Source organism: Toxotes jaculatrix, chromosome 21 (genome assembly GCF_017976425.1).
Source record: "Toxotes jaculatrix isolate fToxJac2 chromosome 21, fToxJac2.pri, whole genome shotgun sequence".
Classification (NCBI taxonomy): Eukaryota; Metazoa; Chordata; class Actinopteri; family Toxotidae; genus Toxotes; species Toxotes jaculatrix.
The window spans coordinates 4,237,204-4,525,561 of record NC_054414.1 but is presented as its reverse complement, the minus strand read 5'-3'; the positions used below and the strand labels follow the sequence as shown (position 1 = coordinate 4,525,561).

General features: G+C 40.2%; 10 protein-coding genes across 18 annotated transcripts; 5 read left to right on the top strand and 5 right to left on the bottom strand.

Annotated features, from left to right (window-relative positions):
* Window positions 1-92,369: 92,369 nt before the first annotated feature.
* wfikkn2b (WAP, follistatin/kazal, immunoglobulin, kunitz and netrin domain containing 2b) lies at window positions 92,370-94,974 on the bottom strand. Its single transcript, XM_041067424.1, has 2 exons — window positions 94,783-94,974; window positions 92,370-94,556 (listed from the first exon to the last, which is right to left on the bottom strand). Exons 1-2 carry the CDS (start codon window positions 94,966-94,968, stop codon window positions 93,021-93,023), a joined length of 1,722 nt encoding a protein of 573 aa, XP_040923358.1. The 5' UTR covers window positions 94,969-94,974; the 3' UTR covers window positions 92,370-93,020.
* A 6,464-nt stretch (window positions 94,975-101,438) lies between these two features.
* On the bottom strand, window positions 101,439-144,380 carry abcc3 (ATP-binding cassette, sub-family C (CFTR/MRP), member 3). 3 transcript variants are annotated; one of them, XM_041029320.1, is made up of 31 exons: window positions 144,028-144,376; window positions 131,746-131,922; window positions 130,623-130,748; window positions 127,801-127,938; window positions 124,690-124,815; window positions 124,322-124,383; window positions 123,039-123,170; window positions 119,965-120,219; window positions 118,398-118,575; window positions 118,025-118,186; window positions 117,232-117,324; window positions 116,883-117,086; window positions 115,862-116,008; window positions 115,659-115,746; window positions 115,277-115,343; window positions 115,036-115,162; window positions 113,438-113,614; window positions 113,019-113,186; window positions 112,481-112,661; window positions 112,259-112,367; window positions 111,970-112,126; window positions 111,644-111,851; window positions 110,764-111,074; window positions 106,341-106,540; window positions 105,357-105,483; window positions 104,544-104,645; window positions 103,835-103,981; window positions 103,591-103,749; window positions 102,559-102,725; window positions 102,256-102,450; window positions 101,439-101,909 (listed from the first exon to the last, which is right to left on the bottom strand). In XM_041029320.1, the coding sequence occupies exons 1-31, from the start codon at window positions 144,061-144,063 to the stop codon at window positions 101,798-101,800; spliced, it is 4,638 nt and encodes a 1,545-aa protein (XP_040885254.1). In that variant the 5' UTR covers window positions 144,064-144,376; the 3' UTR covers window positions 101,439-101,797. The 3 variants fall into 3 exon arrangements, 2 of the variants coding, with proteins under 2 accessions (XP_040885254.1, XP_040885253.1); XM_041029319.1 differs by lacking the exon at window positions 110,764-111,074 and adding an exon at window positions 108,792-109,105; XR_005892731.1 differs by lacking the exons at window positions 101,439-101,909; window positions 102,256-102,450; window positions 102,559-102,725; ... (2 more) ...; window positions 104,544-104,645; window positions 110,764-111,074 and having other exon boundaries at window positions 144,028-144,380.
* Window positions 144,381-150,453: 6,073 nt separating this feature from the next.
* Window positions 150,454-169,513, top strand: si:ch211-176g6.2 (ras-associating and dilute domain-containing protein). Its single transcript, XM_041067300.1, has 18 exons — window positions 150,454-150,644; window positions 151,675-151,877; window positions 152,680-152,854; window positions 154,437-154,669; window positions 155,665-156,116; window positions 158,102-158,398; window positions 158,539-158,955; window positions 159,789-159,826; window positions 159,912-160,141; window positions 160,454-160,566; window positions 164,535-164,802; window positions 165,573-165,745; window positions 166,464-166,608; window positions 166,742-166,926; window positions 167,133-167,454; window positions 167,537-167,766; window positions 168,181-168,320; window positions 168,441-169,513. Exons 1-18 carry the CDS (start codon window positions 150,517-150,519, stop codon window positions 168,532-168,534), a joined length of 3,843 nt encoding a protein of 1,280 aa, XP_040923234.1. The 5' UTR covers window positions 150,454-150,516; the 3' UTR covers window positions 168,535-169,513.
* Window positions 169,514-169,899: 386 nt separating this feature from the next.
* Window positions 169,900-173,953, bottom strand: LOC121201542 (sulfotransferase 2B1-like). Its single transcript, XM_041067422.1, has 6 exons — window positions 173,471-173,953; window positions 172,518-172,729; window positions 171,452-171,578; window positions 171,200-171,294; window positions 170,901-171,081; window positions 169,900-170,451 (listed from the first exon to the last, which is right to left on the bottom strand). The coding sequence occupies exons 1-6, from the start codon at window positions 173,607-173,609 to the stop codon at window positions 170,342-170,344; spliced, it is 864 nt and encodes a 287-aa protein (XP_040923356.1). The 5' UTR covers window positions 173,610-173,953; the 3' UTR covers window positions 169,900-170,341.
* Window positions 173,954-176,022: 2,069 nt separating this feature from the next.
* LOC121200930 (sulfotransferase 2B1-like) lies at window positions 176,023-179,109 on the top strand. The gene is made up of 6 exons (XM_041066429.1): window positions 176,023-176,231; window positions 176,875-177,086; window positions 177,796-177,922; window positions 178,080-178,174; window positions 178,293-178,473; window positions 178,642-179,109. Exons 1-6 carry the CDS (start codon window positions 176,093-176,095, stop codon window positions 178,749-178,751), a joined length of 864 nt encoding a protein of 287 aa, XP_040922363.1. The 5' UTR covers window positions 176,023-176,092; the 3' UTR covers window positions 178,752-179,109.
* Window positions 179,110-180,427: 1,318 nt separating this feature from the next.
* wu:fj29h11 (protein NO VEIN) lies at window positions 180,428-210,968 on the top strand. 4 transcript variants are annotated; one of them, XM_041066792.1, is made up of 47 exons: window positions 180,428-181,513; window positions 184,326-185,135; window positions 186,178-186,376; window positions 186,478-186,842; window positions 187,028-187,153; window positions 187,247-187,444; window positions 187,937-188,077; window positions 188,533-188,790; window positions 189,264-189,444; window positions 189,569-189,735; window positions 189,909-190,046; window positions 190,220-190,398; window positions 190,757-190,929; window positions 191,166-191,390; window positions 191,499-191,608; window positions 192,297-192,512; window positions 192,839-192,977; window positions 193,101-193,323; window positions 193,460-193,607; window positions 193,716-193,893; window positions 194,054-194,231; window positions 194,489-194,615; window positions 194,749-194,868; window positions 195,432-195,582; window positions 195,673-195,785; window positions 195,937-196,087; window positions 196,260-196,508; window positions 196,807-197,019; window positions 198,822-199,003; window positions 199,130-199,313; window positions 200,130-200,272; window positions 201,184-201,365; window positions 202,579-202,838; window positions 202,967-203,201; window positions 203,288-203,471; window positions 203,664-203,790; window positions 203,962-204,048; window positions 204,185-204,370; window positions 204,511-204,794; window positions 205,335-205,498; window positions 206,162-206,246; window positions 207,118-207,232; window positions 208,963-209,094; window positions 209,207-209,473; window positions 209,627-209,759; window positions 209,902-210,064; window positions 210,148-210,968. In XM_041066792.1, exons 2-47 carry the CDS (start codon window positions 184,341-184,343, stop codon window positions 210,559-210,561), a joined length of 8,988 nt encoding a protein of 2,995 aa, XP_040922726.1. In that variant the 5' UTR covers window positions 180,428-181,513; window positions 184,326-184,340; the 3' UTR covers window positions 210,562-210,968. The 4 variants fall into 4 exon arrangements, with proteins under 4 accessions (XP_040922726.1, XP_040922724.1, XP_040922728.1 ...); XM_041066790.1 differs by having other exon boundaries at window positions 186,475-186,842; XM_041066794.1 differs by having other exon boundaries at window positions 180,429-181,513; window positions 184,326-184,955; window positions 186,475-186,842.
* An 8,506-nt stretch (window positions 210,969-219,474) lies between these two features.
* bsk146 (brain specific kinase 146) lies at window positions 219,475-221,409 on the top strand. Its single transcript, XM_041029131.1, has 6 exons — window positions 219,475-219,646; window positions 219,740-219,942; window positions 220,335-220,526; window positions 220,612-220,972; window positions 221,045-221,132; window positions 221,181-221,409. The coding sequence occupies exons 1-6, from the start codon at window positions 219,475-219,477 to the stop codon at window positions 221,356-221,358; spliced, it is 1,194 nt and encodes a 397-aa protein (XP_040885065.1). The 3' UTR covers window positions 221,359-221,409.
* A 4,589-nt stretch (window positions 221,410-225,998) lies between these two features.
* si:dkey-94l16.4 (transcription factor 20) lies at window positions 225,999-235,736 on the bottom strand. 2 transcript variants are annotated; one of them, XM_041029470.1, is made up of 6 exons: window positions 235,570-235,736; window positions 231,767-234,447; window positions 230,527-230,620; window positions 229,854-229,906; window positions 229,658-229,729; window positions 225,999-228,755 (listed from the first exon to the last, which is right to left on the bottom strand). In XM_041029470.1, the coding sequence occupies exons 2-5, from the start codon at window positions 234,440-234,442 to the stop codon at window positions 229,682-229,684; spliced, it is 2,871 nt and encodes a 956-aa protein (XP_040885404.1). In that variant the 5' UTR covers window positions 234,443-234,447; window positions 235,570-235,736; the 3' UTR covers window positions 225,999-228,755; window positions 229,658-229,681. The 2 variants fall into 2 exon arrangements, with proteins under 2 accessions (XP_040885404.1, XP_040885405.1); XM_041029471.1 differs by having other exon boundaries at window positions 229,854-229,903.
* A 2,597-nt stretch (window positions 235,737-238,333) lies between these two features.
* On the bottom strand, window positions 238,334-273,733 carry LOC121201076 (myosin phosphatase Rho interacting protein). 3 transcript variants are annotated; one of them, XM_041066689.1, is made up of 24 exons: window positions 272,777-273,733; window positions 267,358-267,435; window positions 266,973-267,038; window positions 261,053-261,204; window positions 260,877-260,961; window positions 260,599-260,770; window positions 259,929-260,373; window positions 256,630-256,756; window positions 255,471-255,575; window positions 253,498-253,554; window positions 252,924-252,992; window positions 252,739-252,828; window positions 252,358-252,467; window positions 251,145-251,709; window positions 250,797-250,934; window positions 246,530-249,127; window positions 243,113-243,260; window positions 242,839-242,956; window positions 241,601-241,760; window positions 241,355-241,468; window positions 241,033-241,119; window positions 240,747-240,909; window positions 240,244-240,329; window positions 238,334-239,333 (listed from the first exon to the last, which is right to left on the bottom strand). In XM_041066689.1, the coding sequence occupies exons 1-24, from the start codon at window positions 272,897-272,899 to the stop codon at window positions 239,262-239,264; spliced, it is 5,928 nt and encodes a 1,975-aa protein (XP_040922623.1). In that variant the 5' UTR covers window positions 272,900-273,733; the 3' UTR covers window positions 238,334-239,261. The 3 variants fall into 3 exon arrangements, with proteins under 3 accessions (XP_040922623.1, XP_040922624.1, XP_040922625.1); XM_041066690.1 differs by having other exon boundaries at window positions 249,068-249,127; XM_041066691.1 differs by lacking the exon at window positions 246,530-249,127.
* Window positions 273,734-274,723: 990 nt separating this feature from the next.
* Window positions 274,724-280,744, top strand: dhrs7cb (dehydrogenase/reductase (SDR family) member 7Cb). The gene is made up of 7 exons (XM_041066692.1): window positions 274,724-274,868; window positions 276,127-276,283; window positions 276,386-276,498; window positions 277,557-277,767; window positions 277,874-277,966; window positions 278,838-278,999; window positions 279,230-280,744. Exons 2-7 carry the CDS (start codon window positions 276,130-276,132, stop codon window positions 279,433-279,435), a joined length of 939 nt encoding a protein of 312 aa, XP_040922626.1. The 5' UTR covers window positions 274,724-274,868; window positions 276,127-276,129; the 3' UTR covers window positions 279,436-280,744.
* Window positions 280,745-288,358: the final 7,614 nt, after the last annotated feature.

The window sequence follows — 288,358 nt, the reverse complement described above, 5'->3', positions numbered from 1 at the left end:
TACTAAAGTATGACTTTTTTTGGCCGAAAAAAACGCCATACTATACTATGACGTTTTTTATGACTTTTTGAGGTCATACTAAAGTATGACTTTTTTTGGCCGAAAAAAACGCCATACTATACTATGACGTTTTTTATGACTTTTTGAGGTCATACTAAAGTATGACTTTTTTTGGCCGAAAAAAACGCCATACTATACTATGACGTTTTTTATGACTTTCTGAGGTCATACTAAAGTATGACTTTTTTTTGCCGAAAAAAACGCCATACTATACTATGACGTTTTTTATGACTTTTTGAGGTCATACTAAAGTATGACTTTTTTTGGCCGAAAAAAACGCCATACTATACTATGACGTTTTTTATGACTTTTTGAGGCCCAAAAAAAATTTGACTTTTTTGGCCGAAAAAAAACGCCATACTATACTATGACGTTTTTTATGACTTTTTGAGGTCATACTAAAGTATGACTTTTTTTGGCCGAAAAAAACGCCATACTATACTATGACGTTTTTTATGACTTTTTGAGGCCAAAAAAAAATGTGACTTTTTTGGCCCGAAAAAAACGCCATACTATACTATGACGTTTTTTATGACTTTTTGAGGTCATACTAAAGTATGACTTTTTTTGGCCGAAAAAAAAACGCCATACTATACTATGACGTTTTTTATGACTTTTTGAGGTCATACTAAAGTATGACTTTTTTTGGCCGAAAAAAAAACGCCATACTATACTATGACGTTTTTTATGACTTTTTGAGGTCATACTAAAGTATGACTTTTTTTGGCCGAAAAAAAACGCCATACTATACTATGACGTTTTTTATGACTTTTTGAGGCCCAAAAAAAATTTGACTTTTTTGGCCGAAAAAAACGCCATACTATACTATGACGTTTTTTATGACTTTTTGAGGCCCAAAAAAAATTTGACTTTTTTGGCCCGAAAAAAACGCCATACTATACTATGACGTTTTTTATGACTTTTTGAGGTCATACTAAAGTATGACTTTTTTTGGCCGAAAAAAACGCCATACTATACTATGACGTTTTTTATGACTTTTTGAGGCCCAAAAAAAATTTGACTTTTTTGGCCGGAAAAAAACGCCATACTATACTATGACGTTTTTTATGACTTTTTGAGGTCATACTAAAGTATGACTTTTTTTGGCCGAAAAAAACGCCATACTATACTATGACGTTTTTTATGACTTTTTGAGGTCATACTAAAGTATGACTTTTTTTGGCCGAAAAAAACGCCATACTATACTATGACGTTTTTTATGACTTTTTGAGGCCAAAAAAAAATTTGACTTTTTTGGCCCGAAAAAAACGCCATACTATACTATGACGTTTTTTATGACTTTTTGAGGTCATACTAAAGTATGACTTTTTTTGGCCGAAAAAAACGCCATACTATACTATGACGTTTTTTATGACTTTTTGAGGCCCAAAAAAAATTTGACTTTTTTGGCCCGAAAAAAACGCCATACTATACTATGACGTTTTTTATGACTTTTTGAGGTCATACTAAAGTATGACTTTTTTTGGCCGAAAAAAACGCCATACTATACTATGACGTTTTTTATGACTTTTTGAGGTCATACTAAAGCATGACTTTTTTTGGCCGAAAAAAACGCCATACTATACTATGACGTTTTTTATGACTTTTTGAGGCCCAAAAAAAATTTGACTTTTTTGGCCCGAAAAAAACGCCATACTATACTATGACGTTTTTTATGACTTTTTGAGGCCCAAAAAAAATTTGACTTTTTTGGCCCGAAAAAAACGCCATACTATACTATGACGTTTTTTATGACTTTTTGAGGTCATACTAAAGTATGACTTTTTTTGGCCGAAAAAAACGCCATACTATACTATGACGTTTTTTATGACTTTTTGAGGTCATACTAAAGTATGACTTTTTTTGGCTGAAAAAAACGCCATACTATCCTATGACGTTTTTTATGACTTTTTGAGGCCAAAAAAAAAATTGACTTTTTTGGCCCGAAAAAAACGCCATACTATACTATGACGTTTTTTATGACTTTTTGAGGTCATACTAAAGTATGACTTTTTTTGGCCGAAAAAAACGCCATACTATACTATGACGTTTTTTATGACTTTTTGAGGTCATACTAAAGTATGACTTTTTTTGGCCGAAAAAAACGCCTTACTATACTATGACGTTTTTTATGACTTTTTGAGGCCCAAAAAAAATGTGACTTTTTTGGCCCGAAAAAAACGCCATACTATACTATGACGTTTTTTATGACTTTTTGAGGCCCAAAAAAAATTTGACTTTTTTGGCCCGAAAAAAACGCCATACTATACTATGACGTTTTTTATGACTTTTTGAGGTCATACTAAAGTATGACTTTTTTTGGCCGAAAAAAACGCCATACTATACTATGACGTTTTTTATGACTTTTTGAGGTCATACTAAAGTATGACTTTTTTTGGCCGAAAAAAACGCCATACTATACTATGACGTTTTTTATGACATTTTGAGGCCAAAAAAAATTTGGGCTTTTTTTGCCCGAAAAAACGCCATACTATACTATGATGTTTTTTATGACATTTTGAGGCCAAAAAAAATTTTGACTTTTTTTTGCCCGAAAAAAACGCTATACTATACTATGAAGTTTTTTATGACATTTTGAGGTCAAAAAAAATGTTGACTTTTTTTGCCCGAAAAAAACGCCATACTATACTATGACGTTTTTTGGGACATTTTGAGGCCATACTAAAGTATGACATTTTTTGGCCGATTTTTTGACGCCATACTATACTATGACGTTTTTTGGCACATTTTGAGGCCATACTAAAGTATGACATTTTTTGGCTGATTTTGACGCCATACTATACTATGACGTTTTTTGGCACATTTTGAGGCCATACTAAAGTATGACTTTTTTTGGCCAATTTTGACGCCATACTATACTATGACGTTTTTTGGCACATTTTTAGGCCATACTAAAGTATGACTTTTTTTGGCCGATTTTGACGCCATACTATACTATGACGTTTTCATGACATTTTGAGGCCAAAAAAAATTTTGACTTCTTTTGCCCAAAAAAAACGCCATATTATACTATGACATTTTTTATGACATTTTGAGGCAAAAAAAAATATTGACTTTTTTTGGCCGAAAAAAACGCCATACTATACTATGACGTTTTTTATGACATTTTGAGGTCATACTAAAGTATGACTTTTTTTGCCCGATTTTGACGCCATACTATACTATGACGTTTTTTATGACATTTTGAGGCCAAAAAAAATTTTGTCTTTTTTTGCCCGAAAAAAACGGCATACTATACTATGATGTTTTTTTATGACTTTTTGAGGCCAAAAAAAAACGCCATACTATACTATGACGTTTTTTATGACTTTTTGAGGTCATACTAAAGTATGACTTTTTTTGGCCGAAAAAAACGCCATACTATACTATGACGTTTTTTATGACTTTTTGAGGCCAAAAAAAAATTTGACTTTTTTGGCCCGAAAAAAACGCCATACTATACTATGACGTTTTTTATGACTTTTTGAGGTCATACTAAAGTATGACTTTTTTTGGCCGAAAAAAACGCCATACTATACTATGACGTTTTTTATGACTTTTTGAGGTCATACTAAAGTATGACTTTTTTTGGCCGAAAAAAACGCCATACTATACTATGACGTTTTTTATGACTTTTTGAGGCCCAAAAAAAATTTGACTTTTTTGGCCGGAAAAAAACGCCATACTATACTATGACGTTTTTTATGACTTTTTGAGGTCATACTAAAGTATGACTTTTTTTGGCCGAAAAAAACGCCATACTATACTATGACGTTTTTTATGACTTTTTGAGGTCATACTAAAGTATGACTTTTTTTGGCCGAAAAAAACGCCATACTATACTATGACGTTTTTTATGACTTTTTGAGGTCATACTAAAGTATGACTTTTTTTGGCCGAAAAAAACGCCATACTATACTATGACGTTTTTTATGACTTTCTGAGGTCATACTAAAGTATGACTTTTTTTTGCCGAAAAAAACGCCATACTATACTATGACGTTTTTTATGACTTTTTGAGGTCATACTAAAGTATGACTTTTTTTGGCCGAAAAAAACGCCATACTATACTATGACGTTTTTTATGACTTTTTGAGGCCCAAAAAAAATTTGACTTTTTTGGCCGAAAAAAACGCCATACTATACTATGACGTTTTTTATGACTTTTTGAGGTCATACTAAAGTATGACTTTTTTTGGCCGAAAAAAACGCCATACTATACTATGACGTTTTTTATGACTTTTTGAGGCCAAAAAAAAATGTGACTTTTTTGGCCCGAAAAAAACGCCATACTATACTATGACGTTTTTTATGACTTTTTGAGGTCATACTAAAGTATGACTTTTTTTGGCCGAAAAAAAACGCCATACTATACTATGACGTTTTTTATGACTTTTTGAGGTCATACTAAAGTATGACTTTTTTTGGCCGAAAAAAAAACGCCATACTATACTATGACGTTTTTTATGACTTTTTGAGGTCATACTAAAGTATGACTTTTTTTGGCCGAAAAAAAACGCCATACTATACTATGACGTTTTTTATGACTTTTTGAGGCCCAAAAAAAATTTGACTTTTTTGGCCGAAAAAAACGCCATACTATACTATGACGTTTTTTATGACTTTTTGAGGCCCAAAAAAAATTTGACTTTTTTGGCCCGAAAAAAACGCCATACTATACTATGACGTTTTTTATGACTTTTTGAGGTCATACTAAAGTATGACTTTTTTTGGCCGAAAAAAACGCCATACTATACTATGACGTTTTTTATGACTTTTTGAGGCCCAAAAAAAATTTGACTTTTTTGGCCGGAAAAAAACGCCATACTATACTATGACGTTTTTTATGACTTTTTGAGGTCATACTAAAGTATGACTTTTTTTGGCCGAAAAAAACGCCATACTATACTATGACGTTTTTTATGACTTTTTGAGGTCATACTAAAGTATGACTTTTTTTGGCCGAAAAAAACGCCATACTATACTATGACGTTTTTTATGACTTTTTGAGGCCAAAAAAAAATTTGACTTTTTTGGCCCGAAAAAAACGCCATACTATACTATGACGTTTTTTATGACTTTTTGAGGTCATACTAAAGTATGACTTTTTTTGGCCGAAAAAAACGCCATACTATACTATGACGTTTTTTATGACTTTTTGAGGCCCAAAAAAAATTTGACTTTTTTGGCCCGAAAAAAACGCCATACTATACTATGACGTTTTTTATGACTTTTTGAGGTCATACTAAAGTATGACTTTTTTTGGCCGAAAAAAACGCCATACTATACTATGACGTTTTTTATGACTTTTTGAGGTCATACTAAAGCATGACTTTTTTTGGCCGAAAAAAACGCCATACTATACTATGACGTTTTTTATGACTTTTTGAGGCCCAAAAAAAATTTGACTTTTTTGGCCCGAAAAAAACGCCATACTATACTATGACGTTTTTTATGACTTTTTGAGGCCCAAAAAAAATTTGACTTTTTTGGCCCGAAAAAAACGCCATACTATACTATGACGTTTTTTATGACTTTTTGAGGTCATACTAAAGTATGACTTTTTTTGGCCGAAAAAAACGCCATACTATACTATGACGTTTTTTATGACTTTTTGAGGTCATACTAAAGTATGACTTTTTTTGGCTGAAAAAAACGCCATACTATCCTATGACGTTTTTTATGACTTTTTGAGGCCAAAAAAAAAATTGACTTTTTTGGCCCGAAAAAAACGCCATACTATACTATGACGTTTTTTATGACTTTTTGAGGTCATACTAAAGTATGACTTTTTTTGGCCGAAAAAAACGCCATACTATACTATGACGTTTTTTATGACTTTTTGAGGTCATACTAAAGTATGACTTTTTTTGGCCGAAAAAAACGCCTTACTATACTATGACGTTTTTTATGACTTTTTGAGGCCCAAAAAAAATGTGACTTTTTTGGCCCGAAAAAAACGCCATACTATACTATGACGTTTTTTATGACTTTTTGAGGCCCAAAAAAAATTTGACTTTTTTGGCCCGAAAAAAACGCCATACTATACTATGACGTTTTTTATGACTTTTTGAGGTCATACTAAAGTATGACTTTTTTTGGCCGAAAAAAACGCCATACTATACTATGACGTTTTTTATGACTTTTTGAGGACATACTAAAGTATGACTTTTTTTGGCCGAAAAAAACGCCATACTATACTATGACGTTTTTTATGACTTTTTGAGGCCCAAAAAAAATTTGACTTTTTTGGCCGAAAAAAACGCCATACTATACTATGACGTTTTTTATGACTTTTTGAGGCCCAAAAAAAATTTGACTTTTTTGGCCCGAAAAAAACGCCATACTATACTATGACGTTTTTTATGACTTTTTGAGGTCATACTAAAGTATGACTTTTTTTGGCCGAAAAAAACGCCATACTATACTATGACGTTTTTTATGACTTTCTGAGGTCATACTAAAGTATGACTTTTTTTGGCCGAAAAAAACGCCATACTATACTATGACGTTTTTTATGACTTTTTGAGGTCATACTAAAGTATGACTTTTTTTGGCCGAAAAAAACGCCATACTATACTATGACGTTTTTTATGACTTTTTGAGGCCCAAAAAAAATTTGACTTTTTTGGCCGAAAAAAACGCCATACTATACTATGACGTTTTTTATGACTTTTTGAGGTCATACTAAAGTATGACTTTTTTTGGCCGAAAAAAACGCCATACTATACTATGACGTTTTTTATGACTTTTTGAGGCCAAAAAAAAATGTGACTTTTTTGGCCCGAAAAAAACGCCATACTATACTATGACGTTTTTTATGACTTTTTGAGGTCATACTAAAGTATGACTTTTTTGGCCCGAAAAAAACGCCATACTATACTATGACGTTTTTTATGACTTTTTGAGGACATACTAAAGTATGACTTTTTTGGCCGAAAAAAACGCCATACTATACTATGACGTTTTTTATGACTTTTTGAGGACATACTAAAGTATGACTTTTTTTGGCCGAAAAAAACGCCATACTATACTATGACGTTTTTTATGACTTTTTGAGGCCCAAAAAAAATTTGACTTTTTTGGCCGAAAAAAACGCCATACTATACTATGACGTTTTTTATGACTTTTTGAGGCCAAAAAAAATGTGACTTTTTTGGCCAGAAAAAAACGCCATACTATACTATGACGTTTTTTATGACTTTTTGAGGCCAAAAAAAAATTTGACTTTTTTGGCCCGAAAAAAACGCCATACTATACTATGACGTTTTTTATGACTTTTTGAGGTCATACTAAAGTATGACTTTTTTTGGCCGAAAAAAACGCCATACTATACTATGACGTTTTTTATGACTTTTTGAGGCCCAAAAAAAATTTGACTTTTTTGGCCCGAAAAAAAACGCCATACTATACTATGACGTTTTTTATGACTTTTTGAGGTCATACTAAAGTATGACTTTTTTTGGCCGAAAAAAACGCCATACTATACTATGACGTTTTTTATGACTTTTTGAGGCCCAAAATAAATTTGACTTTTTTGGCCGAAAAAAACGCCATACTATACTATGACGTTTTTTATGACTTTTTGAGGTCAAAAAAAAATCTGACTTTTTTGGCCCAAAAAAAACGCCATACTATACTATGACGTTTTTTATGACTTTTTGAGGTCATACTAAAGTATGACTTTTTTTGGCCGAAAAAAACGCCATACTATACTATGACGTTTTTTATGACTTTTTGAGGCCCAAAAAAAATTTGACTTTTTTGGCCCGAAAAAAACGCCATACTATACTATGACGTTTTTTATGACTTTTTGAGGTCATACTAAAGTATGACTTTTTTTGGCCGAAAAAAACGCCATACTATACTATGACGTTTTTTATGACTTTTTGAGGCCCAAAATAAATTTGACTTTTTTGGCCGAAAAAAACGCCATACTATACTATGACGTTTTTTATGACTTTTTGAGGTCAAAAAAAAATCTGACTTTTTTGGCCCAAAAAAAACGCCATACTATACTATGACGTTTTTTATGACTTTTTGAGGTCATACTAAAGTATGACTTTTTTTGGCCGAAAAAAACGCCATACTATACTATGACGTTTTTTATGACTTTTTGAGGCCCAAAAAAAATTTGACTTTTTTGGCCCGAAAAAAACGCCATACTATACTATGACGTTTTTTATGACTTTTTGAGGTCATACTAAAGTATGACTTTTTTTGGCCGAAAAAAACGCCATACTATACTATGACGTTTTTTATGACTTTTTGAGGACATACTAAAGTATGACTTTTTTTGGCCGAAAAAAACGCCATACTATACTATGACGTTTTTTATGACTTTTTGAGGCCCAAAAAAAATTTGACTTTTTTGGCCGAAAAAAACGCCATACTATACTATGACGTTTTTTATGACTTTTTGAGGCCCAAAAAAAATTTGACTTTTTTGGCCCGAAAAAAACGCCATACTATACTATGACGTTTTTTATGACTTTTTGAGGTCATACTAAAGTATGACTTTTTTTGGCCGAAAAAAACGCCATACTATACTATGACGTTTTTTATGACTTTCTGAGGTCATACTAAAGTATGACTTTTTTTGGCCGAAAAAAACGCCATACTATACTATGACGTTTTTTATGACTTTTTGAGGTCATACTAAAGTATGACTTTTTTTGGCCGAAAAAAACGCCATACTATACTATGACGTTTTTTATGACTTTTTGAGGCCCAAAAAAAATTTGACTTTTTTGGCCGAAAAAAACGCCATACTATACTATGACGTTTTTTATGACTTTTTGAGGTCATACTAAAGTATGACTTTTTTTGGCCGAAAAAAACGCCATACTATACTATGACGTTTTTTATGACTTTTTGAGGCCAAAAAAAAATGTGACTTTTTTGGCCCGAAAAAAACGCCATACTATACTATGACGTTTTTTATGACTTTTTGAGGTCATACTAAAGTATGACTTTTTTGGCCCGAAAAAAACGCCATACTATACTATGACGTTTTTTATGACTTTTTGAGGACATACTAAAGTATGACTTTTTTGGCCGAAAAAAACGCCATACTATACTATGACGTTTTTTATGACTTTTTGAGGACATACTAAAGTATGACTTTTTTTGGCCGAAAAAAACGCCATACTATACTATGACGTTTTTTATGACTTTTTGAGGCCCAAAAAAAATTTGACTTTTTTGGCCGAAAAAAACGCCATACTATACTATGACGTTTTTTATGACTTTTTGAGGCCAAAAAAAATGTGACTTTTTTGGCCAGAAAAAAACGCCATACTATACTATGACGTTTTTTATGACTTTTTGAGGCCAAAAAAAAATTTGACTTTTTTGGCCCGAAAAAAACGCCATACTATACTATGACGTTTTTTATGACTTTTTGAGGTCATACTAAAGTATGACTTTTTTTGGCCGAAAAAAACGCCATACTATACTATGACGTTTTTTATGACTTTTTGAGGCCCAAAAAAAATTTGACTTTTTTGGCCCGAAAAAAAACGCCATACTATACTATGACGTTTTTTATGACTTTTTGAGGTCATACTAAAGTATGACTTTTTTTGGCCGAAAAAAACGCCATACTATACTATGACGTTTTTTATGACTTTTTGAGGCCCAAAATAAATTTGACTTTTTTGGCCGAAAAAAACGCCATACTATACTATGACGTTTTTTATGACTTTTTGAGGTCAAAAAAAAATCTGACTTTTTTGGCCCAAAAAAAACGCCATACTATACTATGACGTTTTTTATGACTTTTTGAGGTCATACTAAAGTATGACTTTTTTTGGCCGAAAAAAACGCCATACTATACTATGACGTTTTTTATGACTTTTTGAGGCCCAAAAAAAATTTGACTTTTTTGGCCGAAAAAAACGCCATACTATACTATGACGTTTTTTATGACTTTTTGAGGTCATACTAAAGTATGACTTTTTTTGGCCGAAAAAAACGCCATACTATACTATGACGTTTTTTATGACTTTTTGAGGTCAAAAAAAAATCTGACTTTTTTGGCCCAAAAAAAACGCCATACTATACTATGACGTTTTTTATGACTTTTTGAGGTCATACTAAAGTATGACTTTTTTTGGCCGAAAAAAACGCCATACTATACTATGACGTTTTTTATGACTTTTTGAGGTCATACTAAAGTATGACTTTTTTTGGCCGAAAAAAACGCCATACTATACTATGACGTTTTTTATGAATTTTTGAGGCCAAAAAAAAATGTGACATTTTTGGCCCGAAAAAAAACGCCATACTATACTATGACGTTTTTTATGACTTTTTGAGGTCCAAAAAAAATGTGACTTTTTTGGCCCGAAAAAAACGCCATACTATACTATGACGTTTTTTATGACTTTTTGAGGTCATACTAAAGTATGACTTTTTTTGGCCGAAAAAAACGCCATACTATACTATGACGTTTTTTATGAATTTTTGAGGCCAAAAAAAAATGTGACATTTTTGGCCCGAAAAAAAACGCCATACTATACTATGACGTTTTTTATGACTTTTTGAGGTCCAAAAAAAATGTGACTTTTTTGGCCCGAAAAAAACGCCATACTATACTATGACGTTTTTTATGACTTTTTGAGGCCAAAAAAAAATTTGACTTTTTTCGCCGAAAAAAACGCCATACTATACTATGACGTTTTTTATGACTTTTTGAGGTCATACTAAAGTATGACTTTTTTTGGCCGAAAAAAACGCCATACTATACTATGACGTTTTTTATGACTTTTTGAGGCCCAAAAAAAATTGGACTTTTTTTGGCCGAAAAAAACGCCATACTATACTATGACGTTTTTTATGACTTTTTGAGGTCATACTAAAGTATGACTTTTTTTGGCCGAAAAAAACGCCATACTATACTATGACGTTTTTTATGACTTTTTGAGGCCCAAAAAAAATTTGACTTTTTTGGCCGAAAAAAACGCCATACTATACTATGACGTTTTTTATGACTTTTTGAGGTCATACTAAAGTATGACTTTTTTTGGCCGAAAAAAACGCCATACTATACTATGACGTTTTTTATGACTTTTTGAGGCCCAAAAAAAATGTGACTTTTTTGGCCCGAAAAAAACGCCATACTATACTATGACGTTTTTTATGACTTTTTGAGGCCCAAAAAAAATTTGACTTTTTTGGCCGAAAAAAACGCCATACTATACTATGACGTTTTTTATGACTTTTTGAGGACATACTAAAGTATGACTTTTTTGGCCGAAAAAAACGCCATACTATACTATGACGTTTTTTATGACTTTTTGAGGACATACTAAAGTATGACTTTTTTTGGCCGAAAAAAACGCCATACTATACTATGACGTTTTTTATGACTTTTTGAGGCCCAAAAAAAATTGACTTTTTTGGCCGAAAAAAACGCCATACTATACTATGACGTTTTTTATGACTTTTTGAGGCCAAAAAAAAATTTGACTTTTTTGGCCGGAAAAAAACGCCATACTATACTATGACGTTTTTTATGACTTTTTGAGGTCATACTAAAGTATGACTTTTTTTGGCCCGAAAAAAACGCCATACTATACTATGACGTTTTTTATGACATTTTGAGGTCATACTAAAGTATGACTTTTTTGGCCCGAAAAAAACGCCATACTATACTATGACGTTTTTTATGACTTTTTGAGGCCCAAAAAAAATGTGACTTTTTTGGCCCGAAAAAAACGCCATACTATACTATGACGTTTTTTATGACTTTTTGAGGTCATACTAAAGTATGACTTTTTTGGCCCGAAAAAAACGCCATACTATACTATGACGTTTTTTATGACTTTTTGAGGCCCAAAAAAAATTTGACTTTTTTGGCCGAAAAAAACGCCATACTATACTATGACGTTTTTTATGACTTTTTGAGGCCAAAAAAAATGTGACTTTTTTGGCCAGAAAAAAACGCCATACTATACTATGACGTTTTTTATGACTTTTTGAGGCCAAAAAAAAATTTGACTTTTTTGGCCCGAAAAAAACGCCATACTATACTATGACGTTTTTTATGACTTTTTGAGGCCAAAAAAAAATTTGACTTTTTTGGCCCGAAAAAAACGCCATACTATACTATGACGTTTTTTATGACTTTTTGAGGTCATACTAAAGTATGACTTTTTTTGGCCGAAAAAAACGCCATACTATACTATGACGTTTTTTATGACTTTTTGAGGCCCAAAAAAAATTTGACTTTTTTGGCCCGAAAAAAAAACGCCATACTATACTATGACGTTTTTTATGACTTTTTGAGGTCATACTAAAGTATGACTTTTTTTGGCCGAAAAAAACGCCATACTATACTATGACGTTTTTTATGACTTTTTGAGGCCCAAAAAAAATTTGACTTTTTTGGCCGAAAAAAACGCCATACTATACTATGACGTTTTTTATGACTTTTTGAGGTCAAAAAAAAAATCTGACTTTTTTGGCCCAAAAAAAACGCCATACTATACTATGACGTTTTTTATGACTTTTTGAGGTCATACTAAAGTATGACTTTTTTTGGCCGAAAAAAACGCCATACTATACTATGACGTTTTTTATGACTTTTTGAGGCCCAAAAAAAATTTGACTTTTTTGGCCGAAAAAAACGCCATACTATACTATGACGTTTTTTATGACTTTTTGAGGTCATACTAAAGTATGACTTTTTTTGGCCGAAAAAAACGCCATACTATACTATGACGTTTTTTATGACTTTTTGAGGTCAAAAAAAAATCTGACTTTTTTGGCCCAAAAAAAACGCCATACTATACTATGACGTTTTTTATGACTTTTTGAGGTCATACTAAAGTATGACTTTTTTTGGCCGAAAAAAACGCCATACTATACTATGACGTTTTTTATGACTTTTTGAGGTCATACTAAAGTATGACTTTTTTTGGCCGAAAAAAACGCCATACTATACTATGACGTTTTTTATGAATTTTTGAGGCCAAAAAAAAATGTGACATTTTTGGCCCGAAAAAAAACGCCATACTATACTATGACGTTTTTTATGACTTTTTGAGGTCATACTAAAGTATGACTTTTTTGGCCCGAAAAAAACGCCATACTATACTATGACGTTTTTTATGACTTTTTGAGGTCATACTAAAGTATGACTTTTTTTGGCCAAAAAAAACGCCATACTATACTATGACGTTTTTTATGACTTTTTGAGGCCCAAAAAAAATGTGACTTTTTTGGCCCGAAAAAAACGCCATACTATACTATGACGTTTTTTATGACTTTTTGAGGCCAAAAAAAAATGTGACTTTTTTGGCCGAAAAAAACGCCATACTATACTATGACGTTTTTTATGACTTTTTGAGGCCCAAAAAAAAATTGACTTTTTTGGCCGAAAAAAACGCCATACTATACTATGACGTTTTTTATGACTTTTTGAGGCCCCAAAAAAATTTGACTTTTTTGGCCCGAAAAAAACGCCATACTATACTATGACGTTTTTTATGACTTTTTGAGGTCATACTAAAGTATGACTTTTTTTGGCCGAAAAAAACGCCATACTATACTATGACGTTTTTTATGACTTTCTGAGGTCATACTAAAGTATGACTTTTTTTGGCCGAAAAAAACGCCATACTATACTATGACGTTTTTTATGACTTTTTGAGGTCATACTAAAGTATGACTTTTTTTGGCCGAAAAAAACGCCATACTATACTATGACGTTTTTTATGACTTTTTGAGGCCAAAAAAAAATTTGACTTTTTTGGCCCGAAAAAAACGCCATACTATACTATGACGTTTTTTATGACTTTTTGAGGTCATACTAAAGTATGACTTTTTTTGGCCGAAAAAAACGCCATACTATACTATGACGTTTTTTATGACTTTTTGAGGACATACTAAAGTATGACTTTTTTTGGCCGAAAAAAACGCCATACTATACTATGACGTTTTTTATGACTTTTTGAGGTCATACTAAAGTATGACTTTTTTGGCCCGAAAAAAACGCCATACTATACTATGACGTTTTTTATGACTTTTTGAGGCCAAAAAAAAATGTGACTTTTTTGGCCAGAAAAAAACGCCATACTTTTTTATGACTTTTTGAGGCCCAAAAAAAATTTGACTTTTTTGGCCCGAAAAAAAAAACGCCATACTATACTATGACGTTTTTTATGACTTTTTGAGGTCATACTAAAGTATGACTTTTTTTGGCCGAAAAAAACGCCATACTATACTATGACGTTTTTTATGACTTTTTGAGGCCCAAAAAAAATTTGACTTTTTTGGCCGAAAAAAACGCCATACTATACTATGACGTTTTTTATGACTTTTTGAGGTCAAAAAAAAATCTGACTTTTTTGGCCCAAAAAAAAACGCCATACTATACTATGACGTTTTTTATGACTTTTTGAGGTCATACTAAAGTATGACTTTTTTTGGCCGAAAAAAACGCCATACTATACTATGACGTTTTTTATGACTTTTTGAGGCCCAAAAAAAATTTGACTTTTTTGGCCGAAAAAAACGCCATACTATACTATGACGTTTTTTATGACTTTTTGAGGTCATACTAAAGTATGACTTTTTTTGGCCGAAAAAAACGCCATACTATACTATGACGTTTTTTATGACTTTTTGAGGTCAAAAAAAAATCTGACTTTTTTGGCCCAAAAAAAACGCCATACTATACTATGACGTTTTTTATGACTTTTTGAGGTCATACTAAAGTATGACTTTTTTTGGCCGAAAAAAACGCCATACTATACTATGACGTTTTTTATGACTTTTTGAGGTCATACTAAAGTATGACTTTTTTTGGCCGAAAAAAACGCCATACTATACTATGACGTTTTTTATGACTTTTTGAGGTCATACTAAAGTATGACTTTTTTTGGCCGAAAAAAACGCCATACTATACTATGACGTTTTTTATGACTTTTTGAGGCCAAAAAAAAATTTGACTTTTTTGGCCGAAAAAAACGCCATACTATACTATGACGTTTTTTATGACTTTTTGAGGTCATACTAAAGTATGACTTTTTTTGGCCGAAAAAAACGCCATACTATACTATGACGTTTTTTATGACTTTTTGAGGTCAAAAAAAAATCTGACTTTTTTGGCCCAAAAAAAACGCCATACTATACTATGACGTTTTTTATGACTTTTTGAGGTCATACTAAAGTATGACTTTTTTTGGCCGAAAAAAACGCCATACTATACTATGACGTTTTTTATGACTTTTTGAGGACATACTAAAGTATGACTTTTTTTGGCCGAAAAAAACGCCATACTATACTATGACGTTTTTTATGACTTTTTGAGGTCATACTAAAGTATGACTTTTTTGGCCCGAAAAAAACGCCATACTATACTATGACGTTTTTTATGACTTTTTGAGGCCAAAAAAAAATGTGACTTTTTTGGCCCGAAAAAAACGCCATACTATACTATGACGTTTTTTATGACTTTTTGAGGTCATACTAAAGTATGACTTTTTTTGGCCGAAAAAAACGCCATACTATACTATGACGTTTTTTATGACTTTTTGAGGCCCAAAAAAAATGTGACTTTTTTGGCCCGAAAAAAACGCCATACTATACTATGACGTTTTTTATGACTTTTTGAGGCCAAAAAAAAATGTGACTTTTTTGGCCCGAAAAAAACGCCATACTATACTATGACGTTTTTTATGACTTTTTGAGGCCCAAAAAAAATTTGACTTTTTTGGCCGAAAAAAACGCCATACTATACTATGACGTTTTTTATGACTTTTTGAGGCCCCAAAAAAATTTGACTTTTTTGGCCCGAAAAAAACGCCATACTATACTATGACGTTTTTTATGACTTTTTGAGGTCATACTAAAGTATGACTTTTTTTGGCCGAAAAAAACGCCATACTATACTATGACGTTTTTTATGACTTTCTGAGGTCATACTAAAGTATGACTTTTTTTGGCCGAAAAAAACGCCATACTATACTATGACGTTTTTTATGACTTTTTGAGGTCATACTAAAGTATGACTTTTTTTGGCCGAAAAAAACGCCATACTATACTATGACGTTTTTTATGACTTTTTGAGGCCCAAAAAAAATTTGACTTTTTTGGCCGAAAAAAACGCCATACTATACTATGACGTTTTTTATGACTTTTTGAGGTCATACTAAAGTATGACTTTTTTTGGCCGAAAAAAACGCCATACTATACTATGACGTTTTTTATGACTTTTTGAGGCCCAAAAAAAATTGGACTTTTTTTGGCCGAAAAAAACGCCATACTATACTATGACGTTTTTTATGACTTTTTGAGGTCATACTAAAGTATGACTTTTTTTGGCCGAAAAAAACGCCATACTATACTATGACGTTTTTTATGACTTTTTGAGGCCCAAAAAAAATTTGACTTTTTTGGCCGAAAAAAACGCCATACTATACTATGACGTTTTTTATGACTTTTTGAGGTCATACTAAAGTATGACTTTTTTTGGCCGAAAAAAACGCCATACTATACTATGACGTTTTTTATGACTTTTTGAGGCCCGAAAAAAATTTGACTTTTTTCGCCGAAAAAAACGCCATACTATACTATGACGTTTTTTATGACTTTTTGAGGCCAAAAAAAAATGTGACTTTTTTGGCCAGAAAAAAACGCCATACTATACTATGACGTTTTTTATGACTTTTTGAGGCCAAAAAAAAATTTGACTTTTTTGGCCCGAAAAAAACGCCATACTATACTATGACGTTTTTTATGACTTTTTGAGGCCAAAAAAAAATTTGACTTTTTTGGCCCGAAAAAAACGCCATACTATACTATGACGTTTTTTATGACTTTTTGAGGCCAAAAAAAAATTTGACTTTTTTTGGCCGAAAAAAACGCCATACTATACTATGACGTTTTTTATGACTTTTTGAGGCCCAAAAAAAATGTGACTTTTTTGGCCCGAAAAAAACGCCATACTATACTATGACGTTTTTTATGACTTTTTGAGGCCAAAAAAAAATGTGACTTTTTTGGCCCGAAAAAAACGCCATACTATACTATGACGTTTTTTATGACTTTTTGAGGCCCAAAAAAAATTTGATTTTTTTCGCCGAAAAAAACGCCATACTATACTATGACGTTTTTTATGACTTTTTGAGGTCATACTAAAGTATGACTTTTTTTGGCCGAAAAAAACGCCATACTATACTATGACGTTTTTTATGACTTTTTGAGGCCCAAAAAAAATTTGACTTTTTTGGCCCGAAAAAAAACGCCATACTATACTATGACGTTTTTTATGACTTTTTGAGGTCATACTAAAGTATGACTTTTTTTGGCCGAAAAAAACGCCATACTATACTATGACGTTTTTTATGACTTTTTGAGGCCCAAAAAAAATTTGACTTTTTTGGCCGAAAAAAATGCCATACTATACTATGACGTTTTTTATGACTTTTTGAGGTCAAAAAAAAATCTGACTTTTTTGGCCCAAAAAAAACGCCATACTATACTATGACGTTTTTTATGACTTTTTGAGGTCATACTAAAGTATGACTTTTTTTGGCCGAAAAAAACGCCATACTATACTATGACGTTTTTTATGACTTTTTGAGGTCATACTAAAGTATGACTTTTTTTGGCCGAAAAAAAACGCCATACTATACTATGACGTTTTTTATGACTTTTTGAGGCCCAAAAAAAATTTGACTTTTTTGGCCGAAAAAAACGCCATACTATACTATGACGTTTTTTATGACTTTTTGAGGTCATACTAAAGTATGACTTTTTTTGGCCGAAAAAAACGCCATACTATACTATGACGTTTTTTATGACTTTTTGAGGTCATACTAAAGTATGACTTTTTTTGGCCGAAAAAAACGCCATACTATACTATGACGTTTTTTATGACTTTTTGAGGCCCAAAAAAAATTTGACTTTTTTGGCCGAAAAAAAACGCCATACTATACTATGACGTTTTTTATGACTTTTTGAGGTCATACTAAAGTATGACTTTTTTTGGCCGAAAAAAACGCCATACTATACTATGACGTTTTTTTATGACTTTTTGAGGTCATACTAAAGTATGACTTTTTTTGGCCGAAAAAAACGCCATACTATACTATGACGTTTTTTATGAATTTTTGAGGTCATACTAAAGTATGACTTTTTTGGCCCGAAAAAAACGCCATACTATACTATGACGTTTTTTATGACTTTTTGAGGTCATACTAAAGTATGACTTTTTTTGGCCGAAAAAAAACGCCATACTATACTATGACGTTTTTTATGACTTTTTGAGGCCCAAAAAAAATTTGACTTTTTTTGCCCGAAAAAAACGCCATACTATACTATGACGTTTTTTATGACTTTTTGAGGCCAAAAAAAAATGTGACTTTTTTGGCCCGAAAAAAACGCCATACTATACTATGACGTTTTTTATGACTTTTTGAGGTCAAAAAAAAATCTGACTTTTTTGGCCCAAAAAAAACGCCATACTATACTATGACGTTTTTTATGACTTTTTGAGGTCATACTAAAGTATGACTTTTTTTGGCCGAAAAAAACGCCATACTATACTATGACGTTTTTTATGACTTTTTGAGGTCATACTAAAGTATGACTTTTTTTGGCCGAAAAAAAACGCCATACTATACTATGACGTTTTTTATGAATTTTTGAGGCCAAAAAAAAATGTGACATTTTTGGCCCGAAAAAAAACGCCATACTATACTATGAAGTTTTTTATGACTTTTTGAGGTCATACTAAAGTATGACTTTTTTGGCCCGAAAAAAACGCCATACTATACTATAACGTTTTTTATGACTTTTTGAGGTCATACTAAAGTATGACTTTTTTTGGCCGAAAAAAACGCCATACTATACTATGACGTTTTTTATGACTTTTTGAGGCCCAAAAAAAATTTGACTTTTTTGGCCGAAAAAAACGCCATACTATACTATGACGTTTTTTATGACTTTTTGAGGTCATACTAAAGTATGACTTTTTTTGGCCGAAAAAAACGCCATACTATACTATGACGTTTTTTATGACTTTTTGAGGTCAAAAAAAAATCTGACTTTTTTGGCCCAAAAAAAAACGCCATACTATACTATGACGTTTTTTATGACTTTTTGGGGCCCAAAAAAAATTTGACTTTTTTGGCCGAAAAAAACGCCATACTATACTATGACGTTTTTTATGACTTTTTGAGGCCAAAAAAAAATGTGACTTTTTTGGCCAGAAAAAAACGCCATACTATACTATGACGTTTTTTATGACTTTTTGAGGCCAAAAAAAAATTGACTTTTTTGGCCCGAAAAAAACGCCATACTATACTATGACGTTTTTTATGACTTTTTGAGGTCATACTAAAGTATGACTTTTTTTGGCCGAAAAAAACGCCATACTATACTATGACGTTTTTTATGACTTTTTGAGGTCATACTAAAGTATGACTTTTTTGGCCCGAAAAAAACGCCATACTATACTATGACGTTTTTTATGACTTTTTGAGGTCATACTAAAGTATGACTTTTTTTGGCCGAAAAAAACGCCATACTATACTATGACGTTTTTTATGACTTTTTGAGGCCCAAAAAAAATTTGACTTTTTTGGCCGAAAAAAACGCCATACTATACTATGACGTTTTTTATGACTTTTTGAGGTCATACTAAAGTATGACTTTTTTTGGCCGAAAAAAACGCCATACTATACTATGACGTTTTTTATGACTTTTTGAGGTCAAAAAAAAATCTGACTTTTTTGGCCCAAAAAAAACGCCATACTATACTATGACGTTTTTTATGACTTTTTGAGGTCATACTAAAGTATGACTTTTTTTGGCCGAAAAAAACGCCATACTATACTATGACGTTTTTTATGACTTTTTGAGGTCATACTAAAGTATGACTTTTTTTGGCCGAAAAAAACGCCATACTATACTATGACGTTTTTTATGACTTTTTGAGGACATACTAAAGTATGACTTTTTTTGGCCGAAAAAAACGCCATACTATACTATGACGTTTTTTATGACTTTTTGAGGCCAAAAAAAAATGTGACTTTTTTGGCCCGAAAAAAACGCCATACTATACTATGACGTTTTTTATGACTTTTTGAGGCCCAAAAAAAATTTGACTTTTTTGGCCCGAAAAAAACGCCATACTATACTATGACGTTTTTTATGACTTTTTGAGGTCATACTAAAGTATGACTTTTTTTGGCCGAAAAAAACACCATACTATACTATGACGTTTTTTATGACTTTTTGAGGCCCAAAAAAAATGTGACTTTTTTGGATCGAAAAAAACGCCATACTATACTATGACGTTTTTTATGACTTTTTGAGGCCCAAAAAAAATTTGACTTTTTTAGCCGAAAAAAAACGCCATACTATACTATGACGTTTTTTATGACTTTTTGAGGCCAAAAAAAAATGTGACTTTTTTGGCCAGAAAAAAAGGCCATACTATACTATGACGTTTTTTATGACTTTTTGAGGCCAAAAAAAAATTTGACTTTTTTTGCCCGAAAAAAACGCCATACTATACTATGACGTTTTTTATGACTTTTTGAGGCCAAAAAAAAATTTGACTTTTTTGGCCCGAAAAAAACGCCATACTATACTATGACGTTTTTTATGACTTTTTGAGGTCATACTAAAGTATGACTTTTTTTGGCCGAAAAAAACGCCATACTATACTATGACGTTTTTTATGACTTTTTGAGGACATACTAAAGTATGACTTTTTTTGGCCGAAAAAAACGCCATACTATACTATGACGTTTTTTATGACTTTTTGAGGCCAAAAAAAAATGTGACTTTTTTGGCCCGAAAAAAACGCCATACTATACTATGACGTTTTTTATGACTTTTTGAGGTCATACTAAAGTATGACTTTTTTGGCCCGAAAAAAACGCCATACTATACTATGACGTTTTTTATGACTTTTTGAGGTCATACTAAAGTATGACTTTTTTTGGCCGAAAAAAACGCCATACTATACTATGACGTTTTTTATGACTTTTTGAGGCCCAAAAAAAATTTGACTTTTTTGGCCGAAAAAAACGCCATACTATACTATGACGTTTTTTATGACTTTTTGAGGTCATACTAAAGTATGACTTTTTTTGGCCGAAAAAAACGCCATACTATACTATGACGTTTTTTATGACTTTTTGAGGTCAAAAAAAAATCTGACTTTTTTGGCCCAAAAAAAACGCCATACTATACTATGACGTTTTTTATGACTTTTTGAGGTCATACTAAAGTATGACTTTTTTTGGCCGAAAAAAACGCCATACTATACTATGACGTTTTTTATGACTTTTTGAGGTCATACTAAAGTATGACTTTTTTTGGCCGAAAAAAACGCCATACTATACTATGACGTTTTTTATGAATTTTTGAGGTCATACTAAAGTATGACTTTTTTGGCCCGAAAAAAACGCCATACTATACTATGACGTTTTTTATGACTTTTTGAGGTCATACTAAAGTATGACTTTTTTTGGCCGAAAAAAACGCCATACTATACTATGACGTTTTTTATGACTTTTTGAGGCCCAAAAAAAATTTGACTTTTTTTGCCCGAAAAAAACGCCATACTATACTATGACGTTTTTTATGACTTTTTGAGGCCAAAAAAAAATGTGACTTTTTTGGCCCGAAAAAAACGCCATACTATACTATGACGTTTTTTATGACTTTTTGAGGTCAAAAAAAAATCTGACTTTTTTGGCCCAAAAAAAAACGCCATACTATACTATGACGTTTTTTATGACTTTTTGAGGTCATACTAAAGTATGACTTTTTTTGGCCGAAAAAAACGCCATACTATACTATGACGTTTTTTATGACTTTTTGAGGTCATACTAAAGTATGACTTTTTTTGGCCGAAAAAAAACGCCATACTATACTATGACGTTTTTTATGAATTTTTGAGGCCAAAAAAAAATGTGACATTTTTGGCCCGAAAAAAAAACGCCATACTATACTATGACGTTTTTTATGACTTTTTGAGGTCATACTAAAGTATGACTTTTTTGGCCCGAAAAAAACGCCATACTATACTATAACGTTTTTTATGACTTTTTGAGGTCATACTAAAGTATGACTTTTTTTGGCCGAAAAAAACGCCATACTATACTATGACGTTTTTTATGACTTTTTGAGGTCATACTAAAGTATGACTTTTTTTGGCCGAAAAAAACGCCATACTATACTATGACGTTTTTTATGACTTTTTGAGGTCATACTAAAGTATGACTTTTTTTGGCCGAAAAAAACGCCATACTATACTATGACGTTTTTTATGACTTTTTGAGGCCAAAAAAAAATGTGACTTTTTTGGCCCGAAAAAAACGCCATACTATACTATGACGTTTTTTATGACTTTTTGAGGTCATACTAAAGTATGACTTTTTTGGCCCGAAAAAAACGCCATACTATACTATGACGTTTTTTATGACTTTTTGAGGTCATACTAAAGTATGACTTTTTTTGGCCGAAAAAAACGCCATACTATACTATGACGTTTTTTATGACTTTTTGAGGTCATACTAAAGTATGACTTTTTTTGGCCGAAAAAAACGCCATACTATACTATGACGTTTTTTATGACATTTTGAGGTCATACTAAAGTATGACTTTTTTGGCCCGAAAAAAGCGCCATACTATACTATGACGTTTTTTATGACTTTTTGAGGTCATACTAAAGTATGACTTTTTTGGCCCGAAAAAAACGCCATACTATACTATGACGTTTTTTATGACTTTTTGAGGCCAAAAAAAAATGTGACTTTTTTGGCCAGAAAAAAAGGCCATACTATACTATGACGTTTTTTATGACTTTTTGAGGCCAAAAAAAAATTTGACTTTTTTTGCCCGAAAAAAACGCCATACTATACTATGACGTTTTTTATGACTTTTTGAGGCCAAAAAAAAATTTGACTTTTTTGGCCCGAAAAAAACGCCATACTATACTATGACGTTTTTTATGACTTTTTGAGGTCATACTAAAGTATGACTTTTTTTGGCCGAAAAAAACGCCATACTATACTATGACGTTTTTTATGACTTTTTGAGGACATACTAAAGTATGACTTTTTTTGGCCGAAAAAAACGCCATACTATACTATGACGTTTTTTATGACTTTTTGAGGCCAAAAAAAAATGTGACTTTTTTGGCCCGAAAAAAACGCCATACTATACTATGACGTTTTTTATGACTTTTTGAGGTCATACTAAAGTATGACTTTTTTTGGCCGAAAAAAACGCCATACTATACTATGACGTTTTTTATGACTTTTTGAGGCCCAAAAAAAATTTGACTTTTTTTGCCCGAAAAAAACGCCATACTATACTATGACGTTTTTTATGACTTTTTGAGGCCAAAAAAAAATGTGACTTTTTTGGCCCGAAAAAAAACGCCATACTATACTATGACGTTTTTTATGACTTTTTGAGGTCAAAAAAAAATCTGACTTTTTTGGCCCAAAAAAAACGCCATACTATACTATGACGTTTTTTATGACTTTTTGAGGTCATACTAAAGTATGACTTTTTTTGGCCGAAAAAAAACGCCATACTATACTATGACGTTTTTTATGACTTTTTGAGGTCATACTAAAGTATGACTTTTTTTGGCCGAAAAAAAACGCCATACTATACTATGACGTTTTTTATGAATTTTTGAGGCCAAAAAAAAATGTGACATTTTTGGCCCGAAAAAAAACGCCATACTATACTATGACGTTTTTTATGACTTTTTGAGGTCATACTAAAGTATGACTTTTTTGGCCCGAAAAAAACGCCATACTATACTATAACGTTTTTTATGACTTTTTGAGGTCATACTAAAGTATGACTTTTTTTGGCCGAAAAAAACGCCATACTATACTATGACGTTTTTTATGACTTTTTGAGGCCCAAAAAAAATTTGACTTTTTTGGCCGAAAAAAACGCCATACTATACTATGACGTTTTTTATGACTTTTTGAGGTCATACTAAAGTATGACTTTTTTTGGCCGAAAAAAACGCCATACTATACTATGACGTTTTTTATGACTTTTTGAGGCCCAAAAAAAATTTGACTTTTTTGGCCGAAAAAAACGCCATACTATACTATGACGTTTTTTATGACTTTTTGAGGCCAAAAAAAATTTTGACTTTTTTAGCCCGAAAAAAACGCCATACTATACTATGACGTTTTTTATGACTTTTTGAGGTAAAAAAAAAATCTGACTTTTTTGGCCCAAAAAAAACGCCATACTATACTATGACGTTTTTTATGACTTTTTGAGGTCATACTAAAGTATGACTTTTTTTGGCCGAAAAAAACGCCATACTATACTATGACGTTTTTTATGACTTTTTGAGGCCCAAAAAAAATTTGACTTTTTTGGCCGAAAAAAACGCCATACTATACTATGACGTTTTTTATGACTTTTTGAGGTCATACTAAAGTATGACTTTTTTTGGCCGAAAAAAACGCCATACTATACTATGACGTTTTTTATGACTTTTTGAGGCCCAAAAAAAATTTGACTTTTTTGGCCGAAAAAAACGCCATACTATACTATGACGTTTTTTATGACTTTTTGAGGCCAAAAAAAATTTTGACTTTTTTAGCCCGAAAAAAACGCCATACTATACTATGACGTTTTTTATGACTTTTTGAGGTAAAAAAAAAATCTGACTTTTTTGGCCCAAAAAAAACGCCATACTATACTATGACGTTTTTTATGACTTTTTGAGGTCATACTAAAGTATGACTTTTTTTGGCCGAAAAAAACGCCATACTATACTATGACGTTTTTTATGACTTTTTGAGGTCATACTAAAGTATGACTTTTTTTGGCCGAAAAAAACGCCATACTATACTATGACGTTTTTTATGACTTTTTGAGGCCAAAAAAAAATGTGACTTTTTTGGCCCGAAAAAAACGCCATACTATACTATGACGTTTTTTATGACTTTTTGAGGTCATACTAAAGTATGACTTTTTTGGCCCGAAAAAAACGCCATACTATACTATGACGTTTTTTATGACTTTTTGAGGTCATACTAAAGTATGACTTTTTTTGGCCGAAAAAAACGCCATACTATACTATGACGTTTTTTATGACTTTTTGAGGTCATACTAAAGTATGACTTTTTTTGGCCGAAAAAAACGCCATACTATACTATGACGTTTTTTATGACATTTTGAGGTCATACTAAAGTATGACTTTTTTGGCCCGAAAAAAGCGCCATACTATACTATGACGTTTTTTATGACTTTTTGAGGCCAAAAAAAAATTGGACTTTTTTGGCCCGAAAAAAACGCCATACTATACTATGACGTTTTTTATGACTTTTTGAGGCCCAAAAAAAATTTGACTTTTTTGGCCCGAAAAAAACGCCATACTATACTATGACGTTTTTTATGACTTTTTGAGGCCCAAAAAAAATTTGACTTTTTTGGCTGAAAAAAACGCCATACTATACTATGACGTTTTTTATGACTTTTTGAGGTCATACTAAAGTATGACTTTTTTTGGCCGAAAAAAACGCCATACTATACTATGACGTTTTTTTATGACTTTTTGAGGCCCAAAAAAAATTTGACTTTTTTGGCCGAAAAAAACGCCATACTATACTATGACGTTTTTTATGACTTTTTGAGGTCATACTAAAGTATGACTTTTTTTGGCTGAAAAAAACGCCATACTATACTATGACGTTTTTTATGACTTTTTGAGGTCGTACTAAAGTATGACTTTTTTTGGCCGAAAAAAACGCCATACTATACTATGACGTTTTTTATGAATTTTTGAGGTCATACTAAAGTATGACTTTTTTGGCCCGAAAAAAACGCCATACTATACTATGACGTTTTTTATGACTTTTTGAGGTCATACTAAAGTATGACTTTTTTTGGCCGAAAAAAACGCCATACTATACTATGACGTTTTTTATGACTTTTTGAGGCCCAAAAAAAATTTGACTTTTTTGGCCGAAAAAAACGCCATACTATACTATGACGTTTTTTATGACTTTTTGAGGTCATACTAAAGTATGACTTTTTTTGGCCGAAAAAAACGCCATACTATACTATGACGTTTTTTATGACTTTTTGAGGTCAAAAAAAAATCTGACTTTTTTGGCCCAAAAAAAACGCCATACTATACTATGACGTTTTTTATGACTTTTTGAGGTCATACTAAAGTATGACTTTTTTTGGCCGAAAAAAACGCCATACTATACTATGACGTTTTTTATGACTTTTTGAGGTCATACTAAAGTATGACTTTTTTTGGCCGAAAAAAACGCCATACTATACTATGACGTTTTTTATGACTTTTTGAGGACATACTAAAGTATGACTTTTTTTGGCCGAAAAAAACGCCATACTATACTATGACGTTTTTTATGACTTTTTGAGGCCAAAAAAAAATGTGACTTTTTTGGCCCGAAAAAAACGCCATACTATACTATGACGTTTTTTATGACTTTTTGAGGCCCAAAAAAAATTTGACTTTTTTGGCCCGAAAAAAACGCCATACTATACTATGACGTTTTTTATGACTTTTTGAGGTCATACTAAAGTATGACTTTTTTTGGCCGAAAAAAACACCATACTATACTATGACGTTTTTTATGACTTTTTGAGGCCCAAAAAAAATGTGACTTTTTTGGATCGAAAAAAACGCCATACTATACTATGACGTTTTTTATGACTTTTTGAGGCCCAAAAAAAATTTGACTTTTTTAGCCGAAAAAAACGCCATACTATACTATGACGTTTTTTATGACTTTTTGAGGCCAAAAAAAAATGTGACTTTTTTGGCCAGAAAAAAAGGCCATACTATACTATGACGTTTTTTATGACTTTTTGAGGCCAAAAAAAAATTTGACTTTTTTTGCCCGAAAAAAACGCCATACTATACTATGACGTTTTTTATGACTTTTTGAGGCCAAAAAAAAATTTGACTTTTTTGGCCCGAAAAAAACGCCATACTATACTATGACGTTTTTTATGACTTTTTGAGGTCATACTAAAGTATGACTTTTTTTGGCCGAAAAAAACGCCATACTATACTATGACGTTTTTTATGACTTTTTGAGGACATACTAAAGTATGACTTTTTTTGGCCGAAAAAAACGCCATACTATACTATGACGTTTTTTATGACTTTTTGAGGCCAAAAAAAAATGTGACTTTTTTGGCCCGAAAAAAACGCCATACTATACTATGACGTTTTTTATGACTTTTTGAGGTCATACTAAAGTATGACTTTTTTGGCCCGAAAAAAACGCCACACTATACTATGACGTTTTTTATGACTTTTTGAGGTCATACTAAAGTATGACTTTTTTTGGCCGAAAAAAACGCCATACTATACTATGACGTTTTTTATGACTTTTTGAGGCCCAAAAAAAATTTGACTTTTTTGGCCGAAAAAAACGCCATACTATACTATGACGTTTTTTATGACTTTTTGAGGTCATACTAAAGTATGACTTTTTTTGGCCGAAAAAAATGCCATACTATACTATGACGTTTTTTATGACTTTTTGAGGTCAAAAAAAAATCTGACTTTTTTGGCCCAAAAAAAACGCCATACTATACTATGACGTTTTTTATGACTTTTTGAGGTCATACTAAAGTATGACTTTTTTTGGCCGAAAAAAAACGCCATACTATACTATGACGTTTTTTATGACTTTTTGAGGTCATACTAAAGTATGACTTTTTTTGGCCGAAAAAAACGCCATACTATACTATGACGTTTTTTGTGAATTTTTGAGGTCATACTAAAGTATGACTTTTTTGGCCCGAAAAAAACGCCATACTATACTATGACGTTTTTTATGACTTTTTGAGGTCATACTAAAGTATGACTTTTTTTGGCCGAAAAAAACGCCATACTATACTATGACGTTTTTTATGACTTTTTGAGGCCCAAAAAAAATTTGACTTTTTTTGCCCGAAAAAAACGCCATACTATACTATGACGTTTTTTATGACTTTTTGAGGCCAAAAAAAAATGTGACTTTTTTGGCCCGAAAAAAACGCCATACTATACTATGACGTTTTTTATGACTTTTTGAGGCCAAAAAAAATTTTGACTTTTTTGGCCCGAAAAAAACGCCATACTATACTATGACGTTTTTTATGACTTTTTGAGGTCAAAAAAAAATCTGACTTTTTTGGCCCAAAAAAAACGCCATACTATACTATGACGTTTTTTATGACTTTTTGAGGTCATACTAAAGTATGACTTTTTTTGGCCGAAAAAAACGCCATACTATACTATGACGTTTTTTATGACTTTTTGAGGTCATACTAAAGTATGACTTTTTTTGGCCGAAAAAAACGCCATACTTATACTATGACGTTTTTTATGACTTTTTGAGGCCAAAAAAAAATGTGACTTTTTTGGCCCGAAAAAAACGCCATACTATGACGTTTTTTATGACTTTTTGAGGTCATACTAAAGTATGACTTTTTTGGCCCGAAAAAAACGCCATACTATACTATGACGTTTTTTATGACTTTTTGAGGTCATACTAAAGTATGACTTTTTTTGGCCGAAAAAAACGCCATACTATACTATGACGTTTTTTATGACTTTTTGAGGTCATACTAAAGTATGACTTTTTTTGGCCGAAAAAAACGCCATACTATACTATGATGTTTTTTATGACTTTTTGAGGCCCAAAAAAAATTTGACTTTTTTGGCCGAAAAAAACGCCATACTATACTATGACGTTTTTTATGACTTTTTGAGGTCATACTAAAGTATGACTTTTTTTGGCCGAAAAAAACGCCATACTATACTATGACGTTTTTTATGACTTTTTGAGGCCCAAAAAAAATTGGACTTTTTTTGGCCGAAAAAAACGCCATACTATACTATGACGTTTTTTATGACTTTTTGAGGTCATACTAAAGTATGACTTTTTTTGGCCGAAAAAAACGCCATACTATACTATGACGTTTTTTATGACATTTTGAGGTCATACTAAAGTATGACTTTTTTGGCCGAAAAAAACGCCATACTATACTATGACGTTTTTTATGACATTTTGAGGTCATACTAAAGTATGACTTTTTTGGCCCGAAAAAAACGCCATACTATACTATGACGTTTTTTATGACTTTTTGAGGTCATACTAAAGTATGACTTTTTTTGGCCGAAAAAAACGCCATACTATACTATGACGTTTTTTATGACTTTTTGAGGCCCAAAAAAAATTTGACTTTTTTGGCCGAAAAAAACGCCATACTATACTATGACGTTTTTTATGACTTTTTGAGGTCATACTAAAGTATGACTTTTTTTGGCCGAAAAAAACGCCATACTATACTATGACGTTTTTTATGACTTTTTGAGGTCAAAAAAAAATCTGACTTTTTTGGCCCAAAAAAAACGCCATACTATACTATGACGTTTTTTATGACTTTTTGAGGTCATACTAAAGTATGACTTTTTTTGGCCGAAAAAAAAACGCCATACTATACTATGACGTTTTTTATGACTTTTTGAGGCCAAAAAAAAATTTGACTTTTTTGGCCAGAAAAAAACGCCATACTATACTATGACGTTTTTTATGAATTTTTGAGGTCATACTAAAGTATGACTTTTTTGGCCCGAAAAAAACGCCATACTATACTATGACGTTTTTTATGACTTTTTGAGGTCATACTAAAGTATGACTTTATTTGGCCGAAAAAAACGCCATACTATACTATGACGTTTTTTATGACTTTTTGAGGTCATACTAAAGTATGACTTTTTTTGGCCGAAAAAAACGCCATACTATACTATGACGTTTTTTATGACATTTTGAGGTCATACTAAAGTATGACTTTTTTGGCCCGAAAAAAGCGCCATACTATACTATGACGTTTTTTATGACTTTTTGAGGCCAAAAAAAAATTGGACTTTTTTGGCCCGAAAAAAACGCCATACTATACTATGACGTTTTTTATGACTTTTTGAGGCCCAAAAAAAATTTGACTTTTTTGGCCCGAAAAAAACGCCATACTATACTATGACGTTTTTTATGACTTTTTGAGGCCCAAAAAAAATTTGACTTTTTTGGCTGAAAAAAACGCCATACTATACTATGACGTTTTTTATGACTTTTTGAGGTCATACTAAAGTATGACTTTTTTTGGCCGAAAAAAACGCCATACTATACTATGACGTTTTTTATGACTTTTTGAGGCCCAAAAAAAATTTGACTTTTTTGGCCGAAAAAAACGCCATACTATACTATGACGTTTTTTATGACTTTTTGAGGTCATACTAAAGTATGACTTTTTTTGGCCGAAAAAAACGCCATACTATACTATGACGTTTTTTATGACTTTTTGAGGTCAAAAAAAAATCTGACTTTTTTGGCCCAAAAAAAACGCCATACTATACTATGACGTTTTTTATGACTTTTTGAGGTCATACTAAAGTATGACTTTTTTTGGCTGAAAAAAACGCCATACTATACTATGACGTTTTTTATGACTTTTTGAGGTCATACTAAAGTATGACTTTTTTTGGCCGAAAAAAACGCCATACTATACTATGACGTTTTTTATGAATTTTTGAGGTCATACTAAAGTATGACTTTTTTGGCCCGAAAAAAACGCCATACTATACTATGACGTTTTTTATGACTTTTTGAGGTCATACTAAAGTATGACTTTTTTTGGCCGAAAAAAATGCCATACTATACTATGACGTTTTTTATGACTTTTTGAGGCCCAAAAAAAATTTGACTTTTTTGGCCGAAAAAAACGCCATACTATACTATGACGTTTTTTATGACTTTTTGAGGTCATACTAAAGTATGACTTTTTTTGGCCGAAAAAAACGCCATACTATACTATGACGTTTTTTATGACTTTTTGAGGTCAAAAAAAAATCTGACTTTTTTGGCCCAAAAAAAACGCCATACTATACTATGACGTTTTTTATGACTTTTTGAGGTCATACTAAAGTATGACTTTTTTTGGCCGAAAAAAACGCCATACTATACTATGACGTTTTTTATGACTTTTTGAGGTCATACTAAAGTATGACTTTTTTTGGCCGAAAAAAACGCCATACTATACTATGACGTTTTTTATGACTTTTTGAGGACATACTAAAGTATGACTTTTTTTGGCCGAAAAAAACGCCATACTATACTATGACGTTTTTTATGACTTTTTGAGGCCAAAAAAAAATGTGACTTTTTTGGCCCGAAAAAAACGCCATACTATACTATGACGTTTTTTATGACTTTTTGAGGCCAAAAAAAATTTTGACTTTTTTGGCCCGAAAAAAACGCCATACTATACTATGACGTTTTTTATGACTTTTTGAGGTCAAAAAAAAATCTGACTTTTTTGGCCCAAAAAAAACGCCATACTATGACGTTTTTTATGACTTTTTGAGGTCATACTAAAGTATGACTTTTTTGGCCCGAAAAAAACGCCATACTATACTATGACGTTTTTTATGACTTTTTGAGGTCATACTAAAGTATGACTTTTTTTGGCCGAAAAAAACGCCATACTATACTATGACGTTTTTTATGACTTTTTGAGGTCATACTAAAGTATGACTTTTTTTGGCCGAAAAAAACGCCATACTATACTATGACGTTTTTTATGACTTTTTGAGGTCATACTAAAGTATGACTTTTTTTGGCCGAAAAAAACGCCATACTATACTATGACGTTTTTTATGACATTTTGAGGTCATACTAAAGTATGACTTTTTTGGCCCGAAAAAAACGCCATACTATACTATGACGTTTTTTATGACTTTTTGAGGTCATACTAAAGTATGACTTTTTTTGGCCGAAAAAAACGCCATACTATACTATGACGTTTTTTATGACTTTTTGAGGCCCAAAAAAAATTTGACTTTTTTGGCCGAAAAAAACGCCATACTATACTATGACGTTTTTTATGACTTTTTGAGGTCATACTAAAGTATGACTTTTTTTGGCCGAAAAAAACGCCATACTATACTATGACGTTTTTTATGACTTTTTGAGGCCCAAAAAAAATTTGACTTTTTTGGCCCGAAAAAAACGCCATACTATACTATGACGTTTTTTATGACTTTTTGAGGTCATACTAAAGTATGACTTTTTTTGGCCGAAAAAAACGCCATACTATACTATGACGTTTTTTATGACTTTTTGAGGCCCAAAAAAAATTTGACTTTTTTGGCCGAAAAAAACGCCATACTATACTATGACGTTTTTTATGACTTTTTGAGGTCATACTAAAGTATGACTTTTTTTGGCCGAAAAAAACGCCATACTATACTATGACGTTTTTTATGACTTTTTGAGGTCATACTAAAGTATGACTTTTTTTGGCCGAAAAAAACGCCATACTATACTATGACGTTTTTTATGACTTTTTGAGGTCATACTAAAGTATGACTTTTTTTGGCCGAAAAAAACGCCATACTATACTATGACGTTTTTTATGACTTTTTGAGGCCCAAAAAAAATGTGACTTTTTTGGCCCGAAAAAAACGCCATACTATACTATGACGTTTTTTATGACTTTTTGAGGCCAAAAAAAAATGTGACTTTTTTGGCCCGAAAAAAACGCCATACTATACTATGACGTTTTTTATGACTTTTTGAGGTCATACTAAAGTATGACTTTTTTTGGCCAAAAAAAACGCCATACTATACTATGACGTTTTTTATGACTTTTTGAGGTCATACTAAAGTATGACTTTTTTTGGCCGAAAAAAACGCCATACTATACTATGACGTTTTTTATGACTTTTTGAGGCCAAAAAAAAATTTGACTTTTTTGGCCGGAAAAAAACGCCATACTATACTATGACGTTTTTTATGACTTTTTGAGGTCATACTAAAGTATGACTTTTTTTGGCCGAAAAAAACGCCATACTATACTATGACGTTTTTTATGACTTTTTGAGGCCAAAAAAAATTTGACTTTTTTGGCCGGAAAAAAACGCCATACTATACTATGACGTTTTTTATGACTTTTTGAGGTCATACTAAAGTATGACTTTTTTTGGCCGAAAAAAACGCCATACTATACTATGACGTTTTTTATGACATTTTGAGGTCATACTAAAGTATGACTTTTTTGGCCCGAAAAAAGCGCCATACTATACTATGACGTTTTTTATGACATTTTGAGGCCCAAAAAAAATTTGACTTTTTTGGCCCGAAAAAAACGCCATACTATACTATGACGTTTTTTATGACTTTTTGAGGCCCAAAAAAAATTTGACTTTTTTGGCCCGAAAAAAACGCCATACTATACTATTACGTTTTTTATGACTTTTTGAGGCCCAAAAAAAATTTGACTTTTTTGGCCCGAAAAAAACGCCATACTATACTATGACGTTTTTTATGACTTTTTGAGGTCATACTAAAGTATGACTTTTTTTGGCCGAAAAAAACGCCATACTATACTATGACGTTTTTTATGACTTTTTGAGGCCAAAAAAAAATTGGACTTTTTTTGGCCGAAAAAAACGCCATACTATACTATGACGTTTTTTATGACTTTTTGAGGTCATACTAAAGTATGACTTTTTTTGGCCGAAAAAAACGCCATACTATACTATGACGTTTTTTATGACTTTTTGAGGTCAAAAAAAAATCTGACTTTTTTGGCCCAAAAAAAACGCCATACTATACTATGACGTTTTTTATGACTTTTTGAGGTCATACTAAAGTATGACTTTTTTTGGCCGAAAAAAACGCCATACTATACTATGACGTTTTTTATGACTTTTTGAGGTCAAAAAAAAATCTGACTTTTTTGGCCCAAAAAAAACGCCATACTATACTATGACGTTTTTTATGACTTTTTGAGGTCATACTAAAGTATGACTTTTTTTGGCCGAAAAAAACGCCATACTATACTATGACGTTTTTTATGACTTTTTGAGGTCATACTAAAGTATGACTTTTTTTGGCCGAAAAAAACGCCATACTATACTATGACGTTTTTTATGACTTTTTGAGGACATACTAAAGTATGACTTTTTTTGGCCGAAAAAAACGCCATACTATACTATGACGTTTTTTATGACTTTTTGAGGCCAAAAAAAAATGTGACTTTTTTGGCCCGAAAAAAACGCCATACTATACTATGACGTTTTTTATGACTTTTTGAGGCCCAAAAAAAATTTGACTTTTTTGGCCCGAAAAAAACGCCATACTATACTATGACGTTTTTTATGACTTTTTGAGGTCATACTAAAGTATGACTTTTTTTGGCCGAAAAAAACACCATACTATACTATGACGTTTTTTATGACTTTTTGAGGCCCAAAAAAAATGTGACTTTTTTGGATCGAAAAAAACGCCATACTATACTATGACGTTTTTTATGACTTTTTGAGGTCATACTAAAGTATGACTTTTTTTGGCCGAAAAAAACGCCATACTTATACTATGACGTTTTTTATGACTTTTTGAGGCCAAAAAAAAATGTGACTTTTTTGGCCCGAAAAAAACGCCATACTATGACGTTTTTTATGACTTTTTGAGGTCATACTAAAGTATGACTTTTTTGGCCCGAAAAAAACGCCATACTATACTATGACGTTTTTTATGACTTTTTGAGGTCATACTAAAGTATGACTTTTTTTGGCCGAAAAAAACGCCATACTATACTATGACGTTTTTTATGACTTTTTGAGGTCATACTAAAGTATGACTTTTTTTGGCCGAAAAAAACGCCATACTATACTATGATGTTTTTTATGACTTTTTGAGGCCCAAAAAAAATTTGACTTTTTTGGCCGAAAAAAACGCCATACTATACTATGACGTTTTTTATGACTTTTTGAGGCCCAAAAAAAATTTGACTTTTTTGGCCCGAAAAAAACGCCATACTATACTATGACGTTTTTTATGACTTTTTGAGGTCATACTAAAGTATGACTTTTTTTGGCCGAAAAAAACGCCATACTATACTATGACGTTTTTTATGACTTTTTGAGGCCAAAAAAAAATTTGACTTTTTTGGCCGGAAAAAAACGCCATACTATACTATGACGTTTTTTATGACTTTTTGAGGTCATACTAAAGTATGACTTTTTTTGGCCGAAAAAAACGCCATACTATACTATGACGTTTTTTATGACTTTTTGAGGTCATACTAAAGTATGACTTTTTTTGGCCGAAAAAAACGCCATACTATACTATGACGTTTTTTATGACTTTTTGAGGCCAAAAAAAATTTGACTTTTTTGGCCGGAAAAAAACGCCATACTATACTATGACGTTTTTTATGACTTTTTGAGGCCCAAAAAAAATGTGACTTTTTTGGATCGAAAAAAACGCCATACTATACTATGACGTTTTTTATGACTTTTTGAGGTCATACTAAAGTATGACTTTTTTTGGCCGAAAAAAACGCCATACTTATACTATGACGTTTTTTATGACTTTTTGAGGCCAAAAAAAAATGTGACTTTTTTGGCCCGAAAAAAAACGCCATACTATGACGTTTTTTATGACTTTTTGAGGTCATACTAAAGTATGACTTTTTTGGCCCGAAAAAAACGCCATACTATACTATGACGTTTTTTATGACTTTTTGAGGTCAAAAAAAAAATCTGACTTTTTTGGCCCAAAAAAAACGCCATACTATACTATGACGTTTTTTATGACTTTTTGAGGTCATACTAAAGTATGACTTTTTTTGGCCGAAAAAAACGCCATACTATACTATGACGTTTTTTATGACTTTTTGAGGCCCAAAAAAAATTTGACTTTTTTGGCCCGAAAAAAACGCCATACTATACTATGACGTTTTTTATGACTTTTTGAGGTCATACTAAAGTATGACTTTTTTTGGCCGAAAAAAACGCCATACTATACTATGACGTTTTTTATGACTTTCTGAGGTCATACTAAAGTATGACTTTTTTTGGCCGAAAAAAACGCCATACTATACTATGACGTTTTTTATGACTTTTTGAGGTCATACTAAAGTATGACTTTTTTTGGCCGAAAAAAACGCCATACTATACTATGACGTTTTTTATGACTTTTTGAGGCCCAAAAAAAATTTGACTTTTTTCGCCGAAAAAAACGCCATACTATACTATGACGTTTTTTATGACTTTTTGAGGTAATACTAAAGTATGACTTTTTTTGGCCGAAAAAAACGCCATACTATACTATGACGTTTTTTATGACTTTTTGAGGCCCAAAAAAAATTGGACTTTTTTTGGCCGAAAAAAACGCCATACTATACTATGACGTTTTTTATGACTTTTTGAGGTCATACTAAAGTATGACTTTTTTTGGCCGAAAAAAACGCCATACTATACTATGACGTTTTTTATGACTTTTTGAGGCCCAAAAAAAATTTGACTTTTTTGGCCGAAAAAAACGCCATACTATACTATGACGTTTTTTATGACTTTTTGAGGTCATACTAAAGTATGACTTTTTTTGGCCGAAAAAAACGCCATACTATACTATGACGTTTTTTATGACTTTTTGAGGCCAAAAAAAAATGTGACTTTTTTGGCCAGAAAAAAACGCCATACTATACTATGACGTTTTTTATGACTTTTTGAGGCCAAAAAAAAATTTGACTTTTTTGGCCCGAAAAAAACGCCATACTATACTATGACGTTTTTTATGACTTTTTGAGGCCAAAAAAAAATTTGACTTTTTTGGCCCGAAAAAAACGCCATACTATACTATGACGTTTTTTATGACTTTTTGAGGTCATACTAAAGTATGACTTTTTTTGGCCGAAAAAAACGCCATACTATACTATGACGTTTTTTATGACTTTTTGAGGACATACTAAAGTATGACTTTTTTTGGCCGAAAAAAACGCCATACTATACTATGACGTTTTTTATGACTTTTTGAGGTCATACTAAAGTATGACTTTTTTGGCCCGAAAAAAACGCCATACTATACTATGACGTTTTTTATGACTTTTTGAGGCCAAAAAAAAATGTGACTTTTTTGGCCAGAAAAAAACGCCATACTATACTATGACGTTTTTTATGACTTTTTGAGGCCAAAAAAAAATTTGACTTTTTTGGCCCGAAAAAAACGCCATACTATACTATGACGTTTTTTATGACTTTTTGAGGCCAAAAAAAAATTTGACTTTTTTGGCCCGAAAAAAACGCCATACTATACTATGACGTTTTTTATGACTTTTTGAGGCCCAAAAAAAATTTGACTTTTTTGGCCCGAAAAAAAAACGCCATACTATACTATGACGTTTTTTATGACTTTTTGAGGTCATACTAAAGTATGACTTTTTTTGGCCGAAAAAAACGCCATACTATACTATGACGTTTTTTATGACTTTTTGAGGCCCAAAAAAAATTTGACTTTTTTGGCCGAAAAAAACGCCATACTATACTATGACGTTTTTTATGACTTTTTGAGGTCAAAAAAAAATCTGACTTTTTTGGCCCAAAAAAAACGCCATACTATACTATGACGTTTTTTATGACTTTTTGAGGTCATACTAAAGTATGACTTTTTTTGGCCGAAAAAAACGCCATACTATACTATGACGTTTTTTATGACTTTTTGAGGCCCAAAAAAAATTTGACTTTTTTGGCCGAAAAAAACGCCATACTATACTATGACGTTTTTTATGACTTTTTGAGGTCATACTAAAGTATGACTTTTTTTGGCCGAAAAAAACGCCATACTATACTATGACGTTTTTTATGACTTTTTGAGGTCAAAAAAAAATCTGACTTTTTTGGCCCAAAAAAAACGCCATACTATACTATGACGTTTTTTATGACTTTTTGAGGTCATACTAAAGTATGACTTTTTTTGGCCGAAAAAAACGCCATACTATACTATGACGTTTTTTATGACTTTTTGAGGTCATACTAAAGTATGACTTTTTTTGGCCGAAAAAAACGCCATACTATACTATGACGTTTTTTATGACTTTTTGAGGTCATACTAAAGTATGACTTTTTTTGGCCGAAAAAAACGCCATACTATACTATGACGTTTTTTATGACTTTTTGAGGCCCAAAAAAAATTTGACTTTTTTGGCCGAAAAAAACGCCATACTATACTATGACGTTTTTTATGACTTTTTGAGGTCATACTAAAGTATGACTTTTTTTGGCCGAAAAAAACGCCATACTATACTATGACGTTTTTTATGACTTTTTGAGGTCAAAAAAAAATCTGACTTTTTTGGCCCAAAAAAAACGCCATACTATACTATGACGTTTTTTATGACTTTTTGAGGTCATACTAAAGTATGACTTTTTTTGGCCGAAAAAAACGCCATACTATACTATGACGTTTTTTATGACTTTTTGAGGACATACTAAAGTATGACTTTTTTTGGCCGAAAAAAACGCCATACTATACTATGACGTTTTTTATGACTTTTTGAGGTCATACTAAAGTATGACTTTTTTGGCCCGAAAAAAACGCCATACTATACTATGACGTTTTTTATGACTTTTTGAGGCCAAAAAAAAATGTGACTTTTTTGGCCAGAAAAAAACGCCATACTATACTATGACGTTTTTTATGACTTTTTGAGGCCAAAAAAAAATGTGACTTTTTTGGCCCGAAAAAAACGCCATACTATACTATGACGTTTTTTATGACTTTTTGAGGCCAAAAAAAAATTTGACTTTTTTGGCCCGAAAAAAACGCCATACTATACTATGACGTTTTTTATGACTTTTTGAGGCCCAAAAAAAATTTGACTTTTTTGGCCCGAAAAAAAAACGCCATACTATACTATGACGTTTTTTATGACTTTTTGAGGTCATACTAAAGTATGACTTTTTTTGGCCGAAAAAAACGCCATACTATACTATGACGTTTTTTATGACTTTTTGAGGCCCAAAAAAAATTTGACTTTTTTGGCCGAAAAAAACGCCATACTATACTATGACGTTTTTTATGACTTTTTGAGGTCAAAAAAAAATCTGACTTTTTTGGCCCAAAAAAAACGCCATACTATACTATGACGTTTTTTATGACTTTTTGAGGTCATACTAAAGTATGACTTTTTTTGGCCGAAAAAAACGCCATACTATACTATGACGTTTTTTATGACTTTTTGAGGCCCAAAAAAAATTTGACTTTTTTGGCCGAAAAAAACGCCATACTATACTATGACGTTTTTTATGACTTTTTGAGGTCATACTAAAGTATGACTTTTTTTGGCCGAAAAAAACGCCATACTATACTATGACGTTTTTTATGACTTTTTGAGGTCAAAAAAAAATCTGACTTTTTTGGCCCAAAAAAAACGCCATACTATACTATGACGTTTTTTATGACTTTTTGAGGTCATACTAAAGTATGACTTTTTTTGGCCGAAAAAAACGCCATACTATACTATGACGTTTTTTATGACTTTTTGAGGTCATACTAAAGTATGACTTTTTTTGGCCGAAAAAAACGCCATACTATACTATGACGTTTTTTATGACTTTTTGAGGTCATACTAAAGTATGACTTTTTTTGGCCGAAAAAAACGCCATACTATACTATGACGTTTTTTATGACTTTTTGAGGCCCAAAAAAAATTTGACTTTTTTGGCCGAAAAAAACGCCATACTATACTATGACGTTTTTTATGACTTTTTGAGGTCATACTAAAGTATGACTTTTTTTGGCCGAAAAAAACGCCATACTATACTATGACGTTTTTTATGACTTTTTGAGGTCAAAAAAAAATCTGACTTTTTTGGCCCAAAAAAAACGCCATACTATACTATGACGTTTTTTATGACTTTTTGAGGTCATACTAAAGTATGACTTTTTTTGGCCGAAAAAAACGCCATACTATACTATGACGTTTTTTATGACTTTTTGAGGTCATACTAAAGTATGACTTTTTTTGGCCGAAAAAAACGCCATACTATACTATGACGTTTTTTATGACTTTTTGAGGTCATACTAAAGTATGACTTTTTTTGGCCGAAAAAAACGCCATACTATACTATGACGTTTTTTATGACTTTTTGAGGTCAAAAAAAAATCTGACTTTTTTGGCCCAAAAAAAAACGCCATACTATACTATGACGTTTTTTATGACTTTTTGAGGTCATACTAAAGTATGACTTTTTTTGGCCGAAAAAAACGCCATACTATACTATGACGTTTTTTATGACTTTTTGAGGCCCAAAAAAAATTTGACTTTTTTGGCCGAAAAAAACGCCATACTATACTATGACGTTTTTTATGACTTTTTGAGGTCATACTAAAGTATGACTTTTTTTGGCCGAAAAAAACGCCATACTATACTATGACGTTTTTTATGACTTTTTGAGGTCATACTAAAGTATGACTTTTTTTGGCCGAAAAAAACGCCATACTATACTATGACGTTTTTTATGACTTTTTGAGGTCATACTAAAGTATGACTTTTTTTGGCCGAAAAAAACGCCATACTATACTATGACGTTTTTTATGACTTTTTGAGGTCATACTAAAGTATGACTTTTTTTGGCCGAAAAAAACGCCATACTATACTATGACGTTTTTTATGACTTTTTGAGGCCCAAAAAAAATTTGACTTTTTTGGCCCAAAAAAAACGCCATACTATACTATGACGTTTTTTATGACTTTTTGAGGTCATACTAAAGTATGACTTTTTTTGGCCGAAAAAAACGCCATACTATACTATGACGTTTTTTATGACTTTTTGAGGTCATACTAAAGTATGACTTTTTTTGGCCGAAAAAAACGCCATACTATACTATGACGTTTTTTATGACTTTTTGAGGTCATACTAAAGTATGACTTTTTTTGGCCGAAAAAAACGCCATACTATACTATGACGTTTTTTATGACTTTTTGAGGCCCAAAAAAAATTTGACTTTTTTGGCCGAAAAAAACGCCATACTATACTATGACGTTTTTTATGACTTTTTGAGGTCATACTAAAGTATGACTTTTTTTGGCCGAAAAAAACGCCATACTATACTATGACGTTTTTTATGACTTTTTGAGGTCAAAAAAAAATCTGACTTTTTTGGCCCAAAAAAAACGCCATACTATACTATGACGTTTTTTATGACTTTTTGAGGTCATACTAAAGTATGACTTTTTTTGGCCGAAAAAAACGCCATACTATACTATGACGTTTTTTATGACTTTTTGAGGTCATACTAAAGTATGACTTTTTTTGGCCGAAAAAAACGCCATACTATACTATGACGTTTTTTATGACTTTTTGAGGTCATACTAAAGTATGACTTTTTTTGGCCGAAAAAAACGCCATACTATACTATGACGTTTTTTATGACTTTCTGAGGTCATACTAAAGTATGACTTTTTTTGGCCGAAAAAAACGCCATACTATACTATGACGTTTTTTATGACTTTTTGAGGCCCAAAAAAAATTTGACTTTTTTGGCCGAAAAAAACGCCATACTATACTATGACGTTTTTTATGACTTTTTGAGGTCATACTAAAGTATGACTTTTTTTGGCCGAAAAAAACGCCATACTATACTATGACGTTTTTTATGACTTTTTGAGGCCCAAAAAAAATTTGACTTTTTTCGCCGAAAAAAACGCCATACTATACTATGACGTTTTTTATGACTTTTTGAGGCCAAAAAAAAATGTGACTTTTTTGGCCAGAAAAAAACGCCATACTATACTATGACGTTTTTTATGACTTTTTGAGGCCAAAAAAAAATTTGACTTTTTTGGCCCGAAAAAAACGCCATACTATACTATGACGTTTTTTATGACTTTTTGAGGCCAAAAAAAAATTTGACTTTTTTGGCCCGAAAAAAACGCCATACTATACTATGACGTTTTTTATGACTTTTTGAGGCCAAAAAAAAATTTGACTTTTTTTGGCCGAAAAAAAACGCCATACTATACTATGACGTTTTTTATGACTTTTTGAGGCCCAAAAAAAATGTGACTTTTTTGGCCCGAAAAAAACGCCATACTATACTATGACGTTTTTTATGACTTTTTGAGGCCAAAAAAAAATGTGACTTTTTTGGCCCGAAAAAAACGCCATACTATACTATGACGTTTTTTATGACTTTTTGAGGCCCAAAAAAAATTTGATTTTTTTCGCCGAAAAAAACGCCATACTATACTATGACGTTTTTTATGACTTTTTGAGGTCATACTAAAGTATGACTTTTTTTGGCCGAAAAAAACGCCATACTATACTATGACGTTTTTTATGACTTTTTGAGGCCCAAAAAAAATTTGACTTTTTTGGCCCGAAAAAAAAACGCCATACTATACTATGACGTTTTTTATGACTTTTTGAGGTCATACTAAAGTATGACTTTTTTTGGCCGAAAAAAACGCCATACTATACTATGACGTTTTTTATGACTTTTTGAGGCCCAAAAAAAATTTGACTTTTTTGGCCGAAAAAAATGCCATACTATACTATGACGTTTTTTATGACTTTTTGAGGTCAAAAAAAAATCTGACTTTTTTGGCCCAAAAAAAACGCCATACTATACTATGACGTTTTTTATGACTTTTTGAGGTCATACTAAAGTATGACTTTTTTTGGCCGAAAAAAACGCCATACTATACTATGACGTTTTTTATGACTTTTTGAGGTCATACTAAAGTATGACTTTTTTTGGCCGAAAAAAACGCCATACTATACTATGACGTTTTTTATGACTTTTTGAGGCCCAAAAAAAATTTGACTTTTTTGGCCGAAAAAAACGCCATACTATACTATGACGTTTTTTATGACTTTTTGAGGTCATACTAAAGTATGACTTTTTTTGGCCGAAAAAAACGCCATACTATACTATGACGTTTTTTATGACTTTTTGAGGTCAAAAAAAAATCTGACTTTTTTGGCCCAAAAAAAACGCCATACTATACTATGACGTTTTTTATGACTTTTTGAGGTCATACTAAAGTATGACTTTTTTTGGCCGAAAAAAACGCCATACTATACTATGACGTTTTTTATGACTTTTTGAGGTCATACTAAAGTATGACTTTTTTTGGCCGAAAAAAACGCCATACTATACTATGACGTTTTTTATGACTTTTTGAGGTCATACTAAAGTATGACTTTTTTTGGCCGAAAAAAACGCCATACTATACTATGACGTTTTTTATGACTTTTTGAGGCCCAAAAAAAATTTGACTTTTTTGGCCGAAAAAAACGCCATACTATACTATGACGTTTTTTATGACTTTTTGAGGTCATACTAAAGTATGACTTTTTTTGGCCGAAAAAAACGCCATACTATACTATGACGTTTTTTATGACTTTTTGAGGTCAAAAAAAAATCTGACTTTTTTGGCCCAAAAAAAACGCCATACTATACTATGACGTTTTTTATGACTTTTTGAGGTCATACTAAAGTATGACTTTTTTTGGCCGAAAAAAACGCCATACTATACTATGACGTTTTTTATGACTTTTTGAGGTCATACTAAAGTATGACTTTTTTTGGCCGAAAAAAACGCCATACTATACTATGACGTTTTTTATGACTTTTTGAGGTCATACTAAAGTATGACTTTTTTTGGCCGAAAAAAACGCCATACTATACTATGACGTTTTTTATGACTTTTTGAGGTCAAAAAAAAATCTGACTTTTTTGGCCCAAAAAAAACGCCATACTATACTATGACGTTTTTTATGACTTTTTGAGGTCATACTAAAGTATGACTTTTTTTGGCCGAAAAAAACGCCATACTATACTATGACGTTTTTTATGACTTTTTGAGGCCCAAAAAAAATTTGACTTTTTTGGCCGAAAAAAACGCCATACTATACTATGACGTTTTTTATGACTTTTTGAGGTCATACTAAAGTATGACTTTTTTTGGCCGAAAAAAACGCCATACTATACTATGACGTTTTTTATGACTTTTTGAGGTCATACTAAAGTATGACTTTTTTTGGCCGAAAAAAACGCCATACTATACTATGACGTTTTTTATGACTTTTTGAGGTCATACTAAAGTATGACTTTTTTTGGCCGAAAAAAACGCCATACTATACTATGACGTTTTTTATGACTTTTTGAGGTCATACTAAAGTATGACTTTTTTTGGCCGAAAAAAACGCCATACTATACTATGACGTTTTTTATGACTTTTTGAGGCCCAAAAAAAATTTGACTTTTTTGGCCGAAAAAAACGCCATACTATACTATGACGTTTTTTATGACTTTTTGAGGTCATACTAAAGTATGACTTTTTTTGGCCGAAAAAAACGCCATACTATACTATGACGTTTTTTATGACTTTTTGAGGTCAAAAAAAAATCTGACTTTTTTGGCCCAAAAAAAACGCCATACTATACTATGACGTTTTTTATGACTTTTTGAGGTCATACTAAAGTATGACTTTTTTTGGCCGAAAAAAACGCCATACTATACTATGACGTTTTTTATGACTTTTTGAGGTCATACTAAAGTATGACTTTTTTTGGCCGAAAAAAACGCCATACTATACTATGACGTTTTTTATGACTTTTTGAGGTCATACTAAAGTATGACTTTTTTTGGCCGAAAAAAACGCCATACTATACTATGACGTTTTTTATGACTTTTTGAGGCCCAAAAAAAATTTGACTTTTTTGGCCGAAAAAAACGCCATACTATACTATGACGTTTTTTATGACTTTTTGAGGTCATACTAAAGTATGACTTTTTTTGGCCGAAAAAAACGCCATACTATACTATGACGTTTTTTATGACTTTTTGAGGTCAAAAAAAAATCTGACTTTTTTGGCCCAAAAAAAACGCCATACTATACTATGACGTTTTTTATGACTTTTTGAGGTCATACTAAAGTATGACTTTTTTTGGCCGAAAAAAACGCCATACTATACTATGACGTTTTTTATGACTTTTTGAGGTCATACTAAAGTATGACTTTTTTTGGCCGAAAAAAACGCCATACTATACTATGACGTTTTTTATGACTTTTTGAGGTCATACTAAAGTATGACTTTTTTTGGCCGAAAAAAACGCCATACTATACTATGACGTTTTTTATGACTTTCTGAGGTCATACTAAAGTATGACTTTTTTTGGCCGAAAAAAACGCCATACTATACTATGACGTTTTTTATGACTTTTTGAGGCCCAAAAAAAATTTGACTTTTTTGGCCGAAAAAAACGCCATACTATACTATGACGTTTTTTATGACTTTTTGAGGTCATACTAAAGTATGACTTTTTTTGGCCGAAAAAAACGCCATACTATACTATGACGTTTTTTATGACTTTTTGAGGCCCAAAAAAAATTTGACTTTTTTCGCCGAAAAAAACGCCATACTATACTATGACGTTTTTTATGACTTTTTGAGGCCAAAAAAAAATGTGACTTTTTTGGCCAGAAAAAAACGCCATACTATACTATGACGTTTTTTATGACTTTTTGAGGCCAAAAAAAAATTTGACTTTTTTGGCCCGAAAAAAACGCCATACTATACTATGACGTTTTTTATGACTTTTTGAGGCCAAAAAAAAATTTGACTTTTTTGGCCCGAAAAAAACGCCATACTATACTATGACGTTTTTTATGACTTTTTGAGGCCAAAAAAAAATTTGACTTTTTTTGGCCGAAAAAAACGCCATACTATACTATGACGTTTTTTATGACTTTTTGAGGCCCAAAAAAAATGTGACTTTTTTGGCCTGAAAAAAACGCCATACTATACTATGACGTTTTTTATGACTTTTTGAGGCCAAAAAAAAATGTGACTTTTTTGGCCCGAAAAAAACGCCATACTATACTATGACGTTTTTTATGACTTTTTGAGGCCCAAAAAAAATTTGATTTTTTTCGCCGAAAAAAACGCCATACTATACTATGACGTTTTTTATGACTTTTTGAGGTCATACTAAAGTATGACTTTTTTTGGCCGAAAAAAACGCCATACTATACTATGACGTTTTTTATGACTTTTTGAGGCCCAAAAAAAATTTGACTTTTTTGGCCCGAAAAAAAACGCCATACTATACTATGACGTTTTTTATGACTTTTTGAGGTCATACTAAAGTATGACTTTTTTTGGCCGAAAAAAACGCCATACTATACTATGACGTTTTTTATGACTTTTTGAGGCCCAAAAAAAATTTGACTTTTTTGGCCGAAAAAAATGCCATACTATACTATGACGTTTTTTATGACTTTTTGAGGTCAAAAAAAAATCTGACTTTTTTGGCCCAAAAAAAACGCCATACTATACTATGACGTTTTTTATGACTTTTTGAGGTCATACTAAAGTATGACTTTTTTTGGCCGAAAAAAACGCCATACTATACTATGACGTTTTTTATGACTTTTTGAGGTCATACTAAAGTATGACTTTTTTTGGCCGAAAAAAACGCCATACTATACTATGACGTTTTTTATGACTTTTTGAGGCCCAAAAAAAATTTGACTTTTTTGGCCGAAAAAAACGCCATACTATACTATGACGTTTTTTATGACTTTTTGAGGTCATACTAAAGTATGACTTTTTTTGGCCGAAAAAAACGCCATACTATACTATGACGTTTTTTATGACTTTTTGAGGTCATACTAAAGTATGACTTTTTTTGGCCGAAAAAAACGCCATACTATACTATGACGTTTTTTATGACTTTTTGAGGTCATACTAAAGTATGACTTTTTTTGGCCGAAAAAAACGCCATACTATACTATGACGTTTTTTATGACTTTTTGAGGTCATACTAAAGTATGACTTTTTTTGGCCGAAAAAAACGCCATACTATACTATGACGTTTTTTATGACTTTTTGAGGCCCAAAAAAAATTTGACTTTTTTGGCCGAAAAAAACGCCATACTATACTATGACGTTTTTTATGACTTTTTGAGGTCATACTAAAGTATGACTTTTTTTGGCCGAAAAAAACGCCATACTATACTATGACGTTTTTTATGACTTTTTGAGGTCAAAAAAAAATCTGACTTTTTTGGCCCAAAAAAAACGCCATACTATACTATGACGTTTTTTATGACTTTTTGAGGTCATACTAAAGTATGACTTTTTTTGGCCGAAAAAAACGCCATACTATACTATGACGTTTTTTATGACTTTTTGAGGTCATACTAAAGTATGACTTTTTTTGGCCGAAAAAAACGCCATACTATACTATGACGTTTTTTATGACTTTTTGAGGTCATACTAAAGTATGACTTTTTTTGGCCGAAAAAAACGCCATACTATACTATGACGTTTTTTATGACTTTTTGAGGCCCAAAAAAAATTGACTTTTTTGGCCGAAAAAAACGCCATACTATACTATGACGTTTTTTATGACTTTTTGAGGTCATACTAAAGTATGACTTTTTTGGCCCGAAAAAAACGCCATACTATACTATTACGTTTTTTATGACTTTTTGAGGCCCAAAAAAAATTTGACTTTTTTGGCCCAAAAAAAACGCCATACTATACTATGACGTTTTTTATGACTTTTTGAGGTCATACTAAAGTATGACTTTTTTTGGCCGAAAAAAACGCCATACTATACTATGACGTTTTTTATGACTTTTTGAGGCCAAAAAAAAATTGGACTTTTTTTGGCCGAAAAAAACGCCATACTATACTATGACGTTTTTTATGACTTTTTGAGGTCATACTAAAGTATGACTTTTTTTGGCCGAAAAAAACGCCATACTATACTATGACGTTTTTTATGACATTTTGAGGTCATACTAAAGTATGACTTTTTTGGCCCGAAAAAAACGCCATACTATACTATGACGTTTTTTATGACTTTTTGAGGTCATACTAAAGTATGACTTTTTTTGGCCGAAAAAAACGCCATACTATACTATGACGTTTTTTATGACTTTTTGAGGCCCAAAAAAAATTTGACTTTTTTGGCCGAAAAAAACGCCATACTATACTATGACGTTTTTTATGACTTTTTGAGGTCATACTAAAGTATGACTTTTTTTGGCCAAAAAAAACGCCATACTATACTATGACGTTTTTTATGACTTTTTGAGGTCATACTAAAGTATGACTTTTTTTGGCCGAAAAAAACGCCATACTATACTATGACGTTTTTTATGACTTTTTGAGGCCAAAAAAAAATTTGACTTTTTTGGCCGGAAAAAAACGCCATACTATACTATGACGTTTTTTATGAATTTTTGAGGTCATACTAAAGTATGACTTTTTTGGCCCGAAAAAAACGCCATACTATACTATGACGTTTTTTATGACTTTTTGAGGTCATACTAAAGTATGACTTTTTTTGGCCGAAAAAAACGCCATACTATACTATGACGTTTTTTATGACTTTTTGAGGTCATACTAAAGTATGACTTTTTTTGGCCGAAAAAAACGCCATACTATACTATGATGTTTTTTATGACTTTTTGAGGCCCAAAAAAAATTTTGACTTTTTTGGCCGAAAAAAACGCCATACTATACTATGACGTTTTTTATGACTTTTTGAGGCCCAAAAAAAATTTGACTTTTTTGGCCCGAAAAAAACGCCATACTCTACTATGACGTTTTTTATGACTTTTTGAGGTCATACTAAAGTATGACTTTTTTTGGCCAAAAAAAATGCCATACTATACTATGACGTTTTTTATGACTTTTTGAGGTCATACTAAAGTATGACTTTTTTTGGCCGAAAAAAACGCCATACTATACTATGACGTTTTTTATGACTTTTTGAGGCCAAAAAAAAATTTGACTTTTTTGGCCGGAAAAAAACGCCATACTATACTATGACGTTTTTTATGACTTTTTGAGGTCATACTAAAGTATGACTTTTTTTGGCCGAAAAAAACGCCATACTATACTATGACGTTTTTTATGACTTTTTGAGGCCAAAAAAAATTTGACTTTTTTGGCCGGAAAAAAACGCCATACTATACTATGACGTTTTTTATGACTTTTTGAGGTCATACTAAAGTATGACTTTTTTTGGCCGAAAAAAACGCCATACTATACTATGACGTTTTTTATGACATTTTGAGGTCATACTAAAGTATGACGTTTTTGGCCCGAAAAAAGCGCCATACTATACTATGACGTTTTTTATGACATTTTGAGGCCTAAAAAAAATTTGACTTTTTTGGCCCGAAAAAAACGCCATACTATACTATGACGTTTTTTATGACTTTTTGAGGCCCAAAAAAAATTTGACTTTTTTGGCCCGAAAAAAACGCCATACTATACTATTACGTTTTTTATGACTTTTTGAGGCCCAAAAAAAATTTGACTTTTTTGGCCCGAAAAAAACGCCATACTATACTATGACGTTTTTTATGACTTTTTGAGGTCATACTAAAGTATGACTTTTTTTGGCCGAAAAAAACGCCATACTATACTATGACGTTTTTTATGACTTTTTGAGGCCAAAAAAAAATGTGACTTTTTTGGCCCGAAAAAAACGCCATACTATACTATGACGTTTTTTATGACTTTTTGAGGCCCAAAAAAAATTTGATTTTTTTCGCCGAAAAAAACGCCATACTATACTATGACGTTTTTTATGACTTTTTGAGGTCATACTAAAGTATGACTTTTTTTGGCCGAAAAAAACGCCATACTATACTATGACGTTTTTTATGACTTTTTGAGGCCCAAAAAAAATTTGACTTTTTTGGCCCGAAAAAAAACGCCATACTATACTATGACGTTTTTTATGACTTTTTGAGGTCATACTAAAGTATGACTTTTTTTGGCCGAAAAAAACGCCATACTATACTATGACGTTTTTTATGACTTTTTGAGGCCCAAAAAAAATTTGACTTTTTTGGCCGAAAAAAATGCCATACTATACTATGACGTTTTTTATGACTTTTTGAGGTCAAAAAAAAATCTGACTTTTTTGGCCCAAAAAAAACGCCATACTATACTATGACGTTTTTTATGACTTTTTGAGGTCATACTAAAGTATGACTTTTTTTGGCCGAAAAAAACGCCATACTATACTATGACGTTTTTTATGACTTTTTGAGGTCATACTAAAGTATGACTTTTTTTGGCCGAAAAAAACGCCATACTATACTATGACGTTTTTTATGACTTTTTGAGGCCCAAAAAAAATTTGACTTTTTTGGCCGAAAAAAACGCCATACTATACTATGACGTTTTTTATGACTTTTTGAGGTCATACTAAAGTATGACTTTTTTTGGCCGAAAAAAACGCCATACTATACTATGACGTTTTTTATGACTTTTTGAGGTCATACTAAAGTATGACTTTTTTTGGCCGAAAAAAACGCCATACTATACTATGACGTTTTTTATGACTTTTTGAGGTCATACTAAAGTATGACTTTTTTTGGCCGAAAAAAACGCCATACTATACTATGACGTTTTTTATGACTTTTTGAGGTCATACTAAAGTATGACTTTTTTTGGCCGAAAAAAACGCCATACTATACTATGACGTTTTTTATGACTTTTTGAGGCCCAAAAAAAATTTGACTTTTTTGGCCGAAAAAAACGCCATACTATACTATGACGTTTTTTATGACTTTTTGAGGTCATACTAAAGTATGACTTTTTTTGGCCGAAAAAAACGCCATACTATACTATGACGTTTTTTATGACTTTTTGAGGTCAAAAAAAAATCTGACTTTTTTGGCCCAAAAAAAACGCCATACTATACTATGACGTTTTTTATGACTTTTTGAGGTCATACTAAAGTATGACTTTTTTTGGCCGAAAAAAACGCCATACTATACTATGACGTTTTTTATGACTTTTTGAGGTCATACTAAAGTATGACTTTTTTTGGCCGAAAAAAACGCCATACTATACTATGACGTTTTTTATGACTTTTTGAGGTCATACTAAAGTATGACTTTTTTTGGCCGAAAAAAACGCCATACTATACTATGACGTTTTTTATGACTTTTTGAGGCCCAAAAAAAATTGACTTTTTTGGCCGAAAAAAACGCCATACTATACTATGACGTTTTTTATGACTTTTTGAGGTCATACTAAAGTATGACTTTTTTGGCCCGAAAAAAACGCCATACTATACTATTACGTTTTTTATGACTTTTTGAGGCCCAAAAAAAATTTGACTTTTTTGGCCCAAAAAAAACGCCATACTATACTATGACGTTTTTTATGACTTTTTGAGGTCATACTAAAGTATGACTTTTTTTGGCCGAAAAAAACGCCATACTATACTATGACGTTTTTTATGACTTTTTGAGGCCAAAAAAAAATTGGACTTTTTTTGGCCGAAAAAAACGCCATACTATACTATGACGTTTTTTATGACTTTTTGAGGTCATACTAAAGTATGACTTTTTTTGGCCGAAAAAAACGCCATACTATACTATGACGTTTTTTATGACATTTTGAGGTCATACTAAAGTATGACTTTTTTGGCCCGAAAAAAACGCCATACTATACTATGACGTTTTTTATGACTTTTTGAGGTCATACTAAAGTATGACTTTTTTTGGCCGAAAAAAACGCCATACTATACTATGACGTTTTTTATGACTTTTTGAGGCCCAAAAAAAATTTGACTTTTTTGGCCGAAAAAAACGCCATACTATACTATGACGTTTTTTATGACTTTTTGAGGTCATACTAAAGTATGACTTTTTTTGGCCAAAAAAAACGCCATACTATACTATGACGTTTTTTATGACTTTTTGAGGTCATACTAAAGTATGACTTTTTTTGGCCGAAAAAAACGCCATACTATACTATGACGTTTTTTATGACTTTTTGAGGCCAAAAAAAAATTTGACTTTTTTGGCCGGAAAAAAACGCCATACTATACTATGACGTTTTTTATGAATTTTTGAGGTCATACTAAAGTATGACTTTTTTGGCCCGAAAAAAACGCCATACTATACTATGACGTTTTTTATGACTTTTTGAGGTCATACTAAAGTATGACTTTTTTTGGCCGAAAAAAACGCCATACTATACTATGACGTTTTTTATGACTTTTTGAGGTCATACTAAAGTATGACTTTTTTTGGCCGAAAAAAACGCCATACTATACTATGATGTTTTTTATGACTTTTTGAGGCCCAAAAAAAATTTTGACTTTTTTGGCCGAAAAAAACGCCATACTATACTATGACGTTTTTTATGACTTTTTGAGGCCCAAAAAAAATTTGACTTTTTTGGCCCGAAAAAAACGCCATACTCTACTATGACGTTTTTTATGACTTTTTGAGGTCATACTAAAGTATGACTTTTTTTGGCCAAAAAAAATGCCATACTATACTATGACGTTTTTTATGACTTTTTGAGGTCATACTAAAGTATGACTTTTTTTGGCCGAAAAAAACGCCATACTATACTATGACGTTTTTTATGACTTTTTGAGGCCAAAAAAAAATTTGACTTTTTTGGCCGGAAAAAAACGCCATACTATACTATGACGTTTTTTATGACTTTTTGAGGTCATACTAAAGTATGACTTTTTTTGGCCGAAAAAAACGCCATACTATACTATGACGTTTTTTATGACTTTTTGAGGCCAAAAAAAATTTGACTTTTTTGGCCGGAAAAAAACGCCATACTATACTATGACGTTTTTTATGACTTTTTGAGGTCATACTAAAGTATGACTTTTTTTGGCCGAAAAAAACGCCATACTATACTATGACGTTTTTTATGACATTTTGAGGTCATACTAAAGTATGACGTTTTTGGCCCGAAAAAAGCGCCATACTATACTATGACGTTTTTTATGACATTTTGAGGCCTAAAAAAAATTTGACTTTTTTGGCCCGAAAAAAACGCCATACTATACTATGACGTTTTTTATGACTTTTTGAGGCCCAAAAAAAATTTGACTTTTTTGGCCCGAAAAAAACGCCATACTATACTATTACGTTTTTTATGACTTTTTGAGGCCCAAAAAAAATTTGACTTTTTTGGCCCGAAAAAAACGCCATACTATACTATGACGTTTTTTATGACTTTTTGAGGTCATACTAAAGTATGACTTTTTTTGGCCGAAAAAAACGCCATACTATACTATGACGTTTTTTATGACTTTTTGAGGCCAAAAAAAAATTGGACTTTTTTTGGCCGAAAAAAACGCCATACTATACTATGACGTTTTTTATGACTTTTTGAGGCCAAAAAAAAATTTGACTTTTTTGGCCGGAAAAAAACGCCATACTATACTATGACGTTTTTTATGACTTTTTGAGGTCATACTAAAGTATGACTTTTTTTGGCCGAAAAAAACGCCATACTATACTATGACGTTTTTTATGACTTTTTGAGGCCAAAAAAAATTTGACTTTTTTGGCCGGAAAAAAACGCCATACTATACTATGACGTTTTTTATGACTTTTTGAGGCCCAAAAAAAATGTGACTTTTTTGGATCGAAAAAAACGCCATACTATACTATGACGTTTTTTATGACTTTTTGAGGTCATACTAAAGTATGACTTTTTTTGGCCGAAAAAAACGCCATACTTATACTATGACGTTTTTTATGACTTTTTGAGGCCAAAAAAAAATGTGACTTTTTTGGCCCGAAAAAAACGCCATACTATGACGTTTTTTATGACTTTTTGAGGTCATACTAAAGTATGACTTTTTTGGCCCGAAAAAAACGCCATACTATACTATGACGTTTTTTATGACTTTTTGAGGTCATACTAAAGTATGACTTTTTTTGGCCGAAAAAAACGCCATACTATACTATGACGTTTTTTATGACTTTTTGAGGTCATACTAAAGTATGACTTTTTTTGGCCGAAAAAAACGCCATACTATACTATGATGTTTTTTATGACTTTTTGAGGCCCAAAAAAAATTTTGACTTTTTTGGCCGAAAAAAACGCCATACTATACTATGACGTTTTTTATGACTTTTTGAGGCCCAAAAAAAATTTGACTTTTTTGGCCCGAAAAAAACGCCATACTCTACTATGACGTTTTTTATGACTTTTTGAGGTCATACTAAAGTATGACTTTTTTTGGCCAAAAAAAATGCCATACTATACTATGACGTTTTTTATGACTTTTTGAGGTCATACTAAAGTATGACTTTTTTTGGCCGAAAAAAACGCCATACTATACTATGACGTTTTTTATGACTTTTTGAGGCCAAAAAAAAATTTGACTTTTTTGGCCGGAAAAAAACGCCATACTATACTATGACGTTTTTTATGACTTTTTGAGGTCATACTAAAGTATGACTTTTTTTGGCCGAAAAAAACGCCATACTATACTATGACGTTTTTTATGACTTTTTGAGGCCAAAAAAAATTTGACTTTTTTGGCCGGAAAAAAACGCCATACTATACTATGACGTTTTTTATGACTTTTTGAGGTCATACTAAAGTATGACTTTTTTTGGCCGAAAAAAACGCCATACTATACTATGACGTTTTTTATGACATTTTGAGGTCATACTAAAGTATGACGTTTTTGGCCCGAAAAAAGCGCCATACTATACTATGACGTTTTTTATGACATTTTGAGGCCTAAAAAAAATTTGACTTTTTTGGCCCGAAAAAAACGCCATACTATACTATGACGTTTTTTATGACTTTTTGAGGCCCAAAAAAAATTTGACTTTTTTGGCCCGAAAAAAACGCCATACTATACTATTACGTTTTTTATGACTTTTTGAGGCCCAAAAAAAATTTGACTTTTTTGGCCCGAAAAAAACGCCATACTATACTATGACGTTTTTTATGACTTTTTGAGGTCATACTAAAGTATGACTTTTTTTGGCCGAAAAAAACGCCATACTATACTATGACGTTTTTTATGACTTTTTGAGGCCAAAAAAAAATTGGACTTTTTTTGGCCGAAAAAAACGCCATACTATACTATGACGTTTTTTATGACTTTTTGAGGTCATACTAAAGTATGACTTTTTTTGGCCGAAAAAAACGCCATACTATACTATGACGTTTTTTATGACATTTTGAGGTCATACTAAAGTATGACTTTTTTGGCCGAAAAAAACGCCATACTATACTATGACGTTTTTTATGACATTTTGAGGCCCAAAAAAAATTTGACTTTTTTGGCCGAAAAAAACGCCATACTATACTATGACGTTTTTTATGACTTTTTGAGGTCATACTAAAGTATGACTTTTTTTGGCCGAAAAAAACGCCATACTATACTATGACGTTTTTTATGACTTTTTGAGGTCAAAAAAAAATCTGACTTTTTTGGCCCAAAAAAAACGCCATACTATACTATGACGTTTTTTATGACTTTTTGAGGTCATACTAAAGTATGACTTTTTTTGGCCGAAAAAAACGCCATACTATACTATGACGTTTTTTATGACTTTTTGAGGCCAAAAAAAAATGTGACTTTTTTGGCCCGAAAAAAATGCCATACTATACTATGACGTTTTTTATGACTTTTTGAGGCCCAAAAAAAATTTGACTTTTTTGGCCCGAAAAAAACGCCATACTATACTATGACGTTTTTTATGACTTTTTGAGGCCAAAAAAAAATTTGACTTTTTTGGCCGGAAAAAAACGCCACACTATACTATGACGTTTTTTATGACTTTTTGAGGTCATACTAAAGTATGACTTTTTTTGGCTGAAAAAAACGCCATACTATACTATGACGTTTTTTATGACTTTTTGAGGTCATACTAAAGTATGACTTTTTTGGCCCGAAAAAAACGCCATACTATACTATGACGTTTTTTATGACTTTTTGAGGCCCAAAAAAAATGTGACTTTTTTGGCCCGAAAAAAACGCCATACTATACTATGACGTTTTTTATGACTTTTTGAGGTCATACTAAAGTATGACTTTTTTGGCCCGAAAAAAACGCCATACTATACTATGACGTTTTTTATGACTTTTTCAGGCCAAAAAAAAAATTGACTTTTTTGGGCCGAAAAAAACGCCATACTATACTATGACGTGTTTTATGACTTTTTGAGGCCAAAAAAAAATTTGACTTTTTTGGGCCGAAAAAAACGCCATACTATACTATGACGTTTTTTATGACATTTTGAGGTCATACTAAAGTATGACTTTTTGACATTTTGAGGCCAAAAAAAATTTGGACTTTTTTTGGCCGAAAAAAACGCCATACTATACTATGACGTTTTTTATGACATTTTGAGGCCAAAAAAAGTTTGGACTTTTTTTGCCCGAAAAAAACGCCATACTATACTATGACATTTTTTATGACATTTTGAGGTCATACTAAAGTATGACTTTTTTTGCCCGATTTTGACTCCATACTATACTATGACATTTTCTATGACATTTTGAGGCCAAAAAAAATTGTGACTTTTTTTGCCCGAAAAAAATGCCATACTATACTATGATGTTTTTTATGACATTTTGAGGCCAAAAAAAATTTTGACTTTTTTTGGCCGAAAAAAAAAACGCCATACTATACTATGACGTTTTTTATGACATTTTGAGACCCAAAAAAATTTGGACTTTTTTTGCCCGATTTTGTCGCCAAACTATACAATAACGTTTTTTATGAAATTTTGAAGCCAAAAAAAATCTGGACTTTTTTGGGCCGAAAAAAACGCCATACTATACTATGACGTTTTTTATGACATTTTGAGGTCATACTAAAGTATGAATTTTTTGGGCCGAAAAAAACGCCATACTATACTATGACGTTTTTTATGACTTTTTGAGGCCAAAAAAAAATGTGACTTTTTTGGCCCGAAAAAAATGCCATACTATACTATGACGTTTTTTATGACTTTTTGAGGCCCAAAAAAAATTTGACTTTTTTGGCCCGAAAAAAACGCCATACTATACTATGACGTTTTTTATGACTTTTTGAGGCCAAAAAAAAATTTGACTTTTTTGGCCGGAAAAAAACGCCACACTATACTATGACGTTTTTTATGACTTTTTGAGGTCATACTAAAGTATGACTTTTTTTGGCTGAAAAAAACGCCATACTATACTATGACGTTTTTTATGACTTTTTGAGGTCATACTAAAGTATGACTTTTTTGGCCCGAAAAAAACGCCATACTATACTATGACGTTTTTTATGACTTTTTGAGGCCCAAAAAAAATGTGACTTTTTTGGCCCGAAAAAAACGCCATACTATACTATGACGTTTTTTATGACTTTTTGAGGTCATACTAAAGTATGACTTTTTTGGCCCGAAAAAAACGCCATACTATACTATGACGTTTTTTATGACTTTTTCAGGCCAAAAAAAAAATTGACTTTTTTGGGCCGAAAAAAACGCCATACTATACTATGACGTGTTTTATGACTTTTTGAGGCCAAAAAAAAATTTGACTTTTTTGGGCCGAAAAAAACGCCATACTATACTATGACGTTTTTTATGACATTTTGAGGTCATACTAAAGTATGACTTTTTGACATTTTGAGGCCAAAAAAAATTTGGACTTTTTTTGGCCGAAAAAAACGCCATACTATACTATGACGTTTTTTATGACATTTTGAGGCCAAAAAAAGTTTGGACTTTTTTTGCCCGAAAAAAACGCCATACTATACTATGACATTTTTTATGACATTTTGAGGTCATACTAAAGTATGACTTTTTTTGCCCGATTTTGACTCCATACTATACTATGACATTTTCTATGACATTTTGAGGCCAAAAAAAATTGTGACTTTTTTTGCCCGAAAAAAATGCCATACTATACTATGATGTTTTTTATGACATTTTGAGGCCAAAAAAAATTTTGACTTTTTTTGGCCGAAAAAAAAACGCCATACTATACTATGACGTTTTTTATGACATTTTGAGACCCAAAAAAATTTGGACTTTTTTTGCCCGATTTTGTCGCCAAACTATACAATAACGTTTTTTATGAAATTTTGAAGCCAAAAAAAATCTGGACTTTTTTGGGCCGAAAAAAACGCCATACTATACTATGACGTTTTTTATGACATTTTGAGGTCATACTAAAGTATGAATTTTTTGGGCCGAAAAAAACGCCATACTATACTATGACGTTTTTTATGACATTTTGAGGTCATACTAAAGTATGACTTTTTTGGGCCGAAAAAAACGCCATACTATACTATGACGTTTTTTCTGACTTTTTGAGGCCAAAAAAAAAATTGACTTTTTTGGGCCGAAAAAAAAAACGCCATACTATACTATGACGTTTTTTATGACTTTTTGAGGCCAAAAAAATGTTTAACTTTTTTGGGGCGAAAAAAACGCCATACTATACTATGATGTTTTTTATGACTTTTTGAGGGCAAAAAATTTTTTGACTTTTTTGGGCCGAAAAAAACGCCATACTATACGATGACGTTTTTTATGACTTTTTGAGGCCAAAAAAAAATTTGACTTTTTTGGGCCGAAAAAAAAACGCCATACTATACTATGACGTTTTTTATGACTTTTTGAGGCCAAAAAAAATTTTGATTTTTTTGGGCCGAAAAAAAACGCCATACTATACTCTGACGTTTTTTATGACTTTTATAGGCAAAAAAATTTTTTGAGTTTTTTGGGCCGAAAAAAACGCCATACTATACTATGATGTGTTTTATGACTTTTTTCAGGTCCAAAAAAATTTTGACTTTTTTGGGCCGAAAAAAACGCCATACTATACTATGACGTTTTTTATGACTTTTTGAGGTCATACTAAAGTATGACTTTTTTGGCCCGAAAAAAACGCCATATTATACTATGACGTTTTTTATGACTTTTTGAGGCCAAAAAAAATTTGACTTTTTTGGGCCGAAAACAACGCCATACTATACTATGACGTTTTTTATGACTTTTTGAGGGCAAAATTTTTTTTGACTGTTTTGGGCCGAAAAAAACGCCATACTATACTATGACGTTTTTTATGACTTTTTGAGGCCAAAAAAAAAATTGACTTTTTTGGGCCGAAAAAAACGCCATACTATACTATGACGTTTTTTATGACTTTTTGAGGCCAAAAAAAAATTTGACTTTTTTGGGCCGAAAAAAATGCCATACTATACTATGACGTTTTTTATGACATTTTGAGGTCATACTAAAGTATGACTTTTTTGGGCCGAAAAAAACGCCATACTATACTATGACGTTTTTTATGACTTTTTCAGGCCAAAAAAAAAATTGACTTTTTTGGGCCAAAAAAAACGCCATACTATACTATGACGTGTTTTATGACTTTTTGAGGCCAAAAAAAAATTTGACTTTTTTGGGCCGAAAAAAACGCCATACTATACTATGACGTTTTTTATGACATTTTGAGGTCATACTAAAGTATGACTTTTTGACATTTTGAGGCCAAAAAAAATTTGGACTTTTTTTGGCCGAAAAAAACGCCATACTATACTATGACGTTTTTTATGACATTTTGAAGCCAAAAAAAGATTGGACTTTTTTTGCCCGAAAAAAACGCCATACTATACTATGACATTTTTTATGACATTTTGAGGTCATACTAAAGTATGACTTTTTTTGCCCGATTTTGACGCCATACTATACTATGACATTTTTTATGACATTTTGAGGCCAAAAAAAATTTGGACTTTTTTTGCCCGATTTTGTCGCCAAACTATACAATAACGTTTTTTATGAAATTTTGAAGCCAAAAAAAATTTGGACTTTTTTTGGCCGAAAAAAAACGCCATACTATACTATGATGTTTTTTATGACATTTTGAGGCCAAAAAAAATTTTGACTTTTTTTGGCCGAAAAAAAAAAACGCCATACTATACTATGACGTTTTTTATGACATTTTGAGACCCAAAAAAATTTGGACTTTTTTTGCCCGATTTTGTCGCCAAACTATACAATAACGTTTTTTATGAAATTTTGAAGCCAAAAAAAATTTGGACTTTTTTTGGCCGAAAAAAACGCCATACTATACTATGACGTTTTTTATGACATTTTGAGGCCAAAAAAATTTTTGACTTTTTTTGTCCGAAAAAAACGCCATACTATACTATGATGTTTTTTATGACATTTTGAGGCCAAAAAAAATTTTGACTTTTTTTGTCCAAAAAAAACCCCGCCATACTTTACTATGACGTTTTTTATGACATTGTGAGGCCAAAAAAAAATTTGGACTTTTTTTGCCCGATTTTGACGCCATACTATACTATGACGTTTTCTATGACATTTTGAGGTCATACTAAAGTATGACTTTTTTTGGCAAATTTTGACGCCATACTATACTATGACGTTTTTTGGCACATTTTGAGGTCATACTAAAGTATGACTTTTTTGTCCGATTTTGCCGCCATACTATACTATGACGTTTTTTGGTCCAGTGACTCTGATAAGGTGAGCTATTGTGTATGCTCCACACCAAATGGTAACAAACATGCATCCTCAAGTCCTTGTGCACCTACCCGATTAAAGACCATGAGGAACTTGTGAAATAGACTACGTGTGAAAGGGTCATATTTATTTACTTGATATGTGAAATTACAGAACAATTTAAGGGTGATAAATATAATATATTAAACAGTAAAATGTACATTTTGAAACCTTGTACAACTAAAGTATCTGCTAATTTGGCGTTTGCTAAATGTGCAAGCTTTAAAAGTGATAAATAACTGTACTTAACAATTTCAATACATTTTGTACATTTTGTAGTTTTTTGCAAGTGTCATGGACACACAGATTGCACACATGAACAGAACATGGCATTCAGATAAATTCAGTCTTCACTAATGAGAAATTCATTGTTGACAAATAGATTCATTTAACATTTTCAAATTAAAAGTGTATCCACGTATGTCTCTGTCCTAGATACAAAGCTTAATCACATTTTATCCAGGCAGCTCCTTCTGATCGTATCATCAGTGGTTTGAAATTGATCTAATCAGTCTGCAGCCAAAACACTGTCGGGTTACTGTAGAAGCAGTAGTGTGTGTTAGCACCAGGCTAGCAGCTGTGTTTGGGTACTGAAGTGTACAAAATACTGAATTCACTCAATGGTTGCGATCTGTTAGTTGCACATATACTACTTTGACGGGAGTGTCTGTCATACAGAAGGAGGATGTGGAGCTCAGAGATGACCCAGAGGACACTCGTGTCCTGATTGAAGGTGTGCAGGTATTCAGTAATTTGGGGAGCATTGCGGTTGCCTGTGCTCTGTTATGTACTCACACACAAACACAATGAATGCTTTCTCTTCAAATGTCAAATACACTAAACACACCATTAATGCTTTGGTTATAGCCTCCTTGACATTTGATCAACATAGCAGAAAGACTGTGAAGGCAATATAACAGCAATATTGGACATAATATTTGCTTAGTTATACAGAATTTCTTGGTTTCGGATTGTAATGATTCAGCAACAACAACAACAAAAAATTCAAAACAACAAGCAATTCTGTGCACTCATGTATATACACTATAGCAGTCATGCATCCTCTGGCTGGATTATTTGTAAACTTTATTTTTAAGGGCCAAGAATATTTTGTAGGTTCCAAGGTCTGTTTTATTGCATTTTTATAAATGTGTTTTGGTAGTAAGAAGAGTGTCTCATCTATGAAATCCTTGCTGTGGCTTCAACTGAGTCAACACAAATGTACATGGCATTCAAATAACACAATCAAGATAGACTTAATATCTTTAGATGGAATATAGGTAATGTAATGAAATTATGTTTATCCAGTGATTTTTCCTCAGGTATGTTTGTAATTAGGACTGTCAGCAGCTCGTCTCTAATCTCTGCCCCTCTAGCTGTAATTCTGCTTTGAACACAGTCTGCTGTCAGCTGCAGTTTCCCCTGCAGTTTTATCACCATTCAGTGAAAAATGCAAATCAAAGGAGAGACTCTGGTGTTGATTCCTTAATATTTCCTTTGCATTGAGGTGTAGAAGTGTAACCTGTACTATTTCTGTCACACAGATGTGCACTGAATTGATTCTCAGAACAACAAAGCATGTCCCATTTCAGTTCAATGTGCAACACGTCTTTTTGTTTCAAATTACGGAATGAGCCCATTTTTCAGGGAACAGTTGGCAACCCTAGGTTAGCCTAGGATAAACACTACTGTTATATAATTTTGTTATATAGTGTTGATATTTTTTTGTGTAACAGTGTCAGAGATGGAAAATCCCACAGTAATCCTAAAGAAGGGTGTGAGAAAAGAAGTAACTTCACCACAATGACAATAACATTTGATTGTTTTCTTTAACAACTTGCCTTTTCATTTCCTCATAGCAGGAATAGCAGGAGCATTCCAGCTTTTTGACAGGTTGTCCCTGTGAGGACCTGATCAGTCTACTGAGTTTCTGAGCAGGAAGTGTTTGGTTATTACTGTATGTTTGCTCCAGTTGTTCTGGGAATCACCTCAGCTGTATCAGTGCACAGAGGAAAGGGTTGAAAGCGTGCTCTGTTTACTTCCTCGAGCCTTAACCACAACGTTAAGGCTTGAGCCTGACCAGACTTCAGGCGCACACGCTGTACGTACTTACAAACGTGAGAATTTATAACGTGCAGCACACACCATTTATGATGATTAACTATTGTATTTACTTCTGTGTGTGTGTGTGTTTTTTTTATTTTATCTGCTGGTCTCAGCAAAGTGATTGTGTTAGATATTGATGCAATGCTCTTCACGCCTTTATGGAGTGTAAAATTAACGAGCTGTCGGCTATGCGGATGAGATTAAATGTTATGTGTGTGTGTGAGAGAGAGAGAGAGGGTGTGCATGATTCATTGGTGGTGGGTGTTTGAAGAGCTGCTGCTCTGCATGCTAAAGTGACGCCACAGGCTATGAGGGTCAGCACGAGCTCAGGAAAAGGACACCAGAGTTGTGAGGAGAAGCTGGATTACTGTCCCTCTGGCTGTCCGTAAAGCTCCACGCCATGCACTTATGTCAGATACTTTAATGCCCCACCCCCAACCCCTTTAGCATTTATGAGCAGTATATGAACACATGAACTGAAATTAATGAGCTATAACTAATGTATTGTAGTTGTACACAGATATAAAGACATTTTTAAGCATTTCTTCATGTTTCTGTCAGAGCTGGTGTATGAACCATAATTATATATCTTAATAGAATAATAATAAGAATAAATGAGGAAGAATTAACTTAATGAAGAGGAAGCACTTACAAATAAAACATAAATGTTAATAGAATACATAAGGCCCTAATCCTCTTCCATAAAAACACACCATTATTGAATATGATAACTATATATCATACTTCACATTTAAATAAAACATACCATTTTATATGGTGACATTATATTGTCAGTCATTCATTATCTGGCTAAACACACTAGTTACAGGTGCGTTGTTGGAAATCACCCTCATTAGCATAAGGGATTCACAGGAAACAGATAATCCAGCACTGTTGTTTGTGGTTTTATCTTACATTCCCTACTTCCACATTAAAAGCGTCAAAATGGTAAAACAATGGGCGGCTTTTTTTTTTTTAGTAAAACAGTCCCAAGAAATGTGGCATATTTTTCACAACCAAGACAAAAATCTTAAGGATCATAACTTAACACTCACAATATTCTCATATCTGTTTAGCACTGCATTACAGAGTGATGAAGGGAACCATTTATTGTTTAACTCTACTGTTAATAAATGCTACAAAGGTGAGGTTGAAATAAAATATATTAATCCTTCTACTCAAAGCTCGCACTGCACTGAATTATTGTCTTATCAGACTGCCACAGTCACTGTGTCGCTCCATTAGCTGCTTGCATTAAAATAATTAAAATCACACCAATCTGAGCAAATGTGAAAATTGCTACCCCTCTAATATGACAACTTAAAGGAAAACAGCAAAAAAAAAAAAAAAAAAAGGCTCCAGACTGAAGTTAAAGATGGCTGCTGCTGTTGTTTAATGCAGGAGGTATTTTAGGGTGTGGGATGAATAAAACATCAGAGCACCTTGTTTATTTCCATCCTTCAACCGTAACTCGTTCTTTACACAATTGAATTCCAGTCGGTTCAAGGCAGTGCATCTAATTGAACCTCAACCAGTTTGCCAGGGAATGATTTGTTTCCATGCTGACTTCAGACTCTGATCCTCCGAGGGCTGCTTCTCGCCAAGATGAGCTCCTCTGGATCACAGACTGAGCCGGGGTCAGGGTTTCAGTCCCTTTCGTGGTAAGAAAGTGGACTGTTTGCATCACCTTCCCCTCTTGCTCGAGAATTTTTTTTGCTCCTCTGCTTGTGTCTGTCTCTGTCCTCATGTCCTTTCAGTGTGTGAGAAGCTGCCTCTCTACCTGGCAGCCATTCAGCCTGGATGATTTACACACTAAGCTGCACTGCCCCTCCACCCTTCTCCTGATCAAAGTATGCCCCTCCATCCCCTCCTTTTCCCCTCCTTCTTCCACACAATGTGATTTTGTTGATGTGTGATTTGTTGCCTAATCGGTCATGTTCCACATTACAGTAGAGTGTGCCCCCCACTCCCTCCTCCCCAACAGGCTTTGATTGTGAGAGATGTTTGGCCCATTGTGCGCTGAGGCTCTTTATGCACAGCCATGCCCTCTCCATATGAACGCCATTGTGGCTCACGATTAATGATCACATTCAACTCCGACTTCCGCCTTCTCACACTGAACAGCAGCGCATTAGCATTCTGCCCCAGCATGTAGCCAGTGGAGCAAAAGGGTTTACAGGTGGTGAACATGGTCAAATGCAAGGAGAAGGAAGTTAAACTAAATACAAGAGATGTGAATAAACCATTATGCTCTTAAGGTGTATGTGTAAAAAGGCGCAGTTACATAGCTTCTCTGTTTGTGTGCTTATACTCAGCTCCATTAACAGCTGAAGTTTGAGAGTAAGCTCACAAGGTCTTCTAAGGTCCTGTTAGGCCAGCGAGACAGTATGACCTTGAATGGATATATGACTCACTTAATGGACAAAATGCCCTGTGTAAAAACACAGAATAGCAAGCTCTGCTTCATAATTGCCTGCAGCCAAAAAGCATTTTGAGTATCGATCAATAGTCTTCTTCTTTTTTATTTTAGCTCAGTGCCGTGCTGATCATCCTCTATGATGGACATACAGGCGCATTTCGTCATGTTTTTAACGATCGGTTGCTGAAAGCCGTACACTACAGACAAATCTCATGGACTGCTAGAAAATATTCTGAGGGAAATTGACAAGCACTCGCTGCTCAAACTGCTTCGTTGAAACATTTAAAGTAGTTCAAATAAGGCTGAAGCGGTTGAAGTGGCAGTTGTAATACAAATACTGAAAGGAGCTGAACAAGCAGTTAAAGTGGAAGTGCTGAAAGAATCTGAAGTTTCACTCTGAGTGTAAACAAAAATGAGTTCATTGTGTATGAACAAAGGAAGCGGTGGGAATGGGAATAACTGAAATAGGTTTTTTTTTGTCATTGAGCAGAGAGCTGAAAAGGTTTGAACAGTCCAAGTGGAAGCACTTAAAGTAGAAGGGAAGAAGATGAAAGCAGCTGAAATATCGCTTTAAGCGGACGCTAATGAGTGATAAATTTCCTGTGAGGGCGAGGAGCTGAAGCTGCGAACTTGAACAGCGATTACAGAAAAACTATGAATGATACGAAGAAGCAGAACTAATAAGTTGGAATGACGTTTCTACGTGAAAGTATGAATCGAGTACAGAGAGGCTGACGAGCAAATGTTGAGCACACTGCCGAGAACGTCAGTAACCCCCCGCTGCAGTGCCGCACTGTGAGCAAGGTGAGCTGTAGAGATTGGTTGTGTAGCTGACCTGTGCTACTCAAGTCAGCTGGGCCCTAAGAGACTGACCAGGCCCTGTCGCTCCCAATTAGAGCCACTCAGCCTCTCACTGCTCCTAATTCAATCCCTCTGCTGAGCTCAGCCCGGAGTCAACTCACACTTCACTACTTACTGCTAACCCACTATTAGGGAGTGTGCACACTCTGCAAACATGTCGTTGTTGCTTATTAAAGATGCTGCATGCAGAGACATTAATAAACCACTGTCAAATTAAACATGATACATCTGTGGAATGCCATAAACAACTGTAAGATCCCAGCTAATTTTTCTTGTCATTCTCGAAATGACAGAAATAATTCTCATAAACTGCATCGATTTCTTGCTCCTCATCCACGTCTTTGGACTGGATTCAACATCATCCACATTCCTGTCTTATGTAGGGTATCTTATATAATGTACAAACCAATGAACAGGCTTGTTAACCTGTTTTGTGCTAATGCAACTCAATGACACATGATTTAATCAGAGACTTAGAGTCTACAGTCATGCAAGTGGCTCTGTGATAAGAACCACATTCCACGGGGCTGTTGAGACATTTCACTAAATGGCCTCAACATTCCCTCATGGAAAACCTCATGGTAGCTTTAGGAAAAGTTAGAGGATCACCAAAGTCACCAGGATTCATCCACTGGGTGCCATGAATGTCTGTACAGAATTTTATGGCTATCCATCCGGTAGTTGTTGTCATTTCTGTTTTGCTGCTGTCACCAGTTTCAAACCAGTTTCACCTCCAGTCACACCCAGTATCACCGATAGATGTGGTTGGGTGTGGTCAGAAGTGTGTCTGGCAAAAACAAGATTTTCTTCACCCGATTCTGATTTTGTTTCCCCTTAAGTAGCTTTAAGGTTGGAAAAATTATCTTATTCTACTCTGTGTGACAGTATCATAAATTGATCAGGGTCCTGCTCTTCACTGAAACCTTATAGGAAGGTCCACTCAATGCATAAACAGTGAATGAAATGGATTGCATGCTGTGCTTGTTGTGAAGAGGACTACTCTGCAGCAAAAGGTCAGAGGTCCAGTACTTGCAGTAATAACCGATGTGTCCATCAACAGTAATGCATCCTGTCAGAGTGACCTTGAACAAAAACACTGGCTCACTATGTGCTCACTTATTGTAAGCTGCTCTCAGGAAGATTGCCAGCTTAACGCTGGAGATGTAAATATTGTACGCTTTATTTATTTTTCCTTCTTCCATGAGCTCATATTGCAGTTTGCCTCCCTGCTTATCCAGCCTGTGGTGCTGGAGTGAAGCTGCGATAAAGAATAACACGGGCCAGAAAAACAAAAAGTAAGCTGATCTCTTGTTTTGGAGGAAGGAGGATGTGATGGAGATAGAGGTTACAGTCCGAGTGGAATGAATGAGGGCAGCCTCCTTGCCAGCGGGACATATGGGGATCATGGATTTGTGTGTGTGTGTGATGCTCTCGTTGTGCGGTGACTGACAGCCGGTTTCAAGTGAACAGGAGGGAAACCAGAGACGAGGAGGTCAACAGACACTGGGCTCACTGGCTCAGGTTGATTGGGTCAGTGTTTCCACTCACACCTCACCATCCCTCGACAGACTGCACTGCGAAAAAATACCCATCTGAGCGAGTCATTTAATCTACAGGGGGGTAGCGCTTTTCTTCCAAGAAGCCAACAAATGTGCTGCTCAGCTTGTTCCAACAATTGTTTCAGCTGACGTCTTCATTTTATATCAGTAACATGGCGTTATAGAGGGAATGTGCACCTAAGTTACATAATAGAGACATTTTGCTCAGTGCAAAATGTCTGTAGGCTTCATAGAGGGTTTGTTTACCTCTTTGTGCCGTTATCCCGAGATGCCCGGCTCATTGAAAGAAATCGTATGGAAACTGATCCTACATGGCTGCGATGATTACCAGTGATCTTTACAGGGATGCTTTCACAAGGATTATGCAAATGTGTTCTCGCTCAGCAGCTGAGGATGAGGATACAGGATCCTGGGGAGGAAGTTACTTTAGCTGGGACAAAAAAGCCCAGGGCAGCAGCAGTAAACAAACTGAGACGTGACAGTTAGACACACTAAGAGACACCCACAGGTCATATCTGTCGCCACTTCCTGCTCGGTTTTTCTCTTCTCTTCTCTTCTCTTCTCTTCTCTTTACTTTTCTGCATTTACTTATTCCTACCCTTTCCCACACTTGACCTAAATGTCCTGTGTGGGGCTCTCTGTGCCCAAATAACACACACACACAAAAAATTAAAAATCAGCTTGATTTCTCATGACTCATAAAATCAATTTTATGAGAATCACTCAACATGATGTTGAACTGATGGCACATTACAGAAGTCAGCTTCTGGTCACCAGATAATGTCAGCTCAGTTACTTTAGCCTTACTAGTGGTGTGGAGCTAAACTGCAGGATCATCCCTGATCTTACCTACAAAGACAAACACATTCAGAGATAAATAAATAAATGAAGAAATACAGAAAAACAAATATAAATGTAAAAATGACTGATTACCAGCATTTATTTTTATTTAATTGTCTACGGAATCATTTACTTATGCAGTCATTTCAGATTTGTATTCATTTATGTATTCTTTTATTAATCACCTTACGTCTTTTGTTTATCATAGCATTTATTGGCCACTTTTGTCTTCCATAAAGGAAGGGTTATGCTACTAACATTTGTCTACATGTTCGGATTTAATAAGGTCAGAAGAAAAAGGAATGAAAAATACACATTTTAAGGGAAAAAAAATGGGTTCGATTTTTCAGTTATCATTATTATCATATATCATATCATATCATATAGATAGATAGACCGGCCATATATTATAAAGAAATATGGTCTGTGGGATCCAAAAAAACAAGGATGTAAATCACATTAAATTCTTGGTGAGATCATTTCAAGACCTATATTTTAATCATGAACTTGTGGGAAATGCATGAGAGAGTGTTAATGGATGAAGGCAGACAGCAGCCAAAAGCATAAGCAGATACGTGTACACACACACTCACTCACATCCACAGAAACAAATAGTATCTCATTATATCTCAGTTGTGCCCTGCAGCAGGGTGAGTATTTAGACATTTGTCCTGAGGAGTTTGCAGGGAGTTACTGCGTTGGATTGTGAGCAAATTAGTTTGGACCCTGAGGGCTGAGTCGATGCCAGCCTCAGGGGCTCTGTGAGAGTGTGCATTTGTGTGTGTGTGTGTGTCGCTTAGTGCAGAGCTATGCATGTAAAAGAGAGTGTGCCTGAGTATAATGTGGAGGTGGAGGACATCACACATGTCCCTGTGTGCCTCTGCAGTGTCCAAAAATAAATGGGCATTTGTGTTGACCCCTTGTTGATGAATACATCTCAGGGTAAAGGTCACAAATGTGTCAGCAGCCTGTGTCACGTTTGTCTGCTTGTGTTCCTCCTCCTCTGCTCTTCCTCTTCGGTCTTACATTCATTTCAATAAGCTTGGTTCCCTCTTCGCATTTCCCCTCTCATCTTCCTCCTCTCCCTCTCACTCTTTATTTGCTGTGGCAGCTGTAGTTGCTCTTTTTAATTTTAGTAGGCCTGTTGGCTGCCTGGTGATTAATTGGACGGCGGGGCTCAGGTTGTAAATAGATGTTCTATTCTCACGGTTGTTTTCCACAGCTAGGAGACCATGCAGCTGATTAGACTACTCACTGAAAATGAAACAAAGCAGGTGCGAGAAAGCCCAGGGTTAACACGTATAACACACAAATATAGTTGTTGGTGTTTCCTCTCGCGTGTTTGTCCGTGACAGCTGAGAGGCATGTGACTATAAGCTGAATAAAGAGATGTGAGCAATGCACATGAATGTATTTTTGACTGTGCAATACTGTTACCACATATGCAGTAAGCAGAAGGCCCAAGATGTTGCTCCTGAGTCACAGCCCTACATGTATGCTACAGTCTCATCACTATAGTACACTCAACATGTAATCAGTGTCCCGTTTCAAATAAAACAGGTTACAACAACATACCCCACAGCAGATGCAGTCCTGCTGTCCATCAGCAGGCAGCCATGTGTCCCCAGAAACACGTGGCTTGTTAGGGACCATTACAGCGACCACCGTGAGGGTCAAGCCACTGACAGTAGTAGCCCCAAAGCATCGGTGGCCTATTATGGGAATAGCAACATTCATAAACCTGAATTCATTTATGCTGCTGAAGGTCTTATCAGGTTCCTATGAAGCATAATATTTAGCACCATGCACAGCAGAATTTTATGCTAAGTAACTGGATGTTTCTAAAAAAGAAACACCCACAACTTATTCCACAGCTTCACATCGTGTTCTCCTTTACCTACATGTATTGATTCATACTGTACTGGTGAATCTTTAGTACAAAGGTTTACACAGTAAGGCCAAAGTAATCACTCTGTATGTTGCGGGCTGTGATCTAAAGCATTACCAAAGTGGTAATGGACAAAAAGGAAGCAAACTGGGACTATCTCTCCCTCTCTCTCTCTCTCTCTCTCTCTCTCTCTCTCTCTCTCTCTGTAATCATGTAAGCATCATTTTCCATTTATTTTTGAAAGCCATGTGTCCTCAATAGCTGTAAAACTAGCAGTGCAGTGTAGTGTAGCTTTCCAAAGCTAGCACTAGGTTGTTCAAAGCTTAAATTTGTCTTGCCTCTCCTCCACCTCCTCTGTCCTGCTTTCACAGACACAACACACACAGACAGGCTCCTCCCTGGAGGACTCTCACATTGGAGTCCATGTGAACGGTGAATAGAGTCTGGACTGGGGAAGTGGTGAGTGCGAGTGCTTGCTCTCTCCAGTGTGTGCATTTATCTCTGTGTAAGAACACAAAGTGGGAAGGAAGACAGAGCAGCACATCATGTTTACTGATGGCATTTCCCTGAAAATGGTGCCTGGAAATGTGCGATTGCCCCAACAGGCCAATTAAGTGAAAGGTACCTGAATAGACGACTGTTAACTGGGTCTGCTGACGAGCATCACTTCCTTGTTTGTTAAAGATTTCCTGTAACTCCTCTTGCTCCTCTGAGACAGCTAAATACTGTTACTGGCAATAAATAGAATTAGGATTATTTCCAATTTATCCCCATCACCTTATGTTTTAGTTTGTCTGCATTTTCCCACATGTACAAACACGTTTGCCATCCTTTTGTTTCAGTTCTCTCTGCTGGGCTTTTAAAAGACAAGTGTTCTCACAGTGGGCACACTCATGCAAACTCTTTCCTACACACACATACACACACAGCCACACATACATTCAGGTTTAACTCTCGCCTATTAATAGATCCGCCAGGTCCACTGCCTGGCTAACGTCACTCCAGTCCGCTTGTCGGTAACTCTGCGCCTTGGAAACAGCACCCATGACACCACTAACCTATCACATGATGAGGGGAAACAGCCAGCAATCCAGCTGCCCATATCACCTGACCCACTGGAAAAAATAACCACGGCTCACGTAGGCCAGAGATGCCATCAGCCTGGGAAGGAGATGTGTTGGCACAAGCTGGGGTTCAAACTAAGGAAGGAAATGGGTAGAGCTCAGGGGCTGAAGGTACAAAGAAATATAAATTAGAGTAATGACAAAAAAAAAAACCTGTGTGAATGGGATAAACATTTCCTGGGGAGGTCTGGTGATTTGTGGTAATTGCTGACATCATCTCTGAGGTTGCTAAAATTACTTTTACCATATTTTTGAGAAGACAGGGGTCTGCTGGTACTATCCACTCTGGAAAATTTATGTTGAGATTTGCAGTTTAAAGTTCCTCTTCTTTTTCCTGGAGTTCTATTTTTATCCCGTCAAAACACTGAGGCCATATATTCAGTTGTAGTTATTGCTGAGCCTGAAGTTCCAAACTGTACTTTTTCTTAAAACTTTTTTTTTTTTCTGGGAAGATAGTACATTTCATCATGCTTTGCAAAAGTATTTCACAAACCACATATGCTGGGAAGATCACAGCCATTCAGCTGCGAGGCATACATGCAAAATGGGGGATATACAAGTAGTGACTTTAATTTTTTCACAGCAGACATTTTGACTAGAACAATGACTAAGACTGGAAGACTGGAAGTTTCCCAGTAGTGCAACAATAAGCCAACATACACAAAGCCAGGACAGCCATCATTCATCAGTCAATTTCAGCTTGTGCTTTTCCTGCTGTGACATGTTAAAATATCTTCCTGGTTAAAAAAGAAAAACAACAACAACCTATTGTCAATATGTAACATATACAATGTCAGACTGAAGTGATACTCCACCCTAAACCTACAAAGGCAAATACAACAGAGCACACACTGAGATGACTGAAACTTTACAGAGACATGATATGGTGCTAAGGCTCAACAACAGCATGAAGTAGGCTGGTGTGTGAGTTATGAACATACAGTGATGACTGTTTTAGTGCAATCAAGTGTGTGTGTGTGTGTGTGTGTGCCTATTTCATTGCAGAGATTTATTGACTGATTTTGAGTTGGATTTGGACGAAGTGGCTGCCAGATCCTCGGTCCAGCCCCATGGCCTGGTAATACTGGAAAGTGATACAGGGGAAATGAATCTGCACGTCTGACTGAAATATGTATCTCTAGGAGCTCGGTGACGTAGGGACCCTCTCACGCAGCTAGCTGGTGAACTGTTTTAGCTGCCAAGCTCTCAGGTTGCTGGTTAGTCACCTCTATTCTTCCTCTGCTGTTCGGTTTACTTCCCCCCTGGCATTTTGTTTATCGTTGCACACCATTGTGTTATATAAGAAAAAGTTATTAAACATATGCAGCTACAGGATGTTTACTCACGGCACTAATAGCTTTATTTGTTTACCGAAATTAAATTAATGTGTCAAAGCACATGCTGTAATATTTTTATTGATGTTAACTTGATGGGTGTTGCACCTTCATACAAACACAAATGCAAATGAGCACACCTGCTGAGCTACAGGCCACAAGTATGCATGCCCACGCTGCGTGTGTGTGGCATGCAGAAGTATGATGCTGCTGATGCATGTCACAGGAGCAGGAGCTAAATTTGTCTTCCTCCAGTAGGCGTTGATGACAAGAACATAACCCCAGTTACTATGCACATCAACAGGGCACAGGCATGTGAATGTGTGAAAACTTAGCTACACGTATGTGTCCTCCTCAAGCTCATGTTCACCCATACATAGCTTTCACACTGGCACCTACACCTAGAGAGCCTTTCTGTAGGTGTTTTATGGGCAAATTTATGACTCTTCAGCAGTTGTGCAGGGACGTTGTTAAGGCTCAAATGTCCCATAAAAACACAAATTCACTCCCATTTTAATTAAGTTTTGTTTATAAGGAAAATCCTCTAATCTCAGATGTCGACATGTGGAAATAAAAATGAATTTCCCAGCACAGCAAATTAGCTTTCACACTAACAAGGAGGAGTAGTGCATTTCCACAGTTCTGGATTGTGTGTGGAGCTTGTCACCAGGCAAGAGGAAGAAGTGCAGGACCGTCCACTGCAGCCACCGTCCTCTAATACCCAATATGACACACTGACCTCTGCCTGTCTCTCCATTCTACCCTTTTGTTGGCTTTATCACAACATGCAGCAACTGTAAAGGTCATAAATCCTGAGTGTGCTCTCACTCTGGCCAAGGACACTCAGACGTTTGTGACACAGCCACACAAACAAACACACACAGGCCTGAGACTGCGGCATAATTGGAATTTCAGGTCTACCACTGTGCCCAAGAAATAATTATTCTCAAAGGTTTGTGCTCCATCTGAGCAAATATCAGCCACGCTTTGTTCAACTTCATTTTTGAGCCATGGGAGGAGGTTAAACCCTCACAAGTCCAAGAGATACAAGAGTAGAAGTCGCCAGGAAAGGAAAAGAGAACAGAGAAAAGATCGCAAGCTAACATGATACCAAGCACAGACTGGAGTTATGCTGCAATGAGCCTCAAGCACAGGGAAAACAATGATGTCTGTGAAACACCCAGTCTATGGAAATACCCTCAAGCCTGTACTTACCATCATCCCCTATTAATCTCCAGTAATATTGTACAACTTTCTGTATGTATACACACACACACACACACACACACACACACACACACACACACACACACACACACACACACGTTTATATGTCTGTGAGGGAGACATGAGTGAGTTGGAACACCACACCAAATAGATATCCTAATTATATCTTTTAACAATAGTCAGGTATACATGTGAACACTGGAGCTGTAATTTAATAATTTTGCTGTAGTTAAAAGATTCTTTTCTTTATATGCTTCCAATGCAAGTGATGGGGGACAAATCCACAGTCCTCACTCTGAGTAAAAATGTTCTCCAAAGTTTATCTCAGGCTCATATGAGGCTTTAGCCATCCAAACTAGTATTTTCAGTCCCCTGTCAGTGCCTGTTGATCTGCAGTGGAAGAATAGTAAAAGAAAGAGGACCTTTTATGCTAAAAAAGGACTGTAACTTTGGAAGATGTCCAAAGTTACAATCTAATTTGCATGTCTGAAGTATAATATTGGCTTCAGGTAAAGTTTAATCTTAGTCTTATCGGTTTATAGGTTAAATATAAGCCATTAACAAGAGCAACTTTTGTGTTTCCAGGATGTAACAAGTCTCTCATTAATAATAATGCAGTTCTAAATGTTTATGTTCCATAAATGCTAGAGTTTCTCTCTTCCTAACAAAATGTTGTTAATGTTGATATTAATGTCCAACGGCTCAGCCAGTCAAAGACTTTTTCACAGCCTGACATCCCAAAAGGTGTGTTTATTAATGGCTTATAACCCATCTGTAAAGTCTTATTAAACGATTCTTTAATTGTTAATAATCATCAGATAGTTTAAGATGAGCAACAGGCCAAATTCCACATAAGCCGGTGTAGCAGTTGCCCTGACCAGGCAGTTGTTAATTGCTGTTCTCTAATCTTCAGCCACACATTTGTTATAGTGACTGTTTTATTTATCCCCCCCCCCCCCCCCCCCCCCCCCTCTCTTCCTTAAAAACACACACAAAAAATGCTCAAAACTATCTCTGTTGAACAGTGAGGAGATTCTGTGTTCTTGCCAGCCAATAAATGAATTTGAATTTGATCGCTGGCTCATTTAGCGGAATGGGATTCTTGCTTAGCTGGGAGACAATTAGAGCCAATCAGCTATGAACACAGCCTTTCCATAAATCTTATTTTCAGGCTGTGCTGTGCAGAGTCCCACAGCTCATTCCAGTCTTACCTCAGACAAGAGAACCCCCCCCCACCCCCGCCCACACACACACACACACCCACCCCGCACTCCTTTCCCTAAAAGGAATTGAGAGTATTGATTTTGCTGTGTGATAATTATAGCTTTCATTAACAGAGGCTGCAAAACAGAACAGTCTCCTCTAGTCATTTCACCCCAAGGACACGTGCGTGTGTTGTGTCCCCTAAATATGAGAGAGTGGATCTATTTGATGACCGCTGAATTGATTTGGAGCAAGTGAGCAGAAGTTATCAATGACCAGGTCAACTTTTGCTTAATCGACATGGTGTTGCTTGTGAATTGCTGGATGGCTCTGGCCACTGACAAACTTGCTTTCAAACAAAGCAATTTGAGAGGGAACAATCTTCCTTTGGTTGAGGCGATCATATGCAATTTGTCACTGATTGTATATGGTCACCTCAACCAAGGGAAGATCGTCACAAGCAGATTTAGTTTTCATTTAAAGAGCCAGAAATGTTGGGAACCACTGTTGTAGAAAAGATGAAATAAAAAGCATGATCATCTCAATCTCAGCATGAGCCACAATGGAACAGAGTTTAGCCACGAAGAACAGAGACCTTTCATCATCATGGAGACCGGCTGATTGGATTGGATTCTGTTTGATTGGCATCAAGCTCTGGGAAGTCATCTGTCACCCAGGCAGTTAATGTGACACAGAAATTACTGTATTATCTGTGGTAGGGAACCATATACAGCACAAGGCACCACCAGAGATATTATCAGCACTAACTTAATATCTAAATGTCATTAGTTTTGTAAACTTTTGACCTGATGATGACTCTAGAAGAACAGCCATCGACAAAGTGTAGATGTGAGAGGAAACATCTTGAAAGAGTAACAAACAGAACAAATAAGAGATAAACAGAAGAAGAAGGAAACCAGAAAGTCTTCTTTTCTGTTTTTCTTTTTTTTTGTTTTTTCTGTAGCACTGATGGTCTGTACCTCAGCACAGGAAGGAGCCGGCTCAGGAGGGATATTGGGATTCAGCTCCAGTCCTCTTCCTCTGTTTTCTATTCTGTCTGTGTGAAGCAGGGAGAGCAGGAGAGATAGACTGTTCTCTGTATCAGCACTCCAGGGGCTGCATGGCAGGCAGACACAAGTTGCCAACAGTTTCTCCATCGCACGGAAAGCTTCTCTCCTGTATATGCACAGTCAAAGCAGCCCCATATTTGGGAATTTATATTAGCTTTACTGTGCTTTAAGTGTATAAGCATGCTGGTGCAATATTGCAAAGTGACGCAGCATCTGAGAGCCTGTAGCATTATAGCAGGGGGAGAGGAGAACACCCTGATGAGAAACATATGTTTCAATGCACCACAGCTAACCTTGGCTAGTCAGAGGAGCTGTTTGTTCTGGGCTATCTTCTCTCCACAAGTGTGTGTGTGTGTGCGTGTGTGTGTGTGTGTGTTTGTTAGGAGGAGGTACATCATCTCTACTTGAGCGGCAAGCTCCCCTTGGGTTACTGCAGTATTTCTCTCTCACTCTCTGTGGACCTTTATTACTCTCTCTCACGATCTTCCGTGTAATTGTATCAGACATAAACACGGAGACGTGCTTACTTGCATATGCGTGCGCCACTGCAGTCATACACACATACACACACACACACACACACACACACACACACACACCATCTCGGGGCAGATGTAGGCTTGAATGACCCGTTGTCTCTGAGTGGTTGCTAAAAAAAGAAGCTCTCCCTGCTCCGAGTTGATGGAATTGCATAATGAGTGTGATGTCAGCCCTGTTCTTCCCACGGTAACAAGTGACGCTGACGGGCAACAGAGGCAAGGAGCGGGGGTGACTGAGGCAGAGGTAGAGGAGAGAAACAGCAGGGAGCGGCAAGAACAGAAAGGAGGGAAAGTCAAAGCCGCAGTGAGGGAGATTTTTATGTCACAACATGCTCATCAGTTTGAATCACAAAGTGACACTGCAACAGAGAGGAGCCCTTCCATTAACACTAACCGGGACACTGTACATTCTGTTTACCTGAAATACACTCTGCTGTTGGCTATGGACATGTCTACCCCCACATGAACTGATGACTCAAAATTAAGAACAAAATGTATCTTGTAACAGCACAGAGTTTGTGAAAGGTGAACTCAATATCACTCACATATAGGTCCTCTGGTGTGTAGAGTCACAGGCCAAAGATAAATATGAGCATGCAGGTCACTGCGGTGGTGGAAGAAGTATTCAGATCCTGTACCTGAGTAGAAACAGAAACAGAAATAGCATGACATAAAAATACTCAGATACAAGTTAAGGTACTGCAGTCAACGTGTTATAATCCCATATGTGTTTGTATTATATTACTGATGAATTACTGTGCAAGAACCAGTTTCCCCTTTAAATGCATGATGTATAAGCAGCATACAGTAAAATTACTCAAGCACTGAAATAAAGTGCTGATGTCACTTTGCAGAGTTTCTGGATTTTGAAGCCGCCTACGTAAGAAAGTCACCCAGCGCAGCTTCAGATGGAGACCAGAGTGAAAAGAAGGAGATGGTTACAACAGGAGTGCTAGTGGCTTCTGTATTTGTGAACATGGCAGGCTGTGCCACTTTCACAGCTGAATGATAGTGTTGATTTTCCGCTTTGCTAGATTCATTTGCGGTCATGGTGCTTTAGCATCGGCTGTTAGCTGAGCTCATCTTCACTCATTAATCTCAAATGGTTGCTCACTTGCTTGGCCGCAGCACAATTGTTCATAAAGCACATCCCCCTGGTCTGCCGCCCCCCCCTTCTGTTACCAGGGAACACTAGTCTGTGTCTGCATACTTGTGCATGTGAGCATTCATCCTAAAAAAGAAACAAAGACATGCTTTAACACTGTAAAGTGGTGTGCTTGTCTGATGCTGACCTGTGTGGTTGTTTTCTTGTGTTTAAACTTCAATGTCAGTGTTCTTCTCCTCTGCTTCCTACATATATGAATCCATAATATAGTGTTGCATGAACCTCTGATCCTCCTGAGGATCTGTCCCACTCGGGGACGGCATGAATAAGAGGCTTGTCCCTTTGATGAAGGTCAAAAGACAGTTATGGATTTCTTGGCCAAAAGGACCTTGTTATTATAATATTATTTTAACTGACCAATTATGAAGATAAGTCTGAATCTACATATATATATATTTTTTAACCTATACACTTTTTGTAGTAGAACAAGTTGAAAACATCTGTTTTGGTAGTAGTGTGTCTGACAAATGGCCAATACTCATTCTCCTTTTAGCTTTGCACTACAGAAAAATACATAGCTCTTCAGCTGCTAAATGCGACATCATGGTCTCCAGTCCATTGAACTTTATCTGCCATCTGTTTCTGGGCAGGTAGCGTACAGCTACCTATTTCACACAAGTCATCCGATCCAATTTTCAAGCCAAAATATTGACAGATGCAGCTTTAACACCAGAGAATTCGAGCTGGTGTCAAACTCAAACAAGGAAATTGCAGCTGAAATCACTTCTTCTCTACTTTGTAGATGGATGTAGTATTATTTTGGGGTGCTGTATTTTGGGACTGTTGCCATATATTGCACCTTGACAGTTACACCCAGAGAATATCAGTAAAATCACTGCAGTTCAGCCAAATCAGCGGTCATTAAAACCCTCCTCCCTTTTCTTAAACATATGTTCATCCTGAGTCTGGTGAGCTTCGATAGTGTAACTGCACAGTGCACAGTAGCTGCTTGAAAACATTACTCTGATATTTCCCTGATGGAAAGAATGAAATAGTGTATGGCCAACATTATCTTGACAGAAAGAAAACAATAACATCTGGGCTGTTGCTGATCAGTTCTTTCCATTTTTCCAATGGATGTGTCTTCTGGGAGCCTGTTGTTTCCTTAACGTTGTTTTTTTCCCCATCATTCCAACTAGTCCCCTGGGCAGTTAAACAGAAACATAGCTGGTGTACAAGCCTCTGTGTGATGAGTCTTAACTGTTTTTTATCGGTACAAACATGATGTTATGCCACATTATCTGTATCCTGAGAGTAGTAGCAGTAGGGGCAAGTCTGTGTCCCAGCCATGACTACAAGATTGATTAGATCAACTAGAAGGTTGATTAAAGCTGCCAGTTAGACTGAACCTCCCTGTCAGCAGCTGGATTTTCCCATAAACACACAGCCTCTCTGTTGTTCACAGAGAAAAACATGTTTCAGTCTGATTCTTGGAAACTGAAAAAGCGTCTTTAACAAACACGTCCAAATACAGGCTCAGATCAGATATGGCAAAAAGTTAGTGGTATTACAAAGGGAATTTGATTCTTGACCTTGGAATATTAAGACTCCTGTTCCATTAAAATGTTGTGGATCCACATGCCCTCCTACAGAACACTGAGTGCTGCATTGTAACTCTATCTCTCTGCGTTGGCATTTTACTTGATAGAGTCAAAGTGCAGCAGTAATGCAATCACAGTGCAGTAAAAAAAAAAAAAAAATCACAAGGCAGTGCAGATCACAATGTGTTGATACAGTAGCTGCCTCTCTCAGGGCAGCTTCAATTTCTCGGTCAACAGGTTTTAAGCCGAAAACCAAAGTGATAATAAACAGGTCTTTAAGCAGGAAATACACACTCTGTGTTCCCTCCCGCGGTTCTTCGAAACCCTCATACAGTCATGGCACTGTGAGAGAGATATCAGGGGTGGCAACATCAGTGTATTTTGGTCACACTAAAAAGGAGCGAGCACGAGGATTTGGAGGAATAGCCGTCTAATTAACACGTGGGATTGGAGAAATAATGAGTGTAAAGCGCTGGAACGCAGCAGGAGGGGGAAGTAGATGCCGAGGCCTCTATTGTTCCGAGCTGTGGAGAGTCTGAGCTAACCAGCAGTCTAATAAGCTGGAGAAGGTGTGTTTTCTCCCTCTGAGCCTCCATCCCTAACTGCAGACCCTGTATTTTTTTTTGTTGTTGTTGTTGTTTTATATTCTGACAGCGAGCCAGCTGAAGAGAACAGGCGGATTTATTATGATGTTACAAACTACAGTGCTGTTGTTAATTTAAAATCCCCCTTGTGGTGCAATCAGTGTAATCCTTTTTATTGCCTCCAATCAAGCCAGACAGCAGGCCCATATCGAGACCTGGCACTGGCAGGGTGTCGCTGCCACGCTGCAGTTAGAGGCCAAACTTCGAGCATCATGATGGATTCTGTAAATACTCCGTTACTTAAAGGATTGGAAACAGCAGGGGAGAGCACCACTGTGTGAAAATAACCAGTGTCTCCCCAGCTCTGACGTGTACACACTGACGCCACACAGTTTACACGGTGTGCGCAGCAGGAATTGTTCCCAGTTGTGAATGTAATCATGGCGCGGCTGCCCCCATATACAAATACACACACATCTGCTCAGTTGATCCTGATGAGTCACTCATCCCCCTCTCCCCCCCTGCTGCTATATTTGGACTTATCTCTAGGCTTCAGCTAAACATTGAAAAGTGAAAAGAGGCAAATGAAGGAACACATCTCGTGTGTGTGTGTGTGTCTGTGTCTGTATTTTTCCATGTTCAGTGAAAACACAGGTGTGATGAGAAACATTGGCACATTCAGGGTCTGACTCAACAAGCTGCCATTCAAATTTAAACATTATAAAACTGTAGTATAGGTCATACATATCTTTTTAAATCGTTTTGCATGATACAAAATTTGTTTTTTAATATATAACTGAGAGTGTAGTTTTTGTTTTAGTATAACTGTCATATTTTTATTAGATTTTTTTTTATACCAAACCATAAAACTTAAAGCATTTTACCGCTGTAGCTGGTTGAGGTTAATCTGTGCTTTACTTTGTAAGGACATGTAGATAGTTGTGGTTTTATTTGTTCAGATTTGGAGATAGTCCTCTGTGAGACGTCTACCTCCACCACAGGGATGGGAAGGCAAATGGAATTTCATTTGTGGTGCTCACAGTATTGAAGAGCACAGTACAGGCCTCGGTTATCGGATCTTCTAAGAGCTCCTAAAACCTCCTCTCCAGTGGCGCCAGGGGTGGACTTTCTGAACACACCCACTTTATGCAGTGATTGGCCTGGTGGGCAGAGGTGAAAACAGGCTCTCATCATTTTTGTCATCCTTTGTCAAGTGTAACATCCTGAATGCTTTAGAGGAGAGATGGTCTGAGATTCTTAGAAATCTTGGAGAGAGTGTGCAGCGAGGTGCAGCTTGGATGTAGCTGTGAAGGCTTTTTGCCGACGCTCTGCGACACAAAGTCATCAAACAGATAACGTTTTAACAATGAATAATCCCCAGTCCCAAACTACCTTCCAAGAAAACTACGGTATACCTAACAGTCTTTTTTTGAGACGTGCCAAGTTTGAAGCAACTTTAAACACTGCAGAGCACCATCAGCCAAACTAGGCCGACAGCACCGTACAGCGTACGCCCACCCGAGACTTCTGCCTCCACCCAGGGTTACTTCAAAACAAAAGAGGCACAGAAAAACGAAGAAGTGAATTGAGGGAAGAACTGAGAAATAAGTTCAGCTTCTTTGCTTTGTGTCTAACGTACAGCACCAGATAACTTACCCAACGCAGCACAACAGGAAACCAAGCAAGCAGAAAAGTACCCAAACCTAGGGGAATAAGCAAAAACACAATTAGTTTTGGACACGATGAACCTACACAGGAGGCTGCAAAACCAACCCAAATGGGCCAAATTTAACCAGATTTAATTTAACCTGTGCTGAATCCTGTTCCCGAAGAGCCCCCATACGTTGCGACCATGGCTCAGAGAGAAACGACATCTCTCTGTGTACGCCCTGGATAAAGAGGAGAGACACCCTGAGGATCTTTTCTGCTGTCCTCACAATTCTCTGAATGGCCTTTTGGTTTCAGACGGTGGTTCATCTGGACAGGATGCTGTCTAAAAAGTGACCCAATAGAATTTCACTTGCTTTGGTCTTCGCACAGAAAATGCATCCTCCGCTCAACCCTCTTGACCAGATTTGTGGTGTTCAGACGCAGGGGGCAGGTTATTGGAAAAGTGCACTCGAAGAAATGTGGTGTTGTTGAACTGCTCTATCGTAGAATCCTCTCTGTGGCGAGCAATACTGTGTGCCCTGAAGTCTACAATTATGTCTTTTGTCTTCTCTGTTGCTTTGGTAGACGGTAGTTACAGTGAAAACCTTACACAGTCACAAGTCTGTGATATATCCAGTTTTCATTGCTTTGAGTAGTTTGCACAAAGTCCCATTCCCCTCCTGTATAAATGGATGAAGGCAGGAATGACAGATATCTCAAAAATTTAGACACATAAAACCAGTTTCTGCATACCTATCCATCAGGAAGTGTAAGTGAGAAAATGGGCAGATCATATGTAATAATGATCAAGGATTAGTTTTTTTTTTTAGCTCCAAACTTGCGCAAACTCAGGCAAGAACACAATGTACCAATGCCTGTCTGATTACTGAGTCATCAGCATCAGCTGTAGTGCAGCTGGAGTTAATATACAGGAGATTTGCAGACAGTCAGAAGACTTGTGAACAATAGTTTGGCCTCAGGTTAGCTTGATAGGAAAAAAAAGGAAAAGAGAAGAGATTCATATTGGCAGCTTCCCTGGAGATAAGCCCTAAACCTTGAGAAGACAAGATGAGAAACATGAAAAGGCAGTGAGTCATCACATCTTGTTTTAACACTGTCTCCATCTGTATTCATGCGTAGCAGCCGTCCTGGACCCACACAGCCACTCCTAGGTGAGTTCCCACAGAGCTGTCGGTGCCTAGGCTTTCCCAGTCAAGTGGATGTGCAGCATCACCGCAAATCTCTAATGGGGTGGAGTGAGGTTTTTTTTTTTTTTTTTTAAGACAGACTCATTTAAGTTTCATCAGACTGCTCCTGAGGGGCCTGGGGGAGGGAGTCGACTCCAGCCAGAGAGGAGGAGAGGAGCTGCCATGGCATCAGCTCAGGCCTCGGCTCATCTCCTGCCCCCTCTGCGCCTCTCTTCATCACATGAGGACCAGTGGAGGCAGCGTTTGAGTGATGTGTTTCCCTTATTACTGCAGACAAGAGGTTAACAATCACAAAGCTTGATACACACAACGACAGAAGAACAGAAACTGTAATAGTAAGACAGCAGAACTAACCCCTGCCCCCACAGCGTTATATAATAATAATGCAGAAGACTTAAGGCCATTATAAGTTGTGTTAGAAAATAGCTCCTGGAATGTGACGTTCTTTCCATAAATTAGTGAGCAACAGTGTCTGTGTGTCACTGAACATGATCACATTAAGACAGAGGATGTGATTTTCATGGCAGGACCTGTAGACACCCCACACTCTCTGTGCTTTTCTCTCAGTCTCGCTCTGTGCTCTTCATGCAGCCTCAATTTCATATACGCAGCACTCTGATTTAACAGGCTGTGGCATGAGATGCAGATGCCTTTACTGTAAAGTGCAATTAAATTACGGTAATAGATATACTGTATACTGAGCTTTACTGTTCAAATCTTATTTTCCTAACACAAATAAACAAACCTACCAGTGTATTCCAACCAGTTCCCAGTAGAGATAAACTAAGGAATAATTAAACCTTTTGTATAATATAAAGAGTTTGGTGACCTCATACGAGGCCAAACATAGCCCCATGGTTTAGGGGCGGGGGGTAAGGGTTAGAGGGCTCTGTCCCTTGAATGTAAATATGTCATTTTAGTGCTTTGGCTGTTAGGACTGATGCTGTGTTACAGGACTGCTATAGGTCGCTGAACAATAAAACATATCTGTGACCAAATGACCAAATGTGAGATTGTTTTGTTTTTTTTTTATGGGAGGACAGTCTCCTTTTAAAATATTCCAGGAATAGAGCCTCATTCCACGTGATTGACAAAACAAGCAGGGCTCATATGAGAAAGCAAGTACACAGACAAAAGTCAGTGCAAAAAGAAAAACACAAAACCTGGTCTACATGTTCCATTAAGGCCATGAGGCCCTGTAACTGGAACTTAAAATAACCAGTACAGTAGATCTGATCAGATGAGAGCCGTGTGAAACAAGAAACCATCGCTTCTCTTTGAGTTTAGACCTCAGTGGAGTGAATTATCTTAAAATAAATTTAAATGTTTAAGTTTCAGAAATGACACGAGATCTCACAGCCAGGAATTAGACTCCCATCCGGCATGTGGACGCTTGCAATTTTGTTGCTTTCCCATATACATGTGGACAGTAAATAACACCTTTGTGTACATTTCAATCGCAGATTGTTTCATTAACTAACAGGATTAAGGGAATATTTCCCACACGGTTAAAACTGTAATCTGCTGCAATACCTTCAAACTGAGTCTTGTGATGCTGACGACCAATTAGAAGATTAGCTGCAGATATACTTGCTCAATATGGAATTATTCTTTACTGATTATAGTTTTCATGAGGTAAACTGTTATTGTGTGTGTGTGTGTGTGTGTGTGTGTGTGTATAAGTATGTGTGGCTTAACAGATTGTTTTCTGTGTTTAGGCTGTTATTTGTGTCAATATGTCTCAGCAATGCCGAACAAATTTGAGCGTGGGAGTGTTGGTGTGCTGGTCCGTGTATGCTGAGTGTGTGTGTGTGTGTGTGTGTGAGAGAGAGAGAGAGAGAGGGAGAGAGAGAGAGAGAGAGAGAGAGAGAGAGAGAGAGAGAGGCAGAGAGAGAAATGGGAGAGTGAACACGATGTACCCAGGCAGTTTTCCTGGGCTGTGTCCAACTGTAGGAGTCTGCTTGCAGCTATGTACTTTGGGGACACCTCCTATCACGACCCCCCCCCCCCCCCCCCCCCCCCCCCCGCCACCTTCTCTGTTCTCACCCTAACCTGATCTACCCCTGTGACCTCACTTTACCCCCACCCCCACCCCAATGCTACTGCCACTGATATCCCTCCAGTGCCCTTGACTTCCTGTCTTGAACCACTATCTGCTCACTTCTTGCTTCTCCTCCTGCCCTTTTACTCTAAACCTGACCTGAGTCCTTTCATGGTTTTCAGCAGCCTCTTAATGGTTTTTATACAACCCCCATCCCTCACCCCCCACCCACCGGCTCCTCTGATTCTCTCCTTGTATTTCGTCCCTTCCTACCTTTCCTTTGTCCTCTGGAAGCTTAGTGGAGTGGAGGGTTTGGTCATCTGAGGTGAATGCTGTCCCCTGTTCCCCTGTGCCAAGCCTGCTGGCTGGCGCCACTAGCATAAAGGCTAAACAGAACCCCCCACCCCTTCCAAACACAAACTGCACTAACACACACTCTTAAGTGCCACACCAACACGTGCACTGAGAATTTAAAGTGGTAATCCTTGAGATCCTCTTGTTTTTGTTTTGGCAACACGTCTGGTGCTGAGCGGTCATTACGGTGCAGTCTTGGCTCTGAGGTCAGGATCTTTCTGTTGATGAAGTTTCTAACTGCACTTCTTCTTATTCTGTTCAGCTCCAGCGTGTGCCAGGGTATTTTCCCCAGAAAGGACCAGGGGAGCTGCGAGCGGTGTGGCAGTGGATGCCAGTTTCTCCCAAAAGTCAAATGTGGTACTATAAAAAAAAAAAAAAAAAAAACTTTTCCCCCATGGACTACCCTTTATAGACCTTTATAGCATCTGTTAAACTGACGAGGGACTGGCAAACTCGAACTACATTCCACAAAATAATTTGTGGGCAGCACAGGGTCAGTGTGAGGAGGAGGAGGAGGAGGAGGGTATCAGGGGTCACACACATGGCCACAGATGGTATGGTATGTTGTCTGTGCAGAGACTATACTAAACCCTCTACGATGTCTGAGGTATTATTTAACCCTGGCCCATAGAGAGCCTGTATACGGCACTGGATTTCATTACAAGTTCATGATATTAAGACAACAGCGAAACATCACCCAAAACAAATTCAGAACTGATTCCAAGTGTCAGTATTTTGGAACAAGCAAAGCAAATGGAGGCAGATGAAGGCTGATCACTCTCTGCAAGTATCAAGAAAATCAAAGCTGACTGAAGAAAATTTAAGCATTAAGAAAGAGGGTCGGCGTTGGAGACAAGTTAAATAGTTTCAAGTTAGACTGGCAGGAGATTTGAATTGTCAATACACGATTTAATAACTTGTTCAGATGGATTTTTAAAAATTTTCTTTTTGCTGTGGGATCACACTTTCCAAGATCAGGGAGGAGGAGGGCGGGTCCGACAAGATAGAGAAACACTGATACAGAAAGAGGAATGGGTGGAAAGAGTGAAAGAGGGAGATGAACGAGGGAATGAGGGAAACGATGGGATTAGCGAGGGAAATCTGGGTTTAAGAGCTTTGCTCCACTTTAACACGAGCAAATTATTCGGAGCCTGCAAACAATGGAGCCAAGAGAGGAAGAGGACTCAGCTGGGATCAACACCATGTAGGAATTAATGAAGTTCTCCGCCAACACACAGCACAGAGCTTTTACAGTCTGGAGGCTGGAGACACTCTCCTAATTGTGTTTTGATAAAACAGAAATGTCTCATACTTCATTTTCCAATTATAACTGCCGCACGTATTAAAACAGGATGATTTTTGTCGTTCAATTAACAGAAGCTGAGCAAAAACACTTGTTTGCAGAGATATTCACATCAGTTTACATCGGCTTGTACTGAACACCTGTATTTTTCTATCATGATTTGAGACATTTGTGCCAAAATGAGGTGGAACCAACAGTGGTGGAACAAATACCAAGAACATTTACTAAAGTAAAAGTAGAAATAAATGCCAATGTAGCCAAGTATCCACTGGTTGTGTGACAAGCACCTGTTTGTACTTCAGTAAAGTACTCCCACCTTTGGCTAACCAATGAAAACAATAATCTTCTCTTTGAATGAACATTAATTTGACCTGGAACAACCTTTTCTTTTTGCAATTAGCATCTTACATCAGAAATTATGTCACACAGATTTAGAGCAAGGTGGATCAACTCAGCTGAGCCAAAAATAGATGGTTTGTTTGAGTTTGGTCGAGTTTACCCACCGTACGGATCTAATCTGGAGCTAAACCAAGCGTCCCTGTGACCGTGACGTTTACCCTGCTGTCTGTCTGCTGTCTGACGAGTGTGTAACATGGCCTACGGTGTAACAACCACCGATAGATCATGTATTGATCTCTCTCTCTCTCTCTCTCTCACACACACACACAAACACTCACTCTGTGTCTTTGTGGTTTGCCAGCACCCTGATTAAACTTCTAAAGCAGATTGCATAATACATGCAACAGAAGCGGGGCAGTGGAGATTTAGAACAGCAGCCTTTCTCTCTCTCTCTCTCTCTCTCTCTCTCTCTCTCTCTCTCTCTCTCTCTGATGAGTGGATTGCATAAGAAAGGAGAAGGGATGGATTCAGGTCATCGTGGCTCTGGGAGCCAGAGTGAGTGATTAGACCAGACACACTCAGGCAACTCAGGCTCGCTCCCTGTCTGGAGAGGAGGGATGGAGGGAAGAGAAGGAGAGACAGACAGAGAGCGACCGGCCTTCCAGGCTGACAACCTATTCCACTTGACTGCTGTTCTATTCCTGACCAGCCTGTGTGCTGCTACAAAAATAAAACACTATGAAGGAGTGGGCGAGCACTTACATATGCAGAATCTACCCCCCCCCCCCCCCCCCCCCCCCCCCACCCAAAACACACATACACACCCCTCACACACACAGCAAGTAAAACAAAGTCTTTTGTGCATCTTATCGAGGAGGCACCACTCAGGTGCACAGAGTAAAAAAAAAAACATATTACGTCAGACTTGAGTTTTGAGGACGTGTTTAAAGACATGGCTCTGTCCAAAATTCAAAAATACACCTGTTAAAGCCTCTACAGCTCACTGGTTAATGCATTGTATCTGGTTTGTTAAATACGTACGCAAACAGAAATGTAAAATCAACAGTAGCCGCCAAGAAATACGTTGGGAATGAATGACTTGCTTTAAAATGACTGTTTTACCTTTATGTTTTAGTTTGTAGGGATTAAACAAACATGTTAATTAAGCAGCTTTAGAGGTGCTGATGAAAACATAAATCTCATTTGTGTCCAGTATTTACAAAGCTGGAGTAAGGATGTGTTTAGCTTCCCTAAATCAGTGGAGCTTTTTGTGTTTTTAACTGATAAATGAGCAGAAATGTTAAAACAACATGTGTTGGAACAATTTTTCAAATTTTCATTTGTGTCAGTGTCCTTTATTACCCCAGATATTCTCTTAGAGATACAGGAGCAGAAGTTAAGGGGGACACTAGGTTTTAAAGCATTAAACATATTTGTCATTCATATTACTTACAACACAGTGAAGGAGATTACTGATGTTTTCTTCTCTACCTTCAGTTTACAGCCTATCATTGACATTTCCAGTAATGAAACACATATTTACTGTATATATTCCACTTTCACGTCATATTGTTTAAACCATAAATATGAGCAGTGCAAGAAACCCATTCACATCAGCCACTGATTTGTAATCGCAGGTCAGAGATATCAGGAATTTCAGATACTGTCAACAAAGTGTTTCCATCATGGCTGCAGACACACCACTGCTGGCAGTCACATTAAAATAAAATCCAATATTAACACTAAGGCATTGATCCACAACAGAAGAAGCTAATTCAGGCTGTTTACGTTCTGTGACTACAAGGTTAGCACTAGGGCTAACGCAAAGTCTGCTGACACCATGTGAGTACTGCATCTGTACACATATCCACAAACCTTGTCTTTGCTTGTGTCACCTGTGTATAACACACACACACACACACACACACACACACACACACACACACACACACACACACACACACACACACACACACACACACACACATACACACACATCTTCAGTAATCAAACGCAAGAAATTTCCCTCTGACTTAAATGTCTAATTTGAAATGCCCTCCGCTGTTATGTAATCTTTGCTGATGTGTACATTTCTGAGGATTTCCACACCATGCAATCCGTATTAAAGATCTCATTATGCATGAAAAAGAAAAAAACCTAAGACACCAATAAAATATTCAGGAGCAGTCAGTCAAAGACAGTTAACTGCTTCTCAGAGCGTCACTCTGTCTCTTCACCACATGACATGAAAATAAATGGAGGATGCACTTTCTCCCCTCATTTTCCACCAGTCAGTCAGTGTTTTGCTCCGAGCAGTGAAAGTTGCTGAGTTTGCAGTCTGACCGTTTGTGTGCATGTGTGTGTGTGGTTATACATTGTCTCGGCTGTTTCATTACATAAGGACAGAAGCAGTGGAACAAAAGTGGCTGCAGACTCAGTAGCTGGTTTACAGTACGAGGTTGTAAAGAGCGTAATCTAACAGCTGGATGGGAGACAGAAGCCTGTGGTCCATTTGAATAGCTCCCTTTAGTGTCTTCATTACATGGTCAATTATCTGGGCCTCAGATAACAGCACTTTTCCACCACTCAGGCAGCACAAAGAGCTGCTTTTCCTGAAACTGTTCCTGCATTGCAGCTAATAAAGCTGAGAACAGACCATTGGGCTCTGAAGCACTCTACACGCTTCATGAATCTATGAGAAAATACGTTAACCGACAGGAAGTGAAATTATGTTGCAAGCACAGTCCTGTACCACTCTGCTTCAGTTTGGATGTTGGACGTAACCGTTTGCACAAGCTTGTGCTGCGCTCTAGTGGAGCCAAAGGATTACTGCGCCTGTTGATCAATGACGGGATCATGATCAACAAAAGCTGAGACAGACTGAGAGACATACTGAGCTCTTACTCATCTACTTTTTTCACCCACTAGTTCTTATCATGAGTCAAAAGAGACAGGAGCATATCCCTGCATGCACTGGGAAGCATCCGGAAATTCCCAGTCTGTTACATGGCTAACACAGACAGGCAGTGTACTACTATCGGGAGTCTCCCAATGTAGTTTCTATAGAAAATCATCATACCATGTCAAAATCCTAACCTTTTGTTACATTAGACTCTGAAAATTAAAGCCTCATTTACACTTAATATCAGCCAGTGAAGGGAGGTCAGCAATGGGGAGACACGGTGTCTCCTCATGGCTCCAGTGAGGAGTCTTGCTGCGGACAGTGGAGAAATGTCCTATAGAATTTGAAGGCAGCATCAAGCTTCAGTGGACAGCAGAGGATGCTGTGGTTCACACAACCCCGCTGAATACAGAACCACATCATCTGCACTGCAGGAAAAGAGCCTGATACTCTGCTCTGCACTAATGAGATCCACTTTATCGTGGTAAATACCAGCTTCATATTCTGCAAGATCTTTTGACTTGATCAGTAAAGTTTTGAGTTTTGCACCAGCTGCCATCTTGTGCTGACCTAGAATCAGCCAAAAAAACTGTAACAATGACTCAAAACTAGAACAATGGCTTGATGAATGTTTTCATTTTCAGTTTCCTGGCTTTCAGCCAGTCACACACTGACAGCCTGGGGAGTCTGTCACTACTGACAAAGGAGGGTTTGTGGTTGAAGTGCCTTGCTCATCATGTCTCCCTCCAGAGCACAGGATTTCAACTGTCAACCTCCCAGGCAACCACCTACCAGCTTCAAGCCTTTCAACTGCTACTGCCCCAGGATGATATATTGCCAAGGGATCCTGTTCATCTCCAGTCAATGCGTGTGAGTGGCTACTGTATCTTTTCAATACAAGTTCCAAATGATATGGCCATAACAGATGCAGGTCATGAATCAAAGGTCTTAAACCACCCGGCTGGCTGATCTGTTCCACAGGTGCTGTGGTCCCATCTCCTCTGGATGTGCAGCATGGAGGCACCGCATAGAAATACACACAGAGTCCAACTGACTCTGATGTTCCCAACCCAGCTGTCAGCTGTGTCCTTTCTACCTGATGGAGGTCTACGTCTGAGCCTCGCATGGACCTCACGACTGTTCCTGCCTTGAGTGAACTGAGCTCGTGAACGCGTTGACCCCATCCAATCAACAAGCCCTGAGAAGAAGGAGAGAAAAAAAAATATATGTGAGCAAAAATTCTGCACAGCATATCAAAGCATAACTCTTGTACCCTTTTGGTTGGCCCAACGCAAATTAGAAAAGCATAAAAGTGCTTGAAAAATAAGGATCACACATGTTTCGAATATGCTGAATTTTAATTGATAATAAATTGTGCTTTTGTAGACCCCAGACTACGCATTGAAGTGGTAAAAGGTCTTTGTGTGTGTGTGTGTTTTTTTTTAATGGACATCGGCTGGAAAATCAGCGGAGAAGAAAAATAATTGACGGCCTGTGAGGTTGTTTTGAGGAGTTTTAGTTTGATAGTTGAACTAGTTCCCTCAGCTGAACTGCTGGTTGCACCTGTGAATGCTGTGAAGTTCACCAGTCGGATTGAAGCTACATGAAAGGGTCAGTAATGTGCACGTGTACCACGGCAACTGTTTAGAAACCAAAACGTATACACTGCTAATCTACAAATACAAATATCATACATGTAAATACAACTATAGAGTTACAGCTGTCAGCCAATAAGCACTGTAGCCTTTCTACATGCCTGCACACCTACAAAAATGTGTATATAAACCAATCCAATATACTACATATATATGTTGTAGGCATATACATGTGTACATGAGCAACTGGATGCCTTGGTTTGACCACAAACCTGAGTACCACTGCCGATAAATTCTAGGTACAAGTGTATTTAGGGACAGATAAACAGAAGTGTGTGCTCTTGAAATGCAGAAACTTTGGTCTTACTGTGAATCAAAAAGTGATAAAATGGCTGGCAAACAAAAGACCTTGTTGGTAGGTTTGTGTTGTTGATATCAACTTTGTTTATATTGCTTTCTGATGTGATCCAAGGTGCTGCAGATCTAATATTTCTCTGCTCCAGAGCCTCAACAGCTGCTTAAGTGCAGGTCTGAGCTCCCAGGTGGTTTTGCCAGTAAAGGAACGCCGTACATGGGCTGATCTCCCGCCTCCCTCACTGCTCTGGATGGGAGAAACAGAATCTCATCTGGGAAGTGGAACACCCTCGTCGAAGCCCACCAAGGCCTGTTCCCAGTAACCCAGAGACGCTTGCTGGCACGGCATGAAACACATAACTCTTCAATGGGAGTGGATCTGAGGTTTACAGCTTGGGCTCCTTACCCAATTAGACTGGATGATGGAGGCAAAGCAAAATAGGGTGAAGTTTTTACAATGCCACAGGGAATGGATGGGCTCTGTTTGGAGTTTTTTTTTTTTTTTAGGGATGAGGTGGGGGCAAGGTGGGCTGGGGATACACTATTCCCACGTCTCTTTTATCACAGCCTGTCAGAGGAACCACACAGGTACGTGGAACAACCACTCTCTGTCCTCCAACAGGTACAGACAGAGGCACCGAAACCAAGCTAAACCAAGTCACAGCGTAGCTTCAAAAGATGAAAGCATTTAGTCAGCCCTGTAATTAAAATGTCATTGAATATGACATAAAAATAAATATCAAAAAAGGAGACTAAAGAAAAATCCCGAATCTTTATTTTCTTTACACGGGACACAAAATTACAAAATTCAGAGGAGGTGAACTACAAAAAAAAAAAAAAAAAACAGGACAAAAGAAAAGCTTACACGATAATAAATAGCTAAAAAGTGATAAAAAATAAATGACAGATTGTGAGAAAATGTGGTGGTTAATAAAATATATTACAACTCGTTCATCTGGATGAAGCAAACTCTAACTTGTCGTACTGTCTATGCAATCCCCTGCAGAGGTGCTGTTGGGAAATACAGTACGGAGTAAATGTATGAAGTTAAAGTACGTACAGGTATTGAAAATGCCAGGAGGGAAAAAATAAGGCCGGCAAATACGAGGATCAAAAAACAGTTAAATTCTGTCCATAAAAATGAAACTGATCATGTCTGTTTTGTGCTTCACTGCAAGTCTGCAACCTCCATTTCTGCTGAAGGCAGGAGAGGGCATGAGGGACGACAGAGTCTGGGGGGGATTAAGGTAACAAGAGGATCATGATGGATGTCTCCTGTGTTCACGTACATGGTATTTCAATCAACAACTCCAGTGGCTGCACCGTAAACTCTGCAGCGAGCGGACCACACGAAGACACACGTCAGTACATACACAAAATGTCAAACGGCAGAATTCCTGGTCAGGGGCTTGTGAAAACCTTGAAAAACAGAGAGAAATCCATTAACTGTAGCAGGAATGTGGTAAAAATCAAATCATTCATCATTATTTCAATTAATGTTCAGAGGATAACAGCCTGTTGGAGTCGAGAAAGGTTTTCTAAACTTTATGTACAGATTATTACCCTAACCCTACTGAGGGCTGTTAGTGATCGCTTTGAGAATATCACATGTGTTCTTAGAGATGACTTCTCTCAGCTTCCGAACACGGCGAGGACTGGATGCCCCCACGTAGCTCTCTGGCTGGAGGACCGCCATGCCATCGTTGACGTTGCCCATGATGATGACCTGTCCCTCGGCGGCGGCGCCTGTGATGTTGGGGCACGGGCAGTTCCAGTCCATGTTGAGAAAGGTGACTTGTAGAGGCTCCTTGCCAAAGAAACGAAGCCCCATCTTCTCGTCCTTCAGGATCTCTTCCACAGTCACAAGGGCGTGGCCCGAGTCCTTCTCCTCTGTAAGCTCTGTCATGTGACCCAAGATGACGAAGTCGCTGCGGCAGAAGCTTGTTACCATCTTGCCTCTTGGCTTGCAGGACTTGCAGTGGTGGTTTTTCGGGTAGGGGCACATCTCCTCGCAGGCTTCTTTAGATTCAAAGTTGTTGTCATTGCCCTCACACCCTCCGTAGATGAAGGACTGACACTGCCGCAGGGTGCTGCTGTAGGCCCAGCGTGGCTCATAGGCTTTACAGGGGCCCTGCAAGCTGGGGAGACCACAGGGGCCCGAGAGCTCTGGACCGCAGCACTGCATGCACTCCTCATATGTCTCGAAGACCTTCCTGGGCTGCTGGCTGTTGCTGTTGCAGTGGGTGAAGGAGAAGCAGTTGTTGGTCTTGGGCTCATAGTACCAGCTGACTTTCTCCATCTCACTCCCACAATCCTCTGGGTTTTCAGGAGGTTTCAGGCACTCCTCAGGCAGGCAGCGGGTCACGTTCTTTGGCTCAGGGGTTTTAGGAGGCTCTGTGGGCAACACAGTGAGGGGGTGGTTGGCCTGCACTGAGCCAGATGGGTTCTTGGCTGTACAGGTGTAGACACCTGAATCACGCGGCTGGGCATTGTAGATGACGAGCTGACCGATGTTAGTGACCACCATGTTCCCCCGTACATGATTGGGTCTCATCACCACCCTCTCTGCCCCCTCTGGCAACTGCTTCTCCCAGGTTATCTCAGGCCGGGGGCGGCCCGTCACATCACACAGGAAGCTGGCAGTGTCTCCCTCATTTACAGCCTGGTGAGAGGGGCTGCTGACCTGGATGGGTGGCTGAGGAGGAGGAATGGTCGCCTGAAGGGGAGCAGTGGTGGGGCGGAGAGTGGTCGCCTGGGGCAATGAGGGGCTGGTGTTGGGCCATGTGAGGTGGAAGCGGCAGGTGACAACAGACAGGGTGATGCCTTTGGAGCATGCTTCCGCATCCATGTAGCACTTGTTGTAATAGGTCATGCCATCGGAAGCGCAGGTGAAATGCGGCTCCCTCTCGCAGCGGTCCCGGCATTTACACACCGGCTGGCCGTCCCAGATGTCGCACTCAGACCCCTGCTGGGTGCACATAAAACTGGCACAGGTGGCCTCCTTGGGCATTCCCACTGGGCCTTTATTCCCATCCACAAAACGGGCAGCCACACAACTCCGATTCCCACACACATTTTGGCAACACTTCTCAAAGGACTCACACTCCTGTAAGATGAGAAGAGAGAAATTACAGATGCAGGATGCTGTGTGCATTTGGAGGAATTTAAATATAACCCAGAAATATAACAAAAATAAACGTTACACTTGAGTTTTAAGTTGTTAAGAATATATCAAACATAATCCAGAACCTGCATGCAAAACAGCTTCACTTCACAAAAAAAAAAAAAAAAAAAAAAGAAAAACTTTACTGACTTGGTGATGACTGAATTACCTGATCGGTTTCACACTCTCGCGTGCAGGTGCTCATGGCATCCACCCACAGGTTGGGGTTCATGTCATTGGGGCAGATCCCCGCGTGTGAGTAGGTGATCTGAGGCAAAACTCCGACCTGGAGCTCCATCCACACTGACACACACGCCAGGAACCAGATCCACCGTGGAAACAGCATCCACCACATCTCCAGAGCGGAACACAACTCAGCAAATCAGGTAGATTTAACAAAAAAAAAACAAGAAAAAAAGAAAAAAAGAAAGAATGAAAAAAAGAAAAAAAAGATCTTTTTGTGAACCAGCAGTAAATGAATTCCACTTCTTAATAAGTTAAAAGCAGGTGAACCAAAGCAGCAAATCAAACGCGCATCACACGTGTGTGAGTCAGAGAGTCAGGGCGGTGTGTGTTTGCTGATAAATCCACTTTGTTTTCCCACCTCTGCAGCGATGATGCTCTATTTATACCACCGATCTGCAGCCATCACCGTTAACATGGCCCGCCAAGTTATTCGCAACATGACATTTTAGGAGCTGCTCCTGAGATGCTGGAAGAAGCTTTTTAAAAAAGTCAGTGGTAAGCTTTGGGCTGGGACTGGCGGGGCACCTGCCTGTTAAAAGGATTGCTGGTAACCCCGTTTAACCCTTTGGGGGCTCTGTGCGCTCTGAGCGCAAAGACGCGGAGCTTCTTTGAAATAAAACAGACATCATTTGATATTTAATTATTCTATAATTACATGTTCGGTTAATGTATGCTCAGAATTCAGCCGTGCATGTGCTGCAATGTCTTATTTTAGTGTAGTATAGTATTTCTATAAATGAACTCTAAGTATTTCGAAAACATGTAAATAAATACATTTTTATGTACCAGCTGAAAGACTGCAAACTTCATAAAAACTTCAGTATGTAACTGTTGGATTCTTGAAAGAATCATATTCATAAAATAACAAATGGATGGTTTGCTTTACATTTTTCATTTCAACACGTTTGTTTTTTGCTGCAGCAAAATTGATTTTTACCAAACACTTCAGATGTTATAGGATGATCTTCAGCAGAGACTGAAGTTCAGCAGAGAATTTCCATTTAAATCGGACTTCTCTGAAATGTGTGTGATTTATTCCACAGGAAATATAGGATGATGTGCTGAGATCATTTTTTATTCACTCCTAATATTATACTTTATGTGAAGTTTTTCCTTCATATTCTTATAATGTTTAGCTAAACTCTTTCACATTCATAAATCTAATTTCTGAAAAATCTAACTGATTACTGATAAAGAAAGGAAGTGGGAAAAAGATCCTCTAAATATTTTGGAATCGTGACCAATAATAAAAATGCAGAGTAAATTTATTTCAGGTTTGACATAATATAAAAATCAAAATCAGTTCAAATAAAAAAAAAAAGAAGGGGAACATTTATTCTGCTCAGTTTGGCTCATTGCTTTAAAGAGTTTGATGGCAAAAGAAAACATATGTATAATCAAATTAAATCTGTCTGCAGCTGAGTTTTAATGAATAAACTCGAACACCAAAGGAGACCATTGTTTCTCCAGTAAACAGCCTTATTGTGAGAGATCACTGTAAAATTTGCCTCAGTCCTTAAAACACACTGTTGCGACACAGTTTCAGTTCACAGCTTAGGGCACAGTTTTCTGTGCTGAGCTCCACTGTTGCACAAAGTTGTTAATCAAAAGTCTAAAATCAAGTGTATGAAAACCAGCTCACAAAAAGTTAAATAATGCAAATTCAGAAATGTGCAAAGACATGTTTTCACACATTGAATGTACAGTAAATGTTACACTGATTAAGAGTTTTTCTAGTCTCACATGTGACCAGTGATGTGTGACTGCTGCTGCACAGCTATTTCCATTCTTTCAGCAAGCTTTCGACCCTGGGCTTAAACTTCACCATGTACATGCTCTACATTCTGCAAAGCATGTCTTTGTACACAGGATTAGTTTTATCCATACAAGCGTTTTGTGTGGATTTATGGAAATTTACAGACTCATTCTCAGGACGCACAAATTCCAGAAAATCTGACTCAGGCTGTTGCAGAAATAAGCACCGGGACATTATATTGACAAGAAAAGCTTAATTGCAACATCACAACAGGTTATTGCCCGATGCTCTGGTTTTTGTATGAGCCTGGCTTCGTACCTAGAAACTTAAAATAGCAAACGCGACTCCGGCTTTGAATACACACCTTTTCGAATCTGACTCGTAGGCCAGCAGAGGTGAGATGAGGACAATACAACTCAAAAAAATACTTTGAAGATCAGGTGATGTGCTCCACAGTGGGCGTGTGTGTTGGCAGAGCATTTAATGAATGAAGGTGTTATAATTTGCACCACTCCATTCCTTTCCTGTGTAAACTACTTCGATTGGTTTCCTCCACAGTTCAGCTGAGGACAGGGGAGCTATTAGACCGCCTTCCAGTGCAATAACAGTGGACTCACGCTGTGTCAAAGTGTTTCTGCAAAAGATTGTTTGTTCTTGATGCAGACAGGGAGATTTTTGAGCGTGTGTGTGTGTGTGTCCATGACAAGCAAATAAATAAAGTCTGTTTATCTCGAGCTTTCCGAGCTTCCAGAGCTGCAGGTCTCAATCCTGTAAGAAGGATTATATTTGCTCCATCTCACTGCCAATGACAAAGAACTGCACGTAGTCTGTATGTATGATTAACTACATCAGCTTAGTTTAACAGCTATTTACTGAGCGTCTGGGTCTTTCCTGTAAACCCAGCCTCCTTCTAGTTCTCTGTACTAACTACGTGCAAAAACACTTGTTGACATGTACAGACTGTTCATCAGATCCAGAATTTTAGGAGTTCCTAACAGCTGAAGTCAGTGATTTTGTGTGTGTATGTGTGGGACAAAATAAAACACCGACAGGAAGAAGTCAGCTCACCTCATGTGACCCTCACGCAGTCTGAACCTGTCATTTACAAATGAGATGTTTCGTATGGAGGCGGAATTAATAAACTCCAATCAAACACAGTGAGGATGGATACATCTTGAGGCTATAAATACATAGGAAATGATAGGCTTAGTCCGTGTACTCAAATAACAGGAACCCTGAAAAAGCCCAAACTCATGGCACGCTGTCAGGCGAGAGGTTATTCAAGGATTCCAGCTTCAGTAAAAGTAACTGTTAGAAGAAACTTTCTCCACCAGATTATAAAGTTAAGTCCAACACCAGTGAATTTTGATAGGATATGAGGTCACAGTAAATACAGCAGGAGTCCAGTGTCAAACCAAATAGCTCCAGAAGCTCTGCTCACTGACATTAGACTGTAATGTGTCTGATAGTGAGCTCAGTGTACCACGAACCCTGCATTCAGAGTGTCATCACTGGTTTGGTTTTATTCTGACTTAAAAAACCCTGTAAACTCCTCAAAAATTCAAAAAAAGTCCAACACGAGACTTAGACATGCAGAATCAAAAACATCAAATGACATAAAATATAAATAGCATAACACAAACAAGGTTTTATTGAGGCAAGGCACAGTTAAAACAGCAAAGGTTAAAGGAATAATTTAACGTTTTGGGAAATACGCTTGTTCACGTTTTTACTGAGAGTTAGATGAGAACATTGACACCACTGTCACATCTGTACGTTAAATATGAAGCTACAGCTAGCAGCTGATTAGCCTAGCTTAGCATAAGGACGTGGTTGACGTGTGGTTGAGCCGCTAACCCGCTGATCACCAATGATTATAAATAAAAATGGATGGCACAACATCACCCCAAAAGTGAAGCTAAAACATGGTGATCACCCCCTGGTGGCTGGCTGCAGCATAGGTCATAAATCCCACCCTTTCCATGTTAACGGTTGGGACATGGTTTCTGTCATGCAGGTGGTCCAAATGTTCATTTTTCTGATAAGTTTTGTTTTAATTACTAATTTGATGCTATAAACAGGAGGTGTGATGCCATGATCGACAGCTGTGTCTGACTCACGATTAAGTCGGGCAGGTGTTTTGGGTGGGACCTGGATACCGTGGCTCCACCCTCCGATCACTGCTGTGCAGACACTCCAAATGGCTCCAAATGACACCACCACCATCACCTGTGGGCATAAAGCTGTAGAACTGGCCACCATAAAGCAAAGTTAGCAAAGTTACTGCAGCACTTAATTACACATGATAAAATACATGGTACCAGTCAAACATCTGGACATGCCAAACACAGTTTAGCTGCTAATTATTTTAATAATTAATATTTAATTAGCTGCAAAAGACCAAAACCAAACTGGTTCCCTAAATAAGACCCTACTGTCCGCAGCTGGACAGAATAGCTTAACCCAGAGAGTGGAAACGAGGGGAGACAGGTAGCCTGGCTACGTCCAAAAGGGACAAGGTGGGATTTATCAAACTAAATATAATACGTCAGTCAACCTTTACAGGTGCTGGTAGGCCATTTTTGTTGGCTTTAGCTTTAGTGCACAGATATCAGTGATATTGGCCCTTCATATTGAACTAATGTATGTAAATATCTAAGCAGAAAGGGAATAAGCATATTTCAAAAAAAAAAAAAAAAAAAGCTGAACTATTCCTTTAACTTTTTAGACAGCTGTGGGTGGTCCAAACACGGCAAAAGAACATCCAGAGGACCTGGATCAGGTTGGTATTTACAGATACAACATTGAGCAACACTCAGACAAATCATGAATAGAAAAACAAGGAGCTTCTTGCTTTGTCACCGCTTAGCTGAAGTTGTTTTTAATCTTCCTCTTACTTCAGGTTTCTGCGCCTGCAGCACAGAACTTGATGAGGGCAAGTCAGCAGACAGCCAGAGCCAAAGCTCCCTGCCACTTCATGCAGCTTTGCCCATGGGGCAGGGACATTACCAAACGAGCTGGCAGCCGAGCTCTCATTCATACTAGGGCCATCAGCAGCTGTCAGTTATGGCATGTCGGAGACACAGGGAGACAGTGTGTGTATGGCATCGGTAATTGGAGGAAAACACTGCGGAGAAGCGCTCACCGCAGCAGGCCGCCGAGTAATGTCAGCGTGTGGGGCAAGAGACGCCTTGCCGCGAGGGATCTGCGGTGAACTCGTCTCCTGTGCAACATCCATCTGATGAAACACATCCTCCCGAAAGATCAGCTCAATAGTCGCTCTGTTAAACAGTACAAAGAGAAAAATAAACGATTAAATCCTGAAACCTTGTCAAGATGTTGATTGGGACAATGATTTCGAAAAAAGTTAACTGTTTGACATCTGAAATACACGTTTGTCCTCATTTGGTCTTAAGAGACAGTGCAATGTCATGCTGTGTGCAGTGTGTGCGTGCGGTAACATCCTAAATGATCACGGCCCGACACTGCAGTAATAAAATGCTGGTGTTGACTGTTCAGTGTAGACGTGGCCTGGTGTCTGTCCAGGTGATTTGTCTTAATGTCCTCGTTATCCAGACAAACAGGTTCAGATATTAGACGCACTTATAGAGAAGGTTTGAGACAGCTGTAAAATCACAGAACCTCGGTGATGTTAATATCCAGTGGATCCTCGATTGACCGTGAGCGCACTCTAGTGGACGAATGGAAGAATTACACATTCATGCAAAGGTTATTTTTCCAATTAAATTTAACCATATCTACTCAGCTCACCAAGACTGTTTTTTCCTGTTGGGTCTGTTGTTAAATATACATTAATATATTTTAAATATACACTTGTCCGTATTACACTGAACTAGGATGAGGACTGAGGACGAAGTCTCTGTGCAAAAATACAGTCCAGGGTTTAGCTGAAGACAATACAAGGCTTCAGAAGTCTGAGTTAGACTAATGAAGTGGACTTCTCCAGAGGCTGCAGTCTAAATTTAAATACTAAATTCCCTCTTTGTGTTTTAGTGCTGAGCTGACGGAGGCACAATAAGACAAAGATGGAATTTTGCTCTAAAGAGATGGTGACTGTGGAGAACTAGGGCAGTGAATTTTGTCCTCCATCTCTGTCACTGGAAGCACATTCAAGAAGGATCTTTTAATGTCCAGCATGAACAAGAGGAATCATTACAGCTGGGTCCCCTATTTAAAGGGGAAGTTAAGCAATTTAGCATTTGCCCTCCATAAAGCAGCTAAGGTCAAGACATCCTGACTTTTATTCATGGGTAAAACTTCAAGATGCTGGGCCCTACACTTCCCACAATGCAACTTCATAGCATCTCTTTGACAAACATTTTCTCAGACTTGACAAAGCACCTCCAGAGCCACAGAAGACGCTATATCATATCAAGACAGTACACAATCATTGCTCTTCCTTTTTTTTTTTTTTTTTTTTTTTAATAAAGGCATTATCATATTTCATATTTTGGTGGTACAGAATTCAAGTTTTTATAGATTTGGTTCACAGAAGAATCACATATTTAACTGAGCAAACTTCCCTAGATGAGAAAATTCTTTAAAAAGTGGCTTAAATAATGGTACAGTACAAAAATAAGTGGGTTTATCACAAAAGTGTATGTTATTTTTTCTTATGAGGAAAAGTACAGTGGCACAGTATTTTTCTTGTAGAAAAAATAAAATAAAAAAGTTCCTCCTTTTTTTTTTGTTTGTTTTTGTTGTTGTTTGTTTTGCAGCAGACAGCCGATTAGAAAATTATACATTCACTGGCTTTCTTCGTCCCACTGGCAGAAGGCACTAAAGAGCAGACTTGGATCAGATAGTACTTGCACATATGGCTTGTTTTTTTTTTTTCCTATTTTGATGCCAAAAGGACAGTGTTTGTCCCACAGGACAATACAGTCAGTGCCAGAAACTTAAGACAGTCACAGAAGAGTACGTAAATGTCCTGGTGTGGGTTCAGACAAACACCACAACTGTTTGCAACTGCTAACTGATCCAGGTTTGCAAAGGATTTCAGGCTTAGTTCAAAACCAGCAGTAAGTGCCCTGAAAATATACCAAACGCACAACAAGGGTAACTCTGCAGTTCCACTGCCAGGTCTGAAACTGAGTCAGACTGAAGTGAACTGAGCTGATCCTCAATCCTGGTTTGTAACAAATGCCACAAATAGGTGGTTCTACTGTGCCAGTCCTGCATCTTTAGCCATGCTGTAGAAGATTCCTCTCTTTGATATGAGGTTTGCAGGAGTATCGAACTCTGCCACCTGTCCCTTGTCCAACACCAGCACTCTGTAAGACGAGAGAAGAGAGAACGATTCGGTTACAAAGTGTGAGACACCCAGCAAACATCATCATTACAGTGGATTTGATTTGAACACGGTTTACAAGGTGTGATCACTTTAAACTTTGATTTTTAAGATAAAACAGCAGTGACATGCACCTTCATGCAGGTTACATTTACACACAGTGTATATATCAGTGTGATGTTCCACACATTCCTTCTATAGCCCTTCTCAGACACTGAATATCTGATACTGCTGATCCATCATAATCAGTTCTGGAAAAAAGGATCTTTATTGTCCTGAAGGAATGACATTGGAATGACATGTTTTTTTGGTTTTTTTTTTCACCCAACCTCGTGTAATCCATGATTGTGTTGAGTCTGTGTGCAATGGTAAAGACGGTGCAGTCTTCAAACTGAGTCCTTATGGTGGACTGGATGAGATCATCTGTCTCCAGGTCGATTGCAGCCGTAGCTTCGTCCAGGACGAGGATCCTCGTCTTCCTCAGGAGAGCTCGGGCCAAACACACCAGCTGCCTCTGGCCCACACTGGAGACACAACAGCACACAACACATGGGGTCACAACACTACAGACAGCTGGTGCTCGGCAGTTTGTCTAGTAACTAAAACTGTTCTTTCTTTTCCTCTGAACCAACCTGAGGTTCTCTCCTCCCTCTGAACACTCCAGCTCCAGTTTTGCCGGCTGGTTGCTGACAAACTTGTGGAGGTGAGAATGTTCCAGAGCTTTCCACACCTCCTCATCGCTACACTGCTCAAAGGGGTCCAGGTTCATCCTCAGTGTCCCGGAGAACAGCACGGGCTCCTGTGACAGAGAAAAGAAGAAGTTAGACAGAAAAACAGACTGACCCCCAACCAGAAAGAGATCTGTGATTTTCGGGGGTTTTGGTGAAAAGTCAGAATTAAATAGTAGTTTTTGGACAATAAGACCCAGTATTCAGGAGTTCTTTTCATAATTGATTAATGTGTTTATTTTTTGTTCAATTCATCTCAGAAAACTGTGGAAAAATTATCCATCACAATCTCCAAATTTTCCAGGGCCCGAGCAAATGTCTACAAATTACTCCAAAACCTAAAAACCTTCAGTTTACAATTATTCCAAACAGGAATAAATCTGAGAGGCTGAAACCAGAAAAATGTTTGGCAGCTTTGCTACATATTTTTAATGGAATAGTTTTGACCTTTGCCAAATAAGCTCATTTGCTCTCTTGGCAAGAGTCAGATGGGAACATTGATACCACTCTCACGTCTGTGCCCTAAATATGAAACAGCCAACAGTTATATTAGCTTATCTTAAATACTGAAACACTTAATCTGACTTCGTCTGAAGGTGATTCATTCAGCACCTCTGAAGCCGGCTAGATAAGAAAATTGTGGTTTTATGGAGAGTTAAGAAATAAGTTACTGATGAAAAATATTTACTTTATATCTTTGAACAGAAATGAATCACTGACCCTTTGCTTAAACCTCAGAGACACAGTAGACAACCACTGCCCCGAAACACAATTTCAGCAACTGCTTTTCTCATCCTGTCATGAGTCATTTTACAGTGAAAAGGTTTATCAGCTATGCTGCTATAAGAAGCTCCAAGTCCACGAAGTCATTACTCTCCCGTGTCTTGTGAGGAACGTGTGTGTGTGTGTGTGTGTGTGTGAGTGTGTGCGGTGTACCTGTGGAATGATGGTGAGTTTGGACCTCAGGTCATGCAGGCCTATCTCAGATATCTTCACCTCGTCGATGGTGATCTCTCCTGCAGCGGCTTCCAGCAGTCTGAAGAGACAGAGCGTCATGGAGGACTTGCCGGCTCCTGTACGACCCACGATGCCAATCTGTACACCAACACACAAGGAGCATGGATTAGTGAAACCATATTGTTGACCCCTTATTTGACGGCCTCACCACACCCTCCCCCACCTTCTCTCCCCCCTTGACGTTCAGCGTGAGGTTCCTCAGGACGAGGTCCAGTCCCTCTCGGTACCGAACGCTGTAGTCTTGGAACTGCACGTTCCCCTCCATGGGCCATTCAGGCGGGGGCTTCTTGTCCTCCACCTCCCAGGGGGCCTGTGAACACAAACGCAGCATTTCTGACTAGGAAAACTTTCTGAACAACTCATTAGCCTGCTTGGCTTTTCGCAGAACTGATTTGTTTATCACTCTGAAAACTCGAGTTGGACCTGTGTGCGTGCACAGTCACTCAGAGCTGCCAAATGTTTTATCTCACCTCTGGGACAAACTGGATGCTCCAAACAAAGGCTTTCGCTAACAGCTATAGCAGCTATAGAAGGGCACTTACGGCGATTGGAGCTGAAAAAGTACACTGTGTACAGTACAAGTGCCCTGTTTGTCTTATGTAACAGAGGGGCCCTTGTTGGCATCAGGTAATCTAACATTTCTGGATCTAGTTATAGTTTATAGGTCCTGTGTTGTTTAAGAACATGACTTGGCAGCAGGACAGTTTCTCAGAATGTGAGTAAATTCCTACCTTTTAACAGCAGCACAAAGCCAACACTGTTTTACTTTGGAAAGCAAACACATGCACAGTCCAGCGTAAGCTTCTGTGGAGTATTAGAAAAAGAACGGGACAAATTTTTTATGTACACAACTCAAACGCCGCGTCACTTACCTCTGTCTTGGTCTCGGAGTACTCCTTCACCCTCTCCACTGCCACTATGTTGCTTTCCAGATCTGAAGTCATTCGAACCATCCAGTTCAGAGACATGGTCACCTACCAAAAAAAAAACAAAAAAAAACAACAACACAGGCTTTAAAGTATTTGTACCACAAGGGTTACTAATGCTGCTGCGTGCTGCAGTGACAGATGAAAACATATCATATAAAAAACATGTCATATAATAGTGAAAAAATGTCCATCACACTCCTCACAGTCCAATCTAATGTTCAACCAACAGTCCAGAACTCAAACATATTCAATTCATTACAGTGCGAAGCAGTGAAAAGAGCTGCTAATCAAAGTTAGTACTGAATAATATCACTTCACCTAACAAAAGTTAACAGCAAATTTGTAAAGGAAACCGTTGCTTATTTACACATCCAGCAAACATAAGCAGCACTCATTTGGAGTCATGTTTCTGGCTACCTGACAAATGCAAATGCCAAAAATATACTGTCTTAGTATTCAACAACTCCTGAGAAAAAATATCTGCTTATTTTGCTGCTAAACACTTTGTCTTTCTGTCATTTGGTTCTGGGAAGGTCGTGCACAGAGAGCTTATCAGAAAACAGATGCCTGCTGCAGCTGGAAATGGAGATGATGATGATGAGGCTGAGTTTGTGGCATTGTCTGGGTGTTACTCATCTTAAAATATTATTAGTAGTAAAGAAAGACAGGCCTGACCTATGACTATGACTAAAACATTTGCTCTGTGCAGCAGTTAAACAGTGCAGATCACATTACTGCAGTCAGTTTGTAGCGTACCTGCAGAGCATAGGACACCGACAGACCCACAAGGCCGGGGTTCAGATTCTCCTTTCCAGTCACAGCAAACAGAGCCGCAAACAACACAATGCAGTTCCCAATGAACTCAATACGCACTCCGAGCCACCTGAGTGTTACAGCAGAGTCACAGTTAATCAGAGGTCTGACCTGTAGGAGAACTAAGGAACCCAGCTTCAGATACAAATATGTGAGTGAGAGCAAATCAGCACAGTCACATCATAAGGCACAGTGTTCTTCTACCTTACTGCTGGGGCTTTGACTGATGACTGAAAACCCCTGTGGTAGCATCACTGATTACTGTAATACGCCCCACAGTTATGTTCATTTATCCTTGATATGTAATGAAATGATATGTTTTGCTTTCAAATGCTAATTAATAAATTACAGGCTCTTTTCACAGCAGACATTTTTACATGTCATTGCACAAAAAGCCCACTAGCATTACTGATCTGGCAGCTGCACTACATTGATATGTTCCGGCTCCGAGGCCCTGATCCTGTGTGTGCTTACTCAGTGATATGGCTCACTGAGACACAGGGAACAGAGCCATTGTTAATGGTTTTAGTAGCTTTTGTGCTTTTAATGCTATGACCAGTAAAAATATCTGCTGTGAAAAGATATGTGAAAAAATATATTTAGCGACTGTATGTGAGTTTATACATCATTGGCTGCACAGCTGAGCTGAACTCGTCCCTCTGCAGTGAGGCTCTGAAAGTCTGGTGTGTGTTTATGTAGTGTCAGCAGCTGTGTTCCAGTGTTGAAGTGTTTTCATTTCCTTTTGCCTCTTTCACCTTCTCTACTCAGCCACTGGTCTGAAATGACTGGCTGTTTATTTTAGTGAAGTTAATACATGTATTCCCCAAAATCTCAGATTATTCCTCTAAAGCAAGAGACAGAGACAAAGACTTTTCAACAAAACTGGAACACAGCAGATGCTGCGCTGAGCTGAAACGGGACACGTACCTGTTGGACACTATACCAGGGTAGTAACTCTTTTGGTTCTCATCCACTTTCATATCACTCATCAGAACAAAGGCAGAGTGTCTGCCATAGGCTCGGATTACACTAGAGCCAGTGATGGTCTCAGAGAAATGGGAGTATATGGGAGAGCGGCTGATCGACTCCAGGCGCTTTAGCTGCCGAGACGTTGCAACGTAAAATCTCTACAGGCATTGGGGGAGGGGGGGAGGAAAGAAACAAACCCAACATTACAACTGAACGAGACATCACAGATGTTCAGATATTTAAAAAGAAAAATAACACTTATGATGCACACAGAAGAGCCCAAACACACACACACACTCTCGCACACACGCCTGCAAGCACTCAGAGTAATAAAGAAAGCCTGTGTGTGAACAAACCACCTGCAGTTCTCATTTGATATTCCAATTTTCAGATTGTTGATAGGGTGCCAGCTAATGTTACATAAGCTCCTCAGAGGTGGTGAGTTCCAAGTCTACATGCAAATCAGCTCACCTGCATTAACCTCAGGAATGTCACACACTCTACGCTGCATGTAAACAGACTAATCAAGTCATCACAAAAAAAAAAAGATTATTACGGTGTAGTAACCACATCCATGTTTTCCCACACGGCGCCAAAGCGCTGGATATTTTTAACTGCAGGTGCTTTGTTTTTCATTACACATACTGCTCCATCAACAGAGAATTTATCGTCTAATAAATTCTGTTATTTTGAACATGTTAAAAACTTGAAGCAACAGTTCTGTTTCCCTGATTAGCTACGCACAGTCACATTGTTATGGATTGGCTTTCATTTGCAGTATCACTCAAACAGAAGCCGCTCCAACAGTATGATCAAAGACGAAAGATGCAGCAAAGACACAGGCCATGCAGGATGGATGCCATGACAAAGCATAGGAATAATATGAGCTTGTTATAGCATGGTTGATTTTAGTCATTTGGTGGTCCGGTTAGTATAAAAGTAGTGCACACACAGACCCTAAATGCCCCATGAACCTCTATTCTACAATCACTTTGTGTAGGAAATGCTTAATGTTTGCTTGATTGAAAGCTAATTCGGTTTTCAAGAGAGCCAACAATGGCCTCTACCCTGTGGGGTCAAAGGGGTACTCCAAAAAAAAAAAAAATTAATAATAATAATAAGAGTCAAAACAACAAAAAAGAGCAGAGGCTGAGACATGAGATGATCCTCATGTCATTATGTGTTTTTTGGGTTTTTTTTTTTGTTTTTTTTTTTTTATAAAATTTGAAAAACTTCCTCCAGAGCCCCTCAGAACATCAGATATCGTACAGCCGCAGCAAAAAAAAGCTGAACTTCCAGTGTAAAATTGGTGGAGTGCCCCTTTACCCAGATGCAATCGCAAACTGCCAAACTGTGCCATCTTGAGGCCGGGTGCAGGAATGTGTTTTGAAGACTGAGATCTAAATCTGAATCAAAAATGACCATTAAAATATTTATGAAAACCATTAGGTGGCCACCTCACCTGTACTCATCACCTCTTCACCTAAACATAACACAATATGAACACAAACAGACTATCACTCATCCCTCCTGACGCTAGTCAAATCAAATGCCTTACTCATATGAATAATTCGATATAATGCAAACAACTAGCAATCATTTCCAGTGATATGAAAAAACAATTAATGTTGATTTGGCATTTAGTTGATCGTATCAGATACAAAAAAAAAGAAATCAATACTGCAGTGAAACTACGCACACCACCATTAACGACCGCTGCTCTCTAGCTACAAGAGTTGACCTGACCCTGACACCACCAGTCCCTGAAAGGTGAGACAGAGCTGCTCCTGTGGCAGGAATAAACCACAACTGTGGCTGGAAAGAGAGCGGAAGATCAGCAAAAAGAGATTAAAGGTAAACCCACTGAGGATAATTCATAACTCCGTTAGTCTATAGGTGGATAGTTTTTTTCCTGTTATTTGCAAACACATTGCATAACAAATATCTTCATTTCCATAACGCTCCAGGTTATTTCTGATTGGATATGATAAATATGAATCTACACAGACATGCTGTATATACCACTGAGTTTATTTCTGCCTCCAGAACAGCACTGCCTCTGAGAATGAATTGTGTATTATTAAAATCTCTATTTGCCAGTAATAACAAAATCACCACTTAACTGTTATGTTTTGTGTCAAACTAAATCCTTAAGAGATTATTGGTGTAACCAGCTGAACCAAGTGGAGCTGCAGACTAGAGCTCCTACTGCATCCAACTACAGACTGAGCGGCTACGGCCACAGCCGGCTAATCACTACTGGACTAGTAAAGACCAAACCACACTGCAGCTACTGTACTAACACGGCAATGATCATCGCTTTGACCACATGCAACACACACACACTCAACAACACTCTCAGACATGCAATGTTGTATTAATGAGTTAGCAGACTCGTTTCCTATTTACCTGAACCCACCAATAGAACACCATTAACGGGGCTATGACTATGAGGAACATTGGGGTGAGGGCAGAGCATATGAGCAGCACATTCAGTGTGTACCAGAAAGTGCGCATCCATATGTCAATATTTTCTGGGATGTGGGAGTCTATAGCATCCACGTCTTTGCTGAAGCGGTTTAGTAACCGCCCAGTGGGGGTGCTCTCGAAGAAGGCCTGCGGAGCCCGCAGGACCCCCTGGAGCAAGTTGCGGTGTGTGAGCTTGGCTGCCCGCAGCATACTGTAGGCCCGGCATAACAGGCAGTTTACCAACAACAGCACACCTGCGAGAAGGGGTGAGGGGGGAGGGGGGGGGGGGTCAAGTGTGACAACACAACAACACCTGCGTTAAACGGATTAGGACCCATTACTAATATTGTGCAGGTTTCACAAAGTCACATTTAGCATTGGATTGTGGCTTTTTTTTAACAACTCATGAGACTGAAAACAAGACAAAGTTGTGGGGTTTGGTTTTTTTTGCACTCTTTTTCCTGTATGCTGTCATGGTTGTTTTTACTGCTCACGCTATCAGTTCTAATAACCACAAAGTGCGTGTGTGCTCCAAAACAACAGAAAAAAAAAAACATAAGATGCATCATTTCTTGTGTTCCAGCACGGGTCACTAAAAGTAGAGGGGAATGTCAGTACAAATCAAGTGGCACAACTTTGGCATCAGAAAATAAACTTCTTTCACCATATGTCTCATCACTTGTTGCTCCACGTGGCCACCCACAGAGATTTTCATTTTAGAACCTCGTACTTAAGCAAATCTGCTTTTGAGCTAATTGCTGCTTGTGCATTACACAGATTTAAGTGTGTGTGTGTGTCACTGTTTTTAAATCTGACTACAGTAGTGTTGCCTGGGAATAACTAATAGTCTTCATATATGTATTTATTCTAATAAGGGATACATCAATCCAACTTTTCCTGTCCTGATACTGATCTGTCTATAAAGAGGACTAATCCAGTACCAGTACATTAAAGTCTGATTTTTGATGTTGACATGAGGCCAGGGATACCGTGGCAGTAAAAACTGAGTCTCCTAACTAAATGAATGTAATACTGAACTTTATGGCACGGAAGAAAATCCAACCTTTTATACAGCTGCACCTCAGTAATGCTAGAAATTACTGCGTGACACAGTAGTATCTTCTTTCATCGCTGGGACTTTGAAAAGCTTAACTTGAGAAAAATGTGAGTAATGTTTAAGCTTCACAGATACTCTGTAACATACACCTGTTATCTAATCAGTCCACTGCTCTTTTATTATTCCATCTGAGAACTCAGTTCACATCTGTTCCACGTTTCACTGACAACAAAAAAACACTACACTCACATGCATAAGCTCCACTGACCTCACATGTGTAATCCCTAAAACAAATCTAGACACCCAGGAGTTAGTCACACTGGCAACTGAGCCTCAGTAAATGAAGGAGACTCAGTTGTATTAACACTGGTCCACCACTAGAGGGAGGTTATGGATCACTGAAGACTGAGCAGCATTACTTCTGGTTTCTTAAATATGAAATCAGGTTGAAGGTTAAATCAGCTTTAGAATATTGTGTGCGTGTTGGGGCACAGTTGTACTGCTCCGCACGACTGCATGGATATGGGTGTGTGCTTGTGTGTGTGTGTGTGTGAGGAAGGTTGTGGAAGAAGGCTGTGGGCAAGACAGGAAGTGTTTCAGCTGCGGAGAGAGCAAAGTGAATTTATGATTGAAAATAGAGATAGTCACAGCAGCAGATGTTCATCAAGCCCAACATGGCTACGGAGAAACAAAAGCCGAAAACTGGAAGGTCAAAAAAAAAAAAAAAAAAAAAGCTGCTGCGCCAACATGCATGCGACATTGCCATTCCAGGAACAGGAAGAGTCACACATGTGCAAAGAAAAGAGGAACAGAGAGGATCATCTGGCATATGAGCAACATTTTTTTCCTGAGTACCTGGACAAAGATGTATATGAAAGCCAGGGGCACAATGACAACAGCAAAGACCGGTGTGCTGGAAATGATAACTATCAATGTGGAGAGAGAAACGAAGAAGGTGCCCAGGAACATGAGCACAGTGGCTGGAAGAGCCTCGTCTATCACGTAGATGTCCTTGGAGAAGCGGTTGATGACGCGTCCTAAAGGCGTGGTATCAAAGAAAGACTGGGGCGTGTGCAGTTTGTTGGCGAGCAGGTTATAGTGCAGCTTCCTGGCTGCACCGATGTTCCCCATGGCTAGAGTGAAGGAAGAGATCATGACCAGGATACCTGGGATGGAGGTGAACCAGAGGAGGAGGAGGAGTAGAGGGAAAAGATATCAGACAGGAATGTTTATTCTGAGATGAGAAAGCAATGGAATTACTTGTAGGCAGCATCTGTCCTGAATGTAAAGACGTCAAGGTAACAGTTCACTGAAAAAGGAACAGCGGTACAACATTATCACGCTTCCACAGCCCACATGCTCTAAACAAACAAAAAAAAAACAATCACAAATCATACAAATTGTTAGATGTACAGCCGGTCCCTTTGTTCTGTGTTTTAAAGCTATTTTTGGTCATCAGCATCATCTGGGCCACAGCATCTCTGCAGTGACGTTACTGTATGAAAAGCAAACCTTTCAGCAACAAGAAGCTGTGTGGGTGGAAGGGGCATTTGGCACCATGGACTTAAAGTAGCTGTTCAGGTTCAAAATAATTTTAGCACCATGATGTGGCAGCACATTAAACCTGAAAACGCAGTTTGTACCTTTGTGCAAAAAGCAGTTTCCACAAAACTGTTTAATAAGAACAATAAATACGTAAAAATGATGACTCATTCGGTGTGACGCTGTTTCTTACCTTGTGCAATGCCCAGTGCTGCGTACACCCCCACCCTCATATCAACATTCTCCTTAGTCTGATTTCTTGAGGCGTCATTGGTCCACTGGCTGAGCCAGATGTTTGCTCCGATGGCCGCGGCGCTCTGGCAGCCGTACAGGAAACAGATGAGCACTGACAGCAGTGGTCCCACCGCCTTGGCGTACTCCAAATACACTTTTGTTTTCACCTGGTGAGTAGTGAGAGTTCAGTCAAGGTCAGCTTGTGAGAGGCGAAGACTGAAAACAGGTAAAATGTGTAAATCAATAAAGACAATAACTGACTTAAAAGAGATTTGATGGACTGACCCTGCCCGTTTCTGCTGTCTCTGTCTGGATGAGTTTCTCCATCTCATGTGGTTTCTTCTTCTCTTGTTGCTCTGAGTGTCTCCTCTGGCTGCAGCCGTGTCTCCTCACCGAGCGACACCTGGGGTTCTCTCCGTCTGCTGAAATGACGCTGATCTGCCTGTAAGATGAGAGAGGGGGAATAAATTTGGTGCTGATTCAATCCCAATGGGAAAGCAAATTTCCTAATTTATTCTTAATAATATTTTATCTTTTTTCCTTCACAGCTCAGCTAGCTATTTGAAAATGGTACCTTATGAAATTTCTCTTAGCTTCATTGATCACCGGTTCACTGTCCACCATGTCTGCGTGGTTGCTAAGGGCGTCTTCCGGGAACAATTCCTCATCTTCAATTAAGTCCTCTGTAACAGCATTGAGAAAAACAGTGTGATATACTGCAAGTAAACAGGCTCAACCATCTGTCTGCTTTGTGCTGATATGTGCTGATGTAGATGAGGAGGAAGCAGCGCTCTACCCATGGCCTCCTCTTCTACGATGTCCTCCAGGGCGTAGTTTCTGAGAAACTCTGCAAAGGCCCCGTTCTGTTTGAGCAGCTCCTGATAGGAGCCCATCTCTGACACCCGGCCCTCCACCATCACCATTATGTTATCCACCTGAGGCAGGAAGCTGATGCCGTGCGTCACCAGAATACGGGTCTGGAGTAAAACAACAGCACAAACCTCTTTTATTACCTCAGAAAACACACATATAAACGTCGAAGCAAACCCACAGACAGACATGCTCATACTTTTTATTGCCAGCAGGATGCAGTCACACAGCTGCAGCTTTTATCAGAAATTGGTGTAATAAACTGATAACAGAACTTCCTCTCTGGTAAATCTATAAGCTCAAACTTCCTCTTTTGAAAAAAAAAGACTAAGAGCCCACAGTTCTGCGAAGCTTTGTCAGGCTTTGTTTTGGCATGCAAGTGCTTTGAGCTAAATGCTAACATCGGCATGCTAACAAGCTACAGTTTAGCAGGTGTAATGTTTACTGATTGAAACTCCTCTAACCTTGCCCTTCAGCACACCCTCCGGACCAATGAGGTTGTCAAAGATGTGCTTGGACACGTGGGCGTCCACAGCGGACAGGGGGTCGTCCAGCAGGTAGACATCAGTATCACTGTACAGAGCCCGGGCCAGGCTCACTCTCTGTCTCTGGCCACCGGAGAGGTTGATGCCCTGTAGGATTAAGACAGAATGGCTTTAATCACTGTGGCTATTGGCCAATCTGTGAATTTTTTCATTTAGATATCATACCAGTAATTACAAAAGGAGGGGGACAAATGTGTAGGAAACAAAGAAATGACAAGAGGTCGGAAGACTTTGTTTGGTGAGAGACACCAGGGATTGCCGAAAGGAAACTAGAGAGACGATACTTGGAAACAAACAGAAACTTTGTTTGTTTAAAGTCACGTAGTAAATTAAAGTACCTTCTCTCCTATCTCAGTCATGTCTCCTCCAGGCAGCACTTCTAGGTCAGGGGTTAAGGCACAGGCTTCCAGAACGCAGCGGTACTTCTGCTCATTGTAGGGTTTACCAAACAGGATGTTGTCCCGCAGGGTGGCGTTCTGGATCCACGCTTGCTGAGGTACGTATGCCACTGATCCCTGAGGACAGAGGCCCACAATTTTTTCTTCACACTAAGAAAGATCTCGTCGCTGTTAGGCCATTAGGGTCCTCTATTTATCTACTTCCTTTAAAAAAAAGTCAATTCTTCCGTGTCATCATCTTAGTGCTGATGCTTGTCATTTTACAAAAGTCATTCCTGCTGCAGTGAGGTTGATTTGCTCTGGGAAAACAGTCCCTTCTTATGTTTTGTGCCACAGAGATATTCAACAATTAGACAGATATGCTGTACTGTAAAGCATGATGATGTAAACCACAGGTCATGATCTAATACTGTCAACGCTAAGCTTTTCAATTACTATCAAAATCTGGGAATGTTATAGTGCTGTACAGCCTGTAAATGAGAGACACATTGTACTGACACTTATTTCAATTAATCCCTTAACAACCACGCAATCAGGGTGAGTGGTAATAAGGCTTAGAGGAGGGAATAGCTCAACATTAAATATGCTAAAGCCAGCAGGTGATTAACTCAGTTTAGCATCAAGACTGGAAACTGGCCAAAGTTCAGAAACTCAGTTCCCAGCACCTCTAAAGCTCAGTGGTTAATGCACAGTATCTGCTTTCTTTAAACTAAAATGTAAAAACTTAGTCTGTACAAGTTTAACAGAGGCTACAAATCTGCAGTGCTGTTATTTGAACCAGGAAAACTACTTTACACTGACCCCTAAATCACCTGTGCATTAACTTGTGCATGCAGTGATATATAAATCCAATATAAGTCCAACTGACATTTTTCTTTTGTGAGTGCTTCACACACAGTGCCAATATTAAAAGAGCTGGAGGTCTCATAGGACTAAACTGTATTAATAAAAGTTAATAAAAAGAGAATTTAAAATATGAATGTGGGGGATCTGCACTTACCTGCCATTTTTATTTGCTCTCTTATGTGTCTTATAATAACCACTTCACACAGGGGATACGGTATGTTAATACCACCAGCCAGAGGGTCTGAGGCTTCTGACTGCGGGTTAATACGAACATTAAAGCTGCTGTCACTGATTTTTTTTTTTCTTTGGTCTCTTATGGATAGTGAAAGAAGCTAACGTTAGAGGGACCAGCTGCTAAATGATGTTTCCCAGCAGTATGGTGCAAGATGTGGTTGAAATTGCTTCATTAAAGACTCAAAACTCCGGAAATAACACACAAAACACTGAAAGGCAAGTAGCATACAGTACAGTGTTTTTGTTTTTTTTCTTTTTACACTGAAATAAGGGTGATGAGAGCACTGAGTCTGTACAATAAATATGAAGATTACCCATGGTCAGCTGATCCGTTGTTGACATGCAAACTACATACAATTAGTGAAGCTTTAAAGGACACAAAGGGAGAATAAAGAAGATCAAATAACCTGCTACTTTCTTATGTGTTACAGAACATGAACGTGAATGTGAAGTCCTACCCGAATAGAAACCTCTCCCTCCAGTTTCTCCATTTCACCCAGCAGTGCAGAGATCAGGGAGGACTTCCCACAGCCAACATGGCCCACGACTGCCAGCAGGGAGCCCTGGGGCACCATCACATTAATACTGCAAACACACAGTCAGCATTCACAGGTTTTAATAATAGCCTCAGGTACGGCAACACAAACACAACAACATTATGCAAACGTACAGTACAGTATGTGGCTTTTCCAGACATACTTGTGCAGAACAGGAGAGTCCTCTTTAGCCCAGGAGAATTTGCCGTTGACAACTGTCACTGAAAACTCTGTTGAGCAACAAAACGTCACGTGATTTTCTTTTCAGCAGCTTTTGAATTGGTGACAGATTGAATGCAGATCTGACAGGATAAAAGAGTCAAAGGCATGTCCCAGCTATTAGTTATCCAGAGGCTTTTCAGGCTCTGAGTCACTGGGTGAAAGGTGCAAATAGAAGGCAATGACTTGCACTAAAGCTTTGTAGTTCAAGAGCTCATTGAGTTTAAGGAAGGGAATGATGACACAATGCAAACGTATTGTAAAGTCTGTTTAATGGGCAATGATGTCAGAAATATGATGTATAGAAGAGCAGTGTGTGAGTGTACCTGTGGATGTGTTCTTTCTGTCGACTGAATTTGGGTCCAACTCATCATGACTCAGGAAATTTTGGATTCGCTTCAGTGAGACACTGGCCTGAGACACAGAATAAACACACAGGCAGTCAGTGAAACCTAAACAAACTCAGGGGGGACAGGAAAACAAAAAGGACAAGGAAACAAAATAAAAGAAAAGAAGAAAGAGTTCCCACCTGTACCATGCTGCTGATGACCTGGGGAAGCATGTTGAGAGGAAACCTTAGGATGTTGAAGAGAGAGAGTGACACAAAGGCCTTCTCCGCATCCAGGACGTGGTTCTCATCCACAGTCACATACACAGCGAATGTTGTCAAGGCAACCTGAAAACACATCAGCAAACAGCCGCTCAGACACCAAGGTCCATCAGTTTACTGTAGAGACGTACAGCAGTCAGTGCACAGTCGCACATTAATCCGAGTCAACCAGTGACTCATCATAGGCTTTTAGCTGGACAAATACAACACATATGACCACAGAATAAATCAGTAGTTTAATTTAATGATGTCCTGTGACCCATCAAACCTGTTACAGATTCATTTATGCTGACACCAGACAAAACAAAAAAAGAGAAGTTGTTCAATCACACTGCTCCCACATTATTTCCTCGGCAGATGCACAGACATTTCTCTACTTTGCTTCACAGAAAACTCACAGACCTCGTGGATCGGGTCATGCTTTTCTCTAAGTTTATGGTTTAGGTCAGTATCTGGGCAGTAGGTTGATCAACAGCGATGTGTAATGTTGCTATGGCATTTGCACTTGAGCTTTGCTTTGCAGTAAATGATTCCCGACCCATCAGGTTGATGGAGGGGCCAGTCATGACAATATTTAACCATCGTATCTGTCAGCGGGTCACATCTTGCTCCAGGTAAAATTACCTGATCTCTGAAAGCAGGATATATGAAACATGAGCAATGACAGAGATCAGTGAGCAGCAGCAGCAGCTGTTCTATTGGCTTATGTTGCTTCATGTTCCATTGGCAAACACCACTTCCCAATAGCATACACTGATTCTTACTGACATGCATGAACGCCACTGCTGAGTTTGATGTCACTGCTGTGGGCCACGTACAAAAGGCATGTCACTTCACTGGCATATACCACTTTTAACCACGGATACCGTACTGGTGGTGTGCCACTTTGACTTTGGTAAATGAAAGAAAATCAGCTTCCAGACATGTGGACTGAGCCTACCAGGAAAGGAGCACTGGTCCAGGCCATGGTGGACAGCGCTCCCAGGTAGGCTGTCTTGCGCAGAACGTTGAGCTCCTTCTGCCGAATGGCCAGGACCTTCTCTTTGAAGGAGTTCTCCCAGGCGTACAGTTTTAGGACCTTGATGCCGTTCAGGATCTCGTTCATCAGCTTGATTCGTGCATCCTTGTATTGCATCTGTTCCACCTGGGAGAGAGGGAGAGGAGGACGAAGATGAGGACAAGAAGACAAATTTTTCTTTATTTGCAAATTAACACACTTGCAAACTGACCCGAAAGCAGGGAACATCAGGCAGTAACATTAAATTACTGCCTAGTTCGACTGTTCCTACCTGGTACGCTCGGGTCTTCATGGCAATGACAGCGTTAAAAGGGATCAGCATGATCATGACAGCCACCCCAGCCAACACAGATGCATCGAGGTTCTGTCAAAGACAGCACAGTAAGTAAACCAAGGCAAAAGTACATTTTAAGAAATTCCCCTTTGTTCAATAATTACACGCACATGTAAACACTCACAACAAAACTGGAAGTCACCTCCGAAAAAAGGTTTACCAGTTGTCTCTGTACAGAGTCCGTACAGATTCCCAGCAGACTGCAGCACAACAACACCCACATGTTTTTTTTGCTGTGGCTAAACTGTTACTGTCACTGACTCAGAGAAATATAGCGAGAAACCAGAAGCACCTCTGAAATAAAAGCAACCTCTGATCTGTGCACAGAGCAGTGGTTTGGTTTCGTCAACTAATGTTTTGACTGACGACAACTAAATTATTACTGAAATCAAGGAACAAATGACTAAATTACATAATGTGAGTGGGCTAAATTCAGTAATTCAAGTAATTACATGTTATCATGTAAGATACTGTTCATCGTTTTAACATCATTAATTAAATTAGGCTGTGGATCAACTGCCTTTCAACATTAGCATTTCAGAGATCATTTATAAACTTTGTGGGTGCGGCATGAAGGCCCGCCCAGACCTTCAACTTGCAGTGACGGGCTTGTCAAATATGGAGGGCAATGCCTTGTCACATCTACAATTTATTCATGACTTTGTTCCACAAAAAAATGATTCAGAGATAGTGAAATTTCCTGTAATTCATGTATAATTTGTGCACGGACCTGCCACAGGAAATAAAGTGCCAGCATAATCTGAAGAGGAGCGGACCACAACATGTTGAGGAAGGTGGTGAGGTCCATGAACCGCTGTGCGTCCACAGACATCAGGTTGACCACCTCTCCCACTGTAGAAGAACGCTTGGCAGCGTTAGTTATCACCAGGGCCTACAGAACAATGACGGGGGAGAAAAAAAAACAGCGGCACTCAGCACTGTAATAAATGTCCTTTCTGAGAATCATGCTGTATCTCCCCTTCAGAATGAAACGTGCTATTTGATTAGAATTGTGCTCACTTGTGTTTTCTGAGTTAGCGTATTTGTGCTTGTGCACGGTAACTGCAGTCAGAACAGTACGGTGTGTGCAATGTCTTGCATACCTTCCTGTAGATAGCGCCTATGACAGCCGTGCGTACATTCATGCCGGTGACGAAACAGTACTGAAAGTGATGGTGGAGGATGAGAGTCTGCAAGAGAGCTGTGAAGAACATGAGGAAGGCCAGCGAATAACCCCACCAATCAGGAACACCCTGCTGTTTCGTGAAGGAGATCAGCATTCTACAAAAGTAAAGACGGGGAAAAATTCTCGGTCAGTGGATAACAGGTCTTCTTTGCATACAAAACCTTTGCATGACTTAGCATAAATAAACAGATTTTATGGAAATCACGGTATTGTAATTGATTGTTTTCACACCAGTAAATGAGCTTATCTTGGATGTAGCATGACAAGAACTTTGAAATGCATTCAGTACAGAGCTACTTTGGAATCAAGCTTCTTCAAACTACTTCATACTTAGCCTGCGTACATAAAAGCAACTAACACTGAACCTTTGATATGGAGAATTTCTTCCATACTTTACTAAGTTAGGCCTCAGCTTTTAACATCTTGTCCACCTGCTTCAGACAGTCTGCATGCCTGGTAACATGAAAAACACTGCAATGAGGCTGTATATTCTCATCAGCCGTCTGTTAGTAACCAACAATGTGTTGTTGATACTGTCTACTGACAACACACAAATTACCATCAGGAAAGTTATGATGTCTTCTGACAAAATGCCAACGGTGGATACTCAAGTTCCTCACAGTCTGTTAATATTACATGAGTATAATATCAAAATAAGTTCTCTGAAAGAAAATGACTTGACACTTGAGCTAAGTTTGACAGTTTTTCCTGTGGAATCAGTATTTATCAGTATTTATTAACTAATCTAACTCAACCCCATGATTGAAACAAAATACACACAGGAAAACCACGCGGTCGAAGATCTCTGACAGCTTATCTTACTTATAAAGAGATAAGGCTTTCATACAACAGCTGCTACCACTAAATTTCCATCCTGAGAATATTAGAAGCCTAAAAAGGAAACATCTTTACATAATGACTTTGCATCCTGAACAAGGACAGTGTGTATTTTAAATATAGACAGCTACAGATTTAAGATTGACAGTGATGATAATGCTAACTCGCTCACTCCGGATGCACAACGAAGTTAGCTTACTGACTAGTATACACACCAAGAATAAGGCAATAGTTTGCATATATATACAAATACATATACGTTATGATACACTGAGAGAGGATGTGAAGAAGGAGTTGACCCATACTCCCCATAGACTCCCAATATAAAGCAATATATAAAATATATGACAATATATACTAATGTGAGGCCCATACAAACTCTCATTATTTTCTTTTAATTTTTTTTTTACCTGAAGACACTGAGTTAAAAAAAAAAAAAAAAAAAAAAACAGCTACCACACTTTGAATAAACCAAACCAGCATGCAAACACAGAGACACAAAATGCAAAAAGACATGCTGAAAATAGATCACAGATCATAGATAGAACTGAAACAAGGGTGATATTTGTTGGTGTTCAAAACACGCAAATATACTGCGGCAACAAGGAACAAACATAAGACCTCAGTTTTTTTTGTTTTTTTTTTACCTGAGTAGCTGAGGGTTGACGAAGGTGATAATATCCTGCAGGAGCTTGTAAGCCGAGCCAATCAGAAAGTAGGGCCCAAAGGCTTTGATGAGAGCACGCAGGAAGGACGGCTGGCGGGGAGCGGCTTTCCGACTGGACAGCAGCACCTCCACTTCCTCGGGGCTGCTTTCGCCTCCTCCCCCTCCTCCCGCAATGTGGTTGGTGGTCGATGGCAGGGGCTTGGAGTACACAGCCTGGCTGGCCACATTCTGATCACTGTGGACAGAGGGTTTGGGAGGAAGAGAAAGAGAGTAACAGATATGTGAGGAAAGGGAAAGCTCAGTACATGAAATATACTCATATCACACCTTTCCAGAGTGATTTTCACAAAGGTTTTTATATGTCAGTAAAAACAGTTTAACTCCTACAATAATATTAACAAAACATTATAACAGGACACATGAATGGGCCTCATGGAAGGCCTTGATTACAGGGATACTGAAAACAATCCTGTATTGTACTTCCTGCTAGTGTAGTAAAAAGGGAGGGACTGGGCAGACGAGAGTTTTATGGCTGGATTTTGCATTAGAGGCTTTACTTGAGCTGGTTAACGAGTTACAGAAGTCGGGATGAGACAGATGTAAGAACAATGCACAGAGCAGGGTGACTCCTTGTCAGACCATTATTAGTACCAATAATCAGGATGTCCATTTTATCACAATTCAAGGCTGCTGTAATCAATGATGAAATCTTTACTTTAATGTGAAAGGGGTTTCTCATAGTGACAAACCCACAGATAATTATGTATCCCAAATCCCCCAAAAATCTATCAATGCATGTTAACTTGTTCAAAAGAAATGAAGGAACTTATTGGCCATTTCATATTAAACAGCACCTGTGCAGTCAGATAGGATAGTTAACTTACTTAACTGTAATTCACCGCCAGGAAGAAGCATAAGTAATAAACTGGCTTAGGCTGTGGATGAATTCCACTGGGGCCACAACTAACAACTATTTTTGTTATTTATTAGCATTTCATTAATGTTTTAGCTCTAAATTATAACATGTAAAACACATTGCAGAAAGCAACTAAGAGTGCAAAAAAGATCTGAGGACAATGGTAGCTTGTGGCTGAATTTGTTTAACTCATAATCATGTTAACTTGTTCAATAGACTCTCAGGCAGTGAGATATAGTGCAAGAAATGCTTTAAGTTTTCAGTGAAAGGAATGCTTCGCAAACTACACACAGTCTATTCTAACACCAGTTTAAACGCAGGAGTCGGATTCCAGCAGTGGACTAATTGGCGACTACAGTTCAACAGGACAACTGCGATGGAATTCAGCTTAATGCCAAACAGGTTTCCAAAACACAACTGAAAAGGCCCAATCGAGCATTCCCGTATCATTTTACAGGTCGCTCTCGGTGGGAAAGCTCAATGAAACTGATGGGTTAACAGCAGCACAGAGAGGGGGAAGGCGCCTGATGGAGGTCAGAGTTCAGCAGACTTGTCACATGTGTTTGCGCATGAAATTTATTGCTTTATTGCTGAAGTAGTACAGTAGCTGAAGTGCTGTTCTCAGTGGCCAGGCAACCAAAACCAATTTCTCCTCTGCGTAGCTGGACACACTTGAGCTGTGAAATGCAATATAACACACGAGAAAACTAATTCTCTGTGCAGAACATCATGCAGAGCAGCGGAGGATGAATTTAATACTTCAAGGCTCCGACACAACACATCAGAGCAACAACGCTACGACGGAAGGCAAAGCGAGAGCCTCATTCGCGCTCTCCAGTATCTGCAGATGCTGATGTTTGTTATCTGTGATGTGTGTTTCTGTTTCCCACAGTTTTTTAAAGTAGATACGTAGCAGCGCTGGTACTCGTTTCATATATTAGATGTAGCTATCTTGCTTCCAGGGTTAGATTAAACATGCTCATGGTTTCAGTTGTGCAAAAGCATACGCCTGCACGCACACTCACTCACACACACACACACACACACACACACACACACACACACATATATATAACTACACACAAAAAAGCCCTTCCCTCTAAGACAACATCCTCTTCTCTTTCTGTTCTGACAAGAAAATAAAAGGCAGGGAAGTTGACAATGGCAGGATTTAAACTTAAAAAAAAACAGAGAGTATTGTAGATGTAAGGGAGGTGAACAGTTCTCTTTGGAAATTATATTTACCTCACAGTTACATGTTTAAGTAACTTGGTTAAGAAGACATTTCTCTAGTCTCATTCTGTAGCTTTACATGTAATCAAATAACCTGGTTAGTGTTGGCAGATTTCTTGTGCATCTATAAAGATAAGTCTGGTGATTTTCTTATACTCAAAAATCAACAATGAATTGATCCGAGCATGTGTGTGTGTGTGTGTGTGTGTGTGTGTGTGAGAAGCACGATGTATCTGATTCCACTGTGCCACAGAGCTCCATTGTTGTCTGTTAAAAACACACGGTGCTTATCCTGGTGCAGATAACACTCACTAGAGAACCAAATATGTATCATTCCACAGCTGAAAGTAGTCCCCAAAATACACACCATTTCCTCCTATTTGAGTGACACTTGCTGCGGTGACCAGCTGTTTTAGGAAATGACTTTTTAAAAAATTAAATTACGTGATTATGACTGGTTTTTAAAGAATAATATTTTCAGGAGGATGATGGGCTTGGGGCTGACAAAGACTTCAGACAGGGACAGTATCAAAGGAAAAACACTGTCCTCCCACTACAGAGTCAGGTCTCTCACTGTTCACATCAGCTCCAACCAGGAAAAGAAAACAAGATAACAAGCTTGTGAAGCAACAGCATCATATGTCAGTAATACACATAAGCCTTTGTTCAAACATACTGTAGCGGATAAATCTGATTATTGACCAGCGGTGCATTTTAAAGTATCAAGGCTACAGAAGTTCTCCGGTTTCCAGCTTTAACCTGATTTCTCCCAATAACCTGCTGTCTTTATATGTACACATAGTGACTATTTTTATTTCACAAGGGCAGCTTTTATGTCAGTGAAACAGACTCAAATGGAAAACATTTAGCTTGTACTATACTTTACAGAAATTGTACAAACACACCTCTTGGCTCTGGCCTGCTCCTTCTCCCACTCTTTGAGGAGTTTCGGCACCATCACCTTAGAGCTGTCGCGTTGGTTCAGAGACCACAGGTCTTTGGCTTCCAGGGGCATTTTGTAACCTTTAATGGCCATACTAAGAGAGAGAAACAGCAGTTTAATTCAATCCGGTGCATTAAGCAATTCAACACTAACAAGTGTAATCACAGTAAACAAATGAGACCATGCCTAGAAGGTTTTCCAGCCTCCATCTTCCTCACTGCATTTTTCAAGATTTCGTTCTGTCCCCTGCGTGTATTTTATTCAGGGGCTAAAATTTGATTCTTAAACTAAAACCCTTTTATCCCAGAGGAAACTTAATAAGAATTGCCTTCCACAAAGACACTTAATGGAGTTTCCTGGATTTGCTAATCATCATTATGTACTAGTGGATTGGATTCCACCGGAAATTGGCTTGATCTATTTTCCAGCACAAGGGGAGATTGGCTTACAGAAACAACACAGACAGGAGATGCTGGACTTCGATCAGAAAAAAGAGCGGAGGATATCATCCATGTTACAGGAGTCAAAAACGACAAAAATATAAAACATAACTGCTGGTGTGAGGCAGAGGCTTTCACTCACCTCAAACATGGTCTGGCTTGTTTTATGTAATTACCATATAATAATTATTCTGTCTGTTGAGTTTGAAAAATGTGACATAATCCCCTCAGCAGTGAAAACGACAATACTTTGATATACTAGTACACACTGTAAGGAGGTGCAGAGAGCAAGACATTTCAAGACATCATTTGAATACACTGTCAATAAAATACAGTTTATATAGTTTAAAAATTTTTTTACTGAATTTCTGTAAACTGCATTGACTGAATTTCTACAATGAACAGTGAAAAGAACAGAACAAGACATATATCAACAAACTGGTGCCAGAATGACCACAAATGCAACATCAGTGGCAGCTACTTCAAAATAAAATCCCTAATTAACACTAATACAGTCGATTCAGGTAAATTCATGGGAGCTTTACGCTGTTTGTTTGTATCTGGATTCATTTGGTAACAAACAGCTACAAACACTTCACAAAAGTGGGTTAATTAGACTATTGGCTATTACAACAAGGTTAGCACTAAGGCTAACCACACTGAAATAACGATTAATCACTTTCACATAATGAATACAGTCAGAAAAAATATCAAATGAATTAATATGATTATTCATTTTCTAACATCTTTTTATTTAACACATATACAACAAAATGCGGGTCTGTGCAGAGCAGTGCAAACCCACCTTGTGAACCACCAAAATGTCATGGTGGAGAGAAAACCAGCTGTGGTTTCAGGGCAGGGATTCTGAGGAGAAATTGAAAAATGTGCAGGAAAATAGGCCAGAGAGGTTAAATAAGGATAAGGAGGACATACTTCTGTGAGCAGCAAGTAACAACCGTGTTCTCTGTGTGTGAATGTCTGTGTGACCTGCTTTAATGAGCATGGAGAGGCCCCAGGGCACAATCAAGACTTTCAACTGCTCAGGACACCAAGTATACAACATCAAGAGGAATATATATATATATATACACATTTTCTCACATATACTACACAGACACACACACACTTCATTGACTGTGAGTGAACACTGCAGCAGGATATGTGACTCACAGGGTCCGTGACAACATTGGAGAAGAGAGGAGGTTTCTCATTGAAGCAGCAGAGGATCAGCTCACAGACCACCAGGCTGAAGTAGAAGTAAAACGTGGTGAATCGCAGCTTGTCAGTCACTTCGCTCTGAAATGTAAAACAAGGACACACATACAGTACACACATGCAAAGGAGTGAAATCAGATATACAGTTGTAAGCATCATCTGTCGAGCAGTGTGTTTGCATGCAGGCAAATTAGGCACGGGTGAGAGCTGAGTGACACGCTTACAGGCTCACAATGACAATGCTAACATGCTGATGTCTAGCAGGTAACGTAATTACAGTCGCCATCTTACTTTAGCATGACGGCATGCTAAAAGAGCCAAAAACGTCAAATTCAGACAGAAAAATATGATTTGATGATGACGCTAGATGAAAAGTCAGAGGATCTACTTTGGTGATTATGCTGTGTCAAACATGAATCTCTGTGCCGATTTTTATGGCTAAATCAAAGCTTCCAATAAATAAAATATAACTAATATGTGGGATGACAGCAACGCAGACTGCACATAACAAGGAACGGAGCTTGAGTTACATTGCTCTGACAGTTCAGGCGTATTGGGGAAATCGATCTGAGTATTCCCAATAACTAAATATAATGTCCTCGCACGCAAATGTACTAAAAGGGCAGCTTCCATCCATTCAGCTGAGTTCTGAGAATAACACTCCTGACACACACACAAACAGGGAAGTCGCTCACTTTCCTTCCTTCATCCGCTGCATACAAACATCAAAATCAGCTGAACACGATTATGAACAGACACATCACTTTGGACTGCTCAAAATCACGTTACTTTCTCTCAGTCATATTCGTGCGTGGGCCTATTTTCTGTATCAACCTGATTATAACGGCACAGGGCCACAGAAGCCTGGACTGACCCCAGTGCTTGGCTAACCGCCAACCTTCCTCATACACCAACTGACTGTGTGATGTAAGGCTGTCTGGGGTTGGTCCTACTTTTAAAACCAAAGCAGCCACAAAATAAAAAAATGGGAATTCTGCAATATATAGGAATTCTCATTTATCTTGAAGTTATCAATCAATCTTGAAGCGTTAACCAACAAAGCTTTAAGCTTTGAGGATTAATGCCCTGAAGACTATACCAACAGTCAGACACACCTTTTGCATACCGTAACAAATGTCAGACATGTTGCACTCTGACATACACCTACAGACCAAACAGGTGTAGTCTGCTATGAAGTAATATAAAAGAAGTTCCACCCACACACAGACAGCTCATTGTTTGGCGACCCGAAAGAACTTCTGAGGTCACGGCGGGGTACACCTTCAGACATTAATCAGATTACACTCCACAGCACAGAAACATGAAGGTTAACCAATGTAAAGACCTTAAACAGAGTAAGCCGCACTCTGATTATTGACCATAATCCAGTCATTATGTGCATGTTAATGGAGCCAATAGCATTTTCACAATAAAGATGACAAAGTGTGCCAATTAGAACCGAGAGCCGACAGAAATGTCTAGAAATGATTTAACAAACCCTGAGGCAAAAAAATTAAAGCTGCGTAATTAATGTTTCAGGGGGGAGGGTAAAATATATATGACCTTACAAGGCTGCTAATGTGTTAGCAAACACTTACCTATTTACACACACACAGAAAAGTAATATTAGCATTCATTTGGAGTCAAGTTTCTGGTTACTCTGTGAGTGCAAGTCCAATATTCACTCTTTTTTTCAGCTCTGCTTTGTTCCCAACCAACTCCTAACGAAAACATATGGCTCTTTATCTACTCAACACTTCAGTGTGTTTTCCACCTCGTTGCTTACTCTGTCAGTCTTCTGTGAGGAGCTGGACGGAGAGCTTTTCCTGTAGGAAACAGCTGCCTGCTTCGTGTGGAAACAAACTCTGATCAGAGCTGTGAGACTGAACCAAAACGGTAAAGTTGTGGGCCAGAAAACCAAAACACTGGTTTAAAAGTCGCTACAAAATACTTTATAAAACTGAGAGGAACTTCAGAGTCTGTATAATTATCTGTGGGTTCTTTACAACTAGTAACCACATACAGAAAGTATCCACTGTAAATAATAAAAATATTGATTAGTGCAGCTTTAAATAACGCTATAATCAATCTCTGCTGTATCCAAAATTCAAAAATTGCCTGTCGTTACAATACATGACACCATTCCTATTCACAGTTTGGATTTTATGGCAGAGTTAAATTCAGATAACCAGCAAAATTTGAGTCTATATTGTCTATATCCTCACAGACGCTGCTGGAAATTCATTTATGAATTTTAGAGGTGAGATCGTTTTTGCCTCAAAACAACAATTTTCAGGATTTGTAGTAGAAATGTTTAATAGGTCACTAATCACTTTGCTCACAGAAGAAAAGGGGACTTATTTGGGAGTCCTGTAATTCCAGTAGATTATAGCTCTACAGGTCTGGAAGCCAGAATTCTCAACACCTTGCCCAGTAATCATATGGGTCATTGTTATTTATCAACAACCCCACTGTATCCACCCTCACGCACATGATCATCAATTTGTACTAACGGGTCTGCCTCTGATACACATATACATTTGTCCATGTTGTCCTGTCTCCTTTTGTATGTTTTCTCCGGCCTGACACCACACACTGTCCGCATGTCTCGTCTTGCTGCCTGCAGGGTTTCTTTGGCGTATGCTGCGGCTCTGTTGGTGAGCTATGCAGTGCTAGAGGTGAGATAAGTATGCTAGGAACAACAGGCCTACTATTCACTCTTCGTTTTCTGCTTAGTGGCGCCCTGGGCTGACCCCTCCAAAACATCCACTCACTGTAAGCTGCAAACCAACTCCTGAGGAAGCAGGACGGGGGAAGGGGTGGAGGCAGAGCTGACTGATCAAGTATTCTTGAAACATCAAGAACACTGAGGCAGAAAAGTGAAGAAAAGGATGAAGGACAACAAGGGAAAAGATAAGATGGAGTTCAAGGAGGTAAGGAGTCAAGTAAACTAGGATAAGGATCTTGAGGAGATGGTGGTGGGGGGGGGGGGGGCGGAGGAGATGAAAGGGCAGCAAGCTGAAGACAGACGTATAAAAGGCATTTGAGGGCTATGTGTGTGCTCACCTGGCTGGAGGCCTGTAGGATCTTGGAACGGAAAGGCACGATGGCACACAGCACAGACAGGAACCAGAAGATGAAGAGGACCCCTGAGGACTGAACCCCACGTAACCTCTCAAACTGGATCAGAAACGTGGCCAGCAGCTGAGAGAGGGAGGGGGACATTACACGGGGAGGAGGAGGGGGAGAGCAGAGGGAGAGACTGAGTTAGATTAGCCAAGACAGAATCACTGAGGGCATGTAAGGTAACCCGCAGTCTGACTGGGTCAGTCTTTCATGCTGACTGTTCCTGCATTAAACACTCCCGGCTGCTCCAGGAGTTTTCTGGCTTTAACCTGACGTAGCCTTCACGAGAGCTATGGACAAGCTCTCCTCATGCACACTGCCCTATCTGGATGCATTCAGCCTTGCTATTGCTATGCTGCTAGTAGATAGGGACACCAAACATGGACATGTCTGAAAAACAGTGCATCTCAAATCCATACTAAATACTGCAGTAATTATAAACAGGGATTGTTTTGTTTGTAGTGTGGCCACAGAGGGACGGTGACAAAACAAAGCATATTTAAACCAGACAGTTTCTGAGTGTACTGTCTGTGGACACAATTCTCCAACAACACAATGAAAAGAAATGGAAGAGCTCCTTACAGCAAAAAAATAAAATAAAATAAAATAAAATAAAATAAAATAAAATAAAATAAAATAAAATAAAATAAAATAAAAATAAAGTGTGGGTGGTGGTGAAACAGCTCCAGAGAGATCTTGGAGAACAACAGAAAGGTTTAGATCTTAAGAAAGACATGTTGCTTTGTCTTTGTAAAGTTTAATTGAAACTTACTTTCCCCAGTTGCAGTTTCACTGACATCACACATAAGGTTTTGTTTGCTGTTTTTGTATAAAACTAAATTATTTTCAAGTGTGTAACACTTAGGCGTGGTGAAGCTTTGAGCTAACACAATCTCAATGCTAACACGCTGAGCTAGATCCTCGCAAAACATTTATCTGTTCACATGCTGCGGCCATGTGACCTTTTCATTTCAATACTGCCTTTCTAGCATTCCTCTGACAGCATAAGAAACCGAACGTGTTTGACTTATTTAGGCCAAACAGCCACTTTCATTTCAGTAATTATTTGCTAACAATAACAACTACAGGACTGATAATAAATTCCATTGCTATAGAGGAAGAAAATTAATATCACCTTCCTGTCTAACAAGAACATACAAAATATCTAACGCAGCCTCTGGTTTGGGCCTACAGCATCAGCTCTTTAAGGTATATGTCTAAAAACAAACACTGAACCCAATCTGCTTCTTACCTGATAAACAAGAACATGTGGAAAAGTCAAGAATGTTTTTTTTTTTTTCTTTTTCCTTTGGAACAAGTTAAACAAGTAAAGTACCATGGTAATCAGATAAGATTAGCTTTAACTCCATTTCAATAACGGTATAGCACAGGTGATGCGGTTCACTTGAAAAGAAACAAAAGCTTGACAGCCATCCAGATGAAATATCTGACCTATGCTGCGTGATGACTAACAATATGTAAACATTCTATACACTTGTATTTACACTTGTATTTCTGTATAAAGGTTTTAAGGTTGCTCTCACACCTTACAGTTCGGTTCACATGGACCAGACCAAAGGAAAAGAAAAGTTATAGATCATTACATTTTAAGTGTAATCATCATCACCACCACCACTGAAATGCCCTTGAGCCAGGCCCTGAACACCTCAACTGTTTCAGTGGCTCACAGATCGCACAATATCGTTGTGCAAGTGTGATGTGTGTAATGGTGTGAGAGTTAATTAGGCCTTCCTAAAAAAGGAAGTGTTGCTGTGAGCAGAGCTTCCCTATCTAAACAGAGGGTCTTATTGTTGCTTCACATCTGGTTGTCGTGTTTAACTGTGGAGAAGGACGTGCGTCCCCATAGTCTGATGCTAACAGGCTGTTTTCACATTCGTCTGCTGGGAGAAAGTTTCTCTGTGTTCACCTTAATGTATGAGATGATTTTGTAACATTGCAAGTCGTTTGGAGACAGTCATGGTCCAGGATAAAACTTAAACAGGTGTGATGTGGATACCTGAAGCATCCAGGTCACATACACAGAGAACAAGACTTGTCAGTGAAGTAGGAGACCTGGATGCCTTGGCCTCAGCTTCTTATCTGGGAAAATGTTGTGCTTTTCTCTGTTTCTTATCTCCTTATCTTTGGGTTGAGGAGTGTTAGCAGCCTAAAACAAGCCCATTAAAGATGTCACGTTACGCTTTCAGACACAAATCCCCCAAATCGCTCCCTTCCCCAGTCCAACTCTTGGCTCAAATGAAAGCATTACTGTAACAGTGATTAATTTCAAATGAAATATTATAGATACATTTATATGTAATGGCTCTTCATATAAAAGAACTTTAGCTTGTACATTAACTTTATTCAGAGTATTTTGACAACAGACTGACTAAAAGTGTTTGAATATATTTTTTACAGTGCAGTTTTGGTGAGGCTCTTTTATCAGACTCTGACACTATCTCTTCACTGTGTGCTCTGTATTTGAATATACATAAAAATGTTTGTATAATTCCACAGTAAAATCTGCATAGAGTAACAGTGCTGCTTTCAAGCAACGGGATTATTCAAAAATGATTTTCACAGGCAGGAAATGTCGTGTTAATCATAAACCAGGTCTGTGAACAAAAGAGAAAAAAAAGGACAGCAAGAGCTGTTCAGAGAATTAGACAAAACCACAGAGTTGCACATACTCATAAAAAAAAAACCTACAAGAGGTGAACTTCTTGTGTAACTGTGTTTGGATGGACATGCTATATCCTCACCATGGTCATGCCAAGAACCAGCGGGGTGACAAAGTAGATGGGCGGCTGGCTGTGCCCCTGTCGCAGCTCATGGAATGTGTGGAAGAGATCCGTCCAACACACTATCCATAACAACAAGCCAAACACCTGAGAGCAGACAGAGAGAAACCAGGGGAGAAAAAGTGAAAAGAGAAACAGACATGATACACTATAAAAACAGAGGGAAGTAAAAGAGATGATTAAATGACTGCTAAACCCTTTGAACAAGCGCAGGATGGAGTGTTTTTGCAGAGAGTATGATGACACCTAAAACACTGTTCGCTCTCTTTCACAGCCTGTGAAGTACTGATCAAACCAACTGTCTCAGGAGGAAGTGGAGGGTACTGAGTGAACAATAAGGGACAGATGTATTAGCCTAACCTTCCTTGGGAATACACATTCATGGCTCATGACTTCTTATTCTTCACACGAAAATCGTACGATACAAGAGGGATATTTCAGAAATGTTCTGTAGTTGGTGTGGGTATCAGATAACAATATGGATAATTTGCTGGTAGCAAATCTGTATGCATGAAAGTTCAGCGTGTAATCCTTGAAGATGATACATTTTTTTTATTCTCTAGATGATGTGAATATACTTTTGGGTGATACAGACAAACAGATACACATACACTCAACACTAAACTAATATAAATCCACTACAAACACAACAGAAAAAAGCATTAATAATCATATACATCAGAAATTGATTCATGGAAGAGTACTGCCCAGGAAATGTATAGAAGTATTCGTCTCTAGAAACATTTGCTGGTTCAAGCTTTGGATTCAAACCTTTTCTGTCATATATGAAAGTAAATAAAATATATTTGAGCTCAGGACTGAAGGCCAGACAAATTATGCAATCTGAAGAAGAAACTTCCGGCTTTACAAAATGATTGCAAAGCTGTTTTTCATTACTTTGTGACATTTGATGGAGTAAACAAATAATTGATTTATAAAGAGAATAATCAGCAAATGAATCGTTAATGAGCTAATATAAGATTTGTCTTAGCCCTGCCTGTTCTCAAACATGGAAATGTCTGTTATTTGGTTACAGATTACAGCTCGTGCTTTGTGTTACATTTTTGGAAGTGTCCCTTCTCACCGTTTTGAACCTGTTCATAATGGACATCATGATGTAGCCTCGGTTGTTCCTCTTGAGATAGAAGAGGTAGATGGGGAACACAGCCCACAGGTAGATGCATGGCAGCCATGATAAGACGGACAGCTGAAAACACTCTGGGAGGTCGGGCCGATCTGTGTGGAACGTCTGATTGGCTACCTGCAGGGACACGCAAGATGGGGAACAGCGCTTTAGTATACAGACCAACATTTCTTATCAGTCAAACCCAAAACTGCACCTTCAGACAAAAACAACAGTCTGACATTGCAGTTTAAACAGTGCACAAATGTAATGTGTCAGTCCACTTCCACCACCCACACAAACACACCCCACTACTTCATCATTCCAGATGTTTCCCTTGAACTGAAATCTGTAAACACTCCGAGACCAGAGTGCCTGCCTCTATGGTCAGGGGGGCGTGAAACGTGTGGTGTGAGATCCAGCTCTTCGCAGTTTAGAAACTTGGCTGACACCATCAAGCACAGGAACATAATAACTTCAATTCTAAGATTACCCGCTTTGCTAGCAACTACTAAGAAGCAAGCTAAAGGTCAGAGGCACAGCAGCCTCACAACATCCCTCTAATCGTAGAGTATTTATTCGCCAGGAATGTTTCTTTGGTTTTATAAACTGAAATCAGGTTCAAAAGCTTCAGTACAAGTCTTGTTTGGATGAATCACCATCAATGCACACACAAATGTAAAATTTCATCTCAGTTTTTGGTACAAGGAGGTGAAAGAATGAGTGCATGTGCATCCAGAGCTTCAAAGCTATGACACTGTGTTCTTTATAAATGAATCACATGAGAGATGAAGGCCAATGAGGGTGTCATAACCACACATACTAAACACAAAGTCTGAACATCTTATGGCGGCTTGTCTTTACAAATCCATGTAGTGTGACACCTCTGTCACAGTTAAAGGGTCTATACACACAAACTGAATAGAACACGTGCATTTTCTCATTTAGCTCCTCTAGACAAACTAGAATGGCACTCAGTCGAGCACATGGCTCTGCCAAGGACAACTATTGATGAAAATGTTGAAAAATCTATCTTGCAATCTTAAGCGAAGCGGTAAAAAAAAAAAAAAAAATTCCTGGATCCACCCCTTTAACTGGATCTGCACTAAACTGTGTTAGGTTCATCCCTGGTCCATGTCCCATCCCTCCACCAAGTTTGGTGCAAATCGGTTCAGTCCTTTTTGCAAAATACTAACATCAAACAGACACAGCTGAAAATCATATTTTGACACATATCATAACTTGCTGTCTACAATGCATTGACAAGTGATCCAACTGCGTCCCACTGCAAATGATTAGGGACGCACAGTCTTAAGCAGAACACTGCTGCCACTGAACCAGACAAAGCTAAAGTTAGCTCACGTTGGACAACTTAACATTATTTGAACCCAGTTAAACAACTATATTTACATTTACAGCAAGCAAAAACAGTTTGTATAAAGTGGTGTCCTGTGATTTGTCACAGGGCAGCAAGAGCCACAGTTTTCATTCAAAACAACATAAGTACATAAGTCAAGTACATATGTTGTGAGCTTTAACTTATGTACTTAAAACACTTTAGGTCCCCTCTGTTGCTTCCAGACCATGAAATACAAAAACAAAAGCATGTAGGAAACTGGAAACACTGTCAAAATCCTGTTTAAGTTCAAGAAACTTCTGTATGACGAGCTCCATGTGTGACAAAACGTTAACGTTAAAACTTACCACAACACTGTATGAAAACAGTATGATTTATTTATTTTGCTGCCGAGGAACAATAACGGACCACTGCCGAGCACATCCGCGGGAGAAAGGTAAACATGAATCATAGTGAGATGTAGCCCTGACGCAGTGGTTATCATGCTCCCCTGGACAAACACAGTTAAAGGCCCACCCACAGATAGAACCAAGATAAACACAGCTGCCAGCCTCCAGCCACTCTCCATACACCACCACACCCATCTGCTGAAAGCATGTGTGTGTGTGTATGGCTAAGTGTGTGATAAAAGTGTTGTAGTAGTAAGGAGGTGAGGGGTAAGTGCTTGCCCTGGTGTGCACGCCAGCAGTGAAATGTGCATCTGCTTCAGAAGTTATTAACATCTTAGCTCATGAGCCCTAAACACACACGCACAGTGTTTATGTGGTGGCTTCATTATTCTTCCTGACAGCGTGGATTTAACCAACCTCCACAGAAAATGTTTTTTTATTTTTAAACCCAAATCTGTGATCTTTCCATTTCATGCCATAAGATAAATTAATAGACTGAAACCCAGCATATGGTTTCAGTCTAGAACACAAAAATGGATGCACTCAAGCTCTAATAATGACTCAGCAGAAAGCAGAATAAACATTTCGGACCCAAACATCTCATCATTCAATTGGCTTTTTGCTCTCTGGCAGCCGCCATTGTTCAAATGTTACATCTCCACTTTAAAAGAGTACTTTTATTCATGTAATGTTGGAACTTCTAAGTTTTAAAGGAATAGTTTCACATTTTAGGGTAACAACATACACCAATCAGCTCCCCTGTTTGAGAACTCAACTCAATTACACTATTTTTTTTTTTTTTTTTTTACTAGCTAAGACATTCCTTATGTTTTAGGGATTAAGGCATAGCTGGTGCAACACAATCCTGACCAAAAAATAATCCCTCATACAACTCCCTGCAAAGCCACAGCTTTTTGTTCTTACACTTTTTTTTTTTTCTAAATGAAACATGCTAAATATAACGGGTAGTTAATGAGCTTTAGAGATGCTGTCTTGTAGCGGTAGCATCACATTTATCAGACAGTCATGAGAGTTGCACCGGCCTTCCCATCTAACTCTCATTCACACTCCATTTTTATTGCCCTTTTTTTTTTTTTTTTTTGCCTCCGCTGCACTGCACGTGTTTAATGGCCTCCGCAGTGTTTGCATTGTGTGCACAGCACGACAACTTATATTACACTCCATTCCTACATTTCTCCTTCTACAGGTCAACCTGAGCAGCAGGGGCACAGCCAGCCGCACATTATTTGTGTTCATGCTGTATGTAACGCACATCACTATGGCACTCAGGACGGAATAAAGTACTGAGACGTAAATGTCAAATTTAAAAGCATTCAGGTGTCTCCGCTGCACACTGGGGAAAAGGCGGTGAGTAAATACCATGTTTAATGACTGACCATACCACACAAAGACTTTCTTTGCTCACACACATCACATTAATTCTTATCTTGGTGACAAAGGCACTGGTTTAATGAGTTTCTGCTATAGTGGCTCACCCTCCACATTCATGTGAACCTATAAGACAAAAGGGGAAAGTTTGATACATTTGCAGATATTAACTCTTCTTTGTTCTGCTGAAACCTGTGGCCTGAAAAATGTTTAAGCTTTCCCATCCAATCTGAAACTGAACGCAGGAGCCGGCAAAGCTCTTACAAAACGCAGAATGTCAGGCCTTTAGTCCACTTCACAGACATTGGAGGCAGTTATCACTACACTTAAGACCTGAAACGTGAAACTTCAACAAAAGGTGAGATAAAGAGGGTGAGGTGCTCTGTGATAAGAGCCAGCCGGCAGAGACGGACGGGCTGCTTCACTTAACCGAGGAGGAAGCCTTACAGTAAGGGAACTGGGTGTCTGAAACAAATCGACTATGACATGGAACAGACAGTGCTAACCCACAGGTCTGACAATTTCCTCCCCTGTGAGTCTCATCGCTCACTGCTGTGGGACTGCTGCACAGTACGGAGATATTATCACAGGTCTTAGAGCCACAGGGATCTAATGGAAACACCAGACTTAATAAAAAACAAGGTTTCAACACTTAGTGAACATAATCGTTGCTCGATAAGCAAACAAAATGAATGTTAACATACGCTGGAGCAGATAACATGCAACCAGCCGCTGTTAATAGTTTTTCATCAATTAATCGATTAATTGATTCATCTGAAAAACTGGTTTAAAATCTCAATGGCTTAGTAATGACCTCGCAACTGTCACCACTTGTTTTCAGGCCTTTAAAGCCTCAGAAAAACAATGTGTGCACTCACCCATCATCAGTGCTGCTGCATGACGAGTCAAGTGACATAACTTTCCATGTCTGAAGTTTCTCTCCTCCATGAAAGAGACTCCAAGCGTAGGAAATCTACAAATTTACCCCTGCAACACTGACTAACACACATCCTGTTCCCAGTCTACATCCCCAGGCAGCTTTGTGACATGTCATCTCCTGTTTCCTTCCATCCTTCCTGTCCGTTTGCCTCTCTGTGGCTCTGCTGAAGCAGAGATGGCATGAAAAAAACCTCTATGTATTTAATACTGATTATACGCAGGATTAACTTGCATGCATGCAGGCCAAATACACATTCATCCTATCCCGAGGTGAAACATTTAGTTGATTATTCAACTAGCTGATCTCAGAAAAGGAATCTGAAAGTATTGTGTTAGCTGATAAATTGTTGCCATCACTTTGTTTTCCTGTTAAAGGTGAACTTAACAGTAAACCTGCTCCTTCCTAAAGACAAAGGGTAGCCTCCCACTGGCTCCAAACCATCCATCAAATTACAGCTTTCCTCCAACTAAAAAATCACTGTGTCCACAAACAGCTCTGACAGATTGTCCAAATTTTTTATTAAATTATTCAAGATGCAACACAAATGAACTCCACTGCACAGACTTGTCACACTGCCTGCAGTGAGCTCCACTGCATCCACTAGACCTTCAGTTATCAACTGAGCTCGTTTCATCACGCTGCATTCAAGCAGTTTGTTCTGGCGAGTAACCAAAAACAAATTAGTTAAATCAATTAAACTAACCAACATGTACAGTACACTGTGACTCGAATCATGTCTAATACAAAGGCAACTACTAACCCATCAGTAAACAGTGTGTGTGACTGATGTGATGTCCCATCAGAAAAACTGAACACCAAGAAAACTCCTTTTAGCCCCAGATTTAAGGTTAAAACACTGTTTCTCACCTTCATCTCTATATGAGTCAGTGCTGGATGAAATCCAAAAGTTTGTAGAGAACCGTTTCTATAGATTTCATGTCACAGAGTGATTTGCCTATGCTATATGGGTGCATTAAAGAGAATAATTGGCTGAGACAGCATTTGCTGTGAAGCCGCTGGCAGCAGGCTGGCAGCAGGTCAAACACAGACATAACTCAGTGATTCAGTACACGAGGAAACATCAACTGATTCTACACTGAGACGGTCAGAAAATAGCAAAAAGAAACATAAGACCATAGAAATGACACTAGAGGAGCACTCCAACTTCAGATAACTGCTTTGGATTTACAGCACATTTACTTCATTCACTGTCAACACTTCGATCAACCCCATTTCCAAAAGCAGCAGCGGTTTTCAGCGACATAGATGAAACTATATCAGGTGAGTTAAAGTTAAACATCTCAGAGCCAGATATCTTCTCTCATCACTCTCATCATATTCAGTCAGACCAACAACGTTAAGCATTACATCAAAAAGCACAGCTTCTGCTTTCTGTTCAGTATAATACAAGAAGCCAAGCACTGATTTGTTCATCTTTATAAGTTAAAAAAGAAAAATTACAAACCAAAAAGAAGTGCGAAGTGTAACAGCCACCTCTCTGATCTAATCTCAGTTACAGCTACATTTCCTGTCCTTGCTTCACAGTAAAAGCATTTCAGAGGTTCACTAATGGAAAGCTTTTAATGTGAAACAACAGCAGGAGAAAGTGCACGGTTTGCATTACCAGTGCCCCGTCACAGCAAGGCTGGCGACAGAGGTACAAGGAAGCAGCTCATGAAACAGTGAGTCTGACATCGGTTAGAAGAGGAACAAATCTCCAAACCACAGACATTCCTGTGTTACACGCAGCTAAACATAGCTAGACACTTCAAAATGCTGCTTTCTTCTTTTTTACTGATGCAAGAACGAAGCTTTAGGGTTAGGTCACGTTACACTTCCATCCCACAAATATTTTCTTCATTTCCCATTCACCTCTATTGAAGCCTGAACAACAGACAAATTCAAGCCTGCATTTCCTGTTACGCTGTGATCTCCAAGTCGGCTCTGACAGATTTGCAGGTCTGAAAAGTCTCCTTTTATTGTAAATCACTGTGGATGTGACGTAACAATTTAATGATATGCATAGTTTACTACTGTTAATCAAATCACTTAAAGCCATGTAACAGATCATTTCGAATAACAACGTACTGGGCTGCAGTGTTTGCAGCAGAATTATATTAATCTGTACCAGGTTCTGCAGGGAAATAAAAAACACTCAACACGCTCCCAAAAGCGGCGCAGGTGGTGGGGGTGGGCGTGGGCGGGGGTGACAGACTTATGCTTATGCTTACTGGTGTATTTAGAGATTTGAGAAAATAAATTGCAGCAGGCCGTCCATCTGTTCTCCGTTAGACTGAGAAGCTGTCGAGTGGTATGAATGGAAGGCCAACGACAGTAAAGTCTGCAGGAGGACAGGAACTGCTGCCGGCCATGTTTACTTACACTCTGACATGGAAAAAATTAGCAATGTTATTCCTGGATCTTTGCTTTTCATAGATTACCAGACGCTGTCGGAGTCCTTAAAGGCATATTGTTCAACAGACATTCCTATTGCTAAGTGGACAAGTAGGAATGATGATTTAGTGGGGAATTTGCTGTATTACTTAGAAATGAAAACCAATAAAAATGTTGCAGAATACACAGGAAGTGACTGAGACTGTGCAGACTGTAAAGAAAATAAAGCACAGAACAGCCTGCTGTATGACGTGGATAACATGAAGGAAGCACACACACGTTCCAAAGGTTCGAAAGGAATTTGACTCTTTCAATAAGTCTCGATTACATTTTTTTTTTCCTTTTGTTAAGCAACATTTTATGACAAGGCTGAAGTCCTGGCTTTCTGAAGTGAAAATGAGACCATTTCACAACTCTCAATTCCGGATCTTTTGCTGGGTAAGCAGTCTTTCAGTTCAGGAAATAGACACTAAATTCTGGGATTTTCTGTGAAAGTATAAACTGTTGCAAGAACACTAGTGTGGTGTTTGAGACAGGATTGGCTGAAAGGGGGTCAAATGGGCCCTTTGGTACTTTTCCATCCAGTGGGGAAAACAAACAATACTATGAAAACGGTTCATAAAATTAAAATAATACGAAAAACAATAAAATGAATTGGTCAAATACAATTATCAGTGTGATTAACTAACTAAGAATGAAGTAAAATTAAAGGATTATGACTAATGTTTATGACTTGGCAGCATTAGGTGGTCAGTGCTCTGCACATATCGAGCTGGCACATGATGTGCACAGGTAGCGGGCGACGCTATTGACCGGACGGATGGCCCAAAATAAATCACGAAATAAATGTTGAAATAGCTCGTAAAAACTAAAAATAAGATGCCTGCTAACAGCTTTGATTGCGCCCTTGATTTTCAGGAACTAAATGTATACAGGGAAGTTGCAGGAGTTTAAAGAAGCCACCGTCGTAGTGGCACGCTCTGACCAAAACTGCTGCTTTTTTTTACAAATGCCTAAAAAAAAAAATAGAAGAAATCTGGAAGTTGGTTTGGTGACTCAGTGATATTTAGAAATAAAATGAACAATAAATTAATGGATGAGCAAGGGGAAGGTATTTTTTCGGCTGCAGTGATTGTGAGAAATTTCTTTTGCGCAAGAGAAATGACAAGTGAGTCATTCAACCTAAAAGTCAACTACAAAATTTCCTGCTCCCTCCTTATCGGTGCCACTGTTATTTGCCTATAGTCAGATTTTTCATTCATGGTGTCAAAAGGCTTTGACCTTGCATCAGTTTATCTCCTCATTCCACTATCTCACCTATAGTTAAAGATAACACACCTTAACACATATACGCTTTCTTCTGCGACGCACTGAACTTTCCCACCAAAGGTCCGTTGTCATCGTGATTATGACTTCTTCAATTACAACAAATTCCTCTTTTTCAGTTTCTGTTCAGCTTCAGCTCCACCTCACAGCATCCAAACCCTAACTAATGAAGAAACTGTTGCAGATTACACAGTCTGTGAGAGCTCAGCGCGTCTGAAGCAAACTCCATTCCTCCTGCCCGGCTGTGCTTTCGCTCAACACACACGCGTAAACCAAGCTGCCGCTGACAGATTGAATTGTTGGTATATAACACTGATGGTAAGCAGGCTTTAGGTCAGCCTGTTCATGTGTGCACTATGTGCCACACCTTCTGTCTGATTCTGCTACGCCTTCTAGTCTCTATATCGCCTCAAAGCTTTTGTTACTGGACAACACATCGTTCAATGTATGCGTTCTTCATGTGAGTGTGTGTTAAAGGCACAGTCCACATCCGGGTAATGACAGCAGAATAATTATTACATACCTATTGATTTGTTTGAACCCCCATTGCTTTAGTTTTGGTGAACACTGCAATATAACTGATAATCACTATATATCAAGTATCAAAGGCATTTACTGGAGAAGTAGAGAGTTTTTCTATACTGAATGAATCATTGGTGCCACTGCTGAACTTGCACTGATAAATGTATTTTGGACTTAGGAAAACTATCTCACCATAAGGTCCAGTAAAACTTGTTCTGCAGCTTTGGATTGTAGTTTGCCCAGTTGTCGTGGGAGTTTCCATGTTTCTGAGCATTTTAAAGTTCTAATCTTTAAGATGTTCATGAAATGAAACCTAGGTTTTGATGCTACTCATAGCTGACCTTTCTTCAGCAGTCGTCATTCTGGGCATTAAACCGATCTCTATAATGATTATGAAAACATTTCCCACAATAACGATGATAAAGTGATTCATTTGTCATTTCTGATAAATCTATCTGTTCTGTTTAGGGGTCAACTTTGCAACATCACCCTTTGAGACTTCAGCAATTGGGTTTTATGGCTCACAAGAGGTCAAAACACACACACACACACATTGTTGGAAACATTAAAATGAGCGACCGTGAGCAGAGTCAGGCGTCTACACAAGAAGAGCAATTTGTGGCCAGAAATTAGGTCACACAACATCAATGATATGGAAATGGTTCCAGTTTCTAAAGATGGAAAAATAGGGGGAGCAATATCTGTTGCAAAATATCTAGCCGTCCTTCGCCCAAGAAAAAGGGAAACGCAACAAACCGCTTCCACTATTTGAAAAGGTAACGTTAGCATCCCATCGAGTACACACAAAGTCCAAAGCCTGCGCTCCCAAACTGCTAGCACTAGCGTCGAAGCTCGTGAACGAGCCTCTTGTGGTAACGTTAGTTCAAACCCCAAAAACATTTGCTTGTGTTTGCCCTTTTAGTCATTCATTGGCTGACACTTTATAGACCAAACAAGTAATTATTTAATCCAGAAAATAATCAGCAGATTAATCAAAAGTGAAAATAATTATTTTTTTATGACCTTAATCTGGTGTGACATAAAGTTTCAAACTTAAATTGGAACAGCTTTTGATTTCATTACAGTAATTACATTAGACACAAACAATAAAAGACAGTGGAACCACGATCACAGCGCTTACACACTGCATATTCTCTTTACATCACTCCACTCTGTAGTGTGGGGAACACTGATTTACCACAGAAACAGTACTATAAACTGACTTCCCCACAGTCACACTGACGTGAATGTCAAATTCAAGTAGTACAGTAGCCAAGTTCCTGTCTATCTATACTTATGGTTTTCTATTAGTATGTTTTGGGATAAAACAAAACATCTGAATCAAGTCTGGTTTTTTATCTTGATCTTGTCAAGGTGAAGCAGTGAAAGTCAAAACCTTTACTGTAACATTTGTATCAACATCCTGACAAAGTGAGAGGACTTTGATTAAGATTGTGCACAGGCTATCACTTGAAGGCTAATTCATAAACCTGCCCACAAAGCTTTGATCAATAGGAGTGCTGATTTTACTAATGTAAACCTTGTTTGAGCTATCAGCGAGAGATAAAGGTGCACGCTACATTTAACACCTTTCACAAACACTGAGATTGCAGGTAAAGTCTCTAGCCAAGCCTTGGTATTTAACCCAACTCGCAGCGGACACGCACTGTTGAGTGCAGGGGGATTACAACCGCCTGCAGTTTGTTTGAAGTGGACATAAACAGGAGCAACTAGTTTAAGTCACCACAGACGGCCTGGAAAACAAGCCACTCCATAGCGTAATATCCTTCCAGAGGAAAATCAGGTGCACGGTCTTAACCCAGTGCCTCAAAGCTTTTGAGTTTGATGCATAAAGGAGTTTCTTAGAGGCAGATTGGGCCAAATGCTTCACAGAGCATGGGGATGTCTGAATCGCATAGAGGCAAAACACTGCAGTAGTGATACCAACAGCTGATACCAACAGTTGTTTTCAGCAAAAGAGCTTTCATAAATCCACTTAACACTACCTGTCTGGCTGGTGAACACAGTGGAGGATATAGCAGCTAAAAACAAATATATTTTTCTCAGTGGAGACCAAAACAGAGCTAAAAGGCAAATGAACAGAAACATGACCCTGTTGGGTATGTACGTAAATCCAAACTCACCGTAACTACTTCATAATGTTGTGCTGTGAGCCTCACATGACCTAAACAGTGGTTAATTCGGGTTTGAGGAGCTCTACCATTGTTGTTCAATACTTAAAGACATAGCTGCTCAACATTTTATCACAGTTACCACCTGGATTTCCACAACAAGCACAAGAAAAAGGCATAAACCAAGGTTTTTACTGTGAATCAGCTGCAGCCATACAGCATGTCAGACAGACAAGTGTAGAGTAAGTGACTGAGGGTGCTGCAGGAATACACACCTGCAACAGAACAGCACAACAACAACAGTTTGCAGTGTTTGCATCACTGCATGATTAAACCCACATTATTATTTCAAAGACAAAAAGGACACTTTTTAGACTATGATCCCAGTTACCTCTAACAGAGTGTCATCACCCAGGTAGTCTACAAGGTGAAGTGAATGCTAGTGTTGATCTCTGAGGAAGAAATAGAAAGTTTCCATAATATTCCCACTGGGAATTAATGTGTGTCTGTGGTGCTATTATACTGTTCTGTGGTACAGCCTACGGTATTTTCCATCTCCTATAATATTCATCATACTCATACTTATTAATGGGGTGTCTGTGGTGTCAAGTAGTGATATTAATGTGACTTTTTATCACCACACAGAAATATCCCCAGTGGGACTATAGTGTGTCTTTAATAGGCTATACATTAGCTGCTTCCTACTCCATGGTATTGTTTTCAGTACTGTGCTATCACTTTAATATTCCTGGAGAGACCTAACTACTGGGACTGAGGTAAGTGTGCGGACCGTATCAGACCGGAGGTCTGTGACAGTCCAGTGAGAAAGCAGAGTCCAAGCAGGGCGCAGATGGTTCTAAAGGTGTAGCAGATTTTCAAGATGGACGACAGCTCGGGCTCTTCTGCGACCCAAGTGGGTTTGCATACATAACACAGCACATTCAGTGGGTACCATTATTTTATACAGCTTCATATGTAATGACATATAATTAAACCCCTATTGGAAATCTACTACACCTTCCAAGCAAAGGAACCATCCACTCTGCTTTGTGATTGGACCGTCAGTGTCCAATCAGATTCAGGCGTAAAGAAAAGGTCAAAATTTGTACTTGTAACTTCAGCCTCCTGTTTTGTATCTGTACACAGATGTTCACAAAATCACTTCTTTTTTTTCATTGTATTTGTGTATCACCTTCACTGATAGCCTTATGTGCTTTAAACTCATACTGAGTATATGTATGAAAAACAGAGCATTACCTGAATGATCTATCACACTGGAAATGTTTCTTAGAGACTCCATGTGTGTCACTGCAAGGCTAAGCGCCGGGAGCTTCTTTGAAATTGCCCCTGCTAGAGCTAAGTGTAGGCGGGCGGTTGGTGTTGCTGGAGTCGGTGTGGATGAGGGGCCCACTTTGGAAGATTTTGTCCCCCTGTCCATAACTTTAAAAATCTGTCCTGTCCACAAATACTACAGATAATTAATATGTAGCTAAACCAGACAGTTTATGAAAACAGAGCCCGACTTCTTTATACAGAAAAAAACTAATGCACGTAGTTCACCATGACATGAACTAGAAGCCTGTAACACAGTAAATGTTAACACAGTGAGTTATTTATGCCTGACTGTACTTGTGAACGGCTGAAAGAAAGCAACAGTAGCCAATAACACAACACTGGTACATCCCTGTCAGACGGTACGCGAAGTACACACAAGGCCAATGGAGTTACAGTATCTTGTGACACACACGGCGGTCATGACAAACCACCGGCGACGACTGACGAAGACGTACTCACCCAGAAGGGGAGGTTTGGTCCGCACAGCCGCTCCATCTCCGTCGCGGCGGGAGACCGGCAGCGAGACGGGGGAGCTCTTTATCCCCTGGAGAGGTCGAGCCCCTTCTGGCCGAGCAGCTTTCCTATTCCGGCGCGCGAGAAGACGCTCGCTAACTATCACATGCCACACCGGCAGGTAGGCCCGTGTGCTGCGGAGGTGCCTCGGTTTCTGTGTGCCTTCCCCCCTTCCTCCTCCTCCACGCGACAGCGTGGACAGACCAGCGTCAGGAGACGCTTCGCTCCTTCCTTTCAGCAGAGAGACGGAGCTGGAAAGTCATCCGGAGCTGGCGAAGAATTGTTTGTATCAGAGGCTGTCCTGAAGGAAAGGCAGCAGGGCGTCTGCTTACGAGACCCCGCCCCCCCTCTCTCTGCCTCTCTCCCCGACGCTCTCTCTCTCTCACACACACACACACATACACAGACACACAACATGACTCAACAGCATGAAGCCATGCTGACTCATGACGCCAGGGTTTAGAGGTGAGGAAAAGTAAAAATTCACAGGTCAACATAGGTGAGCTTTAGGTGGACTCACACAAATTCAAATTGTGGGAAAAAAAAACACGAAACTGAGTAAGAGTTAATTCCGGGTTAGAGGGTTGGGCTTAAGCGGGTCAAATATGAATATATAGAGTCTATGGTTTAGAGTTATTTCAAGTCCTAAATGTGTGTGAGAGGTGGCAGCTGGGTGGTCCCATGGGTGAGCTCCCACTGTTAACATTTGTTACAAGGTGAATGTGCGGCTGACAAGTCCATTGTGCGACTTTCCTGGTCTAAAAAAGGAAAAAGGAAATTGAGAATCACACACACACACACACACACATACCCTCACATGTACCTACCCAGCCAATGAGAGCCTGCTTGTACCTTCATACCTGTGTAGTTTAAAGGAGTCTTTAAGCACACCTTCCTACCTCCCAAACCCATCATACAAGGAAATGAAATTAAAAGATCAAGTGTCACACAACAGCATTTAAATATTCATAGAAAATAGGGTTTAGTGGGCTAATTAATGAATGACACTGTGATTTTGCTGTTTTAAAGGTGTCTGCAAGCAATTAAATATTCTACTTCCGTAAATCTGGGGGAGTCACAAGGGAGAAGTTAGTGGAAGAATGATCAAAACTGAAGCACCAGAGACTGAGGTATCATGACTTTTAGTTCCTAGTATGAGTCAAGCTCTCCAAGCATTGGATCCAGCATTTCCCACAATGCAACCAGATAGCGCAGTTCATTAGTCCCCCCTTGCTTCTATCAGACATCACCCCATGTTAAAAATTTTGACTCACGCCCCAGCCTGATGACTTCATCTGTTTCTACGAACTTTCGAAAGATGGAGCAGCACTCTGTGTACTCACATCTAAATAAACTAAACTTCATGTGTAAAATCCCTTTAATAATTGATCACAGTATATTTGTAGTATTCACTAAGCTGAGATATTTTCAGCACAAGATTTAGAACATTACGTGTGCACAGTTGCCAAAGGAGCTGATTTACTATATGTGTGACTTATATGTCATTTTTAAACCTGAAACTCTTTTCCCACATACTGTACATTGGTTAATGTGCAGTATGTTTTTCTTGTGCCCAGTCTCTATTAAAGCTATCAGGGAAGGGGCGTTGCTCGGTACAGCTGCACCATACATCCCAGGGAACCGGGAATTACATTATAGCGGTTGATACATAACCAGCTAGGCACCATGGGACTGTAGAGTATGTTAGACTTGTCTGTTAGGCCTGCTTTTGAATGTGTGAGTGAGTAGAGAAGTTTAAAATAATTAAATTTTAACCACAAGAATGCGCCAGGTGCATACTTGCCACCATTCCTGGAAATTAGCGTGAGCTGTTGTGCTTGATTTGGCACACGATCAGGTCAGTGGCACTCCTACTGTTTCAGCAGGCTCTTTTAATTAATCCCCAACCAAGTCAAAGACAATACAGAAGAGATACAGCACCTATTACAATATATACGTGTTAGCCAAACAGAAACTCATATTTTTTCCCTAAAAAAACATAAATCTAACAAATAATTATGAGAGTCTACTTTGCACCGCTAAACTACAGCAACCCTACAACTTTAGCTATACAGTATGTATCGTACCATGGCCTTAGACATAATTCGTTTAATATATAAACCCCTGAGTTTACAAGAAATCACACTCTGATATCAGACCATCCATAGCCAAGACAGATCAAGTAAAAAATAGAGCTGTGTCTTCAGAAGGCCCAGGGCTAGTTTAACCTCATTTCACAGGAACATTTATTAAAAAAAAAAAAAAAATTCCAGTATCCCTATAAGAAATCAGAGTCCAGACTTAGCATCTTCAAAAAGCTCACAGCATGTGACTGCTAATGACTGTAAGCACTGGGCTAAAGGTGTCAGTGTGTTGTCAGATGGCTCCCACTGACTTGAATGTATGTACAATTAAAGAATTTCAGTAACTCCAATTTGATGTGAAAGCTACATTAGCCAGGTGTGCAAAGGTGTGGAAGTTAGAAGGGTTTTAAGTTTCTTTCTCAAGCTTTCTTTTTCTATTTGTTGCACAAATATTCCTGACCTTTTTCATGTGCGCAACCGAGTGCTACAAAGATTGATTGCCCTCCAGGAAAGACTGTCCGAGTGTGAGCACTGTCATCCCTTTATTTGAGAAATTAGTGTGCTCCTTTCTATGATGACAGCCTTTGCACCCTCTTTATAAATGATGTTTCTTTCCGACGCGGTCAAATGATGTACAAACTACTTGGTTTTGAGCATACTGACATCTTAATAGGGTTAGTGACAAAATCCCTGGTTTACTGCTATACAGGTAAACTGCCTGGTAGAATTACTGATGATGTAGCATGTCTCTGTATTGTGATATTACCTTACACACATTACATATGACTGAGAGCTACCAAGTCCTTCTTCTGTTTCGGTTTAGGCTGTACGTCTGTGTCCTTAGAATTATATCTGCCTGAGATAAGGCAGTCTAATATACCGAGCTTCAAAGTTCTCAGTAATCTTTTAGTCAGATAAAACTTAAAATAGCAAGGTCATGCAATGTATTGCAAGCAAGTTAATTAAGGTCAAATTATATATGAAAAAACAGAGGGTTGAGAAATGCACAGTGCTTTACATTGTTTTGGGTTCACAATATATTATGAAAACAGCAGATGTGTTCTGTCTGTTGTTGGTATGAAGATAACAGTTGAGAGGGGGAACAAATCTTAGCAGCACTAACTTCATGCCACATCGTGCTGGCATTCCTGCTGTATAGGCTGCAAAGGCACGCAGCAGTGAGGCTTTGTTAAGTCCACAGGTCTCCCGCTGCAGGGGATCTTACAACAGGGGATCTGATTACCAGACGTTAAGCCCTTCTGTTCTCTACCTACATTCCAAGAAGAGATGACCTTGGCCCACAGGCAGAAGCTTCTGTGTCCACAATTAGTTGGACATCCTTTCTGTGTGCAGATAAATGAAGCCACCCAGCAGAGGACCTGCAGGGTGTGAACGTACCATGACGTGAAGGAAGACCTGTGTTGTATTTACACCGCAGGAACTGTCTTAAATCCTCGCGGATGAGCAGTGTCACATTATGAAAGTAGGGCCTATACAGAGCAGCTCCGCCCCAGGACCTGTAATCCCATTTATCTGTCCATCCTGTGCCAGGAGGGATTTCCCCCTGGTTTCACTGGCTGGTGTTTGATTTGCACAGGAGACCCAAAGCTGCTTTCCAATAAGTCGTGTAACGAAAAATAAAAGAAATGAATTCATGAAAGCTTGAAGTCATAAATCAATAAACCCCTATGAAGCCATGAGGATGGTTTCACAGAAAACAGCGCTTTTGAAAATGAGACAAAATGGACAAAAAAGCTGCAATTACACTAATTTGCTGCTACTCTATTAATACTATGATATATATAATGATTTTTACTGTAATTGACACATTATTGTTTATTTTATTTCATTGTTCTTCTCAACAGGAACAGCATGTCAGTAGATCTGTGAGAAATTGTTTAGTTCTTCCATCTGCATCAGGTATTTCCAGGGCAAAGCACACCACCTAGTGGTCAACCAGGGACACCTGTGACACACATAGCAGCATTAATATCAGGATTATGTTTATTATTGGCAGTAATTCTCAAATCAGTTTTATTAGTAGGAGTATAAGCCATGGATGTTACATCAATGTTTGTTTTAGAATTAGCATTAGATGTAGAATCAGCATTGCCATTGTCCAGGGTAGTGTTAGTAGCATAAGATAAACATTACTGTTACTGTAAGTACATTCTGGTGGTGTTAGCATTGGTAAGTCTGATGGCAGCAAATACATCATACTACAATCAGGATCAGTCAGATCTGACATTACCTTACTTAGCTGTAATTAGTACATACACGACCAGTCAAAGGTTTTAGAACACCTCCATGTTTCCAGTTGTTACTGAAGTTTACACAGTGTAATGTCTCTGAAGTTTCTGAAATTAAAGCACAGGACAAATAAACAGATTTTTAAGAAAGGAATCATGGAATCTTAAATCCTAAATTTAGATTTAGTTCAAAGTTTTCACTCACTCAACAGATGAACACACTCGTGACATTCTTTTTACAGTGGAAATGAAACATTGTTTGGAAAGGTCGTCCTAACACTGCCTAAGTTCCCACACATGTGTTGCACTTGCAGGTTGCTTTGCTTTCACCCTCCGTCCAGTTCATCCCAAACCAGCTCCATGTGGTTTAAGTCTGGAGACTGTGCTGGTCTTCATCATGTGAAGGCCACTGTCTGGTTCTTTTCCTCTAACATTCTGGGTCATTACATTGCTGTAGGATGAAGCTCTGATCACACTGTCCTAACAAAACATCAGAGGGTGTAGTAACAGTTTGTTCTAACACTGCCTGTGTTCAGACAGAGGGTTTGTAAGCCATCGAAAAGTTGGGTCACCTGTAGGAACTGTTTACATTAACATTTGCTTCATTTACTTCCATAGCTGCAGGGAAACTCTAAGTGAATCAATTTCTTAATCCCTAATAAAGTGCTCCACTAAAATTAAAAGACCCACATACAAACTTTGACACTGGATTTATAGTTTGGTTTATTTGTCAGGAAAACATCTCAGCCTGTGAAAACAGCTGTATAATGTCTTCTGGGGCTCTTGAGGAAGCTTTGTCATAAAGGTTTATCACCATCACCATCATCACCCCCTCTGTTTAGCCTACAGTATTATAACAGAAAGCCTGCATTACAAACTAAGGGCATGGAGTTTGAGAGACTAATGAGGCATCTAATGAATGAAAGATTTTAATGAAGCTACTGGTAACATTAAGGGAAATGCAGTTTTGTACCTTGGCCCGTACTATGGACAAAAAGTCAGAATATCGCTGCCTCTGTCGAATCAGTGACCATACTCTTTAAGTCCTAAAATGGCCTAAAGTTTCAGAACTGACAGTTGGTTACTCCCTCTTCAGGATTAATATAAGACCTGCCAAATCCTGCAAGATGTGATTAATTAACTGTAGGGTGGTTACTATTTAGAGTTTCTTATACATTTTGCATGTAAAACTTGTTCTCTGAATTTGGCTGGAAAAATACAGCTATTAAAAAAAAAGCCTATTGATATTTATACACCCTGAGGTCAAGTAATGCCATCCCTTGCATGGCTCTTGAAGGGTCTTGAATTGGTCTTGTTATCTCGCTTGTGATCTGTGCGCAGCCAGAAGGTGGAGTCATGAACGCAGCAGTGCTCGGTCCTTTGGTTCATTCGGTTCATGGCGCACAGGATGGCCGTTTCTCTGCCAAGGGCTGATGTGCATTTGAGTTGACTATCTACAGATTTTATCCAAGAGTCATCCTCAACCAGAGCACTGTCGAATAACTGAGTAATTGGCTTAAAAAAACTGAACCGTGCTCCTCGATGAGGGTTTTATTTTGAAAGTTATAATGTGGGTGGGCGGGTGTGTGTGTGTGTGTGTGTCTGCACTTGGCATCTCCAAGCAGTTGCGCTGTGGGCGCACATCTGGAGAGAGCGGGTTCGTTATGAATTTGAAACAAACTGCCTGCTCCTGCGGGACGCGGAAATGATCGCATATTATGTGATATAGACCGTAATCAGATTCCTCTTTCTGGACTCTTGTCATTCCACTCTATTTATCCCCTCTGATCGGCCAGTGCGCCAGAAACAGTGTGAGCTGTAACTCGAGCCGTCGTAGTTGGACTGAACAGCCCGGTTACAGCAGCTCCAACAGCTGGGTGAGGGCTGGAAACATCTGCAGCGTCTGTTCCGGAGTGCGTAAAATGAAGCAGCAGCTGAATGGTTTTCTGCCGCCTGTCCTGGATGAAACATCCCAGGAATGAAGCAAAGCGGTTTGCGTGCATCACAGGCTGACGGGACATGATAGGAGCGCTCTACCTCGACTTGAAGAGCTCGGCAACAGTTTGAACTTGAACAGAGACACCCAGGAGGATCAGACAGGAATGAATCGGATGAAATCTTCTGCTGAGGAGCTGCGTTCTCTTCCACCAAGACCACCGACTTTACCTGCAGCTTCTCCAAAGAGACGGTTTGTCAAGCTAGGGAGGAAAACAAGTGATGGCTCTCAGCAGTGAGTATGAACAACTGGAAAACAAACACAGATTGACATTGTGTACAAATGAATTCTGAGAGAGGTGTGATGAGTATTTTGACTAGAAAAAGAGGAATTTGTCACCTTTTGTAGAGAATGTGTTATTCTCTTCTTATGCTCTTAAAAATTAATTGAGAAATACCAGTCAGCCTACTACTTCTCTGGGATTCCCAGACAATTAATTGTTTTAACTGGTTAATTATTTGATGTAATGAACAGGAAAGGTAAAAGAAAAATCGCACTAAACTCAAAAAATACCTCTGAAATCATATATTTTAATATAATTACCAATTTTTCTCAACAACCAACCCAACAGCTACTAAAATACCAATCAACCATTAAGTTCTCATGAACCTCTAAACGCACGACGATGCATTAAAACTACCAAAGCACTGACAATCTGCTCATGTGCCATCACTCCATCATAATCATCACCATCCTATCATAAAGGTACCACAGTTTCACTAATATCCTTAATCAGAGGTTTAAAATCTTTTATATCCTAGTGGTGGCGTAACTGCAGAGAACCTTTGAACCATAGTGATAAGAAGCTTACAAGCTTGGTCGGAATAAACAAGACTTCATTATTTCATTAATGTACTGAGGGAAGCTGAGGGAGGCAAGGTGAAGGAGACTGGACGAGACTGTGTTGGGGACGGACATGTATGTATACACTTCATTGTAGTCCGGCGATTGAGCTGTGGGATTTATGAGACTGATCTTTATTTGCTGGTAAAAGTGCTGCTCATGCTTCTTTTGCCTTCTACTAAATGTTTTCTCCTTGTCACCTTTATACTTTCTCTTATTCATCACTTTATTCTTTGGAGTTACATCAATTGTAGTTCTTAATTCTTTTACATCATTCTGCATCTATTTCTTATCTTCCTCCATCTTAATTTGATGGCCTCTCTCACTTCCTCTTTATGCTAGCATCACAGGTAAAGGTATAGATCAGCTGATCACTTCCTCAGGACAAGGTCTTGATCAAGAACTCTCCTTCTTTGATCAGATCAGCTTCATCCACTGGCAGTTCATCCACCGGCAGATCAGCCGAGGGCGTGGCCATCAGACAGCCCAGCAAGAGCCGCATTCGTCGCCATACCAACCGCCTTTCAGGTGTCTTCCTTCGTGGGCCCACCTCCAACTCAGGCTCCATGGCTCTGACGGCAGGTCTCAGGTCAACACTGTCCATCCAAGCCAGGAAAGGCAGCAGTACGTCACACTGACTTTACTTTTCTCCTTGCGTATTTGCACTGACATTTCGGGGTTATTCTGCATGACAGTCGTCAGTCTCACCCTGCAAGCACAAGGTCGGACTTTTCATAGTCTCAAGGTTTCCACAGCCGTTGTGTTTAACTTGTTTATGAAGATTTTGTCAGACAACATCAGGATCTTAGCAGTGCAGAGCAGCAGCTTGGAAATGGCTGTGAGCACAGATAATGGGAGGGAAGCAAACAGATAAACTGGCTGACTTCCAACAGAATGCAAGTCAGTGATGTTACATTTACAAACACTTCCTTTGTACGAAAGAGGGAGAAACTTGAGTGCTTCTTTTTATTACTGTGCCCAAATTTGATTGAATTAATTCCCATCACTAATGCAAATACAACGTGATGATGTCATGAATATGCTAATTACAGCATATTGTGACATTCAAGCAGGCTTTAGCTACTTTCCACTGAAAGCAGTTTTTTTTATGTCAGTTCCACAACAGTTTTCAAGTATGTAATCAATTTCGCACATTGACCATATGTGGGCTAAAGTATGCATACAAGTATACAATTATACAGAGTATGCATACAAATGTCACTATACATACTGAAGTTGTTAGATTGTGGTGGTTTGTGGTTTTGAATGACACTGCTCCTGCTGGTAAACACACCAACAGTGAACTGTGAGGACTTAGTGTCTTTGCAGCTGGATTTACGGCAACTTTCTGTCATGATGCTCATGAACCACAACTAAATCCCAGCATTAAAACTTCTTTCCTTTGTTTTCACGTCATGTCGTGCAGTGATCTCCGCGGATGCTTTAATTGCGGATGACCCGTCTGAGCTGTCCAATCAGATAACTGCTCCAGGAATCTTGAAGATCTTTGGAAATGAAATCTGTGAAGGAGCTCACTATAAAAGCGTCCTGGCCACCACACTCTCCAGTGCAAAAGAACTAGTCAAAGAGGCCCTCGAACGGTAAGACCATGTGTGTCTGTGCACGTGTGTGTGAGTCTGCCTGCCATATGTTTCTTCTTTGTATGTGTGTTCTTTTGTGTCTACTCAGGGTGAGTTATATGTCTATCCACATGCTTCCTCTGCTGCAGGATACCTTTGTGCTTCATTGTTTATATATAAAAGCAATCAGAATGGTCTTTGATCCACAAAGGTTTGGTGATTGAAGATAGGTTAGCATATTCATGTTGTTGTGATTAGTATATTTCAAATGAACAAGGTAGACTTGGCACAGTCTCCTGTTGTAATTGCAGTACAGTGCACGCAGTGTGTGTGTGTGTGCCAGATAGTTCATTTAGTAGTTCTGAAAAGGTCTAGAGCAAACCACAGATTTGTGTGAAAGTCAGCCAGTGTCGGCCACGGCTCTGAGGCGGCCTCTCTGGAGCGTGAATGTCTGTCAGACTTTGCTTATGTTTCAGCCAAAAACATAATGGAATGATTAATACAAGTGGTATTCAGCTTGTAGAGGAAGGAGCAAATCGTTTCTTCTTTTCCCTCAGTCAAATTTTACACTATAGCTATATCATTAAATCATACTGTTAGTAATGGGTTTGCAAATTTTGATAAAATTTTACTTTGATTAATATGAAGAAACAGTTGCATATTAAATGGTTTTACATTAAAGCTGCTCTAATCAATACATTTAGATTGATAATGTATAAAATTACTATGTATGTAATGTGAAAGGAGTTGCACGCAGTGACAAACCCACATATTCTTATGTGACTGTGCATTTCAGCCCTCAGCTCTGTGAAGCCTTTTAGCATCTTTGAGCTCATTGTTTTGGTTCTTATGGGCCACAACTTTAAAGCTACAATCCTCAAGTTATGGAAATCCAGCTAGCTATAGCATGAGACTTGAAGGTAAACCACTCTGCTCCTTCGAACCCTCCCTCTCCCTGCTCTGTTGTGCTCTGCCCAGACCGTCACCTAGATCCTCGTCATGTTCATTATCTCAGCTAATGCAGGAATCTGGAGCTTGATAGCCTGTGAGTCAGGCACAGTGACACAGCAATGTCCAGCAGCTTATATTATTCTGAAGCCCTGCTGAGACAGGAGCAGTTGACCAGGAGCTTGTTCGTGTATTGATTGACAGCTGTGAGCTCCCACACCTGATTTTGGCCTTCTCTGATTGGTTAGAAGGACGAGGATTTGAGGGCACCTGGACATATTTCAGTGAAAACAATATTAGAAAATTATGATATGTTTTTCAGTTTGGAGAAACTGCTGCAGTCCATGTTGCCTTTAAATGATTCAGCTCAGTCTCCTTGGGTCAGAAGCTTTGGGTGTATGGATGAGTAGCATGTGTTGCTGTCTTTTCTGATAATAACAAAATAGGAGTCTGTAATTTTTAAATCCAACATGTAGGGGTTTTAAGTGAAGCAGACAGTTAACAATGGTGATTTACAGTTCAAGAAACCAGAAGTTTCTAGTAAACTAAACTTGAAAAGCATTAATAAACTAATGCTTTTCAAGTGCTAAATTAATTTTATCTACCATTTCTTTAGCATTTTGATGATTACATTTATCCTGACTTTGTCATACAGGTATGGCCTGAGCAAGGAGGAGGCAGAGTCCTATGTTCTCTGTGATACCATTGGCTCCATTGGTCAGCATCAGTGGAGGACGGAAGGGTTCAGAGTCGTCGGCGACAATGAGAAGCCCCTCCTCCTGCAGTCACTATGGAAACCCAGAGAAGGCCTGGCAAGACGGTTCGAAATCCAGAGGAGAAGCTCGGTAGATGAGAAGACATCCAAAGACAAAGACACCGTCACTGCTGGTACAGTGCCTGACTTTAAACCTCAGGGCGCTTTGGGGACTGATCATTTCACAGCATACCACATCCTGATTCAGGGTGTCTGCTTGCCTTAGAAAAAGAGTTTTTACCATTAAATAAAGCATTGTCAATATTAAATCCAGTTTTAGAGTTCTCACAGTAAAAATGTGGTTTGTTGGCATGCTTTTTTTCCAGGGAAAATCATCCAAGCCACACAGACCAAACTATATTTTAATAGGTCTACAATTTCTTTTTGTTCGTTCTTTTCAATTTCTGTCACAAATTTGGGCTTATATTTTATTCTTACTGCCATTACAATGGTCTAAGAAAGTTTAAATTTAATGAACATGACAGACATCCTGTGATTTAATTAAACTTGTTCCAGTAACACACCCAACATTTAACACTTTACTGTTTAAACAAAATGCTATAAAAGCTTCACATGGCAAAATATCGTGTTCGCTGACATTTATAAAGCATGATGCAACAGAAAAATACCCTGAACTTTCCATAGACACAAACACTACACGGTCCCTGAAAATGTTCAGGGTGGACCACTTTCTGTAATCTCTACTGTCATTTCTACTGGAAGCCCTGGCTGTGGTTGACACAGCTGTGGTCATGGTGTAAGAGTGTGTCCTGTTTTGTGCTTTGCTTTTATGAATGACGCAGCTTGTGATAGGCTACTATCAGTGCCTGCTGGGTGGGTGATTTTTTTTTAATTTTATTTCCATGAGCCCTGTCTTTCTTTCCACTGAGGTCTGTTTCCTGTATGGGGCTTCTCTGTGTTGACTCTGGCATAAACACATGATGTACAAATGACCAAACACACTCTCACACACACTCCTCACCTTACTTCAGGGAAAAAAAACGGGTGTTGCCCTATCACCACATTCCATTACCCCTGTGCTTAATGTATTTATATAGCAGCTCAATTAGCACACGGTTTTAAAACAGCATTCCCAACCCTCTTATTTGTTTATTCATCTCCCTGTTAGGTATCAATGCCCAGGCTCGCAAGCTGCAGAAGAGCCGCTCCAGAGTGACCTCCACCCTCATAGACAGGACTATGGGTCGAAGCCACAAACTGTGGAGGAGCAAAAGTGAGATGGATCTCTTGGATTCTGACATAGAGACAAAGCAGGACACAAATCATGACAAGTGTGTCAAGGATCGAAGCGAGAGCCTGAATCAAACCTCAGTGCAGAGCTGCGAGTGTCCCAAAATAAGCCCGGAACAGAATCACATTCACAGCCTCGCAATTCCCTCCGAGGGGTCGCAGGCCAAAACAGAGACCCTCTGTCCATCGAGGCCCAGAGGCGAGCGGGAAGGAGAGGAGTCGGAGAGGGAGGAGACGGAGAGCAGCGACGACAACACCACACAGTACTCCATTCACCCTCCTCACGACTGTCCATACCTGTTGCTGCTGCAGGGCTGCAGTCCCGCACAGGTATCTCATTCAGACACACACCCCACAACTGACCGTCTGCTAAACCCTTCCCCCAAAACCCTGACTTGTCATAGCTCAGCAAACATAACAAGGCACATCAGGCCTGTCAAGCCTTGGCTTTCTCCACATATTGAAGTGGTGTGCATGGAGCTGTAGTAAGACTGACACTCTGATTTTAAAAAAAATTTGGAGGGCCTCTCCAAAACCAAAAACACAACAGCAAAAGTGTAAGGAACAGATTAAAAGCTTTAACACAAGCTGCAATCCTTAGCATGTTTAGCCAACTACCTTACTACCAGTAATAACTGGGCATAACTTCCAGGGAGCACATCATAAACTGACTCTATTCATTTTGAAGGGTTACAGGTTCAACCCAGACACATTAAGCCACTAAAATTGACAGTCATCAGCTAGAAATGAGAGGTCTGCATTTGTCTACATCTGTCTAAAATCAAGGAGCCATTGTTTAAAAAAAATCTGTGAATTTTGATGGTTAATGTGCCACCATTAGTATTGTTAGCTGTCAGAAGACAAGCAAATGTCGCCTTCTTTACAAAATTATATTACATTCAAATATTAAATTCAAACTGATTGGGAGAGAATATCACTATTATACTCACGTTTTCTCAGTGTACAGAGAAAAACTTTGGGAAGGATCATCATTCAAAAGGTCACAAACTATATGCTGAAAAAAACTGTGTCAAAACACTGATCAGGAAACAGAAAAAGACAACACAGGCACCGCTTCCTGACTGATTACCACTGGGGACACGCACGCACACACAGAGGCTTATTCTCACACACTGCTGTGATTTTGACTCGTCTACCACGAGAAACACTGCTCTGAACAAAGTTTAGGGAGTTTATTTGTGAAGCAATTCAGTTGGTTAAATCTGTCCAATTGGAAAAGACAGGCGTCACAAGGGCAATGCCAAACATAATAATCCCTGCACATTGTGTTTGCCCCTCACTGTGATTAATAAAACATTGTTTGTCTAATCAGGCTTGGATCTAGACTATAATTCTAATACCTCCACATGATCAGACTGTTAAGCTTTCGCTGAGAGGGACTGTTGTTGTGTGGCTGGTTGTGGAAGTAATAAATGTCAGTACCATATTAAATTTCTAATTTTGTCCTATTTGTCAGTGGCTGATGTAACAAAACATCGATTCAGTCTCACTTAAGGTTTTTACATTTCTTGTTCCTATCGACCAGAATTGCCTTTGTGCTCAAAGACCAAAAGGTCACAGGTGCACAGTAAGTTACACATCAGCAGCTGTGATTAATTTCCAGTGAATAAAGTACTGAAATCCTTTAAGTGAGTAAGCAGTGAGACTAAAATATAAAAATACTCCATTACAAGTAAAAGTCCTCCACCAAGAATTAGTTATAGTTTAGAATTAGTTATAGTTTAGCTAGTAATAGTTTGGCTGGTTAAGGCATATCGGTTGAGGTTATTTTACATACAGTAGGGTAGCAAAATCTATAGCACTGACCCTGTAAAGGAAGTCGCTCATCGTGAGAACGCCAGAGAGAGCTACCACCCGAGTTTCCCTTTAGCTTCTGAGCATTTCAGTGTCTTTCAGCTCTGCTGTCTTGGTTATTTTCAGCAGTGACAGGCAGCTCTTTTCAACAAAGTAACTCTGATAAATACTGTATACTACAATACAACAAAAAATTACCATGTTCAATATGAAAATAATATGTGAATGCTGTGTTTGCTGCTGCACTGCCTCCAGGTGGCCAAAATATTACTTTATGTAGGTTTAAGTACAGTAGTTGAGTAAGTGTACTTGTATATGCATAAGCATATATGAGTAGATAACAAGCACGGTCATACAAAGGAAAGAGCACCATCTCCAGGAATTCATCAAAAAAAAAAAAAAAGCCAAAGGAGAAGGTGACAAAAGTCTTTATAAATGGATAATGTCCACTCTGTTTTATTCAGTTTGAATGATAACATGTCACTTTTCTCTCCTCTCAGGACTTTGTCATCTACCTACTTGTGGGGCCAAAAATTGTAATTGGACGGCAAAGCGATCACGAAGACGGGACAAAGCCCGAAATCCTCCTTTTTGCCTCTGACATCCTTCAGAGACACTGCTGTTTTCATCGCCGCAGTGTTGACGGTCCCACCATGCTCTGCCCTTGTCAGGATGCTGTGGTCATGAGGAACGGCGAAGAGCTGAGAAAAGAAGTGCAGCTCAGCCCTGGTGATGTTATCGGACTAGGACAACACTACCTGTTTGTTTTCAAGGATCCCTTAGCTTTGATGCACAAGGTAAGACACTGACCTCCATATTTGCTATGTCAAATATCCAACAGATTTATTTGTGTCCCAAAGAGGCTAAAATTTGTGTTCTGAATGTGACATCGTACATCTAAATCATGCTTCCTGTTTCTTGTTTCTTGGAAATGAAGGAAGTAAACAGTGCTGCCCCTGTGCCCAGCCTGTCTGCTGTCCCCTGGATGCTGGGTCACATCACCTCTGCCCCCAAAGAAGCAAGCCACACTACAGAAATAATCCTCTGCAGCACCTGCATCTCAGCCTGCACTGACGCCCAGAGCCTGAGCAGCAAACAGCCCCCGAGCAGAGGCCCTCCATTTTTAAAATCACCTGAAGGCCACAGCCTGACTCTGAGCTATGAGACAGAGGACGAGGCTCGCATTGTAAAGGAGATAGTTGCTATGGGAAGCACCAGAATCAACGATGGGCCGCCGCTGACTGCAGCTTTTTTGCTGTGCATGTGTATTCAGTATTCGTCCACATGTCTTCATACCTCAGACCTGCGCAGGCTCCTGCTGCTTGTTGCGAGCGGAGTTCAGTGTGTCGCGTGGGTGAGTTGTGCTGAAAGAAAGAGAGATCTCATCAGAATCTTTAAAGTTGCTCTCATCACGTATTTTTACATTAACAGTGGATAAAATGACTCAGTTAGTGGGTCACTCATAGTGACACAAAGAATCATCACCTGGTTCCTCAGTTCACCTCAGATTTATGGAGCATTTCAGTGTCTTTTACCTCGTCACATTCATCAGGTGGTTCATTTTTATGCTGAAGATGCTGATGTCGCTCAGTGTCTGCTGGATGTAGGCAACTTTTAAAGCATTCACCGTAACAACGCTGTGTTGTCTGATATCTGCACTGTACCTGATTGGTACTTAAAGATGACAGCATAAATACACAAGACAGAAGTCAGTGAAGCCTACAGTTTAATTTTGCCAAGTCGCTCCAGCCACGTTATGTAATTTTAAACTTTATTTGAAGACTCCGTGATTATTTTTAAGGCTCTGGCTTTAAGACCTTTTTAGCTGTCTTTGAGCCTGGAGCAGCCTGAGGACTTTGGTTTTTACTGGCTGTTTGAAAGTCTAGACTATAAAGTGCTCCATTGTTTTCCATTAAAGATGCTGAAGATGTGGCTCAAACTGCCTCAGGGTTTCAGAATACGGAGTCTATTGCTGAAAATCTTACTGAAAACTCACTCGAACATTTTAATTCACAGTAGTTTTTTTTTTTTTAATATTTAACTCTTTCCTTCTTGAGTTATAGTTACTTTTAAACTTTTTTTTAAACTTCCTGCTTTTTTTATTGCTTTCCTTCTTCTTATAAATGCATACTGTTTTCATTATTTTCTGTATTGATTTACAAAGCCTTGGTTTGCTTTGTCTTACAGGAGCACACTAAAGATCTGGCTACAGTTCAACCTGAAGTGTAGGTGCACCTCACTTTTTTTTCCGACAATCACTTATTTTAAAGTTCATAGACAACACTGCACATCTTTTATTCTGTCCTGCAGTGTCAGTGGTGAGAGCTCAAACGCAGAGGACCTCCAGCCTCTCAGCCTGTATGAGGTGATCTCAGGACTCCGCCCCCTGGTGGTGTGGATGTCCAACAGCCTGGAGCTGCTGCAGTTCATCCAGAACCAGCTGCCTCTTATTCTGGAGTGGAGAACCAGAAAGGAGCAGGGAGAGGAGGAGGAGGAGGAACAGAGGGAAGAGGATGAGAGCAAGGAGGTGGAGAGCTTAGGTTAGTCACCTGCTGAGCTTTGTATGAGAAACAGTGATCATGTGACAAGCATCCTGCTGAAAGTTATTTCTGTTTGGAGGGTTGGTTGCAGCTATGAAAGGGTGCTCAGAAAGTAGTGGACTGAAAGTTCAGATCTAAAATACAAACATTTTTCCAGCTCACCAGTAACATTTTTTTTCTCCATCTTCTTCTTCTAGTCCAACCAACATTTACTTTTCTATCTTCCTGCCAAAACGTGCAAGTTACATATCTTGTACAACTTTAAGATACATTTGATATTTTTATTATTATCTGTGTGCATATGCCTCTCAGCCCTGCTGGAACTTCGTCTGTCCTGTGTCCGTTCAGCCAGTGAAGAAACAATGGCCGTCCTGGAGGAGGTCACCATGCTCGCCTTCCAGCAGTGTGTGTACTACATCACCAAGGTGAGAGGATGACCAAGCACTCAGGTGGAAGATACACAGCATCTAAATAGGTGTGTGTCTGTGTGTTATTTAATTAGAGGAGTTTATTACACTGGACCTTTGTTTTCGAGGAAATGATGTGCATCTATTTGTATAACACTTTCTTCCATGGGAAGGTAAATATCTACCTTAGCTGACATTTTCTGGCCAAGGGAGAAACATGTAACCAGGCTCCATCTGGCCCTTTCACTGGTTGTGATGTGTAGTTTAAGAAAAGAAAATAATTAGAGACGGGCTGAGAATAAAGAGCCCAGTTAGCTGCTCTGACAGCTTTCTACTAGACGGACCGGCCACACTGCCACACCACACTGGGGGCATTATGACAGGGGAGGGAGACAGGACACCAAGGGCCTTTGTGTGTGTGTGTGTGTGTTTTGGGGGAGGATGAAGGAATCGAGTGTTGCTAAGGAAGCTCTGCATTGCAGCCTCGAATATTCGAGTTGATCAGCTGTCACGAGATGTTTGCTGTAAAAATAGAAAAATAAGACGTTTTACTTTATAAAACTGTCACACACAGGAACGTGTTGTCTGTGTAAGATACTGAAAGACAGAGGGAGGGAGGAGATGGTTCCCAAACAGTAATGACTGCTCCTCGTAATAAACCCACAGAGAATTATTACCTGACTCTCCAGCTCCACTGAGTGTTTCAGCAGGAGGGGCCAGATGTGCGTCCACATATTGCACTTCGTCAGCTGGCAAGAGACTCCAGATGACAGCTGATGTAGCTCTGCATCTGCTGGACATGTAAATAGGAAATTGTTTGAAAATATCAGACCTTATGACTTTGTGCAGTAGTACAGTGAATTCCTTATGGTTGCTTAGAGTTAGGTTTACTGACTTCATGGGATATCTAAACATTTCTTCTTCGTACAGGCTGTCTATCTGTAGAGGTAAACAGCTTAGCTTTACAAGCTGAATTTGATTATACAAATTCATGTCATTTTCTCGCAGAGTATCACTTGGAAAAAGGGAATATGGTATTCCATTGTAACCACAGTATCCAGTTGGGTGCAGTTCCACTGAAGCACCACACCCATTATATGGAATTGTGCTAGGAAAGTTTCAGATAAATTTCCAGTGGAGCTGTGTGGGTTTGGGTTAAAACACTGACCAAAAAAAATAATAATAAGGAGAGCGATCTATTTAACTTCGTACAATGACGCGTAATCTTACACGTTTTCGTACGTCTTTGTTCTCAGTCAGTAGCTGAACTGAACTACAAAACAAAGCTGACAGCCTATAGGTGGATGTGAAGCTCGTCTTATGACCAGGAAGCTCCAAACCAGCAATACCCAACTGATGAGCACAGGGCCAGAGCAAAAAGGAAGCCATGTCAAGACCAGAGCCACATCAGAGAAACCATTAGCGCAACGCTGGTCTGACGGCAGCAGCCAACCCAGTGTCTCATATGTCCTGCCATTTGGAATTCAGATGGACTCTGTGCCTTTCCCCATGCAGGAAGGAAGGCAGTGATATGACACTGTATCTGTAAAGAGGAAACTATAGGAATTCCTTAATAGTTGGTGTCCAGCAAATCTGAGACAGCACATTTTTTGGTCAGTGCAGGAGGATGTGGTTATCTAACTACCTGCTCTCAGACAGCATACATTTTTCTCAACAAGTCTGCCTGGCCACGCAAATGACTTCCAGATGTGGTTTGTCAGTAAATCCATAAATAATCCAGAAAAATAATATGGTATGTCCATGAAGTTTTACCTTGCAGGACCTAATTTATATTTGATGTTCAGTTGACACTTTACATTATAGTCTGAATTCCCCTCTCCTGGCAACTTAGGAGTTCACAGATTTACTCCCCTGCCAGCAGTTCAGGGAGACATGGGCTGGGAACCAGGGTCAGTACAATGGAAATGTTAAATGTTAACTGTGGAATCACTTGATTAAAATGGCAGAGGATTGAAATATTTAGGATGAAAACAGACAGACTGCATGAGCTCTGTGCCTGAGAGGCTGAGTTTTCCATGAAATGACTCAACAAAACCCTGAAATATTGTGGCGTACAGATGATCATGAGTTTGTTAAGGTCTCGAAGGCCTGGAAAAGAAGGAAAGAGGGATTATACTTCTGATTTATCCAGTATTATACAGCGCAGGTTTTGACAGTAATTTATGAACATGAAAAAATATTGGACAAAATGAAGATTTTGACCTGATGACTAAAATCTTTGGTGATTGTGGATTTTAAATGACAGGAAACAGATCACTGCAGTTTGGTTGTTACAAATTATATATTCTGGTTTTTGTAAAATTACACATTTCTTTACACAATATATTTTATAAACTAAAGCAATTTAAAAAAAAAAAAAAGTCAAAGTATGGTCTTAATTTTGTACAATATGTTTACTGTGTTTAGTTGTTTTTCAGTATAGACTGAGATCTTTACAAAAACGCTGGATTCATGTTTTAACTTCTAAGCAACATTTTCAGATGTAGGAGGCTTTTTGCGGACATAGCTTCAGTTTTTCTTGGTCTCACCAGTTAATCCAGACATGTTGTGTCATCCATCATGGCTGTCACTTCACAGCAGGCTCCGATTCACATCTCTCCTGGACTGACAGACCAGAATTTGAGAGGAATGTGGTAAAGTCACCAGTGTCAAGCCAGGGAGTAACCTGGCCAAGGCCTAATAGCATTTATCCTTTCACTTCACGAGTGCAAAGAGATGACACAGTGATTTATTAATGTAGTATAGCCAGTCTGACCCAGGATTCAGTCTTTGCAGGGGGCATATTAATGTTCTCAGGTATAAACAGGAGAAGAATTAAATAGATGGAGCAGAAGTTTTTTTTGTCCAACTTACAAGACAGACAATGACACTAACGCTGCCATATTCAGTACAAATTCAGATCTAAATCAAAACTGAAGTGGTAACATTTTCTTAAATCTCTGTTTATCTTGGGCTATTTCATGCTCGTCCGGCCGATGTCACTGTAATTGCTGTGGAATAGAAAACAAAAGGCGCCACTGGTGAGCAGCTATTCCAGCTGAAGACATGTCGTGATGAATACAGACTCACTTAAACGGGCTTGCGGTCAGACTGTGCGTTTATTTGTCTGTCACAATGAATGCACAAATGAGCAGACAACGCAGAATACACACTTTATGTTTTCGACTGTGGGAGAATTCGTGCCATGGATGCATGTGGTGATCCCAGAATCCAGCATTATTGAATGAATGAATCCTCTCTGACTTGGTTCTGCTGAGCAAAATTTTCCAACCAGAAACACTGCAAGATTATCTGGCTTAATGTTCACCCATTTCCATTGTCTCATACGCGACGGCAGCCGTGTCTGTTATGTTGTACTGTTCGTGTTCAGCCTGCCCTGGCCGCGGGGCCTTACAGTAAATGTAAGCCGATCTGCTCGGGGTGGATTCCTCCAGAACCCTTCACTCAGCAGTCCTGTTGCAGAGCCATGCCAAGCCCACATGAGCCATATTCAGCTTTTTAGGAATGTGGATCTACGGCTGGCGAGGGCCTCGGAAGCTTGGTGGGTGTAAGCGCGAGATTGGAGAGGAAAGGGGATGTCTGTGCACAATTAACCCGAACAAAGCCATCGTTGTCTGGGCTCGCTCTGAGGAGCAGCGGGGACCTTTGGCTGAAAGAGGGGAAATGTTACAAACTATCTCCCTTTATATCTAAGATTGCTGGTCGAGTCAAACTAATCTTATATCAGCTTATGTTGCAGTGTGAGAAACAGAGAGGGGTAGAGGCAGAATGGGTGGTCTGAAATCTGGGTTAGAGGGTTACATGTTTTAGTTTATTCCAGTGATTAGAACATCCACCGCACAGCGTTAACTTTTCCAACCTCAGATTGACCCACAGGAATTGTCAACAATCTGCAGTTCCACATGGATGAGTGAGTCACTCTGAGCTGCACAGTCCCCTTCATGACAGCAGTTCTGTCTCGTCAGGTCCTGTACCCCATCCTACCTGGACTTCTGGACTGCAACCCGTTCAGGGAGAGTCCTGACCAGCAGCAGGTGACTGGTGAGAGTGCTCGGGTCCTGGGTAGTGGTGGACTGCAGGTCCCTGGTGAGATCCAGCAGGTCTTGGAAGTCCTGAATGAGACCTGGATACTGCTCTCAGACTGCCAGCTCCATCCAGAGATTTCCTCTCAGCTCATTGGCTACCTCTTCTACTTCATCAACGCATCGCTCGTCAACTCACTCATGGAGAGAGGTACCAGTGCACGAGAGCCTACATCCAGTGCATTCATATGTACTGTGTAATATTATATGTACTGTATGTAAAATCCAAACCTACATTATATAAGGTGCATTACTTTGACAGTGTATCAGGAGCCTGATGCCAAAATGCATCAACAGCCAAACCACTGACCAATCAGATCACTGCAGCCATAGTCATCTTTCCTACAGGATCCTGACTAGGACAAAAGACATAACAATGAAGTCAAAAGAAGTAAAAAGGGACATTTTCCTACATCACTAGAGTCACTTCACTGTTCATGCCCATATCCATGTGTCCACTAAAAATATGAAATAACTAAACAACTATTGAAGGTATTATCTGAAACTGAACACAGATGTTGTCTGAGTGCATGATTCGTAAAAACTTTGATCCCCTGCCCTTTCACCTAACGCCGTCATCAAGCCAAATTTTCTGTTTATACCATACTTTGTATTTGTTAACAAATACTTGTGTTTGCTGCCAGTTAAAACAGCTAAACATCAACATGCAAGAAATACTGTTGCAAGGACTGAGCTCAGGACACTGCTGTGCACAAGAACAACCTCGCCCAGCAGCTAGCATGGCTGCAAACGCTCGGTCTTCTTTACGTATATATCACAATAATTTAATTAATTTAATTTTATAACATTCATTTCCAAAGACAAAGAAAAACATTTTGCTGTAGACGTTAATGATGAGAAACCCAAGTAAATGAACAAGAAATTCATTTGAAAGATGATTTTCTCCTGATGTGTACAAAGGCTCAGAGCCAGGCTTCTACCAGTGGTCCAGAGGCGTGAGAATGCGGGCCAACCTTGACTTGCTCCTGGACTGGGCCCATGCAGCTGGACAGGGAGAACCGGCCCTGGAGCACACACACACACTCTCTTCAGCTATCAATCTGCTGGCCACACCTAGAAAGAATTTATTGCAGGTAAACACACACACACACACACACACAGAGTTAGATTTACCCAACTACAACTAATCACAAGAGACATAACAGGGGTGTAACACTGAGTGTGATTTTTTTCTGCTGGATTTTCTAAATCCATCACGTTTGTCTGCCGTGTCATTTGCAGTTCATCACAAACAGACTTTTATTTTGATATACACTTACTGCAACCTACAACCTTGACTTTTACTCAGAGTTAAATCAGCAACTTTCTGACAGTCTCAGGGGCAAAAGTATCATGACAACAAAAGAAGTATTTGTGTATCTGTTGCAGATGTTTCAGACTACAATACAGTGTACACTGATTTATGATACAGTGTTAAACTAAACCACTGAACTGAACTAAAAAAAAATCACATTCTGAAACTATAACCTTGGGTGATGAAAGAGATAAATCCTCCCTTTAAACCTTGTAAATAATTTAAGTAGAACAACTACTCCCTCTTCAGGCCAACAGTGGGGATACGGATGCTAAAGAAGAAACCACACTGTTCATGTGTGGTACGCTGAAAAATCAGAACTGTTCTGACTTAAATGAGATATTTGGGATTTAAAAAATTAGTATAAAATAATGTGTGTGTGTGTGTGTGTGTGTGTGTGTGTGTGTGTGTGTGTGTGTGTGTGTGTGTGTGTGTATGTGTGTGTGTGTGTGTGTGTGTGTGTGTGTGTGTGTGTGTGTGTGTATGTGTGTATGCAGAAATCTTGGACATCCTTGCGGGCTGACTACCCTGCCCTGAGTCCAGCCCAGCTGAACCACCTGCTGAGTCTGTACAGCCCAGGGTCTTCCTGCAAACACACATGGACTCCATCAGTGCAGGACAAAGCAGCAGCTCATAACACCGGTGAGAGATTGTCTGGTGCCTCACTTTACAACACCAATCATTATGATTATCTCAGAGATTCTAATATACAGTTTTTAATCTTTCATTTCTTGGAAATTTTATCTTAATGCAATATATTCCCTTCCTTCTTCAGCTGATATCCTGGAGAGTTTTGACACCCACCATCCGCTGGTGCTGCCTGACAGGGGTTACCAGTTCCAACTGAGGAGAGCAGTAACAGATTCAGCCCTAAGGGAACAGCTGGATGAGCTCAAAGCATTTATCCACTCACTCTCTGAGCCACAGTCCACTGAGGGTACAGCTACTGGAGAGCACCAGGTACAAAAAAAAATGTCATTTATGCCTTTAGAGTTTAACATGATGTTTAACTGAGCAATTTTCTCTCTCTCAAATTGAATCGAAGGCAACTGGACCTGTATTTGTCTGGGAAGACATTTCTATCCAAGGGGCTTCATCAGATACCATACCACTTAGCATACCATTTCAGACAGTTTCAATTTATCCTTCTTGTTCTAATCACCCAGAGTGGCCTCCTTACATCTTCTGCCTTACCTCCATCACCCCCATCACCACCCTCTCCTCTCACCACCCACTACCTGGATGAGTTCAGTTCCTGTGGCGCCTTGCTTTTGTCTCAGAAGCTAAAACATCTGGAGCTGCAGATCAATGAGGCAAAGAACAGTGAGGTGAGGAGGTCAGCTCTGGACCCCACCTGTCTCCTCACCCCGCCCAACACCCCCCACATCATGGATCCTGCTGATTTGGTGAAGGCAGGCCAGGATAAATGGATGAAGGCTGACGGTGAGACAGCTCCCTGGTCCTCCGGTGTGGCTGTCCATGATGAAGGTATAGAAAGACATAACCATTAAAGGTTTTCCTGTGCTTGATAATGAACTGAACGCCTGTCCTCTTTTTTTTTCTGTCGTAGGTGGATTAGTGTTTGAATGTCTGGCTGCACTGAAAGCAGACCGTTTGAAATCAGACTGTCCCAGCATGAACAGGATTGTGGAACTGAAAGAGGAAGAGGAGGAGCAGGAGGAGGAAGATGAGGAGGAGGAGGAGGAGGATGACCATTACGATGACAATAACGATGAGGTTTTTAGCTTGGAGCTGGAGCGAGGCGAACGAGGGCTCGGCCTTGCTCTGGTTGACACGAGGGTGAGTGAACAAGATAAATTCAGAGTCAGACAGGCAGGGAAAGACCAGTTTTCAGCCTTGCCCTCTATGGCGGAGAGAAATATTTGAATCTACAAGGATGGAAGAACAATCAGATTCACGGCTGTGAATGTGTCATGTTGGTCACACTGTGGCCAACATGACATTATTCATGTGTCCACGTGTCCAGTGAAGCTATAACGATTTTAGTTTTTGCAGATTTTATGGTAAAGGGCTCATATCTCATCTATGACTTGTCACCTGAACTGGTGAAAGAACCAAATAACCATCATCAGACATGATGCTAACACCCTTAACTAATATGGTGAACATGGTAAACATGATTACCGTTGTTAGCATTTAGCTCAAAGGCAATTAAAACTGCTGGGGAAGTGACATTTTGACCTGGTCTTCCAGGACACTTGCTTGAAGGTGAAAGGCATCTTCATCCGTGCAGTGGTCCCAGACTCTCCTGCAGCCCGGTGTGAGAAGCTGGTGCCAGGAGACAGGATCCTGGCTGTTAATGGAGTCAGTCTGCTTGGACTGGACTACCAGAGGTGAGGACGATTTAAGTCCAGATCTGAAGAAGCATATGATTTAAAATTTAATTTGAATATGATTTGTTGTTATTTTTTTACATTTTGTCCATTTCTCTGTCTCCGCTTTGTCTCTGTCAGTGGAAAGGAGCTGATCCAGTCATCAGGCGACAGACTGAGGTTACTGGTGACCAGATGTGACTGGATGGCCAAGGCTGTACAGGCAGAATGCTGACTGCATTTTTTTTGTTTTTTAATCACAAGCGCACTTAAAGCTGACCATGAGAGCTTGTTGAACATACAAGCTTTTTATCATAAGTATGGACCTTGATTTTAGGACGTGGTTTTTGAGAAGCCAGAAATGCACTATGAAATGAGCTTTGTCCTGGTTGGACTGAGCACCAGGTTTTAGCTGCTCAGTGTCATTTTACAGCCATATACAGGCAGGTGACAAATTAAAGGACACGCCACGTAAAGCATGTTAAAATGTTGTTCCACAACAAGCCTCCAGAACAGCCACAGTGCTACTCATTATAGATCCTCCCAGTCTGTGACCTCAGTGGTGGAGAGTGCTGTGTAATACCAACATCTGGTGAGTATGAAGACCTTAACAAATGATTGACATCACTTATTATAACACTCATTAAGTGAGTGGGTCCTCATCCTGTTTGGATTCATGGTGTTTCTCCACATATTTATTCATCATTCATTTTCTCCTTTCATGTGTCACCTGCCTGTAGTTTACATTGTAATAGCGTAATAGTAATTGCTGATGTAGTGATGCAGGCATTTTGATTTCAGCCTGAGACGAGTGTGTCTGGTATGGTTGAGTCGGGGTCGGCTTCAGATTTCAGACATCCCTGCTAAAATGTGTTTTCAGTGTTCAAAGCCTTTAACGTTCGAGCTGCCTACATGGACGTCTCACATTATAAAATGACATGCTGCGCTACCTGTTTGTCATTTGTCTGTTTAAACAGTAACAAGCACTAACTAAGGCCTAATGTCACTGCCATTTCTGACTTTGTTTTGTTTTTTATTCATCATCTGGACAAAATGAGTGGACATGTGATGTTTGTTACATGTTGTTGATAAGTGTTAGACTAACTGTTAAATGTTAAATGAAACATAAAAACATACTGTCACATTTTTAGTGTGTCTTCATTGGCCTGATGGTTTCTCCTTCTTATTTGTACTGTAAGCTTATTAATGTTAATATTAATATTTAGATTTTACTGTTTTAATGCCACTGTATAGAGGAACTGTAGCTGTTGCACTGTATTTGCAATTTAACTCAAATTTAATAATGTTACAAATGTTAAACCACTGACTGCAAACCACTGTGGCAAAAAGTCACACAGGTTCAAGGTTTATTTTATTATATATATATATATATATATATATATATATATATATATATATATATATATATATATATATATATATATATATATATATATATATATATATATATATATATATATATATATTTTTTTTTTTTTTATTTTTTTTTTTATTTTTATTTTTTTTTTTTTTGGCCAAGCAGCAAACATACGGCATGGCTTTCACATAAATTTGAGAACCACTGGGTTAGTGGGGCAAAACAATAGCTCACTTTAACAGGGAAAAACCACTGAAGCTGGAGTATGTGCCTCGTCTTTTCTAAGTATAACAAGGCCATTGATTAAAAAAGCAGTTTATATTATGTACTTGATACATATTCTATTTGTGTTTAAATGTTGTTTCAGTGTTTACATAATCACTACATTAAAAAAAAGAATCCTAAAGGTCTGTTCAGGTTTGTTTGGATGAACAAGCTCGGCTAAGTTAATGTGTAGCATGGAGACAGAGACGCTGTTGGGTTACACATGGACACTAGTAGAAGATTAGTCTTGAGGTAGAAGATTCAATTGGAAGTGCCACTCTGGCTAAAACAATAACCCTCATTCCTTCCCCCTCAAAGCAAAGACAGACAGGAAATACATGTACGTTATATATGTCAATCAACTATATATTCTGTTTCCAGGTGTTTCATCAAGTCTATTTTAGTCCCACACAAATTTATATTTGACATCTTTCATTTTGTCTTTGTAAACTGCATCAAAGTACTCTGCTTCTGCCACTGTTAGCTGGTTCTTCCAGTCTCCAGCGATTCCTGAAACACAACACACCACAAGAGGAATCAGATTAGAATAATGAGATGTGTCCTTATTTTGAATGAACTATTCTGTTTTTCTATCTAGAAATAAAGCAAGTAATTTGCTGCTGTATATACAGCAGTCATTCCCCACTGATTTTATTCATTAAGATAGTCTGGTTGGCTCTATTGGCTGCATCCAGCTTATTGAAACACACCTCATCATCATCATCATCATCATCATCATCATCATCATCATCATCATCATCTGCTGCTTATCTGGGTCCAGGCCCAGGTCATGGGGGCAACTCCCACCCAGTCCACAATGCACCAAAGTCCTATGGCACCTCCCACAGGCGGTGAGCCCATGGGAGGTGGTGCTGTCCGGAGTGGGGCTCAAACCCACAACCCCGAGAGATTAAGTCTCGGGCTCTACCAACTGAGCTAACTGGGCAGCTGGAACACACCTTTTCTGAGAAATTCAGACTTTGTCTGGTCCATGAATTCACGAGGAACAGTCGAGTAGTTTGACATGTTGTTCTGCTTCATGTTCTTGAACAAACATCTGTCTGCTATCTTCTCTATCACCTCAGTGTCCAGAGGTTTCTCCAAGAACTGAGAGATTCTGGTCACAGAGTCCTTCAGGTCCTGCACCAGAGAGAAACACAGCTCAGCTCATCTTCAGCCAGTGATTCTCACAGAATACAGCTGTGTAATTCCTGTCAGGTCAGAACTGTTTGGGAAGAGTAATTTTCGTAGGTCTCACCATGATCATTTCCTCATAGGAGATGTACATGATGTGCCCTCTGTCTTCAGCGCTCAGCCAGCACTTCACATGATCAAACCATGAGCCAAATATAACTAGGAGGGAAAGAAAATCACAAGTAAGTGACCATCATGAGTAAACTAACTTTTTATAATGAACTAGAATCAGTGGATGGTTTCTGTCACTTACTGTATTGTGTAATGTATTATGAATAAATATTGTTCTTTGCATAGGTGTGACAATGAGCCCGACCTTTTCCATCAAGGAACTTGTGGAGGAACTCGATCTGTGGGCCTGGGTTCACCAGGTAGGAGGCCATCCCATAATAATGGAAGGAAGATGTAAACACATCTTTGGGGTTCCTCATGACATAGATGACCTGCAGGGATGAAATGCCACATTATTCATTTAAGGAGCTGTCAACACTCCTCCTTTTTCAGTCTTGATTGATGACTGACCTGTCCTCTCCTCCCCTGCAAACCAAACCGACCTCCCTGTTCTTGAACCATTACTTTTAAAGGCCCTGACCCATTGGTGCTTTTAATTACTGATCCTCCATTACTGTGTGGTTCCCTGCTGCCATGGCTAAGGACAATGGTTGATTGGCTGCAACTTGCCAGTGTGTCAGGACTTGTACACCTCCAGGACCCAGAAACGTGGTGGACTTGTCGCAGCCACCATGGACACTCCTCTTTGACCTTCTGGAAAAACATTGGGGTCCATTAGGACCAGAACTGCAAGACACAGGAAGTGTTTCTTCTCTACAGCACTAGGCCTGCTCCACACTCTACACTGAACTGGCATTGGCATACAAGTACACACATTTACACGTTTACATTTCAATGTTCCGTATAGTCACCCATGTTTGTTTGTGTTATTATTGATTTATCCTGATATTTATTTATGTCCAGGTCCATAACTGTGCCAACAGTTTGTGCATTGTTGACTTCATTCTCTCCTAATAGCTCATAGTAGTATCTGATAGTTACACAGCCTAAATTGAACTTTGATCATAGTACACTAACACACCATCACTAATCTTTATCAATCTTTGTTAATCTTTATCAGCCTTTATTGCTTTTTCTTTTTTCATATTTCTATTACCTTAAAAAGCTTCTCTTTTGTTTGACTGTAGCTGTTCTGAGATGTTTTAACACCAACAGATCAAAGTAAATTCTGATGACGCCAGCTGCAGTAAAAACACCTTGCACGTTCAGTCTTCTAAACTCAAACCTTCTCTGTGTCTGTCGAATTCAATGGCATCACAGGAACTGGAGCTTATTTGCTGCCACTGTGAATTCCTTAACACAAACTGTACCTTCGGCTTTACTTCAAAGAAGCCTGGAGGCATCATATTGTAGGGGAAGTGTGTAGAAAACATGCGTGGAGACGGCCTCTTTTCAAGGTTAAGTTTGGAGGTCTGTAACAGCTCCAGCCAGGGAACACGGTTCCAGTTAGGAAGAGTCTCAACGGAGGCCGGATCTCCTCCATTCACAATCAGAGGGACAATCTCCTGCATCCAGGTCGTGCCTAAATAAAAAAGGTTTATTGAAATCTGTTGATCTGTTGTTAAAAAGTAAATAGTAAATGTAATAAAGTACTGCACAATGTTTGATAAGTTTTGCACATGCTACAGTTTCTTTCTTTTTGTTTCTTGTAATTTTTAAAAAACTTTTAAAACTGTTTTTAATGTCTGTTTGTTGTTGGGGCAAAAAAATATGCGATGGCCAAACTTTTGCACACAACTGGACATAGAGTAGTTATTCAGAAACTACATGTATGTCCCAGTTGTAGTTTAGGAACTAACAAAACAAGACAGTAAGCATCAGTTAACTACGCCTTCCTGTTGTCCTGATAGCTTTCCCTTTTGTATCTCTTGACATTTCTTTTTTTAAAATGCACAGATGTCCATAGCCAATAAACTGCCAAAAAAAACATGAACACAGTATTAGGAATTTTGAAAACAAATGTTACAGTTTCAGAACTCTTGAAATGGTACCTTTATGAAAATAAAAAAACAGTTTTTATCCTCATTAGAGAGCTGGGTTAGTGTTAGTGAGGTAGTAAATGATGAGGGAGGGTATAACATTACTAGGAATTTGGGAGCTGCTGATAACTAATCTTGTCGTCATTTTAAAGCTTGCATTATTTTAAAGCCCGAAATGTAATATGTACATTTCTGGTGACACAGCACATTACATTTGACATCACTGGTATAGTCATGGCAGGTTTACAACCCAGAAAAAAATCTCAGTGACAGTGACAGCTCACCTGACTTGGGGTACGTTGCAATGACAATATCATCTGGGCGAAAAGTGAACTCCTCGTAGTATCTCAGGCTCTCTGGAGGGTGCAGACGTGAAGGCAGATAGACACCTTTGTACAGCGTGTATAACTCAGCCTCGGTCATAGCTGGAAGCGCCTCGAACTGTGGCACGTTCACCGTTCACTGAAAGCAAAAAATGAGCCAAATATCAGCAGCTGGAGTAACTTAGACGGTGGCAGCTGTCTACTGAAGTGTGGCACCGCAGCCTTTGATCTACCACACACACACACACACACACACACATACACAGAAACACACAAAAGGCAAAAATCTTTTGGGTGTGGTGAACGCTCTCTGTTCACGTATGCTGATGCTCCTGCAGCTCTGCTGGAATGATTCCAAAGAGTGTGTGTACACTATGTGTGTGCAGTTCCTCATCATCACTTTACGTTCCAAGTTTGTATAATGAACGAGATTTCGTTGCACCAGCTCGGAAGATCACAGAAGTTAAAGGCAAAGAAAAATACAATAGGTACAATAAAACTAGAATAAGGAACAAACTAAGAATAAGGAACAAACAGCTCAGTATACCACAGCCCCTTCATCTCATTGGCCTTGTCCGTGGCATCCTACCGTGGCACTGTCAATTCTGTTTAGTAGACAGTGTGCAGAATGTGGGACCATAGCACCAGGTCTGGTCTTAGAGTGGAGATGGATGTTTCCGCTGGTATTGTAAGCCGCTGGCCGACATGAGACAGAATTTCCCAGTCCCGTGCTCCTTCCAGATGTCCATTTCTGGTCAAGGAAGGGGGTTTTCATCATCCTTCTCAGGGAGAGAGAAAATCATTTTGAAAGTAAGAAAAACCAACAGAGGACGGAGGATGGGAACAATCTCCTGCATCCAAGTCATACCTAAACAACGAAAACTAGAGGTTTCCTGAAATGTGTAGTTACTCTTGTGACTAATGCACTTTTTTTCCCTATTTCATCCTTTTGATTTAGCTGTCATTATGGGTTGTTATTTTGCAATAATCCCTATGGAATGGAGCACCACTTATAAATTGCACACTTATACGTATACAGCAACAACAAAAAAGAACAGAATGGAGATTTGAAGGTTAACTTCTCCATCCCTGAATATATCCCTACTTCCGATTTTTATTAAATTCCAACCTCCAAACTCCAAAATCACAATTTAGTTTTCTATAAATTGTGTCTCTATCTAAACTATCAGATCACCAACATGCAGCAGCAGGTCTCATTCTTGAGTAATCATCATTATTCAGTGGTGAAAAGTCAATTTACTAAAGTACTGTATAGTTGACATATGCTATAGCATAATGTACAAAGATAACAGGGAAAACGGGGTTCTTAGCATAATGACTATGTGTACTTTTGATACTTGAGTACATTTTGACAACTTTTCCTGAAGTTATTCAGTCATTACACTTTATTTATTCATGTTCCTGGTACTGCACTTTGTTCATCTCTGTGAAACTACATCGACATCTGGCTGAAAGAACTTGGAACTAAGTTTATATTAAGCTGTGTCTCAAATCTCTTAGACGATAGCACTGTTTCTGGGTGATGGTCAGATAGTTGCGGCCCTCTTGTGAATCTGTGACCAGTGATCTGAGATTTTTGTTACCCTAAAGCTACTGGCAGACAGATGAGTGACATAAAGCATTATTGCCTGAATAAAAGTGTTTAGGCTCCTCTGATACAGTCACCGGCCGACAGTCAGTCCACAGGACGGCTTTATTAGGGCTCGGCTGCCTACTTTATTTTCCCCCCAATGCGCACTGATGATTTTATCACTCAGCATTTCAAACAAATAATGTGTCAAAACATTATTCCTAACAATTAAAAATACACAGGGAAAGAAAAGTTTTCACTAAATGTAAAATGTCCCCGCTGACGCCCGACAGAAAGCGAGTTGAACTGAGCAGCTCACCTGACTTGGGATATGTTACAATGACAGTATCATCTGGGTGAAAAGTGAACTCCTCGTAGTATCTCGGGGGACCAGGACCTGGTCTCCCCTATAAACAGCTTTATTGACTGAAGTGTCATTTTGTTTCATCTGATTATTGATTTACTGTTTATTGATCATGTGAACAAATCAAAGACATTCAGTGCTGGCAGTGATTCAGAGGTGTGGAACCAGGCTACTTTTTTGTGGCTTTGGTTTTATGCAAATAAACCACAACTTGTTGCTTCTCAGTGTGGCCCCTGAAAAAAGGTGAAAGTTTCAGTTCCTGTTTTAACTGTAGGGTGACATCTGAGTGGTGGAGAGCCTTGCTGAAAACTCATGTGTTGTTGCTGATAACCACACAACTTTAACACAGGAACTAAGCAGCTTTATGTATGTTCAAATCAACCTGTTCCACATTAACAACACTTTAAAGAGTCCATATTATCTTACTGAAATAATACACGGGGTCTGACAGCACCACTTCCGTCAATTATTGCAGTCCTTTGAAAAAAAATCTGTTTCTTCAGGGCAAGGGAGAGCGGGGTAGGGACCGGAAGAGGCGAGAGATACCGCAGGCGAGTCAGCAGCAGCAAAGGTGAATGTGCCACAGTTCAGCTGGAGCCGACGGGAGCCAGTCGAGGCGCTCCCAGCTATGACCGAGGCTGAGTTATACACGCTGTACAAAGGAGTCTATCTGCCTTCGAGTCTGCACCCTCCACAGAGCCTGAGATACTACGAGGAGTTCACTTTTCGCCCAGATGATATTGTCATTGTAACATATCCCAAGTCAGGTGAGCCGCAACTCGTTTTCTGTCAGGCGTCAGCGGGGACATTTTACATTTACTGAAGACTTTTCTCTCCATGTGTATTTTTAATTGTTAGGAATAATGTTTGCATAATCTTTTGAAACGTGTTTGAAGTGCTGAGTGGTAAAATCATCAGTGCGCACTGGGGGAAAAAAAAAGTAGACAGGTAGTTAGTTTCGCAGAGATGAACAAGGTGCAGTACCAGGAACATGAATAAACAAAGTGTAATGACTGAATAACTTAAGGAAAAGTTGTCGAAATGTACTCAAGTATCAAAAGTACACATACTCATTATGCTAAGAACCCTGTTTCCGTTATCTTTGTACATTATGCTGTAGCTTATGTAAACTATACAGTACTTTAGTAAATTGACTTTTCACCACTGAATAATTCTGATTACTCAAGAATGAGACCTGCTGCTGCATGTTGGTGATGAAGTATCTGATGTTAGTTTGGCCTAGTTTAGATATGAAGTGGCATGTGGATGATGCAATTTATAGAAAACTAAATTGTGATTTTGGAGTTTGGAAGTTGGAATTTAATAAAAAATCGGAAGTAGGGATATATTCAGGAATGGATCACAAGTGTAACTATACATTTCAGGAAACCTCTAGTTTTCGTTGTTTAGGTACGACTTGGATGCAGGAGATTGTTCCTCTGATCCTGAGTGGAGGAGACCCGTCCTCCGTTGAGACTCTTCCTAACTGGGACCGTGCGCCCTGGCTGGAGGAGCATCGGGCCTGCATCCTTAATCTAGATGAAAGGCTGTCTCCTCGTGTGTTTTCTACTCACTTCCACTACAACATGATGCCTCCAGGCTTCTTTGAAGTAAAGCCAAAGGTAAATCTGCCACATGTGATATTTCCTATATTCCGATTGATACCTCTATAGATATTGGTATCTGTCTTCTCATAACATGTCAAATACAGGTGAAACAAATAAGATCAACAATGATTTAGTTCTAATGAGTAACTACATCTCTACATGCTTTTACATCATGATATATAAACATGGCTGCCATGAAAAGGGCATGATACCCACCCTTGCTTTTATATATTAGTCATCCACCCTCATGCTGCATGTTAAACCCCCATAGCACAGTCACACAGGTGCTTTCAAATATCAGCCACACAGATATTTTCAGTTACTCTGGCTGAAAATGATGTTGATGTCAGAAAACTCTATGTGTACGTACCAGTGAGAAAGATAACAGGGTAAGTCGTCAAGCCCATTTAGTACACATGAGGTGTGAAGCTTCCAGGTATGTGTGACTGGATTCCATCTTTCCAAACATGTTAAGTCCTCTAAACTCAAACCCCCAAGGTGTCGTATTCACTTACATCACAGGAATTAGAATTTACTGTATTTCCTGGCAGGTGGAAGACTTTAATGATCCATGACACAAGTCGAATAAATGCTGTGTGGTAAATTAAAGGAGAGCAAGTTGAAATGTCAAGGGCTACACCACACACACACTGTTAGAAGACTGAAGAAGGAGGAGTGTTGAAAGCTTCTGAAATTAGTAATGTGTGTCATTTCATCGCTGCAGGTCATCTATGTCACAAGGAACCCCAAAGATGTGTTTACATCTTCCTTTCATTATTATGGGATGGCCTCCTACCTGGTGAACCCAGGCCCACAGAGCGAGTTCCTCCACAAGTTCCTTGATGGAAAAGGTCGGGCTCAGTGTCACACCTATGCAAAGAACAATATTTATTCATAATACATTACACAATACAGTAAGTGACAGAAACCATCCACTGATTCTAGTTCATTATAAAAAGTTAGTTTACTCATGATGGTCACTTACTTGTGATTTTCTTTCCCTCCTAGTTATGTTTGGCTCATGGTTTGATCATGTGAAGGGCTGGCTGAGCGCTGAAGACAGAGGGCACATCATGTACATCTCCTATGAGGAAATGATCATGGTGAGACCTACGAAAATTACTCTTCCCAAACAGTTCTGACCTGACAGGAATTACACAGCTGTATTCTGTGAGAATCACTGGCTGAAGATGAGCTGAGCTGTGTTTCTCTCTGGTGCAGGACCTGAAGGACTCTGTGACCAGAATCTCTCAGTTCTTGGAGAAACCTCTGGACACTGAGGTGATAGAGAAGATAGCAGACAGATGTTTGTTCAAGAACATGAAGCAGAACGACATGTCAAACTACTCGATTGTTCCTTGTGAATTCATGGACCAGACAAAGTCTGAATTTCTCAGAAAAGGTGTGTTTCAATACAGAGGCAGTACACTTTCCGTTCCACAGTTAATCACTACTTATACAGTGCTAAGGTGCGCACAGTAGCAAATGACATACTGTATTTCTTGATAACCAAATTGTAATATTTAATTCAAATGTAATCTGATTCCTCTTGTGGTGTGTTGTGTTTCAGGAATCGCTGGAGACTGGAAGAACCAGCTAACAGTGGCAGAAGCAGAGTACTTTGATGCAGTTTACAAAGACAAAATGAAAGATGTCAAATATAAATTTGTGTGGGACTAAAATAGACTTGATGAACATACTTAATGAAAGTCATTCCAACATACCATGGTGCAGAAACATCTGTGTGTACAAACCAGCAGTGTTGCCTGAGGAAGTCTTAATTACTGTATAAGTAACTGTATGTCTTATATACTATACTCTTGAATTAATCTTTTCATCTGTCAGTTAACACCAGATACTTTTACTCAGTTTTCAGTCTTTAAGAAACATAAGTCCTTAATCTCAGATTGCCTAAAACTGTCTCATTGGTTTGTGTTCGGCCACATTGATCTTTGTTTGCATGTCATGTAATATCACACTCACCTGTACTGAAATATACAAATTACTAAAAAATAAATCTGTGTAAAATAAATAAATCAAAATAAATCTTGTAAAATCTTTCCTTTTTGATTCCATTGGTTCATTTCCTACATATTATGAGCAATGTATTCATGTATTCACAACAGAGTAAGTCAGATAAATAATCTTTGAATTACTTACTAACCTTTACCTTAAATAGTAAATGAATGAGCAAGTATATCACATGTAAACTTGATGTAAATCGAGGTCATTTCTCCAACAAAGAGATGTGGCAGTGGCAAAGATGCATTTGTATGCACAGAGTGAACTTGTACATGTCTGCTTGGATTTGGAAGTTTGGTTCAGCTGAATTCTCTCATTTTTAATTACAAATTAAAACAAACTGAACCAAGGCAGACTGGTTGTATAACATATGCAATCTTTTTGTATTTGTCATAATAATAGTAATAATAATTATAGAAGAAAAATGTCCAGGAGGTGTCAGTGTGGCTGTGTGGACAGTATGAATACATACAGACAAGACTGCAGGGCACTTTAGTTTCATTATATAATTCATTATGTAATTATTGTGATAGAGAAGATAGAACAATATGTCAAACTTTGAAGCCTTCAATATGTCAAACTTCTCTGTTGCTCCTCGTCATTGCCCAGACAAAAGTTCAAAAAGTGTTTTCAATAATTAATACATCATTATATTTTGTATCTTGCATTGTTGTTGGATGTGATCTACATCACATTTAACATTCCTGCAAAATACACCAAATAGAAAAAAGAAAAAGGGGGTCAGAGGCGGAGAACTTAGATGCAGTTTACAAAAACAAAACTGAGCCACATGATTTAGGGTTTGTTTGTTTGTTTATGAAGCCCAAATCACTGTTTTTCTCATACTGGAACCAATAATAAGACGACATCATGTGTCAGATCAGGATTCTGTCCTCTGTGTACTGCTTTAGTTCAATAATTTAACTTATTCACGCAGCAGACAGTTACAGTCCTGGTAAATATTGGTCACTTTTTTAACACAATGCTGCGTTCACCCTGCCTGTGAGAAAAACCTCTCCACAGGCAATCTTTAGTTAGGAAGTCTCATTCCTGTAAACTCGATAGTTTAGTTCACTATTTGTGTGCGACCAATCTACCACTGACAATAAAAAATAGTTGAGATGTAATATGGACTGAGTGAAATACATCTATATAATGTATTTTATTAGGTAGAGTACATCTACAACTCAATACTCGTGATAAACATAGGCAAAAAGTAGGAAAAAGATAAAGCTTTTCGTTAAGTATGTACCAACACAAAGCTCGGGTGAACTATACTTTTGGCTGAAATAATGATATTCATGAGCATTCCTTTTTTATTTTTATTACTGGCGCACTTTTTCGAGTACAGAGCTCGGAATGACGATCTTTGATATGTATCCCTGAATGCAGCATAAGGTTAGCTTGGTAGCCGCTAGCAGTGGCAAACAATATAAACATCGTTAGGTTAGTGAGTTTTGCTGGTTTCGTATCTTATGGCGCCTAATTGCAACAGTGTTTAGATTCCGCAATGAAAATACTGTGACACGGGTCATTTTCGGGCTCGTTATTGGCTGACTAATATGATTAACGTAAAGTTATATCGTTATACTGCTGGTATTACTTGCTAACGTTAGCTAGCATGCAAAGCAGGTCCACTAGCCCCATTGGCTCTATGATGAATTCCTTCAGCACAGAGCCTGAGGATGTTGAATGAAGGCTAAGACACACACCCGACAACTGCAACAAATGGGAAATGTCTAGCACAAAAACAGGTAGCTGGAGAGTCAGTCGGCCACACTTAACCAGCTTTTAAGTTAGTGTTGTGACTGAGTTTTAAAGTATAGCTATCACGCAACGTCGGTTGGTCTACCGCACCTCGCCGGGAACGCGTTGCTGCGCTTGCCTGCTATATAAGTTAAATTGCATCACTGTCCGACAGGAGCCTGAAGCTGTTTGTTGTTTTGAAACTACCTGTGTTATTACAAAGGCACAATGTAATAAGATTTTCCCTCATTTTACATTATATACTATACAATACAATTTTATAAGTGGGATATTCCAATTATGCTCGTATATTAGTAATTAACGGAAGAGAAGTGCAGTGTAATTGAGATATATAGTTCACATTTATAGTAGTATAAATATACTATACATAGACATAGGTATAAATGTATATCCCTCACTGTAGGTGGGAAATCAGTCAGTTGGTCAATACATGTCATGTGCCATGACCCTTCCACACTACAAGACAAGACTTTGCTCAGCAGGTGTGCTGTAATGTTTCAACTCATCAGTTTAACTCTGCTCAGATGAATTAGGTATGTGGCCCGTCTCTCTCCCGCTGCCAGCCATGCCATCCCCATGCTGTACACCACAGCCTTAACTGTGAGGAGAGAGAAGATATGATGCACTGACCACATAGTCACAAACTGACCAAGGTATGTTGTTGTGGCTTGTTGTCCTTTAAGGATTTCCTCTATTACCTCTATCCTCTATTACACAGCAGCTAAGCAATGCAAATCAATAGTATCAGGGCACTCTTTTAATAGACTATCAGTATCGTTTCTGGTTGCCATCATGTCATTGTCACTCATAGGTTTGTGCAACAGCTTCTCAGGCGATGCTCTGTTCCTTTTCAAGTTGTATAATCACCCTTAGTTAAGTAAAGTAAGGAGGAAATGATGTGAAATGAAACAGCACAAAATGTACTATGATTAGTAGTGCGCTGTACTTCTCAGCCAGTCGTTCTGGTTAGTTGGGAAGCAGCAGCAACACAATTACTCAATGAGATGAGGCGGAAGATATTTCTAATATTTTGTTAGCACACAGTTACCATGATTTCACAGAACCAAAGTTACTTTTCTAACCTCTGTTTTGTTTCCTTAGGTACAGGTATGTCCACATATGACTGTCAGTGATATCAGGTCACGTGGTTGATGACTCAGCAGCTGAGGCAAATCGACTGGAACAGACCAGGAATGTGAAACTCAAGGCCACTTTTTGTTTCCTTTGCCCTCCTCAGTCAGATCACCCCCCCATGCTCCTCATATTTTGTTTTCCCTTCTGTTTTGTCATTAATGTCCCGTTACAGTCCAGTTTTGCGTAATTTAATTACCACGTCATTAGGTAAATACTGTCATTAAGTCTGTGTCTCAGTAGACACTGTTTTAGTGCTTCAGTCACGTAGGTTTACTGTACTATAGGTCACAAAATGCAGGCAGGATGCTGCTCTACTGCACTCAGCTGTTTTTGTCTGCTTTGGGGCCTGCCTCTTGTTCTTGCTTTACTTGCGTGGTGTGGCATAACCATTTCCAGGAACATGAGAGTGTGTCTGTCGGTCACAATGAGCCTTAGAATTGAACGAGCCGGCCTGTGACTTTCAGTTTCATTTCTCTGTGATTTTGCGTAGAATGAAACACAGATGGAGGGGGGGGGGGGTGTTTATAAGCAGAAACAGGAAGGCTGTTGCTGGTTCATATACAGCAGTTCAACTTCTGAGGGAGATGAACCACAGAGCTTTTCATTTGACAGAATAGGTAAGATAGACCCAAATTCTGCTTCCTGCTTATACTTCATTGCAAATTTGTACTGTTGACTGTAGTTTATCCATGCGCTTCTGTATGTATGGGGAATGTTATGCAAAGGCTGAATAGCAGGGTTGATGTTTTGATACAACAATTACATTGACAATTATTTCTGTAATGTACATGCCATGGTTTAACAAAATTAAACAACAGTACATGGATTTTATATTTGAGAAGACGGGTTAGTATCAGATGACAGTTGACTGTATCATTGTAACTGTTGAGTTGTCAGCTTTGTATGCATAGTTGTATGCAAAAGTTTGGACTCCCCTGGGCAAATTCTATATTTTGTTGATTTGTTGAAGTGACCAGAAGTAAATACAACTCTGCAGCAAACAGACATTAGTAATGAGCCTAATAAACTGTTACTATTTATTACTTGAACTTAAAATTTAAAAAAAAAAAAAAAAAACAATAATTGTGGCACTGGCAAGAGTTTATAGAGTCAGTACGTAGTCCCCCAGATAACACAACAGTTTTTGTAGCAGCAGCTTTTTTTTTGGCCACCTGGGGGCAGCACAAAAAGCTGTAAACACTTATAGAGCAACTATAGCAGTAATTAATTAAGTTAATTTTCAGGTGATAACTGTAATTCACTGTGGGTTAAAGAATGACCCCTTTCATAGAGCCATTGTCTATACAAAACTATTGATATTGAATTGATAATAGCAGCTTTAATCTATTCATATTCAAAAAAGTACTATTGGTCATTAAAGATCATAAAATGTTCCGATCTTCATGTACATTACACGTACAGATAAACACAGCGTGCTTTAGTTAATAATAGGCATACAATTATAATCTTTTTACATATTTAAACACACCCATTAAATGCTCACTACGCTGGTGCAAAAAGTAAGTCAGTCCTTGTAATTGTTACCTGGTCAAACCTGCTTTTGTAGCTCTAACCTCAAACAAGCGTTTCCAGTAGCTGCAGATCAGACCTGCACAGCGTTCAGAAGGAATTCTGTGATGATGTTTTCATTTTGGCATGCACTGCCATGCGTCGTGTTGCATGTTCTTCCCAGTAATTCAACCTTTCGTCATTAGTGCACAAAACATTTTCCTAGCAGCATTGTGGAGTGTTTCGGTGCTCACTGGCTAACTTCAGGCACGCAGTCGTGTTTTGTTTTAGAGAGCAGCAGCTTCCTCTGTGGCGTCCTGCCACGGACACAATGCTCCATACAATCATTCGCCCTGATTTGTGTATGGCAGACACATGAACAGAGATGTTAACCAGCTCCAATGATTCCTTTAAGCCTTTAAATGGGCTTCTTCTCTTTTTTACTCCACTGAGCATTCTGTGTTGCACCTTTGGAGTCACCTCAACCAGGCATCCGTTTAATAGATTGTGTTTATTCACAATGGTAACTTACTTTTTATTGCATCTGTATAACAGCCCAGGCAATCAGTCATTCTCTAATTGACACCAGTATTAAATTATTTAAAACGATACTCAGACCCAGAATTGCTAATTAATGGTGTTAAGTATTTTTTTCCTTCCCTCTCTGGCACTAATGATCATTCTCTGTTGGATGTCTCTATGTGTTTTAAAGCACATAATGTAAACCACATAACACTGGTGGTAGCTTATTACTGAGAGCACAGACTATTGGAAAAATGCTTTGCAATGTCTACCCATTAATGGTGGTGTCTTCTTCCCCAGACAGCATTACTCAAGATGGAGAAGGTTCTGGAAAATATAGTGGCCATGGTGAAGCAGCACCGAGATGGGATCCTCCTTAAAAAACTGGCTGTAGTCTACAGCCAGACATACCACAAGAACCTGACTTTATCCTCGCTGGGCTTTGACTCCGTGGCTAGCCTGGTAGCCTCTCTGGAGAAGGATCTGGTTGTGAAAGGGGAGTGGGTGTTTCACAGAGACCATTGTTGTGGAAGTCAGGCACGAGTGGGAGCTGCAGCTGGGACGTCAGCAAAAGCTACAGAGGACAGTGAGAAAGTTGCAGCGGTTCTGGAAAATATCGTGACCATGATGGAAGAACATCCAGATGGGCTTCATCAGAAAATGGTGGCTATAGCCTACAGCCAGAAATATCGCCACAACCTAACCTTAGCCTCTTTGGGCTTCAAAACTATTTCCTGTCTGCTAGCATCTTTGAAAGAAGATCTAGTTATGAGTGGGGAAATGGTCTTCCATAAGATTCACTACAATCAGAAGCGACCAGAAGGTGATAAGTCAACGAAAACTATAGTGGACAGCAGGCCTGCAACTCCACAGAGAACTGAATCACTTACAGGAGAAAGGAGCACTACCCCTATTGTTAAAGTGTCGCAGGTAGATGACAGCCCTCACTATGTGCCTCTCACTCAGACAGCAGTCAGCTTTCTAGGACCCCCTTTGATTTCCACTGGGTCTTTATTTTCCTCCCACTATCTCCCTGATAACCCACTCTTTGCTGCATCCAAGCCAGCTGAGCAACTGACCCAAGGGCAGCTCTACCACAGGGTCTTAGAGGTCAGTTATGAAGACAAATATATGAACCTCTGATTATTTTTCAGTTGGGTTGTGTTTACTGTTACTGTTTTTATCTAACGTACATTTGAGAATATTTGACATTGAAATGGACAGGGAAAAGGACAGAGGAAACCCACTGCCAAAATGTAACGGAATTTTTAACTTGCTCTTGATCTGAAATGTATTCTTTTAATACAAAAACAAACATAAGACAGCAAAAAAAAGGGGTTATTGCTCTGTTGTTATCTTCTTTATTTAGCCTAAAGCACATTAGTGTGCGTTGTGAAATTTAATTGCTGGTGACCACTGATCATAAATATAATTCACATGCTCAGGAATGCTATGAATCATGTATGCACTGTAGTTTTAGCCAGTGTTACTCAAACAGGGGTAAATTGTGTATTTGTTGGGGCTTGTTGGTCTAATGGGTATCAGTGACAGCATGTGGGAGGAGCATGTGGAACTGAATCACAATAACTTTAACAGCTGCTTCACCACAAGCCCAGCTCGTGCAGAGGACATGTTATTTAACTGATCTGTCAGATATCACTTGAGTAAAGAAGGCAACCACCCAGAAAGAGGAGCAGTGGGGTTTAATAATTGCCCAATAGCACAGTTTTTCTTTGCAAATTAATTTTCCAGCTTAAATACCACTTATAAATAGCGCAGTCAGCTACACCTGAGAATCAGACAGCCACTTGTTTTCTGATGCAGAGAGAAGTAGTCTCGGTGTCCTGCCCATTGCTTTGACATATTTGGAAAGGTTTTGAAACAAGAGCTTTAAATGTCTCAAGCCAAAACAGTCCAGTGTTTCAAAATTGCCATCCGTGACAGACACAGACCGACAGACTATTGACACTGTGGGCATGGCTTTGATACTTAGAAAGGCGTGGTCAGTTTTGCATTTGTAATCCATCCTGTTAGACTTGAGGCCATGTGATTTAGAGGTGTATTCACAATGATAATAGAAGAAGAGTGTGAGTTACAGATAGAAAATCAGCTTACCAGGCGACTGAGTTTATGGTTTATTGATGTGTTCCAGGTGATGAAGAAGTACCAGTTGAGTGCTCCATCAATGGACCAGCTCCAAACCTTCTATTTTCGGGAGTTTGGTGAACAGCTTCCTCTCGAACAGTACATGTCTCTGTACGACAGCTGGGAAGCGTCTTACCCCAAGAATCAGCCCGCTCAAGCTGGACCAACAGCAGATCCCAGCACTGTTGTATTGCAGACAACTGCAGGTATCAAAACATGTCAACATTACTTTTCTTGCATTAAAACATAAAATTGTTGCTTTTCCATACTTATGAAGCAAACACGTTACCGTATCTTTCCACAGCAGCCAATGATCCTGCAAGGGAGCCTGTAAAAGAGAAGCAGCAACCAGCCATTACATCTGACTTCCTCTCTGGCTCTGAATTCCCAGAGCTGGGGGCAGATATGAACTTAACTAAAGAGCAGAAAAACAAAATGAAAGATTCAACCCAGAGAGGGGGCAGTGTCTCTGTCTTTAGAGAAGGTTATCATGCCCAGCTGAGAGAGATCCATGGAGCTAACATGCGAGCACAAGAGTCCATGGAGGAAGATGAGGAGGAACTCACAGGGAGGAGGAGGAACAGGGTCGTGGATCAGGATACGGTCAACAGTCTGATGAAGGATGTAATACGAGAAATCGCTGCAGACGGAGCGCTGGTCACCCAAGAGAAGGTGAGGAGTCCACTGTTTGAATCTCACAGGAATAGTTCAGTATTTTGGGAAAAACACTTATTTTCCATTAGCCCAGAAGTGTCCAATAGTAGATATTTTGTATTTGTGAATCCATACACAAATGACCAATGTGCTGTTTTCCATTTCCTCATTGTCCTCTCAATACCTCTTACACCTCTGTCCAGGTGATAGCCAGGACATGTGGGCTGTTGCAGATTTCCTCTCTGGACGCTATAAGGATCAAGCCCTGGAAGATTCCAGCTCTAAAAGACCTTCAGTACCTCATGAGAGAGATCAACATGTTCATAGAGGTTGGAAAACATGTGCCTTTGCTCATGACCTGTGTTTATTTGGGTGTTTGTTTGCTACTGAAGTCTCTTTTTTTTTTTTTCTCTATCTGTCAGTCCACCGAAGCAGTGTCATCCATTTGTACCCTGTACGAGCTGGGCCAGTCCATGGCTGGCCTGAAGGACAAGAAGCGCTTTGAAGAGCTGAACCTGGGGCCTCTCTGCAAACTCCCACTCATCCACCGCATGTTCAAGATTGACAATAACACTAAGGATGATGATATCCACCAGATTGAGACAATAGACATCTTAAAGGTACGGCTCACATAACAAATGGCGTAGGGATTTAGTTTATAAATTGTTGCATAAAATTACAGTTACATAAAACATCAACTAGCTGTTATAAAGCACCATATTTTTCTTAGTTTCTGGAGAAAGTCCAAGGGCAGGGGAGGGCAGTGGGACTGTTCCTGTTACATGCAAATGAAATCAGGAAGGCCATGGAAAATAATGCAAATGCCCTCGAGGCACCACGCCATAATGAATCCATGTCACTGAGGCTGCTATGGCAAAATGTGAACTGTGGTGTGCAGCTTTAAGAAAACAGAAGAATCCTAAAGCCAAAGACTGCATGAGCCACACGATGCACTGTCAGATGCACCGAATCAGTTCAGTCAGTTCATTATCTGATGACAAGACCATCAAGACAGGCATCACCTATTTAACTGGAAATTCTTGATTACGTTCTAACATTTTAACTTTTAATTAACCTTAATTGAATTTGTCTACTCTGTTTCATTTGTTTAGCAACTTCGCCTTTTTCGGAGGAAGCAGAACAAGCCAAAAGTAGACCTGGCTGAGTTTATGAAGTATTTGGCTGACCACTACAACTGTGAATCTCCCTACGAGCTCGGTATCAGGATACACAGCGTTGGGCTGCCTATAGCGGTAAGAGGCATGACTCCAGGAAATCCCTGCAGTGATAATCCTCTTATTTAAAATAGGTGATAAATTCAGCACAGAGTAAGAAATACACAACTACATTCAACCTTGTTTCACTATTTGAATTTACAGTTTCAGCTTGATGTTGGCTGAACCCCAGGGTTTATTACAGCACATAGTTTTATGGAATGAACAAAATACTGAAAATGTAGCAACTCATAAAACGCTATCAACAGTCAGACTAAAAACTGAAAGTTTACGAAATCTTCAGCTTTGAAATTGGTGACCTTCAAATCCATTACAAACTTTCAAGTTGTCACAAATTTTCAATAGCAACTGGACAAAGGTAACAATGCGAATCAAGCCTCCATTGCAGTTGGTTAATGAGAGAGGCACTGAAAACTCTTGACTATGAAAGTAGTGCACTTGAGATGGAAAATAAGTTTGTCTGTCCCCTCCAGACCTTGCTAAAGGTGAGTCGTTGTGAGCACACCATCATGGAGCAAGCCAGGGAGGTCATCCAGAAAGAGCTGGAGGAGGAGACCCAAGAGCGGCTGAGAAAGATCAAGAAGAACGTGTTGGAGCAGTTGCAAGGGGCAGGTTCCTTCTCCACAGGTACCATGGACCTCAGGAAAAAGTATGCGTCCATGCCAGCAGCTGAGGTGGTTCTGGAAGTATTCTCACATGCAGAGGGGGTGTTTAGTCCCAGGATGACCAAGGTGGGTGCTAGACACTGATCTTGAATCTTATGCTTCCTCAGATACATCAGAAGTGCTTGCTCAGTGGCAGACATTGTGGGAATTTTGAGTCCACTTTGTTGGAAAGCTCGGTGGTTATGACACCCTGGTTTTGCGTCCTTAATTTGCTGCTTTAGACTGTTGGGTGTTAATTCCACTAAGCCTCCCACTATGAGCCATCAAAGGGATGACATGGAGTTACAAAGCTGCTCTCCAGTTCAGAACTCATTAACAAAAAGTCACCCTTCATAATTTCCTAATCCTTAATGAAGGTGCTAGGAAAAAAAAAAAAGTTACAGGCTGAAACGCTTAGATTTCCTGAGGAGCCTCGACCAAGCAAACAGTTCAGTCCCAGATCAACAGTCTTCAAAGCCAGAGATTAAAATTTAACATTAATTGATTCCCAAGTCCTCAGCTGTCTTCTGATACACCGCTTTGTTTAATTTCCCTTCCAGCACGTCCAGAACTTTCTGCTGCAGGTGTCAGGTGACCGACTGGCCACAGCTCTGTTTCAGCTGGCCATCTGTGGTGGCTCCCTAGCTGTCCCACAGGACCTGGTGCCCAAAGACAAGGCACCCAAAACAAGCAAACAAACTAAAAACGAGGACAACCCCACCACATCTCTCCCCAGTGAAGGTATCAATTCAGGATCTACATTGCTTTTGCCACATGTAGTAACTAGTCTGATGGTGTTTACTAATATTGTATCTCGTCCATGTTTGTCTGTGATTGAGAGACATTTCTGCTCTGTGTCTCTCAGCCAAAGTGAAGCAGTATCTTAAAGACAGCCTGTCCTCTCAGACCTCAGTCATCACTTTGGCCCACCTTGCTTCTCTGGAGAGGAAGTTGACCAAACACTTCCAGATCAAAGATTTCCTCTCTTTAGAGCAAGGCAACTTCTTGGAGTTCCTGGTTAAACACAATCAGGTATAAGTTTTTCCATCTCTTTTTATCTTATGACTAACTATCTTATGTGTGTGAATGGATGTCAAATATGCATCTATTTAAGTATTTCAGCGCTTGTAAAGACCTCCTAGCCACAGTGATAAGATAAAAAAATGTAGCCTGTTTCCATCCTGTGTCACGCTGGTTGTGTGCAGCTGCTGCAGGACACTCTGGGGTCTACTCTGATTCTGGGCAGTGGCAGCATGGAACCTGCGGGCAGTGGTTTCCGACCCACCAGACAAGACTTGTTCGAATTCATCAAACAGTGTGGTGACTCTGCTGACCCAAATGAAGTTAGTCCTTTACAGGCACACACGCTTTTGTTTCTTAAACATAGCAGATTGAAGTACTTAAAAAGCTCATCTCCTCTCTGTGTACAGTACAGATTATTTTTCTGGTTAGTAAAGTAAGTGCTCTAAAGGTTGACATAACTGAATAATTTCAACATCCACCCTCATTTCCCCAGCTTTCCCACATTGAGTCAGCACTGAGGTCCCATTACAGAGTCCGGGACAGTCGTGACCTCGGCTGTGGCACCCTGCAGATGCTGGCTGGCCTGGTCCAGCGCCAGAAAGGCCTGGCTGGAGGAGGTCTGAGCCAGATCTACTATGAGGCTGCCCTGTTTGCCAAATACGACAAATCAAGGTTCGCAGTGTTTTACTAGACAGACATAACTTAAGCTGTTTAGTAAAGCTGACAAACTCACAAAGGCAGATCAAAGAAGAATGACTTTTACACCTCCAGTGTGATATACATGCTTTCTTTTACAAATTTTAATCACCACTTAATCATCACTTTGATACCATTAGGGTTATTTTTTCAAACTTTGGAAATTACCCTCCAGAGAGACAGAAGACCTTATACAACTATGTTTCTTACATGTAACAGATCATGTAAAGCTTTGATTGACATGGGGAAACAAGAATGAGCTAAAACTAACTCCATTTTCCCATTCCTGTTTCGTCCCTGTCTTTATCCATATCTGTCTGTCTCCCATGAACAGTCTTGAAGGTGGGTGTGAGGCAGTGGGGTGCCTAGGTGAGATGTCCACGGCACAGGCCCTGGACAGCTTGCTCTCCTGCCCTCTGCTGGAAGATTTAAGTGAGTGGAGCCAATGGGAGCTGATCTTTAAACCCCTTCATGGCTCCCTCAAAAATTTCATCGAAAAAAACGCAGGTAGGAGTCAGCCATGATGAATTTGTAAATGGCCAGGTGATTGGCAGATGTGAAATTGCAGTTCTTCTCAGTGTCTCTCAAACAAACATATTTAATTAATTAAAACTGAAGTTAATGGAAATGTAAATGCAGTAAAACATAAGGTAGAGATATGGGGTATGTTCTTAATATTGTTAAATAATAATATGTACCACTAATATTTTAATCACAAACTCTTTGTATTTACTTGCACACAGCTAATACAGGCCTGGCAGCGTTAGAGGTTGCACCAGGTGTGCTGCTCAGGATCACCACACACACAGGAAACAAGTATTTCTCTACTGCCGCCTTGACCCTTGACCCCGTTGGCACAGCTGGCCACCTGGTGTCCATGGTGGTAGCTGATGGCTTCGCCAATGCTCCCACAGCCCTCTTGGCCAATCACATGGAGAGCTCCCTGGCAGCAGCTGTGGCCGAAGAAGGTAGTGATGCTTCATAGCAGGGAAATATTCACAGGTGGAATAATGCATTGTATTTCAAATGTGGCTCAAATGTTACATCATCACTAAAATAACCGCTGCGTTTGTTAGATTTGTCCCAGGCTGAAGAGGACATGTTGTGTTACAGCAGAGCGGCCAACTTCCTCTTGGCATGTTTAACACGAATCCCCACCAGAACTTGCCAGGCTCTTCTGCAGCAGGTCAGTCGCACTTCACTGCACACATAGTTCCTTAAGGATCCTCGACAGGAAAGAGAAATTCGTTCTCTGATATCGGAGAACCACCCGCATGGACCTGAAATCTAATCATGGCATTTAATAATCTTGACACAAGGGCAGTAGGTGTATTGCATCATACACAGCTGTCATGCTCAGAAAATAAACAAACCTACACGTATGGAAAGTACAAATACTGATGTTTCATTTCTTTTAAAACTGGTGTAAATGTGTAATATTAGGAAGTATTTGTCTCCTGTAAACAGATGAAACACAGCTTTTAACAAACAAACAAAAAAAAACTGTAGAAACATTTCAGTGTCTCAAAAGAGTGGGCAGCTTTAGCCTGTGATTTTAATCTGCTCACCTAAATTGCTGAGGAGGTGGTTGTTTTCAGTCTTACAGTTGTCATGCCAACCACATCATTTTCTGGCAGCTTCATGGTGCGTTGGTCATTGTAGACTTACTACAGATGTGTTTCAGATCTCTTCTTCTTGAATCAGACACTAAATCAGTGCTTGTAACTCGTTTTATATATATATATATATATATATACTCGTTTGTTTCTGCAGCAGTTATTACAACATAGGTGGCATATCAGAATGTCAGGCAGTTCATTTCTTCTGCAACTCTGATTAAAAAATGGTGTCTGTGTTCTTGTATAAACTTCCAGGTGTTTTTGGAGCCTTTCTTCCGTGTCTTGGGCCAGGCCAAGTCTAAGCAGGTCCTGATCACTGCGGCCCAATCAGACCCGAGGCACATGAACTGCCTGCATCGGCTCGGCATCCTCTTGGGCATCACAGAGTGGTCCAAAGACTACCAGAAAAAACTGAACCCACCAGAGAGCCAAAACTACAACATGCACACAGCACCTGTGGAGCGGGCCAAGGTCAGAATACAAGTCAGAAAAATAGAAAAGCAGTATTCACATTGGACTGGATGAGTCATGTTTCACACTTATGACACCAGTGCATTCTCAGTACTGAAGTGTACATATGTTGTTCCAAGCACACAGTGTTGACACAACTTTCTCAGAAAAAAACAAGTCTGATCCACAGGAAGATAATCTGTTTTTACACTGTGAGCAGCAGAATCAGTTCAATAAACAGAAGACTTACATAGATAATTAGCCTTGTTATGTAACTTATGTCTCTATTTTTGACTTCTAATTTTCCTTTTTCTTTTTCTATGTTCTTTTTTTTTTTTTTACTTCAGTCTAATCTGTCTGTCAGTCAGTCTGACTCTGGGAGCAGCATACAGTCACCTCCAAATATGAGTGAAGATGAGTTTCTTGAGGATAACATCATGGACAACAGCTTTGCCTCCTCCCAGCTCAACCAGAGCCTACAACAAGGTGGCTGACAGTAGTACTCCAGCACAGAAATGAAAATGTTCATTTCATTTCACTCTGGTTAATAAAGGACTGTACCAGTTTCCCTTTTTTAGTGTTTCATTGCTGAGTTTTTTTTTCTTCTAGTTGACGGAGAGCAAGACATAGAGGTTGAGGAGGAAGAGGATGAAGAGGAGCTGTTTGAGTTGACCTCGCTGCCTAATGGGGAGACATCAGATGTCAGCATTGAAGCTGAAGGAGGCCAGGATGAGGACCAGTCAGAAATGTCTGATTCTAATGAACAGGATGATGCCAGCTGCCAATCAGAGACCGGATTAGATCCCCAAAGAGCCATAATTGAGAACATCAGGTTTGTTCTTATTTACTGCCTGTAGTCATGTTCACTATATTAATTTAGGTATCAGGGTTTGTTTTGCTAAATGTGGCTCCTACAAAGTTAAGCTAATCCATGCTTTCTTCTTCTGTCTGTTCTTCTTTTCTGACAGGAAAAGTGAGTTTGGCATTGGCGTGGAATTGACTGATGAAGGCCAGAAGCTGGTGCAGGCTCATCAGAACAAGCTTGGCCGGAGCTTGGAGCGCCTCTCCACTGAACTCTACAGCAAAGACACACACTTTGTCCTGGAGCTCATTCAGGTGGCTTCTAATTTGTTTACACTCTTGATTCACTGTGATGATTCAGAGTTTAACGTCTTGTTTAATTTTACTAGACTTATTCTAACGTCTTTGTTTTCCATCTTTCAGAATGCCGATGACAACAGTTACCCATCTGAAGCCGGTGTGGTTCCAACGCTGGCCTTTGTGGTGGAGAAAGACTGCATCACTGTTCTCAACAACGAGATCGGCTTCCAGGAGGAGAACATCAGGGCCATCTGTGATGTGGGTAACAGCACGAAGGGCAAACGCAAATATGGATACATTGGTAAGTGCTTGAATTAGTTACCTTGGAAACAGGTTTTAAAAATTGGTAATGGTCTTATTACTATAATCAGCTGTAACAATATAATAGGAATAAGTACTGAAAAAAATAAATGTCAAGAAATATGGTTTCTTAATGATCCTGATTGTGCTACTCTTCACAGGGCAAAAGGGCATCGGCTTCAAGTCAGTGTTCAAGGTCACAGACCGTCCTGAGATTCATTCCAATGGCTTCCACTTACGCTTTGACAAGAACTGCAGCTCCATGGGATACATCCTCCCCCACTGGACTGAAGATGAGAGGCCTCTGGATCCACAGCTGAGGGTCATAAATCAAACCAGGTTTGAGGACTCATCAGAAAAACACAAGCATTACAAATAATATGAACAATGGCCGTGTTCTATTCATGTGTCTCAGTACGCCATCACAGTGTGGCAGTGAGCCAGCATGCACGATACCAGGAACCTGAAACTGAAGCAGCTAAATGGAATTCAGCCAGTTTATTTTATTACTGACATCTTTGCTTTTCTTACTATGACATGTCAAAGGGTCTCAAGTGAAAAAGACCAATCTGTAAACACAATTGTTCTCTGATTAGCTGGACCACTAAGATCTGCCTTCCACTGCGCTCTGAGAGCCATCAGACCAGGAACCTGTTTCATGACGTGCACCCCTCCCTACTGCTCTTTCTACACCGCCTGCGCTCTATTACCATCTACAATCAGGTTTGCACACATTCAAACACGCAGACACACATAGTTGCAGTCATTCTTTCAAACCTAAAGGAAGTCTTGAGTAACCACCTGTTTTTTTTTTTTCTTTACATTCCTGTCACCTGCTGCTTATCTCTGTCTGCAGAGTGAGAAGCGTCTTGTGACCATGACCCGAAAAGATCTGAGTCACAATGTGTTAAAGGTGGAGCACACAGAGGGCGTAGAGCGCTGGCTAGTGGTCAAAACTACACTGCAGCCCAAGAAGGTAATAAACACGATTACCCCCACGTCTCATCCTGTTGCTTCACTTTCAGAACATGTTGACGTCTGTTTCTGCATTCCATTCCTCCAGGGCAATAAAAAAAAAAAATCACTGTTTGCTTTGTATTTTGCAGACATGCTTCTGTGTAAAGTATTTCCCTCTCTGCTTCGTGCCAGACTTTGTGAAAACTCAGTTGTTAGACAGGGTGTTAGTTCCAACACCAAGCAGGAATATATGACAAAACAGAGCCAAGCACACACACACACACACACGCTAGCACAAAAACACCACCCAGCAGGTTGTGATGATCTGTCTGTCTGAAATTCTGCTCTAATCCCTGCTACTTTCTTCCTCGGTTTCCCTGGCAGCTGCCTGTTACCTGCAGTTTGGTTATGTAAAAGAACATATGAAGGTCACGAAGAAAAAATATGTTGAGTCATTCTGTTGCTCCAGTTTTTCAACAGACACGATGTTTATTTAACAGGCACAAGGATCCATTTCTGTAAGACGTCAGCCTGTTTGTATGCTGCTGCATCTGTGTTGACTTTGGTCTGTTTCACCTTCAGATCAAAGAAGATGTTGAGTCGACTGAGCTTGCTCTGGCTTTCCAGCTTATCAGCGACAACACAGGAAGTGACATCCTATGCCAGCCTCAGAAACAGCCCGTGTTCGCCTATCTGCCCCTTCGCAGTTTTGGCTTTCGTTTCATTGTCCAAGGTGAAAATGGGTTTTAAAATTATAGAGCAAAAGCAGCTAGATTTTTTGGAGGAAGAAGGAATCTGACACTCCCCTGACACTGTTCTCCAGGTGACTTTGACATCCCGTCCTCTCGTGAAGATGTTGACAGAGACAGCTCCTGGAACCAGTGGCTTCGATCTGAGATCCCTCAGCTTTTCCTCCAGGCCATGGATGTCTTCACTGTAAGACAAAATTCTATTGTTGGAGAAAATTCACTGAAGTTTAACACTCAAAAATGATCTTCTTGATCAGGACTGTGTGGGTAATATGAAATGTTATGTCCTTATGTATTGTTTGTCTTTTAACTAGTGTCCTACCTGCTTCTCTTTCTAGGACCACCCAGAGTTCAGGGGGCTGAAGGGCCTCTGCCAGTTCCTACAGTTTATCCCCCTACCTGACGAGGTGTTGGACTTCTTCAAGCCTGTTGCTGGGCAGATTATTCAGCTGCTTAAGGGCAAGGCCTTCCTGCCTACACTGAGCTCAGGTATTACTCACAAGGTTAAATTTTAAAACCTGAAAAACACGTGTAAAAACACATGCTTCAACAAAAATGACTAAATATTTCGAGAGTGCTGTGAACTCGGTATCGCTACTCTAGAGATTGAAAACACTGTATCTAAGCCTGTAAATGTTCCTCTCCATGCTTTCTCTCCCAGATGGTAAGGTTGTGTACAAGCTGCCGTCCCAAGTGGCAGTCTGTCAGGACGCTGTGATCCGCGAGGTGATTGGCGGAGACGAGCTTGAAAGACATTTGTCTCTGTCCTATCTCCATTCGGATTTGAGCCCTGCCCCACCCACATCTCTGCTCACTCACTTGGGAGTCCGATACCTGCGGGGATCAGATGTTACCACGGTAACCACAGCCATGGCCAAGGAGCTGATGAGAGTGGAAGGCATCCACACAGGTGTGTGCACTCGCAGTGTGTTTGAAGAGGGGCATGGAGAAAGAGAAGAAGTTTGATTGATAGTCAGTTCGTGCCACTTCAAAAAAAAAAAATAGTTTCCATGTAAAATGAGAACAGAAGTATAGTGATGCTGAAATACTTGCTGTTACCTCATTAACACAGTTGGGTATGTAGTGGTTAAAATATCATGATGGGACATTTGATGGCTCAACTGCTACATTCTTGGTATTTGGTATTTAAAGAGGTTGAATGTATTATTCAGTAAGTTTTAGACACCGTACCTGCGTCTTGTTTCTAGATGGTGGTCTGCGACAGCTGGCCAAGCTGCTGGTTTGCAACTTCCGAGCTCTGGAGCATGGCTACGGAGAGGCAGACTCCATCTTGCAGACCCTCAAGGATCTACCCATAATCCCCCTGGCTGATGGACGTGTGGTGGCACTAAGCGAGGAGGGAGTGTTCTTTCCAATGGAAGACACCAAGACCAAGAAAAAGAAAGCTCAGCCTCAGTCAGGTAAATTCATTGCAGCATACACACGACCACTATTATATCACATGACAATTATTTATTCATCTTATTAAATTCCAGAAAATATTATTTGAGTCAGCAGAAATAGTTTGTGGTAGCAGTAGTATCTTGGATATTTTACAGGTCAGATGCTAATTTGGTATCCCTTGTATGTGCACGTGGCTTTTGATTGCACAGTGCTCAATCACTGATGGCAACAACAACAACAACAACAACAACAACAAACCAGCATGGCAGATAGAGAAAGAAAAACAATTCAAATATAGGGCAGTACAGTTTCACAGGTTTCCAGTTTCTAAAAATGTGATAAACTGATGTAGAAAAATAAAAACAGATAAATATATTACACCTTGGTGATGGTGAGAGGTGCACATGTAACACAATCTGTGCTCAGAAAGCTCGGCAGTGAAACACTTGCAGAAACTGAAAATGAATGTGTTACTTAACAAGCTAAATAAAAATAGACACTCGGATAAACAAACGTGGTACTTCAGGCTGGTGAGCAGATTAGAACTTTCTTTTCTGGCGACAGTTATAGAGTTATAGAGAGAGTATATGTCAAAGTCTGTGAACCCTGTGAAAGGACCTGCGTCAACAGCTGTGTCCGTTCTGTTAGAAGTCAGCACATTCACAGACACTGAGGGCAGCGAAGTAGGTGTATGACAAACCTGACCCCTTTCTAAGAATAAGCAGACGTACAGCCACTCAAAATGCACACACAAAAGTGGAGGAGCACCACCCGTGGTGTGCGTCATCACATTCACAAACAGTACCCAAAGCAGAGGTTTAGAATGGCAGGCATGAATAATTGATTTTCACACTCTGATGTAAGCATCCTGCTGCTGCAGTTTGCTGGCTTTAACCAATCGTGTAGTCTAAATGGTTTACTGTCTTTGTATGTGACTCAGAATTCTTATGCAGCACTTACACTTGGTCCTGTTGTAACTAGTATGGTACTATAATTAACTTTCTATTAGAGGTCAGCGGTGAGTCCGTGATAAGTGCTGTTGTTCTCCTACAGATCAGTGCATTCCAATATCTTTGTGTGATTGAGAACAGTATTCACAAATTCTCTGTTTAGGCAGCATGTAAACAAAGAACAAAGAGTGATCTGAAAGCTGACAGTGAATGATATTAGTGGGACGGAAGCCTTGACTCAGGCTGGTGCTTGAACCATCCCTTTGCAAGATTCACGATTCAAGATTCAATTCAATTATCATTATGCAACTCCACATCAAAATACAAATGTAGTCCCTTTATGATACTCACAAAAAAAACAAAAGTTACACAAATGAATAAATAAATGATGAAGTCCTAAAATAAAACAGTTTCTGTGGTGGAGGGTGAAGTCAGTAGTCTCGCAGCCTGGGGAAAGAAGCTGCTCTGAAGTCAGGTGGTACAGCAGTGGATACTTCAGTACCACTTGCCAGAGGGCAGCAGGGTGAACAGGCTGTGTCTGGGGTGGGTATTGTCTTTAAGTATCCTTTGGGCTCCATGCAGGCACCTCACTTCTCACTTTCAAGATCATCTCATCAACTTCATCTACTTAAAAGTGGACAGAGATGCATGTGATAGCTTCAGAGACACAACTGAGTTAATCACAGTGTTATGAAATATTGAGCAGTACAGGGATCATTGGGGAAACGTCCTTTTTCAGATGCCAGTCTCAGAAAGTAGGTCACTGGAGTTTTTCACGTACACATATTTAGATGTGTGTTGTGTCAGGAAGGTGACATGGTAATTTGGCCACAGTTTTTTAACGGTTCTAATTCTCTGTCTTTTCACAGTATCCCTGTCTGCACTGTACAAGGACGTAAGCGTAGTTCATCCCTCTCTGTTGAGCTGTGTGGAGCCCCTGGAAAGTCAGCAGGTTCGAGAGCTGCTTAGAAGACTCGGAGTTCATGAACTGGAGCCTCAAGAGCTGTTGGAGCAGCACATCTACCCCTCACTACGGAACAACAAGTGGAAGGTAGCATGCTGAATATACAGGGTCAAAAATGATTTAAGGCTAATTAAAGTTTTATATCTAAGTTTCTCTGTTTCTTTGTTTCTGTCTTTGCTTTGCTCCTCACCAACTCGTCATGATCGTCATCAGTCGAAGCCCGAGGCAGTGGTGGTGAGCTACTTGCTTTTCATCAAGCAGCATTCCTCCTCCAGCCAGGACTACTCAGACATTGCGGTACCTGTCCTCACCAGCAGGGGTCTGCTGTGCCCAGGACAGGACAGGGTGCACTTCTCGGAGGAGTACGGCAACATGAACCTGCCAAAGCAACTGCCCGGTACAGTGAAACCCACAGTTCATGATGAATATCAGCTGTTAAGTGTGTGTGTGTGTTAGGTAAGTGGTAGTGGAGTGGACAGCGTGCCAGGGAAAACAGATCAGAACAACTTGACCTACACTTTGAAAAAGAGAGAGGGGCTGAATTCACAATCTGATTTCCTCTTCACTGTGTTTCTGCTCTTCTACCCATTTAAAAACACCACTTAGAGCATTTTAAGCCAAAGTATTTCTACATTATTGAGCATACTGTGCTATTGTGCTTAATAACTAGGGAAACTGTGATAATGATCTGAGGCTTTAATGTTGAGTACAGACAGGTGAAAAATTAAAGGAAAAACCTGAATAAATAATTGGACGAACATAATGAAAGCAGCTGCCTCCGCAGTCACCAGATTCATACAATTGAACACCTATGGGAGCTTTTGGACTAATGTGTTAGACAGCACTCTCTACACCATCATCAAAACACCAAATGAGGGAGAATATTTTGGAAGAGTCATTGATTTTTACCCCCCTCAGGCCTTGGCTCTATTCACCACCCGCCATTGCCAGGAACTCTGAAAGCTTTGATTCAGTTTGTATTGGATAAACAGTGAAACAGTTTACCTTTCAGCCATAAAGCATTGCAGGACATTTCCTGTGAGCTTTGATTGATTCCACCTGGTTTGAATGTTTTTTCCTGTGTTTGATTTCCTCATCTCCTTTACCTGCTTACTTGGTTTTTGACTGCCAGATTCACAGTTCTTATACAGCATTTCTTAATGGTTCTTCCTCCTGTAAACATTCATCCCACTGCTGCTTTTTCCTCCACCAGGCTGTGATTGGATCTTGCTGAGTCCCTGCTATGTGCAGACAGATGGTGATGTAGCAGGATGGAGAGAGCTGTTCAGCAGATTGGGAGTCAGAGACGGTCTCATCATCCGCAAAGAGAAACAAACGCTCACTGCTAAAGAACTGGTGAGGAGGACATCCCTGCACTGTTACCTCAGCTTTTTAGAAACCGCACTGTAAAGAGACAGATACAGAAAGACCAGATGAAGGCAGTGACAGCCCCACCTGTGAGCACAGATGATTCAAGGCTGTGGATGTGTTGTGTAAGGACACAATATTTACTGGTTGCGTGGACACCCGAGGCAGAACAGAATCTTCCCTTGCATTAGAAACTGACTGTGACTCATCATGATGAATCAGGTAGCGATTAAAGGATGAAGATACTAACGATTATAAGTCCGACCAGGGCTAGAGAGATCAATAGCTGCTTTGAGGACGAGCAGAAAAAGCAGGTGACTGCTGGGACAGACAGAGCTGAGGCTACGCAGGTCAGACATTCCTGATGCCCGTTTTAGCCTGGGCTAAAGCTACGAGGGATAGCATTTGGATTTGTCATGATACCATCAATCATTTTGTGACTTCTGCTGCCTTCACGTAACACTGGTACACAAACATGGTACTTAAAAATACTGCATGTCAGGTGGAGATAGTTTTGAATTTACTGTGAAATTTCATTTGTATTTTAAATCACATTAGTCACTCATTTTCTCACACAATCACATAGCATGACTTAGTCATAAATTTAACTCACGATAAGTATTTGTATTGTTATCGTGCTTAAAGGTTCCCTGCAGAGTTTTCTATGAGTGAGTCTCCGTCTTGTCTGTCTTGCACATGTGCTCGAGGATGTACATGCATGATGACAACCACAGCAGTGTCCTGGACAAGTTGGAGGCTTTTGATATATAACTTACATTTACCAGGGAGAATTGAGTTGTAACAAATTTGGCAAAAATTTGCAAGAAAGAAAGAAATCTGTGTAGAAATTTTAAATCCTTACTCTTTTCTGTCTTTCTCCCCTCCTCCTCCTCCTCCAGGCCTCCAGTCCCTGGTCAGCTGAAAGCACAAAGTGGCACCAAAACCCTGGGGAGAGCAGTGTGCTTGAAGACTACCCCTGTGAGGAGTTTGAAGCTCTGGCCACAGCCCAGCTGCCTGGCTCCGTCCTCCTGCAGCAGAGAATGGCCTTGCTGAACCTGCTGGAGACCAACTGGGACACCGGGTAACACATACATTCATTGTCACAAACTCACTTACATATTTCCCCTCCTGTGTTGTGTTCTGTCCAGTGGACATTGTCCCATTTGAGGAGCAGGTGCATCCACATGTTGTCTGTTTTGGAAAATAAATGGTTAGAGATTATGGCTTGGTTATTGGCACTGGGTTTAGCCAGGGTCAGGAAGTAATTCCCATCATTTCTACTGTGGCCATTAAGTGATTACTGGGGATAAAGTGGAGACATTGTTTGACCATTAAATGTTATTTTTTTCCCCTGAGAGAAAAGCAGTGGCACACAATCCTTTTATTTGGGTTTGACATCGCAAGAGAGGTCAGTCTGGGGATTAATAATCTGGATTTAGTTGCTCTAAGCACTGCCTCACCTCGTGAGTTACTGTTACAGATGTGTTCGAGTAGAGGACAGCAGCTCAGGCATTGAGGTCAGAAACTCATACTGGTGAACAGTGCACACTGCCTTATAGGAGTGTAGGAGTTAAAGGCTGACTGTTTGGCTGTTTAGTGCCTAAAACAGGGCAGGAAATCATTACGGGATGTTCTCCAACGTGTCATTAGATTAATTTAATGAGATGTAAACTTGGTTGGAAGAAATCTGTAGTGAAGCTCCAGGTGCTTAAGCAAGTAATGACTTAAAGTGACATACGTAGGTCTCGAGGGGAGAAATAATCTGCATTCAACAACAGTGTTACCTTGCACTGTAACAAACAAAATCTATACACGTTATTTGAATACCTACTCTTATTTACATGATAATACATTAGATCAAAGGCAGTGAAACAATGAATTGGGTTGCCTGTCTATCACACGGCAAATGGAAATTATGGCGCTGTAGGCACACGTGGAGCGTTCACTGGTCAGTTTGACATGAGTAGGTTTTTCTTCGATCGTAGATCAGAACTTCTCAGTGCATTTCACTCATTAAGCATGTGCAGTGCTGCCGAGCGCTGGATATTCTGCGGGGGAAAGTAGGTCGCACAGTCCTGCCACTTTGCTGAGTGACATCGAGATCACTGAGCTACAGCTGAAGATGCATATTAATCATAGGATCTCTGAAGTTATGTGGTGCATTAACTGCATGTCGTCAAAGAAGTGGCCATTGTGTGGTAGCATCTATTCTGTTACTCTGTCACATCCCTATGCAGAGGGAGTTTGAAAATCTCTCCAACCGTTATCGACCACAACCTTTCTCATTCTTTCAGACACCGCTACTCTCAGTACCTCACCGCCCAGGTGATTGACAGCGACGGACGGCCAAATTGCAGAGCCAAGTCCTCCTTCTATCACTCCCTGTGTCGTCTTGAATGGCTGCCGGCCTATCGCCTGCTGGAAGGGGACCAGCGAGAGAGAAAGTACCTGTGTCCCAGCTCGGTCTACCTGACCTCACCTGAGATCATCAGCCTGCTGGGAACTCATGTCTATTATGTGGACATAGATCCCAGCGAGTTCAGCAGAGCTCTAGGTAAAAATGTGACTACTATGGTAGAGATCTCTGTTAGCTTTAATTATTAGTCATCCTATATTTACCTCAGCTTATTTTGAGTCATTTACATAACAGGCGGTCTGTCACTGTCTTTTCCCCTCCTTTAGGAATGAGACAAAGCATCTCAGTGGAAGTTCTGATTAACTACCTGAAGGAGTGGTGTGTCAAACCAGAGAAAGACAACCAGGAGCAGAGAACACCTGAGGACGAGTCAGAGGGGGCCAGTTTCACCACCACAGTTCAGCACATCCACAGCGTATACACCTATCTGCAGACACACTGTTCCCACAGTGTCCTGAAGGAGCTGTTCCAGCATACCCCAGCTGTATTCATAGAGTACAGGTACATTGTCAGCTGTACAGAATTTTTCAGGTTAAGAGTCAGATTTTATATTCATGAGGCTGTAAGTAAAACGTTTCTTCCCCCAGGCGTTCTAACGACTGGTGTTCAGGACGCTTCTACCACCTGAAGGAGGTGTGCTGGAGCGATACGACGAACATGTTCCAACGCTACAGACAGCTGACTCACGGACCAGACAGCTCCATTCAGGAGCCCAAAGTCCTGGCTCCCTTCTACAGCCAACTGGAAGGCATGAGGGAGTTCTTCACCAGAGTACGCTGCTCCGTTACTGTTTTTCCAAAACAGTCTGTGCCTCTGTTGCTGTTAGCTCAAACAATTCAAAGTGTTAGCTGTTAGCTCAACTAAATAAATAATTTTCCACATGTATAAAAAGATTGTTGACCAAACTACACTGTTGCTAATGTGCACTGTGCATGCTTCTGTGATTATATGTCCTATGTATAGATGCTGAATGTGGATCACAGCCCCAACATGAACCAGTATGTGGGTTTGTTGGAACTGATCTGTTCCTCATCTCCCATGCCAACTTCTGAAGTGCTACAGGATGTATCGGTGCTCTTTGCCAGGCTCGGTAAGGACATTGCACATTTTCTTACCCTTCATGTCCCATCTGCCTGCAGCTCCTTATTTCTCTCAACAACTGTTGAATTTTTCCTCTTGACTAGCTTTGTGTTATAATAAACTGTCCCTCTGTCCCTGACTTTAGACAAAATATAATATAATATCTTTATATCTTCAACAGCTCAAAAGTGTAAAATTCAGTTGTCTGGAGAACAGGAAAGCACCCCTCAGTACGAACTGAAACACGCTTACTGCTCCACTTTGAAAGGTGAGTAGAACGTACACATTGATGTTACAAACACAATTTACTTCAGAGATATTTTCCACAAAGAAGCATCATCCACCACCTGTTAGTGCGCCACAAAACAACTGACTCTGGCTTATCGCTTTTGCCTCGTGTTCAGGTATGGTCTCGGATAAGAGGGTCTTCCCCACCAAAGATAACAACTGGGTGAGTCTGGCACACAGACCCATGATCGCTGACAACAAAGAGCTGGAGAAGATCTTTAAACCTCACAAGCAGGTCTGCCTGCTCAACCTGCCACCAGCAGAGAAGAAGGGTGCTCCCAAGAACAAGAGTGGGAACTATGGTATACTGCTGCTGCTTTTTTCTTTATGTAGTTGTCAGTTGTAGATTATCACTTGATTCCATCTGATTATACCCAATAGCCAATAACCAGGTTAAAATGGTGATTGTGATTATTACTGCTTGTGTATAATTTCCTGCCAGGCCACACAGCCCCAGGGGAACGAGCTAACGCTGTACCTGCCTTCAACGAGGGGGACCGATCTTTGTTTCTGGAAATCTGCGGTATTCGTCTGCTGTCCCAGTGTGTCAAGACTGAGCCTCAGACTGAGAACCTGAGGCCCTGTCCGTCCATGCAGGCCATGGTGCGCTCTGTCATCCCCTACATCCAGAGGTTCCTCTACCACCACGAGGAACTGGCTGACGTCTACTCAGACCTGATCGACAGCAACATAGGGGACAAAATCAGGCGTCTTTACTTTGGACAGGTCAGAAGATCAGTTGTTTGTAACCTGGGGCTAGTTCCCTATTTGGATGCTTTACTAACTTGGAGTGAGACTTTACTGAGGGAGAATATTTCTACCTAAAGGAAATATTTATCGTTATCAGCAGCAGGAACTGTCTCTTAGCTATTTACCTTTTCATTCTCTGTCCCTGTTGATCTGTCAGGAGTCAGATTTACTAACATGAAAGCTCAGGGCAAATTTGCACTCAGCCTGTCATTCGATTTGCACTTTGTGTGTAATTAGCAGCTGATGTGCTTAGGCAGGAGCTCATCATGCAGCCAGCGCCTTGGGACTACTGTCCACATGCAGTCTGCAAGTGAAGAAAAGCTCAGTAGGTGCAGTTCAGTGGTGGATTTGACAGAGATCACTGAGCTCAGAGAAGAAATGATAATGTGACACTCTTCTTTTTTGTTTCTATGTAACAGAATACAGATGATAGTACATACATCTGGAGTCTTGGCACGTAATGTCACCTGGAACCTACTGTATGTACAATTGAAGTTGCTGTCTGTTTGTTTACAGGTGGGTAAGCTGTACATTCGCTACCACCTGGATGTTGAGCACCTGGATGTTGCAGGCAGTGACAAACCTGTGGTGGAGGTGCAGGATGTCATCTGTCTGCTGAAGGATGAGAAGGAGCTCTACATCCAGAAGGATCACCTCTCGTCCAAGCTGGAAATCTGCAGGTCTGTGTGTGATGGAAAAGAACCAACACTTACTTCTGTTCTGAAACTGATTCCTAACTGTTATTTTCATCATCTGCATCTTTTTAACTTTCATAAAATCTCAAAATTTCAAAAAAGAAAAGTTCATTGGGAACACATGTTCAGGTTTTGGTATGTTTATAGCACAGAGTATCAGACTGTCAGGTACTGAAGGCTGACATTGAATGTCTAGTCTTAAACTACTGCCAAATTTAGCAAATTCTATTCTGTAAAATTCTTACACAACTGCTTAGACCATATTTAATATTTGGCAACTGAGGAACTAAGTAAGGTGTTGAAACAAGTGTTGTTTTATCATCCTAATAGCAGTAGTATCAAAAAAATGTGAAGAGGAATGCTGATCCCAATATGGCATGGCAGAAATATCAAAGCTGACGTAATGAGGTGGAATGGGTATCTGCCAGATGTGACCCATCCACATTAATTCGATTTTTCTCTTAGGTTACATTCATTTACTCACGGCAGGCCTCGTAATTAGTTTTCTGTAGGTCTCATTTCAAATTAGTAATGAATGGCCTGAGTTAAGGTATCAATAATCTATATTATAACAATAATCATTGTGGTAAAATCCAATCTTTCAGGTTATCTTGCAATACCTTGTACCTGTGTGTGTGTGTGTTTCAGGGAGCTGGCGAAACTGTTCTGCACAGAGAGCAGCCACAGGACAGTTCTGACGCATTTCTTGAGCACCCTGATAACCTCGCTCAGTGTACGTGATACATGATGCCTTCGAGCACCGATCACTAATCCATATCCAGTGAGAAGGGTCACTGCTTGCTCAGGGTCTTTCATCCCGTGCTCCTCTATCTTTTCTGCCACACGCTCAAACACACACGCCGGTCAAGACGCAGAGCTGACCGTAGCTAGAACTAATAGGCTGTTTCCCTGGAGGGAGTCACGTTTGCATTACACGGCAACTAGTTCTCATCTCTGTGGACCAGACTCTGAGAAGTCCGAGGTTAACAAAGCTACACTCAGGCCTCAACTCTGATCTCTCTCTGTTGAATTTCCTAGCTTGTGTGTGTCTGTGCTTTTCGTTGTTGTTGTTGGGGCCGTGTTGCATGTTTGATACACTGGAGTCAGACAGACGCTCAGTGAAAACCACGTACAGATCTGCCTCTCGATTTATTGCAGCCACTTGTTACTTAAACTTTTATATTATTCCAGGGAATCGATCAAACAGTCACTGGCAGTACATGCTAATTAGGCCATCAACATTTTAACAAGAACATCTGCCACTGTGAAAGGAGAAACCCCAAATCTGCTCAGCTCTAATCTTATTATGTAGTTCTTTCTGGAAAGAAACACTGAACACTCACACTTCCACAGACAAAATCTTTCTTAGCTCAGTCTTGTGTGTTTATCCTGGGTGTCTGTAATGTAATTCTATTTAATATATGAAAGCCAGCAATGTTTCTGTTCAGTGATAGAGGAGCGCTGTGAGTGTAGGACAAGAAGCTAACCTCACAGTTCTTCCAGCGTGAGTTAAGTGAATAATGGAATTCAGCTGTTCTTGGAAATCATGAATAAAATCATTACTACAAAACAAGTCACCACAGTCATTACCTCTGTGTCCACAGGACGCAGGAGCTCTGAGGACACTGCTGCGTAAAGAGGACATCAGAGAGCTGCCCAGTGAGGAGGAGCAGTGGGAGGTCCCAGAGCCCCCCAAACCAGAGATTAACCTGGAGAGAGGTACAGAGGACATTGTACACTGTCAAAGTTTCCAAAAAAACTAGGCAACACTGCACTTAAAGACAAACTTTCCACATCAAAGTCTGTTTATAGGTGCTGAGGGGCATAACTGCGAATGTGAAAACCTTTTTTCGCTCTAGAGGGAGCTGTGTGAAGTCTGATAAACTGCCTCAAGTGATGTCACTTGAGTCATTGTCGGGTCTGAAGACTACGAATTTGAAGATAAAACAAAATCTGGAGGTGTGGAGTTAGAAAGAAGTGAGGTTACCATTCCTCTGTAGCCTGTGCCTCATCTCTGCTGCAGAGTAGAGGCTACATTAGCTACTACTAGCATAAGGCACCTGAACCTCCAACCAAACTCTCAGCAGTCAGGTTACGTTATGGGTAATGCGGGCGCCATGTGCTGCCAAGGAGGAAGAATGCATGGATTGAAACGATGATATCTCTGGTTGTGCTTCGCCCCTGCTCAGTTCAGTACATTCAGGGGGTTTTTCTGCTACAGCCTCAGTAATTTCCTAAATCAGCTGGACACTGTAGTTTTAAGCAAACACTACTCGAACAGGAAGAAACTGTGCGTGGAGCGGGGACTATTTTCAGTGGTGGATCAATCCATATTTGGTGCTGTAGTGAATATTTCCAGCAGCAGAACATTGTGTGTGTGTGTGTGTGTGTGGGATTGTGTTTAAATAAACCACAGTATGTCTGTTCCTTTTAATGAAGGAACATGTCAGCCAGTGCGTGGCTCACTGATGAGTTTTTTTTTTTTATAGGTTTTGGACAACAATGGAGCTCTATGGCACACAGGAAATCCCCGTTAATAAGAACATTTCATTGTTAGTTGTTAGAATCCACAACTAAAAATAGTCCCCAACAAAACATCCCCAAATTTTCTGAAAACTACAGTACCCAGCAGTTTTAAGAAAGTATGTAGCCTTTTTTTTTTTTTTTTTTTTTTTAAATGAAACTATGCATCTGTGAGTTTTTAAATATTAATGTCTTCAGTTGGAACCACAGGCCTGAGAGCCACAGGGGAGAGAAGTCAGAAAATAATTGAGATGAACTAAGGCAGTGTCCACACCATTGTTAACGTGTACAGAACTAACCCTGAAAAATGAATGTGTGAAAGACTCACGCATCGGTTTGATGCAGAACATCAGCGTGTAACTCGGAGCTGTAACTGGAGCATGAGATGAATTCTAACAAGACGGTGCAGCTTTTTCTCCGAGCCTCTGTGAAAGTGACATCTCACATCTGCAGTTTCTCCCGTTCTCTCTGTGACACTTGTCCCGATTTCCATTATCATTTCATAATATTCCGAGTGTTTTTCTTCTCAGTCTCAGCCCTGCACCAACACACTTCTTCAACGCACACGCACACACACACACACACACTCATACACACACACACACACAGAAAGGATAACTGGTGGGTTTCTCACATATGCTAATTTGGGTTTGTTCACTGTTGTGTGTGGCAACATAAAAGAGCAGCTGTTGCCAGGGCTCAAAGAGCGAGAGGAGCAGATCCCTCACTGCAGCAAAGAGCGCGTGCACACACACACACACACCTACAAGGATTAATATGATCCACAGACTTTTTCATCACAAAATCTGTTTTTTATGGCATAACAGCACTGAAACAGGCCGATATGTGATTGCTGTTTCACAGCTTTTATCCCGTCCTTTCTTCCTCCTCATTGGTTTTTAACTCTTGAAAATGTTGTTCTTCAGTGCTATCAAGGACTTACTCCTCCAGCGCCTCCCAAGAGGAGCCCTCTCGCCCTGCACAGGCGGATGGCGAGGAGACGCTGGTTTGCTGGCCTCCTCGAGCATCTATACTGAACACAGGAGGCAGTCGTGCAGGTACTTTCTACAGCTGTTCAGAGTAGAGGAAAAAAACTGTTTTAGTGTCATAATTTCGTCACAGTCGATGACCACATTTCCCATTTCTCCCACAATCTCCGTGTGGCCACAGGCCAGGCAGATGGAGGCGTAGTAGAGGCCGTTATGAAGATGTGGCCGCCTCCTGCTGCGCCTAAAGACAGGGACCCAGAGAAAGAAGTCGTGCCCAGAGAAGCCGGCCGCATCATCCCAAAGAGTCCCAGCAGCTGTGAAGGAAACCAGCCCCTCAAGAGCAGCAGCAGCAGCAGCAGGCCTCCAGACCAGAGAGTCCTCAGCCATCCAGTCCAGCTTAACCCTGCTGCTGGGACCACCGACATCAGCGCCACACCACAACCTCCAGGTTACACATTCAACAAACTTCTGTCTCCTACTGCCATTGGTTGTGCTTGTACTGGTTTACAGCCTGATGCATTATCCACTGATTCTCCATGTGCAACACATCCTAAAAAAAAAACGCTCCATTCTTCCATCTGGTCTTGTCTGTCACTAACAGAGCGCCGTCAACAGAGTGAGACCACTGAGTCGGGGAATGGAGAGGAAAGCCTCACAGCTCCCAGAGCAGCACAGAGTCCTCCATCTGGACAGCCTGCTGAGACAGTCAGCGACCAGCTCGCTCCAAACAGCCTGTAGGCTTCTCCTACCTCGTCCTCACAGTATCTGAAATATTCATGTAGAAAACTAATGTTGATTTTTACTGAATTTATAATCCCAATGCTCTCCACCTGCTCTTTCTCCCTTTCCTCTCTACTCTTCCTTTGTCTCTGTCAGCATCGTCCCTGATGCCGTGGTTCTTTCCGGGACGTTTCAGGGGACTGCAGGCACTGCGGACATTCGTCCTCCTCTGAACCTGGACTTCTCCTTCTGCCACAAAGTCCAGCCTCCACAGGTCACTCTGGAGGACATGGAGCTCACCTGCCAGCGACCCACCACCGTCAGTACACTCACTGCATGTGGCGGTTTTTCCCGGCGGTTGGGTGTTGGCACGCTTTTCTAAACCGTGCTACTCTTTCGCAGGTGGTGTTATCCGACGAAGAGATGGACGTGGCAACGATCGGTGAGTGGGGAGAGCAGCTGGTCAACTCCTTCCTGTGCCAGTGGAGGGACAGCAGCGAGCCTGGACGGCCTGCGCACGTCCTGTGGTGCAACCAGAGCGGAGAGAGCGGCCAGCCGTACGACTTCAGGCTCACTTTCGGACACGCGGGAGGGCAACACGTGGTGTACGTGGAAGTGAAGTCGACCGTGAAGAAAGATAAGTCGTTCATTCACCTCTCTGCCAACGAGCTGGACTTCGCACTGAAAGAGAAAGAGCACTTCCACATTTACAGAGTGTACAGCGCGGGAGATGCCCTGAATGTTCGCCTGTGCCGCATTAGGAACCTTGCTCAGCATCTTCACACCAAAACCCTGGCACTTTATCTGTTTGTATAAGTTTGTATAAGTTTGTATAAGTGTGAAGATGTTTGCACTATAACTCACATCACAACGACAGGCACCTAACGTTTATTCTAAGTGTTTTATGTGCCTTTTTAAGTTTATCCTAATTGCACTGATTTTAGTTCTTTGAATTTAATTCTTTTAATTGTGCCCGTGATGTTACCTACTGTATGTTCTTTGCCTGTTCGTGAGCAAAAGACAAATTTTAAATATTCCTTTTTCAATCGTCTGACCAAAATGTTATTTTTATTGCCAACACGCCGCACACAGGTGTGTGTTTTCTAGTCTATGTACTATTTTAAAGTGGCCAGTGCACATTCTGAATGTTTTTAACCCTTTTTTATTCCCCCTACCTCACCTTTACTCCAGCATTCCTTTGAAATAAAATCTGTTTCTGTGGACCCAATGACTCTGAGTGAGGCTGACTCACAGTGCTGCGATGTGAACAGACACACACACACACACAGCCGCTTTTCAATCCTTAAATAAGCTTACAGATGGTTGTATTACATCTTTAGTAACGAGGGGTTCTGACACCTTAACCTGACTGATAGATGAAGTGGTTACAGCTGCGGGTTAAGTTAAATCAAGTGGAAGCGCAGCTGAATGGACAGGTCCCTCACAGGCTCCCATCATTCCTGGTAATTACACTGTCACTGTGAACAGGCTGTACGTTGATAGTGCAGACGCACAACACATCTATATGATGCTCGCAGAGCTCCTCCGCTCATCTTTAACCACTTATTAAGCCACTTTTAATGCAAGTATTACTCTTCAGAGAGGAGTACCACACTATCACACCACTTTATAGCCATGAGATGCATGCTGGTAGAGATATCCGAAACAGCCTCTGGGGACAGCACCTCCCTATTTTCATCTCATGATGCAACTTCTTGGTAACCAGAGGGCTGTTTTCTACAAAGGATCAGTCATGGGGAATGAGACACACTGAGACACAGAATGTACTAAATGAGCCAGAAACAGCGTTTTGTTTTTGTTTTTGATCCGAGCAGAGGCTATTTGGTCTTAAGATGTTTAGTATAATTCTGCACGGGCACATGAAAAACAACTATTTTTTCTGTACAAGGCTATTTTTTGGAAATGCAGTGCAGCATCTTACCATTTATTTCATAGGATCTGTAAAATATAAATGACTTCATAGAGAAAATAAACATTATCAGGTAAGATAAGGTCACTGTTAACTCACTGCAGAGCTGTGGACCATTGACTGAACACTGTAGTGGTGTTTTGTTAGAGATACACATCGTGACATTGAGCCACAGTCATAAGACAGAACAGAGACGACGACCTGGTGATATTAGTTTTTTTTTAAAAATTCACAAACACCACATTTATAAGAAGAGGGACTCCTCTGGCACAGCACGGATGCCCGCTCTTTGTTAGATTTATGAGGCATTTGTGTCTGGCTTATAAATTTCATCTTCAGAGTCATCAGTGAGACATGTTAAACAGTGTCCTACGTGTGGACACTCACTGATGCAGTCACATACATCACATTGCCATAATGAAGACCTCTTCTCCCACTGAAAGAGAAACACGATTCTAAAATTAAAAAAAGTTTCTCAATTTTTAGATATTTATGGCAGGCAACAACTTCTATTGTCTTTTGCTGAGCGGTAAAAGTGTCCTCAGTATCTACAGGCATTGTCCTGCCTCCTCAGCTTTATCTGCATTCAGCAAGTTTGATCTGAGTGACCTGAGATTCTAATGGATTTAAGTTAGACTGTAGACTATGAAGTTCATCTGATAAATATAATTTCATGTAATAACAACAACAATAATAGAAATAGTGTTGTAAAGGATTTCAGTTGCCATGCCTTATCTTAAAGTTAATTAGAATATGATTCTGTACTTATGAACATTATGAAAGAAAATTAATAATGAATTTGATTTAAAAATCAAATCAAAGTTAAACTTAGCTTTCAAAAGATCTGGTGAACTTCACTTGTCTTTCTTAGTTAGTCACTGAATGCTACGCAGGGTTAGTTGATAAAGGAGGATCTATATTTACCAGTTTAGCATTTAATGAACTCCTATGTTTAGATATTTCCGACAGCCCATGAAGGCAGCATAGTCTGTACGGAGACAGCGGGCAGCGGCTGCTCCCGGCGGAGCAGCGCTGCGATTGGCCAGAGCGGTGAAGAGAGGGGAGGGCTTTCCCCCCCCCTCTCCTCTCCTCTCCTCTCCTCTCCTCTCTACTGGCGCTCTTCCCCTCTCCTCTCCTCTCCTCCCATCCTAGAGGACAGAGCGATGCGGAGACAATAGGACGCAGAGCCGGAGGAGGCTGCAGGATGCTCGGCGCCACATCCACAGACGCACGGCTGCTCGGAGGCTTCTCACCGGACAAAGAGCTCAGGCGTTTCTTCAGGCTCACCTGGCCTTAGTATGCGCTCACATCATCCCGTGTGTTTACCAGCAGCCTGGGCTGACAGGGGCGGACTCCACAGCCTCCATATGGGAACCAACTGAAGGGTGAGTAGCGGAATAAACCCGGTTTGACGCTTCATCTGCCCTCACCTGCATCTGACTCACTAAAAATGATGCAGCAGTTACTGTGACAACCGGGATGTGCGTTCCTCTGTGTTTCCTTGTACTCAGTGTTCAGTCGATCGGGCCCGTTCTGTCTAACGACATATCAGCTGAAAACAATGCTGTGATTACTGCTGTGATTACTGCTGTGATTACTGCTTGATGCTGTGTGTGTTGTTCTATCCCCGTTTTTTTTTTTTGTTCTCCAGGAAACTACACTGTCAGCATTTTACATTGTTTACAGTGTCTGGATGTGTGTGTGGCATTTGTGTTATTGATCACAACACAGCCTCTTGCACCCTTCCCTCCATCACCACAACCGTGCATCCTGTGTTTTTGGGGGCTGCCAGGTATCTGCAGCAGCGAATGTGTGATATGTGTGTGTGTGTGTGTGTTCCCCTGTCAGAGCTCTGTTATACCCTGAGTGACAGTGATTTTCCTCAGAGTCAGTGCAGTCTGAGGACACACTGCAGGTGGGATCCAACATGACGTAGCCCCACAGAGCACTGAGCGGAGGACGTCTGGAGAATAATAAGAGACCATAATATTTACATCCTGACTGACTGGAGTCCACATGCGGGTTCTGGGTCCTGCTGGGGCCGGCAGTGCAGCCATTTTTGCGCCTCCTCTTGAGAAGTGTTGTAACAAACTGTTTGCGCCCACGACGTCGCACTGTTTCCATCCAGAGAACAAGCAGCTAATGAAAGTCTCAGTTGTTCAGCAGGAGTGAAGTAGCAGTGATCCACCTTGTGACCGGCTCCTCTTTTAGAATAATCCTCTGTCTCCTGATATGTTCTGAGGCACTGTGGGAGGTTCGTCGCATGACTGTGTGTGTGTCACAGCTGATCAAAGTGGGCTTAAGCTCCTTGATGGCACGTAAAAGCACACACACTCACACAGAAGATACACACCAGCAATGATGAGTCACAGATCACAATGTAGGTCACAGAGCCGGTCCGGTACTCAAACCGTCCTCCCCGACGGGCGTCTCTCTGGCAGCGGTGGAAAGTTTGGCAGGGCCTGTCCTCATCACTTCGTAGGGAAACCGTCCCGAGGTCTGCGTCTGCTTTAGGAGCGAGATTTTGAAATACACAGTAAACGACAACATGGCAAAAGGATGTAACACATAGACACAAGTGGCACATTTCTCTAGCTTTATATTCAACATACAGACATGAATCCGTGCGCTTATCTAACTGTAACAGAGTAAATGGGCTTTTAACTAAAACGTCGGCCTGTTCATTAAAGGAGTTTATTGGCTCTCTGCTGACAGTGTATAAGTGGATGTTCTTACCAGATATAGCTGGGGCTGGAACACTGACTCCCTGACTCAGAAGTGTAATGTAATAACTTAATAGCCTCCGTATCTGCGGAGGAGCTTTGACCAAAAAACAAAACAAAACAAAATAAAACAGTGATGTGATGAGGGTTATAGGGGTAATGTACAAACTGGAGGTGTGGAGTTTAAAAGGTGTGGGTGTTTCCCAGGCAGGGGAAAGCCAACAAAAGATACTGTGAAGTTGCATGGTGCGAAGAGTAGGATCCATAGTTTTTATTCTGTTTTTCCTCACTAATGACCAGGGCTTAAATTGTAAAGGATTTCTAATTATTATAAGGTCAGAGGTGAAAGGTCAGTCACAGAAGGAGGAGGTCTGAATAATTATATCTCCGTCCTTCAGACCGAGCTGTGAACGTGGCCAAAAATCTGCTACACCACGGATTTGACTTGTTGTTGTAGTAGGTGCTGTTGGCTGTTGGTGCAGAGATATTGGCCACCACCACACTGTGTATCGTTCTTCACACACACACACACACACTCACACTCTCTGGTACTTTGCTACGCAATAGTCCTTGTCATTGTGTACTGCTCTCCCTCTCTTTTCTCGCTCATTACTTTCGCTCCCATACACCACTCCCTGTCAGTGCATGGTCACACACACACACACACACACTCCGGAGTCTTTGCTTTTGTGTGTGTGTGTGTGTGTAGCAGTCGGTCACTTCTGATCGTCAAAGCTTTTTGTAAATGGAAGACAAGTAGCACAAAGGGCAAAATGTGATGTGGCTGTTTGTTGTCGTGTTGCTGTCGTTTTCTCACACTGGAAACAGGATGGTGTGTGCGTCTGTGGCTCGCGCATCAGGAAAACTGACGGGCTACCAAAATGGAAAAAAGGATGATGAAGATGGCGTTGCTCTAATTGTTTGAGGGCAGTGTGGCTGCATCAGCGGGGGTGGACGTGGCTGTGATCATCGCCTTGGCTCGCTGAATGTGCTCGACTGGTCAGCTCTGCCCGCTGGTTGCATAAGCAGTCTGGGATTTAGTCAGCCGCAGCCCCCTGGTCGCTGCTCTGTTTCCACAGAGTGTTAAACCTGGTGGCACAGAGTGTCAGTTTTGGGGAGTGGAGTGATGGGGGAGGTGGGTGGAGGGGTGGTGGTTGGATTTGTGCTCAGCTGAAAGGAACATGGTGTATTTTGTGCCTGTGTCCAATACGTTGCAGCCTGAAGCCTGTGGGAGTGCACAGGAGCAGTCTTGAGATGGAAACTAAGATTGTTATGCAAAGGTTTGTGTGAAGTTCTACGCATTTGAACATCCACAGATAAATGCCACATTCAATTTAAGACAGTGCAGGTACAACTATTTTCATCATCAATTTACTGTTGCGTCTAAATGTCCAAAAAGTCTAGTGAAAAATGCAGATTGTATGTCCTCAGAGTCCATGATAATATCTTCAGATTATTATTAGTTTTCTGACTAACAGTCCAAAATCCAAAGATATTCAGTTTGCAATGATATGAAAATAAGAAAAACAGCAAATCTTCTCATCTGAGAGGCTGGAACCAACGGACAAATACAAAGTTATACTTGATAAATTGCTTAAACGATGAAGTGATTCAAAAGTGGGATTCGTTTTCTTTCGACTAATCGTTTAATCAACTATTCCAATCAAATCTGATAATATGGAAGGAAATCTGCTATGTAAGAGGATGCTGTTTTTCAGAGCAAACTGGGTTCATGTCAGATTGTACATACATGAAGCCAAGTGTTCATCATCCACAGCCTCCTTTTCATTTCAAGAATTTCTGACAGCTACCAAATCTGTAAAATATCAAACCTATGAAATATAATTTAATATTAACACAAATACAGTTGAGTCAGCTTCTTTAAAGACAACTATATAGTGTTTGCATGTAGTTTCACTAGTTAACCAAACATTAGTTTGAGTTTAGGGAAACCAAAGAGTTTGTCACTGTAATCAATATAGTAAAATCGATTAGTGCAGCTTTAAACAATAACATACATAACATTGCAGCCATAACATAACATAACTGCTCACTTAGCTCAAACGCCAGAGGCCATGCTGCTTCTGTTGCTTTCTGTCAGATGGCCTTTGTCTGGATAATATCGAGCTACAGACCATCAGAGAGAGGACGGGAAGCACCAGGGCTCAAAATACATTTTCCAACTTGCTTCTACCCAAAAATCTTTCACTGTACGTTTCCTCAGCTCAGGTACAGCACAGTTACATATTCACCTTTATTTATATATATATTTTTTATGTTTGGAAAATGTTTGATGTTTGGAAAAATACACGTTGCACATTTAAGGAGAATGAGCTGCAGGTACACGGTTTTAGGACAGTGTGTACATGCTTTTGTTTCTGTCCAATCAGATTTTAGGGGTGCCACAAGGCTGTCCAATCATTGTCTCTGCAGTTGTTTTCTACCAAAGATGTAAAATGCTTGTGAAATGCAGCTAGTTGTGCATTGAGCTACTTCTATTGTTAACACTGAGCCTGTGTGACGCAGCAGACACACACACACACACACAAACACACACACACACAGTGGGATAGCAGACTTCCTCCCCACATGGAGAGCCGACATCTGTCCTGACCCGATGACTCATTCAGCTATGAGTCTAATGCTGCTTCTATATAAATACAGATGCACATCTCTTTGTGGTAAACACAAACACACACGGACACACGCAGACAGGCTCACACACACACACACACGGATTTCCATCAGAGCTGCCAACATTGAACAGAGAATAGAGTGTGTTTGATGAAGGCAGGTAGGTAAGGAGAGAGGGTGTGTGACGTCTGCTGGGATTTGCCTTTTCTTGACACACACACAAGCCGAAGAGTCAAACACTTAATGATATAAGATCTCCTTAATATTGTGATTGTAGTTTACAGAACTAATAAAAAAATAAATCTCTTTTCATTTCAGACGCCGACTCTCACTGAAACAAGTCGAGATGTTTATATAAGATGGAAGAGTGTCAGGTCTAATTACCAGAGCTGCACTTGGTGTTTGTAACGTTTTACCTTCATGTTCACATTAATCTGGGACATGAAAATAATATAAACACATGAGAGTATGACTCAGCTGTACAGGTCGGAATCTGATTGGACAAGTCAAACCTATCGAAGTTCAAGCAGTCGGTATGCGAACCTGTTTGACTTAGTTTCATATATTGAGCCTCCATTCATCATAACATGCTGATTTAATATTGTTTTTCACAGTGATGATGCCGAGCACCTCAGCATGTCCCGCCCTCTTAGATGCAGAAGACGGGGCTCACGGTTTGCAAGCAGCTCGTTCTCGGTCCTCTCTGGCACGTGTGAACATTTAAAGCACCAAATGAGATCAGGCCCCATTAAATGAAATGGTTGAGCAGAGTGTAGGTGTGTTAATCTGGTTATTCTTACACAGATCACCATCTTAATGTGGTTAGGATCATCAGACTTAAGGTGGAATTCAATTCTGTTAACTTTATGGACCGGGATAATTCACTCAGTGTCAGTAGTACTTCCCAGGGAGTCCTGTGTACACGCACTGTAATAACAATAAAAAAGTCCTGACACAAACACAATGACAACACACACAAGTTAGAAAATAGAATTAGAAACTGCACCTTTAAGTAATTGACTTAGAAACATGATCATGATATTAAACAAACATATTCAGGATTATTATTTTAACCACGCTCCCCTGTGGTCCCAACACACACACACACACACACACACACACACACACACACACGGTCCTGCAGTGCTACAGTAAGCACATCTGATCCCAGACAGAAACAAATGGCCTTCTCTGTTTACAACTCCCTGCCCTTCCTCCTCTGTTTGTGTGTGTGTGTGTTTTTATCACATGTGTCCGAGAGCTTTTATTTAAGGGAGTTAGAGAGAGAGAGCTACAGTACGTCCTCTCTGCATCGCCATTTATCACCCAAACTGACTCATCCCTCCTCACCTGCTGGTGTCAACTGCTCTTCCTGTCCGCTTCACACAAAAAAGATTACACTCCCACAGAGGTACACAGAGGCCTGTGGAGGGGATGACAAGGTACTTAGACTAGCGTGTTGCTGTGTGTGTGTGTGTGTGTATTATGTCGTTGGTGACTTAACGTGATGAAGCAGGTTATGACTACTCACAGCTGCTCAGTTCGTATCAGAATGTCAATTTTCGGCCCCCTAAACTACTCTGAAGGATTCTGGGGAACGCGTCAGATAAATGTTAGTTTTTTTGTGTTGACAGACAGACAGAGCTGTGTGTTGGTGTAAATATAACAGTTGTGCAAGTGTTGCTGGTTTCGCTGAGCAATGACAGGAAGGCAGATTCATAAGCGTCTGCTCAGGGATGGAGAGAGGTTCAGGTTATGTAACGAGTGTGTGAGCCTATATATGTGTGTGTGTGTGTGTCTATACACGTGCAGACTCCCATATTTCTTCCACATGTGCCTGGATTTATAGAGTGAGGGTCAGGGCTTGGCAGGTCCCACTGCTCAGGAGGAAAAAAAAAGAAAGCAATCACTAAGAATAATCACACTGCAGCAGGGAATGGATTTGCTAGAAAGGACTGTTATTGGTTGTGTGTGTGTGTGTGTGTGTGTGACTCAGCTCACAGCTCAGCTCTGGCATCCCCCTTAGCGAATAGCATTTAGAATTACTTAAGCCTTGACTGCAGATAATTAGCATTTTCAGCGACTATCACACTGCAGATCAGAGCAGCAGGCTGAGCCTCACCATCAGCAGCTTGTTGAGCATCACTGACCTTCAACTCAACAGAAAAATCATATAACACACGTCTCGTTACATCACATGAGTCCATAGCTTCCTAAACGACTTTTTTTTGGTCTTTTGAGAGCAGTTCTAAAACAACAGCAGCAAATAATAAAATAAAATAATATTAAAAAAAGAAATGATTGTATTGTATGATTATAACACACCAATTTGTGTGTCCCCTCTCTTGTTTCAGTGACACCAGCTGTTAGCTGCTCTTGTTTTGCCTGAGCGTTCGTTCCCCAGTTTCTTCCCCTGGTCCGTCCCCTAAAACAGTCCCCAGCATGAGTTCCTCTCCGCTGGTGTCCCGACCCAACATGGACGTCCTGGACGAGCTTCAGCTGATCACAGCCCAGAGCCTGGAGAGGCTGGAAGTCAACAAGTACTACGAGGTGATCAGGGAGCTGGGCAAAGGCACCTATGGCAAGGTGGACCTGGTCATCCACAAGATCAGAGGTGAGGGGACGTACACACGATAAAAAGCTGCATCTGTTGTAATACAAAAAAATCAGCAGAACAAAAACATATCTGTTCTGTTTTTGGCCAAAGGTACAAAAATGGCACTGAAGTTCCTGAAGAAGAAAACAACCAAGCTGAAGTCGTTCCTGCGGGAGTACAGCATCTCCCTCTACCTGTCTCCCTGCCCCTTCATCATCAACATGTTTGGCATCGTCTTTGAAACCGACGAATACTACGTGTTCGCACAGGAGTACGCTCTGGCAGGAGACCTCTTTGATATCATTCCTCCACAGGTACTCGTCTCCTCCAGTGTTCGGATCGCCGCTTCGTTGTGTCATTCCAAGGAAAAATATCCATCTCGACAAGTTCTGAAAAAGTTCAAACGCAGTTAGAGGAGTTTTCACTCCACAAAGCAGGTTTCCAGAATTCACTTGAATCAGTTTAAAAAAGTTCTACGCTCTCTTCAAGAGACCAGTGTATAAAACATATAAAGTATAAAAGCATTAGATAGCGCACATACACTTTATTTTGAAATCTATAAAATGAAGTGGGAGCTATTAAAGGAATATAATATTTTTTTGTATGTTATTATATTTGTACGTACCGTATCAGCAGCAAGGATTATTCACTGTATTTGTCGTATTTATGGTCCACACTGATCTTCCTCTGTCCCCCTGTCTCTCAGGTGGGTCTTCCTGAGGCGGTGGCAAAGCGCTGTGTGCACCAAGTAGCCATTGCTCTGGACTATCTGCACTGTAAGAAGCTGGTCCACAGGGACATCAAACCGGAAAACATCCTCATTTTCGACAGAGAGTGCCGCAAGGTCAAGCTGTCTGACTTCGGCATGACCCGCCGCGCCGGCTCACCTGTGAAAAGAGTGAGTAGCAGTAGCAGTTAGTGACTCTTAATATTTACTGTCTTTATGCAGTTCCGGTGGTAACCTGTCAAGTTTCCCTCTCTAGGTGAGCGGCACCATCCCCTACACGGCCCCCGAACTCTGCGACGTGTCCCGCCACGAGGGTTTCTGCGTGGACTACAGCACCGACGTCTGGGCCTTCGGCGTGCTGCTCTTCTGCATGCTGACCGGCAACTTCCCCTGGGAGAAGGCGCTGCCCTCTGACTCCTTCTACCAGGAGTTCATCCGCTGGCAGAGGAGGAGGACGAACACGGTGCCGTCGCAGTGGAGGCGCTTCACCGAGCAGGCCCTCCGCATGTTCCGCCGGCTGCTCTCCGTGGAGCAGGACCGGCGCTGCTCCGTCAAAGAGGTGTTCAGATACTTCAGCCACTCCTGGATGCTGGACGCAGAGAACAACAACAACAACGGCAACGGCAATACAGGAGGAGGTGGTGGAGAGTGGGTTGGCAGTGGAGGAGGAGGAGGTGTGCGAGGAGAAGTGGAGGGCACTATCTCATCATCCTCGTCTGGGGAGGAAGATGAGGAGCTCCTGGTGGAGAGGATGAAGCAGCAGACTTTATCTCCTCTGTCTCCACTGTCACCCCTCTCTCCCATGTCTCCAGTGGCGGTGGAGAGGGGGAACGGCGGCGGGGCCAAGGGCGGGATGATGGAACCAGGCGGCGGCCACCATTTCGTGTCCGTCTCCACCAACAGCTCCGTGTCGTCCACCAACAGTTACGATCGGATGCCGCGAGAAAACAGTTCCCCGGGCGGCCGCATGCTGGTGGCCACGCCCATAGAGATCTGCGTCTGAGTCAGAGTCAGAGCGTTAATGTCACAGACTCACCAGGACACACCTTTTATACCTCTCATCCAACCACATAGACGTGCATGCATGGAAAAAGAAACAGACAATGAGGACTAATGTGTATCCTGTTTTAAACATCATGGGAAGCACACTTGTGGAAGACTTGACAGATCTGTAGGACGCCTGCTTTCCTCATGAGGTCGGGTTTTTGGACAAGTTTCCCCAAAAGACTCCAGGAGGAGCCCCGTCTACACTTTGAATTCAATGAGGTGTGCAAATGCAGTTTCGTGAAACCCAGAGGGAAAAAAAAAGATTGCTTCCATTAGAGATCCTGTCACTAAAACCATGTGAAAAGAAGACCAAAATGTATTTCTTAAAGCAATACTTCCAGCAAAAAAAAAAGCGAATGGAAAGTGGCAGAAAGCTGTGTGATCTCTTCAAGACGTCATTTTTGACGAAGCCAAGGGACAAAGCATTTGTATTTTTGAAAAAGACTAAAACAGAGTTCAAGGAAAAACCTTGTGAGATAAAAAAAAAACAAAAAAACAAAACAACAACAAAAAGGAGCGAGCGTTGGTTTTAAATGTTTCCTGTGTAACAAAAATGTGAAAGTGCGAGAGTGTGTGTGTGTTACTGTGCGTTCTGTTTGTGTGAATCCAAAAGAAGTGGATTTATTTTGCTTTGAGAATTTTATTATTTATTTGAATGTAAAAAGACTACACACTATTTTTTCTATTGTTTTTTTTTTTGTAAAGTAACTTTCTTTGTTTTCTGTTCGACTTCACATTGTAATTTGCTGTGCTGGCAAAGCATAGTGGACTTCACTTCTCTGTGCAACACGTTTGGTTGGCTGCTGTACATATTGGTATCAGTAGATGTACATTACGTTCCAGTGGTTTCCGGACGTGAAGCAGTATGTTCTCGAGTGTTAGACTGGGCCGAGAGAAGGTTTCCGACGTCTCCGTTCTTCATGAGGAACAAATCTGCTTCATCGTTGAAAGATTATTATTTTCACTCTCCAAATTCTGTTGGTGTAGTTTCTCTTTTCTGCAAAACTCTCCCGGGAAAATTCCATTTGTATTCCTTTCGAATTTTCTTTGGAACATTTAGCGCAAAAGTATCGTCTGAAAAGAAAAGAAAAACGATCAATTAGCATTTTCAATTCAAAAAAAAGAATCACAGAAGATGTGAAAGAGTCACCTTTTATAAACTGCATGACAAGTAGCTCAAACTTACCTTTACGAAAAATTTGAAACCGGCTTTACAAAAAAAAAATGTAAAAAAAAAAAAAAAAGAAAAAAAGAATCGTACAATGTTGTGATGTGGAACTTTTTGCCGTAGCACAATTTCCTGCATTATGTCTGAGAGTGAATATCACCGTTATGATCTCTTGAGACATCCTAGGGCTAAAAAAACAAAAAAAATCAAACAAAAAAAATCAGAACAATAATTAGTTTCTACTCAGTGTGTTGTATTTGTATTGCTATTAATGTCGTGTTTTCATCTCACCACCTTCAAGACCAGAGGGAAAAAAAAAAAGAAAAAAGCAAAGCATGAGGACATAGAGCGAGAGGCTTGAATTTAAAATCACAGGTAGGGAATTAAACGATGTATTTTTAGAAGAGATTTTTGCTTCTAAATTGCCACCTTTAGTGAGGTGACGTGGATGTTTTTTATTTTATTTTTTTTTTTACCAATTTAAAATGAACAGCAAAAAAAAAAGTTATCCATTCCTTTTCTCTGACTCAATAAGAATATTGGCTAAAGAATTGGACGATAAAAGCATTGGGTCATGTGGGAATGGATGTTTTTCTTGTTTTCCAGACATAAACTCTGCATGAATTTGTAAGTGCTAAAACCCTGTTGTGAAAACCTGCTCAGTGTTTCTCCTGTCACAAGCTGTAGTACTCTGTACATGTAGTATAGCTGCAAACAACACGTCTCTTCATCTTTGTGAGAGTCAGTAGCCTCATTTAGGACCTGCCTGCCTGAGGATCAGCTAAACTCAGCTGGGCTCTACACTTAAACCGCTTGGATCGTGTGTCCTCAGAACTGCTCCTGGATCAGCCAGCAGAGAGTATGCAAATTACTACATCTTGTGACAATCTCTGACCTCATCAGCAGCCTTCTGACTCAGAACAATGGACAGTCCTGATACAGACACTGTAGTCGCGCTGTTTCAAATCAGCCGGTCTCTTTCCATCAGCCAGCTGCGAGCAGCGCTGGCTCTGCAGTGTTTACTGTGGAAGCTCCAGCACATCAGATTCAGGAGGCCTTTCACGTGTCCATATGATTACACAGAAGAAGAGATTACACAGGCCTGTACATTATCTCATCATGTCATTCTCCCTCTCCTCAGCACCTCTACAGAGCATCAGTCGCCCATCCAACAAGTCAAGTGAGGCATTTTGCTGATGTGGCAGTGGCAGAGCCAAGAGATGGAAACAAGGACAACAAACAAGAAGTAATATGTTATTCATTCAGCCTTCATAGCCTTAATACAAAGTAATATGGCAGAACTGACCAGCACTGGTAATGCTGACATAGGCACTATATAGGCACAAGTGTCAAATCCAGAATCCACACGATTCAACTCATCAGGGTGACAGTGTGTTTTATGTTCACTCCAGTAGGGGGTGTTCATAAAACACACTGTCACCCTGACAGTGAATTTCAAAGTTTGAATTCCAAATAAAATCCCAAATGGCCAAGATAAAGACTAACGCCTGGTCACCGCATCTGCACACACACAGCATCACCTTTCCTGCCAATAGTTAAGTTAGCTGGTCAACCCTTTCACACCCCGTTGCCCCGTGGAGTTTTCATGTAAACAAACACTGCTACATTTCTCAGCGCGTTACTGACAGCACTTGTCAGCGGAGTGGCATAAAAGCGAGGGCAGGGTGTGAGCTGCACTGCTCCTGCATACAGACAGAGTACCTTTAACTTTGCTGAGAGTTTCAGTGGAGAAACAAGAATTTTTTTTTTTTTTTTTTTGCACGTCCACTCTATCAGCATGGTGTATTTTAGCGTGTTCTGAGATTCCCACTCACTTTTATAATTAAAGCTCTGTGCTCGTTCCTTTGAAACAGGAAGAATTGTCATTATTTCTGCCTACAACGCTGCCACTGGCTCTTTTAAAAAAATATATATAACCAATTTTTTGTCAAAGGCAAACATCCTCCTCTGTCCACTAAATATTCTAAAACAGCATGTTAAATAGTTCTTCACAGCTGAAAAGGTTACAGTAAAAGCAAGAAAGTGGTGTTTGAAACTAAAGAAACAAGTTCATTTACAGTATAATCCTGTCATAATTTCATCCAAGTAGATTTTTTTTTTATTTTTTTTTTATTGTAATGCCACAATAATACAATTCTTAGAAATGAAATAGTTAGAATGGAGGGCGTGGTGGTGTGTTAGGATGAAACACAGTGAGCCCCTGTTAGGATCAGGTCCAGGACCCACTGCAGCTGAGGACACCTGAGCTAGGAGGAAGGATGAGTCACACCAATCTGGAAATTAAGCGATGCGTATTTCTGCCGCAGGCCACCCCCCCCCCCCCCCCCCCCCCCCCCCCCCCCACACACACACCTGAGTCAGTCACTGCTGCCTCCTCAACTCATCCATAACGTAACGTGTTGTAAACGAGTTTCAGTGTCTCTCTCTCTCTCTCTGTCCGGTGACACATCTCAAAGCATCCTAATTTTCGTGGAGTTTTAGTGAGTAGATGACCACAGCACTAGAACTCGTATCCGGTTCTGTCTTTGCAATACAACTGTCTTCCTGTAAGCTGAGATTTAGTCAATAAAATGAGAATTCTTGTCCGATTATTTCTTTTTTTTGTTTTTTTTTTTGGGGGGGGGGGGGGGGGGGGGGGGGGGTGTTTGTGTGTCTTTCATTTCCAAGGAATCCTCTGTGATGGATAATAAAACTTATTACATAAAATTAATTAATTGTGAAATACTTTAATAAGTTACCAGTAAATGTCACAGCAGCTGAGTGAACTGAATCAGGTGCTGCTCTGAGGAAAGTGCACACACACTGTAATTAACTTATTTTACTGTGCTCCACAGGGTGCCAGAGGTCAAAGTGATAGATTAAAAATTACACACACACACACACAAATTGCTATAAGCAGTGGAACAAATTATGAGCACACTGTCAAATTATCATCTTGTGGAGTTGCTATAGCAAACAAGTGAGCCAGCAGCTACCTGTTCCCTTAGCTGCTCAGTTCCTGAGGGAAAGATCTGGTTCTTTAGCTGTTCAGTGCTCCACTGTGCAGAGCGCTGAACAGCTGTGGTCAAACAGAAAACTGTGAGTTTATTAGTGTTTGGTTTTTTTTGCTGCTGCTGGAAATAAGGATGACGAAGAGCAACCGAAACAGTAAAGTTCAGTGAGCTGTAAAACAATGTGCAACACTGACCTGCAGAACTGAGGGACACTGCAGAGCTGGGTGGTCAGGTAGCAGGTAAAGCACAGGCGCTTCGGCTTCAGGGTCTTGTCACAGCATCATTACTGTTGTGTGTTTCTCTGTATATTATAAAACAACATCAATTAAAAATATTTTCCTTGAATGAAATTTTCACACAGCAAAATAAATCTCTTCCAGAAAACCACAACATTGAACAAAATATTTATTCTTGACAATTACATGACCTCTGATACTCCAAGAGGTGAGCAAGACGGTACAAAAAGTCGCCATAAAATTTAAAAAGAAAAAAAAAAAAAAAAAAAAAAGTGACATGTTGGCAGTCCTAGTCCCATGTTAGACCTAAAAAGAAAAAACACCACAGCACTGACAGACACATGGAGGAGGCGTTGGAATGTGATGGGTAGTGTGTACCACGCTAAGAAAGGTTTGCATCTGAGGAGACGACCACATCCTGCTACATGTATCATTGCTCCAGTTAATGTGGGGTTAACACAGGAAACAGGAAAGAAGGAGGAGAAGAAAAATAACAATAAAAATAAAATTCAAATCATTCGAATATCTGAGATTCAGCCCTGAGATTAACACACGGACAAAATATGACTTTTAAAAAAAACTCCAAACACTTTGTAAGAATAAAACTTATTCTTCAAAAGCTGCATTTGGTACAATACAAACAGCTGCTTGTAACTGAAAAGAAACTGCTGAGGCAATCTGAGGCTCTCTGACACACCTCATTAAAAAAAAAGAGTTTATTTTACATTTAATCGCAGTAAAATTAATAAAACATTAATGATGGCACAAATGAAAGAGAAGTGGCGTTCCAGGATTTCTGTGTGTGTGTGTGTGTGTTGAGTCCTGCGGCTGCTGGTGAGACGCTGAGCAGAGAAAGCCTCGGGCTGCCCCTGCGTGGATATCTGTTAACATGGAACCACGGCTCAACAGACCTCACACCACGGTCTCAGACAGCACAACACTGCCCCTAATGGCCGTATTGTAAAGAGTACACAGAGGACTTCACACCAACACTGATCACATAGACTTTCCTCTAAAACAAACAGGACAGGCTGAGCAGCCAAAGCCCTGACCTCCTCACCTGATTGAACAGGTACAGATATACACCGGGACCTAAACTCAGAACATGGTCCCCCAGAGAGTCGGTGTGTACCTGGCGTGGTTGGAGGGTTTCACTAGGATTTGGCCTTCCATGCCCCCTGGTATTAATTAATAATATCAAAGTCTGCAGCAGAAAAGTGAATGCAAGCTGCCTTCAGTCAACCTTGCTGTCCAAAATAAGGTGATGTACATCCACTGATTTGTCTTTGCACCACAAGCTAGTGAGGACAGGAAAAAAAAAAACTGTATATACCTCTTAAACATCAGATAAGGCTTTTCAGAAAGGTTCTGGTGGAAACGCACCATTTAGGTCAAGTCAAGAAATAAAAATCGCACCAGATCAGATCAGAAATCTTAACACTAGCATGGCCACGGCTACTGAAACTGATGTAAACCAAAGATTCTCAATGTCAGCACAGAAAACGAGTGTTACATCTCCAGACATACATCCTTTTCAAGCTTCAGTGACAGCGATGAAGCCAAATGGTCCTATAATATTCCAGAACAGGGTTTTTGTCGAGGTTCACTCCACAGCAACGTGAATATTGCGCTGCAAAAGTTCAGAAAATGAAACTGAACAACAAGAAATGATTGTAGATCTGACCGAGGACAGATCCAAGTAAACAGCAGATGAATCGCACTGAAGGGAGTCCCTTCACTTCTAGGACAAAAACTAGGCCTGCTTTCATTTATTATCCCCCTAACAGGGCTCACAATGAATGGTACGGAAATTCCAATAAGATACCATCTGATGTAAGGACACATTTATAAGCTCCCGGTCTGAGGTGAGAAGTCAAGGGGCTTCAAGCCAAATAAAAATCACATGGTGTCATTGTGATGGTACTGATGTGGTCCACAGACCCGTGAACCTCACAGAACCACATGAGAGCCTGAAGCTGGTGGGGGGTGGGGGGTGGGGGTGGGTTAGTCAGCTGAAGAAGGTAATACTGCAGCTGGAGCAGAGGACCAGACATGTTCAGTGTCACTCCAAAGTGCTTCCTGCAAAAACCCCTCAGATGGGGGAGAATACATTCAAACACACACGCTGTTCAGTTCCCTCAGTAACATCAACTGGGCCCACTGATTAGTGCAAGTGTCATTTGACTGACTTGCCTTTTTTGTTTTTTTGCACCAGTCTCTGTGAAACGAAACGTAATGCCATGTGTGATCCCAAAAAAAAAAAAAAAAAAAGTTGTGGTATTTACTATGGAACCCTGCTGTGTTGACAGCATCCAATCAGGTACCTTGTTCTGTGAGGGTCACTCACCGACCGTCCAGCCCTTTTTCTGTCCCATCTCTTAATAAAAACCAGCCATGACTGGCTTGATATTTCAACACTGAACTGCTTTACCAATAACTTAAAAAAAAAAAAAAAGATACACACAATCAAACCTCTTTGACAACTGCTAAAGAAGCCAATAAGAAACGTCAGGAATAAATAAACCAAATATAATCAAATACTTAGAAAATCTTTAAAAAATTAAATATCTTTGATTATTATTCATATCTAATCCAGGAAAGAAATCCATATAAATAACTACACAAATGACAAATTCAGCATGTTACTTTAAGTGAAGTGAGAGGAGGTTTCTTCCTCAGTCTGCAGGTGTTGTTGTTGTTGGCTGATGAGTACCGTCACACTGGACCGAGGGAGGCCTCGGTGACCGGGCTCCTCCGGTCACAGTGTCGTGGGGGTTAACAGTGCAGCTGAAGAGCAGAGGGTGAAAGTTAAGGTTTATGGGTGCTAGCTGTCAGTCAGAAGAACCCTGGTCCACTGTTGCCGTGGTTACCAGCAGAAAAGGGGGTGGGTGGTGGGGGAGAAGGAGAGCCCCTGCAGGAAGTCGCAGGTCAATGTCTGGAAGAGAAAAACATCGTTCAAAGTGAGGATTCAGCTGAACACATTTCCACTGCCATGACTGGAATACATGCTGATTGAAAAACACAAAACATATAAATAAAGTGTTCAGGTATACATGATTACATAATTGATATTACATTAAAGTGCCACGTTTTTACATAGAAAGAAGTGTGTGTGAAATACAGCCACACAGTGGGCAAAGTTTCTGGGTTCCAAAGTAACAGGACACATACACATGAAATCAGACACAATCATCACTCTGGGGAAAGTCCTTTGCCGTCAATAACAGTCTGAAGTCTGGCTTTGGGTCATGAGCTGATTTATGCCCCATTATTCTCTTCTCTTCAACGGCAACTTCAGTCAGCTCCGAGACAGTTGGGAGCTCTTCTGTGGACGAACTAAAGTTGAAATTTGAAGTGACACAGCAATTAAGTGTCCAATTACTTTCGTCCCCCACAGACTGGGCAGTATGTGTTAAAAGAGCCATATGTCACACACAGCTCTCACTGTACTGACATAAACCTACTCAAATTAAAATGAAGACTTAGCACTTTAATGCAGCATCCATTCTTTTATTTCAAACTGAATGTCCCAATTTCCCAAACTGCCGCTGGTTTGCAGGATATTATGAGGGATGTTTGCAGGACCTGTAAAATAATGTGTTCAATCAGAACTGGCTGTCCAAAGTCTAAATATATTCAATGGAGCAGCACTTCCAGAAAGCTGGGGAACCTGCCAGAGACAGCTGTTACCTTCCAGGTCATAAATGTGTGGTCTCCTCTCAGTTTGGGTTTGGAAACTGCTTTGAGACTGATGAGTGTCTTTTTTTATTTTTTTTTTTCTAACCAACTCACTCCTGCGTCACAGAGGACATTAAAGCAGAGCAGGTATTCACTAACCTCATGAGGTTTCTGCTAACTTTGTCACCTGTCATCACATCTGGTCCCTGGAGGGGCTTTGAATGTCTTGTTCTGAGGAATGATGAGGAATCAAAAGCGTAATATTTAGTTAGTAACACAGTCACAGCATTTCTTTACCGACCTGAGCATCGTCAGAACGACGGGGACATTTTAAAGTGCAGTCATTCCTGCTCACCTTGTGCTTTTTACACTTCATGGAGAAATTTTCTTCAATGAGAACACAGTCTGCTAGAACAAGAACAGAGCAGGAGTTGAAGATGTCACACTGATTCATCTGAAAGGTTCGGCCGCCCACACGTGCAAGTTCAGGCTTAGAGGAAGTGATAACAGCCAACGGCACTTCACAAAAGAGCTATTTCCAGGCTGATGTACACGCACACACACACACAAACTCAGACACACACACACAGCACCAGTCGTGGGAGCATTAAACTTCAGATTTTTAACAGGTACAATGTTAATTTTAGACATTTGACTTTTTAAAGAAAAAAATAAAGGTTCTCAAGCACAGCAAAAGAAGAACTCTCATTCATATCAATGCAAATCTATCAGGTTTAAAGGGTCAGTTCACCAATAACAAAAGTTTTCTTGTGCACTTCTAATAGTTTTATTTGCCCTGGTTTTGTGATATCTGTCCCTGAAATTCCATTTACCTCCACAGTACCGAAGTGGAAGCAGAAACCTCAGAGACGTCTCAAAACATAAGCAAATAAAACTGATTTTTTTTTATAACTCTGGTAAAAAAGCCAGCCCTGTGAACATGCACAAAAAAAGGCCTATAAAAGGCAGGTGGCTGTACTTTGTTCCTGCGAGCCGTGTGGAGGTGAAGGGCAGAGAGCGGCACTCACCTGACTCCAGAGCACACCTGTAGTGGTACTTGTTGGGACAGCCTTTGAAGAAGCAGCCCAGTGTAGCACCCGGGTCACGGCACGCTGAACACAGCTTCAAAACACAGCAGATTCCAGGTCAAATACAGAGAACCATCAGCCTACCTGGATACATCTGAATAACACTGAAAATCAGGTAGCATTAGAGTGTTAGGGTGACTGCTATTTACTCCTTAATTCTAATACTGCTGACGCTGGTTAGAAATTAAGAGATGCCTAATACTGGACCCCAAGTCATACTCAAATCAGCAAAGCAGCTCCTTCAAGACCTTTCAATTAAATTTAAAACCTGAAGGCTGTACTTAGCAGCAATCAGGTGCTTCAACAGCCTTCAAATTAAATTTAAAAAAAAAATCATGTTGTTTTATGAATCTGAAGCTGTGCAGAAACCTAATTAACATCTGGTTAGGTCTTCAAGGTCGTCATTTATCAATACTGCTCAGAAATTTCCTAAGTTCATCCTTAGGAAAGATCAAAGTGTTTCAAACATATTTCATCACCAGCACACACACACACCCACACACACACACACACACTTGTCTTGAAGTAATCTGCCTTCGTATGTCTAATTCACAGGAGACAGTTTGTCTTCAGGAAAAGCACAAGCGTTACTAATAACATTCATTACAGCTCTGTTCGATCCAAGTCTCCCAGTAAGTCATGAAAGTGCCACAGTGACACTCCACACCTCACATATTATAAATCATCCTGTCTGTGCAGTGAGCTTCGTGGAGAAACAGTCCTCACTAATCATTAGGCATCAAAGATTCCCCCTCTTTCCTGCTGGAAAACTCTGGACACTTTAGAATTGAACATTTGGCAGCAAACTCGGGGACCTTAGTTTAACCTCTGCAGATAAGCATGACCGTTGACCCTCCAACAATAAGGACTGATCTGTTAAACCAGCGAGGTAGTATCACTGCAAAGCCCTCGGCAAACGACATCATCTCGATGTTGCTTCCATGCACCAGTAACTTGTAGAGTTTTTCTAAGTGACAATTATTTATTCCTGCTCGTGCTTTGATTTGATAGCACATCCAAAATCTATTAGTATCCTAGAGACAAAGAAAACAAGAAAGTAAACAGACATTATTGATGCACTTGTCACTCCTTAATGTTTTCTTCTTCTGCACCATTATAACCAAGCACATCTCCATGTAGTACAGTGTGTAACATTATGTTGATATTACAGGGTAATTACCGTCTCTTGGGCCGCCTTGACAGCCTCCTCCAGTCCGTAGATTTTGCCCTTTACGAGGAACACGCCTGCGGACCAGATGCCGCAGTCTTCGTGAAGCCAGTACTCGCAGGGCTCCAGGGGCAGCACAGGGGGGCTGTACCAGTCGTCCACATCCGCAGAGCTGGCATCTGAGCGAGCCCGCTTCGCTGCGGGGCTGCTGGTACTGTCACCATTCCACCGATGGCTCTCCAGGAGGCCCTTCTGCTTGAGCTGAGCTCCTGGCCTGAAGGACCACGTCGTGGGCGGAACGGCACGCTTCCTCCTCCTGCCTCTGATACTGCAGGACGAGGAGTCTGAATCGCTGTAGTCATCCTCGTCCTCTTTGAGGCCTGACATGCTGGCTGGTGTTTTGGTGCTTGGCTGGTACCCCTCGGGGTAGTAAGGGCCGTGGAGGTCTCCCAAGTCCATAGCGTTGGCCGACTGCCCACAAAGGCAGCAGACAAGAGAGCGCTGGTGCTGGCTGTGCATGGACACTCGGCCCAGCTGGAGACAAGAAGTGCTGGGTACAACTGCAGAAATAAAGCCCCCGGGGTGAGCCTGCTGCTGCTGGCCCTTCTTGTGTTGCGTCCTCACCTCCTCTGGGTAGTTGATTACAGTGCACAGCGATGGCGACGACTGCTGACGCTCCACGCGGACGAACGGAGAGAAGCTGTTTAACCTCAGGTCCCTTTTCTCCTCCTTGTAGTTGACATACTTCAACTTGATCTCCGGCTCCTTGGGGGAGAACATGGAGGAAGACTGGCTGCCTTTGTGTTTCTTCCGCTTCCTCTTGGGAGTGCAAGCTGCCTTTGTCTTGGCAGTGGGAGATGTTTTGCTACCTGTAGCCTTGCCTTTGGCTTTCCCTTGACTTTTCTTTGGAGACTTTGAGGGCGGCGGTGGGGAAAATCTTGCCACATGAATTTCCACTGAGGGTTCAGGATGAGGCGGAGACGGGGCCTCCTTCATTGAGTTGTGCGCCGCAGACTGAGGACTTGACTGCGATGACGGTTTCCTCTTTGACTTTGTGGGGTTAGTCTGTGGCGAGTGAGCAGGGGGGGAAACATCCTCGGGCTCTTTCTTTGACCTCTTGTGCACTGCAAACTGAGGGCTCGTTGGAGGTGTGCTGCTATTTGATTTCTTAGAATTACTGAGGATTTCAGAATCAGAGGTAGAGTCTTTGCAGCTGTCAGTGTTAATGTTATTAGTTTTACCCCTTTTTGGTGGAGTGGCTGCCTTTTGTTTTATTGTTTTCACTGAGAAAGAGGTTCTCGCTCTGCTTTTCCTTTTTCCCACAGACAGAGTGTCATCCCTCTCGGGACTGTCCAAGTTGGAATCACTAACTGTTGATTGGGAAGCACTGGCTTTCTTATTGGTTCGTATGCATCCTGATACTTTATACCTGCTGGAATTTATGTTCATAACTATAGCCTCTAACCGCGTCCCTCTGCTGGAACGCAGCGGCAGCTTTTTTTCTTTTAAAGTTCTCTGTAGTGCCTTTGCATTCCCGTTCATGTGGGGAATGACAGTCTTGGGTTTGTCCTCTGAAGCATCTGACTCACAAACATCATCTGTCAAGTCGATCAAAGGCTCTATCACTGCCTTCCGTCTATGGACTGGCTTCTTATTTTCATCGCTTGAATCCAACCTTGTGGTGCTGTCGCTGATGCCAGAGCCTGGCTGAATGGCCCCTTCTGTACTCAAGCCATCCCACGCAACCTCCTCAGCTGTCTCTAGATGAGAGTTGTCGCCGCTGGGCGAGCTGGAGGCTTGAGGCAGGACGAACACATCCTCCACGTCGTCCGTTGAGGTAGCAGAGGGGGAGACGGGGTCCTCAAGAGGACTGATGTACTCCCTGTTCAGTGAACACAGGTCTCGGGCACCCAAGCTCTCCAGGACGACTACAGGGTCCTGTTTTCTTGACGTGAGAAAGAGCACCTCAGGGCCCCCACTCTCCTCCTCCTGCACTGCAGCCGGGGTGAGAGTCTCTGGTGAAGATTCAGCACACGCTCCTGAACTCGACCGGCTATCATCTCGACCATTCTCCACTGCCTCTTCACCTTGTACATGCTTGCCCCCGTCACTCGAAACCACTCCACCATTAAACTCATGAGGCTCCTGTGTTAGACATACACCCCCATCATTCTCTGGTCCCACCTGAGCCTGAGACGACGACTGCAAAAGTTCTGTCTGAGTGGCGAGGTCCACTGGCCCCTCAGCCTGCTCCAAGTAATGCTGGTTCGGTGAACAGCCAGTCTCCCCAAGCCCTTTATCTGAGTCACATGAAGGGTGGAGGGAAAACTTGCTAATGGGTGGCATATCATACAGAGGCGAGTGTTGAGACAGGGAGTCTTGAGTGGAGAAGACGTGAGACCTGCTCACGTAGGAGAGAGTGACTGTAGTGTGGGAGAAGGCATTGTCTGGTTGAATATGATCCCCTGATTGGAGCGCGATGTCCGAGGAGCCAGTCTCCGAGAAGGGTAATCCTGCGTTGCTGGTCCCGGAGTTTGGGTACCAGCCTGGGCTCTTTACCATCCGCAGGGCATCGAGAGACGTGACACATTCCTCGCCCTTCCTGGTCAGATCGATCACAGTGGGAATGCTGGCAGTGGAGAGGTCTTGAGGCTGTAGATCATCTAAGCTCCCAGGAGGCTGCTCCATAACAACTGCAATGGATGGAGACGGGGAAAGAAACTCGTGAATGTCGAGTCTGTCAATGAAAAGAATCATGCATTTCTAAAACTGTCATTATTGCTCTTTTCAACAGCTCTTTATCCAACCAGAGTCGATTCACTGAGGACAAATGTTCTTTCCTGAACTCGATATGACAGTTTAAACACTTTTGAACACTAAGATACATAACTTACAGACTTCGTTAATTCGTTGCTGTATTATTAAAGCTGTTTTTTCTTTATTATTTTTTCAGTCGTTAAGAAGAAAGCCCACGAGCCGTCACAGCTCAAGTCATAACGTTGACATTAGCAAGGAAACGTGTGCTTGAATTTCATTAACGTTGGAGAACACTGCAGGCATTAACTGACAATATATGTTTTGGCTTATTTCAATTTATCTTCATATTACTGATTGCTAATTAAGTGGTAAGGGTCAGTGGATAATGTCTTTCCAGATAACCAGCTGACTCCACCAACGTTGACAGGTCAGGGTTGCTGACGATGGTTAGCTTAGCTTAGCCACAGCTAACGTTAGCTAGCTAGGCCCGGCTTAGCTCCGGTAACCTTCCCTTACGGCGGACTCCGTCAAATATCAGGCAACTCAATGTTTTTCTCATCAGTAATAGAAAGACATTCAACACTGACCATAACTTCACAACTTCCAATGTTCAGTAGCGACCACTCTTTAATTCGGCAAGGTCTACACTCACAAAAAGCGCCGCATTACGATAAAATACCAACTTTTATAGCTCAGTGATCGGTATTGTTCGTTACTGCCCATTGCGGCTCTTAATAACTTTGTTGCAGGAACAACATCCGAACAAATTTAAAATGATACAAATTTTTTTCTCTGGGACTTTTGTTTTACTATATTACGTTAATTCCGAATTGAAGACTGGGTCTTAATGACCAAAAGAAGTGCACATTGTTATCTACAAGATGCACAAAAATCGATGATACGCAAGGTGTTCTTAAATTTCAGAGTACTTTTCATCGAGTTTGGCTGCACGTTCTCTCCATTTATGAGAACGGAAAGCATCGGGGCAAGGCCCGGCTGGATGAAACAAAGACAGAGCGGAGGTAATGCGCTGCGCTGTGCTGCTGATCAAAACTTACCCGGACGGGAGAGATCGTAGCGTTTCTAAACGTCCCGTTAAGAATTCCTCCCACCCTGCATCTCTTTTAACAACCCATTTACTCTAACAAATCCCAGTAACACTCCAAGGAAAGAAAGCTCCAAATTAAATAAAAATCCACACACTTTCCAGGAACACACTACTCAGCAGGAGTGTCAAGTTGTTTAAAGTCGAATCTCAAACTTCCGGATACCCCTTTCACAATAAAACAAAGAGTGACGCGTTTCGCCCCTTTTCTTATTTTATTTGGAAAAATTGCGAATAAAAAGTAGAATTAAACGACACATTATGAGGATGAAATTTACTAAAAGCAGCCCACTGTTCAGTCCGGTCGTAAATCATTAGCCTTAATCCAGCTGTTGCACGTAGCCTGTCAAGCTTCAGAAAGTTGAAACGTTAATCTTAAGCCAGACAGCCAGCCCGGGGTGGTAGGCTGTCTTTCTCTCTTGCAGTAACCTAATTATTTGGCGTCGCATTCAGCTGGGTGCTGTCTAACTCCGGGTAACTTTACAAGTAAACTATAGCAGCGGTTAAACAGTTGTCTCTCAGCTGTGGAACAGAAAGGCATTATGGGAGCAAAGTGGTTGGTCCAGTTCCAGTCCAAATGATTGACCCTGAAAGAATGTTTGATGTCATTTTCTAATGTAGATTTAAAACAGCACTAAAATCACACATTTGTGAGCGATTTGTAAACATCTGTAGCTGCAAACAAATGTTTCACAAAATCCAAGCAGCTTCCTTTATTTTTCACACTTATTCTCTTTTACATAACTGTAGGTGGTGATTGATAACATAAATAAATAGCAATAAAAACACAATCCCAGAGCTGGAGATATCCTGACCTTTAGTCCTTAGTATGGGCCAAACTCTGAGGTAACCCTGATGACATCACCAGGGTTACTCTTTTTTCAAACTTTTGCAAGCATCTTTCACAACCATACAAGATATCACAACAGCTACAGCAGTGGGAACAAAGGGAACTTTACTCTCATATCAACGGAGAATTGGGAGTAATGTAAATATTCACAGCAATAACACAGTGATTCAAATGTTAACTTCTCCCTGGAAATAGTAGTTAGACAAAACAACCCCAGTATGAGGGCTATTAGTTGGGCCATTGGTTTGCTCAGTTGACGCCTAAGTTCAGCGACTGTCTGAAGACCACATAAAACTGTTAAAAGCTCAGGGAAAAGCAAGCAGACCATGTTCTGTGAGACTACTGTTTCCAAGGTCGAGAATAAGCTTTCTGCTTTGCTGTGGATGAAACGTCACAGCCGCTGCACTTTCACGTCAACAGATTCATCTCCGTGAAAACCGAAACAAACCCAATCCGTTGACGAAGAGCATGTGAGAGGGCTGCATAAAAGCTCTGGAAAAAAGCCAGTAAGTGGATGTTGAGTTGGGATTGTTTTGTCAACTCACTATTTCCAAGGAAACAATCTAAACCTATGAATGAAATTCAGCTCTGAAAGAGATGATATACGTGTCTCTGAAATCGCACAGACACTCCCAGTTTTAACAGTGTGTCAGCTACACTGCTACACCTAGTTCGTGTTTCAAACACACCTGTGGTTGATTGCGACATTTATGCCACTTCGCAGGCAGAGGCAGGAAGTGTGCCAGAAGTAATTTAAGCTGAGTGCTGTATTTTGGAGCATTTATCACCCACATAAGCACAATGGAGTGTGTTTACACGTCAGACTTTTGAACTAAGTGGAACCAGTAACTCGAATGAACCAGCATTTACAGTGTCAGGGGACTGGAACACCTGAATGTAATGCAGCCATTATTAGTTATTAATAACATCTGGACGTTTCCTGCTATCACATCTACTGCAAAAAAAAAAAAAAAGGTCAGTGGATAGTAAAGGATCAATCAGGCCGATTGTTACACAATATGATAACTGCAATCTAATAGCATTTCACTTTAAGTAGAAAAGGTGCAGCATTAATTAAGATCAGCACAGCTGGACATCTGAGATAACCAAGGTTAAACAAACAGCCCAATTTAAATGATAAATCAGAACCATCCCAAGTGGACACAAGACTAATCTCCAGGGTTATCAGATGTTAGGAAACTTTTAATTTTCTGATCTTGTGTATTACTGGTATTTAGTATTATAACAAACAGTTATAAATGTTCAGTTATTGCTGTAAACAGCTGAGAGGATGTCAATCTGCTTTGCATCTGCAAACTGGTGCCAAGCAGATATACACTGGCTTCATTAAATATTCAGACTTTTTACAAACAGCATTGTAGATTTGATTTTAAATACATAAAACTGCCGTCATTTTCCCCTCAGTCTAGACTCAATCACCCACAGTGACAAAGTGAAAATATGTTTTTAGAAATTTCTGTTAAGTCATTAAAAATGAATACAGAGTGCAGAGGTGAGAATACCTTCTGAAGCCACCGTAGCTTTGCTTTAAGGGGTCACAAAGTCAAAAAGTTTGGGAGCCACCGTGCTAAACTACTCCCAGCTGCTGTTAAACATTTGCTCTTCAAATAATAGTATACCCACCTTGATTTAACCAACCTGCTCATGATTGACAGTTAATTTGTCTAGTGCGACAGATGAAGTAGATGACACCTCCAAACTCCATCTGCTGAGAAAGACAGTGAGATACAGCTGAGAGCTCCATAAAAAGAGAAACATGACTGGTGATTTTTTTTTTTAAAGATGAAATACAGCTTCAACATGAAAGAGCTGCAAGCAGAATGAAAACTTTAAAACAGTCACTGCAAAGGGTGCAAAAATATTTATTGCTAATAAACCTGTAGTCAGTTGGTGTATATTTGCTTTATATTTACAATAATAGAGTACAGATGAATGGGAATGTGAAAGAAAAATCCCAACCATTTAAATAAATACAAAGGGACTGCCACTGAACAAGACTACAAACATAAACCAACTCCGACAACTCCTATACAGCTGGACCGATGATTGCAGTGAGGAAAAAAAAACCTATATAAATTTTCATATATATATTTAAATTATAGTCAGTGAATCCCATCCATATGCATTCAGCTGTCCCCTTTAGACATGCATCTCTATTCGATCCGAGAATTACAGAGAGCATCTATCTGATGTTAATTTAAAGTCAGGCGCTGAAGCAACGTGGTAGGTTCTTGTTTTCTAATGCAGACGAGCACTTTTGTTCCACAGCTTGTTTACTGAGCGACACCTCCATCTGCGCTGGAATGACAACGGAGTGATGGAGCGTTAACGTGCAGACCCGAACGCCAGGCTCATTCCTATGCTTTTTGCTATGCGAGTATTACTCACTCAAATATGTAGTTGTATTTAGCCATTTCAACATCACATTTATGCCTTTGGCTAGCAACAGTCTAGAGAGTTAAAACAGTAGCTTACACAGTCATAGTTTTTAGTGTATGCATGACAGATGCTCAATTAAAAACAGTATTTACAGTAAAGACATGGCAGCAAAAAATAAACAATACAAAAAAAAATGTCACAGTTAACTGAAGTGCATGGAATGCAAACTCTAGACATGAAATTCAAACTTCATACCATGTTTTTTTTTTTTTTAATAATAATATATGATCTGTGTTTGTGACCAGTGTGTGGTGTTACTAAATAAGTAATTACAGAGCTAAAATATAGTGGGCTTCTAAACATGCAGCAAGGTAGGCAGACACTATGCGTCACTGTCAGAACTCCTTTGTGTCTTTATTTTCAAACAGGTGAAGTCTCTGCTCAGCTGTCAGCCCTTCCTTCAGACTCTGGAGGGACGAGGAGACAAAAAGCAGATAGATGTTAATACTGACCATGATAAACACAGCTTTTTATTTTATTTTTTTTTTCCTGGACAGATGTGCTGTTCCTGAGCAGGCAGTGTTTCCTCTGTCAGTGTCACCCAGTGATTACATTTCTAAAGTGGAATCATGAGCCCACACACCACATTACATTTGACTGCAAGCACTAACACCCTGTGTAGAATCGAGTAGCTCGTTCACAAAATATAGGTATACAACACAGATGAGTGATTATCAAAAAACCCAGTGATAAGTCTGACGTCATTTGTCCTTCACCACCATGCGTCTGTAAAGTGGAATATTTGTGCGTACTAACGTGAATTAGTGACTCAGATCTGTTGAGTGCTTTAGAGGCGGAGGGCAAGAGGATGTGCTTAAACCACCCGTGGGTGCGTCTGGTTTGGTTTACCTAAAGGAGAAGGGGGGAGGAGGCCTACACGTCCTCAGCAGCCCTAACTGTCCCAGGGAATGTCACGACTCACAGACTGAGGACAGAAGGGGGAAAACACACCGGCAAGTGTGTTAGACTGCTATGGTGTTCATTTTGCATCACAAATCCAAGAGTGCACTTTTGATGGGAGTCACAAAATGGATAAATAAAGCGCAGCCCCACGCGGGAAAACTGCCAGTGATGATGCAACGGCGGGCATGCAATGCTGCGTGCAACTTTGCAGGCGACCTATAGATGGCAGCAAGTAACTGGAAACTGCTCATCAGCCGTTGTTTGGTGGGAAACCTCGAATGTCAGAGCAGCACTGCTCTGTCAGCTGGGAAGCTGCTGCTGCTGCTTAAGCAGAATGACACAGCTCCATGGGAGATCCTGAATTAACACCACAGTGGGATGAAGGATCGGCTTTACACTGTACAGGAAACCCACCTTCGACCTCATGGTGCGCTCTGAGCGTTTGGCTGCAGCAGCCGCCATCTTGAGGATGTCGGGGTTGCTTTTGGACTTCATGATATCTAAAAGGGAAAATGTGTCAGAGAGTTAAAATAACAGTTCCAGTCCCCAGGTGCACTGAATGCTAATTTACTTGACACACAATGGCCCTCATGAAACAACCAACTTGTATGAACAGATTCTTTTTTAACTGGGGAGCGAGTTTGTCACATTCACCCATATTCACGAATCATTACGAAACTCACTAGTGGTCTGCAACTGTCACACCAGCAGCAGAGAACAACATTCACTGTTCGATAATGCTAATGATCAGATCTGTCGAACGTGCACCTCCTCACAAACGTAAGCTGAAACAAAGCAGTCCAGAGTGTTGGCTGAATCTGAGCAGGAGCTCTTATACGAACACAAACAAAGTATGAGAAGTTTAGAATAAGAATCTGAAAATTTCTTCTTGCACGACACCCAGTATGATTCCATACCATATCCCCCTCGCTCCACCTCCTCCAGCGACGACTCCCCCAGTGCCTCGTGTGCCAGCTGCAGCTGGTCTCTGAGCCGGCCCAGATCCCGCTCCGCTTTGGCCTTTACAATGCTCAGCTCTGTGTAGATGTCCTTGTACTTATCTGTTGCATATTTCTTGTCCTGAAAACACAATGTTTGGCAGTTCAGATAAAGGGCATTCCTGTTGTCACTCAGCTGTGAACTCATGGGAGTCCCTGTCTAAAGGGGAAGTGGGAACAGAACTGAAAAAAAAAAGAAGTGTACTCTTTGGGCAGCCTGGAGTTCGTCCTTCAGGGAGTTGATTTCCTGTTTCAGGTACTGGACCTCAGATTCCTTCACCCTCAGCATCACCTGCAAAACAGGAAGAAATGGACACGAGACAATGAAAAGATGACGGCGAAAACAAGGGGAAGCAGACCTTCACTTCCTGGGATTTAAGATTTTGTAGGAACTTGCCTGAGGAGCATCAGCTACTTTTTAAAACCTCACTAGTACAGACTTGCTTTTATGATATGTTTTATATAAAGAATATTTATGCACATTTTTATGTGTTCTTGCTTTAAGTGATCTTTCCCTTGAACCTTACTTCTAACTCGTAGAGCTCCTTCCCCTGTATCGTGGCGTTTGAGTCTCCCACTCCATCCTCAGACGTCATGGAACGCATCTTTGTGATCTCTGCTGCCAGACGGTTGTTCAGCTCCTACAAACGCCACAGGGAACAAGAAATTTACAACAGTTTAGCACAGGCCTGGCGAGCTTTCATGCACACTGTGTCGCACAACAGTCAAAACAGTGTCACTGAGTAAATATTTGCATGCAGGTGTGCCTGCACCTGGTTGTGCGCGTTGAGCTCCTGGTTCTCCCTCTGACACTGCCTGAGGGCCTGCCTCTCGGCCTCCAGCGCCTGGGCCAGGTGGGCGTTTTCCAGGCACTTTTGGGAATACTGCTCTGACAGCACCTCGATCTCCCGCTGGAATGAACACAGCTCCTCCCTGAAGCACAACACAATACCACACTGAGAGAAAACCTAATAACACCAGTGTGTTGGTGCCAATAAAGCAGCGTGTTCAGTTGGTTTAGTGACACACTTAATCTTAGCCGTCCATTCAGATCTGCAGAGTAAAGTTTCTCTTGTTGCTGCTTCACTAACGTGGTTAAGGCCTTTATTCAGAGTGACACAGCTTCGGGATCAGTGAGAGACAGAGGTTTATCATTACATTTGTTCATAAGAAAAAAATTGATTGATTTACTGCTAACACCTGCACTTGTCACCAGGTGAAGCGTCAACATCAAACTGAGGACAGGCAGGTGAGTACTGAACATGGAGTACCTTCACACATGTCCCAGCAGGTCATGAGCGATATTAACACTATCTGATGCTTCAGCTCTTTATCAGCTCTCAGATCACATTAAACCTTCTTCAATCCAGCAGTCAGAACAGAAGAAAAATCTGACAGTACAGCCTGACACATGCTGGATTCCTGAGGCTTTTCTCTCATAATTTCGTTAAAATGATTTTATGACATCTTTTAGTATTGAACATAATAATTTTCTCAAGTCTCAGCCTGACCAGTTGTGTAGCACTGAAACTGATCAAATTGAACATTTCAGTATGTAGGTGCAGTGGACGGTTTAAACTAGTTCTTCTTGTCACAGGACAGGGGAACCTCTCAACCTTCACGCCATCAACGCCATTAGCTCCATATTATGACACTGAGGAGAACAACAGACTTTTATTTTGCTGCCTTTGTAAGATTCAACTGTCTTATGTAACAATGGCAGATCTGAGGAGTCACCTGTTAGTCACCCAGCTGAGGGAGCAGAAGCTCCAAATTAGCAGAAAAATGTCTTTTAGATTTCTTCAAACAAATGACAGGTTTTTTTTTTAAGTGTGTCAGCCCTACTGAACATCAAAGAGTCCTGGTCCTGCTTCGACACTCACTGCTTATGTGACTTCAAGAAGATAAGGCGGTCCCCTTCATATTTCAAAAAGCAGAAGTTATACTTGTTAAATAAATAATTAACTGGAAAGTCACAGCACCAGTGCCTGTGGCACTGAAGAAAACATACTCGTGCTGTCTGTGGATCTCCTCCAAGTCTGCGTTCTCTGCGTTGCTGTTGGCCTTGCGAGCCTTGTCCAGCTCCTTCTCCAGCTCTGTCCGGTGGGCGTTTTTCATCGCTTCAATTGCTACGATAACAGGCACAAAAAAAACCTTTAATCAGCATGATCGTGCATTTTTGTGAAAACATATCACATGCATTACACGGAAAAAAGTATCAGAACAGTGCATGACAACAACAACAGTCTAGTAAAGTCCAGCTTTTCCTCTACAGTGGTGTTTACCAGCGATGGTGGCTGCTGTCTCCTCTGCCAGCAGCCTCTCTTTCTCCTCCTGCAGGTTCTCCAGTTCTCTCTGGTGTTTCCTCTGCAGCTCATCTATGACCTTCTGGTGAGACTCCTCCATGGCGGCAAAGCCCCTCTCACAAGTGGCCTGTGACACAGGAGAACATGGTGCAACTGTAAGTTTACGGCTCGTCTGGACACGGACCAAAAGGTTCTCCTGACCATATGAGCTGAGCAGGAAAAACCCCTGGGCCCTACAGTATAAGCCAGTGCAGATCATCCATTTATTTCCAGCAAATAACTTGCAAGCTACAGCCTGTTAGCCATGAGCAAGTTGAGCCTGTGTGAGTACAAAAAAAGGGTTAAGAGAAATGACAGGATACACAATACACTTAAGGAATGCAGACAATGAGAGAGGAGGGTGTAGGAAAGTATATGCTGCCATTTCCTAGCCACAGCACAACATCCAGTCTTGCAATGGCATTAATAACATCCTTATTCCAAACTGAGCTCATGTTGTTGAAAAGTACTTGCAGTCTGCAGCTAATGTGCAAATCCTAATCTGCCTGTGGCTCAAATCTTTGATGGAATGTCGGGTTAAGCTGATACACTAATACAATCATGAACAGCCGAGTGTCTGAGATACTACAGCGAAATGAAATCTTCAAGATAGGGCAATTTTTGAGGTCAGCTTGCCAAAATAGCACCTTTGGGTGATGTGAAGAAAGCGAGAGAGCAGAGTAACCCTCAGCAACACCCTTTTAGAAAGAGCCACTACACTGCTATTATAACTACAGTGCACGTTTCCACAAGAAGGGATTTCAATGGCCTTGCCACTAGCCCGACCCATAACCTAGCCCTGCTTCCGTCCTCTATTCACTGCCACTAATCTGAGGACTCAGTCGATGGCCGTGCCGTGGTCTGAGTCCCCCGTCTTTGCCTCAGCCAAACAGGGGAAATGGAGGTCCAGTGTGTTTTCACAGGGATAAAACCCCCTTGAGAGCTCAGACCCAGGAAACCACTGTGAGAGGGTAAAAAGTCTCCCCCACAGAGCAAATGTAAACTTCCAGCTCTGACATCAGACCAGGCAGCAGCTTTATTTAGAAGCATGTCATGTATCACGTGCTTAAATTACAGTGTGTTCAAACCCCTCCACTGTTTTCACAGCGTTATGTTGCAGCCTTGAGCTAAAATCGTGTAATTCGTTTTTTTCCATCATCAGTCTGCACTCAGTATCACATTTGCAAAAACTTTTAAAATCCTGTTTTGGCTTTGTCATCATAGAGTATTGAGTGTAGACTGATGAGTGACATGAACTTCAAAATTTTTTTGCAAACTGTGAAATAAGTAAAGGGGTCTGAATACTTTCTAAATGAACTCTATACCCTCAGGCCATTGGCAGGGATGTAGACTCATGACTGAGACACAACAGACTAGTTAGCTAAGGCATAAACTGAATATCTAAACATCCAACACAAGAAAATCTCACTTTTCAAAAGTGAGTTACAAAGTGGTTCATTAGACCAAACTGAAAACTGAATTCTGTACTGAATTTCTACGTGCATATTCACTATGATTTCTCCAGTGCAGGGCTTATAAACCTGGGTGATCAGTAAATTCTTGGATACCTTCCAATCTGGACTTCAGACATGTTTCTATCCCATTAGAACCTCATAACCTGTTAAACTGCCAGATGTAAATGAAAATAACTTTACGTAAACTACCTAAATTAAAAAACTGTTTTTCTTACTGTCAAATCCCATGAAAAGACCAAAGCCAACAAAGCTAATATCCTACTAACAAGCATTATGTGTGTTTGCGTGTGCATCAGAGCCTGCTATAGCTTATTCCTCTGCGCCATAGAGCTCCATTGTTGTCCAGAAACTATTAAAAACTCATTAATGAGTCACACTGTTGTACTGAGTGCTTCATTACCATGAACACACACACTGTAGATCGTTCTGACTCAATCCCACACACACCGTACCACTGCTGTTAATACTCACAGTGCCAAATGTGTATTAATCTGCTGCTAAAAACAGTCCCCGACAAATGGGCTACTTACTACTGTTTGAGTAACATTTGCCAAAAACTACAGTGCCCAGCTGTTTTACGACAGCATTTAGCCTTTAAAAAAATAAATAAATAAAACGATATGTCTGTGGCTCATATTTAAAGATTTTCATGTTCAGTAAGAACCAGTGGGCTTGGGTGCAACAGACAGATTAGGGAAGTCAGAAAATTGTTAACTTGGTCTTTTCATGGGATTTATTGAGAAGGAAAATCTAGAACAATACCAGCCTCATCTTTTATTTACACAAAGTTCACTAATAAAATAGACTATTAAAGTAAAGGTTCAACCCGGCCACATCTTAAAGGATCCATTCTTTCAAGAATTCATTAGTCTTAAAACCTGTGCACATAAACATCAGTGGCAAGCACATGATATGAGTGAATAAAGAACAGTATCTGTGAGCCAAAAAGCATCAAAGGTCATGATCAGGATTCAAAGTGACCAATCAAAGGAGAGGAGACATCAGCCACTGCCAAGCTTGCGCTCGTCAAAGCCCCATGCTCTTCTCCATGTGCACATACAGACTGCATAACCACAGAAATGCGCCTGCAAAGATGCTTTTCTGCTTGCAAATAGTGTTGTATAAACTTGTATCACGTGTATGTGCCTGGTATTTATGTGCACTGGCTTTAAGACTAATTAAAAGCCATCACTCTTCTCCATAGACAACAACTTCATTTGCTGCTGTCGACTAAGTGATGCAGTTTAGAGCTCTAATAAAAGCTGGTAAGTGGACCTTGAGTTAACAACATTTGTCAAAGAATTGAATTGTTATGCCATCAACTGTTACTCAGAGAAAGTAGAGATTAAACTTTAATTGTTAGTGGAAACAGCCAAAGGAAAAGAGATAAGACCCATAAACTAAATATTAAAAAATGCTACCAGGGTCAGCTCTTTGTCCTTAACACTAAAATGAGACACAGCAGAGTCAAAGGGTTAGATTAATATGCACACTAAACTACTAATAGAGGAACTCATTTCACAGCAGAGGAGGCTGATATGATGTGATAGCCTGAAAGAATCTATTGGCTTCTGTTGAATTGTTTTCATACGTGATATAATGTATCAGTTACTCAAAGTTCGTCAAGTGATGGTGATGAAGCTTCAACAAAATGGGTTCCTCAGTACACAACTACTGCAGCGTCAATGATCACACCGATCTAAATGAGGTTAGTTTTCATGCAACACAGAAGAGAAGTACTTTACGGAACAAAGAGCGAGAGTAGGGTGAGCAAGGTTAGGAAGGGGAGTAGGGGTTGGGGAAGGAAGAAGGATCTGGGAATGCCACAAAGGAACACAAGGCATCACAGATGGAGAACGGCAAGGACAAGGAGCGCTTCCACCTTCAGGTTTTCCAGGTCTTTCTCGTATTTCAGCCGCTGGGTTGTAATGTCGCCCTGCTCTTCGCGTCGTCTCATCTCTTCAGTCATGACTGAGACTTGGGTCACCAGCTCTTGAATGCGCTCTTTCAGGGTCGAAGTTTGGGCCGAACCGTGATGCAATGGTGCATCCTCATCTGTCAAGGTCCTGTCTGGGTTGACCGGACTCATCATGCTTCTCAGCTCTTCCATTTCCCGGTCAAACCTCTCCACAAGGTTTGTCCTTTCCATCTCATGCTTCTTCTTGAGGTTCTCCATGCAGTTTGTCAATGAGTCGATCTCTTTAACGTTTTCTTCCGAACGGAGTCGCAGTGTTTCACTGGCCTTAGCTATTTCCAGCCTCATCTTTTCAGCTTCCTGCTCATAGTGGTCTTTGACCTCTCTGAGCTCCTTCCTGTGCCTTGCTATCATGTCCTGAAGCTCAATGGCTTTATCCAACGAATCAATGGGCTTTCCTTCAATCTGGATCAAAGTTTGTGGCCCTGTCACGGATTTTAAAGAAGCCTCGGATAGTTGAGTCTGAAGATCTTCTAGTTTAGACTGGAGATCGCTGGCAGCTTGTCTTAATTTAGGACAATTTGGACAGTCCAAGCTACCGATCTGAACTTCTGTATACTTTTGCTTTAGCTCTCTCTCATGCTGAACCTTCAGCCTAATCATCACATAAGAAATGTATGTTTCTTTGAGGGCTTCGAGCAAATATTCAGAGGTCTGTTTCTGCTCACTACCAAACTCAAAGCTTGCTAGAGCCAAAGGCAGGAGCTCCTCATTGTTATCCAGCATCACCCCAGATGCAATCTGCTTCAAACTATTTGACTTTGCCTCCAAGGTCTTCGTTAACTCTTTTAGAATCAGAGCATTTGTTTCATTGTCAAGCCAGCTGTACACAGATGCAAAATCTGGCTCTGTCACTATCTCACTCTTGACTTCTGCTTGAGAGCAAATCCCACTAACCAAGATCATCAAGCGTTTCTGTGCCATCATCTGTTCTGCCACAGCCCTTCCACTGCTATGTCCGGGTTCCTCTTCAGAGGTGCTCAACAGCTGGCTCCAGAACTCTCCCTCAACTACCCATCTCATGTCTTCTGGACGCACACACAGTGGCTCCTCTTTCGAAGAACCAAATAAAGTGCTTTTTAAACCACTTAGCATTCTCTCTACATTAACATCTACCTTTGCTAACATCTCTACAACCTGATTAATTGCCTTGGCTTTCATCTCAACCTCTTCTACAACTTGCTTTGTAAGTCCTTTATCATCAACCTGCTTTTCCCCTGCTTCAGCACACTCGCTAACCATCATTTCAACTCTACCTGTCTTCAATTCTAACTTCTCTTGTAGCGTTCTTATTTCTTTTTCTGCTTCTGCTAACTTCTTTCTACTGACTTGCTCAGATTCCTGGTTTAGTGCGATTAGTTCCCTGTTCCTAGCTTCCAGGTCCATACAGCGCTGCTCTGCAGACTGCAGGTTTGCCTCCATCTCAAATATCTTTGCTTGCGAGGCTTCCAGTAGCTCATTGAGTTGCTCTTTCTCTGGCTGTATGTCCTCGTCCTCATAATCTGTCTGGAAGCCCAGACCTTTCAGTGTGGCCTCTTTCAACTGCAGCTTCTTCTCAGTGTCTTTAAGGGTGTTGCCAAGCTCCTCCAATGTAACAAGAGCCTCATGGAGCCGCAAAGATTTCTCATTCAGCTCCCTCTCATAATACTCCCTGTCTATGGCGTTAGCTTGGTTTTCGGCCAGTTCAGCCTTTAGTCTTTTCAACTCTTCCATGGCCAGTTTATGCTGTTTGCTGCCCTGCTGGCTGATCAGTTCAGCTTTCAGTCTGTCTATTTCTCGGTCAGCCTCAGTCAGCTGGTTCACTATTTCCTGACATCGCTGTTTCAATGCCCCATTTTCATTTGTTAAAAGTTCAACCCTTTGAGAAAGCATTCCAATCGTCATCTCACTTGTCTCTGGGTGGTTTTCAATTTTCGAGCAGGGACCATAGGGGCTTTTTAGACTTTCAAAACTTTGCTTCTGAACCTTCCCCACCAAATCCTCCATGGTTAGAAGACGGGCTTCGTATTCACGAATGCTTTCTCCTGCCCTGGCTAAACTCTTTTTTATCATTTCATTTTCAATCTCCTGCTGATACTTCCAGGTTTCCAAGAGCTTCTGAAGTTGATACTTCTCTGTTGTCTCTTGATTACAGCTATGGGATTTCAAGACTTTGCCCAGCTCTGTTAGAGTGAGGGATTTGCCAGTTATCAAGTCTTCTAGTTCTTGAATTGCCTCTGAGCTGTCCTGGAGCAAGACACTAACAGTTTTTTGGACAGGTTCAGGGGGAGAGCCTTCCAGAACAGATGGGTTTGGGGGTTCAGAAAAGTAAGGATCCTTGATGGGGAGGTGAGAAAGCGAGAGGCCAAGCTGTGCCTGCATGTTGCGCTTTTTCAGCTCTTGCAGTTTCAGGAGCTCTTTGGTCTCCTGGTACTTCTTTGTTAAACTCTGTGCTTGAGAACTAACCAGTTCAGGCCTCTTCGTCTGGGGCGTCACATCAGCCTCCAGAACCAAAGGGTGCTCCAGCTTGGAAAAGGGGACCAGACAGTTGGTTAACACACAGCAGGGGAGACACAAAGCTTGCTAATAATTCTCAGCGTTATCTACCAATCATTTTCCTCTAATTTCTATTAAACAGTGACATTACAATTAGCATTCTCACATGATAATCCCAAATTATGTAAATGAACAGTGATTTAAAACAAATTTAAAACTCCTTTAGGTTTAATGTTGTAAATTAAAAGCAAAGGAAAGAGATTTAATGGCTGGGGTTAGTTAATCACAACAGAGCATGCACATTAAATGGTTAAAAGTTACTTCATGTGGTAAGTAATGCAATATTAGTTTCAGCTGGATGGTTTACTCAAGGATGGAAGGCATACCAGGTCCTACACACACATTTCTGAAGTTTTCTGGTCCAAGCTCATGTCTTGCACCAAAGCAATTCTCTTCTGAGTGGAGATAGTGAATCGTATTATTCAACTTAAGTCCAAAGTTCAACTATATTTTCTAATTTTCTCTATAGTTCACTGAAAGGCACTGTAATGCTATATGTCTAAAACAAAAAAGCAATTCAGAAACCCACACACTGTATCCTAATAATCACAGCAATGCCCAATTTTAACTGAGCCATAAACAAATTATCTATAGGGTATTCACTCAGTCTCACTCTGGCAAAACCATCCATACATCAACACTCAAGCACAGAAATTCATCCAACATCATACATTTATGCCATTACATAGCTTTATACAATATTTGTTAACGGAATAACAAATGGATGGTCTTCATAGCAGTTAATAGAAGATGAGAATCTGATGTCCATGCAAATAATTAGAAAACAAGCCAAGAGGTTATTATTCAAACATGTTGAGCCAAACATTTTAACAAGTAAAGCTATTATATCTTAACTATGATGGATAACATCACTCTAAATAAAAACTTAAGTAAACAACTATTGTAGTGAACTGCTAGGACCAATCAGGCTTTACTTAAATATTAGCAAGGAGGCAAAACGGAATATTTGATATCTAAAATTGGATGGTGTGAAATAACTCGAAAACAAAAAGTTAACCTAAGAACATAAAATTCAAAATAAAAAAATATAGAAAACTATGACCAAAAAAAAAAATCAAATGGCAAATGGAAAAAAAAAATCTCTTTCTTTTTCTTCTTCCCTCCATTTGTGCTTTTCCATTTTCCATTTTTAGGATCCAGTTGCAATTGTTACTAGCAACTGAATTTAAAAATAATTAATTTATACATTTTTCTCTATTTCATTTAGAGTGAAATAATCCCCTGAAAGTCTCGTCAGCAAACCATTAAACTGGCGTTCTTTGGTCCATAATCAACGCAATACTCAAGTAACTGCTGGCATGAGTTCAGATATCATACAGACCTATGACACAGAGAGAAGAGATGAACTAGTAGAAGCCAATTTAGTAATAAGATTTCAATGTTTTTTTTCACATGCAATGAACTCATGCAAAGGCACATATCTGTAGTTTCTTTGCTGCTTCAATGTCAGTTTGATGTTTTCTTACAATAAAATACAACATGCAAAGAATGTTACAAAATGAAGGGGACAACATTACTCAATTCAGAATATATGCATGAAATCGACTACAGGACTTCCCATTATAGCAGAGTAACATAAAATGCAATGCTGCTGCACACATAGAGGCTGATAACTCACCGGAGAGATGTAACCTGTCCGTATGTCCTGCTCTCTCTCCAGAGCCGTTCTCAGCTGGAGCTCCAGCTCCTGCTTGTGCTTGTTGGAGTCAAGGAGCTGCTGGTGACAGCTCTCCAACTGTGACTTCAAGTCCTCTATCTGCAGCAGCAGCAGGGACAACGTTTGATTAGTTAATAATTCCTTTAAAGGAAGCGCTGTGTATAATTTAATCTTGTTGATTTAACTGTTCATAGCTGATTAACTGATTCACTGAAAACTAGCTTTTATTCTGAAGTTTAAATATGAGCTCTGGTCTCCAGCTGGAAAAGGAAAAAGGCACTTTTCCTCTACATATAATAGTAAACGTACCCCTTGCTTGTAACTCTCCAACAGGTGCTCCAGCTCTGCAGTCTCCCTGGATTGCACTGTGGTGGGCAGAGGTACCCTTCTCTCCTCCCGTATGGGCGTCTTCTCCACCTGTCGCCAGTGTTGTTCAATTGCCTCCTCCACCCTCTCTCTCTCCAAAGGCGTGGAACCTAATGAATCTAAGTGTCCGACTCCCTCTCCACTCTCATAATCTGTCCTCCCTCCTTCTTTAACGGATGCTTGCTCTGCCGATGAGGTGGTCACAGACTCATACCTCTTCCGCCTCTCCTCCCTTCTCCGACTCCGCTCGAGCTCTCCCAAGTCTGCGTGGAGGCTTTCGGCCTCCTGTGCACGCTGCTGAGCCAGAGCCTGAGCGATGGGTCTGAACTCCGCCCAGTCAAAAGTTTTAGACCGGCCTTCTCGTCTACGCTCACGCGCCCGGCTCTTTATGATTCCCGGAGCGCACTCTCTCTCTACAGAGGAGGCCTCAGAGGAGGGTGAGTCCTGGGTGACGTCTGGCCTTACCAGACCTTCCAAAGGAGAGAAGGAGCCATGATCCTCAGTTGAGCTATAAGGCAGAGAAAGGGCAGTTAAGTTTAACTTCAAAGCGCTGATGGTCCATGTCCAGAATGTGGACTCGAATCACAGAATCCAAAGATTCAGTGTCGATTGGCAGAGATGAGTTTGGGCAACTTGAGACTCTGAGGTGTGAAATTCACTTTTTAAGATATACAAACACCGACATTTATTGGCAATGGACATAAATCTAATATTTAATGATGCTTTCATTACTTTGTGACTTCATATACACACAGGAAACTAGTTTTACTTGTTTATGTCACTTATTCAAAGTCTGTGAAACAAGAGAAGGAATGACAGTATTTTCCTTCTACTCACATTCAAAATTCATTATTATTATTTATTAAAATTCAGGAAATGGATTCAAAATAACGAGCACTGGCTGTGTGAACAAATTATAATAAAAAAAAACTACAGAGATAAAGTATCTGTTACCATACTGATCATAAATGAGCTGTAAATGTTTTTTTTTCAGAATGAATGTGAAACACAAAAAACAACTGTAAATAGAAGTGGAATTGGGGCAAAACAGCGATAAAATTGTGACACAACAGTTTTCCAGTTTAAATCAGAGGCTGATTTTTATTTCATTTTGGTTGATAAATCTGTGAAATACTGTTGGCACGATTGTACTGACCTCGCCACATCAGGTGCAGTGGATGGTCTGACGTTCTTCATGACTGCCTGGATCCAGTTCCTGCGTATACCTGCTGTCATGGCGGACAGTGTGTGCACTCCCTCCTGGGTCTAAACATTTTAAATCACCATGAAATGCACACGGAGTGGTCAGAAATACCACTATGACCAAATGTGATGTAACAGCAGGCCAACAGAAGGGCGAAAACCACAGACAAACAAATTCCCATACAAAAGACAGTGTCAAAGACAATAAAAAGTTTTTACAGCTTTTACTTTGTAAGAAACTTCAGGGCTGTGTGGATACGAAACATCATATTCTACTCTATTTCATATTCACAGCAGAAATATTTGTCCTTCATGAGAAAGCAAAGCCTCTTACATGTATTTGGAAACCATAGTTGCGTTGAGCCTGGTACTCGGTTACACTGTAGCAAGTAGACAGGTCAATCTCACCATCCAGGTCAGAGGCCTGAGGTAACACAAAGACGATGGATACACAACAAACATTAAACACTTGATCTGAAACATATCCAGTGATACTGAAATACAAAGCAATAAACTCACCTCTTCTGCTATTGAATCCTTATAGTATCGGAGGCTGTGATCCGTCAGCACAAACCAGTATTTCTTCCACTACAAGAGGAAGTTAGGAAAGTTAAAAGTCAGAGGCGTGTAAAGCAGCAACTTTCATCTACACAGATTGTTAAAAAAATGAACAAGCAGTCACATACTGAGCGTCCAGTCGCTCAATAAAACCTGTTCTACTTGGCAGCAGAGTTTGCATGTCCATCATATCATATAAAGATGTAAAGCCTTCAGGCTCCACCCTTGTCTTTGGAGTCCATTGAAGATACAACATCAAAGTGTGACCACACTTCTGTAAAGGCCATAGAACGCTACAGAGAAATCAAGAGTGCTTTAGGTGGACAGTTCAGATGCTGTTTGAACTGGCTTTTGACTCCCTTTTTGATGACTCCATCGCTCCTTTTAATAGACACTTTCACTGTGAAGCTGTAGCAGTTTCTTTTATTTTTAATAAATGTCGATATCATATGGATATTTCCTGATCTGTGCCAATTTATCTGGACGGTTCGAAGTTTTGCAGGTTATCAGTTAATTGAATAGTAGTTCTAAGTACCTGGCCTTGCTCATCCAGCTTCACCATCCAGCCTTTCTTGAAGTTCAGTAAATCCGGCTGAAAAACAAAAAAATACGACATGAAAAAAAAATACTGAGAATACATCTGTCTGGAAAGAATGTGGAAAAATCTGAGTGTCAATATGTTCACCATGCAAACTGTCCACAGAAGCAATCAAATACAAACCATGTCACGTTTTGAGAGTGCGGCAGTAGATTACCACCAGTTACCTTAAAATATAACAGAATAAAGCAGACTAAGCTCCAAAAAGCAGCCAGGCACACTTCCTGAACGACACTGGCAGAGTGTCAAATTCACGCACAAAATCATATCTTCATTGTTCAAAAATTGAGAGAAGCAAAAACACATGCTCACTCAGCTGAGGGTAGAAGTTGACCCTACCAATGGACCAGACTGATTAAAAGCTGTGGATGTGAGATTGTCGACACGTGGACCACTGGCCAGGGGCAACTTCTGCCAGATTTGCTGTTTGTTCTGTGCAACTCCAGCTGAAGATGCAGGACCCAGTGCACAACACTGCTGTAGTCTACTGTGACTCCACACAGTGACAAAAACACTAACACACATACAGGTGAACAGTGACCTCAGGAAGCAGTGGTAAGTTGTGATATATGCTCACACACACACACAGAGACACTTGTCTCTCTTTTCCAGCAGAGATAAAATGACACACATGGCACAGAATGGGTGCAATAAATACACGCAGCGGGCAAAATCTGCACACAGGGCAGAGCAGAATGATGAGTGTAACCTGGAGAGGAGTGGGAGAAGAGGGGGCTGCACTGCCCCCTGCAGCATGGAGGTTTGGCGTACAACATCCACACCCTCGCACCACCACACCAAGGCCAAAGAAACATTAGGAAAAAGGAAATTTTAACTACAATAGAAAAAACACACATGAACAGGAGAACTGAAAATCCCGGCTTTTTCTTTTACTCAACGTAACGGAGAGGTCAGAGGTCAGGGTTGGAGGTCACTAACAAGAAAGTAATGGATGGATTAAAAAGGACAACTTGCTTATCTGTTAAAATACTGCACTGTGTATCATAGTGCCCTACATGTGCCCCTCACTTACCCTCATCAAACCCTGAGAAAAACTGTTTTCAAAAGCTGCCATGTAAACCCAGTGGCATGCTGCTGGGGGGACGTCCACAGAGACCTTTCTCAATGTTTAATTCTCCTAACTCTGTTATCTAACTGAATCTAGCCTCTCAGCCCCAACAACAACCCGGTGACCTCGCTCCACTCAGCTGAAGACCTGGCACTGATGCTGACCCTGTATCTTACAGCTTAGTGGGAACAGGAAAGGCTTTGTCTGGGACACCACAGACACACTGAAACACACACATACACACATTCAGGGGGGAGTGTCGATATATATGTGTGTTAGCTACTGTCAAAAACAATCGGAGCAAATCTGAACTTGAACCTGATCATAGGTTGACTAGTTTGTTTGTAGCTCATATTCAGGCTTTACCACAGCAACAAGCAGCATTACAACCCTACAAATACAGACTGTCATTGTGCCCTGGTTTCAGGTCTGGCAAAAAAAAAATCAAAATCAAAATCTAATTCCACTTAGCTTCTCAGTTGTAATTATTTTTATGAATGCTTTGGGATTTTGGACTGTTGGTCAGGATGACAAGCAATTTATTATGACAATTTACTGGCAAAATTATCAAGCAACTCATCAAGAAAACAGGTGGCAGACTTAAATGAAAAGAATAATGGTAAAATGTTTTATTTGTTGGCAGCAAAGAAACAAACTCTGGTAATGTTTGCTACACACCCACACTCTTACACACACAGAGGTCACAATGAGACGTCATTTACTCTACAAGAACATCTGGCTTGACTCATGTTTATATGCATCATATCACTTGACAGTCACAGAAAATGCCTGAGAGATTAACCCTGGACCTTGATGGCACTCCTGTAGATTAAACACTCACCGTCATGACTGACTCGGTCGTCCTTCGGTCCAAGGATTTGGCTCTCCTCAGAGGGGGCAGGGTAGAGGGGAAATCCAGGCCCTGACCAGCGTCATGCCTCTGGCCCTGCAGAACACACACACACATAAACACGCTTAGGTTTTTCTACATTGTTTTTACACCCACGTAAGGTGAATTAACTCTCATCCACAAAAACACAAAGTATGCAAAAACATTTTTAACACTTTTTAATGATGCACGAGACAATGTTTGACACACAAAAATCACAGATCATTTGCAGAACATCATCTAGTTCAGTCTGTTTGGGCTGATGTTAATGTGCTGTGGAGAAATGTCACAACAACCACTCCTTCTTTGTCAAACACACTTTATTCGACTCTGCAGAGCACAGCACTGAACCAAAGAGTCTGAAAAAAAAAAAAACACAGTTAGAGTGAAGCTAAACATGCCCGTTCTTAATCTGTGTGTGTATTGTTTAAAACAACAGTAAAAATAACAGCTAGCTTATGGTGTGCGTGCAGCATGAGGCAAACAAGCAGTCTTAGCCTTTTTTTCTGTGTATGTACGTGATATTTTCATCTGCGCATGACTGACAAAGATCTAGGGCCAAAACAAAACCAAAAAAACACAGTTAACAGTGTTTAACAGAGTCTGAGTGTGACTGAGTGCGGCAGTGTGTTGGGTCTCTGTGTTCCCAAAGCTGGATTTTCTGCCGTTCTATCCAAGCACAGGAGGGCCAGGGTGGGAAAGGGAAGCATAATCACCAGGGGAATCCCACCACAGAATGGAAACTGGAAATGAATACAGCACACGCTGCTGACCTCTGACCTACAACCAAAACAAAGACAGGACAGAGAGAAGGAGAGATGGAGGGAAGAGGGCGAGGGTGAAGGGAAAAGACAGAGGAGGAGTGGGGGGAGGTGCTGGGACGGGGTGGGGGAGACCCAAAACCAACGCTGGTAGGTCCAACGCTGAGCTCACATCTGTTCTGCCATGCGATGTTTAAAAACACTGTTTACAAGTCTCACCGTATCTATTGTAAACGACTGCACAATGTTGGCACTGTTGACTTCAATGTGCAAGCAGACAGACACACACACACCCACACACACACACACACACACACACACACACACACACACCCACACAGCAGCGTTACCTCTCTGTGGAAGCGTCTGTGCTCACTTCGGCCCTGTCTGGCTCCACTTCTCCCCGACTCTTCCACCTCCATTTTCTCTTGGTTCTCCAGCTCCAAGGCCTCCAACTTCTCAATGACACCGGAGCGACTGCAAACCAACACACACACACACATTTAACTATAACAATGCATTCAGTTTCATTGCATGGTGGTTCTGGGATCATAGCAAAGCCCTTAGCTGGACTGATGCCGTGGTCCCATTATAATCTGCAAACAAGATACGGCTTCTGACAAAGCATATTGTGAAGAGTGTTTGGCCTTAAATCACGCTTAGGCTGGTTTGATAAAATTCAACATTTTGTATGAATTCAGAAACAGTAACTCTAACGTGAGGGCAGACACGTCACAACCTCCTCAACCTGCTATTTGCTCTCCTCGTACATATAATATATAATTTCAGGCAGGACACCCTGGGGGACCCAAAGCTTATTCTACTAGTGCAGTCATGCTAAGTTTCTTTGAGTCGCATCATCATGTGAGCCAGATAAACGCCTGATATGTCAATGTGAAGATCAACAAGACTTCAGAAAGCTGTTGACAGCCAAACCTCTGGCATCAGAGCTTGAAATGTTAAATTAGGTGATTTATGAAAAGCTGCTTCTGGAAGATCTATCTGCAGGACCGATGGGGAAAGAAAAAAAAAAGCAAGCCTACGCTCACTGGTGTCCATCTGTAACCTTCCTCAAACTGTGACACAGTACACTGCCAACTCTGACACGCTCCCACACAGGTTCGTTCTTAAATGACAGAGGAATCTGCATCAGAGGGAGGGAGAGGGTGAGAGGCAGTGGGAAATATTATATTGCGCTTTTGTCTAAATGCTGCCCTTATTTGGGGACTCTTCAGCCAAAGCTGCTGTCCTTAAAAGGGAATGAAGGAGAGGGGAGGAGGACAAGGATGGTGTGAGGCCAAACGCCCACTATATGATCCTGCTGTGTTTGAGGCCTTGTCCCAGACAGACTTGTGTGAAATCGTTAGAGTATAGTCCTGAGCAGCATCAGTCTAGTTTGCATTAACGATGTTTGCCAATCATATTTGTCTAATGGCCTTCCAGCAGTGTGCTATTATTAATCTTTTATTAAAGATTATAATAGCAAACAAGTTTATTATTTTATTATTATTAATCCTTTCATGTGGGTGTTTTTTTGTCTGATGACAGATGATGGTAGAGAGATGATGGGATATAAGGAACGAGTGCCGTTCATGGTTGGGGGCTCCACCTCCGTGGGCAACCTGGTTTGTTTTTGTTTTACCTTGTTTGGCCCACGCTACAAGAGGGAAAACTTCTCTGACATGATTGCCTGTCGTTGTGACTTTTTTTTACGTGAAAGAGGATGACGTGTTAAACTGCCACTGTGTTTAGGTAACAAAGTTTATGTTTGAAAGGGGCTTAAGTCAAAGAGAGTAACCCTGCCTGGCTGGCTGCTGTGTGGGCATGTCTGCACAGAGGGAGAATCTGCTCAAACCCCAAACTGACTCAAATGGACCAGTAAAGTAATGTGTTTGTGAGTCTGTATGTGGGCACTCCTCCTTTTCCTTTCATGCCTGGTATGGATGGAGGGACTGAATGGAGCAGGAAGTTGGCTGTGGGAAGAAAAAAGCGGCCCCCGCACCTCACCCCCTCGGTCTGTTTGAAATGTTGCCGTCTATGGTTTGTGTATGACTGTGGAAGACCTGTGACCTCTAAACGAACTGCGCAGGGGCCGAGAGGCAGATTACTGCATGGAAAGTACAGAGGATTCATGTTTATAAAGCCTGTGCTCACAGTCAATAAGACCACTGATAAAAAAAAAAAAAAAAAAACTGACAGGGAGGGGTGATTATTAGGAAACAGACATGCACATGAGAGTTGATATTCAGAACACACCACAAATCCCAGGATGTCTTCATTTCACCAAACACAGCCCCCCTCCCTCTTCCATCAAAACCACAGTTGTCCGAGCATATGTCTTCACATCAAAAGCTTTGTGCGTCACTAGACTGTGTGTGTGTGTGTGTGTGTACGTGTATGTGTGTACACATGCCTTTAAAAGGATAAGCCCAAGCCTCAAGTATACCCAGACCACGGTGCCTGTAGCACACAGCCGAGATTCCCAGAAAGCAGTCCACTAAGCTGGTTCATCAGGTTAAATCACAGACTAAATACTTCACTTGTCAGCGAGGACAGCGAGGTGTTACCACGCCAAGAATATCACTTCCTCTACTGTCTGACCGACGTGTGAATGTGTGCTCTTGTTTCATTCAGGCGAGCACAAGAAATTACATAGTGGATCAGTGAAAATGAGGCTGTTCTCACATTTAGTTTGATATATTCAGATGTCAACGTACTTGGATAAAGGACTGTAAAACATTTACACATAATGACTTTGTCCAAACATCTTTATCTACCAGTGAGCGTGGCAGACGGTGAGGCGTGGGTGGGTCCATCACACACGTACTTTCCAATGCCGGCATGCAAGTGCTGCTTCATCTCATGTGTTAACAGTTATTTACTTAACTTTTGGTGAGCCAGGCATTAGCTGGAATGACACAACAGCAGAGCGACCTCTCACTATGCATGAGCTGCTTTTTAAAGGGACGTTCCACTAATGTTACGCACTGAGATCAGTTTCCTCAGTCTGTGAAAACAGTTCTCTAAAGTCTTCTGCCAGAAATATGAGACTACAAATTTATAACAAATGGTCTGTCTTACGAACTGGAAGCACAAAGATGCTGTATTATGGAAACTGCAGGATTCTGGTTTTATGGGGCTTAAGTCAAGAAATATCAGATGTCAGATAAGCTCTCTTTGACTAGAAGTCATGATGTACTGGCCTCTACTGCATCGATATTGACCAGTCTGTGATTTTAAGGAATTGCAAACTAAATTTGCACAAGTAACCCATTAAGTTCAACTGACACTTATGAAGAGATGAACACACAAATCAAAGTGCTGCGCTTTACAGAAACAATACAGTAAAAAAAAAAAAACATGGACCAAATGGACAATTATAAAATTAACTGTAGCTCCAGAATCTGGCTCCCAGTCAGTCACACAGCACATGATGGGCTAAAACTTGTACTTTAGTATTCTGGGTTGAATCATCACACAGTGCCAGCTGTCAGCAGCTACAGTCTGAAAATACAAGTTTCTGAAATCAAAAAATTATGTTTTCCAACTGCAACATGTTGAGAGCCACTGAGTTAAAGACAGGAGAAGAAAGACTGTAAAAGGCACATTTCAGGACACAGTAATGGATGAATAAGAAACAGACACTGACCTCCTCTCGGGGCTGAGGACGGCCTCCCTCTCCTGCCTGTCAGGACTCCTAAACCGGCTCCTCTTCTCAGCCTTTCTGGCCTCGGCCTCCAGCCGTCTGGATCGCGGCGTGTCGTGGTGGCTGTAGGAGTGGCTAGCCCTCTGAGTGGCCGGGTGACTGTCGGTGCTGGTCACTGTGCTGCCGCTGGCGTCCGAGTCCAGAGAGCTGACCGAGCCGCTGATGTGGGACCCGTTGGAGAGCAGGGAGCTGCCGGAGGGAAAGGGGTCGCTGGGGGCTGGGGAGAGGCAGCGTGGGACTCCTCCCAGGCTGGAGCAGGAGCCTGTGGGGGAGAGCAGGTCGCTGGGCGGCTGTGGCACAGAGCTGTGCAGCGGCAGGTTTCCCCGTTCTACCTCGTCACCATTCACAGAGCCTGCGTCTGAGCCATGGCCCACAGATGCGCAGTCACCTTGACAAGAAGAACAGAAGGTGCCACAAACACTTACTACAAAAAAAGATAAACTTTACTTTCTGTTAGGTCTGTTATCATCTTAGCTATAACTGATTTTTACCACGGAAACTTCTAGAACACTTGTTCATTTTATGTGCTTGACATTTCCTTTAATTTCATTTTCAAAGCACTTAATAAACATTGTATTGTGTTCTTCTATACAAAGTTGTTGTTCCTCCTTACCTGTGGAGGGCAGTGGTGATCCTGGGGGCAGGTCTGCCGTGGCCCAGACTGCAGCCCCCTCAGCCTCCCTCTGGTTCAGCTCCTCCTGCCAGATTATGGAGCTGGAGTCTGGAACCTTCTCAGCCTCAGGGATCCCAGAGCCAGTCACTGCTACCTTGGCTGGACCTGGCTCCTGGACACAAGCACATGAAAAAGTCAAAAACAATGTAATAGGAAAAGGGGAATACATTATCAAACTATGACATGGGCCCTTTTCGTACGGCGTAAAGAGGAATTACCTGGGAGGTCGTAGGCTCCACCTTGCGTTTCTTCTTCTGGTTCTGCTTGTTGGTTCGGGGGTAAACGACCAGCTGCTCACTCCACCTGAAAATACATAGAGAACGGTGTCTATGCCCTTTGTGCGTGAACATTCTGCCCCACACAATCCATAAAGAGACACGGCGAGACAACTCACCCATTGATGATCTCTTTGTTCTCTCCTCTGATGAAGTACTCCTGGTCTGGCGTGATGATGCACAGGGAGTTCTTCTGGCCTGTCTTGGGCTCAGCATCGATGACATCTGTGCAGAGGTTCATGTTCACGGTGCCCTGAGGCAGAGTGCTCGGCTAAAGGAGAGGAAAATAACAAAAGCTCACTGTATATCCTGTATGATTTCATCCATGGATTGAATAACTGACTACAGCAAAGGGAATAATAACAAAGCTGAAGAGTAACTTAGACATAAATCAATCAATTACTACAACACTAGGAACATTTAAAAAGCAAGTGGAAGAGTGGAACTTTAAAGGGCAAATGTGGAAAAATATGTTAGCGGGATGCTTGAGTCACTGGTTTCCATCCATGTCCATCCACTGGTTTGTTTCCATGTTGGATGGGTGACTGCCCGACTAAACACTGATATCATTGGTATCACATTTCAAATAGCTCAAAACTCAAAGAGAGAAGATCAGAGGGAAAACACGCCTCAGTGCTGCGAAGTGTTTCACAGACTTGGCTTAGCAGGCTTCACAATAAGTCTCCTCCAATCCCTCATTCCTCATCTGCCTCTCTTCTTCAGAGGCAGATCTCAGGGCACATCAGGCCCGTACTGTATGGACACCCGGCTGTGATCACCAGCTCACCATGGTAACTAGGCAAATCCTTTCAGTTGAACCACACAGTGAGTGAAAAGGGGAGATGACAGCAATGGGATGCCGGACTAAAGCGGCTTTGTGTGTGTGATCAGTGAAGAACGTAGAGCTTTGTCTGCTTTGTAAACCAGCTATGACACAGAAATACTATAACACTGAAAAAAATATATCTCATTATCTTGGTAGTAAAACCTGAAACATTCAACAAGCCAGAGCCAATAGACTGATACATGTTTCCTGTATGTTTTGTGTGACTAGATTGTCATTTTAACCATATAACTTATTGTCTCATTAACATCAGAGAGAAAAAAAATCCCCTAAGCTTCCTCTCCAACCTGTTCTGTGTCTGGTCTGAATCCTGCAGCTCTGTTATCAGACTTTGCTGGGTTATGCCTGCTACAGATGTAAAACAGGTGCTGGGTCTCTTTCCAGCTCCTTTTAAGGCCACTGAACACAGATCCAGCTTTATTAAGATCTGCCTGTAAACCCCTGGGGGCTGCCAAATATGGCAATTACACTGCGTCGCACTTTCGACGCTGTGGAGGAATTTCCTCCACTAGAAGCAAAAAAATGATCAAGTTTGAGAATCAGTAGCGGTGAGAGATGACTTTGTCTAAGCAGTGTGATAAATTTACGTCACATCGATATTTTAGTGATAACCGCTGAGATAAGAATGGTAACATCTATGCAGTACATACATCTAGTACTTTGTGAAGTGTGAAGAAAAGCTGAGACTATATAACACGTTGCGCACTCTATTAATCTATCACCATCGATAGGCCTTTCCAACCAAACAGTTCCAGGAACCATGGAGCCATAGGACCTCAACTTAGGATAAGCTGAGGAGGAACTTAAGCCAGGAAGGGGAAGTTCCTCACCGCAAACTTTTCTGACACCTGGAGCTACAGCAAAGGAACTACACTTAAGGTCAGGGTTGGTTCCTTTGGTTGAAACACAGGTTAGGTTCATGGCCCCCTGGAAAAGTTCCTGAAGTGGAAAGGGACTATAACATTAGAACAAAACCTCAACAGCATAAATCTTTTATTAATTTCTGCAGGTAGGGGACCTTAAGGAAATGAGAACATACAGAAATTGTATTTGCTATAATAAGTATAGTCTAGTTTGATCCAACAACTAATTAACCCCGGAAACTTCCCACTGTCCATCCACAATGTAGGTGTATGACACTGAGCAGAGGTGAAGGGGATGTTCACAGTGCCTGGAGGTGAGTTTTCTGTGTTATTTGTTGCTCTTAGGTGGAGCCTGGTTTTTCTAAAGTCCAGCTGATCCTGGTGCTAAGAGTGTAAAAGCAACTTGTTGCTTAGAAACTGCTACTGGCAGCAAAACAAAGGCGATGTATCTGCCAAGGCTACCACTCAAACACACAACGAATTGTCCTGGGTTTGATTTCTACACAACTGGGCCAATTCCATATCCTCCAATTGTGTCTGTCCTCCATGAGGCTGACTATTTTTAGCTTCGCTATGGGATATTATTAAAAGCAGCGACTTTCTCACAGACTCCTCTTGAGATTTCAGCCACTGTGGCTGACATGACACGAGAGACTATAAAACACTCCGAAAGACAAGAACCAAGCAGAAACAATACAACCCACAGGAGGCTGACGAGTAAAAATGCTCTATACTAAAAAAAAAGGGGATGTGTCTATAAGGTAATTACCCCATGCTAAAATTTTTACTTTTTATTGCAGCCCAGGCCCCACAGTAAACTTTCCAAAAAACTGTAAAAACGGCATGAAAAAACAACAGAGCCAGCTCTAGAACTAAGTGGAGAACACCCACTCCATAAATGATAAATCCTCCAGGAGGCTTTTACAGGCTGAGCCAAAGGCAAGTCCGCCACAGCAGGCCCTGGACAGGAGACCGCTGTTTTATATGGTACATGCTCCTCGACACAGTACCCTCCATCAAAACTCTCAACAGACAGGAGCTGCCAGTTTAGCTTCTCCGAACACTGTCGATGCAAAGTTTCACCATGGCGGAAAAAGTTCACTTGAGTGACGTAACTGTATTTAATTTTCTAAAACATGATGGAGGACAGAGGCAGATCTGGAGTAAAGCAGTCGCCTCCTGTGCCCCCTTCAGCATGTTCTCATGGTTATTGACCTCCTGACCCTAAAGACTTCAGGGTGGTCTGAAGATATCAAGGCTTTTCTGGAAAAATCGGTTTCTCTGTGAATGCCTCTCTCACCGTACGTCCATTTCCAGCCTTCATCTCAATTTGATTAGTCATGTATGTAACCGTGATGTACTTTCTAAACTATTCCTCTAACTGTTCAAATATCGAGCCGGGTGCTTGCTGTGGCAGGCCATGTGTGGAATGTCTGGGTCTGGGGCATATCTGACGTTTCCTCTGTGGTTTTTTAGGGGCTAGAGCTCCTTTTCTCTTGCTCTCTGTGGTCCTGGGGCTGCAAGCTCACTGCAGTTCACCAAATAAGGGCATTGGAGGAGGAATGCTGCTTTAGACGGGAGAGCATCCTTCCCTCTGCTCGTGGTGGAAATAGTTGGGCTTTAAGAGGCCACTGCTTCAGATAGCACCCTGCTGTCTGCTGAGCAAAAAATAGAAGACGATGTCACTGATGCCTGAACCGCGTCCTTCAAGAGGAATCAGATGTTCGGAGCATCCATTTGGGAAAAACGGTTCCATTCAACCACTTTTTTGTGTTGTAATTTTGTCATGTAGTGACTGGGACCTGATGACAGTCAGAGCATCTTTATTATAGTCACATGTGTATAAGCATACACACCCTGAAACTAGGCTGACTAAACACACATCATTAGATTCATCCTTCTAAAATAAAAATACAAAAACCTAAAAAATAAAAAACCTGGCTGATCTTTCACCCAAATAAGTTACAAGCTGAAGCTGATAATAGCCATGAGTCAAGACTGATGATCATATATCAACCTTAGGAGCAATAACTAACTAATATTACTTATAACTTCACTAGTTTACTCCCTGCATTTATTAGCCGTGGGGAGGACCTCTCAGCCTGTGAAATCAGACGTATAATATCTGCTTTGTCAATAGTGTAATAAAGTGACTGTAATGACTGTACATGTAATTTACTAACTCAAAAAGGGGGATTTAATGCTAATGATTTCTGGATTTTCTTACCTTCAGAGCCAGTTTTTAGCTAAGCTAACCGGCTGCTGTCTGTAGATATGAGAGTGGTATTAATCTTCTCACCTTACGCCTTCGCAAAAGGGCGAATAAGTGGAAATGTCAAACTGTCCCTTTAAAGCAGAGAACAACTGTTTCAATTCAACACAGATCGCTCCCTCCAACATCAAATAATGTGAAACAAAAAAGGAAGGGAATAAAAAAATGTCTGAGGTTCTTTTTTTTTTTTTAATCTACACAAGAACGGGAAAATCACCTTTAGCTGAAATATGACCATTATACCTCAGAGTAGGAACTGTTTTTGCTACAACCAGCCATGACAATACTTAATTAAACTAAGCTAAACCTAACTAAGCTAATCTAACTTCTAGTGTTGATGGAAAAAAAGCCATTTCACTACACTTCTGGCATTTTTCCTGTAACATCTTGAAAATGTTAGATGCTTCAACAATCAAATTCAAATGAACTGGTTTACCCTTGGTCAGCACAAAACATGAACATGAAGGAGGAGGCTTTACTTTAAGCTCCCATGACCGTAAACTTGAACCCTGTAGAAGTGTTTTAATACAGCCACTAATAAACACAGAGCCAAAAATACTTTTTTTATACATGTACAGTAAGGCATGAACCCCCCCCCTGTTATGAGAGGCTTAGCAGAGCTGGTCTGATGATGAACAGCAATAAGAGTGGAGATAATGTGATCAAAAGAGCAATAAGACAAAGAGTGGGTGGGTGTGGCTCGTATAAATCTCTCCACTCAGTAAAAGCCACATGAAAGGAACGGGACATATGAACGTAAGCCTCAACCCCCGACCTCAAACAAATCATATCTGTCCTCCCCTGGTGGCTCGAGCCACTGGCTAAACAATGATGAGCTTGGTGAGATCAAGATCGTTAGAGTTGTTATCAGCTCCAGTGTTTAAGGGAGCTCCTATCCTCAGGGTCCAGAGCACAAAGCAGCCATTTCCCTGACCCACTTTTCCTGCCTTGTGGAGAAGATGAAAAGACCACGGGACAATGAGGCAGACAGTTTTGGAATCACTGTTACAATGAGAGGAAAACACACAACTGCACACCAGCCTGGGTGTCACTGGAAACACATTACACAGTGGAAACATGCACGTGCAACCACGCAAACACAACCAAGTTTCCTCCCATTGTCATCACTGGCAACACAAAGAGATTCACCAAATGTGACTTCAAACGCCTGGCTGATACACAGACGCATAGTCGGGCTGTTACAAAGTCACTGTCCTGCTCTCTCACAGGGACACACCTGCTCTTTCATATTAAAAGCAAAGACACAAGGTCAACAAGTTCAGCTATTAGTTAAAAACTGTTGCTGTCCTAGAGCATAAACTGTGTTTCAGCTTCTCAACACATGTAAAAGCCAGCGTCTGTGTGTTTCTGGCAGGCTGGCTGGTAGTGTGTGGCCCCCAGTGTTTACACACAAGCAGTCGAATCTCCACCCTGATCAGCCGGTATGGGTTTGGTCACCTGTGTCACATTCCCCTGGCGACACACTACCACCATAAACACAGGATTACAGTAGGCACCAAGAGGTGACCTCCCAGCCTTTTACTCTGTGGTTCTCAAACTCTTTTCACTGCATGTCCCAATGCTTACAGAAGAATCTCTCTTTAAACTGACAGTTGCCCGTTGTGAGACCATGAGCTCCCTCGCTACTGTAGCTACAAGTGGTTACTGTTTTTACTCTAGACCTGATGGTGCTGGTGGTGAAAACTCACAGAGAAGGACTGAACTGCCTTGCGTGTTCACAATCCACTGTCACAACCAGCCCACTTTTTGTCTGTAAGTGTGAAACGTCTCCCAACAGCCCGCGACTAGATCCAAAAATATTTTATATCTAACATTACTGCCTACACCAGCCAAGAGAAAAATTTTAAATATTATATTATTTAATAGATTCTAAGGCCTATTCTGAGGAAACTGAACTCAAGTGTTTTTGAAGACCTTCAGTCCTGAAAGTCGTGTAGCCTTTCTCCAGACCTTAGCTTCAGTTCAGTTCACAGCCTGGTCGCCACGGAACAAGAGGAGGACAAGATTCTTGTGACCAGCGGACAAGATGCACAACTTACCGACTCGTCCAGGGCAAAGCGCAGGCAGCCATGTTCGTACAGCACAAAGAATCTCCTTTGCCATTTCTGTTGGAAGAAATACTTGGCATCAGAAAAGCCTAATTCTGAACCACAGTAGGTGGTTTTATGAGTCACAGCTTAACTGATATGTTACACTTCACAGAGACTTTTTTCCTGAATAGATAAAAAGCATTAAGGTTGAGAGTTTAGCTTCACTTTTCATTGTTTAAAAAGAGGCCGCAGAAGCAGGGAAAGAGGCTTTTGAAGTATTCCAGTACAGTACATTAATTAAGAGGAAGCACAAGCATATACATGCACTGTATTTACATTATGTGTATATCCGCCTTGACTGCACAAATAAGCAGGCCTAAGTACATGCTCTTACCCGGGATCTCTGCATAGGATTGTCAAAGTCTGTTCCCTCAGGGGCCAAGCATAGCCATCCACCATAAATAGGTTTAGCCTGTAAAAGAGAGAGAGGAGGGGGGAGAGAGCAATTTAGGTAATCATTAAAACTAGAAGAGAGTGTGAGCTGAGGGGGATGGGAGGGGGAGAGGTGGTGTAAATATGAGGGAGAGAAGCCTTTTGGGGTCCAGATGTTGCCTCGGTTCTCACAGTGCATTTTGCAGCCACACACACAAACCAGTGAGTGAGCCTTTTGGAGTAATCAGCTCTGTTTGATGACATGCTTGTGTGTTTCCCGTTTCCGGACGGCAGATGAGGCCGGCATGACAAATGCCGACAAACTGGTTAAAACAAACAAAACATATCTGCACACGTGCTCACAATTCACCTTCTGGATTTGTTTGACCACAAGCTACCTCAGTCCAGCAGAGGCAGAAGAGTTCAAAAGACATGAAAACATATAAACATAAGTCTGCACCCGCTGGGCAGTAGGTAGGCTCTTTAAACCTGCAGCTCTTTGCTGTCCATTAACACTGACAGTCTCTCTGCTTTAACTGTTAACCATTAGCAAGCGGCTCTCATACCAGCACTCACTCCCCCACCTCTTCCATAAACCTAACCTAAAACGTCTCTGCTGGAAGGAAGAAGGATCTGATTATTAGTCTGCTATTCTAACACTGGGCCTGTTCCTGCTCCGTGTCCCTGCATGCCTGCCATAAATCTATACGTGCCGTGTTTGAACTTGTATAGACGTACCTATGAAGGCAGTTTTGAATTGCTGAAACCATTAAAAAAGTTATTTTTGCACAGAAAGTTGTGACCCAGATAAATCAAATCAGCGTGGTAATTTGACAAGCTGATGTTCTGACGTCCTGAAAAAAAGCTACAGACTCTAGCGAGACAACCACTATAGGAGAGGAAGAAAACACAGAGTAGATGTTTCAGGAGTTTTAGAAGCAAAAACACATCCCTGCATAAGCTCACGCAATCACAATAACATACAATGGAGCCAACTTCCTCTCCACTGATCCTGCAGTGAACAACACAACACTACCCTTCCAACATGGAGGTAAACTCCTTTTCCCAAAGAGCCTGTCATCTCAGGCCACATCATCTCCTCACTGCAGAAAAATCAATAAGAAAATGAATGATAGCTGAGTTCCATTCAGCCGCTTGAGTTTCGGGCTTGTGGTACTGTGTGCTGGGTCACTCTCACACCGTCATGACTTACTAAAACACTTGAATAGAACAGAGCTATATACTTTTCCTTCTGTGTGAAGTCTGCTGTAAAAAGGGACTGTTTTCTCCTCAGTCTTTATAATGTCACCGGTCAGCGTTCCCCACATATAGACCCTCCTTGGGTGGCTCGTTCAGGTAGATTAAGCCCTGCCCAGGTAGATAAAATCACTCAGTTTCAGCTGAGATAAAACTTACTCTTTTCAGACTAACTCATTTTTGGCCACACACCTGTCTGAGCTGCATGCTCTGCAGTACCTGAGTGGGGACGAGATGCTTCCCTGTGGACAGTGCCTAGCTAGTGTCTAGCAATGGCCTCCATGTGAGGCATTTAGGGGAAATCTGTAAATTGTAGCAACAGAAAATAACCTGGGGTCACAACAAGCGGTACAAACTACAAGGTATTGTACCATTATTATGTAAGTTTTGTTGCACTGCACGGCAGATAAAGCAGGGAATGGGCAATCCGACACCAAAATAAAATCTCCTTTCCATTAACAATTTTTAAAGATTTTTGGGGGCATTTTATTTGAAAGTGGTAGGAGAAGAAATAACAGGGAATGTGGGGGAGAGAAAGAGGGGTATGACATGCAACAACAAAGCCTGGATGTTAAGGTTATGTGGTGTGCCTCTTAACCATTAGGCAGCCCGGAAGGCAACCATGTACAATTTTAATTCATTTACATTTTTCTGACGCACAAATGCAAAAACCCACAATGTGACTGAGCACATACAATGCAGTCATAAATGTGCATATTTTTAAAAAGCACATTATCCTCTTCCAACTACAGAATGTCACAGAACACATGCATTAACCAAGCAGTCCATGGAGATCAGCTTTAATAACCAGTTTCAACACAAACAGAACAGAAACTGAACGTCTGCTCACAAATCTATCAACACCCGCTTGTTCTTCTTGCCTGAACATTAGCCTGAACAGATACGCTCCTATTGTAATCGACCCAGCTGTCTACACGGGCCACATAACAGCTCACATTTTACTCTCACTATATGCCTGTAACTACAGTGGCTGTGTATTGGGTTATGAAAAATGCAGGTCACCTACACTCAGTAGTGTGACTGAACGCTGCCTGTTTAGACACACATGGAGCACCAAAACTGCTGCTGCTGCTCTGCTAAACTCCAAAAACTATTACTTGTGATGACGTCTCATAACTGCTGTCTAATAAAGGTTACAGATACTTCCTGGGCAAACCTTTAATCTACTCTATAGTCATTTCAGCACTTGAAAGCAATAAACATAATTATATCAATGACTATTAAGTATTGGACATAGCACACACACGTGATGAGTTATAGTGTCATATAAAACTAGTAATCATGGAGACAGATGACAGAAGGTTGGCTTCTTTACTTTGCTGCTACGTAGAAGTACCCAGCCACTGGCAATAATATGTCTGTTTCCCCAGACTAAACTACAATGTGAGGCCAGCATTTTCAGATATATGTATTCTGTAAAAAGCTCTATCTACAGAGTAGAAAACAGCAGCTTAGTGTGGAGCCAATGCCTAAACTGAAAGAAAAAAATGTCCTTTCGAGTTTGTCTGCATTAGCTCAGACGTGGCCATTGTTCTAATGGCAGCTGAGACAAGCAGGTTCATTGCTGTTTTCACTGACCAGGCTTGTGGGCGACAAAAACAAATGCAGCTTGGTGTGACACCACAGAACCCCTGTGAAAACTGTCCTAATATCACAACAATGGTCCTAAATAGAAACACTGTACTGGCTGGCACAGAGCCAGAGGACAGGAATTACAGTCTATTTGGCGTGAAGTGATGAAAACAACTTAGAGAACAGCCCGCAGTTAGTAACTGAGGTGGAACATTTGGTACGTGTTAAAGCTATAGGCTCTGTAAAGTTTGACTCCACTCTGTATCCGTTAGTCATAACCTCACATTGTGGGATGTTGAGCAGCAGCCTCTGGGAACCTCTACTCTCATTTCCCGACCCCACACTTCCTTTCTCTCCCCGTGACTCCTGCTCCCACTCCTTAAGTCCCGTCACATCCCTGCCTGTCTTTCTCCATCCCTCCCACATACATGTAAACCTTAGCCTGCCTGCATCCTCCATCACTGTCCTGCCTCCCACCACCTCTAACCAGATAGTATGAGCACTTTTCTCCAGCAGAGGAGGAACCGCCAAGCCTGACGAACCCCTCGACTCTCTGTGGACAAACAATTCATGTGACAACAATTCAAGTGAAAGCCGTGACATCAGGCCTGGAAATCTTTGGAGAAATAAAAACTCCTGGAGCACACTGACTGAAACAAAAGATTTCACTCTGGCTTCAGCAGCAGCCCCTCCCCCTGCCCACCTTTTATACTAGCAATGCTGAACAAAGAGATTGTTTATATTGGATACTGTTTATATTGGATACTGTCCTTCCGACATTCAGCTCTGCTCCCTTTGCATAACTTTTCCATGTGGGCTATCGGTTTCAAAGGTGCATTCTCAAGCTCCAGCTCCCTTTAAGTTCTAAATAACTTTCATTTAATTTAGGGCTCAAATTCACTTAGCTAAATCACCTATTCATGGTGTTTTAACAGCATTACACAGCTTTACTGGACCTTTCTTTTCACAGGGTTATGGAGTTTATCTCCTCCCAGTCAGCCTACATCAGATTCTGGACACTGGGAAAATTATACAAAGCTTTACCCTCAACTTGAACAAGGCTCAGAAGTTTAACACTGTTTATGTGGTGTTACATAACACAGCTTTAGACCAGTAATGGACTGGTGCATAGCATTAACTAGTTTGAGGGCTGCCTAGATAGAGCCCTTACAAAACCAGCTTGTGAAACTGATCTCCCTGCTAACTGTTTGGATAGCTGACAGACTGCAGACATTTTCAAAAGCCTGTAGGCGACTGGAACAACAGTGATGAGCAAGGACTGAGGGAGTATCATACTCAAAGGCCAGGACAGTAAGCCCCTCTGGTACAGAGTGTCGTCATATATGATGTGGGAGAGCGTTTCGGTCAGGTCACAGGGAGATTAGAGGAAGTGATGTAACCATAAACCATCTATCCTGACTCAGGAGTCTTCCATCTGAAGGGCTAAAATGCAATAAACTCAGCGCAGCAAGCAATACACAGTTTGAAAATAGAAAGCAAACATGTGCCCCCACACACGCACAGAGGAGAAGAGGATGCTGACGTTGCTGTTTGGCTCTTAAGCCATGTTCGAGGGCCTATCTGGGCCTCATTGTCTGGGATCAATTACAGGATACAACAAAGACTAAACTAATGATCTGAGAGAGAGAGAGAAAGAGTGACTCAGAAAACATGCTTATAATATGATCTCCACAGCTGAGTGGAGCTTCACTGTATCTCTGCTGCACTCGTCTTTGTTTTTCTTCAATCAGGCTCTCATTAACCTCCACATAGTGCCTGCTAGTCTGCCTGCAGTACACAGTAAAAACAAACAATTGCAGATAAACAACAGCTGAAGGTTACACAATCAATCACACAGACCAAACTGGCCAGCAAATGCAACCATTGTAGTTAAAAGAAACCCACAGTGATTCACTTTCACCAGTCTCATGGACAGAGAAAGGCAGTAGGAAGAAGTGAAGAAACCGTAGATGTGCTGTGTTTCAGCCAAAACAAACACCCCAACTTTCCTGCTTCATACCTTTAATTGCACTGTTGCCTAACAAGTACTTTTAAGATTGACTGTGCCACATACAGCTATATCTGCCACTGTAATGGACATCCTGCTGCTCATTACAACTCAACTTTTATATCTATCCCATTGAGGAGGCTGTAAGTAACATATAAAAGTGAGACATAACACATATAAAGGCAAACTGTGCAACATATAAAAGTGAGACATAATAGATATAAAGGCAAACTGTGCAACATATAAAAGTGAGACATAATAGATATAAAGGCAAACTGTGCTACAAAGGTATTACTGTCAGCCTCCATTCTCAAGCGTTTGACAACCCTTGCTACATAGCTACCAGTCAATCCTTTTCACTTTCAAAAGTTTGGCTGCAACAACAGCTTCTGAAAATTATTATCTTAATTAGGATTCAATTAGGGGACTTAAAGCTACTAAAAATACAGAGAAATCTCAAGTAATATTATTACTATAACAGCAATAGTATTATTGTTATCACTGTTCGTATCACTTTGCTTACCTGGGTCAAATCCTGGTCTGTCAATAGATGCAGCTCCCGTGGTTTGAAGCAGTTCTGACATTTGCTTTTGTTGAAGAAGTTCGCCTGGAATTTCCTACAAGGGTTTTCTTTTGCGGTAGACATTATATTTCAGCTCCGTTTAAACTCTCTGCAGTAATTTCTCTGGAGGACTTTTGTCAACAGTGGAGCTGTAATCCCGCTGTTTTCTTGTGCGTCTCTTCTATCCCAGATTCGACAAAGCTCCAGCACCCCGATGCATTTCAAGTTTCAAGTAAAAAGACAAAACAGGAGTTGAACTGATGAGGCAGAACGATCAAATCAAACCCTTCTTTTCTCCGTTTAGTTGTATCCAATTGCTGCTTCCCAATAAATAATTAGCTGCCATCAAGCCAGCCTTCTCATCACTCACTCAGTGATGAATGCTTCTCAGTCCATGGCCTGCAACCACAAAGCGGAGTGGTGAGAAAGGTGGCTAATATCCTGTTAGCTTGCCAGTGGATTTCCAGATCAATAACGTGATGGCGTAAGCCACAAAAACAACATTTGCACACAGTTATCGCCTTCAAGCTCTGAGGCGATAGCGTCCATTAAGCAACAATAGACTCCCATGTGAAGGACCCAGCCCAAAAGAAAGCTTGCGGTCAGGCAGCAAGCTACTCTCCCATTCGCAGCAGTCAGTCCATGCGAACTTCATCCAGTGCTTCTTTGCTAGGCTACGGTTAGCTCAATCAGCTAGCTCGCAGATAGGCTAGCTAATGAAAGCCTCTCCTGGCTGGCGTCTTCAACTTGACTTTTAAAAGAACAGAGACGGTCCGAAAATCCAAACGGTTCCCGTGCCTTTCTCCCAGACAGACACGCTGCATGCAGGGAAAGCCACTATTAACCGGTCACAGTTGGCAAAAGGAGTATTTAGGGTTTGGTTCCATAACTAGCCCGGTTAGCAGCAATAGGTTTATTTTCTTCTCTCCCAACAGAGCGAGGGAGGGGGAGCGGACAGAGAGCCTGGAATTCTGCGAGGTCTCGCGATAACTGCTCACTGTCGCCGCCCACAGAGAAAACACAGCAACTGAGCTGTTATCACTTTGACACCTATGAAAGTTGATAACCTTTTAATCACCTTTAGTCATTGCATATTTTACTGCACTTTGAAACACTTTATCAGGCACTTGTGAAGTTTCAGACAATTAATGGCTCATAAATGAAATCTAGTATACATTAAACTTCTTTTATCAAGTAAAATGAGCAATACAATAATGTAGCGATCATTATTCAATTACAAGTAGAAGTTCTGCGTCCTTTACTACAGTGAAAGTACACAGGTACAGAGGTGAAAGTAAAACACTTCAACGTACAATATATTAATATTAATATTAATATTGAATGAGTACAAGTATTGGCATCTAAATGTGCTTGAGCACTAAAAGTAAAAGTATTCATTATGCATGATTGCATTAATTTCAAACTGTTATTTTATACTGTTACTTTCATACTGTTATATAATTTGTATCTTTTTTTTATTATTGCTGATGCTATTTTAATATTGTTGACAATCAAGCAGAGGTAAAGTCTAAGATAAGTCTATAAGGTTTTTTTGTTTTGTATGTAAAGTTTTGTATGATTATAATTATTACAAGTAACTATAAAGCAGCATGTCATGAAAATACTGAATTAAGTACCTCAAAATTGTTCTTAAGTGTAATACTGAGTTACATTTTGAATGACCTGATCGATAAAAAAAGATAAATCTCTTAAATCAGCCATAGGAAAGTCTAAACATTGCAGTCTTTAAGCTGCTAACACTTTCCAACACAAAGTGGAAGTGGGACTCTCACTTTTCGTCCATCCCCTCATGCTGGCAACAAGGGAGCATACCTCTGATACTATGCACCACATATGTGTGTATTAATGGCTGACTGAAGCAGAGGCTATTATAAGCAGCATGTTCCAGTGGACAGAAGCGGGTCAGACACACAGACAGACAGAGTATGAATGGACGAGGGACACAGAGTCAGAAGAAGAGCCCCTGTTACCTAACTAAACCCGGAAAGAACAACGGCCAGTCCTGCTGAAGGATTAGCTCCTTGTCCGTTCTGTAAGTGAACCAAGAATAACACAGATTACAGGTGTGTGTGTGTGTGTGTGTGTGTCTGTTGTGTGATTGCCATAGCTGTGCTCTCACAAGCTGACTAACTCACTAGGATCAAATCAGATGTCAGCCCAAACATGGGGCTTATCTGGGAGGTAGGTCTCATGTGTCACCATAAATACTAGTTTTAATGTGGATTAGGGTTTGTCTCAATGTGTTTTCCCAAGTAAAGCAGGACAAGTAAGGTCATCAATTGCTTATAAATGTGTGCCTCCCCGTTTGCTCCCCCCCTTGGGGTATCCTATGACAATATCCTGGAGGTGACATAGTGCAAGACATTCTGTGGCAGCACCATGGCCAGAATATATTTAGCTGTTCTCCTTAAACTCACTCTACATGGTAAGTGTGTTAGCAAGGCCACTAAATAGAAAATCTTACCTCAGGGATTTTAACACATTTAGAGCAGAAAAGTATATTTTGTCACAGTCAAAACAAAAACAGCTGTTATATTGGTCTGTATCGTTTCAAGCTAGGAATTAGGATACTCTCATTGGCTGTAATCTTATTATATACTGTCCACTTTAAAACAGTACTTTCACATTTTTGGAAACAGACTCATTCACTATTTAGCTGAGAAGAACAATACCACTCTTGCTAAATGGCTTCTGGCTCTGGCTTCATATTTACTGTGCGAATGTGAGTGTGTTATCAATCTTCTCATCTGACTCTTGCCGATGAATTGAATAAGTGTATCCAACAAAATGTCAAACTATTACTTTAAAACACAAAATGAGTAGCTCCAGAGGGTGAAAGTTGACCTACATATTACTCTGATTTCACTCCTCCCAGTGCAGACAGGAAGAGACACATGATATGGAGAACTGTGTTGTTTCATAGCCTTAGGTTTACTCTCATTTTACACATGATAGCTTCTAACAGATAATGCTGATATCCACTGAATTTACATAACATCAGGGACTCTTAGGAATACACTGATTGGTGGATCCTGATAAGATCCACCACGCCTTAATGGTTTCCATGATTGAATCAATACCAAACGAAACTTACAGGTAAAGAAACAAATAAAGATAAGAAGGGATTTTCAGCATTCAGATAAGTGAGATGTATTTACTTTCAAGACCATGTTTTTTTTTTGTTGTTATTGTACACTACAAATGAGCCACACCTCAGGAGACCTAAAACCTGATCTGAGCCATCCTGACTGCTGGTTCCTCTAATGCAGGTCAGTAGCTCTCCTCTGCAGACCATGGCCCTGCCCTCGGTGATGGTGTTGCCCCTGCTGATAGTCGTGGCAGCAGGGGTGTACTACATCTACAATGAGGTCACGCAGTTCATGTCCAAGTCCTTGGTGCGAAACAAAGTGGTGGTGATCACGGATGCTGTGTCCGGGGTGGGGACTGGTAAATGATCCTACATGTGTTTTTTTAATATTTCTCCAGTTGTTTTAATGAAGTCATACAGATATCACTCTTAATATTTTCCCTTTCTGTTGATCTGTTCAGAGTGTGCCCATCTCTTCCATAAGGGTGGTGCCAGGCTGATCCTGTGTGGGACTAGCTGGGACAAACTGGAGTCTCTGTATGACTCTCTGACTACTGATGCTGACCCCAGAGAGGTGAGGAAATTAAATCAATAAATCAATCAAACTGGTGAATGTCCACATTAGTTCATCACAAACATGTCAGACTCTGGGAAAACCCTTTCCAAACTAATACCATTACTGTTTTTTTTTTTTTTTTTGTCGTTTTTTGTGGTGGTGAGTTGGCTTTTTGGCAAACTACCGAGCTGAAAAACAAATCTTTCACTATGGCTGCTCCAGTAAACATTGTGTCATGTTTATTTATACACACTGGAAACTTAGCAGCACAGTGACAATTCATATTAGAGAGAAAAGCCATATCACAAAAATCCTTCAAATAGCCGTTAGGAATTAACACAACACTATTATGGCCAGGTGGCTTTAAAGTTCAAGCAAGAGAATAGCAAGGTCTTGTCCTCGCATTCATCAGAATCCCCTGCTCTGTTCCCATCTCCCAGATCACCACTTCCTCCTCTGAACAACACAATAGCAGGATATCCTCTCTGACAACACACTGTCCTCCATGAATCTTCTGCACACAGGCCAGAACAGATGTGTCTGTTTGAGAAAAACACACCTACGTACAGTAGATAACAATTTCATCCTGTTCGCAAACATATGGACTCACAGCTATTGATGCTTATACTGTCAGTGGCACAAACTAAACTGATCTGTTTTCCATTTAAGTTATTTTCCTTGGGATTAATGTGGAAAACACACCCTTGATGTTTTACATATAGAGTTTAATCTGGACAAAAGCATATTCATGATAGCCCCCACTTCACCTAATTACTGATGAAGCTGCTGTGTTGTTGTTCTGTTGTGTTTGGCCTTATCCAGGATTAATGTACAGTGACAGTTTGTATTTTACATTGAAAATTATATTCCAGACTGTCCTCCTGTAAAAAACAACCCCACAGGTCTGTGCAGGCAGCTTCCAATAACCGACAGTTAAGTTTTATTGTTAGGCAACTTCTAGCAGCCATAGCAATTATGGCGGGAACAGCAATACACTGCCAAACCAGTCTGACTGATGCTTGATGAACAGTACATATTATCCACATGCAAAGTAATACAACCTTGTGTCTCTCAAGACATTCGCCCCAAAACTGGTGATCTTGGACTTCAGTGACATGGACAGCATGGAGGATGTGGTGGCCGAGGTGTTAGAGTGTTATGGCTGCGTGGACGTGCTGATCTGTAACAGCAGCATGAAGCTGAAGGCCCCCGTACAGAGCGTCTCCCTGGAACTGGACAGAAACATCATGGACATCAACTACTTTGGCCCCAGCTCTCTGGCCAAAGGTGGGCTGGACATTGCTGAGAAAATCACCTGTCTGTCAATCCTATATGTACTGCTATGTTTGATCTTTCTTATCTAAATGCTAACATGTCCAAATAATGTGGACAGGTGTTCTTCCAACAATGATCTCAAGAAGATCAGGGCACATTGTGCTGGTGAACAGTATCCAGGGCAGACTGGCCATCCCATTCAGAAGTTCATGTGAGTTGTCTCCAAAGGTCTCTAGGACTTTGTCTTAACAGGGTTTAAAAGGCTGATTACCTAAATCATGACAAAGATATTTTCATACTTTCCTCTCATGGCATCAAACCTTTAGAGGTGAGTAGAGTTGCTAAAAACTTGACTCAGTTATAAGTACTGTTATTTCACAGTATTTATATCCATATTGTAACTAGGAGTAGTGTAATGCATTTAGTGTTAGCTTTGTTTTATGTGGACGTGGCTGACATTGACATTCTTTGTAATAAAATGTCACATCACAAACTCCTAATCACATAATTAGATAAAATGCATTCAGACGCCAGTTTCTTAAGCTAAAGCTAATGCAGTTATGCAGGTTATTATGTTCAGGAGGCTACAGTTTATCGTGCTGTTGAATTATATTGCTGTGTTATACCCACACGGTTCTATCATTTTGTCCACCACATTTCTATCAATGTGGGTGGGCCGTGTAACTATTATGTCAAAAACGTAAATGTAAAAATGTGTCAGTGTGTTACAGTGGGTTTATTATTTAATCCTAGTAACAGTACAGCACACCTAACACATCAAATCTTAAACATGAACTGCATGCTACTGTGGTTGTTTCATCTTTTCATCTTTCATCTTTTCTTTTTAAATGAAAAGACGTGTACTAACAGTCAATCCCCTGAGGTTTCAGACATGTCGTCCTGTTCTCTCAGTGTGGTGTAACAGGAAGCATTCCAGTGACACAACAGAAAACAATTAGACAAAGTATGTCCTCTGCAATGTATGGAATGAGACTTGTTTGCGTTCAAGTCCACACCTCTTTTGTGTCTGTGCGCAAGAATGAACATGTGTATGTGTGTGTTTTGTTTTCGGCACTTGTCAGATGCGGCATCCAAGCATGCGGCGCAGGCCTTCTTTGATTGCCTGCGTGCGGAAGTGGAGGAGTACGGGATAGTTGTCAGCACCATAAGTCATACCTTCATCAATGCGTCCAACCCACCTCCTGTCGAGGAGCCTGCCCCCAAACCAAACACCCTGGCTGCATGTGAGTACACTGACTGGCATGGAAGATACTGAGCGGATAACTATATATGAGAAATCATAATAGCTGTGTCTTTGCTGGTGTAAAACAGATAAGAGGCGCGAATGTTTCTTAGCTGACAATAAGTTGTTTGCGTTTAGTGTAGAGGAAATAGCAGCTGAAACTATTTTCAAATTTTAGAGTGTTTCTTTTTTATCACTTAGACAAATCTACACTTTTCTCTTCCTCCACAGTTATTGCTAGCCAGCTGACCCATGGCGTGCGCCCCTCAGTCCTGGCCAACGAGATTATGCAAACGGTGAACAGAAAGAGGAAGGAGGTTGTGCTGGCCCACCCCATCCCCAGGGTGGCCCTCTACCTCCGCACCCTCTTCCCCCCCTTCCTCTTTGCTGTGCTGGCTGCTGGAGTAAAGGACTCAGTGCTGGCTGAGCAGATGTAGGAGCAAGGTAGAAAGGATAAACGGAAGATCAGGGAGATGTGAAGTAAAGCATGAATTGTTTGGAAATGGTAGATCTGTATTAGTATGTGCTTGATACAAAGCTGGATGACCAACAGGGCAAAGCGGGTAACTGCCCTGGGCCCCTAGATTCTCAGGAAGCCTGGGCAGCCCAGGTTAACCATGTGGAAATTTGTTTATGGCGATTTTATTTCTAATTGAAAATTTGTTTCTTAATACTGTTTAATAATGACCACAAATGCATTGACAAAGCAGAATGCTGAGGGGCCTTAAATAGGTAATAACTGTTCAGCCTTTAGGGGGCAGCAGAAACAAGCTGTACACAGGACACTTACACACTTTATGAGGTTACCATGGCTAATGTGTTAGCAAACAGAAAAAATACTCAAATGAACTCCACCACTGCAGCTAGAATATTAAAATGCTGTTTAAGTGTTAATACAGCAGTTGTTCATATTTTGTACTTTGCAGAGCTTTAATTTGTAATGGAGTTATTTTTCCATTGTGACATTAATATTTTCACTCAAATAAAAAATGATAACTTGTTCCACCATAAGGGATATAAATGAGATGCACAGAACAAATCTATTGTGGGGAAAATAAAGGTAGATTGTCGGTAAATCCTCTAGGTGGCAGCAACATGCAGTTATTACTAACTGAATGTCTTGTGGTTCTGATGAGTTCAGCCTTAGCAGACCTCCTTTCACAATGAATTGTTTATGTGGGACAAAGCGTCCCAGTATTTGCTCTTTTGAAATGTTAATTAACTCTCCTAATTTGACAATTATGAAATGTGTGATGAATAGACATCAAATGATGAACTCTGACCCATTTTCATTGCTGCACTTTTCCTCTGATATTGCAATAATTGCTTGTGCACTGCAGTTAAGTATATTTAAGAAATATACAATAAAGCAACCAAAGCTTGGGAGTTTGTTCTTGAAATAAATTATTTCTCCATAACAAATGCTGCACATTCACTGTCCTTCTCCTGGGAGCTGTGGCGCTTATACAGACGCAATACAACCAGTTACATGTCACTCGTAGATTTATGGTGCTCATCACTTCAAGGCTGGAGGACAGGAGCTTCTGCCTGGTATTATCTTGTGAGGATTACATTGGTGGGATCAGTGCTCTGAACGTGATGTATATTCTATTTGGTGATTACTGCGTATATAAAATAACACACTTGGCACAGGATATAAAAAATAAAATGTCATCCCGAATGTCCATCTCTGTGACAAAAGCCCTTTTTATGACAACTGTGATGTAAATGAGAAATAAATTCTGAGTGGCTGGTCTAAGCATTTGTGCCTTTGTGTGTGTGAGGGTGAGACTGTAGGCGTCAAGTCCAGCTGGTATGCGTGAGTCTGTCCTCCAGGTCACTCTCCTCTGGGGAGTTCAACATCTTTTGTCTCCAGGGCCTCCGAACAGGAATGTGCCTCTAATGTCCACATGAATAAATGCAGCTCTATGACATTTCCACATGTCAAACAGGAAGGATTTCTTTAGAGCACTCAGCTGGACTCTCCAAATTGGCATTTTGATCGGACACATTTACATATGTCACGCAGAACTGCCAGATCATGTATGTTTCATTGCATAAGATGGAAGTCAGCTCACATATGAATAATTGTTTAACAAGACTTTCCAGGGATTTCAGCATCGGCGTGTTGTATTACATCAGCCATGAAATTGTCAGATTTATTTCTGCTTAAAGGTAAATCAAACAGAAATGCATCGAGGTGTGCAGTAATATCTGTGAATGATCTAAGCCTAATAGTTTCTCTCAATCATCTGCCTGGGCTCTCTGATGAGCAATATGTTGATAAGGCCCAAACACAGTGGAGATGATTGTCCTGAAGCGATATTCAGAGTGATGCATCCTGAATGCGAGGCATGACTTATATATGAGAATCACCTCACAGGGACGTCTGCTGCTCAGAAATGGTCTTTCCATGAGCGAGGTGATCACCCTTATCAATTTTTAAAGCCCAGGTTATTGACACTAACCTGACTTATGGAGGTTATGCAGAGGCCATGGTAATGATTCCCTAAGCTTTCACATACAGCACCAGAGGGGCCGGCTCTTACTTTAAAATATTGGTTGATAGCAGATGTTATTGCTCCAGTGAGTATTACAGTAATGTCTGCACAGCAGCGTTTCTTTTTGTCCATCTGTTTTTTTTTTTTTTGCTGGATGTTTGTGTTGTGCTCTGCGGTGGAACTGTAAAGAAAGACATGTCAAAATAAGTGTCCAAAAACAACTCAAAACCAGTAACAGTGTTCACGTATGAACCAGCATGTGATCGGCCCATACAGGCCATTTATCAAATCGATCAAATATCAGATGATGACCTCCGTTGGAAAGTTTTCTCCCTGATCAGCTGCACACACAAAAAAATCTCCAAAAGCACATGGAATTCAATGTTTTATATTTAATCCAATTATTCAGTGGTGTTTAGCAAATAAATTGGTCTTGTAAACATGGCTGCCCTGAGGCAGAAGTAAAATTAATGGCTAGTTTAGCCCCCATGGGGTCAGAGGTGTATGTCTCCCTGAGTCAGTTCACCCTTTGTTCTGATTAAAAATGTAAAAGAATGTAAAAGTATTTTCTTTTTGCTCTGTACATTTTATTCTTTCATTATTTGTTTTATTTATTAGAGCTGAAACCAAAATACACAGTTGGTTGTGTCATGTTTTTTTTTTTTTTTTTTTTTTAGAATGACAGAGACGTATTTGCCCCCTAAAAAAATAAAAAGTCTGTGCACTGCAAACTGAAGTACAAGTATTTGGACAGAGCCAACCTGTCAGCCTGAGCACACTATACAGGATTAAACTATTCTTTTAAGGCATAATCTTAGCATCACATGTCATCTTGAGAAGGGATTCTTTTTTAGTCATAGAAGTCTTCCTAATCCCTCAGTCTTGTTTGGTTTAAAGATTACACATATTTAATCTTAAAGGGAAAGTTTGCCTTAATCTCTTATAAATCCCAGCGTGCACTGCTTCTCATATCCCTTCACTTCAGAAACACTTTCTCACAGACACACAACAGTCTCCACAAGAATAAGACTCCGCTGCCAGTTACAGATTAGAGACTTTTAATGTTTAATCCTTCAATTTTCTTGCTTTTGGACAGAAAAGCATTATAATGTTTCACATGACCCTTAAATCAAGAGGGACCACAGATATAATTATGTTACCAGCGGATGTTGAAGAGAGATGTAAATCAGTGCAAACTACAGGGAATAAGCATTACAGTTGGCCAGGCGAAATCCTTTATGAAACAAAAGCCAAATTGGAGCACGGATCCTGAGTCTTTGCACTGAAAATAGATTTGGATTAATTTGATAATGGCAGAGCTTATTGTTTCTTTTTGGGGAGTTTGATCTCGGCCATTAGTAACAGCTCTTTGTCGGAACATCAGTGTGTCAGAGCAGTCATTGATCAGGCTCAGAGTCTAACCGGAGATGCTAATAAAGTTCGAGTCTCTGTATTGATTGTCTGTTGTTATCAGTCAATGTATTGGGTGGTAACTCAATGTTCAATGTCAGGCGCTGGCCTGATGTGTTGGGTTTTATTGCTGTCCCTGTAAATAAGTGAGGTTTGTTTTCGATTATATACTCAAAGAATTTTTTTTTTTTATCCACAGATGAGACAATGTTTTAAGAACCACTGTTAGATGTTTGAATGTGTTAGAGTGATATTTTACTACTTACTAGCTTTCACTAGAGCTTTTTCCACATCCTCTGCACTAGGTTTCCATCCAAATATAATTTTAAGAGGAGCAGTAAAAGAAAGAAAATGCAAATGGATATACGTTTCCACCAACTGTTGTCATGTTATGATTAGGAGCTGGTTCATTGAGAAAAACAGTTCATCAGACCACTGCAGAAGAAGAGGACACAAGGTGATGTAATCAAGAGTGCGTCAATGCAGAAAACGTGATGGAAACATGGCAGGTTAGGTTTCATGCATTCATTTTTCGGGAGTCACAGTCTCCTCTCACACAGATCTCATGTTTTCACATCATGTCTACCAGTGGCTTCTATGTGCTACAAGCACACAGCATTTCATTTTTTTTAAACTGTTCATTATCTGCTTTTCTTGCTGAAATCATTGCATACTCGAATTAATGAACAATCTCCACTGCAGCCACTTCAAAAGCAGAGATGCTACAAGGAGGAAATTAAATTTGACACACTGCATGTGCACAGATTTCAACAAAACTGCAGAATAATACAAACGGTGACAGTCTGCAACTTGATATCAGTGTTTGTGTGCCCCTGCCAAGTTGCTAAGCTCCAGCGTATTGAGTTATGATGAGCCATCCCTCTTTGTGCATATTGTATGAGAGCTATGGGAATCTAAATGCAACAGTATTGACACTGTGCAATTAGAGTGGGGTCATTAGGTCTGCTGCTGTTTTAGAGGAGGAAAAGCAGGAGTTGCATCACTGGAATCCTGCCTGGCTGGAAGATGGAGGGAACACACAAGCAAATAAACTTGAACACACACACACACACACATGCTCAGTTACCCACCCCCCACCTTCACACACACACACCCACCCACCCTCTCCCTGCTCCTCATCTAAATTAGAGGGGGGTGATAATGGGAGGAGGGGGTTTCTAATGAAACAGAAGGGGCACCGGGCGAGCAGGGATTTTTCTAAAGCCTGCCGTCACTGGATGCCTTGACCCCGGCTCAGCTCCTCACCCTCTTGGTCCCCTTAGGCCACCATATCCTGACCCAGCAAGGCTTGAGGAGAGGCAGGAGCTTTTCAAAGGACCTGATTGGATTTTTCTATGAATGGGAAAAAAAAAAAACCCAAAACATAAATGTGAGGAACCGTGCCTCTCTGTGAAGAAGAAGCTTGCGTGTGTGCTCCAGCATGGCTATCAGCGTGGAGAGGATCATATCTGAGTGACCTCTGGATGGCCTCGAATAACCATACATAAACTGTGATCAGAGAGAAAACACACTTGTGCACACACACGCTCTCTTAAATTTAAATATGTACCGTTCGGTCACACATTGCAGATCTTCTTTAATCCCAGCCACCATTTTTATATATGTACACTGTTTCCATGACAACATTAAAAACAAACTGTTTTTGTGTCGATAACCAGTTTTGATTATAATGAATGTTAGTCTCAATTCCGATTTACATTTGTTAACACCAACACCAGCTCAGAGCAGTCGACCACCGGCCCTGACAGACCAACACTTCTATCCAAAGACAGAAACATATACACAACAGCTGTAGTAACAGTACAAAAGCCATGTAATTGGTAGAGACTGTCAATACCAGTAGGTCTTATTGTGCCATGTGGAGCGAAACACATAAGCTTGGTGTCACCAGGGGAAACATTAAGGCAAAATTGCATCTGTAAAACAAGTCTTCACCAGTAAACCTCATCTAAACAGAAGGTGAAACAGGCTTTGTGGCAACCAGACTGCCTGTCATACAGGATTTACACAGTGTAGCTGCTTTTATATGTAGCCTACACATTTTTTTTTTTTTGGCCTTTGCTTTGTTGCCTTCAGTCACACCACTTCACGTTCCCCCGCTGGTCTTTGTTGAAATTGTTTTGGGTGCCCTGTCTCTTTTGAACTCTTTCTCTTTGGTCCTAGCAGGAGCTGACAGTGTAAACAGGCTTGAAGGAGGCTCAGTTCAGGGGGCTCAGAGCGGGAATGGGAAGAATATGGGAGACAGAGGGAAGGCATGCATGGATATAGACGAGGTCAGAAGCGGGAATACTAATTGCCTGTTAAGGAGACTTTTGTTCTGTTGCACAGGCCTGAAAGCATTTTTTCTTTATGTACTCACTCAAAGGTCCAGTGTGTGTGTGTGTGTGTGTATGGGTCCGTCTGTGTGTCTTTTACGTAGCCACTAACAGGTCTCGGATCACTGGTTATGAAAAGAGCGGCTGCTAACAGTTGTGTTTATGCTGGTGGAACTCTGCCCTTTGATTGGCTGGCTGAGTTGTGCAGCGGCTGCAGGCAGGACGGGTTATTTTGGATTTGTGAATGGAGGCCATGTGGGTTGTTGGGTAATCTTTGTGACAAGTTATTGGGACCCAACTGTATAATGGAGCAAAGAACATCGTTGTGTACATGTGTTCCTATTTGCCAAGCTGGTTTTCGTCAGGTTTCTTTGTGATTTAAGAAGATAAAATTGAAGTTGTATACTACAAAAACTAACTACAAAAACAAAAAAAAAAGAGATTGATTAGTTGATGATTCTTAAAATCCTCAGGCAGGCTGGAAAACTGTGTAACAGATGCAGAGGCTGTAATACCTTCAGTTGATGTCTGTCCATCTACTTTAGATACTCATCTTACTCAATATAAAGAATTTATTTACAAACTCAGTTTTGATCAAATAGGTAAGTGAGTGTGTTTTGGTTGCAAAGAGCAGCATAAATGTGTTTAAAACCTGATGTATCAGCCTATTACCATTTGATGGATTTGGGATTGTTATCAGTCCTGATGGAGGCCGTGCTATAGCAGTCACCACAGGGACGCTGGTAGGAGCTGCGCTGGACTCAGGGGACTCGGGGATCGATGGAGGAACTGCTGGCTGTGATCTCCTCTGCTCAGCTGAAATAATGGCAAACCACTTTGGTCTCTGTGGGAGTATTAGAGTATGTAGATAAATGCAAGGCAGGCTTTGAGTGGCTTAGATATGCCTTAAACAGAGAAATTAAGAACATGCAGACCTTTTTTTAATGTAAAAACATACAAAATAAAAAAAAATTCCACAAAAAAATTACATTGTATGCTTTTTTTTTAATCTATATGAAAAACTGTTTTAATTAGAAACCCATGATGTTATTTACTCTTTTACTCAACAGGGATGAAGGCAAATATTGGTAGATTAGGACTTTAGCTCTGCAAACATTTCTCGGAGGGAAAGCTGCTTCGGAGACAGGAATAATTTTAGTTCGGCTGAGTTGTGCCTTCACATATAGCTTTGCTTCACCCGCATAAACAACTATAAAATCCAAAGAAAGTGACTGCGAGGTGCCCAGAGTGCAGCCAATCTTCAGCAGTGATGATGTCAGGCTTTTGTTGATGCTACCCAGGAGCTTTAGGGCCTTAATACCCCCTCACAGGTGTACATAGTAATGTATTAATTAGTATAGACATAATTTATCATCGCTGGAGGTCAATCAGGTAATAATAAATCAAAGCAGCTTTAAGTCTGACTTCAGGCCTGGTGTTTACATTTTGAAACGGTAAGTAAAGGTGAAGAACTCATTACTTTAGTTTAGGAATCACATGCCCAGTTTTTAGGACTCAGGACTTGACCAAGACTTGAGACCAGTTTGTGGGTAGCAAGACAAGCACTCCAAGCACAAGCACTGATCTCTGGTCTGTGGTTCTGCAGTGAGCTCTCACACAATAAAGTCAGCAATGGTAAACAAGTGTTATCCTCAATAACCTTCTGTCATTGACTGTAAATGGTTCATCATAAAGACGACAGACGGTGCAAATAGTCCCACGTGGCGTTTGAGAGTCTGATCATTGTGTACATACAAGTGAGCAGAGTCTCTATGTGTGTGTACATTAGGTTGGGAGCAGCATATGTCACAGCTCAGTCAGCTTCTGTTTCAGTGGGAATACACTCCCTACAGCCAGCATACACAGGGGAACAAACACACACACACACACACACACACACACACACACACACACACACACACACACACACACACACACACACACACACACACACACAGAGATAAACCACAGAGAATAGATGTGTAAAGCTGTCCTTCATGCTTAACCTCATTACAAGATAGGATTAATTTCACTGTATAATTAGGAGTTGTGGGGTGTCGGGTGAAATTGGGGCCATTTAGCAAAATAGTTCAAGGGACACTGACACTTGGCCTGTGCAGCTCAGATACTGTAGGTCAAACTGAAACACAAAGCAGTATAACACTTGAATGACTAATACTCATAAACTGTTATAAAACTCTTTTTGGCTTCAGATACATGTCCAATAAAGGAACTGAATGAGACGCTAAAATTCTTAGTCACATTAGTCAAATATTTGTTACACAGACTCTATTCAATATACTTGGCAGACAAAATAAAAACATGAATTCCAAAGGAGTCACTACAATCAATGGGCAAAACATCCACATGAATTTTTATGTTGAGTTCAGCTTTGGTGCATTTGTGCCTCTGACCAACAGGCCACTGGCTACTTGCTGCTGTCAGGACCAGAGTCAGGGGAAAAAAGAGGAGAGGATAGAGTGAGAGGTCGGATGGTGATATGGGGGTTGTGGACGATATTTGGTGTGAAATATGGATGTGGGGATGACAATGAATGGGCACTATTGACTACTGAATGACGCCTGGAGCTGTAATAACATCAGAGTTTTGGGACAATCAGCTCTGGAAGCTGATTTATGAACAGTGACGAGAACTAGTTGAGAGAAAATGAACCAGATTTGAAGCTAATTGTTTGGGAACATTCAAAAATCCTGCTTTGCCCTGAAAAGAAATTAAATCATCCAATGTCCTGACATGAGTGGATTCCAAAGTTACTGTGGGGGGAATCCAATCTCCAAATACTTCCCTCATCAGCTCTTGTAGGAGGACTCCTGGTGTCTAAATTTGATGAAAGGTAGGTGAACACATTAGGGGTGTAATCCTGTTTGAGATTAGGGGTCAAAGGGGGCGCTAATCTAGTGTTATGAGATACAGAGAGAAAACTTAATCCCAACTGTAGTTTATCCATGCATGATGCATTTTGATTAAACATAACCCATTTCCGTGATCTGACAGATAAACGCGGGCTAATATTCAGCCTGTTTTGCTTTGCGTTCTGCGCTCTCTCTAGAAAAACACTGTCAGATGGAAAGCTAATGGGTCACTAAATGAAT

Excerpts from the sequence above, each read along its gene's own strand:
- si:dkey-94l16.4 (XM_041029470.1), bottom strand. The coding sequence starts at position 234,442 with ATGGAGCAGCCTCCTGGGAGCTTAGATGATCTACAGCCTCAAGACCTC. Across the intron at positions 230,621-231,766 it reads TCAAGGCGGCCCAAGAGACG|CTGTGTTCAGCGTGCCGTGA; the intron begins GTAATTACCCTG and ends TGTGTTTTGAAG. Across the intron at positions 229,907-230,526 it reads CAGGTGTGCTCTGGAGTCAG|CAGACTGTGTTCTCATTGAA; the intron begins GTGAGTGCCGCT and ends TTCTTGTTCTAG.
- LOC121201542 (XM_041067422.1), bottom strand. The coding sequence starts at position 173,609 with ATGACCGAGGCTGAGTTATACACGCTGTACAAAGGTGTCTATCTGCCT. Across the intron at positions 172,730-173,470 it reads TGCAACGTACCCCAAGTCAG|GCACGACCTGGATGCAGGAG; the intron begins GTGAGCTGTCAC and ends TTTTTTATTTAG. Across the intron at positions 170,452-170,900 it reads GTCTGAATTTCTCAGAAAAG|GAATCGCTGGAGACTGGAAG; the intron begins GTGTGTTCCAGC and ends GTTGTGTTTCAG.
- LOC121201076 (XM_041066689.1), bottom strand. The coding sequence starts at position 272,899 with ATGTCTACCGCAAAAGAAAACCCTTGTAGGAAATTCCAGGCGAACTTC. Across the intron at positions 243,261-246,529 it reads AAGACCTGGAAAACCTGAAG|GCCACTTGTGAGAGGGGCTT; the intron begins GTGGAAGCGCTC and ends CCTGTGTCACAG. Across the intron at positions 240,910-241,032 it reads AACTCCAGGCTGCCCAAAGA|GACAAGAAATATGCAACAGA; the intron begins GTACACTTCTTT and ends TTGTGTTTTCAG.
- wu:fj29h11 (XM_041066790.1), top strand. The coding sequence starts at position 184,341 with ATGGAGAAGGTTCTGGAAAATATAGTGGCCATGGTGAAGCAGCACCGA. Across the intron at positions 194,616-194,748 it reads CTATTACCATCTACAATCAG|AGTGAGAAGCGTCTTGTGAC; the intron begins GTTTGCACACAT and ends CTCTGTCTGCAG. Across the intron at positions 200,273-201,183 it reads CGCTCACTGCTAAAGAACTG|GCCTCCAGTCCCTGGTCAGC; the intron begins GTGAGGAGGACA and ends CTCCTCCTCCAG.
- dhrs7cb (XM_041066692.1), top strand. The coding sequence starts at position 276,130 with ATGGCCCTGCCCTCGGTGATGGTGTTGCCCCTGCTGATAGTCGTGGCA. Across the intron at positions 276,284-276,385 it reads TGTGTCCGGGGTGGGGACTG|AGTGTGCCCATCTCTTCCAT; the intron begins GTAAATGATCCT and ends TGATCTGTTCAG. Across the intron at positions 276,499-277,556 it reads CTGATGCTGACCCCAGAGAG|ACATTCGCCCCAAAACTGGT; the intron begins GTGAGGAAATTA and ends GTGTCTCTCAAG.
- si:ch211-176g6.2 (XM_041067300.1), top strand. The coding sequence starts at position 150,517 with ATGAATCGGATGAAATCTTCTGCTGAGGAGCTGCGTTCTCTTCCACCA. Across the intron at positions 160,142-160,453 it reads CAAGGAGGTGGAGAGCTTAG|CCCTGCTGGAACTTCGTCTG; the intron begins GTTAGTCACCTG and ends TATGCCTCTCAG. Across the intron at positions 167,767-168,180 it reads TTGCTCTGGTTGACACGAGG|GACACTTGCTTGAAGGTGAA; the intron begins GTGAGTGAACAA and ends CTGGTCTTCCAG.
- abcc3 (XM_041029319.1), bottom strand. The coding sequence starts at position 144,063 with ATGGAGCGGCTGTGCGGACCAAACCTCCCCTTCTGG. Across the intron at positions 118,576-119,964 it reads GTCAACCCTCAGCTACTCAG|AATGCTGATCTCCTTCACGA; the intron begins GTAAAAAAAAAA and ends TTACTTTTGTAG. Across the intron at positions 115,747-115,861 it reads TCATCAGCAGCATGGTACAG|GCCAGTGTCTCACTGAAGCG; the intron begins GTGGGAACTCTT and ends TCTGTGTCTCAG.
- wfikkn2b (XM_041067424.1), bottom strand. The coding sequence starts at position 94,968 with ATGTGGTGGATGCTGTTTCCACGGTGGATCTGGTTCCTGGCGTGTGTG. Across the intron at positions 94,557-94,782 it reads GAGAGTGTGAAACCGATCAG|GAGTGTGAGTCCTTTGAGAA; the intron begins GTAATTCAGTCA and ends CTCATCTTACAG.
- LOC121200930 (XM_041066429.1), top strand. The coding sequence starts at position 176,093 with ATGACCGAGGCTGAGTTATACACGCTGTACAAAGGAGTCTATCTGCCT. Across the intron at positions 178,175-178,292 it reads CCTATGAGGAAATGATCATG|GACCTGAAGGACTCTGTGAC; the intron begins GTGAGACCTACG and ends TCTCTGGTGCAG. Across the intron at positions 178,474-178,641 it reads GTCTGAATTTCTCAGAAAAG|GAATCGCTGGAGACTGGAAG; the intron begins GTGTGTTTCAAT and ends GTTGTGTTTCAG.
- bsk146 (XM_041029131.1), top strand. The coding sequence starts at position 219,475 with ATGAGTTCCTCTCCGCTGGTGTCCCGACCCAACATGGACGTCCTGGAC. Across the intron at positions 219,647-219,739 it reads GGTCATCCACAAGATCAGAG|GTACAAAAATGGCACTGAAG; the intron begins GTGAGGGGACGT and ends TTTTGGCCAAAG. Across the intron at positions 219,943-220,334 it reads TTGATATCATTCCTCCACAG|GTGGGTCTTCCTGAGGCGGT; the intron begins GTACTCGTCTCC and ends CCTGTCTCTCAG.